The sequence below is a fragment of the Adiantum capillus-veneris genome, chromosome 26, assembly GCF_014529385.1.
Source record: "Adiantum capillus-veneris isolate H3 chromosome 26, ASM1452938v2, whole genome shotgun sequence".
Taxonomy (NCBI): domain Eukaryota; kingdom Viridiplantae; phylum Streptophyta; class Polypodiopsida; order Polypodiales; family Pteridaceae; genus Adiantum; species Adiantum capillus-veneris.
Window position 1 is genome coordinate 102,526,503 of NC_140956.1, and position 288,358 is coordinate 102,814,860.

Consider the following 288,358-nt stretch of genomic DNA (forward strand, 5'->3'; position numbering starts at 1 on the left):
CACTTACGGAAATGGCACGATGTATGGTCAAAAGTCAAGCTTTGCCGCATTCTTTTTGGCTTGAGGCCATCATGTGTGCCACTTATGTACTAAACAGGTGTCCTACGAAAGCTTTGCAGTCTATTACTCCATATGAAGCATGGCATGATAGAAAACCTTCTATTGCACACATACGTGTTTCTGGTTGTTTGACATATGCTTTGGGTCCACAAACACAACGCAGAAAATTGGATGACAAGGTTGTCAAATGCATTTTTGTTGGTTATAGTATGAAAGAAAAGGTTACAGGTTGTATCATCTGCAAACAAAGCATATTCTGGTTTCACGAGATGTAGTGTTTGTGAAAGATTCTGTTCAGTCCTTGCTGTCATGTACTAGAGAAAGTAATGTAAGCTCACAAGACATTTATGACACTTTGTTGTCTCTTTTCAGTGGTGTAAGTTCAAATGTAAATTCCAATGGGGCAAATGTACAGCCTATGGGGATTTCTGAAGCATTACAGATCAGCCTATTACTGATGCAGATATACATGATGTACTTGATGAGAAAAGGGCTGAAAATGAGCAGGCTAGAGGTATGCCAAAATGGTTGGTGCATACATTGCGTGAAAGTAAATTGGATGCACCTTTGTCTAGTCGTACTCGTTCAAGCTCTCGCCATGCATCTTATGCATCAGATTGTTATGCTTTGGCTGTGTCTAACTTACATGATGTTGAGCAACCTCTGTCTTTCGATGAAGCACAAAATTCAAAAAATTGGATGGCTGCCATGCAATCAAAATATGATGCACTTATAGAAAATGACACATGGACTTTATGTGATTTGCCTCCTGGCAAAAAGGCCATTGATACGAAGTGGATTTACAAGTTGAAATGCAAGTCGGATGGTGAGATCGATCGCCATAAGGCTCGACTTGTTGCAAAGGGTTATGCATAGCAAAAAGGCATAGATTATGAAGAGACTTTTGCTCCCACTTGTCGTATGACTATTGCGTTTCTATGTGCATTGGCAGCTCATTTTGGTTGGGATGTACATCAATCAGACATTGTTACTACTTTCTTTGAATGGTGACATATTTGAGGAAGTTCCTGTAACGCAGCCTCACGGTGTTGTCAAGAAAGGAAAAGAGGACAAAGTGTGCAAATGTAACAAAGCTTTGTATGGATTGAAGAAATCTCCTCGTGCTTGGTATGAGAAAGCTGACACTCAATTAGTTAAACAAAGCTTTCGTAACAATCCAACAGAAAGCACATTGTATGAATGTACTTCTCATTGTGGTTCTTTATGTCGATTTCTTGATCACTAGACCAAATGAGAGACATATTGTTGAATTTAGGCTGATTTGAAGGCTACTTTTAAGATGAAAGATTTAAGGCTCTTGCATCATTACTTGAGTATACAGTTTAAGAAGTGTGATGGTGGTATTGCCTTGTGTCAAAAAAGTTACATAAAAACATTGCGATGTAAATTTGGACTTGAGGATTGCAAACCTATTGCCACTCCCATAGAAACAGGTTTGAAATTGAGTCTTCATGATGCTGGTGATCCTACAGATGTCACTCTTTACCAAACTGCTATTGGATGCCTCATTTATGTATGCAACATGAGACCGAATATTCAGTTTGCAGTCTCACAGGTCAGTAGATTTATGCATAGCCCAAGGTCTAAGCATTGGTAGGCTGCCAAGAGGATTTTCCGCTACCTTAGTGACACTTTACATCCTGGCTTGTTTTATCCCAAGGGGGGATCATTACCACCAAACTTACATGCTTTTTCGAACTCAGATTGAGCTGGTTGTTTTGACACGCGAGTATCCAGAAGTGGTTTTTGTTTCATGCTTGGCAATTCATGTATATCGTGGTTGAGCAAGATGCAACCTACTGTGGCCACTTCGAGTTGTGAGGCTGAGTACAGGGCAATCTTCACAGCTACGGTTGAGTGTGTATGGCTCACATCTTATGGCTCTCAGCAGGAGAGAGAAGCTTGGCTTATGTGCCAACACAGTACAACCTTGCAGATCTTTTCACAAAGGCATTGTCTCATGAGAAGCTCGAAGCTTTCCGCAAAGCTTTGGGCTTACTCCCCTTTGTGAACTGATCATGTTCTCAGGACATGTCACTTCCCTTTACTCATGTGCCAACTCTCGTTCACCACATTACTCCAGGGGGGATTTGTTACTATAGACATGTGGAAGTGATGTGTGTGAACACACTAGGACCGCCAAGGCATTTTTTCCCTCTTTAGGAGAATTTTTTCCGTGCATTGTATATATGCCCATCACTCTAGGGCTATCCATCTTTCCATTGCACACTAAGTAACACACTCTATTGTGTGCCTTGAGCTTCCTTCGTCTTCTCCAAGCTATGCGTTTCTCTACAACCCTAGTTCCAACAAATGCCCCTCTTTATGAAGTATGGCATGATAGGAAGTCATAAGTTTCAAAACTTAAGGCATTCGTACACTTTGTTTATCTAAAAATACTAGAAACTCAACTGAAAAGGGTGTAACTTACACCTTTTTTAGTTGCAGTTTGTGAGTGAAAGCTGCATACTATTCCATTGGCAATATAGATCTTGGTTAATGAAGATGTAGTCTTTGAAAAAAAATGCTCAAGATGTGTAGCCTCCGCAAATATGTATCAAGTAGCATGTGTGTTAGTAATAGGTGTGTCGAGAGGTAGCTACCAACGCCATAAGCTGTCATGACAAGCAGTGTAGTCTTGTGATTGCCATGCTTAGTAGTAAATAATAACATGTAGAGTATAACAAGAGATATTTCAACCTATGAAAATTTCAAAATGAACCTCAAAATTAGTCTATTATCCTAACTGCTCCCTACAAGGCTGTGCTTTGCTGCAGAAGTTATGCATCAAGAGAGGAAGACCCTTTCTGGTTTTGAGAAGACTTAGGACCAACTGTCACAAGAATTTGTAGGATATATACATAAGGTTTAGCAATAGCAGAATGTATATATGCAGAACAATAGGATTGCAATTTCTAAATGGGAATTGCACACACTATTCCAACCATTTTTGTATATTTCCAACTCAGAGCACCTGATATATATTTTAATGGGAAGGTGATATACTTGCATCATGGGTTGTATGTGGAGGACATGTTGCTACGAGAGGATACATAGAAAGAAGGTACTTTGACACACATTTACACACTATTCCAACCATGGTGAACAAGATAAGCATCATACGATTTACACCAAGCAGCCCGTATGACAAAATACACATTTTTGTAACATTCCAACTCAGAGCACCTCATATATTTAAATGGGAAGGTGATATACTTGCATCATGGGTTGTATGTGGAGGACATGTTGCTACAAGAGGATACATAGAAAGAAGGTACTTTGACACACATTTACACACTGAGAATCTTAATCAAGCTCGATGCTTATCCAGTATTTCATTAGAACATTGTTACACGACTCCATTTGTAGGAAATATATGTTCAAATATACAGAGACTTACAAAGACTTATTTATTATGGAAGACCTTTCATCTTTGAAGTCTCTTTGGAAATGTGTGGCGTGATAGGTAATCGTCGTACTCCCCACATTCCTCTTGATTCTCATTTCACAGACTTATTCACAATACTTCACAGCTAAATGTTATTTTGAATCCCTTTTACATATATTTAGGGCATATACTTGGTTAAGTCGCATGGCTGTCAGTTCCAGAAGGCTCAAGGTCGATCTGCAGAGAGAACACGCTTGATATGAGCATGCCTTGAAGGCACCCATAGACTGAGCTGCCTTGAGGATCAACATGCCTTAAGCTGCTGCAAGTTGTAGAATAGCAATGTATCATTCAGAAAGCGCCACTTTTTGATGGCGACCATGATCAGATGGTTCTTATGCCAATTTTGTAATGTGTACAGTCACTGTGTTATTGTCCTGGTTATTGCAGTCTTGCGCGCTGGACCATCTCGAACCACTGCAACAGCAAAAATTCACTTTAATAACAACAATGATTCTAGGGTAAATTGGGAATTTTGAAATTTGAGGGGCATTTCAGAATTTCCACAAATTACAAGGGTATTTTGGTAATTTACCCTAAACATAGTGACAGCTTTTTTGGACTAAGTTCACTTTTTAGAATAGTGATAAAGGCATGTTACCCTGGAGAAAAAACACATCCATGACTTACTCATATGGGCACACTTACTAACCCATGATGCTTGGAGGACTGGAAAGAATGTTGGATATGGTTGAAATTTGCGTCACAATGAAATAGGAATGTTGACACATCTATGTGCATCAAACTCGTGGTTACTCATGACAAAACACATTGTATAGAGAAATCACCTGGCGCAGAAGATCAACCAGAGTTCGCGGTAGCTCCTCTATGTTCTTTAATAGGATGTAGTATGGGAAGGGAAAAGTGTCAATGTATTTTGAAAATGTAGGTGCCCCACCACTGAAGGACACAGACTGCAAAATAGGAAAGCATAAACCTTAATATGCAACATAAATGAAATTTAAGCATGTTCCCACTCTAGGGAGCTAAAACCCAGATTAAAGAGGTCCCTTTTCCACCTGAACATCCATGATAGATTCCTGTGTGCTGTCCAGAACAATGAAAGCGAGCATCTGGCCTCTAGAAATAGCTTCTCGAATGCAACGCCTCAATGTTTCCTAAGTTTCAAACAACCGATCTCATTCAAAGCAGTAAACGATGTTCAGATTTGTGATGAGTTGGTTCTATGAAAATAGCAGCTTATGGTTCAAATCCACAAGTTTTGAATGATACCTTCTCATGGAATCGTCCATCTGCAATTATCAGTACCAACTGTCGAAGTTGCTGACGCCCAGAAGTGCTGGTATTCTTTGCAACAACATCAAGCATACAGGTCAAGTAATGTAAAAGGTCAACCATGGGCTCATCAGCTATTGTATTATCTTGCTTGAAAGAAAATTGAGAAATCATCTGCATATAAACAGACAATGTTAGGGCACCCCTAAACAGTGGCAGTCTACTTCATAAGTTGTGTTCTTTTATTTACCCTGATTCCTGCTTCAGCAGTAAAAGGGGAATCAAAATCATGCAGAATTTTAACGTTTCCTTTCTGTCCAAAGCTGGCCACTGCCATCTGTCCGACCTCTAGGGTAGACATAGATCGACAAATAGTAACCAGAGCTTCCAGAGCCAAATGCCCACAGTGACTCTCAGACATGCTTCTAGAATCATCAATTGCAAGAACGACTTGATACTGCCGCTTGCTAGGTTTTGTCCGCCGCAGCCAAATTTTATCTCTCCGAAACTGGCTTGCAATATATGGTATGACCTGTCACAAGCAAAGGTAAATAGCAAAACAAACAATCTTACATATCAAACTATGCACAGGGCCCGGATCCACAAGACCAGCATAGCAGACCTTTTTGAGGTTGATCCGCTTTCCAGTCCGGTAGTCACCTTCAAGTCTAGATGCTAAAGTAGGCTCCATAATCAACCTCAGCTGCTCAGTCAGCTCTTGCGATAGGCGTGTTGTAAGCTGCTCGTACATTGCCCATAGCAATCTTGCTTTTTCAATGCTCTGTGAATCCATATTTAAGGCATTTTCAAGCTCTTTTCGAATACGGTGAACATCTTCTGAGGTATATTGTAAGTTTTTTGACACCAGATCTATGGCTGAGTTGTCATTCACAGTCTGGTCCAATTTTGTCGACACATAACTTCTATCCCCTGTATGAATTTCCCCATTTTTGAACAAAACCTCATGCATTTCAAGATCCAGGCCTGCATCTTTAAGAGCATGCTGTGTGTCAATGTCATCATCCTCATCCTCTCTGATGGAGTCATATTGACTACGCTCACGTGATATTTCATTTATATCTTTCAAGTTTTCTTCTTCTTTTTGTGACTTCGTATTCCCAAGTGGGACCGCCACATCATCATTCAGAATATTTTGTTCAAAATCCATTTCACTCACTTTACTTTGATTCATTTGATCAAAGGTGGCAGACCCAAGGGCTTGTGGTCCAATATCCCTGTCTTCATTGACATACTGATATTCTGATCCTTCAATTTCCAACTCTTCACCAAATTTCTCTGCCCCTTCTGTTTCTATAGAACTTTCATCTTTCACGGTCACTCTTTCCTTCCACTGCTTCAGGATATCACCAAGGGACCTGTATGGATTAGCATCTAGTCTATCAAGATTCTGCAAATTATCCTCTTTTCCATGTGAATCGAAACCCTTGCTCTGTTTTTGCTGCCCAGTTCCGTCAGATAAGCCCATCTGTGAATTACTGGGTGTCATGTTTGGTCCATTAACAGGCTCGCTTGGAACTTCCTCGAGCGACGCTAATTCCATGGATGCTGTATGTGGTAATGAACTCAACGCATCAAAGGACCTCTGTTGCCCAGAGATTGGATCTGGAAGGTCTGCTGCAGCACTCATACCCTGTGAAAGACCATTATCTGATACTAAATTTGATGGATGTTCCAGATTCTGATTTACATGAGGTTCTTGATTGCCTTCAGAACTTTCATCTGCAATACTTTCCTGTTTCGTTTCCTCGGCATCTGCACCAGTTTCACCGTCAACTGCCATACTGGGTGGCTCTTGCTCTTGGCCTCCAGCTTCCTCTGTTTCAGAGACATCATCATTAACATCCATATTCTCCATTGACTCGTTTATGTTTTCAAATGGAAAATCATCAAAGTCATCCGGATCTTCTACTTCAGTCTTCGTTTCATCAACATCAGCATCCACAGAGGGATCAATCCCACTTGGTGCTTCGTATGCATCCCTTTTTTCAAGTGTGCTGTCAAAATCTTCGTCAACCTGATCAGGTTCATCAGAAACTTTTGAATCCTTCTGACTCTGCTCCACCTTGCCCTCATCCTCTGAACCATAAGCATCTTTTTCCTTTGCCCGGAACTCAAGGTCAGAGCAGGTCTCTTTTACAGAGGATCCAGTCTCATACTTCTCGACCCTATCACCTCCAACCTCCTCTGCATCATCCTTGTTCCATAGGCTTTCATCAACAATGTTTTGATTCTCACCACCTTCCCCCATTTCTGATTCTAGCTGTACATCTTCATCATCATCTTGCTCACTCCCCTCAGATTCACTGCCACTAATGTCCATCAAATCCCCTTCAAAATCTTCAGCCATCTCTATGCCCTTTTCAGCACACATATCCTTGTCTTCACGTGCTCTGTCTTCTTGCAAATCCTGAGAAAAGGAGTACACATAAAAGTATTCTTTATGCAAGCTCTACAAACATTTTAGTGCGAGATTTATTAGAGGGACAAAAAGCAGAGTTGAACACCTTCTCAGAACTGCCTAGCAACTGATTCTCATCCTCTATCTGATCACTGACATCTGTTTTCCCTTGGCCTTCACCCATGCCAGTTCCACAAGCCTCTTGAACATTGGATGCAAGCTCTTGTTCAGCCTCCGCTTGAGTTTTGCAGAATCCCTCTTGAAAAAGTTCTTCAAATAAATTGCCAAGTACATATGACAACTTTGCTAGCTGCATTCAAAACACAACAAGAGTTAGTTAAGATTTCCCCCTTCCTCTCCCTTCAAAAGGATGTATACACAAAAAATTAACAAGCACTTAACGCGATCAGGTAGCGATGCCACTTACACTTCCGTCCTCAATTTGATTGAAACAAAATAAAAAACTATCAAGAAAGCCATAGCTCTTGTTCAATTACTCGGTGGCAAGAATCAATCTAGAGGGACAATTGTGTAGAGTCCAAGGGTCTACATCTTAGGGAATCCCTAGTCTCAAGTTGATTTTCTAACTCTGAGGACCAACACCCTGAACAAGGGAATAACAATTGGAATCAGCATCGTTCCCAAATTTATCATGAGAAAAACAATATCGAAATCATCTACTATGTAGGATAGTGTTACAGACTTGGACACCCCAAGTCGGAAATCTGACACAACGCACGAGAGAATCACTTAAAAACACTTTATCACAACTCAAAATAGAGTCAACACGGCCCGGTGTTGTTCCGTGCCCTGAGGTATTGGCCCCAAAATCTGGTGCCCCTTTTGGGGATGATGCTTCAAAGTCAAAAGCATCATCCCCAAAAACTGGTGCTACTCCTAGGCTGCAAGGCAAATCACAGAATCGTGTACAACTGCCACGTCATCAGCCAGCGCAAAACATGAAGCATCCGTACAGTTGCCATGTCAGCTCTTTTCATGCGATCTTTTTTTTCTATTATTATTTACTCGTGTCCCCTAGGGTCCCATCGGACGAGACCCTATAGGTTGGAACAACTCATAACTTTAAACCTTGTCCGTTTTTGGGCAGACATGCCAAGTCATCATTTTGTGACATACACCCTCTTGAAAGAATTGTAATCGCCCTCGATTACGCCTACAAAATCAGACACAAGCCACAAACTACTTCAGTAGACAGTGACTCTAGGTTCCGACGCAGTGGACGACACAAATCCAGCACTTGCACAAAGACGACAGTCACTCACCATTCACATTACATTCAAATCATGTCACATAAAAATCCATCCAGATCTAGGACCATGATTCTTGGCAACGTATTTAGCAATCGCATCTAGATGCACACTAGACCTCACTGATGTCGGATTAACTAATCCTTATTGCGATCATGTTCATAGATTTCTCAAAACCACAATGCTACAGTCATTTCGTCTTTCAATCCTGTGCACTCAAACACAATCACATGAGTGAGTACTCAAAAATCAGGTTCATTTCCGGGAATTCTAGTTCACAAATCACACACTTGGTTCATACTACAGAGTGTTACAATCATTCAGTCTACTCATCTTATCCCTTTGTAGCTATCTCATCCCTCGGGTACTCTTGATGCGCTCACCACAGTATCCAGTCATCTCATTCATCATCATTCAAAATTCATGATTCTTATCGTGATCAGTCTCATTCTGAAGCTATCATTGCTCTCAATTGCGTTCAGATGTGAATTCATCATGATCTCATTCTCGATTTCACCTATTAGTTGTACAGAATTAATAAGATCTTCTAAACACATCAATTTCATACATAAATCAGAGTCATCTTCGGGAATTTCCCCTTTCACAGTTGTTCATTCATAAAATCATCAAGAAAAATACTATCAGCACATTAGTATCCCTTTCAATTTTCTATCCAATATCTGTTTTGGAGCGATATGTTCTCGCTCAGTTCGATTTTAGTCTGTCCGTCGTTCTCATTCTTGCGCCTTTTTGGGACACCACGCAAATATATGTCCTTGTTCCCCACAATCAAAACACTTCTCCGTTTTGAGGTATTCGTCTTTCTGTTCCTCTGTCAATCGGGGACGTGCATCTTTCTTTCCTCTTCTTCTATCATCATTCATCGAAAGTTGTTGTGTTGGATAAGTCAAGTTACCTCAATGCATAGCAAACCCTTGCTTAGCATGTCCCATCAGTTGCTGTATGGACTCAAATTTTGTAATAAGTAGTCTCGAATCTCTTTGGGAAGTGCACAACAAAATCACTCGATTTGCTGCTTAAAACCGATCTTTTTAAAAGATGAGACAGACAGAAAAATATCCCAAAATCTCTCACGATAAGTATCTAGAGTATCTGCCTTGGCCATCCGAAGATGATTCCAGGCAGTAATCATGTCACGTTCGTACTCTTGAGTGAGCCACAAGAAAATAAAAAGTCTCTTGAACTTTAGCCACTTTGTCGGTGCTTCTTTTCGCAACACAAGAGTGGACCACCATGTACGTGCATTTCCTTTCAAATAGGATGCTGCCATCCTAATCTTGGAATGCTGTAAGTACCGGTCTCCAGAAAAAGCTATGTCAAATTGTTGAATAAAAGCGAGGGCCTTGTGAGCATCTCAAAACCTGAAAAGATATAAAATTTAATTGCCTATCCACCCTCCTTGAATTCTTTGGCCTTCTCGCTCTTATCTTTGAGAAAGTCGTATTGATTAGCTCTATAAAATGCTTTCTCTTTGAATAAAACATCTGGTCATCAGAGTCCAAACTCTCAGAAGAGGATGAATCCTCCTCAGAACTGTCCAAAAATTTCCAAGATCTTTGATGGGATTTGCTTTTCTTGGCCTTCTTCTTGCTCTTTCCATGTCTTTGGTTCTTTCGTCCTTCCTGCCTTTTCTGCCCTCATCACTGGAATCAAAAAAGGAAGAGCTGTTGGAACTATCAGAAGAGGATGATGATGAATCGGAGACACCCTCGAAGCGTACACGCTCCTTGGCTTTTCGTGCATTCGCGGGGCAGGTGGTTTCTTCAATGCGGATTTTAATGATGAATCGATGACCGTACGCCATCGAGAATCCATCTCATCAATTGGATGCCGGGTCAAAAATTTCGCATACTGGGGATTCTTCGGATACTGGAGCATCTGCTTAGCACAAGCATCAACCTGTTGTTGACGTTGCATCTCCACTTGTTCATATTCTTTAGGCCGCTTCACTTGATCCGGGTGGGTTCTGATTCTTGCGGTATTCATCACTTGAATCCATGTGTGTCGCGGTTAAAGATTCAAATTTCTCGGTGGAAAGAAAATTGGTTGAGCTTTGATACCACTGTTACAGACTTGGACACCCCAAGTCGAAAATCTGATAGGACACACGAGAAATCACTTAAAAACACTTTATCACAACTGAAATAGAGTCAGCATACCGTTCCATGCCCAGAAGTATTGGCCCCAAAATCTGGCGCCCCTTTCATTATTTAGTTTTATATTAATGCTTGAGCAAAGTTACAATTCCCGCGGGCCCTCTCTGCTCAAAAGCTTGTGAGCTAACTAAGGGAAATAGTGGCCTTGGCTTCATATTTAAAGGCCCCTTGGGCTCTCAAAAACAGTACATGAAAAGCTTCAAACTCAAAAGCTCATTCCCAAAAGCTAGCGCTGCCCCTAGGCTGCAAGGCAAATCAAGGAATTCCGTACAATTGCCACGTCATCAGCCAGTGCGACACACGAAGCGTCCGTACAACTGCCACGTCAACACTTTTCACGCGTTTTTTTTTAATATAATTTACTCGCGTCCCCTAGGGCCCCATCGGATGGGACCCTATAAGTTGGAACAACTTATAACTTTAAACCTTGTCCGTTTCTTGACGGACATGCCTCGTCATCCTTTTGTGACAGATAGATTATCTTTGATGTTTATACTACTGTATACACCCCCGACAATGACATGTATGGGCTGCAATGAAGAAAAATAGTAGATAGATGTGGCTGCATGAGGCACTTTTCTGCAATCATACTATGTTGGTGGCGACTGCCAAGTACTCCCCCAGCCCCCCGATGCTCTCCTTGCCAAAGATATGAGATTGTTGATAAATGTACATGCTAATTGACAATTTTTGAGCGCCCATCTTCTGAGGGAGTAACTTTTGATGATCAACCCTCAGAGTCTATAGCCTACGAACAGCTTTATAGCACACGTGTATCTAATACTCTCTCACCGGAGGAGCCACATTCCTCCACTTATTACATTAGTTGTCGCCTCTTGCCTTGGACATTTGTTGTATCTTGTGAAGTTTCCAATCAAAGTAATGACCCTTCCAATCTTCCTTGAAAAATCCTTGCTAATTTGAGTACTTCCAGTACTTATCAATGGACTAGCTCGAGAATTCTCTTAGTCTGTTGTGGGCTAATGTCATCATGTTGTAGGGGTTACAAAGAGTTAATAGGGTTCCGTAGAGCCATGTTTTGGCATTCCGATGGTAGGCCAAAGGACTACATGTGATGTACAACGTTGTGTACCATTCAAGGCCTTGTTTTCGGATAAAAAGTCCTTAAAGGTCTGATCAGTATGCCTCTAAGTTCTTTTCCACTTAATAACTTTTTAAACACTTGAACCAAGCGACTTGCCTAAAACATGCCTTACAGAGTGCCTAAAACTATAACCAACTAGTTGGTTAGGGTTATACCCTAGCCCATGCATATATCCTATATCTATCCGATGCGTTGAGAGTCATCAAACTTATACAAATTAAAGTATTGCCCATCTTTTTACATTCCTTTGTTCTTTGAGACTGTGGGGCCCTGTCATACGTGCACCAATGTTAGTCAATTGAGGAGACCTGATGGGTCGGTTGCTTCAGAGCATGAGGATATATGTGCAGTTGCTACTCACTTTTACCGTGAGTTGCTTTCAGCTGAGCCTCTGCCAGAGCGTCAGAGAGCATGCAGAGATCACGTATGGGCACAGATGCCTTGCTTAGTTACCGAGGAAATGCGTCAGAGACTTGAGATGCCTCTCCAGGTAGAGGAGCTCCATAAGGCCCTCAGGGCACTTCCCTGAGGTAGCCTAGGGGAGGATGGTTTGACACTTGTCTTTTTCTTGGAGTCCTGAGAGCTGCTTGGTTCGGATCTATGTAGCGCCTACCAACACATCTTGCACATTGGAGAGATGCCTAACAACTTGAGTGAGGGTCCAATTTACCTTATTGCCAAGGAGGGTGGTTCCTTAATGCAAAATCTTAGCAAAGGCTCTAAGTTTGAGAATTCAGCCACTACTTGAGAGCATTATATATGAGACTCAGACAAGTTTTGTCAAGGAGTGCAGTATCCTTGACAACAACTTTACCTTCTGGGAGGCGTTGGCCCTCACACATCTCCGAAGAGAGGATCTTGTGATACTCCTTCTCGACTTTGAAAAGGCTTACGACAAAGTTGACTGGGATCTATGCAATTGCATAATAAGGCTAATCCATATGTAGCTCCCATCCAAAAGGCCTTTATACCATATTTAACGCATCAACTTGAATGCCCAGAAACTATCTCAATGTCAAGATTTCCACATTAATACTCCAAAAAATCCCCGAGTTATATAGAAAATGGCACAAGTTGTCCTTGTATTAAAGTCCCCAATTGGCATGATATTTCCCAGTCTAGGGTACTCTATAACATCATCATCCATGATCACATTCGGCCATTGCCTATTTGGGCTAGCATAGTCAAAGATAGTTGTAGCCCATTCTGGTTGGTAGACCAAGTGAGCTAGTCCTAGTCTTGGATGGGCACTTTATAGGTGGGCTAGTCCTACTCTTGGATTGGTCCTGGGCGGCACTTTGCAACTAAGCACTTGGCAAACAGATAATTGTGTGGTTGCCAGACCACCTCCCGCTTGGATGGTTCTCTACCACAATAGCCTACTCAGCTTATCCCTTCCTTAGATACTTTGGCTTTTGTATATATTCAATGTTGTCTTAGTGCTCATGGTTTATGCAGAGTCATCAGTTGATGTCCATACGAGTCCATCATTCTACGTCATCATGAGTCTTGGATCACAGTCACACATGCACGGACTGAGCCTGTACACTATATACCGCCATTGTTACTCTATTAGTCCTTGGTCCAGAGCTAAGAAACATTTCTTGTTCCTAGAGCAGGCTTGTGACAACAGACAAATACCGGAGTACGTATCAAAACAAGGATGCTGTTCGGAAAAGGCCCAGAAGACAATGTCCTGGATGTTCTGGTTGCTACCGAAGGGCTACAATGACCAAAAAAACTCCTCTCCAATCATTACGCTTCTCTACCTACACACACTGTTCATCAGGTCTCCCATCAAGCTAAAAAAATGGACTTACAGATTTATGTAACATCACATAATCCACAAAAACCGTGAAGCCAGTAGCAACTAAGAGCTCCAAAATTTTAGCAATAATTGAGAAATCCTTCCACAGATTGTTTTGTGTCGCTACATCTTTTGAACCAGACTGTCTTACCTGCAGCAAAAACTCGCATAATCAGTCCAACCATCCACTTCCAGCCAGATAGAAAGATAGGGACACACAAGAAGATCACAAAGATAACTTACTCCTAAGAGAATGGTGGCAAGAGCTGCTTGATAAAGTTTTTCAAGCCTAAGGGAAGACATCTGTTCCTTCATAAATGACGTCAATGAGAGCACTTTTTGAGATTCAATAGTTATTTTCTCTCTTTCCCCCACATGAATAAAATGTTCATCTGACACGCTGTCAGTTTTTATTTGACTACTGACTCTGGTAAGTTCTTGTACTGAAAGTAAAACTTCTGTAATGAGCTGGTTTCTTTGTGTTTTATAAGCATCTTCCAGCAAAGCATAATCCATCTCTATGCCCGAGCTCCTCTCTTTGCATTGTTCTTCATACTCTTGAAACATAATTGACGCCTTCATAAGAAAATAACAAAGTATAATCAGTCATTTGAACAATTACCTGTCATTGATAATCTGTTACTTAGATGAATCTCATAGGCATTCTTGGACACCTTGCAGCATAGTTCCCACAGAGGCCTTGAGCCTGAATAGCCATGGTCTGCTTGCCTGAACAAAATCTCAAGGGAACTCTTCACACTTGACACAGCAGCGAAACTGTCACGAAGTATTTTTATTGCATTTGGACTAATTAAGGCAGGCCAAGATGACTCTATTTCATCCGCTGCAAACAGATATATACCCGGAACCAAAAGCTCATCAAGATTTCTCTGCAAAATCACCGCATATAAGGGTTTTACCATTTAATGTAAGATACAGAAGCACATTAAACCTGTACGTACCTTGCAAGCACTCAAAGATTCTGCCAATGTTTCAAGACCATTAATAATAACTTCCAACCCTGATGAAGAGCTACAATCACAAGGACAGCTTTGCATGACAGCTGCCTTTTTATACAGCAATGATGTCTCAAGAAGAGTATTGTAAAGGGAATCAAGGAGGCCCTGAAAAATGATATATAGGCTCAACATCAAATGCTACAAAAACTACAGATTCAAGAGAAATCAACAAAATACCTTCTGAATCCACAACCATTTCCGTTCAAAATCTGGCGTATGAGAAATGATTTTTCCGTCATGATTTTCAGAGTCTCTTGAACATACTGACACAGAAAAATGTGTAAGCGAATCGACGACAGATATCATCTAATTAACTTAATTTCCATTGGTTGAATTGCCTAATATAACTCTTCAATTGGAGACAGTTGTACTCCACAATCATAAATCTTAGCCACCTGTAAACTCTTTCCACATAAAATATAGTAACTTTCTCATTGCGGTAGCCGTCAACCTAAAAAACTCTCCAAGGTTCTTTAAATCAACCAGAAATTTTACAAAATGAGAACTTATATTAATTCAAGCCACATATTCTCAATTTTTGACTTCAAACACTCTTGCATGTGTGTTCTTTCCTTTTCCACTACATCGTATTGGCATTGAGCTTTTGCAAATGCAAACGACCAGATTTCACTTCATCGTATTAATCCGCTCATGAGCGGTTTCTCCCCCTTCATACTAACTCTGTCTGTGTGTGTGTTAGTCAAAGTGAGACAATTGTAGAATTATACATACATACATACATATACTTGCCTGCCCACTTCTTTGCGGTTAGTCCATGGAGATTTCTAGATGTCTCTTTGAGAAGTGGGCCACTATGTATTGACATGTTTTTTCTGTAGTTGTCAAGCAGACGTCAGATTTTTCTTGGTCCAGATAGAAGACCCATACAAGGTAGGTAGGTAGATAGGCAGTCTAGCATGTGCAGATGCAAAGACCAACCTCCTTGACAGTTGTACCTTTTGTCATAGGAATATAAAAGAAATACCAAGAGGGGCCCAGGAAAAGAAAGCTTTATTAACGTCTCCTACATGCTCGATGTTGGCCATTGAGGCAAAAAATATAATGACAATTGGCACTGTCTTTTGCACATTTAAAATGTACAAACTACCTAGACTGCCTATAGACACGCTCAGATGCTTTCTGAATTTTGGTCATGTTGGTATTGATCGACCATGAGAATCCGCTCATGAGTGGATTCTCCCCCCTCATACTAACTCTATTTGTGTGTGTGTGTTGGTCAAAGTGAGACAGTTGTAGAACATACATGTATATAGCATAGCGGGCTCTGCATGTCAGCAAAAAAGTGAACCACAATGTGTCTACATCCTGTTGCGTCTGGAGGTGTCACAACAAACTTTGGCCAATGGCCAAAGAGTCTGAAGCAAGTGTGTAACCCCTGGGTCTCCCATGTGAAGAGAGAACTCTAGGGCTTGTATCTACAGCCACTCCAACACTGAGTCTACAGTCCACTCAACCTGGTCCCTGCCTCATAGGGGAAAAGAGATGCCAACCACGAGTCCAAGGTCTCTATCCCCCTAGCTGCAAGGAACACCACATGAACTATGAAGCAGGCTGCCTCAAGGTCTGGTGAGGGGTCGCCGAGAAACCGTGTGACCTCATAGGCAGAGAAATCCCAACGGCGACGAATGTCGAAGCTTGTCAGACCATGAGGAACTGCTGCAAAGGGAGACGTCTACACTAGAAGAGAGGGTCGCAACAAAGGTTGTCCCTCTCTTGCTAATCGACTCGTGGCAAAGGCGCTGCCAAGAGATCTCCTAGCAGCCGAGGATGGCCTTGCCTCTTGGGACGGCTGCAGGACTGGAGCGGGAGGAGGTGAGGGAGCAGGGGGGAGAGAAGGGGACAAGGGGGATCGACAAAGGTAGGAGGGCGAGATGGAGAGGCAGAGGGAGGAGGAGGAGGGGGGGGAGGGGCGGAAGAGAGGGGGAACTCGGGGGGAGAGGGGCTGTTGAGGATGAGGCTCAGGTGAAGGCTAGAGCAGGGACCTCATCCTGCTGAAGAGGGTTGAATCAGTTTCCCATGGGAAGAGCCTGAGGACCTGAGGCAAGAGCCTGAGGACCACTCTGAGTGCCAGGCTAGTGCGGTGGCCCCTGCTGACGTCGACCTCGAACCTGCTGCCAGCCCTCTTTCCGCTTGAGCCCTAGGCTCGGAGGGTGGTTCTGCCTACGTACTCTGTGACTCTATTGCTACTAGCCAGCCCTTGAGGGCTGGGGCTGGACCTATGGTGTAGGTCGGGGTCTCCTCCGTGGAGAGGCCTTCGCAAGATGGCCATCTGTTGACAAATGAAGCATTTATTCCGGGGGCCCGAATACTCCATGCTCTGTCTAAACCAACCCCCACTCACCTGAGGAAGAAGGATAACCTTGGGGAGAGAGTGGGTGTCCCTAACCAAAACACGTACTGGGGGAATGCCGGCCGCCTTGGCAGCCACCGAGGTTGCCGTGCGAGGTGTCCCCACGACAGTCCCAATCTCTGAGCCTATCCTCGACAAAAATGGTAAGTACTCCCTCCTCAAACTAGGAAAGCAGACGAAGATGGGAAGGTCTGCCTCCTCTACCAGAACATCTAAAGCTGGGTCAAAACCATGTCTCCACTGTCGAATGGTCAAGGGGCTCATCGCGATGACCTTGGACGCCATCTCGATGTCTCAAACTCTATTTGATAGTAGCCACGTTCGAGGAGCTGAACATCCAAGATCTTGCCCACCTCTTCGAGAAGGCGGGTCTGGAGAAGATCATGCAGCTCTCCTCTGCTGGGTCTCGTGTCGAGAATCTTGCAGATGACGGAGGTCGCCTGCAAGCGTTCCACCTCTGCGGCTAGGCTCGCTTGCTCTGTCGGTGATAGAGCAAGTCGAATGGTGGGCTCAGTGGGGTCGGGCGAGCGAACTTCATTAGAGTTCCTATGTGGCGGAGCTTGAGCTTCCATCCGTGTCTGTTGCTGTGAAGAAAAGGCGGAGAAGCGTCGACGAAGGGGGAATGGACTGAGCGGGTCGAGGGTGCTGGCGAGGCCTGACAAGCGGGAGTGGCTAAAGGTAAAGTGAAGGCGGACGGGGAAATGGCTAATTGGCAATGTGCAAGCAGGCGGGCGGGACAGTGGGTCCGCAGGGGGACAGGGTAGCGGGTGGGGTGGGCGATGGGTAGCGGGCGGGTGACGTGTAGCGGACAGGGCAGAGCGCGTAGGGGGCGGATAGGGGGGCTGCGCGCATGAGTAGGGGCGGAGGGGGGGGGGGGGGGGGGGGGGGGGGGCAACGAGCACGTGTGTCAGAAGCTAGAAGTTGAAATGGTCGATCATTTTAAGTGATTCTCTTGTGTGTCATGTTGGATTCTCGTCTTGGGGTGTCCAAGATTGTGACGGTGGTATCAAAGTGAGGCCGATTTCTCTTCTAGCAGGAAATCCGATCCTCTTACCGCGACACACATGGATTCAAACGACGAGTCTTGAAAGAATCAAACGAACCCTCCTGACACCTCGGAAATAGAAGACATCACGGGAAATTTGAACGGATCAGCAAATCTTGAGTACAGGCCACCTCAACGTACGGGATATCAATTGATGGAAATGCAGTGTCAACAATAGGCTGATGATTGTGCAAAGCAAATCCTCAAGTTTGCAAAGGATCCTGAGTACGCCAAATTTTTGACCCAGCACTCGATTGACGAGGTCCACACCCATTGGCAGAAGGCCATCAACTCCCCAATAAAGTCAACCCTCAAGAAACCTCCTGCCCCACGGATGCTTACTGAAGATGAACTGGAGGACCTGGTTGAAAGACGAGTCATTTAACTGTTGGGGGAAAAGAAGCAGGAACTGAAGAAACGTAACAAGGGAACTGACTTCCCTGGTTACTTGGGCCAAAAGTCCTCTTTTGAGAATGGAAGAAAACAGAAGAAGCGTGCACGTTTCGAAGGATTGTCCAGTTCGTCCTCATCTTCTTCGACACCTCGAAGAGCTCATCCTCTTCTGACTCGAGTGATGGGGATAGAAAGGGCAAGAAACGACGAAAAGACCATACGCTTTATTAAAAAAGGAAGCACTTTTGCAGAGCCAATTAGTATGATTTTCTCGACAACAAGGGCAAAAAGGCCAAGGAATTCAAAGAGGGAGGACATGCAGTAAAGTTTGAGTACTTTTCAAGGGTTCAAGATGCTCCCAAGGCTTTAGCCTTTATCCAACAGTTTGACATAGCATTTTCTGGAGGCCGCTATACCGAGCACTCCAAGATTAGACGACAGCATCTTTTTTGAAAGGCAATTGCTTAGACATGGTCCACTCTTTTCTTAGGAAAAGAAGCATTGACTAAGTGGCTGAAGTTTAAGAAACTCTTTATTTCTTCATGGCTCGCTCAAGAATACGAACGAGACGTGATTACTGGCTAGAACCATATTCAGATGATCAAGGTAGAACCTTTGGATACTTACTGTGAATGCTTTTGGGATGTCTTACTACCTGCTTCGTCCTTTAAGAAGATCAGTTTTAAGGAGCAAATTGAATGGTTTTGTTGTGGACTTCCCAAAGACATTCAAGACTACTGTCTCGAGAAGAAGTCAGAGTCCATACAACAATTGATGGGACATGCTAAGCGGGGATTTGCTATGCATTTGGGTAACTTGACTTACCCACCAGATAAACCTTTCAGACGACAGAGAGAGACACGATCTCGATTGACAGAAGCCCAAACAGATGAATATTTCAAAGCAGGAAAGTGTTTTGAATATGGAGAACAAGGACATATCTTTGCACAACGCCCCAAAATGGCACAAGAATAAGGATGTCTAACAAATTGAAAGTAGAGCAAACGAGGAGATACTCGTTCTAGAACAGATATTAGATAGAAAATTATGGATGAACTAGCATTATTTTGCTTTATGAATTAATGAAATAGGACTTTTTGAAGATGACTTTGATTTAAGTATGAAACTAATTAATGTTTCATGGAAGATCTTGCCTTTTGTGAACAGAAAACAGGATTAAGATGATGATTTTGGAGTTGTGACAGCTTCCGAATGAACCTAATATGGAATCATGAATTTTGAATCACGAATGATTCAATGGAACTATCATGTGCGCATCCAAGAGTTCTTGCGGGGTGAGATGGCAACACAGCTAGAACTGAATGATTGAACCACTCTATTTAGTATGAACTTAGTGTGTGATGGATTGGGATCCCTGGAAATTGATTACTCGCACACGATAGTGCTTGAGTACAGTTGCAATGATTGACCAAATGACTGCAGCATTTCGGTCTCGGAAATCTATGGACATGATCGCAATATGGGATTAGTCAATCAGACATCAGTAAGATTTGGGATAGATCTAGATGCAATTGCTAAATACGTTGCTAGGAATCATGGTCCTAGATCAAAACGGAATCCATGGACGTGATCACAATATGGGATTGATTAAATCGACATCAGTGATGTCCGGTGCGGACGATTGCTATATACGTCGCCAGGAATCACGGTCCTAGATTCTATGTGATGTGCTCTCAATGTGATCTGAATGTGATTTGATGTGATTGTCGTCTTTGTACAAGTGCTGGATTTGTGTCGTCTAGTGCGTCGGTATTTAAGAGTCAGTGTCAACTGAACTAGTTTATGGCTTATGTCTGATTTGGCAGACGTAATCGAGGGCGATTACAATTCTTTCAAGAGGGGGGTATGGTACAAACTAATGACATGACACAACCACGAGGACACACAGTTGATGACGTAGCGGAATTGTACGGACATGTTGTACTGCAGTTGTCGTGGCAGACCCTACGGCTCTCCGTGATTTACACTGACAAGTGGTGACATGGCAACCTGTACGGATTTCCACAAATTGCACAAGTGGCTTTTGGGGTAGATTTTGGAGCCAATTGCTTTTTAGTTTTATTGCTTTTGGGGCTTTGCTTTTGGCATCCCTTGTAAGAATAAATAAGCCCTTAGGAGCCTCACTCTTCAGAGCATCTGGCCGCAAAGTCTGAGAGTAGAGGACTCCTTCGGGAGTTATACTTTGCTCAAGCATTAATATAATAAAGAAATATCGAAAGGGGCGCTTGGCTTTTGGGGCCAATCCCTCTTGGGCACGGAACTACGCCGGGCCGTGTCGACTCAAGATTCAAAGTCGTGAAGTATTTTAAGTGATTCTCTGGTGTGTCGTGTTGGATTCTCGTCTTGGGGTGTCCAAGATTGTGACACAAAGACATCAACTTTGACTCTTACAATGGTCGGCACGTCATCAACAAGGCTCTCTCTCTCTCTCATCCGACAATTTGAGATTGCCATTGCAGAAGGAAATTTCAAAGAACGATCCAAACCTTGCCACGTAAGTATGTATCTAAAAGATATGCAAGTAATCGGTGGCTCACCGTGATTCTTGAAGGAAGGCAACCAAAGACATGGGAGGACTTCAAAACTGAATTTTATGCTTAGATTCTCTCACCAAACTATCAGAAGGACGTGAAGAAACTGGCTCTCTCAGAAAGAGCATGAGTTTGTATCCACCTATGTGGATAAATTCTGGGAAGTCCCTCTCAAAGTGATTCCTTTTATGAAAAATTTTGATGAGGAGAAGATGCGGAAATTTGAAGGCAGTCTTCAAACTCCTCTCCAGAAAAGCATAAAGCTATATCCTCATGATACTCTACAGATTATGATGGAGTTGACACTAATTGCTAAAGGACTCCATTCAAAAGGGACTCCTTGTAACGGGAGCACATTGCTTATCATGCTGAGCAAAGGGCCAACTCTTCTCGAAAGCGGCCTCAGTTTCAGAATCGTAAGCAAGATTTTAAGCGAGAGGGAACAAAGAAAAGCAAGCTTCTCTCGACCTCTCAAATAAAGGCTTATAAAGAAGAAAAATGTTTTGATTGTGGCGAGAAAGGCCATAGAAAACCAGATTGTCCTCAATTGAAGAAAGAGTCTCCTCCTCCTCCATCAAATTGAGTACTCGATGTCCAAGGAAACACTTGTAAAGAAAAAGGTAAACGCCAACTCTTGAAGGGGTGGGGTAGTATAAATGGGCAGAGAGTTCTCATTTTTTAATATCCAAACTCTACCGACAACTTTCTCTCTTTACATATTGCAGAAAGGTTGGATCTGTCTTCAAATCGCCTTGGTACTCCTATTAACTTGGGATTAGCTTTCGAAGGGTTAACAACAAACTCCACTCCTATTCTAGGTAAGAGTAATCTACGTATTGCAAAGTATATGGATAAGGAATCTTTCCTCTTAGCTCCTATACAAGGATGTGATGCTATACTTGGTATGCCTTGGCATTATAAGGTACATCCTCATCCAGATTATGTAAATAAGAATTTGACCTTTGAGTTTGAAGGCCAGTAGTATGATGACTGGGCAGTTCTTATGGTCAATCATAATACTGCTAAAAGAGAAATGAAAAAGTGTGTTTTTGCTTGCTTGATTTTTGCGAGAGAGAGAGAGAGAGAGAGAGAGAGAGAGAGAGAGAGAGAGAGATGTATTTACTGAACAGTCTCTCACTAACATAGATAAATTTCGTTTAACTTTCTTGAAGCAGTATCAAGATTGTTTCATAGATTCTCTTCCCGATGAATTGCCCGCAGAACGTCCAGAAGATCATAGAATTGATATTATCCCAGGAAACTCTCCTCCAAATCCTAACACAGCAACAAGAAGAGATTATGAAACAAGTAAACGAACTTTTGGAGAAGGGCTTGATTCTCTCCATATTCTTCACCAGTTTTACTTGTTCAGAAGAAAGACGACACTTTTTGAATGTGCATAGATTACAGATCTCTCACTAAGATTACTATCGAGAATCGATTTCCAATACCACGAATTGATGACATTCTTGACAAGTTACAGGGTGCACGTATTTCAGCCGCATAGACCTTATGAAACCGGCCTGTAGAGCGGTAGACTTTAGCCTTCACCTGAATCTTTAATTGATAAACTTTACGACATAGAGAGACTTAACGAATAAACCTGTGACTAGAATTAACACTTCAAACCAACCACAGCTTGGCAGCTAGAGTGCTACCAAGCAGACAGTAACACCTTGTAGGCCCCAAAGATTGGCGCCCCTTTCGGTATTTCTTTATTGTTATAAAACTTAGGAGAAAACCTGTAAGTTTCTACGAGCTGTCCCGCTTTTACCAGGCTGAAAATGGCCTACGCTAGCCCGATTTTGGCAACATAACTGTAGTAGGAGGCTTCATAGATAAAATCTCCATGTAAAAGGTGACTTTCCCAAGGCATACGAGCACTTTCCCAAACCTGGCAAGAATCTGCAGCACGCTGAATCTCTGTTTTCACCCCGAAAATGCACTATATCACCAGTAAAATGATCCCTTCGCTTCCCCGAAGCTCCTGGGGATATTAGAGATCAATTGGGGTCAATACCCTAAACCTGCAAAAATACACAGCAGGCTGTATTTTATTGTTTTGGGTCCCATTTCGGGTGCCGGTCGCATCCATAGCAAGCTCTCATAGTCCCGCACTTGTAGGACTACTTGCCCTTTGAATTGGGCAAGATTTCTCGCGAGGAATCTCTCCGAGTTCACTTGTACCTGCGGGGGATTGGTAATTAGCTAATCCAATATCTGGACAAGAGAATCTTGCCTCGCATACGGGTATGACCCACACAATTGCACATACAGATATAAAGCCCTTGCGCTGGGCTTTAGGATTTTGTATTCAAAGGGGGAGAGAGATGCGCGAGAGCGGAATCATCGCGCTACAGAAGACAAGTGAGAAGGCAAGCTTTCCATTAAAGCTGTGATCACCTGCACCCACTACTCACACACTCTTGAGGTTAGTTGTAGAGCAAACATTAGCCCCCTCTCTCAAAATGGGCGCCCCCTCTTCAAGCAATTCTGGGAAAATCACTTGGAGCAGCCATGTGTCCACGTTGCCTCTTTGAGTTAAATTACTAGTATCCACCATGTTATAAAGCGTAGCGAGGGGCCTAACTGACTTTGACTTGAGCCTAAATGTAAGGATTCTAGTCGCTAATCCTTAATTACGTACTTAAACTCATGATTAAGACTTAAGAAACTGAAACTTAACTTAGAACAAGACTTAGAAGACTCTGTGTTTAATTGATTGAATGTGTGATACAAGGGCTCCTTATATAGGAGACGAAGAGACATAAATGAAAAGACACGTCTCTTGGTGAAGAGACATGACTTTAGACGAAGAGCTGCAACCATTGGGCGAAGAGTCGCACCCGTAGAGGAAAGGGGTGTGACCAGTCGTCGAAGGAGTGTGGCTTTTGACGAAGAGGCACGTCCTTTGGACGAAGGGGTGTGACCATCCAAGCGCAGGGGTCCTCCTTGGCATGGCACTTCGCGTATCTGCAACTAGGAACAGATGTAATACTGCAACATAGTCACAATCGTGACATTCCCTTCCTCTTTAAATAAGACCTAGGGTAGTTGTAGAAACTCCGGGAAGAAGGAAATGTATTGTTGTTATGCTTCTGCATCCAAAGCTCTTTCTGTTAAGTCCCACGTCATGGCACTGTTGTTGACCATGACTATTTTGCCAAACTGAAAACTGATCATATCTGTAACATGATAAGTGTCTTTGTCAAAGTCTTTTGTAACTTCGAGCTTTGTCCAAGAAAAGATTGAATCTGTATCTGCTTCGAGTGAAATTATTGGTAAACTGACTCGAGTTTTATGTTGGGTGATGACCACTAGTTGGAAATCTGTAAAGTATTCCATTGGTTTGTCTGGAACAGTAAACTCCTTTTGAAGGGATGTCGTAGACTGAGACAGAGTAGTTTTTGAATGTATATCCATCTGTAAAGGTTTATCTGTGGAACAATTTGTGTCCAAAGATTCATTTGTAGCGACTGAAGTCGTGCTGCAAGAGTCTGTATTTGCTTTATCCTTTGCATCACTGAAGGCAAGGACTGGAGTCTTCAAGTTTGAAGAATTATCAAGTTTGAAGCATCTGGTATCTGTTTAGAGACAAAGACTGTATTCTGCAAAGACGGTGACGAGGCAAATTTTCCTACCTGGATCACGGTCAAAGAAGGGTTTATGTGTTCGTTGGTTGTCACATAAGAACTGGAATCTTCTGAATCTTCAGCTTTCTCAGTGGGTATTAAGGCTTCCAATTGAAAAGGGGGAGGTTGAGGGAGTTGTCGCCTCTTAGACCTCTGAAGGATCCTCTTGCACAAGAAAAGGATCAATAAATCTTCAACTTTACAACCATCAGACAAGAAAGACTTAAATGTAGGGCTTGGCTCGCGAGGGGGAACTTGTCCAACGTCGCGGCGTTCACGACCGAGTACTCGACTAGGGTCGGATATATGTGCCACTAAGTAAACCCATCTTGATATTGCTGATGATCTGTTGGAAGCTTCATATTGCTGCTTTTGTTGCTGATGATTCCAATAAGAAGTTGACTACTGAGAACTGTAGCATTTCCAAGAACATTCATGCTGAGACTTTTGTTGCTCGCACGAAGGTACTTTGCGTCTAGTTGTCTCTGAGAAACCATGCTCTATGTGAGAAATTTTGAGTTCCGAAGGCTTTTGTTTGAGTGGTTCTTCCTGGTCGACCACTGAAGCGTCGGAAGAAGATGCCTGTATTGTCTGAGAAGTTGTTGGTTGACTCCGAGAAGGGGTTTGCATTTGCATTTGATCCAAGCGAGTGTGAATTGATGCGAGGCTTGATGAAATTGCTGCCATCTCCTTTTTGAAAGTTGCTATCGGATCTTCAGTAATATATTGTCGTCGCCATCTTGTCTCCATCGCCGATTATGTAGCAATAGCTACTGGGAGAAGAGAGAGTGCTGAACCATTGTTGGGTTTTGCTTATCTGCAAACCAAGCATCTAAAGCTTTGGTTGGTGAATTGTCAATAGCTGGAGGGTTCGACTCGGCTCTGCCCGGTTCTCACTTTCGAAACTGCCAAACCCACGTTGAAGAGGGACACCGGGGGCTGGTTCCTGCACGTGTAGAAGATTCAGCATGGTGCGGGCTGCTGATGATCGTGAGTTGAAGAGGTTAACTTGTCCACTGGCTGGAGCTTAACGCTGGCTGGAATTTATTATGCCAAGTGCCCAAAGGGGCCAATCTTTTAAAAGTTTGGTCTTTACAGATTAAAAGGGCCGCTTGTGTGGGAAATCGGCAACAAGAGCGTGCGCCCAATAACAGCGAGGAAGAGCGGCAGCCGTAAACATGGAGAGGTGCCAAGGCGGGGCTGAAGAGGTGTAGGGAAGCAATCGCCACCAGCGTGCGCCAATGTTGGGGTGCCGAGAGGCTCCGAATCTGCAATCGCACGTGGGCCCGGAAAAATGTTTACGCTGGCTGCCGATTTGTATTCGCTGGCTGGTTCCTTAAATTACCCAATGTCCAAGTGCCCTTCAGAAAAAAAAAGGGCCGCCCAATGTGAAGTGTCCAAGAGGCATCAAGGGAAAAAAACATGGGACCAACGAAGAGAGCCCAGCGTAAAAAAATAGGCTCCAACGTTCAAGCTTTGGTACGAACACTTGAAGGGGGGGTACGCCCCTTCACCAAGCTGATTACAGCAGAGGGGTACGAACACTTGAAGGGGGGGTACGCCCCTTCACCAAGGGGTGCCATCGGAGAAGAGTGCGGAGCACGGGGGAGAAACGCCTGTTGTCCAGAGACAAGTACCCAGCATCGAGGTCATACATGCTTATGCGTCCTCCGAGTAAGAGTAACTCTCCATCCCTTCTCTGGCTGTGTCCGGTGCGGGTGGGGGTTTACATGTGTCAACTACACCTTGCCTGTAAGGGCCGCCTTTCTTCTTCCTCCATTAAACGCCGGGGAGGGGAGAGGGTGAAGAGGATAGCGGCAAGGGTGAGAGGCTCACAACTCGCGAGTCCCGGGAAAAAAATTTGCTCTGATACCACTGCAAGGATTCTAGTCACTAATTCTTAACTAAGTACTTAAACTCATGATTAAGACTTAAGAAACTGAAACTGAACTTAGAACAAGACTTAGAAGACTCTGTGTTTGATTGATTGAATGTGTGATACAAGGGCTCCTTGTATAGGAGACGAAGAGACGTAAATGAAAAGACACATCTCTTGGTAATACTGCAACATAGTCACAATCGTGACACTAGACACCCTTTTACTCCTCCGATTTCAGTGCTGACTGGCCCTGCCGACCACCTCATGGCGACGTGCCCTTCCCGACTGCGGGTGTACGGATTTTTCGTGAAACACGCTCGTTGATTTCAGCGCTAGCTTTTTGGGACCAGATACTTTTGAGTTTGAAGCTTTTCATTAAAACTGATTTTTATAGGCCAAGGGCCTTTAAATAAGTGCAGAGGGCTCAGTCTCTAGCACGCTTCTGGGTGAAGGTGCAGGGCGTGAGTATCGGCTTTATACTGAGCGTCCGTACAATTGTCACGTCATCATCTTGTACGCAAGATAGTCCGAGTGTGTGTGTTAGGCCTGCTTTATTCAATCTCTTTAGGTCACTTGGTTCCCATCGGATGACGCCCCATAAGTTGGTGGGAACTCCTCTTTAAATTTAGGCCACTCAACAAGACTTTGCAAGTTGGTGAAACTTCTTCTATTTCTTCTACTGCTTTTGTTTCTCTTTAGGTCTCTCGATTGGAATGTGCAAGTTGACTCCGTTCTTCAATGGCTTGACACATCAGTAGTTTGTGGCAGGTGCTATAAGTTTGTCGAGTTCCACTAAGTTTCGAGTCTATTGTTGTGCTTTGAGTTGTTGTTCCATTTCTGTGTATGTTTTCTTTTTGTTCGAGTGAGGTTTCTCACATACTGCATTGAGGAGCACCCACTTTAGAGAGCACCACACACTTTCCCTGCTACATATGGTATCATAGACAGCCTTCCTCGTCCAAAAAAAACCACCTCCACCCTAAATTTGATCATGGGTGCTCTGGACCAAGAAAAATCTACGTCCTCTTGACAACTGTAGAAAAAACATGTCAATACATAGTGGCCCACTTCTGAAAGAGACATCTGGGAATCTCCATGGACCAACCGCCAAGAAGTGGACAGGCAAGTATATATGACATACATGAGGACTCCTGGACAAAGACACTTAACGCACGGCTCGGTCTACTTGGGCTTGGGCTAGACACTCTTTGCAATCACGCCTATCTCGAGGACTCTTGGATGCGGATTACTCCCCATCCAAGCCAACCTCGAAGATAGCATGGTTAGCTGCTGCGGTAGCATCAGTTCTCTCTCGCTCCCCATGAGGATCGTCTCATGAAGCGTACAGGGATTGGGTGAGCCCCAATTTTAGTGTCAGAGGGGCCGATTGCATCAGGAGCTTCAGCGATGCCTTGTGGGAGGAGAGATTGACCTTCTTATGCTACAAGAGCATCATTTGTTTGAGAGCCGCATTAGACGTTGTGGTCAGCTTTTGCGTGGACGATATGAGACTTTTTGGTCAGCTGCATTTGGATGTGGAGACATCTAGGGCGGGGTATGTATGACTATTGCGGATTCTTTGCAGCAGGCCACTGTGGACAAAGGGATTATTGTGCCAGGCAGGGTTCAGTGGATCACTATGCAGGTTCAGGGTTGTCTTGTGAGCTTCCTTAACATCTATGCGCCCAATGTGGCGAGTGCACGTGCAGAGTTTTGATCTCAGATTGTTCAGTCTCTGCCGCATAAAACGACGGGAACGGTACATTTGAAAATACTTAAAATTATGTGTTTGATCTTTTTGGCGTGCTCTACTATTTCTCGCTTTATTAACTAATCCAAACAAATTACGGATCCAAAAATTTCTTAAGTGCTTATAAAATGATAAAAGTAGTTACACTCAAGACTCAACACGCTCGACCATACAAAGTGGATGATCCTCTGTCACTAGAACCAACTACGGATATATACAATCAAGCCACCAATGGATAACAAAATATCCCAGTCCGGCTAAGTCTATCCTCAAACTATGGGGGCGGTGATCTGGCCATGATGTCGACTAGACCATCGCCCGTATCCCTGCCACATGTCACTGAACAGGCGAGAGTATGTCCAGTGTGGACTCCGGCCCAACTTTAATGACTGTCTGTCCTGTGCCAGTGGCCCCTGCTACACCACTGCCCGTATCCCTGCCACATGTCACTGAACAGGCGAGAGTATGTCCAGTGTGGACTCCGGCCCAACTTTAATGACTGTCTGTCCTGTGCCAGTGGCCCCTGCTACACCATACATGAGAAAATGATGGCTGAGATTCTGCCGTATATTTTTGCAGTACCACATCAGGAAATGCTAGAGTGGACGCGCATGATTTTGGAGGCACAACCCAGGGGTTTCACAGTCCCTTGGCTTTTGTAAGCTGCTACAACAGACTTTTTACAGCAGATACTTTATATCAATCAAATAGCTAGCACTGGACATTATGGTTTTTGTTACATCACCCGAGGCAGACAAAGCTTTTGATGCTTTAGGCTCCTTGACAGTTGTACCTTTTGTCAGAGCAATATAGAAGAAATACCAAGAGGGGCCCAAGAAAAGAAAGCTTTATGAATGTCTCCTACATGCCCGATGTTGGCCAAGGAGGCAACAATTGGCATTGTCTTTTGAAATGTACAAACTACCTAGATTGCCTATAGACACTCATCAAATAAACCACCCGACCATAGCCACTATCTCTCATATAGATGCTTCCCAAATTTTGGTCATGTTGGTATTGATCAACCACTTTCACCTTTGTGAAGCAAAATCAAGAGTGCACATGGAAGAGAGACTCGTGTACTCTTGAAGTTTTAGTGTGATTAAAGTACTTGATTGTTAAACCTTAAACTCAAAACATGCTTTACATACCAAAAATTCCCAGTTCGTGCACAATACTCTGCAGGCTAACCAATTTAAAGGCAAAGTCGTGGGCAAAGCATCTCTGGGTTTGTTGCATATAAAGTCCATGCTCCAAGTATGAAATTGAAGCAGCCACCTACAAATATGCCGATAATACCAAATAAGCTCTTTCACCTGGACAAAACATCAGTCGAGTCTTCAATATAGAATCAATTCAACCTCCTGGAGCGTAAGGTCTCTATGAAAGTTCAAAGACAGCTGCCTCAGTTGCTGAATAAGTGCTAAGTTTTTGAAATAATAATCGCATGCTTTGTTCCATAGACCTGATACAGTCTCCAGATGCTTATTAGCAACAATAGTTGCATCTATGCTAGAAGTCCTACACTCTATCATAAGGAAGTTAAGGAAACAATCAACTTTGCAAGGTGCCTGCAGAATCCAAGATTTTGGAGAGCGTTCTTCCTGCATTCAATCAAAGACAGTGAAGCATTGGCAATTCACACCTCAGAAAAGTTCTGACTTTTGCAGCTCATAACTATTACCTTTGGAATGGCAGAGCGGTGGCGCGAAAAGCCAAGAGAACGAAGAAACTTGAGGAGGTCTACAAGTGCTTTATGTTTCACGTTCCGCTTCTTCTCACCCTCTCTTAGCTCATAACTGCGAGCAATCACTGTGGTAGCAAGATCCTCAAGCACATCTGTGCCTCTCTGACGAGCTTGAGTGACTCGTTCTGAGAAGGCGCTACTGTTAAGCAACCCCCAGAACCTTGGCAACAAAGAGGGAAGATCTTTATACGACCCAACAATCTCTGCACCTGAAAAGCCTTGGTAATTATAATTCTCATGCATCGTAGACACCCAGAAAGCTCCAAAGCATTCAATAACGCATAAGATTACCCTCTTTGGTAGCACTACAGGCTAGGCTGATTAAATCCTGCGCTTTTGTTTGTAGTATGGGCAGCCAGGTTTCATGCAAGTACCTGCAGGTGGTAATTAAGCAGTTATTCCAAAAAAAAGAAAAAAAGGGAGGCCAGTTTGCTTCCCCCAGACTGTTTAAGTTACATTGAGTACCGCGTGCAATCGGCCACATTTGAATCCTCCTTGCAGGATGTAACCCCCTCATTAGAAGGCATCTGCTCGTTTTTTAGGCCCTGCACAGAGCTCCATAAATGGTTCCGGTCGATCACAGAAGCTAGTGCAGGCTTACGCAGAAATCCCTGCAAATAGATATCAGGAAGTCTTATCAACCATGTTTTAGGCTGCAGCTAAAGTATACTCATCATACCAATAATAGTGATTGAGGCGTTTGACCCATTCCTTTCAGCATGCAGCAAGAATGGGTTATAACAGCTATTTTCCATGCAACAGATCACAAATACATATTAGCGCTTGTGTATGAGGAAAGCGGTATTCAAGCAATCTTCAAGAGAGACTTCAAGGAACTCTACAACTCTTTCACCATAGGGAATCTCTTTGCACCTTGGAGGTTCTCAATTTATGGGGCACAGGAAGGCAGCTTTCCACAGATACCTTGCAATGAGAGTCTACAACGCCTAAGAGGGATTTATATTGGAAGTTTGCCTCACTTAGAAAATCCAGGGGGTTGCTCAACTTCATCTCCAAGACAACCACTACCAGCAGGTGCAGCTTCTTCGAGAACGTGCCATTGATGGAAGTAAGCAACTTCATGGTAGCCTTATCACATCATGATCAACCAACAATTGCATGCATAGTGTGTGTTGAGCATGTGGGAGTGCAGATGAGGAAAGATTCTAGTAGTAGTATCTTTGTTCTAGTTCTTTTGTACCCAGACATGGTATTAGATTCACCATTTTGTAACAGATTGGTCTCATAGGTCATTTTGGCCTTTTGAAGACTTTAATATAACGTTTCATTTCATTTCATTTTTCGTCTTGTGAGTGGTCTCCCTCTCTCTGTGGTGAGAAAAACACTCAGACAAGTGCTCTTGAGGCAAGCCTGTGAAATAGCAGGCTCTTTTCATCGCGAGACCAAGCTCAAGGCGAGACAAATTTAGAAGAGAGGCTGCTGTCTAAGAAACACAGCCCTACCGCAAGCAATTTCCAGCCAAGGAGCCCTTCCCAACGTCCTCATGTTGGTGCACCGCAAACTGGGGAAGCTATTAGTGGCCGAGGAAGAAGGAATAAGCCCGAATCAGCCAATAAGGCTAAAGGAATGTGAATTTCAGCAATCATTTCTCTATTGGAAAAGCAAGGATAAGAATCTATAGAATTTCCCGCTGGGATATTTGAATCCCTCAGCCGTAGGGCTTTGATCCACAAAATAAGTAAAATTTATCAATAGAAAACTTGTGTTTTCTGCCAGATAGAGAGAGAATTAGTTCTCTTATATAATGGTCAGGACGGAGATAAGAGAGAATATCTTGTTTTCCGGTTTATGTGCTTGTAAACGAATTCTCCCCATTAACAAAGAGATTCTTGGGAGGGGGGGGGGGGGGGGAACCACCCCATCTTTTGGTCAATTCTTGGGGGGGACAATTCGTAAAGTTGTATTTAAATTGTATTAGTGGCTTCCTGTTCTATGAAAGTGGTATCAGAACAAGGACCTCTCTTTTTCTTAAAGGAGGGACGATTCTTAGCCTGAACATCCCAGAATCCAGAGTTTTCTTCATATGCGATCAAGAAGGCCCTTATCTTTCCTTTCCGAACCATTCGGTTGCAAGTAAGCAAAAGGAAGGACCACAAAAACCAAAGGATTCTCCACAATGAAAGGAAAAGACAATCATTCCTATTCACAGAGACTCTCATGCAATCTCTAAATCTCAAAGTTCGCATCATCGTTCGTCGAAGAAGAAGCAGAAGACTTTCGAGGCAGGCGACAAAGTGTCACAAACAAATGATGTGGCAGAACTACTAGCGCACACTTGATGACGCAGCAGAATTGTACGGACATGCTGTACGATAGCTAACGCAGCAGACACTACAGCTTTCTGCAATTTGTGCTGACAGGTGGTGACGTGGCAGCCTGTACAGATTTTCGCAAATTGCACAAGCTGCTTTTGAGGCAGATTTTGGAGCCTATTGCCTTTGGACCAATTGCTTTTGAGTTTGATTGCTCTTGGGGCTTTGCTTTTGGCATCCCTTGTAAGAATAAATAAGCCCTCAGGGGCCTCACTCTTCAGAGCATCTGGACGCAGAGTCTGAGAGCAAAGGACCCCTTCGGGAGTTGTACTTTGCTAAAGCATTAATAAAATAAAGAAATAGCGAAAGGGGCGCCAGGTTTCTGGGGCCAATACCTCTGGGCACGAAACTACGCTGGGTCGTGTTGACTCAAGATTTAAAGTTGTGAACCATTTTAAGTGATTCTCTTGTGTCGTGTTGGATTCTCGTCTTGGGGTGTCCAAGATTGTGATGGTGGCATCAGAGCGAGGCAAAACCCCGTTTCGCATGACTCATCAACTCCTGAATCGAAGCTGACTTTTGTCCCAAGCAGTGATATCGGATCTCTGTAGGAAGACCCAAGGTAAACCGCTCAATCTGTTCCTTGAACGAGATCTTCTAAAATGAAGAGGCAGGTAGAAAAGAGCTCCAGAATCTCTCGCAATAAGCGTCCACTGTATCCTTCTTGGTCATCCGAAGATGGTTCCAAGCAGTTCGTATATTGCGTTCATACTCTCGAGTCAGCCAAGAAGAAATAAAAAGCATCTTGAATATCAGCCATTTAATTGGCGTTGTCTTGTTTAATAGAAGAATGGACGACCAAGTTCGAGCATTCCCCTCAACGTAAGAGGCAGCTCTCCGAATCTTAATGTGCTCTGAGTAACGCCCTCCCACGAAAGCGATGTCAAACTGCTGTACAAAAAACAAAGCCTTCTAAGCATCTCTATGACCAGAAAACGTGTCAAATTTAAATGACTGTCCACCTTCCTTAAACTCTCTGACTTTCTTGCTTTTGTCTTCCAGAAAGTCATATTGGTTGGCTTTATAAAAATTCTTCTTCTTTGCATAAAAGTTGATGTCGTCAGAGTCCGAATTGTCTGAAGAGGAGTCCTCTGTAGAACTGTCACCCCGGGGTGAGATTTAGCCTTTTTCTTGTTCTTTCTGACGCGTTGCTTTTTGCTTCCTTTTTGCCTTTTCTGTCTTCTTCGCTCGAGTCAGATAAGGTAGAAGAACTGTCAAAAGAAGAAGAAGAAGAACTAGGTACTCCTTCAAATCGAACACGCTTTTTCTGCTTTCTTGCCTTTTCAAAAGTAGACTGACGACCAAAAGTAGACTGTTGATCAATCGTTGACGCTCCATCTCTTGACGCTCCGCCGGAGTAGGCCGAGGCGGACCGTACTCCTTGTGTGAATCTTCGTTGTGATCCCTTCCCGCACCTTCGGATGCATAGGGAATCGACTGGTCTTTGCTGGAAGCCATACGTGTCGCGGAAAAAAAAGGGATCGGATTTCCCGTAGTAGAGAAATCGGCCGTGCTCTGATACCAATGTAACAGGCTTGGACACTCCAAGTCGAGAATCTACCACGACACGACAAATAATCACTTCAAACAGTTCACAGTTCACAATTGATTCGACACCAACCCGGCGGAGTTCCGTGCCTAGGGATATTGGCCCCAAAGACTGGCGCCCCTTTCAATATTTCTTTTTGTATTCATCTGTGTTCAAAGTACAAGAATGCAGGCAAGCGCTTACACTCAGACTCTGCGTCCAGATGCTCTGAGTTGTGAGAGGCCTACCCGCGTATTTAAAGGTTACAAGGGATGCTAAAAGCAGAGCCCAAAAGCTGAAATCAAAAGCTTCGGTAATTAAAGCAAAAGCTTTCTCTGCCTCTCACATTCTCTCTCTCTTGAGAGGGAATAAAGCAAACAAGAGGTCTCTCTCTCTCTGTAGCCTGCTACAGTGTCACTTTCACTTTCACACGACAATAGTTTACAGTTGGGCTTTGGTCCGTTGGCCTTTGGTGTGGTCGGTTCACACTTGGGCAAAGACACGTGGCAGGGTGGTCTAGTGGACATCGTGGCAGGGTTCTTTATGAGCCGTTGGTGGCTCTTGATGATTGTACATATGAGTAGTCGTTTTGGGCCAGTGGCATTATCTTTGTACGTAGTCGTCTAGAGTGGGTCTTTACACAGAGAACGTCTGCACCATCCCGGCACATCTGAGCCTCGACACCCCCATTGTGCCTGAGAGTCCTGGGCTGGAGCTGAGTGTGCTGCCCCGCCAGAGTCTGTATCAGTCTTTGAGATAGTCGAGTCATATGTTCTGGTCTGCTGTTGTGTCTTAGCGAGCTCTGTTGACGTCTACTGTTTCCTTTCTGTTCAGTTTGTTTGAGGGAGATTCAATCTGTTTGAGTGAGATTGTCACGCACATTGCACTGAGGACCACCACCCACTGTAGAGAGCACGACACGTTATCCGCGCTACAGGTGCTCTCATTTTGGCGATCACGGTGGGACCTCAAAGGAAGTCTCACTCTTGTGGGGATAAAATCGTGAAGCTAATCGGTTGTTACCTGGCTCTGCACACTTGCTTACACTGTGTAGATAGTCTGCAAGTTTGGTCCTCTCTCGCCCTGGTCCAAGTCCTAGTCCTCATCCTTGGTCCTTGGTCTAGCCCTCCTCGTCCTGCTAGCTAGGTGGTCTAGTCACTATCCTCACTTGTTCTGTGTTAGACCTGTGCTGTTCACTGTTCACTGCATGACACATACAAGGCGGTCAGTTGAGCGTCAAAGCGCACTACTCAGTCCTCTGAAGCACTATAACAAAAGATGCCCGGTGGTATCTAGTAGAGGTCCATTAACCTCATCAACCTTACCTCCACATATGCCATCCCCCATTCCTTCATCTCCCATTCCTTCATTCCCCATTCCTTCATCTGGTTCCACATCTTCCAGATCACCTTCTCCAGTAAAGCTCTCTCCTATTCTGCTACAAGGGGCCATGGAGGCGTTGGCTAGCGTGTTGGCCAAGGTAAACATCAAGTTCCCCACCTTCAAAGGACTCTCCTCAGAAGATGCGGACGACCATGCACGGAGGTTCGTATCTCTCTGTAGAGGACGTGGTCTTAACAGGGAAGATGCTTATCTGGTACTTTTTCCATCCAACTTGGACGGCTTAGCAGACAAATGGTACAGCCAGTTTACAAAGAATCATTTTGCAACTTAGGCACACTTAAGACAACAGTTATGTGCAACTTTCAGGCCGGGCGACTACCAAGAGAAAGTGTTGGATGAGTTGGCCAACATGGTGCTCGAGCCAGAGGAAACTTTTGCGGAGCTTCTGACCAAAACCAAGTCGCCGGTTGCCAAGCTTCCCCAGCAACCCGGTGAATTCATGGTTAAGAAGTGGGAGGAGAAGGCGCTTCCAAAAACCTCTCAGCAAAAACTTCGGGAAAGTCTCTGACCTGACGCCACTCTGGAGAAATTCATTGCAGCTGCTACTAGAATAGAGGGGGCTAGTAAGTTGTTCAACAACTCTCCTCACATAGATACTCCCTCTGTGTTCTCCAAAGGAAGTCCTACTGATCCTTTGACTTCCTTGCGAAAGGAACTCGAAGCCCTCAAACTACAACGCGCCCTCCAAGAAGAGAAATCAATCCCTCTGAGACAAGAGAAACCATCGCACCTGGAGGCTTTCGATCAAATCAAGAGAGAACTAGAAGAGCTTCGGTCTCAGCAGGAGACCAAAGCTATGGTATGGTGCAGCTCTTGTCGCTCTCCTGGACATCCTCCACAGGACTGTCCCCTTCGGGCTTATTGCTACTTCTGCGAAAAATCTGGGCACGAAGATAAGGATTGTTACTATATCAAAGGATTGAGGCAAATACAACAAAATCTAGGTCCTTCTCTCCAACAAGGGCTAGCACCTGCATCCAACATGGTCTCACCCTACGGCCATCAAAACCCGTTGCCTCCTCTGCTGACAACACCCCCTATGCAGCAAGGTATGCACAACAACTTTGCACCCCACAGCTTTTATCATGCCAGTACTCCCTCAGTTCCCCAAAGTTTCTACACCTCAGCCTCCAGCACCATGCAACAACAAGAGCAGCGACCACCTCGTCCCCCGTTTCGTCCGTCTAATCGGCCAATCCTATGCTACAGATGCGGTGAATATGGGCATTACCAAAGTAAGTGTCCTTTACCTGAAGGGTCTCCTCCTTGCAGACATTGTCCGGAGTCTAAGGACCACTATAGTAAAGATTGTCCCAAACAAAGGGCATCCTCATCTTCAAGCCCAAATCAAAATCAACAAGAGTTGACATTCCTGAAATCAATCTGATCACAGTGAACACCACCCCTCAGCCAGCACCTGCTACACATACAGTTCAGCCACAACAAGCAGCAGAGCCTACTGGGGTGCTCACTCGAGCACAAAGAGCAACCCAGGGTTTAAGTTTGCCAACGGGACCATCCGGTCCACCACTTCAGCAACATGTTCAAAATGTCGCACCCGTAAATGGTGCAAAGAATAGGCCAATCTCTATGCTTTCGGACATTGATGGAGCCTTCCTGGCAACAGTAGCTGACTTGCAACAGGTCAAAGTTTCCGAGGAGGCCCAAGTTGTAGAAGCTAGGCCCACAGCGGAAGCAATCTTCAAGAACACCTTTCAGCAAGTGTCTCTTTATGAGATGCTCCGGCTAGATGCAACCCTGAGAAGTAACACCCTCTCCATAATTCAGTCTTTGTACCCTGGTACAAGGCCTAGTGGCGGGCACCTACCTGTGCAGCCCCTGGAGTCCTACATGATTTCATATCCAGCTGCTCCCCTCACCGACTATAAAAGTCCACGTCTTACTGTATCTATTCTTGGGCAGTCATTCTTAAGCGTCATAGTGGATGGTTGGTCTGGAATCAATCTAATGCATGAATTTACCATGTTAGCCTTAGGTCTGCAGCCTACTCGCCCTGCCCTGTTCACTGTTACATTGGCAGACCAGAAGATAGTCTATCCTGTGGGCAGAGTAGAGAAGGTGCCTTTGAAGGTACAAGACTTCACATTTAGCTTGGATTTTGTGGTGGTCAGTCTTCCTCAGGTGGAGGGAGGATTTCCTTTGCTAATTGGTAGACCATGGTTGCGGCATACTAAGGCACTTCATGATTGGGGAAACGACGCCATGTGGATACACACTCCCGCCTCCCAAATGCAACCAATCCGGCTTGAAGGAGGGATGGATCCAATGGCTCAACACAGCTCATTGTCAGTACCGTCCCAACCCCGACCCTGAACAGCCCATCCCACCTGACGGGTCCGACGAGGACCTGCTACAGTGGTTAGAAGCTACCACTTCGATGCCATCCTACATGGTCTCTACTCAAAACTTACATGTGCCGCCAGTAACACTCTCTCTTCAAAATCCTCAGGAGGACACAGATGTCCAAAGTCCTACAGCAGACAGTACAACAGTCGAAGAAGTAAGTGTGTCAGCCCCAAATTCTCATGCTTCGAATGACCCGCCGATGGAAGCCATCGGTCTTGGGGAACCTATAACACATCACCGAAGGGGGAAGAAATTTCCTCTGCATGCACTCGCCAAAGATTTCCCCCTTCCTGGAGCATCTCCCAAGTCGGACCCCCTTCAAAAGCACTCTGTCATGTCGTCTGCATCTGAAGATTTACCCTTTGAGGAGCTCCCACAGGGATGGTTACAAGAAGAGTATGCAGAGTTTCCAATCGATCAAACACTTGCACATGATGTCTTGAAGCTCCAAGAGGCAGCCCACCTCTCATCTTCAGAAGCACCCTCTCCAGCTTCACCCCCAGACCCGCTTAGACAAGTCAACTTGGGAGATCCTGACAACCCTCAGCACGTATTGTTAGCAGCTTGGTTATGGGAGCATCCCGCATTACTCAATCAGGTAGTCTCTTTCATACACTCTTTTAAAGATGTTTTTGCTTGGTCCTACAAGGATTTAGAGGGGATTCCACCAGAATTGGGTGTCCACACTATACCTCTGGTTGAAGGGGCTAAGCCTGTAAGAGACCGAGCTTACAAGCTCAACCCGAAGTATGCTGAGGCGGTCAAGGCAGAGTTAGAAAAAATGCAAGAGGCAGGGATCATAGTACCTGTGGAGCACTCTCTGAGTGGTTATCACCCATGGTGACAGCGCCTAAGAAGCAATCCAACAAAATCAGTGTGTGCGTCGATTACCGTGCTCTGAATAAGGTAACTATCCCAGATGGTTTCCCAACACCTTTCACTGAGCGTGTGCTCGAAGATGTAGCAAGGCATGTATTGTACAGTTTCATGGATGGGTTTAGTGGATACAATCAGTTGGGCATCCATCCAGGTGATCAGCTGAAAACAGCCTTTGTGACTCCCTGGCGTATTTTTATGTACACTCAAATGTCTTTTGGGTTGAAAAATGACCCACCTTCTTTCAATAGGCCGGTATATCTCATCTTTTGTCCTGTGCTTACGGATCATCTTCGCATCTTCATGGACGATTTTTCGACCTTCTCAGGTGCTTTGAAACCGGCCTGTTCAATCCAAAAGGGCAGTAGACTTTAAACTTAAACCTTATTTGCTTTCAACCATTTAATTAGTCGTCCACTTAACCTGTACTTTCAAGACACAACAAAGGGGAGAGGGATACAGGCTGCTAGATTACACCTGTATGAGTAGACCGACACCAGATTGGCCCCTAACTTAGGCGCCCCTTTCGGTATTTCTTTATTGTTTAAAAGAGGGAATAAACATTGTGGTTCCCTACAGGCTGCCCCGCACAAACTCTGCTCAATTTCAACTAGTCCGGCCCGATTTCGGCAACATAATTGTACTAGGACCCTTTACAGTCAGTATTCCCACGCATTGACTGACTTTCCCGACGCATATAGGCACTTTGCAACACCTGGCGAGAATCTGCAGCACGCTGAATTCTCTGTTTCCAGCCCCGAAAATGCGCCAAATCACCTGTACAGCGGTCCCCTCGCGTCCCCGAACCTCCTGGGGGTATTAGAGACTGTTTAGGGCCAAAACCCTAAACCTGCAAAAATACACAGCAGGTTGTAATTTACTGTTTCGGGCTCCGTTTCGCGTGCCGGTCGCATCCGTAGCAAGTCCTCGAGCTCCCGCACCTGTAGGGCTACTTGCCCTTTGAATCGGACGAGATTTCTGGCGTGAAACCTCTCCGAATTCACCTGTACTTGCGGGGGATTAGCCACTAGCTAATCCAGTACCTGTGCAAGAGGCTCTTGCCTCGGCGATTGCGCATGAACCCACACAACTGTACATTGGTCAAGTGAAAAGCCCACTAGTGGGGCATAACATACTGCCATAGGGGAGAGAGAGGGCAGTGCATAGCGTGCAGGGCATCACTCCTGGCACCGCACTGTATATAGGAGGGAAAGCAAGCACTTCATAGCTCTTAACCTGTGACAGAAGCTGAAAATGAGCCTCTCCCAGCTTAAAAATCAGCGCCACTTCTTGTTGCATGAGGAAAGTGCACCAGAAGGTGCCACTTGGCACATTTATAAGCATTTTCCCGTTTCGGGGTTGCCACCTAAAAATCTCCCAACCGGTTGCCCAATTGACTTCACGACAGAGTAAGAAAATGTTCCCGTTGTCATTCCGGAGGGAATGGCGCAAACACATTTTCATGTCCCAAAATAGCAGTTCCTTAAATTTTAGGAGATGCTTCCATTGTATCTTTCTAGGTCATCTGACCCTCTATGTACACTGCAGCCACACCCAGAACTGAAATGTAGCCTCTGTAACAAAGGATTCCAGTTTGGCTAGTCAATGACCCCACTTGGCTAACCATAGTCCTTGTCCAACTTTAGTGCTCTCTTGCCCTCAGGCCTGGACTCCCTATGGACAGTTCCACACTAGCTATGCAATGCAGGGCAGTTAGATTTCCCGAGGGGTGTTTCCAAAAAGTGAAAGTAAATAAATAATAAGAAAGAAATCAACAAAAAGGATAGATAGTAGTCACACGCTGGTGACATACCCCCCTCTTGAAATCTGAAACGTCCTCGTTTGCATCTATTTCGTACATGCTCACGGTCAACACTGATGTATTCAACACCTGTTGACACATGTACGACACATACATACTCATTGTCAACCCTGGTGTATTCAACACCTCGTCGACTCATGTATTGCCTGCGTGTGAACCCTGTTCCAATGACATAGTGGTAGCTTCGCACTCTGCCATTGCTTTGAGTCACTAACTTTCCAATGACAAAATGGTAGCTGCACATTTTGCCACTGTCTTATAGTACACGTTGGATCCCGTAAGACTTTCGAGCATACCCAAACCGACAGTTTAAGAATGCAGTTACACATGTACTCTTTAATAGAAGCAATTACTGTATCCTTGACAAACTGACAAGAAATACTCACTTCTATAGCATTAACCAAACTTTTGGACATTCCATAAGAGCAATTGCCAAACTGACAATCTGTACAGCTCTAACATTCATGTAACAGGTATTTCATTTGAGCTAACTTTAAATACCATGTTCATCATTTGTTTCAAAAGCCATTGTCACACTGACAATCCATGTAGCTCTGAAACTCAAGGGGTCAAGGTAGGTTGCAAATCGAAGGCTTCCAGGTAAAGTGATAACACAGTTGGTGACTCTGCAAGTTCATCTTCTTCCATCCACTTAGCATCCATTGGTGGATAGTTTCTGAACTTTACCGAGTAACGCCTAGCAACCTTGCCTTTCACTTTTCTTTCCTTATGTGCCAAAATCTGTTCCGGGACCAACATCTCGTCAAGTTCCTCGACTTCCGGCTGATCTTCAGTTGGCATATCCTCTGGCACATCACCCACATAGGGTCTGAGAAGACTCACATGAAACGCATTGTGAATCTTCCAACTGTCAGGCAATTTCAGCCTATATGCAACATCACTGATTATGTCGCACACTTGAAAAGGCCCATAGTAACGCATGTTGAGCTTTGGAAACAGTCTTTCCTTGCCCTTCATCTTCTTTAACCTTGCCTTTTCAAAGCGCAAAAGCACCCAATCACCAAGTGAATATACCACTTCACGACGGTGACGATCAGCTGCTTTCTTTTGCTTTGCCTGAGTCTTTTCTAAGGCCACTTTGACCTTCTTGTACATTTCATCCATGTCCTGAACATACTTATCTGCTTCAAATATCTTGTCCTTTGTATACAGTATGGGAGGAACTTTCTTGCCACCTTCAACTATCTCAAAAGGTGCCTTGCCAGTTGATGAATGCACTGTATTATTGTATGCATACTCCACCAATGGCAAATACTGCTCCCACTTTCCTTTATGCTCTGACACATGACACTTGAGCAAATCTAGGACAGTAGAATTTCCCTCTTCTGACTGCCCATCTGTTTGAGGATGAAATGACGAAGAGAATTTGAGCGTCGTGCCCATATTCTCAAACAAGCCTCTCCAGAACAAACTTGTCATGCGTGGATCACGATCGCTAACAATCGACTGTGGCATACCATGATACTTGAAAATATTGCTCATAAACAAGCGTGCCATCTGATCTGGCTTTATCTTCTTCCTAACAGGAATAAAATGAGCTTGTTTGCTGAATCTGCAAATAATGGTCCAAATACCAACGTTTCCTGTCTACGTTCTCGGAAGATCAAAGATAAAATCCATAGCAATAGTTTCCCATGGTTTATCTGGAATAGGTAGTGGTTGCAATAACCCTGGTGCCTTTTGCCTGTCAAACTTGACCTTCCGGTAAATTAGGCATTCTCGCACAAAGGCATCCACATCTCTTCTCAATGTAGGCCAGTAGAAGAATGTCTCAACCGCTTTAACTGTAGCATCGATACCACGATGCCCTGCATACGGTGGGACAAGACTCTCTTCCATAACTTTGCGTCAAAATGGCTTTGTGACACACAATCTGCCATGCATCATCATGAACCCATCTTTGAGAAGAGAGTGTTCATGACGTTGTCCATTCATTAGCTGCTCAAAGACCCTTGCAAAATCTTCATCATTTGCATATTGTTCTCTCATATCATCAAGTTCATGATGATAAGGAATTGACACAGCTGAAATTTGTGGCTTCCTTGACAAGGCATCAGCCACAACGTTCTTCTTGCATTCCACATGCACAATCTGAAAATGGAACATGGACAAGATATTTGCCCATCGCATATGCTTCTCAGATAACTTTGTTTGTGTCAAGAAGTATTGCAAGGTCTGATGGTCCGTTTGAACAACGAAATCTGCACCTAGCAAGTAGTGTTTCCAACTTAACAGCGCATGAATCACAGCCAGTAACTCTTTCTCATAGACCTGCATGGTCATCTCTGGCCCTTGCAAAATTCTACTCTCATAGGCTACTACCCTGCCATCTTGCATTAGCACTGCACCAATGCTACTACCACAGGCGTCACACTGGACCACAAATGACTTCCTAAGATCTGGCAACACAATGACTGGATCCGAAGTCATCTTTTCCTTTAAGAGATTAAAAGCTGAAATCTCTTTCTCTGTCCATCTAAAGGTGACTGCCTTCTTTTGAAGAGCATGTAAAGGTGAAGCAATCTCAGCGAAATTTCGGATAAACCTTCTATAATAGGAGCGTAGTCCCAAGAAGCTTCGGACATCATGCACTGTCTTCAAATCTGGCCATGACTTGATCGCTTCAACTTTTGCAGGATCCATTCTGTCACCATCCTTTGAGACAATGTGTCCCAGAAAGTGGATCTCTTCCAAAAAAAAATCACTTTTCTTTGCATTGATGAGCAACCTATGACTGCGTAGCTCTTCGCACACAATGGCCAAGTGATGCCTATGCTCCTCTTCATTCTTTGAGTAGACTATCATGTCGTCAAAGAATGTACCAACAAACTGCTGGTGTGGACGAAAAATTCTGTCCATCATCCTATTGAACGTAGCAGGAGCATTTGTGAGACCAAAGGACATCACTAAATATTCGTAAAGGCCAAACGTTGTTCTAAAAGCAGTCTTGTGCACATCCTCTGACCTAATGCGGATCTGATGGTACCCACTCTTTAGATCTATCCTGCTAAACATAGCTGCTCCTTCTAATTTGTCCATAATATCATCAATTCTAGGTATAGGGAACCTATTCTTGATGGTATTCTTGTTCAGTGCACGGTAGTCGATGCACATACGCCATGAGCCATCCTTTTTCTGCACCAACAACACTGGAGAACAGAATGGAGATGAACTGGGCTGAATCAGCCCCTTTTCTAACAGCTCCTGTACTTGGCCCATTATCTCTTTCTGTTGAGCCGCACTAACCCTGTACAGAGGCTTATTTGGTGGGCTACTGCCTGGCACCAAATCTATCGCATGGTCCTCGGGTCTCTCTGGCGGTAATTGAGACGGTAATGAACCAGAAAAAAAGTCACTATACTGTTGTAAAAACATTGACCTTTCTTTATCTAGCACAGATAAATTTGATTTGTCACAATCTGACACTTCACGTGCAAAAACCAAGTACGCAGAAAGATGCTTTTTCATTACCAAAGTAATAGCAGAAGCTGATACAGTGGGAATAGACTCCCCTTGAAGCTTTACATCCAGAATGTGAGTCTTTCCCCTGCTCTCTACAGTGATCTTTTTGTTGTAGGCATCCATGATTCCCTGTACACGAAACAACCAAGGAATACCTAACAACACATCACATCCGTCCAGTGGCCAGGACATGCCAAACCTGCCTCTGCTGTATACCCCATCTCTTCAGGTCTGATTCCCAACTTTGAAGCCAATTCTGGGGAAATGAAGTTGGCTTTGGCACCTGGATCAAAGAAGATAAGCACTGTTTGATCCTTGACCTTTTCCCATGCTCTGCAAAGCTCACTTGCATCTAAATTTGGCTTATCGCCCACCATATCTGGCACTCGACCAGCCATGGGCTTCTTTCCTCTCCTGTCCTCCTTGTCTTCAGAATCAGCTGGCCTTTTCTTTGTAGGACAGTTGTAAGCAATGTGGCCAGGCTGCTCACAGATAAAGCATTTGTTCTCTGACCTGAGGACCTTCTTTTGCTCTTCCGACTTGCGAGGAAAACGTCTTTTCCATTTCTTCGCTGGTCCCTTTTCTGATTCAGCCGTAGCTTTATCTTTTTCTTGGTGTTGGCTGGCTCCTGAGTCCCTTCCGGAGCCTCCTTGTGAACATACTTCTTCGCTGAATTTTTCTTGGTTGATCCTTCCTTGACGCCAGTATTGAATTCACAATCTTCTCCCTTGAGCAAACCATTGCCAGTGTTTGCTACCCCGATGAGCTGCGTCAAAGTAGTGACTTTGGTTTTCGTGCAGTATTTTCTCAATCCTTTGGGTAGGCCACAACAGTATTTTTCAATCTGTTCTGTCAATGGCACAAACCTATAGGAAGTTACTGGAAGTAGAGCTTTCCAAAACTTCGGATTGTAGTCATCGAGATTCTTGCAAGTAGCAGCATTAAGTTGGTGCCATTCTGTCATGACATCTGCTTCAAAGTCATCAGATAACCATGCTGCTGCAAAAATCTGCTTGAAGTAAATCCATGTGGACGGAGCTTGCCCTTGAAGCAATAAAGTTGTCCACCATTGTCCCGCATTCCCAATCAAGAAAGTGGCTGCCTTGCGGACCTTTGAAGCCTCTGTAAAGTTTCCCCCAGCATAGGCCTTGTCAAACTGCTGGAGGATTGAGAGAGCCTTCTTCCTGTCATCAAACCCTGTAAAGGTCGTCAAAGTTACACCTTTGCCACCTTTTTTGTACGGAGTTGGCTTTTCCAGCGGCGTTAAATTGTCATATGGAAGTGACTGAAACATGGGAACACTGTTAGGGTTCATTTGTGTTCCCTAACCGCAACTAAGTTGACCTGGAAATGCCATATTTGGCTGCTGATTTGTAATTCCAGCCATACCAAAATTTGCCTGTGGCATCCCAAATTGGCCCTGACTGCTCTGAAACCCTAGTAGCATGCTCGTGACACCATACATGGGGTTAGGCATCATCGTTTGAGCACCCCCGAACACTGTTCATGGCGTGTAAAACTGATTTCCAGGTGGATGACCAGCCATGCTCTGGAATACCGATCCACCTCCAAAATAGCTAGGGTGTACTAAAGGTGGTGGGAAGACCTGTTGCATAGCCTGTAGATTGCTTCCCTGCCCATTAGAATCAGCTATAGGCTGCTGAAAGGTGGCGAGCTGAACTGGTACAGCTTGAAAGACTGGCATCTCAGCCACCTGTTCTTGCACCTTAGGCACAGGTTGTGGAGAGTGCATGTTCTCCGTCAAGTGTACAGGTGTTTCCATTGACTGTGCACTATGAATCACCTGTACTTGAGCCTTAACAGGCTTTTGAATATGATCCAGTGACCCAACTTGCTGAGACGGAACAGGAGGTTACAGAAAGGCTAAAAACCTCGGATTCTGCATTACTTGTGTGAACATAGCCACAGAAGTAGCCAACTGGGTCCTGAATATATCATCATCCGTCTGTGGTGGTCTTGAGGACTCACCCACTTCATGTGTCTGTTAACCCTCTGAAGAGGAAACCTCTTCAGTCACATCATCTGGTCTGTCAGCCATAATTGCAATTCCCGGTGTCTGGTCTATGATCCCCTATGTCTTCAAGCCCAAATTGACCAAGGCTCACTTCTATGGGAAAAAGTGATTTAATCCCGTCGATGGAACCATGAAATTGGCCTGTTCAATCCAAAAAGGGCGGTAGACTTTAAACTTAAACCTTATTTGCCATCACCCATTTAATTTGTCGTCCACTTTACCTGTACTTTCAAGACACAACAACGGGGAGAGGGATACAGGCTGCTAGATTGCACCTGTATGAGTAGACCGACACCAGATTGGCCCCTAACTTAGGCGCCCCTTTCGGTATTTCTTTATTGTTTAAAAGAGGGAATAAATGCTGTGGTTCCCTACAAGCTGCCCCGCACAAACTCGGCTGAATTTCAATTGTTCCGGCCCGATTTCGGAAACATAACTGTACTAGGACCCTTCACAGTCGGTATTCCCACGCATTGACTGACTTTCCCGACGCATACAAGCACTTTCCAAAACCTGGCGAGAATCTGCAGCACGCTGAATTCTCTGTTTCCAGCCCCGAAAATGCGCCAGATCACCTGTACAACGGTCCCCTCGCATCCCCGAACCTCCTGGGAGTAATAGGGACCGTTTAGGGCCAAAACCCTAAACCTGCAAAAATACACAGCAGGCTGTAATTTACTGTTTCGGGCTCCGTTTCGCGTGCCGGTCGCATCCGTAGCAAGTCCTCGAGCTCCTGCTACTGTAGGGCTACTTGCCCTTTGAATCGGACGAGATTTCTGGCGTGAAACCTCTCCGAATTCACCTGTACCTGCGGGGGATTAGCCGCTAGCTAATCCAATACCTGTGCAAGAGGCTCTTGCCTCAGCGATCGCGCATGAACCCACACAACTGTACATTGGTCAAGTGAAAAGCCCACTAGTGGGGCATAACATACTGCCATAGGGGAGAGAGAGGGCAGTGCGTAGCGTGCAGGGCATCACTCCTGGCACCGCACTGTACATAGGAGGGAAAGCAAGCACTCCATAGCTCTTAACCTGTGACAGAAGCTGAAAATGAGCCTCCCATAGCTTAAAAATCAGCGCCACTTCTTGTTGCATGAGGAAAGTGCACCAGAAGGTGCCACTTGGCACATTTATAAGCATTTTCCCGTTTCGAGGTTGCCGCCTAAAAATCTCCCAACCGGTTGCCCAGGTGACTTCACGGAGAGTAAGAAAATGTTCCCCTTGTCATTCCGGAGGTAATGACGCAAACACATTTTCAAGTCCCAAAATAGCAGTTCCTTCAATTTTAGGAGATGCTGCCATTGTATCTTTCTAGGTCATCTGACCCTCTTTGTACACTGCAGCCACACCCAAAACTGAAATGTAGCCTCTGTAACAAAGGATTCCAGTTTGGCTAGTCAATGACCCCACTTGGCTAACCATAGTCCTTGTCCAACTTTAGTGCTCTCTTGCCCTCAAGCCTGGACTCCCTATGGACATTTCCACACTAGCTATGCAATGCAGGGCAGTTAGATTTCCCGAGGGGTGTTTCCAAAAAGTGAAAGTAAATAGATAATAAGAAAGAAATCAACAAAAAGGATAGATAGTAGTCACACGTTGGTGACATGCTCAACGTTCAACCCAGTGGAAAACCTAGAGGAACACCTCGCTCAGCTCTCTGCTGTCTTCCTCAGGTGCAGAGAGGCCCGCCTAAAGCTAAATCCTAACAAATGTCATTTTTTGGTTACTGAAGGCACACTTCTAGGCCATGTGGTGTCTGCCTAAGGTTTAGCGCATGACCCAGAGAAGATTGTGGCAATCTTAAAGTTACCACCTCCCATCAACCCAAGAGGGGTATAGAGCTTTGTAGGCCACACAAGGTATCATCGCAGGTTTATACGCATGTATGCATAGGTGGCAACTATAGCACCTGACCCGCCTAACCAGTGCTGTTGTTCCCTTTCAATGGTCAAAGGCAGAGGCTGAAGCTTTTGCATACCTTAAAAAACACCTCACTGAAGCGCCTATCTTAGTAGCTCCCAATTGGTCTCTCACCTTTCATGTGCATGCAGATGCCAGTCGACTCGCTGTGGGTGCGGTGCTGACTCAACCTAGTAAGGAGTATAACCTGGATCGCTCTGTTCACTATGCAAGTTGCCTACTCACCAAGGTAGAGTGCAACTATAGCACCACAGAAAGGGAAGGTTTAGCTATTGTGTATGCTCTCCAAAAATTTCGGCAGTACTTATTAGGGGTCCATTTCACAGTTATTACTGATCACCATGCCCTGCGATATCTGCTCAACAAGCCGCAAGTTACAGGTAGAGTATGGCGATGGCTACTCTTATCTCAAGAGTTTGATTTCATAGTGGTACTCAGGCCCGACAAACATCATTTCCTCGCCGACCACCTTTCTCGCATTCACACTGGTGAAGAAGCAACAGGGGTTGCTGACGACTTTCCTGATAGCAGTCTCTTTAAGGTAGATACCACACCGGAATGGTACGACGATGTTTTGCATCTGCTTTCTACTGGCCTCTACCCAGAGAATGCTTCCTCCCTGCAGAAGAGACGCCGTTGCTGAAGTCTAGGCCTTTCACTCTCATTGGGGGCCAGCTATAGAAATCAGGGCAGGATGGTGTTCTGAGGCGGTGTGGCTCCTCTCATGAAGTCGAGTATATTTTAGAGGATGCCCATAGTGGTCCCTCTGGTGGCCACTACCCCTCACCATACACTTGGCCTCCATCTCCTTACCCACCTTACTATCAGCCTCCTCCTCCTCCATCATCCGACCACCAAGAGTAGATCGCCGATATTTCAGTTCTTCAATTCCGCTCTCCGGGACGGGCAGCGGTCTTCTGGCGGGCAACCCGTAGCCTGCTACTACAGTGTCACTTTCACTTTCACACGACAGTAGTTTACAGTTGAGCTTTGGTCAGTTGGTCTTTGATCTGGTCGGTTCACACTTGGGCAGAGACACGTGGCAGGGTGGTCTAGTGGACATCGTGGCCAGGTCACCACCGCCACCCAGTGGAGATAGACTTAGATGATGTTCTTTATGAGCCGTTGGTGGCTCTTGATGATTGTACATATGAGTAGTTGTTTTGGGCCAGTGGCATTATCTTTGTACGTAGTCGTCTAGAGTGGGTCTTTACACAGAGCACCTCTGCACCATCCCGGCACATCTGAGCCTCGACACCCCCATCTGAGCCCCAACACCCCCATTGTACCTGAGAGTCCTGGGCTGGGACTGAGTGTGCTGCCAAGCCAGAGTCTATATCAGTCTTTGAGATAGTCGAGTCATATGTTCTGGTCTGCTGTTGTGTCTTAGCGAGCTCTGTTGACGTCTACTGTTTCCTTTCTGTTCAGTCTGTTTGAGGGAGATTCAGTTTGTTTGAGTGAGATTGTCACGCACATTGCACTGAGGACTACCCACTGTAGAGAGCACGACACGTTATCCGTGCCACAATCTCTCTTTAATTGCGTAGAAAAAGCAGTGCCCAAACGCAGCGCCAAAAACTGCCGTAAATTGCGGATGTCCGTACAGCAGACCACGTGGCAGATTTTCGCAAGCTGCAACCACGTCAACAATTTCAGCAGCCATGTCACCATTTCAGCCCACCATGCCGGGACTAGGGGAGGTGTGTGTGTCTACACTAGGCAGCCACGTCAAAGTTTGTGACAGACGAAGAGGTAAAATAACTCATGGCTTTAATGGGGGTCCATCAGCATTGCACACAAGAGCTTGGAGAGTGGGCAAGAAGAAAAATGGAAGCAATGGGGAAACCTCTAAATCATCCTTAGTTTTCCCTCCATGGAAGCGAAGGACTTTTGAAGAAAAGGCCAACTCTTAAGAAGACGGGCATCTTTCTCGGAGATTAAAGCGGCAAGGGAAAAAGGCTAGATTGTCTTTTACCAAGATGGCAGAGTGGCAATACTAGAGCGACGCTCCTCATGACGGTACGAGACCTATGGGACCACACTCAAAGGTGCCAACTGGAACTATAATGGATCTATACGCCTTGATGTGGCTGCTTTTAAGGATACTTTTACTGGAAGGGACATCATCTTCTACTCTGAGAGACATCAGGCCCCTAGACAATATGCCCCACATCAATGCATACGAATGGGAGACACCCTACAGACAGGAGACGCAATCAAAGCACAGAGGGTGGGGATTAGAGGGAGTGGCAGTGTTATTCAGAGAGGAGTTGGAGCCACTAATACATATAGCCCGCAGGGATGAGCAGGCTAGGTACATGTGGGTGAGATTGAGAGCAAAGACAGACAGATATCTTTACATCGCTGTTTGCTGCTTTCCCCTGAGTACGTCAGTCTATGCATCAACCAGAGGCCAATCCCCCTTTTCTACTCTGGCTGATGACATATCGGAGTTCTCTAGAGATGGTGACATTATCATTCTAGGGGACTTCAATGCTGCGGGAGGTTTTACATGCTTTCCACACAAACATGGAGCCAGCACAATGGATTCTGTCATGGCAAAGCCGAGCATAATCCAAGATCTCACGGTTGGACCGAGAACTCTTGGGGTGGAGGTGGATCATGCCCTTCTATCGATGACCATCTCTTTTCAGTTTAATGTAGCACACAGTCCACGGGCAGCAACACCTACTCGCTACACCTTCCCGCGGGAGACGGACTATGTATATATAGATGGGATCTACAGAGAGCTTTGCACTGAGGAGCTAGGGGGACCTCTGGAGGAGCTTACTACTATACTGACACATACATTACATGAGGCAACGACGGAGGGATACCAACACACTCAGCTTGACCAGAGACGTGTAGCCGGGCTACAGTGTCACTTCACAGGACATACATTTGGACAGTGGGTTACACTGGGACTGTTTCACACTGGACGCACCTTGGTCTGGGAGTGACACGTGGTAGGGTACCTACCTACCACCGACGGTGGTCTAGTGGACCTCGTGGCCAGGTCACCACATGGCTGACATTTATGAGCCGTTGGTGGCTCTTTACGGTGGTACATATGAGTAGTAGCGGTTGGTGATCATCATCTTCTTCTTCACCTTTGGTCCAGCATCGTGGGGGAGGTAGCGAGTCTTACATAGAGCACTGCTTTACCATCCCTGCACATCTGAGCCTCGACACCCCCATTTGTACCTGTGAGTCCTGGGCTGGAGCTGAGTGTGCTGCCACGCCAGAGTCTGTACATGGTTCTTTGAGCTAGTCGAGTCCACATGTTCTGGTCCACTATTGTGTCTCTGTTGTTATCCATTGTTTCTGTGTTTCATTCTTTTTGAGAGAGTTTTCATTTGTTTGAGTGAGATTGTCACGCACATTGCACTGAGGGGCACCCACACTATAGAGAGCACGACACATTATCCGCGCTACAGGTGCTCTCATTTTGGCGATCACGGTGGGACCTCAACTGAAGTCTTACTCTGTGGAGTAGCTGGGTTCTTCGCTTCGCCTGTGCAACCTGTTGGTCTGGGCCAGTTTCACCCTTGACAACTTAATCTAGCTGGTCTAGTCTCTCGCCTTGTTGGTCTGGTCCTCTCTCGCCCTGGGCCACCCATTGCTCGTCCTGGTCTAGTCCTTCTCGTCCCTAGTCTAGTCCTTCCTCGTCCTGGTCCGGGCCAGGTGGTCTAGTCACTCGCCCTAGAGTCTAGACCAATGTTCAGCCAAGTGAAGGTTGTCTTGCCCAAGTGAAGGTATTCTTGCCCAAAGCTTGGTGGGGTTGGCAGTTACTGCATGACACATACAAGGAGGTCTTTGGAGCGTCAAAGTGCACTACTGACACAGACGGCGTCAACCCTTGGTGCCCATACCTACTCATACGGCTACCTCCATTCCTTCGACCGGTTCTACATCCTCCAGGTCACCTTCTCCTGTAAGGCTCTCCCCCATTTTGTTACAGCAAGCTAGTGAGCAACAGACTCAAGAGCAAGAGGCCATGGAGGAGCTCACAAGTGTTCTGGCAAAGGTGAACATCAAGTTCCCTACCTTTAAAGGTCTCTCTGTAGAAGATGCAGACGACCATGCTCGGAGGTTTGTCTCTCTCTGCAGAGGTCATGGCCTCAACAGAGAAGACGCATACTTGGTGCTCTTCCCGTCCACCTTGGATGGTCTTGCAGATAAATGGTACAATCAGTTTGCTGAAAACCACTTTACTACTTGGACCATGTTAAGACAGCAGTTCTGTGAAGCTTTCCGACCAGGGGATTATCAAGAGAAGATTCTAGATGAGTTGGCCAACCTGTTGCTCCAACCCAAGGAGACATTTGCAGAGCTCATGACCAGAACAAAGTCCCTAGTCGCCAAGCTGCCTCAGCAACCAGGGGAATTCATGGTGAAGAAATGGGTAGAGAAGGCTCTGCCTAAAACGTCTCAACAAAAGCTCAGAGAAAGTCTCCGTCCTGAAGCCAGTCTAGAGGACTTTGTTGCTACTGCTACTAGAATAGAGGGAGCAAGAAGGCATTTCACTAACTCTCCTCAATTAGATACTGCCCCTGTACTCGTGGACAGTCCATCAGATCCTTTAACTTCTTTACGCAGGGAACTGGAAGCCCTAAAGTTACAGCGAGCTCTTCAAGAGGAGAGGTCCTTCTCTCTTAAACATGAGAAGCCTCCACATCACGAGGCATTGGAACAGATTAAGCGTGACCTAGAAGAGCTCAAGTGTCAGCAAGAGACTAAGGCTACGGTTTGGTGTAGCTCATGCCGCTCTCCAGGGCACCCTCCGCAGGAATGCCCCCTTCGGGTTTACTGCCACTTCTGTGAAAAATCTGGACATGAGGACAAGGATTGTTACTACCTAAAGGGATTGCACAAAATACAGCAAAGTCTTGGTCCTTCTCTCCAACAAGGGTTAGCACCATCATCCAACATGGTTTCCCACTACGGCCATCCCAACTACATGCCACCTTTGCTCAATAACCCTGCTATCCAAGGTATGTCAAGTACTTTCCCGACTCAAAGTTTTTATAATGCTAATGCCACCTCAACCCCTCAAAGCTTCTACACTTCAGCCTCCAACTCCATGCAGCAACCACCTCGTCCCCCGTTTCGTCCTCCCAATCGGCCCATACTCTGCTACAGATGCGGAGAATATGGGCATTATCAAAGCAAATGCCCTCTGCGAGAAGGCTCTTCTCCGTGCCAACTTTGCCCTGAGGCTCAGGATCACTACACTAAGAATTGTCCAAAACTACGCGCCTCTACCTCTACAGTCCATCAGATCCAATTCTCAGGAGTGATAGTGGATGGTGGATCTGGCATCAACCTGATGCCCGAGTTCACTATGTTAGCTCTAGGTCTACAACCTACTCGCCCTGCCCCCTTCACAGTTACATTGGCCGACCAGCGGACAGTCTACCCAGTGGGTATAGTGGACAATGTGCCTCTGCAGGTATAGGACTTTACTTTTAACTTGGATTTTGTTGTGGTTCGTCTTCCACAGGTGGAGGGTGGATTTCCCTTGCTCATCGGAAGGCCATGGCTGCGACACACTAAAGCACTTCATGATTGGGGCAACGATGCCATGTGGATACATACTCCTGGCTCCCCGATGCAACCAATTCGCCTAGAAGGAGGAATGGATCCCGTCGTGCAACATAATTCCTTGTCTTTAGCAACCAGCCTCGAGTTGGAACAGCCTACTCCACCTGATGGGTCAGATGAGGATCTGTTGGAATGGTTGGATGCTACCAAATCTATGCCCTGTTTTGGAGTTTCAATTCACTCTTTGCTTGAAGGTACACCCTCTTCCAATGTTTCCAAGGTAACTAAACCTTATGAGCCACATGAGCCAGCTCAACAGTTGAAGGTCACAGAAGATACTCCTGATGCGCTCTCAGTGAAAGCCCTCTTGATAAAAGCCGTTGAATTTGGAAAGCCGAGGAAAAAGTATATAAGCAAAAAGAAATCTCCCCTACAGGAGTTCAACCCCCTTCAAACATCAGCCCCATTGGTGTCTGCTTCTCCAACCAGAACGAAGCTAACCTCTGTGTCTAGCTAACTCCCTTCACAGAGCAGGTCCTGCTTGATGTGCTGGATGAATTCCCTACTCCTGCTCGTTGTCTTGCTGAGAGTAGTTGGTTCTGCCCTCAACCTGCACTTTCATAATGCTCTGACCTTCCTCGCCCTTACCAACACACCCTCGCCCCTACCCACCCCCTCACACTCTCGCCCCTACCCTCCCGTACTCGCCCCTACCCTATCCCTACTCACCCCCTCACACACCCTCGCCCCTACCCACCCTCACCCCCTCTCGCCCCTACCCACCCCCTTCACCCTCGCCCCTCCCCTCCCCCTCCCCCTCCCCACTCTCGCCCCTACCCACACCTTCCTTCACCCTCGCCTCTACCCTCCACACCCTAGCCCCTACCCACCCTTCCCCCTCACCCCTACCCCCTCCCCACCCTCGCCCCTACCCACCCCCTCCCCCTCTCGCCCCTACCCTCTCCCACCCTCGCCCCTATCTAGCCCTCAACACCCTCGCCCCTACCCACCCTTCCCACCCAATCCCCCTCCCCCTCGCCCCTATCTAGCCCTCCCCACCCCTCTCAAGTTCAGCAAGTGAAGGCCCTTTCATTCTGCATTCATCATGGAGCTTAACACTATTTGCGGTGTTACTCGGGTTTATGGTTATCCCTCTTTTGGAGAAGAGTGTTGTTGCAAAAAGAGTGGCAAGGGTCATCTGCAACTACAAGCATGGCCCAGGCTATGCAATCATACATACTGGGGTTCCTGCCTAGTTAGAGGCTTAAGGCAATTGCAAGCAGTGCAGTGTTTTTAACTCCACTTTTGAGGTATGTAAGGTCATGGGCCTAACACGTGCTTCAGAAAGATGTACGGATGCAGTACCTAGTGGTTTTCCTTCACAGTTTTTTCAGTATTCCTCACCGAGACGGTGAGCGGTCTTGTGGCGGGCAACTTGCAGCCGGGCTACAGTGTCACTTCACAGGACATACATTTGGACAGTGGGTTACACTGGGACTGGTTCACACTGGACGCACCTTGGTCTGGGAGTGACACGTGGTAGGGTACCTACCTACGACCGACGGTGGTCTAGTGGACCTCCTGGCCAGGTCACCACATGGCTGACATTTATGAGCCGTTGGTGGCTCTTTACGATGGTACATATCAGTAGTAGCGGTTGGTGATCATCATCTTCTTCTTCACCTTTGGTCCAGCATCGTGGGGGAGGTAGCGAGTCTTACACAGAGCACTGCTTTACCATCCCTGCACATCTGAGCCTCGACACCCCCATTTGTACCTGTGAGTCCTGGGCTGGAGCTGAGTGTGCTGCCACGCCAGAGTCTGTACATGGTTCTTTGAGCTAGTCGAGTCCACATGTTCTGGTCCACTGTTGTGTCTTTGTTCTTATCCATTGTTTCTGTGTTTCATTCTTTTTGAGAGAGTTTTCATTTGTTTGAGTGAGATTGTCACGCACATTGCACTGAGAGGCACCCACACTATAGAGCGCACGACACATTATCCGCGCTACAAGACGCCGTTCTGGGAGCATGCCGCAGAACAGTTGGTATGATGCGGAATGCCACTGACAAGATGAGGACTGGGAGAGCATATCATCATGATGGCTTAGTGGCTAAGCATCTCATGCATACCAGAGACCTACTAGCAAAGCTTCTAGCAATTATGTTCAACCGTGCCATGTGTGAAGGCTTGCCTGATACTTGGAGCCTATCTACTATTGTACCTTTCTTCAAGTCAGGAGACCCTATGGAGCTTGGAATTATCGCACTATCATGATTGAACACACATTGGCACGGTTGTATGCATCCATTCTTGAGCAACAACTCAGTTGATGGGCAGAGAGGGAGAAGATACGCACAGTCGGGCAGACAGGGTTCAGAAGAGGCTTTTCTACTCTTGACCATATCTTGACACTCAGAGCCATCATTGAGGAGGGCAGATCACATGGGAGACGGATCTATTGTAGCTTTGTGGACTTCCGCAAAGCTTTTGACACAGTACCCAGAGCTAGATTGATACGCAGACTACAAGAGATGGGAGTACATGTAGAGCTCATTTGGGGGGTCATGGCATTATACAGGTCAATAGTGGGGCATGTACGCATCTCACAGGGTCTATCTACACCGGTTCACTCCACTATTGGGGTGAAGCAGGGCTGCCCGCTCTCTCCTACTTTATTCGGTATGTATGTGGACGAGGTCGCTGACTACATTGAGAGCGATGGTGATAGAAGTGCACAGCTGGCAGGGACATGGATTCCACTATTGCAATATGCTGATGATATTAGGCTGATCTCTGACTCCTCGGAGGGGATGAAACATCACTTGGATGCTTTGCACAGGTTTGCCCACGCAAGTGGTTTGTCTGTCAACCTTGGTAAAACCAACGTTATGGTGTTTAATACCACCCCACAGTGGATCATGAGGTCAACACCTACATTCACATACGGCCAGGAGACAGTGGAGTATACAGATGCTTACACTTACCTTGGAGTGGTTTTAAAGGGGACCAACATTTTCATTAAGGAGGGCAGCAGAGACCAGATTGATTAGAGCCCATGCAGCATTGGCTAGATTGGAGAGGATGTGTTCGCAGGTTCAGTTTCAGGAGCCTCGGACGAAGCTCTGGCTCTTTGACACTGTGGTGGCTTCTGCATTGCTCTATGGAGCTGAGATATGGGGACCTTTATTGGATCATCACGGGAGGTCGGGTCGCACTGATGGATGGGGGACATGGAGAAATCTATGGTCTCTATGATCTTGCCGCTCATTAGAGCCAAGGCTTCAGTACCACGTGCCATTATCCGAGCAGAGATAGCAGCCCCCCCACTAGCAGTTGAGGCACTTACTAGATCAGTCTCCTTCATCCACCACATGTGGAAACTTCCCAGACACTAATATGCTCGCCTTGCACTGGAGTCCTCTCGACAGTTAGCCATGCAGGGAGAAAATTCATGCTAATATGGAGAGATGACATTATGGTTTCAGGCGCCTGGGTTTAGCATAGACAAATTGCCTCCCTTCCAGTACTCACTGGATGCACTCTCTCTGACTCTTACACAGTCCGAGATCACCAAGCTCATCCGCCAAGACTTGACTCAGCTAGACACCAGGAGGACATGGATACAGCCAGCACAGGAGCTGGGCACGAAGATGGCTTTCTACAGAGAGCATCTCCTCCAGCTTACAGTTGATGGTTTTGTGAGGAGGCCCAGATACATGGACACCCACCTGTCTCATGGGATACGTTGTGCTATCGGCCAGATACGTACATCTTCACACCAGCTGCGGATCAAGACTGGGAGATACAGCGGAGTACCAGCAGAGGCCAGGACATGCCCCCTGTGTGACATCAAGCCTGAGACAGAGTTGCACCACACATGCCACTGCCCGGTCTACTACGAGATACGAGGCCGCTTCCATTGCTTGTTCAGAGAGACCATTCTCCAGAGTCATGCAGTACGAGGATCAGAGATGCTTGGGTTTATTTTTGCTCGAGCTACGCAGACACAGAGAGAGCCTGATGAGAGGAGAGGCTAGCCAGTCCCAGAGACAGATCACAGATTTCTTTAGAGCTACCACTGGACACCGGGAGGAGTTACTACCACAGCAGAGCTCGTCGTCTCACACCAGAGGCACACTAATCGACCGAGCGACTGAGCTGGGAAGATCTAGACGCCCACGACTGCGGAGGACTACATAGCATCGGCGGAGGCTGCATCAAAGGATTCGGATCACTTTGGCTCGACATGCACGACGCCCGGTCAGACTACTGACCACGGAGGAGATTGCTGAGATCCGCCACAGCAACCGATGCAGGATCTCTTGTGATCTAGATATCCCAGCTAGCTGCTTAGTTCACACCTAGTAGTTTAGGATTCCATAGTCTTTTATTGGGACATGTGTCATTGTTGTCATCTTGTTACTTTGACTCTGACTTTGTATCAGATCCACCACATTGTAACTTTCTGGTCTCATAGGTCACTTTGGCCTTTTGAAGACGTTAATATAACATTTCATTTCTCTCTCTCTCTCTCTCTCTCTCTCTCTCTCTCTCTCTCTCTCTCTCTCTCTCTCTCTCTCTCTCTCTCTCTCTCTCTACATGACGGTGCGAGACCTATGGGACCGCTCTCAGGATGGCAGTTTGAAACTGTAATGGTTCGTGTAGACTTGATGTGGGGGCCTTTGAGGATAGCTTCAGAGACAGAGACATTGTTTTCTACTCAGAGACTCATCAGGCTCCAGGACAGTTGATGCCGCACATATCAGGATACAGATGGGAGACAGCTTGTAGGACATACACCAGAACTGCGCATGGGACTAGAGGATCAGGAGGTGTAGAAGTTCTTTTCAGAGAGGAGCTCCAACCACTATTGCACATAGTTCGGAGAGATGATCAGGCCAGATACTTGTGGGTGAGGCTGAGGGCAGAGACTGGACGTTTCTTGTACATCGCCATATGCTATTTTCCTCCCAGCACTTCAGTATATGCTTCACCCAGAGGACAGTCTCCTTACTCTGTACTTGATGATGATATCTGGGAGTTCTCCAGAGATGGAGACATCATACTCCTGGGGGATTTCAATGCCCGTACAGGGAGCTCACAGACAGTCTTCTATGACACATCAGAGGAGATGCTTAGAGAGCTAGAGCCAGAGGAGTTGGGACTTGAGAGATGCTCACACGACAGAGAGCATACAGAGTATGGGAGATACCTGAGAGAGATGACGACTACTCACAGTTTAGCCATACTGAATGGCTTAACGACTTTCCCATTGTCTACAGGTTTTACTTGTTTTCCACATAGACATGGGTCCAACACTGTAGACTATGTTTTGACACATCCGAGCTTTATCTCTCACATTCAGGATTTCACAGTGGGGCCCAGGCCAGTTGGGATAGCAGTAGATCATGCACTTTTAACATTATCAGTCTCCTTTGAGTACAATACATCTCAGGCCTCACGGGGTGGTGGACATACACGCTATACTTTTACACCAGAGACTGACTCAGTCTATGTAGAGGAGATACGTAGGCTTTTATGCACATCAGAGCCAGTATACACAGTGGAGGAGATCACATCTATGCTGATAGTGACATTACATGGGGCAGCGACAGAGGCATATCCACACACTCAGCCTGGGCAGAGACGTCGCTCTGGGCACATGCCTCAGAACAACTGGTATGATGAGGAATGTCGACAGAGGAGAGCTCAGATACAGCGGGACCTTACATTGGGAGTGATCACCTATAGACAGTCTCGCATTGCTACACGACGACTAGTGCGGCGGAAGAAGCGAGCTTTCTTGGTCCAGATGGAGCAAGATTTATATCAGCTCTTCCTTAGTAGAGATTCAGGAGAGGCTTGGCGTCTATTCCATGAGAAGTCTCCCCCACCAGTGATTACTTCTACAGAGCTATGGGGCCAGTATGCAACATCTTTATACACTGTACCTGGACAACCACCATTACCAGACCCACCACAGCCATGTCCGGATACGAGCACCTTCTTTACCACTGAGATGGTACAGGAGGCCATTGACAGGATGAAGACCAGACGGGCACAGGATCATGAGGGTTTGGTAGCAGAGCACATTATACATGCTGGGGATTTGTTGGCAGAGATGCTTGCACGGCTATTCAACCGTGTCATGTGTGAGGGTCTCCTTGAGTCTTGGAGATTATCTACTATTGTACCTATCTTCAAGACAGGTGACCCCACAGTGCCGGGGAATTACCGTACTATCATGGTAGGACACACATTCGCACGGTTATATGCATCCATCCTCGAGCATAGGCTGAGCAGTTGGGCAGAGACTATGGGCATACGAGCACCTGGGCAGGCTGGTTTCAGAAGGGGTTTCTCCACACTAGATCATGTCTTTACACTCAGAGCTATCATTGAGGAGGGTCGAGCACATGGTAGACGGATATACTGCAGCTTTGTGGATTTTCGCAAAGCCTTTGACACAGTACCGAGGGCCAGACTGATGCACCGGCTTATGGAATTGGGGGTACCCACAGAGCTGATGTGGGGGATCATGGCATTGTACAGTTCAGTGATGGGTCATGTACGCACATCAGAGGGGATATCCGACATAGTTCACTCCACCATCGGAGTGAAACAGGGATGCCCACTGTCCTCTACTTTATTTGGTATGTATGTTGATGGGGTCTCTGATTATATTGACAGAGGAGGAGATAGAGGTGCTCAGCTTGCAGGGACATGGATCCCTCTTTTATTGTATGCTGACGATATCGTGTTGATATCAGAATCGCCAGAGGGTTTGCAGAAACATTTGGACGCATTGCATAGTTTTGCAGAGGATAGTGGATTGTCTGTCAACCTTGGTAAAACCAAGGTCATGGTATTTAATACCACGCCACAGTGGGTTAGGAGATCAGCACCTACTTTCACATATGGACAGGACAGTATGGAGTACACTGATGCATACACATATCTTGGGGTGGTCTTTAGTGGACCAAGGTTCACACTGAAAGTGGCAGCAGACACTAGATTGACTCGTGCCTATGCAGCCCTAGGTGGTTTAGAGAGGATTTGTTCGCAAGTTCAGTTCCAGGAACCTCGAACAAAGCTCTGGCTTTTCGATACTTTGGTCGCTTCAGTTATGCACTACGCGGTTCAGGTTTGGGGACCGTCTATTGACAGTGCTGGATGGACTAATATGGAGAGACCCCTGATATCTATGATTTCTAGGCTGATTAGAGCCAAGGCCTCAGTCCCACATGACATCATACGAGCGGAGCTGGCTGCCCACCTATGGAGGTTGAGGCACTCACCAGATCAGTATCATTTGTACACAGCTTATGGGACACCACCAGGGACAGGTATGCCAGGCTTGCTTTCGAGTCATCCAGACAGCTGGCATTACAGGGAGATACATCATGTTGGTATGCACAGATGAGCTCATGGTTTCAGAGGCATGGTTTCAGCATGGACAGGCTGCCCCCTTTCCAGTATTCTCTTGATGCACCATCCTTGGCTCTTACACGGATGGAGACTACTAGACTCATTCGGCAGGATCTTATCCAACTTGATAGCAAGAGGACATGGATAGAACCATCACGGGAGTTGGGTACGAAGAGGGCTTTCTATAGAGAACATCTTCTTCAACTCACAACAGACGGATTTGTCACACGGCCCAGTTACATGGACACACACATCTATCTCATAGGTTACGATGTGCTATTGGCCAGATTCGCACATCTTCACACCAGCTTGGGATTGAGACAGGTAGATTCAGAGGCATACCAGCAGACAGTAGGATATGTCAGTTATGCCATGCAGAGCCAGAGACAGAGTTTCACTACATATGTCGCTGCACAGTCTACTATGAGATACGTGGACGCTTTCATTGTCTATTCAGAGATGGTTTTGACTCGTTAGACAGAGTCATGAGATATCAGGATCAAAGATGTCTCGGATTATTCCTACTTGAGATTCAGAGACATAGAGACGCTCTATTGAATGGGCAAAGACAGAGACAGTCCCAGAGACGCATCTCAGATTTCTTCAGTCTGAGTACCACAGAGTCAGAGGGGACACCACCACCAGAGAGCTCAGGTCCCACCCATACACACATCAGCGGTACTCTCATTGATCGAGCTACAGAGTTAGGGAGATCGAGACGACTGCGACTGAGGAGGGGAGCCACGCAGCACCGGCGGAGATTGCGGCAGAGGATCCACAGGATTCTAGCACGACACCCAGAATGTCGATCGGGATAGGCTTCATTCTACTGCTATATTGTATCATGGTGACACTTATCCCCATTTTGTACCTTTATGGTGATACCATTGCTCAGCCTACCAGCCACCCATAGGAGTCGGTAGCACTCCTATCAGTTCTTTGTTTGTAGTTTTCTTGTTTGTACCCAGACTTGGTACTAGACTCATCATTGTAATCAGTTGGTCTCATAGGTCATTTTGGCCTCTTGAAGACGTTAATATATCATTTCATTTCATTTCTCTCTCTCTCTCTCTCTCTCTCTCTCTCTCTCTCTCTCTCTCTCTCTCTCTCTCTCTCTCGCATGACGGTGCGAGACCTATGGGACCACACTAAAGATGGCAACCTGGAATTGTAATGGGTCACTCCGTCGTGATGTAGGGGACTTTGAGGTTAGCTTCACGGGGAGAGATCATTTTCTACTCTGGGACGCATCAAGCACCGAGACAATCCATGCCACAGGTGAGCAGATCGGAGCATCGAGGACGGGGCTCAGGGGGAGTGGCAGTTCTATTCAAGGAGGAACTGCAGCCAATGATATATATAGCACGCAAGGATGAACAGGCTAGGTACATGTGGGTGACGCTCAGGGCAGAGACGGGCAGATACCTCTACATTGCTATTTGTTACTTTCCTCCTAGTACGTCAGTATATGCATCACCTAGAGGACAATCCCCCTTTGCTATTTTGGATAATGACATATGGGAGTTTTCCAAGGATAGTGACATTATCATACTAGGGAATTTCAATGCTAGGACTACCCACCACCAGACAATATTTTATGATACTTCCGAAGAGATGCTTAGGGAGCTGGACGTCACAGAGATGGGTCTATCCAGACTATCACAAGATGAGGAATATACTGAATATGGCAGATACTTCATAGATATGGAAACCGCGCACAGATTGGCCATTGTGAATGGCTTACAAAGATTTTCGACAGCTGGAGGATTACTTGCTTTCCACACTGACATGGGGCCAGCACAGTGGATTATGTTATGGCCCAGCCGGGTCTCATTCCTTTCTTTCAAGATTTCATGGTGGGCACTAGGCCAATTGGAGTAGCAGTTCATCATGCTATTGTGTCTTTCACCCTGACCTTTCAGTTAGCACAACTCCATTAGGAGAGGTCCCCACACACACTCGGTATACCTTCATGAGGGCGACGGATTCTGTGTATATGAATGAGATATACATGCAGCTATGCACCCAGGAGCCGGGACGGCCACTAGATGAACTCCCTCAGATATTCACAGAGACGCTCCATGATGCAGCATCAGAGGCATACCCCCACAGCCAGCTAACAAGGAGACCATCTCGGAACATGCCCGAGAATAGTTGGTATGATGAGGAGTGCAGAGAGAAGAGGATCAAACTATAGAGGGAAGTGCTCAAGGGTATTACCACGCATAGACAGTCACGGATTATTTTTCGCCGCCTAGTGCGACGAAAGAAAAGGGCCTATCTATCTCAGCTAGAGGGCCCCCTATCCCCGACTCCTTTTGGGATGTATGTGGATGAGTTTTCAGACTATGTAGAGCGGCAGGGGGACAGGGGGGGCTCAGCTAGCAGGGACATGGATTCCGTTGTTACTATATGCTGATGATATTGTGTTGATTCCAGACTCGCCAGAGGGGATGCAACGTCATTTGGATGCTCTGCATACATTTGCTCATGATAGTGGACTGACGGTCAATCTCGGGAAAACCAACGTTATGGTATTCAACACCACACCGCAGTGGGTCAGGAGGTCGGCACCCACATTTATGTATGGCCACGAGACGGTGGAGTACACAGACACATATACCTATCTTGGGGTAGTATTCAGTGGACCGGTATTTTCACTAAGGAGAGCATCAGAGACTAGACTGACGAGAGCATATGCAGCTATGGGAGGACTGGAGAGGATGTGTTCGCAGGTTCAGTTTCAGGAACCGCGAACAAAGCTTTGGCTTTTTGACACGCTAGTAACTCCAGCTATGCTATATGGAGTTCAGGTATGGGGACCCTCAGTAGACCACCATGGGAGATCTGGCAACACAGATGGATGGAGATGTAAGGAGAGGCCTCTGGTCTCTATGATCGCTCGGATAATTCGGGCTAATGCCTCAGTACCACATGAGATTATTCGAGCCGAGCTAAGCCCCCCCCCCCCCCCCCCCCCCCCCCCCCCCCCCCCTCGTGGTAGAGGCATTGACGAGATCAGTTTCCTTTATGCACGACGGTCTATGGGATCTCCCTAGAGACAGATACGCTAGGCTTGCCTTGGAGTCATCTCGACAACTAGCTCTACAAGGCGATACAGGCTACAACATGTTGGTATGGACAGATGACATCATGGTTTCAGTCGCATGGTCTCAAAATGAATAGATTACCCTCGCTTCAATACTCCTTGGATGCACCCTCCTTGTCTCTCACACGGCCAGAGATAACTAGGCTCATATGCCAGGATCTGATTCAGCTTAAATACAGGAGCACATGGATACAACAGACACAAGAGTTGGGCACGAAGATGGCCTTCTACAGAGAGCATCTTCTTCAATTGACGGAGGACGGCTTTCTGACTAGGACAGCATACATGGATACACACTTATCTCATTAGATAAGATGCGCTATTGGACAGATACGCACATGCTCACATCAGCTCTAAATCGAGACTGGCCGATTTCGAGGCGTGCCGGCAAGAGCCAGGATATGTCACCTATGTAACTGAGAGCCAGAGACAGAGCTGCACTACACATGTCACTGCACGGCATACTATGAGATACGCGGCCGCTTCCTTTGCTTGTTCAGAGAAGGGTTCGGACCTTTTTCTAGAGTCATGAGATACAAGGATCAGAAGTATCTCGGATTGTTCCTGCTAGAGCTGCGCAGACTTAGGGAGAGCTTGTTGAGGACATCAGGGAAAAGACAATCTCAGAGACGAATCATAGAGTTCTTTACACCAGACAGAGGAGAGCCAACGGAGCAGTCATTACAGCAGATCTCAGAGCCTACTCATACTCGAGGTACACTGCTTGACAGAGCCATTGAACTTGGCAGATCAAGACATCCACGACCTCGGGGAGTCTCACACTACCGACGAAGGTTGCAACAGAAGATACAGATTACTCTAGCTCGACATGCAAGACGCCCAACCAGAGTTCTGACCATGGAGGAGGTCGATGAAATCCAACAGCGACCGATGAGAAATTTCATATGAACCCCCGCCCCCCCCCCCCCCCCCCCCCCCCCCCCCCCCCCGCCCCGCCCCCCCCCCCCCCCCCTATTTCCTTTCTCCTTAGTTTTTTAGTGTTAGTTCTTTGTTAACTTGGTAACTTTGTAATTTCCGTAATCAGACATGGTATCAGATTCACCAGTTGTAACTTTTTGGTCTCATAGGTCATCTTGGCCTTTTGAAGACGTTAATATAACATTTCATTTCATTTCAATTCTCTCTGTAACAGGTCTTGAGTTCAACTCCTCGTCGGCTAGATCTTTAAGGTCTCTTGGGATAGTTTCCTACGATGTTAAAACTCTCTTCTTCTTCTTCTTCTGCAGCGCTCTCTCTCTCTCTCTCTCTCTCTCTCTCTCTCTCTCTCTCTCTCTCTCTCTCTCTCTCTCTCTCTCTCTCTCTCTCCACCTATAGCCCCCGCACCTGTTTGCTCCCCTGCACCCCCGCACCTGCTCGCGCTGCCTCCGCAGCCCCCACGCCGGCTCGCTGCCCCGCATTCCCTTGCCTCCACGCCCCCTGACGGGCTGCCCTAAGCTCCTCTACACGTAGGATGTCCCCCCCCCCCCCCCCCCCCCCCCCCCCCCCCCCCTCCCCCTCTCTTCTACGCATATGAAGTCGTCTTTTTTTTTTTTTGGGTTACCCCCATCCACCGCCTTGTAACTTTCCGGTCTCATAGGTCACTATGGCCTTTTGAAGATGTTATTATAACATTTCATCTCATTTCATTTCATTTCATTTCTCTCTCTCCTTGTCCCCCCCCCCCCCCCCCCCCCCCCAACAGCGCTGCTCCTGCTGCTGCTCCACTGCAGCACCACCCGCCTATAGCTAGTGCTTCAGAGGTCGACCCGCACACCGTTACGCACAACCCTAATCGAGCATTCCGAAGAGCCCGACAGGAAATTGAAAACAAACAGAGAGCGCAATATTCGGAATTTTACAGGGAATTACAGGAATCTCAAAAACGGCAGACCTCGTTTCTGGCGGCGACCAAGCATGAGGAAGCAGAATGATAAACCCAACCCTTTAGAGGATACAGTTGAAAAATGCAAAGAAGAAATAACAAAAACTTTCAACAAGATCAACGGCAACCTACTAGGAACAATAAAATGGCTCGAAGATCGTGTGTTTGCCCAAGAAAGCAAGATCACTGCAATGGGAGATCGTATGACGGCCCAAGACAAAGAGATTGCGTCACTCAAGAAGGCGCTCGCATAGGCACAATCACGAAACACACTTGAAGAGGGAAAACTGCAACCCTCAGTAATAGAAGAACTAAACTCAATCAAAGAGCAAGTGCAAGCCATCAAAGAGGGGGAAGAGCAGCACAAAGAGATGACGACTTCCTGGGTGGACGTTATAACAAAGACTCAGCAGAAGGCAGATGAAGCCTAGAAATGGATTGAGGTGGCCAGGAAAGGGAAAAGCAAGGAAACAACGTCGACACCCACCATTATCAACCTGACCCTAGCAGAGGAGCAAAGACGACGAGTGCGCTCTCTACATGTGAGAATTTGCGGTCTTACAGACAAAGATAATGTAGACGAAGAGGTAAAAGAACTCATGGCTTTAATGGGGGTTCATGAGCCGATGCACTCAAGAGCTTGGAGAGTGGGCAACAAGAAAAATGGGAGCAATGGGGAAACCTCGAAAAAAAAGGGCACTCAACCTCCGTTTTCCCTCCATGGAAGCAAAGAAAGACTTTCTCAAGAAAAGACCAACTCTTAAAAAAACGGGTATCTTTCTCGAGGATGACCTTACCTTCTCACAGATCGCTCATATGCAGGAGGTAATGCCAGAGATTAGAGCAGCAAGGGAAAAAGGCAAGATTGCCTTTTACCAAGATGGAAGAGTGGTGATATTGGAGCCACGCTCCACATGACGGTGTGAGGCCTACGGGACTGCACTCAAACTTGCTACCTGGAATTGTAATGGATCTATGCGTCATGATGTAGGTGCTTTTGAGGAGAGTTTTTCCGGGAGACACATCATCTTCTACTCTGAGACACATCAAGCCCCTGGGCAGTCTATGCCTCACATTAGTGGATACAGATGGGAGACAGCGTGTAGACAGGAGACACGATCGGAGCACAGAGGGCGGGGCTCGGGAGGAGTGGCAGTGTTATTCAGGGAGGAGCTGCAGCCATTGATACATATAGCTCGCAGGGATGAGCAAGCTAGGTACATGTGGGTGAGATTGAGAGCAGAGACAGGCAGATATCTTTACATTGCTATTTGCTACTTTCCCCCGAGTACGTCAGTATATGCACCACCTAAAGAACAATCCCCCTTTTCTATCTTGGATGATGACATATGGGAGTTCTCTAGAGATGGTGACATTATCATTCTAGGGGACTTCAATGCTAGGATTGCCCATCATCAGACAGTGTTTTATGATACCTCAGAGGAGATGCTGAGAAAGTTGGATGTGGTGGAGACAGGCCTATCTAGACGATCGCAGGATGGGGAATATACTGAATATAGACGGCACTTGATAGACATGGGGACTACACATGGATTGGCCATCTTGAATGGCCTACAGAGATTTCCTCCTGTGCGGGAGGTTTCACATGCTTTCCACATAGACACGGAGCCAGCACAGTGGATTATTTCATGGCACAACCAAGCCGCATCTCTAGTATCCAGGATCTCACTCTTGGGCCCAGACCTGTTGGGGTGGCAGTGGATCATGCTCTTGTGTCGTTGACCATCTCTTTCCACTTCAGTGTAGCACACAGGTCACGGGCAGCTGCCTCTACTCGCTACACCTTCACGCGGGAGACGGACTCTGTATACATAGATGGGATATACAGACGCTTGTGCACTGAGGAGCCAGGATGACCTCTGGAGGAGCTTACTACTATACTGACACAGACTTTACATGATGCAGCAACAAAGGCATACCCACACACTCGGCCTGAGCAGAGACGCCGTTCTGGGAGCACTCAGCATGCCCCAGTACAGCTGGTATGATGCGGAATGCCGCGAGACTAGAGCTAGACTTCAGAGGGAAGTGCTTTTCGGAGACATCACTCACAGGCAGTCACAGATTGACTTCCGACGCCTAGTGCGGCGGAAGAAAAGGGCATTATTGGCTCGACTAGAGCAAGATGTTTACCAGCTTTTCTTGAGTCAGGACTCACGTGAGGCGTGGCGGCTCTTTCATGAGCAATCCCCCCAACCTGCCATTACCTCTAAAGAGACTTGGGGCTAGTACTCATCATCTTTGTACACAGTTTCTGGACAGCCGCCCCTCCCCTCCCCCCCCCCCCCCCCCCCCCCGATCCATGCCCACACACATGTGCTTTTTTCACCGCCTGCTGAGATTGTGAGGAAGGCCATTGACAGGATGAGGACTGGGAGAGCATATGATCATGATGGCTTAGTGGCTGAGCATTTCATACATGCCAGAGATCTACTAGCAGAGCTTCTAGCAGTTATGTTTAATCGTGCCATGTGTGAGGGCTTACCTGATACTTGGAGCCTTTCTACGATTGTACCCATCTTCAAGTCAGCAGACCCTATGGAGCCTGGGAATTATCGCACTATCATGATTGGACACACATTGGCACGATTGTACGCATCCATTCTTGAGCAGCAACTGAGTAGATGGGCAGAGAGGGAAGGGATACGTGCAGCTGGGCAGTTAGGTTTCAGGAGAGGCTTTTCTACTCTTGACCATATCTTGACACTCGGAGCCATCATTGAGTAGGGCAGATCACATGGGAGACGGATCTATTGTAGCTTTGTGGACTTCCGCAAAGCATTTGACACAGTACCCAGAGCTAGATTGATGCGCAGATTACAGGAGATGGGAGTACCCACATAGCTCATTTGGGGGATCATGGCATTGTACATGTTAGTAGTGGGGAATGTACGCACCCCAGAGGGCCTGTCCACACCGGTTCACTCCACTATTGGTGTGAAGCAAGGCTGCCCGCTCTCTCCTACTCTATTTGGTATGTGTGTGGATGAGGTTGCTGACTACATTGAGAGAGATGGTGATAGAGGTGCACAGCTGGCAGGGACATGGCTTCCACTATTGCTCTATGCTGATGATATTGTGTTGACCTCCAACTCTCCAGAGGGGACGCAACGTCACTTGGATGCTCTACATAGATTTGCCCATGAAAGTGGTTTGTCTATCAACCTTGGTAAAACCAAGGTCATGGTATTTAATACAACCCCATCACCAGACTGTGTTTTATGATACTTCAGAGGAGATGCTGAAAGAGCTAGATGTTGTAGAGAGGGGCATGTCCAGACTATCACACGATGTGGAATATACTGAGTATGGGCGACACCTGATAGACATGGGCACGGCACATGGATTGGCCATCTTGAATGGCCTACAGAGATTTCCTACTGCGGGAGGTTTTACATGCTTCCCACACAGACATGGAGCCGGCACAGTGGACTATGTCATGGCATAGCCGAATCTCATCTCTAGTATTTAGGATCTCACAGTTGGGCCCAGACCGGTCGGGGTGGCAGTGGATCATGCTCTTGTGTCGATGACCATCTCCTTCCAGTTCAGTGTAGCACACAGGCCACGGGTAGCAACCCCTACTCGCTACACCTTCACACGGGAGACGGATTCTGTATACATAGACGGGATCTACAGACGCCTATGCACTGAGGACCCGGGGCGACCTCTGGAGGAGCTACTATACTGACAAAGACATTATCTGATGCAGCAGTAGAGGCATACCCACACACCCAGCCTGAGAAGAGACGCCGATCAGGGAGCATGCCCCAGAACAGCTGGTACGATGAGGAGTGCCGCCAAACTACAGCTAGACTTCAGAGGGAGGTGCTTTTGGGGGACGTCACCAGACAGTCAGATTGACTTCCAACGCCTGGTGCGGCGGAAGAAGAGGGCTTTTTTGGCTCGACTCGAGCAGGATCTATACCAGCTATTCTTGAGTTAGGACTCGCGTGAGGCATGGCGGCTCTTTAATGAGCAGACCCCCCCCCCCTGCTGTTACCTCCACAGAGACCTGGGGTCAGTACGCATCATCTTTGTACACAGTACCTGGACAGCTGCCCCTTCCCAACCCCCCCGATCCATGTCCACACACGTGCTTTTTTCACCTCTGAGATGGTGAAGAAAGCCATTGACAGGATGAGGACTGGGAGAGCATATGATCATGATGGCTTATTCGTTGAGCATTTCATGCATGCCAAAGACCTACTAGCAGAGCTTCTAGCAGTTATGTTTAACCGTGCTATGTGTGACGGCCTACTGGACACTTGGAGCCTATCTATGATTGTAGCTATCTTCAAGTCAGCAGACCCCATGGAGCCTGAGAATTATCGCACTATCATGATTGGACACACACTCGCACGGTTGTATGCATCCATTCTTGAGCAACAGCTGAGTAGATGGGCAGAGAGGGAAGGAATGCGTGCAGCTGGGCAGGCAGGGTTCAGGAGAGGCCTCTCTACTCTTCACCATACCTTGACACTCAGGGCCATCATCGAGGAGGGCAGATCTCATGGTAGACGGATATATTGTAGCTTTGTGGACTTCCGTGAAGCTTTTGACACAATACCCAGAGCTAGATTGATGCGCAGATTACAAGAAATGGGAGTACCCAGAGAGCTCATTTGGGGGATCATGGCATTGTACAGATCAGTAGTACAGCATGTACGGACCCCTGAGGGACTTCCTACACCGGTTCACTCCACTATTGGGGTGAAGCAGGGCTGCCCGCTCTCTCCTACTTTTCGGTATGTATGTGGATGAGGTTTCTGACTAAATTGAGAGCGATCGTGATAGAAGTGCACAATTGGCAGGGACATGGATTCCACTTTTGTTATATGCTGATGATATTGTGTTGATCTCCGAATCTCCAGAGGGAATGCAACGTCAATTGGATGCTTTGCATAGGTTTGCCCACGAAAGTGGTTTGTCGGTAAAACCAAGGTTATGGTGTTTAATACCACCCCACAATGGATCAGGAGGTCAGCACCTGCATTCACATACGGCCAGGAGACTGTGGAGTACACAAATGCTTACACTTACCTTGGAGTGGTTTTTAGCGGACCTGCATTCTCACTCAGAAGAGCAGCAGAGACCAGACTGACTAGAGCCCCCGCAGCATTGGGTAGATTGGAGAAGATGTGTTCGCAGGTTCAGTTTCAGGAGCCCCGGACGAAGCTCTGGCTCTTTGACACTTTGGTGGCTTCAGCATTGCTCTATGGGGCTGAGATATGGGGACCTTCATTGGATCACCACGGGAGGCCGGGTCGCACAGATGCATGGGGGAACATGGAGAAACCTCTCGTCTCTATGATCTCGCAGCTCATTAGAGCCAAGGCATCAGTACCACAGGCCATTATCCGAGCAAAGCTAGCGGCCCCCCCACTACTGGTTGAGGCGCTCACCAGATCAGTCTCCTTCATAAACCGCACATGGGAACTTCCTAGAGACAGATATGCTCGCATTGCACTTGAGTCCTCTCGACAGTTAGCCATGCAAGGAGATACAATATGCTGGTATGGGGAGATGGCATCATGGTTTCAAGCGCATGGGTTCAGCATAGACAGGCTGCCACCATTCTAGTACTCATTGGATGCACCATCTCTCACTCTTACACAGTTAGAGATCACCAAGCTCATCCGCCAAGACCTAACCCAGCAAGACACCAGGAGGACATGGATATAGCCAGCACAGGAATTGGGCACAAAGATGGCTTTCTAAAGAGACCATCTTCTCCAGCTTACGGAGGATGGTTTTGTGACGAGACCCAGATACATGGACACCTACTTGTCTCATGGGATACGATGTGCTATTGGCCAGTTACGCACATCTTCTCACCAGCTGCGGATTGAGACTGGGAGATACAGCGGAGTACCAGCAGAGGCTAGGACACGCCCCTTGTGTGACATGGAGCCTGAGACAAAGTTGCACTACACATGCCGCTGCCCCGTCTACTACGAGGTACGAGGCCACTTCCATTGCTTGTTCAGAGAGGGTGTTGGACCACTCTCAAGAGTCATGGGATACGAGGATCAGAGATGCCTGGGTTTGTTCTTGCTCGAGCTGCGCAGACACAGAGATAGCCTGATGAGTGGCGAGGCTAGCCAGTCTCAAAGACAGATCACAGACTTCTTCAGAGCAAACATGGGACAGCCACAAGAGCCACTCCCACAGCAGAGCTCCCCCTTGTCTCACACCAGAGGCAAATTGATCGACCAAGCGACTGAACTGGGGAAATCGAGGCGCCCACAACTGCGTAGGACTGCACAGCATCGACGGAGGCTATGTAAGAAGATTCGGAGCACTCTAGGCCATAGTTACCCGGAACGCGGAACGGGAACGGCAACGGGATCCCCGCGGAAGGAGGGAACGGCTAGGGGTCCGGAACGGGAACGTCGCGGAACGGGAGGTATAAAAAACACCCAAATAGTGCAATTTTTAGCTCCTTGTGTGTAAATACAAGGAGTATTAGAGTGCTTTGACTCTAATACTCACAAAAAACTTGTTTTGAAGACCATTCAACCTTGCTATGACTAGATGATGAGAGAGAGAGAGAGAGAGAGAGAGAGAGAGAGTGAGATGGAGAGGGAGAGATTTGAGAGAGTGGGAGGGAGAGGAAGAGAGCTTGAAGGCTTGAAGCCTTGAGCCTTGAGAGAGTGAGTCTTGAGAGGAAGAGAGCTTGAAGGCTTGAAGCCTTGAGCCTTGAGAGAGTGAGTCTTGAGAGGGAGAGATCTTGAGAGTGAGAGGGAGAGAGCATGAGCCTTGAGGATTAGCTTGTGAAGAGAAAGGGGGAGGGGGGTGCATTTTATGAGTCCTTGAGGCCTTGCACACTTTCAAAAGAAGCCCAAACATTTACTTCAATTTTTTCAATTTTTGCCAAATTTGTTTGTAGCCGTTGGCTGTTCCAGGGGCATTCCGGAACCGGAACGATCCGGGGGCGTTTCGGAACGTTCCGGAACGGCCGTTCCGGTTTGCATTGGCCACCCGGAACGTCAGACATTCCGGGACGTTCCGGAACGTTCGGGAAGGGAACTGCCCCCCGGAACGCCGGAACGGGGGCTAGGGGGCGTTCCCCGGTAACTATGCTCTAGGCAAGCATGCACAATGCCCGGTCAGACTACTAACCATGGAGGAGATTGATGAGATCCGCCAACGACCAATGCTAGATCTCCTATGTCTCAACAAGCCACCCATTTTTGCTTAGTTCACATCGACCAGTCTAGGATCCCATAGTATATATCTTTGTTTTGTATTGTTGTTATTTTGTTACTCTGACTTCGTATCAGATTCACCACCTTGTAACTTTCTGGTCTCATAGGTCACTTTGGCCTTTTGAAGACGTTCATATAACATTTCATTTCATTTTCATTTCTCTCTCTCTCCGCCTTTTGAAGACGTTAATATAACATTTCATTTCAATTCTCTCTCTCTCTCTCTCTCTCTCTCTCTCTCTCTCTCTCTCTCTCTCTCTCTCTCTCTCTCTGTGTGTGGAGGAGACTACAAAGGATTAGAAGCATTCTAGCCAGACACCAAGAATGCTCCTAAGAAGTTTATTTAATACCTTGTATTTAGTTTTTCACATTCACTTTCACACTTTTCACACCTAGTACTTTAGTACTAAGGTACCCAGACATTGTAACAGATTCACCACTTTGTATCAGTTTGGTCTCATAGGTCATTCTGGCCTTTTGAAAACGTTAATATAACATTTCATTTCTCGCGTATTTTTTTGTTGTTTTTAACATCGGAGAAGTGCCAATGGCTTCTATCACAAACTGGTGACGTGGTTGGCCCCTGAAATGCGCCGACAGGCTGACGTGGCAGCAGCCCCGGAAATCCTGTCGGAAATTGCGCTCACAGTCCATACGGTTTCCCTCAAACGCGTTAATGACGTGGCAGTCTGTACGATTTGTGGAAATTACGCTAGCTGTTTTTAGTGGGCAGATTTTGAGCAAAGCTTTAGGATTACAGTTGCTTTTAAGTTTAAAGAGCTTTTGGGTTTGAGATTTTAGGGATCTGCTTTTGGGCATCCCTTGTAACAATAAAAAGGTCTTTTGGGCCTCATTACTCAGAGCATCTCGACCCGTGTGAGATCCCAGAGACTCCCTTGTAGTTAGCACACAGATTAATATAAAAAGAAATACCGAAAGCGGCACCAGTTGTTCGGGCCAATACCTCTTGGCACGGAACTACGCCAGGCCGTGTGGACTTTATTGTGAATTGTGAATAAGTTTGAAGTGAATCTCGGCTTGTCGTGGTAGAATCTTGACTTGGGGTATCAAGTTTGTTACAATGGTATCAGAGCGCGGCCGATTTCTCCTCTACCGGAATATCTGATCCTTTTCTCGTGACACTTATGGATTCCAACAAGAATAAGTCGACTTATCCTGCATCTGCTAATGCGGGAGGAGATCACGAAGAAGATTTTAAAGATTTAACAGAGGAAGAGTACGGGCCACCTCGGCCTACTCAGTACGAACTTAAAGAGATGGAACGTCGACAGCACGTTGACGAGTGCACAAAGCAGATGAGTAAATTTGAGAAGGATCCGCAATTAGCAAAATTTTGTCTCAACAATCCATCACAGAAGTGCACACCCAGTGGCAGAAAGCCACAGAACCACCTATCAAACCGGCAATCAAGAAACCTCCTTCTCCGAGGATGTTTACAGAGCAAGAATTACAAGAGGTGGTTCAAACACAAATCAGTCGGCTTTTGGACGCAAACAACGAATCCAAAAAGCAAGAGAAAAACCACAAGAAGGGGACTGACTTCCCGGGTTATTTGGGTTGTCAATCTTCTTTTGTATCAACAAGAAAGCAAAAGAAGCGTGTACGATTTGAAGGACTACCCAGTTCTTCTTCTTCTTCTTTTTCTGATAGTTCTTCTCGCTCTTCTGACTCGAGCGCAGAGGACAATAAAGGCAAAAAGCGAAGCAAAAAACCAAGCTTCAGAAAGGGCAAGAAAAAGGCAAAAACCCACATTTCGCCCAGTTTTTCACCGTTCTACAGAGGAGTCATCCTCTAACAGTTCGGACTCCGACGACTACGTGTTTTATGCAAAGAAGCAGCATTTTTACAGAGCCAACCAATATGACTTTCTCGAAGACAAAAGAAAGAGAGTAAAAGGATTCAAAGCAGGTGAACAGTCGATTAAATTTCAATCCTTTTCTAGGTTCCAAGATGCTCTGAGGGCTTTGGCCTTCATTCAACAGTTTGACATAGCTTTCTTTGAAGGGCATTAATAAAAGCACTCCAAGATTAGGAGGGCTACATCTTTCTTCAAAGGAAATGCTCGAACATGGTGGTCCACTCTTCTTTTGAGGAAGGAAGCTCCAGTTAAATGGTTGAAATTCAAAAGGCTGTTTATTTCTTCTTGGCTGACTCGGGAGTACGAACGAGATATACGAACCGCTTGGAATCATCTTCGGATGACCAAGGGAGATTCTTTGGACGCTTATTGGGAGAGATTTTGGAACTCTTTTCTACCAACCTCTTCATTTAAGAAGGTCCCTTTTAAGAAACATATTGAGCGGTTTTGCTGCGGACTCCCTACAAAGATCCGAGACTACTGCTTGGAACAAAAGTTGAATTCTATTCAAGAATTGATCGGTCATGCAAAACGGTTTTTGCGATCATTCGGGAAATTTGACTTACCCCATTGATGAGATCTTGACTCAAAGAACCCAACAGACCTCTCACAATGAAAGTCGAAAGCGAAAGAGTTCCCAAGACAAGAAAGACAAGGATGCACGACCCTAGCTCACTCTTCAAGAGAGGGCCAATTACATCAAAGAAGAGAAGTGTTTTGGTTGCGCGGAACATTGGCACGACTCCGCAAAGTGCCTCAAAAGGGCCAGAGAGTTCAAGAGCAGCGGAGGAACGTGGCAGAAAAGGCAAGATGAAAGCAACACTGGTTCCAGATTGCATGGGTACTGACCCAAGCATGATTGATGGAAGAGCAGAACTTTGCCAAGCTTGGGGCAAACTGAAACATTAGGCAGCCCTGATTTTCTTCAATGGAGGAGCCAAGACCAACTTCATTACACCTAAATTGGCGGTGCGGCTCAAGATTACACTTGATAGGATGGGACCACCTCCCGGTAGTTCTACCAGCACATGGACGGGACATAGCAATTACACCTGTCTCATTGGCAATGTCTCATTGGCAAACTTCGGTTGCATTGTCAAGTGTATTTGGGACACAAGGACTTTTACATAATACCCTTGGAAGGTTGTGACATCCTCCTAGGAGTCCCTTGGTACCATAAGAACAACGCCATGGTCGATTATCAAGCAAAGAAAGCGACTTTGACAACTGAAAAGGGCCGAAAAATTATACTTGATGTAAAATTGAATGGCGAGACTATCCCTATTGTATCGCCTTCGGCCATTTCCAAATAAAAATTCCAGTCTCTTTGTTTACTCGATCTACTTGAGAGAGTTAAATGAATAACACAGAACGAACATGTCTAAACTTGATAAACAACGCCAAGATTTTCTCCACACTCATGCCGATTGCTTCTCTAAAGGCCTACCAGGCGAGTTGCTCCCATCTCGACCTAAGGATCATACCATTGATCTGATACCTGGAAGAGCACCACCGAACCCGCCACCTTACCGTGCTAGCTGACCCCATAATAAAGAGATTATGAACCAAGTGAAGGACCTTTCGGAAGGGGTTCTTAAAGTACTTCATTCTACTGCTCTTCGGTGTTGTTGGTTTTAAATGTCATAATAATCAATATCTACTTCTCCTAAATGATTTTCTCATGTTAAACTAATCATTTAATATGGGAAGTGCCAAGGGAGAAAAAGCTAGAATATTGGTTAAGCTAGCAGACCGGCCACAGTAGAGATCCAAAGGAGGGAAAATAGGGATCCAAAGGGGGGGGCCATCTGCAAAAGAGCCATGTGCAATAATGGGCTTAAAAGACCCTAAGGTTCAACCCATTAAGACTTCCAAAATGCTAAGGTTCCAAAATTCAAAGGTTGTGTCCAAAGGTCACAACTTTGGGAAAATTGGAAGCTTTGTGTGTGTCCCAAAAGTCTTTAGCAATCCCTACATAGGAGGGGGCGAGCCTTGCTTGTAGGGGATGAGAGAGAAAGACAAGCTCCCTTTACACAAAGGGAATAAGGGACACATGTCAACTCCCTAGCCCAGATCCCCACAAGGTGTACCCAATTCCTATTGGATGGCCTTGGAGATGGACCAATGAGAATTAGGCTAGAGTAAATCTAGTTTAATTAATTTAAAAACACTTAATAAAAGAACCAATGAGAATTAAGCCCTCTAAAAGACTATTGGACAGTCTCCCAACGGGTCCAATGAGCATTCAGCAACCCAATGGTTTGCCTGATTCCTATTGGCCAAGAGGCAAAGGGGTCCAATGAGAGTTTATTTGAATTATTAAATTACCTAAAGCTCTCACAAAAGGGGAAAGGGGAACACATGTCAGAAGGCTATCACTTATGCTCCTTAATTGTCATTGGCTAGCCCTAGGGAGGTCCAATGAGAGGGTAGCATGAGCAAATAGCAAGAGGGGTCGACCAAGACAGAGGGGGGGCTGATTTTTGCAAGGCATTATCACACACACACTCACACAATCTCATGTGTGAAGTAAAGAAGACTCTCTCTCCTTCTCAAGCTTTAATGGAAAGCTTATCACCTACTCAAAGCTTGTGAGAAGGGAGGCCTACACCAACAACTCTTGGCTTTGTGATGCAAATCCAACCAAGAGCCAAGCTTCAACGCATGCTCATCTCCTCTACCATGCTAATTACTAAGCTAAGCTATGCTAATATGAGTGATTATGTGAGGAGATGTACATCTTTCTCGTAAGAATACTCCTTCCTCTCAATTTACTCTCATACCCCGCTAGCTCTCACCATCTTCGAAGGTGTGTGAGGTCTTGGGTCTGAGACCGGAGACAATTGATGTTGTGGTTCATAAGTGTTTTGCTTGGTGCATGAAGCTTTCATCTTCATTGCACTAGCTAGTCTTGAAGGAACACAAAGAATTGTATTGTACAATGTCTCTCTTGATGGGAGAAACCATAATACAAAGCCTTTTGGAGGGGGGACCGGCTCCATGTAAATCCGGTCCTCAACTGTTGTCAATAGCTTAATTTCTCTTTCTTTTGAAAGTATTGTTCATGCTATCTAACTAGGTGTTATGCTTTTTGTTGCTCTCTCCACCCAAGCACTCTTGTAATTCTCATTAGGAATCTATTCTAATGAAATGCCCACTATGTTCATGCTAATTTCCGCTACACAAGTTTTTAGGCCATTAAATGTTACATTAAAGAAAGACGGTTCTTGGAGAATGTGCATTGATTACAGAGCTATCAATAAAATCACCATCATGAACAGATTTCCGATTCCAAGGATCGATGATATTCTTGACCGACTACAGGGATCCTCCTGTTTCAGCAGGATTGATTTGAAAAGCAGATATCATCATATCAGAATCGCGTCGGAAGATGTCTACAAGACAGCCTTTTGGACGAGCTTCGGTTTATATGAATTTTTGGTGATACCTTTCAATCTTACCAATGCTCCAACGACTTTTAACCGAATGATGGATAGGATTTTCACAGAGTACAAGTTGTTTGTCGGCACTTTCTTTCATGACATTATAGTCTTCTCCAAGGATGAGGCACAACATAGACATCATCTGCTTCAGGTCTTTCAGGCATTGTGAGATCACTAGTTATCAATGCCAAAAAGAGTGAATTTTTCTTGCTGGAGATACACTTTTTGGGACACATCGTCCGCACAGCATGAGTACAGATGGACCCCACCAAGATTGAGACTATACATATTGGCCCAATTGGAAAAATGTTCATGAAGTTAGAAGCTTCTTGGGCTTATGTTCTTACTACCGGCAGTTCATTCGAAAGTTTGCAAAGGTAGCTTCCCCTTTGCACATTCTTACACAGAAAGGAGTCCCTTTCTCGCGGGGAGCCACAGAGGTGACTTGCCTTTTAAACATTGAAAGAGAAATTGACTACTGGACCAGTTTTGACTTTGTCGGATTTGCAAAAGTCATTCGAAGTGTATTGTGATGCTTGTGGTCATAGTTTAGGTGCGGTCTTAATGCAAGAAGGCCATGTGATTGCCTATGAAAGCCGATTGTTTTCAAGGCTAGAATTGGCAGCACAGATTTATGAGAAAGAGCTATTGGCAATGATCCATGCTCTTACTCAATGGCGACATTACCTACTGAGAGCCGATTTCACGGTCTTTACTGATCATCAGAGTTTACGCTACTTCTTGTCACAGAAGTAGCTTTCGGAAAAGCAAATGCGGTGGGCTAACATCTTGTCATAGTTTCACTTCTAGATTGTCCATGTTCGAGGACAAAAGAACTTGGTGGAAGACGCTTTGTCCCGGAAGCCGTTAGTCTTGACTATTTCCGCGATTCATCATAGAACCGACCAAACTGAACTATAATTTTAAAGTTGTGAAGTATTCTAAGTGATTCTCTCTCGTGTTGTGACAGATTCTAGACTTGGCGTGCCCAAGTTTGTTACATCGGACGCTAGCCCCAGCACACGGTAGCTGGCGGTTGGTGACTATGGTCGGGTGGTTCCTCCAACGCGTGTCTGTAGGCAGTCCGTCTAGACGGGAGATCCACTCCGTGTGTTGATTTAAACAGGCCCCAAACCTTGGCGCCCCTTTCGATATTTCTTTATATTGCTTGAACTCAGTACAACGTCAGCACTCCATCCTCTACACCTCCATCCTCTGAACATATTTGAAGGCCCTTGGCCGATAAAAAGCAACTTACATGAAAAGCCTCACATCTCGCCCAAAAGTTTACGCCCAATAGCAATCAGCACGTTTTGCAAAAATCAGTACCATTGCCACGTGGCACTGTCGGCGCAAATTACAGAGTTCCATACATCAGCCACATCAACAATCCAACGCAAATTGTGGCAGTCCATACAATTGCCACGTCATCATCTTTGAGTGCGTATGTGTGTCGGCTTTACTCCTAGTGACTTAGGACCCCATCGGACAAGGTCCCATAAGTTGATAAAACTTCTTTTGCTTCTCTTGCCTCTTCTGCTATTTGTAGGATTTAGGCTCCTCGGTCGGGATTTGCAGGTTGGCTCTGTTCTTCAATGGCTTGACACCTCAGTAGTTCGTGACACTGTCTTGTGGGGATGGTCATGGACATGGTTTGCTTGGTTGAAATGTGAAATGAAAGGATATGAATCTGATAGTAACAAGGTTAAGTAGATCAAGACATCCGTGAAAGATCGTGATCTGGATGTGATTGCTAAATAGAAATGTGATTAATCAGTGACTGATGTCTTTGCAAAAGTGCTGGATTGGTGGAGTTTGGTGCATCAGTACATAGAATCAATGTCTACTGAAGAAAATTTATATCCTTTCGCTATTTTTGTAGGTGTAATAGAGTTCTTTCAAGAGGGGGGAATGTGACAAAATGATGATGTGGCATGCCCAACTGGAAGAGAAATGGCCGAGTGGACAAAGGTGATTGAAACGAGCAACCTAAAGAACTGATGAGCACTAGCCGTGGGGCCTAAAACTCTAGGAACCAAAAGCTTGATCTTGAGCATGCTGACACGTGGCTGGACTGTACGGAAACTTACGACTTACCCAAGCTGTGCCATGTGGCAGGTGTACGGATTTCCGCATTGACACTAGCTACTGACGTGGCCATTTTTGCTAGGGCTTTTTTTGGTAGATGCTTTTGGAAAGTAGTGCTTTTGAATATGATGCTTTTGGGGCTCTGCTTTTGGGCATCCTTTGTAAGTTTAAAAGGACCCTTGGGGCCTCACTCTGCAAAGCATTTGGTTGTAGAGTTCGAGAGCAGAGGACCCTCGGGAGTTGTACTGTTGCGAGCATAACATTAATTAAGAGACAGTTTCTTCGGCTCTCTACAGATGGCTTCATTATCCGACTAGTTTTATGGATACCCAGCTATCACATGGATTAGGCACAGATAAGGGTCAGACCTATAGCTCATCACATCATCTGAGGATACAGATTATCACATGCCAGGGTGCAGAGGCAGAGGATCAATTGTACCAGCTTTGTGATAGGGAGCCGGAGACGTACCCAGTGCAATAAAATGTTGACGTGGGCGGCCACAGGGGGGGCCGCGGGGGGGGGGGGGGGGGGGGACAATCTTGTTTTTGTAGGGTTTTGGGCCACTAGGATAAGTCACGCAGTTCGAGGACAGCTTGCTCTTATTACAGGGTAGAATATGCAACACCAAGACTCACACCAATATAAGCAGGTGATAAACCAAAAAAAAATTTGTTACCTTGTATTTGCTGACAAACTTAAACAATTTTCTGTGTGTGCTTTCAGTTGAAGATGTCAAGGCATAATAACTGCGCTCGTCCCATTTGTGCAGCTTTAGGAAATCCTTCAATTCTTTCGAGACATTGTTTCTGGTAGCTGTAACCGAGTTCTCGATCCTGAGTGCATAACGGTGTAAAAGTATCAATGCAGACTGTTATCATTAGATGAGCAGAGAGGAGAGAATTTCACAGAGACATGGTTCACACATCCTATCCTCAACTAGATAACAAGTGGTCAGAATAAGCAAGAGTGAGCCCTCCATTGTGGCTACCATCTGCCTTGGCTAGTCTTCTCCATTGATGTTCCACTTCAGCATATTCATACGTTTTTTAACAAATACCCGTCAGTATTTTCTGTCATACAGAAGAACTGAATTGACTGATTTCAAAACTGATACATAGAGCAAGCAGCATGAACAGCAAACAGAGACATTCTCATATGAACGTGAGCTCCAAGGTATGATGAAAATAACCCTTAAAGTCTCTCATAGAATGCAGCAAAGACCATTCATCAAAATTAGAACATCAAAACTAAAGGCATGCTGTCATTTACAACATAAATAATTTTCGATAAAGAATTCAAGAGTAGAGACTATTTACAGAGGTGCAAACTGGGTATAGTATCCGGAAATATTGAACAGAACTTTGCTGATGACCTTTGATAAGCTGCAAAGCACACACACCAAACAGAAACAACAACAAAATTAAGTTTATACAATGCCATCAAAGAGAAAGAAAGAAAGCCACATTATGTGTCTCTAAAAGGCCAGAATGACATATGAGACCAAATATTACAATAATCTTTGTCAGACGTGAGTCAAGTTTCTGAGTACAATGTAGAGAGATGTTGACAGATGAAATGTGCCATATAAAACCAGGGAATCAGTGATAAACTTCCACTTTGTCATAAATCTTTAAAAATGAGAACTTGCCTTCAGACAAATACCAGTACTGATAGGAGTAATATTGAAGCACAAAAGAAAGTAGTTATACCGTGAGAAGTTGGCTGCCTCTTCAGAAAGATGGGTTTGAATGCAGAATTCTGCATAAAACCCAGTAAGCATCTGTAAACGCCTCTTGTATTCACCTAATGGAGCCGTTTGCATGAATTCCTCTAGGCTGTCGTCAGCAGACACAGATGTAACAACAAAGTTACACAAACAGAACCATTCAGAATCTAAAAAAATTGTGAAAGTACACACTAACCTTGCAATAATTGGTTCCAGGTCAGAATCAAAGTCTATTTTTGTTTTTGGATGTAGCACCCCGTACAAAGAAAACCATAACTATGCAGGGATATGGAAGTAATCAAAGAAGCTTCCCCCCAACACAAAAGCATCTTACATTTGAACAGAACATAAAAAAGAAATTAACCTTGTCAGCCTCCTGGTCAAACTGAAGTTCCACCTTTTGAAGCAAAACCTCCCAGTACTCCAACTCAAATCTCCTCCACTTGGAAACAAGGTATTGTAATGGACCTAAGACATCTGCAAGATGGATAACAATTTCTCAAATGTGTGAAGTAAACCACACTGTAAAGACCCAAAGAGCTTCAGGTGCAGCCTGAATTTTTCTTTAGATCAGCAAAACCAGTGTTATTTATTCAAAAAACATTCTTGCCTTGCAAAGAAAAATTCTTTGGAGCATTCGCTTCCCATAACTGTGCCTTTGACAGAAGCTGCTCAACTCCAGTCAATGCCTATCCAGTTTAAACTTGGTTTGGTTTATCACTGTGCAAAGAAAGAGTAGACAACAACTCTAGTTTACTTTTTCAATAAGCTATGAACCAACCTTCACAAGAGGAACATCAACAGGCATTGACAACAAAGCCTCTAGACCACGCATAAGCTGTACTAAAGAAGGCTGGTTAGGCCACTCTCCCAGCAGCTTCATAATATGTTCTTGCAGAACTTCTAAGGAGTTTAGTAAACATGCTAACTGTGATGGACTAGAATCCTGACCACAAGAAAACAAAACCAAAAAAGAAACCTTCGGAGAATAAGCATAACAAAGGTCCAAATAGTTGAAAATTGAGCTTCAGCCTAAAATGACTATTGACCTCGTAGATGTTAAAGTTCTGCCGTTTCTCATTAGTTGAAGAGAGGCTCTCCTCCTTCAAGGATAGCATTAGCATATGAGCTGGGATAAGTCGCTCATTTAAGCTTGGTGGCAGAAATTCACCAACACCTAACAGAACAAAAAGTCGTAAATCCTCTGCAAAACATACCAAGCAACTGTACACAGTTTGTTGAAGCACGGACCTTCTAAATAAGTGGTTCCGGTCTCATAAGATGAAGTGAACACCGCCAACCTTTGTTCCTCAGATACTGTCCTAATCGTACTATCCTGCAAAGCAAGAAAATCTATTAGTGATATTTCGAAAAAAAAATTGCAAAACCATAAACCAACAACTTCCAACTGATTAGATTCATTAAACTCACTATTTCTGGAGCTGACTGCAAACCGAAGATCAGGTTTAATAAATCAGTTAATTCTTTTCCAAGTAAGCACTCATGTACTTTCCAATCCTGTTCAGAAACTTGAGTTGTTGCAGCATCTATGGCTACATCCTCAGCAGAAGCATGTGTGCCCAATTCGTCAGAGTCTTCCGTAGCAAATCCAGAAGTTCTCAGGTGCTCGGGAAAAATTGTTGTAAAACCTTCCTCATCTTGATCCAAATCCAAACCTAAATTATGGGACTGATGCTTGATTTGAATCAAGGAAATTTCCTCCGATCTTTTGGCATCTAGCTTATTCCTTGTCACGCTCCAAAATTCTGACACTATTGTCAGCAGCATACCTATAATCTGAAATAGTGCAACAGGTTCCCAGTAACCTCATTATACATGTCCAGAAACATGAAACAAAAAGATTTAGGGAATCCATGATTATAAGTAGAGGTCTCAGCCCTTACTTCTGAAACACTTCCAGCAGCTAAGCCTCCATCCAATAACATCTTTCTGACATGTAATATGGCACATTTAAAGACCTTCGCTTTCAGTTTTACTATCTGCCAGGAAACAACTTCCATCAAGTTTTTGTCCATCATAAGAAGAAAATATATGTTGATCTTAGATTCCTTAAAAAAACTAAAAGTCAGTAAAACAACGATAGGTACTTTAGTGTTCCTAACAGTAAACAGTGGTGAAGACAAGCCTTGCAAACTTGGAGATGCACAAAGGAAGACAACAAGATATAGGGAAGGAGCTCTGAAACAATAAAGGAGCAGAAATATGTGTGCATGCGCGCGCACATGTGAGTGTGCGTGTGTGTGTGTGGAAAATGGCCTTTCTTTTATCTTCCTTCTTTTTTCTTTTCTTTTTTTTGTCTTTCGGGGTTATAAGGGGAAAGAGGGGGAACCAGTTTTATGCCTCTGAAACCCCATTTTGTACATTTAGTCGAATGGGCATGGGAGCACAGATAAAACCAAAGCCAGACTCAGAATGAAGGTTAAATCTCGAAGCTCAAGCCTCATCCTCCTCTTCTATAGCATCCTTGAACTACATCACACAGGCAGAACGCATTTCTATGCAACACAAGAGTCGATCGAGCAGTATCTATGCCCTTGCACCCTTCATTATCAGATTCCACAAGGTATATCTGGCATTTTAATTAAGGCTTTGGGCCATTGCGTCAAATCATGTGCGTTTAAAGATCAGACCTTCCTTGTGCTCTCTTCATTGGTCTTAGGCGTCACAGAAAGACTTTCCTGTGGGACAAGAGAGTGGTGGCTCTTGTGCTGCCACCAGAGAGGGCCATCAAAGATTCTTTTCCAGTCAGCAATACAGCTCCAGCCACCTCACTACCACATCCACAGACCTACCTTATGAGAGCAACTTACTAGAGGAGTAGCATGGCAATGGCTATTGCCATCTGTGGAGCAAGATATAGACCCGGCGGGTTAGGGCTCGAGAGCCCTAAACCTAGTGGCCTTGCGGATCCCGACCGAGGGGCCTAAACCCCAGAAGCAGTAAAAGAGGTTGTCACCAAATTACAGATCCTCACCGAGTAGACCAACTATTAGAGTTTTCCCAACTTACAGGACCCTGCCTGATGGGGCCTAAAAAAATAAAATAAAGCCACACACACACTTTTTTTTTTGTAAATCTGCTTTGATTACTTTACAAGTGGGAAACCTCAAAGCGAGGAAAACCCATGAAAAGAAAGGGATACAAAAATCTGAGCACTATAAGGCTCCGAAAGCTAGAAACAGTCAAAGTAAATCCTGTAGGCATCAAGAGTGATGTCTCCAACATCACGAGAAAATGTAGTGCTTCACCAAGAGATGATTTGCAATAGGGGAAGGGGTCAACATAGGTGCCTTGGAACATTAAGGAGTTCCTATGGTGCCAGATGGCCCACAGAGTCCAAAATCTGACCCAGGTGAAGAACACCGCAAACTGAGAATGCGATGTCCGAAGCACTCCAAAAAGCCAAAGCGTCTGTGAAAAGAGCCGGAAGGAAAACGCAGCCGACGAGCAGTCTACACTTGCCGAATGAAGGCTAGCAAGTGTGGCACGGTCTCCTCAGCTTCAAGGCATCTGGGGCAGTAGGAAGGTGCAATATGCCGAGTATGTAACACACTGCCAACAGGTAGAGCTTCCACCAAGCAGCGCCACAAGAAAACCCGTTCCTTCAAAGGTAGATGACTCTGGCAAATACGAGACATTGTGTGTTGCCACCACAAGGATGACTCGGAGAGAAACCACAACCGATTACCATGATGCACAATCCATATATCAGATTGACAGATGGCAAATACACTACCAGCTGAGATGCAGTCCAATCTAGTCGTAGCCAGATTCCAATCAAAGAAGCGAGAGTCCACATCCAAAGGAGGAATGGATGAGTAATCAGCAAGCATCCTTTGAATTTTCCACCAAAGAGAAGAATAGTGAGGACCCAACGGAAAGCGGGACACTGTATCAGCGAACGAAATAACATAACCCGAGCCACCTGATGCACCTGACAGATTCCTTTTGGGGCAAAAAAATATGCTTGGCGAGGAAATCGTTGAACCAACGAAGCGAAGGCCCTGCTCCAATGCAAACTCTCGAAACGAAGAGAATTACCCACAGCGGATGGTCGACCATTCCAAGCCAAATGCGGAGTGACAACTTTCCAATCAACAATGAGAGAAGAAGTAAAGGGACATCCAGGAATGTGTCCTTCAAACTTCCCAAAAACAACATCCCAATAAGTCGGTTGCCAATGACCAAAAGCTGGGGTGACAATGTGCGTACACAAATGTGTGACCATGAGAGCCCAGAGTTGTTGCAGCTCCACCAAGACTGGCAACAGCATGGCTTTCCGGGCCAAAAGATGACGTCGCAAGTCCAAAATATTTAACCTTCCAAGCCGCTTGGGAGAACACAGCTTGTCCATAGAGAGAAGCCAAAGACCCTTCTTGGTAGACGAGGTCCGCCAAAAATGCTCTAAAATATGGGACATGAGGGACTGCAAGCGCAACCGAGGCCAGGATAACAAAGGCAAGTAAAACTGCACATAAGCCACAAGGATGCATTGGACAATCCTGAGACGTACATGAAGTGGCCACGTGGACAGTTTCCAATAATTTAACTTGGAATGTATGACGTTGGAGCACCCAATCCAATCGCATAGAGCAGAGCACTCAAAGGGCAGCCCTGTCTCACGGACCGTCCCAAAGGCCAAGATTCTGTAAGAGATCCATCCAGCAAGCCCGCAGAAGTGCTGTGTGCATACAAGAATAGCAGACACAAGATATCCTAGGCCTAAATCCCAAGTGTTGCATGGTGCCCGCAATATAATCACAAAGAACAGTATCAAAGGCCTTTTCAATGTCAACCTGCATGACCAATACATCCTGTCGAGTGTATTTTGCATAATCCATACCAATGATGACATTCATGAGGTTATCATTAATTTGACGTCGTGGAATGAAGCCGTATTGAGATTGATGCAAGCCTTCATGCAAAAAGCACTTGAGTCGGTTAGCTAACATTTTTGCCATTAATTTATATACCACATGCATAAGTGTAATAGGCCGCCAATGAGAGAATTCTTCGCACAATGCATGCTTAGGTATCAGCTTGAGCAAACCTTCTTTCCAAGAGGAGGGCAGTTCTTGTTGTTCCCAAGTTGTATTCATCATGAACAACAGAGGCATCTTCAAATAATCCCAGAAGGACAAGAAAAATTCCACAAAGAGGCCATCCCAACCAGGAGCCCTCCATCGACCCAAATCAAGCAAGCTGGCATGCAATTCCGGCTCACTGAAAACAACCTCCAAGTCTTGAGCCTGCCGCATCGAAACATGCGACGTGCTTGACAAGCTGCGCTCGTGGAGAAGAAGGGGCCTCAAAAATCTTCCCATAATGAGAATGTAGGGCACACACACACACACACACACACACCAAAAAAAAGCACCCTTGTGTAAAAACTGCTGACGTGAAAGTTGTACCGATCCTCCGCAAAACGCTCTGACAGGCTGATGACATGGCAGACTGTACGGACACCCGTAAAATGCGCTGACAGGCTACTGACGTGGCATGCGTACAAATTTTCCAAATTTTTCGCTGGTTGCTTTTGAGAGACGAGAGGTTTTAAGATTGATGCTTTTCATGTACTGCTTTTGGACTGGCCTTGGGCCTTTAAATACGAAATGTGGGCTCTCTCTCTGGCATCTATGCGGGAGCAGGAGCAGAGCCAAACCACCTCTTGTGTACTGAGTTGAAGCTACCAAAAGGGGCGCCATAGTTTGGGGCGAGTGCTCTCTTGGGGTGGAACTCTGCACACCACGTCTCATGTGTCATGCATTTCCTTCAGTTCAGTTGTTATTGAAGTGCTTAAAGTTTGTTCCATCTCTTCTTTTTTGTCAACACGTGGTGCCCTCCCGTTACAATGGTATCAAAGCTCCAGTCGTGCATGTTACGGGGACGGGCACCACGTGCCAACAGAAAAGAACAAACTGAACAACTTCAAGCACTTCAAATAAAAACTGAATTGGCGGCCCTTTCGGTATTTCTTTATGCCAGAGATTGAGCCCTCTGCACATATTTGAAGGCCCTTGGCCTATGAAAAGCAGTTTACATGAAAAGCTTCAAACTAAAAAGCATTTGGTCCCAAAAGAAACCGAACGTAATTTGCGAAAATCCGTACAACTGCCACATCATCAACGTCTAACGCAGAAATCCGTACAAGTGCCACGTCAGCATGTCAGCACGTTTTGCGGGTTGTTCGTACAACTCCCATGTCATCATCTTCTACGCTTTTTTGTGTGTGTGTGTGTGTGTGTGTGTGTGTGTGTGTGTGTGTGTTACTCCCGCTTTAATTTAAATGCCTTTAGGTCCCCTGGGGCCCCATCAAACCCGGTTCCAGTTGGAAGGACTGCTTCGGCTCCGTTCTTGAGTGGCTTGATACGCTAGCAGTTCGTGACATCCGCCCCTTCCTGAAAGAAAGTAATCGTCCGCGATTACAACATATCCACAAAAAAACTCAAGCTAGCTCAAAAACTTTTGAGGGTCATTCCGAGGAACAATCAGTTTTCTCATTCCAGATTGGAGCTCTTGATATCTTGGGTCGTTGGTTTCCCAGAAAAATCTCATTCAATAAGGACTCTCATTCCAAATTGGAGCTCTTGATATCTTGGGTCGTTGGTTGCCTATAGAAATCTCATCCAATAAGGAGTATTCACAGGTTGGCATATCACAATGCAACACAAATGCTCACATATCAATGTTACAAGAAATAGAAACATAAAGTCGTCAATGAACACTCCCACCGCAAATAACCATCCACGTCCGGGCCATGAGCTGTCCAACGACTTCCTCATCACTCCTCCTGCACATAACCTAAAAAGGTTTGGGCCATGAGATATAGAGGCCTTTTACAACCAAATGCCCCCCAGACCCCAGCTTCGTGGTTTGGAGGTGCTAAGAGTACCCACTGCTCAGACTTCTTGATACTCCCCACGTAAATAACTATCCAGGTCCGGGCCATGAGTAACAACAACAATACTCCCCCCGTCAATAACCACAAGGGTCTGGGCCATTAGTAAAAACAACACTTTTCAAACATTCAATACTCCCCCTACAAATAACCACAAGGGTCCGGGCCAGGAGCATGTGCAAGCATTTTCAAACATCATTTTCACTACTCCACCCAAGAGTAAATCATTGAAACCAATCATTGAAACCAAAATTTAAACCAAAGCCAAATAGTTCAAATGGGCACCAAGACAGGTTTAAAACAAATACCATCCATTTCAAGCAGATTCCAAATGGGATCACCAAATAGATTCTCAAACAAAATTCAGAAAACTGCTCATTCAAATGGAAAAAGAATTCTCAACATTAGTCAAGCTCAAAAGTCGACAGGTCTTCCGTTCTAAAACCTACACCAAAAAAAGGGTTAGATTTTTCCCATAAGGTTGTAGCCCACCACAGCATGGTCCATAAGTTCTCAAATAGTCGAAACAAGCCTCGACAGACAGTGTTCCTGTGGCTGTGATGGTAGCCCCAAGATATTCCAATCACACTAGATCTCCAAGGTTTTTGATTCGAGAAGAGACCTGTTGAGAGATGTCGAGAAATTTCAAGTTATAATCTCCTAGGGTTTCCGTGGCAAGCATTTCAGAAAGCCCACTCTGCCAGAAGCTGCATTCCAAAGAAAGATGTCTAAAGGCGTATAACTTCAGGCAACAAATTTTCCTCAAAGCTTGCCAAGTCCTTAAGGTGCACGACCTGGTAGCTATAGGCATCCACCACTGCATCTGAGAAAAAAAAACGTCGACTCGAAAAATCATTGTCCCTTCTTTTGCAAATGATTTTTAATTCCTTCTAACTTATGCCTTGTAAGACAGAGCCATGAAGACGGGAGTGCACCCGATGCGCGATCAAGTAAGGGTGGGAATGGACAAGAAGATTCTTTACTGTTCAATAAAGTTTCTATGTCTGTTCTTTAGTACGACCGGAATGCTTTCACAAAAACAAACGCCTAAAGCTCTTATACCACTGTCACGGGGACGAGCACCATGTGTCAACGGAAAAGAACAGACTGAACAACTTTAAGCAATTCAAATAGCAATTAAATTGAAAGAGATGCACAACACGAGACAGAGAGTGGCAGAGTTCCACCTCAAGAGAGCATTGGCCCCAAACCTTGATGCCCTTTCGGTATTTCTTTATATTGCTTGAACACAGTACAACGTTGGTACTCCAATCCCTACACCTTTATGTAGAAGCATGCCAGAGACTGAGCCATTTGCACATATTTATAGGCCCTTGGCCTATAAAAAGCAGTTTACATGAAAAGCTTCAAACTCAAAGGCATCTGGTCCCAAAAGCAAACTAGCGTAATTAACGAGAATCTATATAGCTGCCACGTCATCATCGTAAAACCAAATCTGTACATGTGCCACGTCAGCATGTCAACGCGTTTTGCGGGTTGTTTGTATAGCTGCCACATCATCATCTTCTACCATTTGTGTCTGTGTGTGTGTGTGTGTGTCTTGGTCCCGCTTAAATTTTAATGCCTTTAGGTACCCTGGGCAACACAAGATAGGGTCCTGTCATAAAATGATGACGAGGCAAGACTGCTTGGACCAAATGACATGGTAGAATTATACGAAATACTGTGAATTGCGTTGGTATGCTGACGTGGCAACTCACTTGGAAACAATATGGATCCCCACATTTTGTGCTAACATGCCACGTGGCAGGCTCTATGGATTTTCGGAAATTACGTTGGCTGCTTTTCTGGAGTCAAATCTATAACAAGACGGGCACCACATGCCAGTAGAAAAGAACAAACTAAACAACTTTAAGCACTTCAGATAACAACTGAACTGAAAGACATGCACGACACGAGAGGGGAGTGGAGATGTTCCACCCCAAGAGAGCACTGGACCAAGCGCTAGCGCCCCTTTCTATATTTCTCTATTATTACTGATTCGCAAAGTACAACAGCCAAGGAGCACCTCCTCTGCAAGCTGAAGAGTGCCGGAGAGGGCCCTCAAGGCTCATATTTAAAGGACCAAAGCCTAAGAGCATCATATATGAAAATCTGACCCCATAAGAACCCTTTCCTATAATTTTGAGATTTTCCTAAAAATCCGTCATAAACTGCAGAACATCCATACACGTGCCACTCCATCATATTTTATTGTGTAAAGTCTTCTGAGTTTGTTCTGCTTTATTTTTAATGTCTTTATGTCATTTGAGCCCCATCGGACGGGATCCCGTAAGTTGGTGGGAACTCTTCTTCAAAAATAGGTCACCCGTCAAGACTTTGTAAGTCTGTAAAACTTTTTCTCCTTCTCCTGCTGCTTCTTAGAATTTTAGCCCCTTGACCGGGATCTGAAGGTTAGCTCTGTTCTTCAGTGACTTGACACGTAGCACTTTGTGACATCCCCCCTTGTTGAAAGAAAGTAATCGTCCGCGATTACAACATATCTGTTAAACATTTCAAGTTAGCTCAAAAATTTCCGAGGGTCATTGCGAGGGACAATCAGTTTGCTCTTTTTTTTTCTTAAGGAGTTGGCTTCTTCTTTCGGCTCTTTTGTTAAGTTGGCTTCTCCTTTTTCCAGATTGGAACTCTTGATATTCCAGTGTAGTAAAATTAGCCATCATACCCAGACCACACTGATCTTCCGTGAGGCAATCTCATCCAATTAGGAATATTCAATAGTTGGCACATCACAATGCAACACAAATGCTCACATATGCATGTTACAGACACAACAAACAGCGCCATTGAGCACTCTTTTGAGACAAACGGCATGCGGTATGAAGCTACTCAATGACTACCTCGTTACTCTCCCTATAAATAACCTAAAAAGGTCGAGACCATGAGCTCAGAGGAGTGTTCAACCAAACGCTCCCCACACCGTAGTTTGCATCGCTTGGAGGTTCAAGCATACAACCAAACGCTCTCTAGACATCGGTCTGCATCGTTCAGAGGTTTTCTAGCATACAACGGAACACTTCCCAGACATCGGCCTGCGTCGTTCAAAGGTTTTCAAACATACAAGGAAACACTCCCCAAACATACCATCTGCGTCGTTCCGAGGTTCAAACAAATACCAAAACAACATTTCTCACTACTTCTCCCACGAGAAGATCACCAATTAATGAAACCAGTATTAAAACCAGAGTCAAACAATTCAAATCGGCACCAAGACAGGTTCAAAACAGATAGCATCCATTTCAAACAAATTTCAAACAACACTTTCTCAAACAGATTCTCAAACAAAATTCAAGCTTAAAAAGCAATCTCGACATCAGTCAAGCTCGAACGATCGGTTGACTTTCCATCGCGAAACCTACAACAAAAATTAGGGTTAGGGTCCTTCCATGAGGTCGTAGCCCACCACAGCATGGTCCATAAGCGCTTGAATGATCGAAACAAGCCTCGATAGAAAATGTTTCTGTGGCAATGATGGTAGCCGCAAAATATACAAATCACACTGGACCTCCAAGGGTATCAACATGAGAAGAGAGACCTGGTAAGAGATGTCCAAAAATTTCAAGTCGAATCTGCTAGGGTTTCCGTGGCAAGCATTTCAAGATACCCCACTCTGCCAGAAGTTGTCACAAACCATATAACTTTGGCAAAATTTTCTTGAAAGCATGCCAAGTCCTTGGAGTGAGCGGCTTGGTAGGTATAGACATCCACCACTACATCTGAGAAAAACCGCAACTCGAAACAAATCTTGATCCTTCTATTGCAAGTGATCTTAATGGCTTATGCCCTGTAAGACATGAGCGGTGACTTCAACATGTTGGGGGACCCCTCTCACACGATTGGAGCTAGCCATACTACTTTGCATGGAGTTGAATTGGCATCTTGGGAGAGGTTATGTATGACTCTGCAAGTTTCAGATGAGTGGCAGCATTTTAGCTTTGTGAGGCCTCCAGACAGCCTAACCTTCTCTCGTTCGGACCGCAAAGTGGGAGGAGTGAACCTATCTCGGATAGATCGCTTCTACACTAGTGACCATTTCTGTGACTTGCGTGGGTCAGTTTGCATTCTGGTTGGGACTTCTTTTTTGGACCATGCACCAATGATCCTCACAGTGACAGATAGACAGAGGAGGGGGAGCAAGATGCTTTGCATCCCTAAGAGGGTCTTGCTGAACTCTATGCTCAGAGAGCGAGTGGTGGCTCTTTGGATAGAGGGCTTAAACATGCACTCTCCTGCTGACAGAGTGGCCTTTGGACTTGCTCGGCTTAGTCGGCTACTTCTCCAGGAGTCTACCGTCCCCGCCTAGCTGCAACGAGAGAGAAGGAGCAACGTCTCCGACAGCGCGTTGCTTCCTTGCAGAGGATGCATGAGAAGCATCCAAACAGTCCTTGGTTGTAGAAGCAGTTATAGCGGGCTCGCTAGGAGCTTGCTAGCACAGAGGAGAGGCATCACGAGTTTTCTTTTCACCGACAGGCATCTCAGTGGACCCAAGTGGGCAACAGAGGGACAGGGGCTTTCTTTGAGATAGTGGGGCCTTGACATGTGCATGCCAACGTCAACCAGGTGAGGAGGCCTGACGGGTCATTTGCTTCAGAGCCAGAGCACATGCGTACAGTTGCCACCGACTTTTATCGTGACCTGTTGTGAGCAGAGCCTCAGTCAGAGCGTCAAAATGCATGCAGAGAGCAGATGTGGGCACATATGCCTTGTCTTGTGACCAAGGAGATGCGCTAGAGGCTTGAGCTGCCTCTTCAATTAGAGGAGCTCGACGCGGCCGTCAAAGAACTTTCCTTTGGTAGCTGTCTAGGTGAGGATGGTTTGACTCCCAGCTTTTTCTTAAAAGTATTGGGACTTGCTTGGCTTGAATCTCTGCAGCACTTTTCAGTACATTCTACTTACAGGAGAGATGCCAGACAACATGAGTGAGGGCCTGATCTACCTTATTCCCAAGGAGGATGGCTCCTTGGATGAGATTCGACAATAGCGGCCCATCACCATCCTCAACTCAGCCTACAAACTTCTCGCCAAGGCTCTAAGTTTGAGGATTCAGCCACTTCTAGAGAGTATCATACATGGGACAGACACAGGTTTTGTCAAGGAGCGTAGTATCCTTGACAACATCTTTACTTTTTGGGAGGCATCTGCCCTCGTGCACCTGGGTGGTGAGGATCTAGTGATACTTCTTCTCAATTTTGAGAAGGCCTACGATACAATTGACTGGGACTTTTTGGAGAGCATTCTTCGGAGGATGGGCTTTTCAGATGCATGAATCAGAGGTGTGTCAACTCTTTACAGACAGGCACACAGTCATGTACTTTTGTCAGGTGGTAGAGGTGATCGTTTCATGCTCACACATTCGGTCAAACAAGGCTGCCCTCTTGCCCCTTCCTCTTCCTGTTCTATGCTGAGGCGATGAGCAGATTTTTGGTTTTAGAGCAGGTTGGTCTACGTGGCTTAGCACTCCCTATTCGGGGAGATGAGCTACTAGATGCTGAGTTTGCAGACGACTCAGCCTTGTACTTGGAGGGCAAGGAGGCCAACCTTCATAGGTGTGAGCAGGCTCTTGAGACCTTTTGTTGGGCATCAGGCGCACTATTCAACTGGAGAAAGACAGTGGCTTTCTCAGTTGGTAGTGCTCCTACGTTGATTGGCTGCCAGGTGAGGCTTCAAATGGGTTCCCCTAGGGACTGCAGTTCGATACTTGGGCTGTCAGGTTGGCTTGGACTTGTCTCCTAAGCAGCAAATTGCTCCCCTCCTCCTGTCCATCAGGAGGAAGTTGTTACATTGGAGTTCCGCACGACTTTCTCTGGCAGACAGAGTTGTAGTGGCCAACCACTACAACTCTTGTTGGATCTTTTCGAGTTCCTGCATCAGCTAGGTAGAGAGGCCAATCAGGAACTTCCTTTGGTCAAGGCGTGACACTCAGATAGCCCGGGCCAAAGTGGCATGGCAGGTCATCACTGTAACAAACTGCTGACGTGTCAGCCTAAAGAATGGAGCCAACTTGCAGATGCTGGCTGAGGGGCCTAAACCCTAAAAGAACAAGTAATAGAAGAAGTCCTACCAACTTATGGGGACCCCGTTCGATGGGGCCTCAAGCGACAAAGGATTAAAATAAAGCAGGACTCTCACACACACAAAAAGAGACTTGCAGCAGATTTTCGAAAATTGCGCTGCCAAGATGATGTGGCAAGCTGTATGGAATTCCACGTTTTACGGGCTAATGATGTGGCAGGCTGTACGGATTTTCGTAAATTGCACTGGCAGCTTTTTGGCTTTGCTTTTGGATTAGAAGCTTTTGAGTTTTAAAGGCTTTTCACTATAATTCCTCTTTAGGCCAAGGGCCTTTAAATATGAGGTTAGGGCTCATTCTCTAGCACGCTTCCTCGAGAAGGTGCAGAGTCTAGAGCACCGGCTTGTACCGTGTTGATGCAATATAACGAAATACCGAAAGGGGCGCCACGGTTTGGGGCCTTTATTCTTTGGGTGGAATTCCGCCACTCTGTGTTGCGTGTTGTCTCTCTCTCTTTCGTTCAGTTGTTATTTGAAGTGCTTAAAGTTGTTCAGTCTGTTCTTTTCTATTGGTAAGTGGTGCCCGTCTTCTGACAATCACTACCTTGTTCTTAGGGAGGGTTGGGGATCATAGACCCAGCGAAGCAGAGTAGAGCCCTTCTTGGGAAGTTTGTTATCGGAGGATTACTTCCAAGGGAGGAGCCCTCGAAGGAGTTTTTACTTCAGCAGCTTAGTGCTAGGGTGCCTCAGGCTGGAGGCCCTTAGCAACCTTTGACCGGATGGATTTTCACAGAGATACGCAGAGTTGGCCTGAGCAGGAGACCGGAGGACCGTTTCACTGTGAGTCTGCTCCGCTCCTGGGGGCAGCTGCGAAGAGGCCTGGAGCAACATCAACCTACTTGCACAGAGGAGCGCCTGAGACAGTCCCTTGTTTCGAACCCCATGGTTAGTGCTCAGAGAGGCCACTTGGTTGGTAGTAGGCCTCATGTTTCTTGGGGTCCCATGGCAAAGAGTCCAGCACGCACTTTAGGTGACTGGCTACAGTTTTCAAGCTTACCAAACGAGCTTCACACCATCGAGCTACAGGGCACGAGAGGGGTGCAGAGCATGTGTCAGGACATCACAGAGGCATTCCAAGCTAAGTGGCTTACACCTCTCGAGTCAGCAACGCTAGATGGATGGGGGATTCACGCGATTGGAGGTTCTCATCACAGTTCGGGCTTGCTCAAAACTGTACCCTCCGTGTTTTGCGAGCTACATGGTGAGGGTCGTTTACACCGAGTCTCAGTAGAGGCTCCACAGGTGACAGAGTGCTGTTTTCAGAGGATCCGAGTTGTGGGCATCTGTGGGAGGACTTCTGTCATAGATCCTGACCGAGCATCTCTTGAGACTCGCCACTGGAGGCTGTGGGCTGTGTTGTCCACTGGCACGAGCGCAGTGGGATCCTGGAGAGTGGTTTTGGATGGACCCTTTCTCCTCAGCCGACCATACAGGTGTCCCTTTCTTTCAGTATATTGTTCGACTGACACGTCACATATTCGAAGCACAGAGAGAGGCTCGTCCTGCTGTAGCACCTCATTGGCAGGAGAAGGGTCTCACAGCTGAGTTCTTGTCACCTTTCTGGACGAGGTTGTGGGACTCCAGATAGCCGCGACCAGTCACTTTGTTCCAGTGGCTAGTTGCACTACATCAGTTGAGAGCTAGCTTGTACGTTGTGGTCTCTGGGCAGCATGCGCAGCTTATGAACATCCTATGGAGAGTCAACGCCATTCTCTTTGGGGTTGTCCTTTGGCACAGCCGGTTTGGCTTTGTGTCCTTCGACGGATGCCAGCTCTTTCCACGGCAGAGCAGTACACTCGGGGGGCAGCTGCTTGGTCCACTTTTACGGTCCCGGCACTTCAATTTGAGCTATCCTCCACCAGCAGGATGATAGTGATGCAAGGGGGTCAACCTTCACTCCAATCTGCTACAGAGCTTACTCCATAGGAGTGGTGGAATGAGAGACGAGTTTTGGAAGCTCACCTGCGGCCTAACACTCTGGTTCATTTGGCAGGCCCGCTGCTTCCGAAGGATCTTTTTCTCGGAAAAATAAATAAATAAATAAATACCAGAAGGGGCGCCAGATTTTGGGGCCAATATCTCTAGGGAGGGATTTACGACGAGCCACCTCCACTCTAATTTTAAAGTGTGATAAAGTTGTGAAGTATTTTAAGTGATTCTCTCGTGTGTCATGCGAGATTTCCAACTTGGGGTGCCCACGTCGGTAACAGTGGTATCAGAGCACATCCAATTTCTCTTCTACCGGGAAAGTCGATCCTCTTACCGCAACACACATGGATTCAAACGACAAATCCGCAAGAATCAGACAAACCCACCCGGCAACTACTGATCGGGTGAAACTATGGAAAATTCAAATGGACAACCGGAACAAGAGTACGGGCCTCCACGGCCTACAGAGTATCAATTGATGGAGATGCAGCATCAACATGTTGATTGTGCAAAGTAGATCTCCAGTTTTCAAACGACTCCCAGTATGCCAAATTTTTGACCCGGCATCCGATTCATGACGTGCATACCCGATGGCACAAAGCAATCGATTCCTCATTGAAGTCAGCTCTCAAGAAACCTCCTGTCCCACAGATGTTTACTGAAGATCAACTTGATGACGTTGTGAAGAGACGAGTCAACCAACTTTTGGGGGCGAAGAAGCCGAAGAATCGCAACAAGGAAACTAACTACCTTGGTTATTTGGGCTGTCAACTTTCTTTTGCGAATGCAAGAAAACAAAAGAAACATGTACGCTTCGAAGGATTGTCCAGCTCGTCCTCGTCTTCTTCTCACAGCTTAGATAGCTCATCCTCTTTGGATTCGAGTGATGAGGACAGAAAGGGCAAGAAACGATGAAAGAACCAGAGAATAGGAAAGAACAAGAAGAAGGCCAACAAAAGCAGAACCGATAGTAGATCCCCACACTTTTCTCACAGTTTTGATGAGGATACATCCTCTTCTGGGAGTTCGGACTCCGAGGACCATATGTTTTATTCAAAGAGAAAGCATTTCTATAGAGAAAATCAATATGACTTTCTCGAAGATAAGAGCAACAAGACCAAAGAATTCAAGGGGGGTGGACAAGCCATAAAATTTGATACCTTCTCAAGTTCTGGAGATGTGCACAATGCCCTCCCTTTTCTTCAAATGTTTTGACATAGCTTTTCCTGGAGGCCACTATACAGAGCACTCAAAGATTAGAAGGGTAGCATCCTATTTGAAAGGAAATGCACGGACATGGTGGTCCACTCTTTTGTTAAGAAAAAAAGCCCTGACAAAGTGGATGAAGTTCAAGAAACTTTTTATTTCTTCGTGGCTCACTCAAGAGTACAAACGAGACGTGATTACAACCTGGAATCATCTTCAGATGGCAAGGAAGAAACTTTAAATACTTATTGTGAGAGATTTTGGGATGCTTTTTGTAACTGACTTGGACACTCCAAGTCAAGAATCAACCGCGACAGCACCAAATAACCACTTCAAAACAATTCACAGATCACAATAGATTTGCACTGGCCCAGCGGAGTTCCGTGCCTAGAGATATTGGCCCCAAAGACTGGCGCCCCTTTCGGTATATCTTTTTATATTAATCAATCATCAAAGTACAAGAGAGCGGTTAGGGTTTCACTCTCAGACTCTCCGTCCAGATGCTCTGAGAAGTGAGGCCCTCACCACTAATTTAAAGGTTACAAGGGATGCCCAAAAGCAGAGCCCCAAAAGCTTCAAATCAAAAGCAATTGCTCTCTCTCTGTCACAGAGAGTCAAAACATGAAAGCAAAAGCATTCTCTCTCTCTTTCTCATTTAAGTAGAGAAAAAGCGAAATTTGCGTCGCTCATCATTTTCCAAAAAAAAAAATTAGGGTTTCTGGCAAAAATTAGGGTTTTTGTTGTCTGCCACGTCATCACTTTGTGACATACCCCCCTCTTGAAAGCATTGTAATCGACCGCGATTACGCCTGCAAAACCGACAAAAGCCATAAACCGTCTTCGCAGACACTGACTATTAGTACCTACGCACTAGGAACACACATCTAGCACATGTACAAAATCGACAGTCACATTACAGGACATCACATGACATTCAACATTCATTCGGATCTTAGACCATGATTTATCGGCAATGTAGCTAGCAATCACATCTAGGTCCAATCGGGACCTCATCGATGTCCGATTGACTAACCCCTATTGCAACCATGTCTATTCGAGATCAATCAGACCAAAATGCTGCAGTCATTTCGGCTATCAGTTCCTACACTCACAAGAAGTCAAGAACAAATCAGTATCATAATCAGGAATTCCATTTCATAAAGTCATCCAGCAGAATACTGTCAGCTCTCAGTATCCCTGAAGCTCAAAGAGACATCAGTGACTTTAGTATCAAAATCGAGGCATCTGTTGACAAAGGAGCGGAGTAACTCCCCTGTTGTGCATCCCACTGCACCAGATCTTCGGCCAAGCTGAGTTTCTGGGTTTCGTTTGGAGTAGACTATGCTAAACCAAAACATCGAGGTAAAGTTTCACAATCCGAGGAGTATCTGCTAGGTCCTCCTCCTCCATCCACTTCGCATCAAATGCAGGAAAGTTCTTGAACTTAACCAAGAACCGCCTTCGGACTTTACCTTTCTTCGTATCATTATGTGCCAAAATCTGTTCAGGAACAAGGATCTCCTCGTTTTCTTCCACTCTGGGTTGCTCATCAGGCACATCACCCTTAACAGGTTTCAAGAGACTCACATGCAATACATTGTGAATCCTCCAAGTATCTGGCAGTTTCAATCGGAAGGACACATCATTTATCTTGTCAGTAATCTGGAAAGGTCCGTAGTATCACATACTAAGCTTTGGAAAAGGCCTCTCCTTTCCCTTTTTCTTTCTTAGGCGTGCCTTCTCAAAAGTAAGAGCACCCAATCATCCTCCTTCAGTTTCAAGTCGCGACGATGGCGATCCGCTGCCTTTTTCTGTCGTTCTTGAGACTCCTGCAAAGTCTCGCGAACCTTGGCAAAAGCCGTATCCAAATCTCGCGAATATTCATCCGCTTCAAATTTCTAATCTTTCGTGCTCAGGAAGGATGGAACCTTCGCAGCACTTTCAACAATCACACATGGCGTCTTCCCCGTCGAAGAGTATATCATGTTACTATAGGCAAATTCCACCAAAGGTAAGTTCTTTTCCCATTGAGTCTTCTCATCCGAGATACAAGACTTCAATAAATCTAAAATCACTTAATTGGCAATCTCAAATTGCCCGTCAGTCTGCAAGTGGAACGATGACGAGAACTGCAACCGCGTGCCAATGTTCTCCCAAATTGCCTTCCAAAACAAACTCATAAATCTGGGGTCTCTGTCGGAGATAATCGTTTCAGGCGTGCCATGTAATCGGAAAATCATCGTGATCATTCTGTATTCTCGGGAGATCAAAAAAATGAAATCCATTTCAATATTTTCCCAGGGACGGGTGGATATGGGTAAAGGCTGTAACAATCCCTGTGCCTTATGCCTGTCAAACTTGACCTTCTGGCATACCAAGCAACTGCGCACAAACTCTTCCACATCCTTCTTCAGTCTCCGCCAAAAGAAATCTCTCTCTACCCCTTTCATGGTGGTAGCAATGCCGCGGTGACCCGTAAAAGGTGGACAGTGGCAATCAGTCATAACCTTTTCCCTCAACGGCTGTGTAACGCACAACATAGTCTTGTTCATCAAGTAGCCTTCTCGAAGGGAGTATCCAGCTATTGTCTCCCCATCCCGTATCCGTATGAAAATATCTGCAAAATCTGTATCTATGGCACACTGATCGACCATATCCTCGAAGCTCCTATGATGTATCGCGGAAATAGCCAGAACCAACGGTTTCCGAGACAAAGCATCTGCCACCACATTCTTCTGTCCCTACACATGGACAATCTGGAAGTGGAACTGTGACAAGATGTTCACCCACCGCATCTGCTTTTCCGAAAGTTGCTTCTGTGACAAGAAGTAGCGCAAACTCTGATGGTTTGTAAAGACAGTAAAATCCGCTCCGAGTAGGTAATGCCGCCACTGAGTAAGAGCGTGGATAACCGCCAAAAGCTCTTTCCCATAGATCTGTGCTGTCATCTCCGGCCTAGAGAACAAACGGCTCTCGTAAGCTATGACATGGCCTTCTTGCATCAAGACCGCACCCAGACTACGACCACAAGCATCACAAAATACTTCAAATGACTTCTGCAAGTACGGCAAAGTCAAATCTGGTCTTGTACTGAATTTCTCTTTCAATGTCGGAAAGGCAGTCACCTCTGTGGGTCCCCACGAAAAAGGTACTCCTTTCTGTGTCAAGGTATGCAAAGGGGAAGCAACCTCTGCAAACTTTCGTATGAACCGCCTGTAGTATGAACAAAGTCCCAAGAAGCTTCTAACTTCATGGACATTCCTCAAATCGGGCCAATCACCGATAGTCTCTATCTTGGCCGGGTTCATTTGCACTCCTGCTGTTGACACAATGTGTCCCAAAAAATGTATCTCTGGTAGGAAAAATTCACTTTTCTTAGCATTAATCACTAATGTGTGATCTCGTAATGCCTGAAAGACTTGAAGCAGATGATCTCTGTGTTCTGCCTCATTCTTGGAGAAAACAATGATGTCGTCAAAGAAAGTGCCAACAAATAGCCTGTACTCTAGAAAAATCCTATCCATCATCCGGTTAAATGTCACAGGAGCATTGGTTAAGCCAAAAGGCATCACCAAAAACTCAAATAACCCAAAAGTCGTCCGAAAAGTTGTCTTGTAGACATCTCCTAGCGCTATCCTGATCTGATGATATCCACTCTTCAAGTCAATCCTGCTAAAACACGAGGATCCCTGTAACCTGTCGAGTATATCATCGATCCTAGGAATCGGAAATCTGTTCTTGATGGTGATTTCGTTGAGAGTGCTATAATCGATGCACATTCTCCAAGATCCGTCTTTCTTCAAAACCAACAACACTGGAGAGCAATACGGTGAAGTACTAGGCTGGACAAGACCCTTTTCCAAGAGGTCTTTCACTAAGTTCATAATCTTTCCATTCTGTACTCGGCTCACACGGTAAGGTGGCTGATTCGGTGGCATGCTTCCAGATATCAAATCAATGGAATGATCTTCAGGCCCTCTCAAAAGCAATCGGCATGAGCGTGGAGAAAAAATCTTGGCGTTCTTTTCTTCAGGTCAAAACATATTCAACCTTTATCCATCGTTCAGTTCTCCCAAAAGAATGAGTAAGAAAACTCAAGTTCATCAAGTACAATCTCTAAGCCCTTCATTTATCAAAGTCGCTTTCTCGGCCCAGTAGTCAACCACGGCGTAGTTCTTGTGGTACCAAGGGATCCCGAGTAGAACGTCACTCGCGTGCCCTGAACACCCCTGTCATTGCAAACAAAGTTTGCCAATGCTCGGTGTAATGGTAACATCCCATCCGGGTGCCAGTCGAACTACCTCCGCCTGTGGCGTCATTCTGTCGGGCGTAGTTCCAAATCGAGCCGCCAACTCCAAGTGAAAAGAAGTTGGCCTTGGCTCCTTCAAAAGAGCTTCCTGATCCTTCACTTTGCCCCGAAAGCGGCAAAGTTTGTACTTTCATTCATTAGATTCGGTGCTCCTATGATGTATCGCGGAAATAGCCAGAACCAACGGTTTCCGAGACAAAGCATCTGCCACCACATTCTTCTGTCCCTACACATGGACAATCTGGAAGTGGAACTGTGACAAGATGTTCACCCACCGCATCTGCTTTTCCGAAAGCTGCTTCTGTGACAAGAAGTAGCGCAAACTCTGATGGTTTGTAAAGACAGTAAAATCCGCTCCGAGTAGGTAATGCCGCCACTGAGTAAGAGCGTGGATAACCGCCAAAAGCTCTTTCCCATAGATCTGTGTTGTCATCTCCGGCCTTGAGAACAAACGGCTCTCGTAAGCTATGACATGGCCTTCTTGCATCAAGAACGTACCCAGACTACGACCACAAGCATCACAAAATACTTCAAATGACTTTTGCAAGTCCGGCAAAGTCAAATCTGGTCCTGTAGTGAATTTCTCTTTCGATGTCTGAAAGGCAGTCACCTCTGTGGGTCCCCACGAAAAAGGTACTCGTTTTTGTGTCAAGGTATGCAAAGGGTGTAGTTCCAAATCGAGCCGTCAATTCCAAGTGAAAAGAAGTTGGCCTTGGCTCCTTCAAAAGAGCTTCCTGATCCTTCACTTTGCCCCGAAAGCGGCAAAGTTTGTACTTTCATTCATTAGATTCGGTGTAGGTCCCACGCCATGTGGTACCAGTTCTGCTTTTCTATCTCCCTTTTCTGCCACATTCCTCAACTGCTCTCGAACTCTCAGACCTGTCGTCGTCTCTATCACTCTGTTCTTTCTGTGCCTTATCAGGGCACTTCGCGGAAATATGTCCATGTTCCCCGCATCCAAAGCACTTCCTCTCTCTGATGAAGCGAGCTCTCTCCTCAGGAGTAAGCTTGGGTCGTGCATCCTTTTTTTTTCTCTGGGTTGCTCTTTTTCATTCTTCTTTCATTCCCAGAAGTCTGTTCAGCTCGTTGTGTCATGGCCTCATCTGTGGGGTAGGTCAGACTGCCAGAGTGAATGGCAAAGCCCCGCTTCGCATGACTCATCAACTCCTGAATAGAAGCTGACTTTTGTTCCAAGCAGTGATCTCGGATCTCTGTAGGTAGACCCAAGGTAAACCGCTCAATCTGTTCTCTGAACGAGATCTTCTTGAATGAATAGGCGGGTAGAAAAGAGTTCCAGAATCTTTCACAATAAGCATTGATTGTATCTTTCTTGGTCATCCGAAGATGGTTCCAAGCAGCTCGTACATCTCGTTCATATTCTTGCGTCAACCAAGAAGAAATAAAAAGCTTCTTAAATTTCAGACTTTTAAGTGGCGCAATCTTGTTTAAAAGAAGCGTGGACCATCAAGTACGAGCATTCCTCTTAAAGTAAGAGGCAGCTCTCTGAATCTTGGAGTGCTCTGAATAGCGTCCTCTCGCAAAAGCGATGTCAAACTGTTGTATAAAAGACAAAGCCTTCGAAGCATCTGAGTATCCTGAAAAGTATCAAACTTGATCGAGTGGCCACCTTCCTTAAACTCTCGGACTTTCTTGCTTTTATCTTCGAGAAAGTCATACTGGTTGGCTTTGTAAAAATTCTTCTTGTTCGCATAAAACTTTCCGTCATCGGAATCTGAGCTGTCTGTAGACGAGTCCTCAGTAGAACTGTCAGTCTCTGGGCGAGATGTAGCCTTCTTTGCCTTTTTCTTGCCCTTTCCGAAGCTTTGTTTCTTACTTCGCTTTTTACCTTTTCTGTCTTCTTCGCTCGAATCCGAGGAGCTAGAAGAACTGTCAGAAGAAGAAGAAGAAGAACTGGGTAGGTCTTCAAACTTGACGCGCTTCTTCAATTTCTTTGCCTTGTCAAATGTCAACCGACGACCCAAATATCCCGGGAAGTCAACGCCTTTCTTCTGCTTTTTGCCGTGCTTTTTGTCTTTCTTTTGCACGTCGAAAAGCTGAGCAATCCGTGCATCAACCACGTTCTCCAGTTCCTGCTCCGTATATTTTCTTGGAGGCAGAAGGTTTCTTGAGAGCGGGTTTCGGGAGTGGTGTTGTGGTTCTCTGCCACTCCATCTGTACCTCTTCCAAAGAGGTCTGGTTCATATATTTTGCCATCTTCGGATCCTTGGCAAAATTGAGCATCATCTTTGTTGCATCGCCAATCAATTGACGACGCTCCATCTCTCTTTGCTCCGCCTGAGTAGGCCGAGGCGGGCCATACTCTCTGTCTGAATCTTCGTTGTGATCCCAGCCCGCATCTCCAGATGCAGAGGGAGTCGACTGATCATTGCCTGAAGCCATAGGTGCCGCGGAAAAAAATTTCGGGGATCGGATTTCCCGTAGAAGAGAAATCGGCCGTGCTCTGATACCACTGTAACAGACTTGGACACTCCAAGTCAAGAATCAACCGCGACAGCACCAAATAACCACTTCAAAACAATTCACAGATCACAATAGATTTGCACTGGCCCGGCGGAGTTCCGTGCCTAGAGATATTGGCCCCAAAGACTGGCGCCCCTTTCGGTATTTCTTTTTATATTAATCAATCATCATAGTACAAGAGAGCGGTTAGGGTTTCACTCTCAGACTCTGCGTCCAGATGCTCTGAGAAGTGAGGCCCTCACCACTAATTTAAAGGTTACAAGGGATGCCCAAAAGCAGAGCCCCAAAAGCTTCAAATCAAAAGCAATTGCTCTCTCTCTCATAGAGAGTCAAAACATGAAAGCAAAAGCATTCTCTCTCTCTTTCTCATTTAAGTAGAGAAAAAGCGAAATTTGCGTCGCTCATCATTTTCCAAAAAAAAAATTAGGGTTTTTGGCAGAAATTAGGGTTTCTGCTGTCCGCCATGTCATCACTTTGTGACACATTTCTACTTGCTTCATCCTTTAAGAAGATCGGTTTCAAGCAGTAAATCGAGCGATTCAGTTGTGGACTGAGATACGAAACTACTGCTTGTTACAGAAATCTGAGTCCATACAGCAGTTGATGGGACATGCTAAGCAAGGTTTTGTTATGAATTCGGGTAACTTGACTTACCCATCAGATCAACCCCCAACAAGTGATGACAGAAGCAATAGAAAGAAAGATACACAACCCGAACTGACAGCAGAACAAAAAGACGAATATCTCAAAATGGGAAAGTGTTTTGAATGTGGGGAACAAGGACATATCAACGCAGTGCCCTAAAAAGGCACAAGAATGAGACCGATTGACACATTGAATATAGAACTGGGCGAGCAGATACTAGCTCCGGAACAGATACTAGATAGAAAATTATGCATGAACTTGAAATATTTTTCTTTATAAATTTATGAATAAATAATTTTGAAATAGGATTTTTCGAACATCTTTGATTTATGTATGAAAGTAATGTTTTACGGAAGATCCTGCTATTTGTGAACAAATAACACGTGAAAATCGAGAATGAGATGATGACGAATTCGGAGCAATGACAGCTTCAAAAAGAACCTGATCACGATCAAGAATCTTGACTGAGGATGATGAATGATTGAATGAAAATGTGGTGAGCTCATCAAGAGTTCCCAAGGGATGAGATGGCCACACAGCGAAAAGATGACTAGAACTAAATCATTGAAACACTCTGAACTCAATGTCTGGTTGATGAATTGGAATTCCCAGAAATGATCACTCACACATGTGATTGTGTTTGAGTGCAGGATTGAAATATGGAATGATTGACGAAATAACTACAGCATTTCAGTCTTGAGAAATCTACGAACATAATCGCAATAAGCATTAGTTAATCCGACATGAGTGAGGTCCGATGTGGATCTAGATGCGATTGCTAAATACATTGCCAGGAATCATGGTCCTAGATCATAATGGATTCTCTCTGATATGAGATGTGAATGTGATGTGACTGTTGTCTTTGTACAAGTGCTAGATTTGTGTCGTTTAGTGCGTCGGTACTTTAAGTCAGTGTTTACTGAACTGATTTATGGCTTTTGTCTGATTTTGCAGGCGTAATCGAGGGCGATTACAATTTTTTCAAGAGGGGGGTATGTCACACAATGATGACGTCGCAACACTGCCCGAACAAGATGATGTCGCAAAATTGTACGGAATCCTGTGAATTGCGTTGGCATGCTGACGTGGCAACTGTACGAATACCCGCGTTTTATATTGCTATTGAAGTGAATGCTTTTGGGGCTTTGCTTTTGGGGCATCCCTTATAAGAATAAATAAGACCCTGGGGGCCTCACTCTACAGAGCATCTGGACGCAGAGTCTAAGAGCAGAGGTCCTGTGGGAGTTGTACTTTGCTCAAGCATTAATAAATAAATAAACACCAAAAGCAACGCTAGGTTTTTGGGCCAATACCTTGGACACGGAACTACGCCGGGCCATGTCGACTCAAGATTCAAAGTCGTGTAGTATTTTAAGTGATTCTCTGGTGTGTCGTGTTGGATTCTCGTATTGGGGTGTCCAAGATTGTGACACAAAGACATCAACTTTGACTCTTACAATGGTCGGCACGTCATCAACAAGGCTCTCTCTCTCTCTCATCCGACAATTTGAGATTGCCTTTGCAAAAGGAAATTTCAAAGAACGATCCAAACTTTGCCACGTAAGTATCTATCTAAAAGATACTACAAGTAATTGATTCTTAGAGGTTAACCCCGTTATCCCCACCTTTTCTAGGGTTTTCTGTAAATCATTCCATAAGTATGGCAGGTTCTAGTTTTCATGTTACTCCTCACACAAGACGTGGTTATCTAGTTATGTTTCTACGCATGGTTCAGTTAAGCTAGGTGGTTCTTATCAGCTTGAGATCTATGGCATTGGAAATGTGGAGTTGTGTATGCGCAGTGGTAGTGAGTTCATACTATGAGGTGTTAAACATGTGCCAAAGCTAATTCAGATTGTGGCTTCAAGTCTGGCTCATTATATTCCTTATATGTTTGTCATGGCAGCAGTACCAACGCTCTGCAAAACGTGCTTACATTTGGCAGACTGTATGGACATTTATAAAAACAGGCTGACAGGCTGCTAATGTGGTATATGTACGGATTTTTCAGAATTTTCACTGGCTGCTTTTGGGAGACCGTATGCTTTTGATATTGATGCTTTCCATGTATTGCTTTTGGACTGGCCTTGAACCTTTAAACACAAAGGGTGGGCTCTCTCTCATCCATTGTCCCCTACTCTATTGTGTATGTATGTAGATGAGGTTTCTCATTATATTGACAGAGAGGGCGACAAAGGTGCCTAAGCTGGCAAGGACATGGATTCCATTGTTGCTATATGCTGATGATATTGTATTGATAATTGACTCAGCAGAGGGTATGCAACGACAATTGGATGCATTACATAGCTTTGCAAAGGATAGTGGATTGTCTGTAAACCTTGGAAAAACCAACGTTATGGTGTTTAACACCACACCGCAGTGGATCAAGAGATCAGCACCTACATTCACCTATGGTCAGGAGAATGTGAAGTTCACATATGCATACACTTCTCTTGGGGTGGTGTTCCTTGGGCCAGGCTTTTCTTTGAAGAGAGCAGCAGAGACTAGACTGACCGGAGAGTATGCGGCCTTGGGAGGATTGGAGAGGATGTGATCATAGGTTCAATTCCAGGAACCCCGAACAAAACACTGGCTCTTTGAAACCTAAGTAGCTTCAGCTATTCTCTATGGGGTTCACGTTTTGGAACCCTCTATTGGTCAAGATGGGTGGAGAGGCATAAGAGGCCCTTGGTATCTATGATCTCTCGGCTCATTAGAGCCAAGGTCTCCGTGCCACATTAGAGCGGAGTTAGGAGCCCCCCGACATGGAGACAGAGGCGCTTACCAGATCAGTCTCCTTTATGCACAGTTTATGGGATATTACCAGAGAGAGAGAGAGATGCCAGATTGGCCCTTGAGTCCTCCAAACAGTTAGCTTTACAGGGGGACACATCATGCCGGTTGCACAAATGTCATTCTGGTTCCAGATACATGGCTTTTTATCCCCCTTCCAGTACTCCCTAGATGCACCATCGATATCTCTTACACGGGTGGAGATTACTAGACTCATTCGTCAGGACCTAACCTAGTTGGACACCATGAGAACATGGATAGAACCGACACAGCAGCTAAATATGAAGATGGCTTTCTATTAAGAGCATCTTCTCCAAATCATAGGGGATGGGTTTGTGATTCGACCCAGCTATATGGATACACATCTATCTCATGGGTTACCGTGTGCCATTGGTCAGATATACAGACATCTTCCCACCAGGTTGAGATTAAGACTAGTAGATTCACAAGGATACCACAAGCCAGCAGTATATGCCGCCTATGCCATGCCATGCAGAGCCAGAGATGGAAATGCATTATATATGTCCGTGCACAATGTACTACGAGATACGGTGTCGCTTCGATTGTCTACTAAGAGGCAGCTTCGGATCCCTTCCCATAGTCATGAGCTATCACAAACCAGAAATGTCGTGGATGGTATCTACTTGAGTAACATAGACTTTTTTTTGTAAATCTGCTTTGATTAATTATAAGTGGGAAACCTCAAAGCAAGGAAAACCCACGAAAAGAAAGGGATACAAAACGCGGAGCACTATGAGAAGGCTAAAAACAGTCAAAGTAAATCCTAAAGGTATCAAGAGTGATGTCTCCAGCATCATGGACACAGAGAGCTTACTGAGGAGATCTAAAGAGAGAGAATCTCAGAGACAGGTTCCCAATTTCTTCACATCAGACACTGAACTGATAGAGGTGCAGCCACCGTTGCAAAGCACAGCTCATACTCACACCGCGGTACTCTTATTGACCGAGCATTGGAGCTAGGGAGAACCAGACGCCCGCGACTAAGGAGAGGAGCTTCACAGCATCGATGGAGACAGCTTTCCCTTGTTGCCTGAGCCGCTCAAGCTCTTCTGCTTGTGCTGCCATGACGGGTAGTTTTTTGCCAAGCACCGTCTCTCCTTAGGAAACAGGAGGACCTTGCTCTGATACCACTGTCAGAGAAACAGACGCCAAGTGAAGGTTTCAGATGGATCCCCCCACGGACTCCGCTTCGTTACCAAGGTTGTCATGTTGGCCTGGACTTGTCCCCTACGCAGCAAACTCCTCCCCTCCTCTTGTCCATTTGGAGGAAGTTGCTGCATTGGAGCTCGGCACGGATCTATTTGGCATGCAGAGTTGTAGGGGCCAACCAAGTGTTGTTGGCTACTATGTGGCACATCACGTCTTGCTCGATCTTCTCAAGCTCCTGTATCAACCAGCTAGAGAGGCTGATCATGAACTTTCTTTGGTCACGGCGCGACACACAGTTAGCCAGCGCCAAAGTAGCTTGGCAGGTCATCACCTTACCATGTTCTCAAGCGGGGCTAGAGATCATCAACCGAGAAGAGCAAAGCAGAGCAGAGCCCTTCTTGGGAAGTTTGTGGTCAGAGGACTCCTTCCAAGGGAGGAGCCCTAGAAGGAATTGTTGCTTCACCGCCTTCGAGCTCGAGTCCCTCATACAGGAGGCCCTTGGTGCCCTTCCCTCAAGTGGATCTTTACACAGATGCGCACAGTTGGTCAGACAGGAGGTTGGAGGATCGGTTTCTGCGAGCCTGATTAGGTCTTGGGAGCAGTTGAGGAGTGCCTGCAACAACATCAGCCCACTTGCACGGAGGAGCGCTTGAGACAGCCCCTTGTTTGGAACCCCGTGGTTAGCACTCAGAGAGGCCACCAGGTTGGTAGTAGGCCTCATGTTTCTTGGGGTCCCATGGCAGAGGGTCCAGCCTGCACTCTCGGCGACTCGCTTCAGTTTCCAGGTTTGTCAAAGGAGGCTCAGAGCATTCAGCTAGGAGGCATGAGGGGGGTGCAAAGCATGTGCCAAGATAATACAAAAGCTTTACCAGCTGATTGGCTCACCCCTCTAGAGACAGCAGCTCCCAAATGGATGGGGGCCTTCACGGACTAGAGGTCCTCATTGCAATTCGTGCTTGCTCGGAAACCGTACCCCCCATGTTCTTTGAGGTTCTTGGAGAGGGTCGCCTACATAGAGTCTCAGTAGAGGCTCCACAGGTCGCAGAGTTATGTTTCCAGAGGATACGAGTAGTGGGCATATGTGGGAGGACTTGTGCCATAGATCCTGACCTAGCAGATCTTGAGACGGGCCACTAGGGGCTTTGGGCTTGTGAGAGCTGCCCTTTGGTACGAGTATAGTGGGACCCTGTAGAGTGGTTTTGGAGAGACCCCTTCTCTTCAGTTGATCACCCTGGGATCCCCTTCTTTCAATACACAGTTCGATTGGGGCAACACATATTGGCAACACGGAGAGAGCCTCGTCCTGCTGGAGCACTTCATTGGCAAGAGGAAGGTCTCACAGCTGAGTTCTTGTCAGGTTTCTCGAAGCGGTTGTGGGACTCCAGACAGCCGACGAGAGTCACTTTGTTCCAGTGGCTAGTTGCTCACAAAGCTACAGCAATTGGGAACTCGCTAGTATACACTGGCTTCTCGACAGCCTATGCAGCTTGTGACCATCCTTTCGAGAGTCAGCATCACTATCTGCAGGACAGCCCCATGGCACAGCAAGTTTGGCTTTGGGTTCTTCGGCTGATGCCATCCCTTTCCACAACGCGACAGTACACTTGGGGTGTTGCAGCTTGGTCCACCCTCACAACCCCTACGCTCTTTTGTGAGCTGGCCTCCACAAGCATGATGATAGTGATCCAAGGGGGGTCGACCTACACTTCAGCTTGCCACTGAGCTTACCACCCCAAGAGTGGTGCAGTGAGAAATGAAATGAAATGAAATGAAATGTTATATTAACGTCTTCAAAAGGCCAAAGTGACCTATGAGACCAGAAAGTTACAATGTGGTGGATCTCATACAAAGTCAGAGTAACAAAATAACAACATAACAAAACAAAGATATATACTATGGGATCCTAGACTGGTCGATGTGAACTGAGCAAAATGGGCGGCTTGTTGCGATAGCTAAATCACAAGAGATCTAGCATCGGTCATTGGCGGATCTCATCAATGGTTAGTAGTCTGACCGGGCATCGTGCATGCCTGGCCAGAGTGCTCCGAATCTTCTGACGTAGCCTCCGTCGATGCTGTGTAGTCCTCCGCAGTCGTGGGTACCTGGATTTCCCAAGCTCAATTGCTCAGGCAATCAGTGTGCTTCTGGTGTGAGACGAGAGGGAGCTCTGCTGTGGGAGTGGCTCCTGTAGCTGTCCCGTGTCTGCTCTGAAGAAGAGAGGTGTGTTGGGAGCTCGTCTGAGGCTTGACACTCTAGTTCATTTGGCACGCCCGTTGATCCGCATCTTTGAGGCTCGCCCTATCCCACGGGCAGAGACCGTTCGTGACTTTTGGTTGAAGCTGATCCACACTCTCAGGGGTCAGTTCGAGAGACTTCAGGGCAGCCCCGACAAGCACACCCTGGCTCCAAGCCCAAGAACAAAAAGCACCGGGGAAAAAAGCCCTTTACCTTTCGAGAGAACCTCCTCTTATAGGAATTCGCTGAAACCCAAAATAGAAAAATTTGGTTATCACTCTTCGTGTAGCCTACTTTGAGTCCATTTTAGCATTTTCCATACATTACCAACACTTGGCACACCACTCTTAGTATTCATTGCATGTTGGGCACACCTCGACAACTTTCCACCCTCTCTCTCACACTGCATGTGAACCACCTCTCAGCCCTAGGGGGATGTCACGGCGCCGTGACAACCCCCATGGGAAGCCACCCCTTAGTAATAATATTGGCCTCTTTATAGGCGCGTGGGAACAACCTCCACAAGAACCGCCACGTCATCAACAGCATCGGACTGCCGTTGACGGCGCCCGCGGCATCGCATACCACCAGAACGGCCGCCGTTGTCAGAGCCTGCAACCACTACTGACTGAAGCCACGCAAACAGCGCCAATGCGAGGGCACCATAGCTAAGCTCCCCAAGGAGCTCACACCTCCCTTTTATACCAATGGTAGTGACCCCTTAGAATATATATAGCCTGTAAACTCAAAAGGTAGCACCTCATGTGGGATATAGTGCAAGCCACGCGGCGGCCTCCTATTGACTGCCCCCCACAAGGCCCCTCAAAGCTCACCACAAATCTTCAAAAAAAAGCTCATAAAATCCCCCCCCCCCCCCCCCCTGACACTGCCATTTGGTGCTCAATGGTCAGAACACCGAGCCGCAACTTCTCACCCGATCCCCACTTTACCAATTTTAATCCGCACAAGTCCCACTGCACTTTGACTTTTGTATGGCCTCGAACCACGTGCTCCAAAATGGGGAAAAACTGCCAGATTCCCTGCGACCACCGCCAACTTCCAACTTCAATCTGCTATAGCTTTGCACCCGTAGCTCCGTTTGAGGAGCTGTCTGGACCAGCTCCTAGAGCACCTCGAACACTACATTTCAGAGCATCAAATCAGCACTCTGAGCACTTAGACCTGCCAACCCAATTGATCCATTCTCGAGCTCTTTTGGCCTAAGAAACCACATCAAACATACATTTCCGCTACCACCTCCCTGCGCAGGCCTCACATACCTGCTTAAGCCCTTTATCATGCACCTGTCAGCATCCATAACACCGCACAGCACACTTCCCAGCATCGACCAACTTTGGTTGTACCAATGGTTACACCAAATATAGAGAATTCACAAGAAAATGTTTGGAAATGCTAATATACGGTGCTATTAACACTAAATACCCCAGTAATATCAAGTAGATTCTGTGAGGATGGCAAATTCCAATGCATTGGAAATATTCATCTACTTGAGGTGTTCCCTCACAACACGAATAATTCGAGAATTATTCTCCTCAAAGTTGAAAAGCATAAAAAGCTGATAATATCTCCAATGTAATATCTTAAGAAAGAAAGAAAGGTTTATTAACCTCTCTTATAGGCCAAAGTGGCCCACGAGACCAATCAAGGTACACCTGGTGATGATATCTCATCACAAAAGGTACAAATATGCAATTTATCATCCTAACTAAACCTCTGACTAGATAGAAAAGAGGGAACTCCTCGTGATTCTAGGCTGTAAGCTTTGGGAGTCCTGCTCAGCCCAAGATTTCCATCAGTGTGCGCCTTGAGACAGAGAGACGTTCCAGAAGTCGTCACGCATTGTTCCTGCAATGGCATGCGATGATGGCCCGCATTTGCGGGTTGTGATGAAACTGTCAATCTCTCCACTATCATGCCTCTGGTGGCGCATCTCTCACCTGCTAAAACAATGCTCATAATGCTTTGCTAAATACACCCCCTCCCAAATCTAAGATAATCTGATATTGAGAAAATGCAGTTTTGTTGCCATCTATGGAATTCAAATCCTTGCATCCAAGGCATGTAGCAATCATTGTTTCCAGGGCCCATAGGCAGTGGGCAAGAGTATGATGTTCTTCCCTTCTCTTCTAGGAGCAGCACAGGTGTACAACAAAAGAGAATACCTCTTTCTCTTGATTCTGCAGGCCAATCACAGCAACCATAGACTCAGTAAAGCCTTCTCTCAGAAAGTAGAGCACAGGCACTGGAGTCGTAGCTGTAGCTGTTGCATTTCTGAATGTGGTTGTAGAGCTAGTTGGAAACTCCATAAGACCACAGATAAATTCCTGTCAAGAAATATTGAGAAAACATTAAAGAAAATACAACATATTATTGAGGAAATACTAAAGAAAAGCTGTTCATTGTCTCCTACATAAAAATCACTGGGGTGGACATTCAGTCCTCTTTGCCACACCAAGTTTTTTTCCTGAAATGCAGCGAAAAGCATAGCCAACCCCATTTTGATTTCAAACACAGCCAGTAGCACAGGTTGTGTAAGATCTTTGTAATCTGGGTAATTTGATAAAACTCTTTGAATGAACTCCATTGAGACATCCTGCAGCATTTTCAACTAATCAGCAAGCAGAAGTATCCTTTATGCTAGCAATCACATGAGCAAAGTACAAGAATGGTGCACCACCTGCCACTGCAGTAATTCTTGAATCACTTGATCTACTGAATGATTTTTGACATCTGTGTCCAAAGCTCTGATCCATGCAAACACGCTCTGAGAGCCATCCATGGATTTAATGAAACAAGTGATTTCATTGTAGAGCAGTCCCAGATTCTCGGCTTGTTGACGGTATACACACTGCAGTGATCAAACCCAATTATAACAACTCTCTGCATAAATTCAAAGCCAGTTCTGATTGAGCAACCTTTGATGCCGCAGAATTTATTTCTTCTTCCAGTTCTTGTATATTAATTTTCAGCCTTTGGTTGTCTTCTGATGTTGTTCCCCCTCTTACAATCAGATCATTTTCTTCTCGTACCTGTCCAGCACCATATATAACTGGATTGTAACTATTTATGCCATCTTTACGTAATTTTCATTATCAGTTCACACATCACCTGCAGCTCAAGTCTTGCCTCGGAGTGCTTTTCCAGTAGAACAGAACGTACAACTGCATACTTGGCAGCTGGATCGTACACTCGACTTGGAAGGACCAGGTTTAAACGGGTAGCCCCAACAAGTAGCCATACTCTTCCATAAAGAGAGCGAATACCTACTCCATAGAATACAAGTAATAGACTTGGACTTCTGCAAATAAGAGACCATCTCCAATTACATTGAAAGTTTTGTTCCTGTTATACCTGTAGAACTAGACTCCCGGCCAGACTGGCAATATAGCCAATCCAAACAGAGACTAACATGTGAATCAATAAAAGTAACAAATCTTTTATCGGACGATTTCTTGAGAAAAGCTTTAAGACGTTGAATTTCATCCTCAAGTTTGCCACGATCACCCTGAGATTATGACAACAGTGTTAGGGAAGTGGACAAGCAACATAGAAACAAGAATTAAAACACGACTTATAAAGCCCCATATTACCTGCACTACCTTTGTATGCAAATATCCTAACAAAGAATGTATTTGGGCTGCATCATCTCTTTTGAATGTCTTCGTAAAGGAGCAGATTAACTGTGATAAGATAGGAGTGTTTGATGAGTGCTCACGTTCATGGTCATCAAATAGACACTGACTCTGTGATATTATTAAAAAACACCTGATAAAGTGTGGCGCTTGCATCAAGAAAATCAGTTTTCGTGGAGTGTTGCAATCTTTCATTTCTATACCCCCACAAAACCTTTGTTGCAAGCCGAAGTTCCATAATCTTGCTATTCAACTGCTTAAGAGGCACTACCTGTGTGCTACAATCAATGAAGATTGCTATATTTAGCTTCACAGACGTAAGAAGACAGTCACTACTCAACATACAACCAATGTTCCTTTATTTCACTCATTCACAAAAACCTAGTAGTGATATGCAAGAAAGTAGTTAAAACATATTTCTGGTGCAACTTCCTTGTTAAAAGGATCTGCTAGGGTTAAAGAAGACAAAAGACTGTTCTACTTCAAGCTTCTTTTGACTATAATCTCGATTCTTGACTGCATGTCTCTACTGTGATGTCTTTTCTTATAAACTTGACATAGACATCCATGACATTTTGACGTTGTTCAAAAATTTCTAAGAAAGAAGAGAAATATCACTTGCCATACTCACAAAAAAGACTAAAATCACTTACATTAAGCGCGAAATCTCAACACTGTTTGATGCATTGAAAAGCAAACCAGCACCTGTACATCTGGCAGAGAGTGATGAACCCTGGAGAGAAACCATAGTTAACAGCTTTGAAATTCAGCTTTACTACATAGATACTCCATAACCATACCAGATCATCTCTGGGCTCCCTTTGGAAGACAGCTGAATACCAATTGAAGCGCACTTGATGACAGAAACTCTGGAACTCCTTAACAAAGGTACGGTTGAAATGACCGTCAACTGTCAGCAAAACCAAACAAGCAGATTGAATTGGTCGAATTGTGTACTTAACTAGACAGTTTTTGTATCTTCACCAAACATGAGATCAAACACAAACGTGCAGCTGAAGCTTCGAATCATTAATAGCACCATTGAGTGAGTCAATTCAAGGGAAGATAAGTTTTACTAGCATGTGCATTTGCACATCAGTGCATCCAAAATGTTTTGAAGAGATAAAAGGGGGAAATCATGAAGCTGCATTGAAGAAAGAACAACTGACTGACTTTACTTTATAGCAACAGACTTGTCTCATTTCAGTTGCTTGTTACATCAACTACAATATTGTTGGATTACCTCGTGACAATTCTATTCAAGCAAACTAATCAGGCCTTGTTAAACCAGAAAAGCCATCCCTGGGTTGGTCAGAACTACCTGAAATGGCATTTATCAGCCATACAGTTTGTTGATGAGGCACCAGATCCAAAGGTGATCTTGAAGAAAACTTCAGTGAAAAGTCAATAACTCCCAGCAGCTGTTCTTTTGCATCTACAAGCTATTGTTTACATGGTGGTGAGATGATTGCTGATTCAAAGCACAAAACATAAGGGAGTTGGTACTACCAACCTCCTTTGGAAAAGTATCATGTCCACCATCGCAAGTAAGCCTACTGGCAATCTGTGTCACAGTGGCTAGGACCGTGCTATCCTGTATTAAACTAAATGAATCCAGCCAAGGCAGAACAAGCCAGTTGGAATGCCTGCAGCCTTGCAAGAGTGCTTCCCGATAACAAGAATCTTGAACCAGGTGTAATGGAAAACACTTGCAGCCAGGAACCCGCAAGAAGTCCGTTGGAAAGGACTTCTGTAAGCTCTGTGCATTCACGAGATCACAGAGCTTCTGTAGAAAGTAAAAGGGAAGAAGCTTCAGGTACAAACTTTAAAAGACAACAGAAGCAAAGAAGGCTACATTAAGATCTCTTGCAGACACCTTTAAGATATCACTAGCCACGAGCTCACCACCTCTCTGTACAGAGGTATCCTCTTTATCTTTCCACAGGCCCTGAACAACAGACATTGCCATGCCTATACCTGCAAAATTGAAGTGCGTTCTGATGCCAAACAAATAAATCTATAGCAACAGGACTTCCTACCAGGCATTTTTGGAAGTGAGACAAATGATGAATTACCTTCCAGAGCCAAGCGACGAAATACTTCACTGGATGAGATAGATATGAAATCTGCCTCTCCTGCAGAAGTGAACAAAGTCAATATATTCAAAACATACTCGTGCATGCATGTGTGCGTACGCACTGATGCATGTGGGTGCGCCTGCACGTGTAGTCATCTTGTCCAAATAGATACATACCATGGGCATTATCAGGCCAAAGCCAATAACAGAAGCTCAACAATGCTTGCAGTTCTTTAAAAGCCTCCTTTGTGCTAGGAATGAGGGGGTGCCCAGAATGCTTCCACACATACAGTTTTAAGACACGCTTCTTGGCAGAAAACATTTTCTCAATTTTTTGCACTGTCTGCCTGAATTTAGCAGCTACCTGCAATAGTATGCAGTCATATCAAGGAGGACTGATGACATTAAGCCATTAAATCAGCAGAAATGGGAAAAAAAGTTATTACCTTTTCTGAAGAGAAATCTGATATTAACTGTATTATACTCCCTCTCAATGTTTTCCAGCACAAATACAATCCATGGCTTTCAGAATAGACATCACTCTCAATAAAGACCTCGCAGGCAGCCTTCCATAAAGCCTTATGGCTATCCAAAAGCTTGAAGTAAGTTTTGCATGTCTCTTTACTCCATTCAGAATGCCTGCATGAAAGTACCTCCTCTTCCAGACCTCTTACAAAAAGGAGAAGAGGATAAGCTGCTAGAGCTGAATCATTCCATTCCATTTCCATTACATAGTCCTTGGACTGACCTGCATAACACTTAAAGGACTTAATAATCAGAGATTCAGGTTTACGATGAAGATTTTGGTGAGATTTCTCAAACCAATCATCTTCAATTTGCCACTGCAGTAATGTGCGGCGAAGTGCATCCAGCTTGTCTAATTGATCGTCTTCAATGGCTGTAAAATGAATAAGACTTTCCATTGCCTGCTTATATACAGGGTGTCCTGATTCTTGCTCAATAATTTTACAGAAAAGTTTCAAGGAATTGCGGTGAGGCCCCGCTTGGTCAGCTTTCCATTTCATCCACATATACCGCATCTCTCTTGTGAGACTGCTGCAAACTCCTCTCATAATCCACAAACTTGCATACATAACCATCTTATCTAAAATCTTTGAATCCGGAACAGACCTTTCAACAAAAACCAAGGATTTTGAAGAGGATGGGTGCAATAGGAGTTGAAAAAGTGGACCAGGAAACACAACAGCAGCATCTTTCTGATTTTGCATCCATTTAAACAAGTTCTCTCTTTCATTTGTGTCAACACTACACCATGCAGACCTCACCTGAAATGCAGCTTGCTCACCAAGAAGATGCTCTAGATACATGCAGTCCCTCATAGCGACAGCCTCTATTGACATCCTGCAAAAGTTACTAGCACTCAATGGTCTTGGCCATCCACCAGGGAGCTGCAAGGTAGAAGATGACTGCACCATTGCAGCATAAGTTGATTGTGTAAAATGTCTTTTGGATACATCTGCCACTACACCTCCTTTTCTGTAATCTGCATACCCATGCACATAAGTTTGATCCCAACTGCAAAAAAGACTTTCTGATAATGAGAAGCCCCTGTTTAACAACTGCCAAAACAAATTCATCCACTGACGAAGCTCTCTAATACAAGCTGAGTAATCTAATGCAGAGGCATCAGAAATTCTACTGGCATCTATATGGGCATGACACATAGCATCTACCAATGGGACACTAGGTATTCCTGCATGAATCAAATACTGCCTGGAGTCTCCGGCATTCTTTGTTTGCTCTTCTTGTCCAAGAAAACAATTTACATTATCTATCCATGTATGCGGCTGCATGAGATGAATTTCAACTCCACGGTTTCGCATTGCCCTTGAAACTTCCCCATGGCAAGGATTTACGGTAAGAAAAAGTCGAAAATTAGGATGTGCGCGGAGAACTGTAGCAGATTCACTTGTCAGCCCTCGCTCATTGACCAAGATAGCTCCATTTGGCTCTAAAAGCGGATTAAGCCTATCAAGGACCTGTCAAAAAGGTCCCAAAAGTCAGTTAATATATCTATGACAGGCAAGCACATCTTTAGTAATTAAAAAACATGGATAGAAATCTTGCAAAAGATCAATACCGTTGGACTACATGTATTCGCATTTTCAAGTAGGACCCAATCCCCACGTTCAACTGCCCTCAGAAAGCCACCGTCAACCCACTCAAAGTGGCTTCTGTTGAACTTACTGCTCACTTTTCTCTTCAACCCCAGTAAATCATTTTCAACCGCTTCAACTTCCAAACTTAAATTCACTAAAGACTCTTCAAACAAGCTGCTTACAAATTTGACCTGACCTACAACCTGCAAGAGTAAGTTGATTTCCACTAAATCCGGCACAGTCCTTCCCATATTTCCATTGGCATAATTTCCAGAACTGCCCTCAGTGCGTAAATTCAAAGATTTTTCAAAATTTGACCAATCTGTCAGCATGTTTCGCAGGAGTGAAACTAGCTTCGAAGCAGGAAGTGTTTTATCCAAAGCAATAAAACACTGAACAAAAGCTACTTGAACAAGGTGACCCACTTTCTTTGCTAGTTGCTGCCAACATCGCAATACATCATACTGTTCAAAACACCCAAGCAGGTCAGTGGTATCAGTGCCACTAGACAACGCAAACTCTTGAAGAGGTGTTCCTGTAAGATGGGCTAGAAGCCGTACAAGGGCTGTCTTACCACAACCAGCAGGACCAACTAAAATAGACATCCAACCATTTTTTACACAAAGCAACAGCGATTCCAGACTTTTTATTTGGCCGGGAAGAAATGTGAGATCCTCCATGCGGGTCCATGATTGGGGTCCAGTTGATCGTGGCAACATCACATTCCCAACTCGCAAGGCCTTGCGATCCAGGGAGATTCTGGGATATGCCTCTAGCCTTGCATGACTTCCAAAAACTTCCTCATATAGCTTCAATACACAGCAACGATCCCTTGCTGTTCGCATTCTTTGTAGATACACAATCTCCAAAAACTGAAAGTTGGTTTGGTTACCACCTAAATAAATTTGAAAGTAACATCAGCTTGACTTTACATGTAATTGCATTTGCATAAAACAAGATGCAACTTTTTATTGCTACCTTCAACAAGGGCACATGATCGCAAAACATCTCGAAGATTGAACTCCCATGGGGCACCAAGATGCCCATAAGAACGAGTAACCATTGTATCCTTCAGAATTCTGGTGTTAAACTGAATCAAGTTCGTGAGAAACTCCTGTGAAAGTGATGGGTGCAAGGACCTTGATATAAAGAGGAAGTCTTCTTCAGAAAGTGTATCAACATAGACCTGGAAAGTCCACAATTAAATAGACGTTTATTCAAAACTAAAAAATAATGACAAACACAAACAAATAGACCTGCCTTTGTAAAACGATTTAGAAAGGACCGTGGTAAGCTCTTCCTACCCCCTCCTTGTAAAGCAGGATTTTGACAAGCGAAGATCCGAAAACTTGGATGGCATTTAAAGGAGCGCCCAAGCTCCGGTATGAAGACCTCACCCCGATGATCTAGGCAAGCATTTAAACCCTGTTCTCTTACAGACAGTAAGCGTTACAAACAACATTATTGAAGCTCCACATCAGTAAACACGAACAACGTTCCTTACCTCTAAAACTGACTGAGATGCAAGATTCAATTCGTCCAGCAGAACCCAACTACCCACTTTCAGAGCCTGTTGAATCCATACATGCCAGAAAACACAATGACTGAAAAAGAGAAAATGGGCTACTGATATTCTGTTATTTCCTATGCAGCCATAGAATAGGAACAAGAAGAAAAATTTGAAGGGGGGAATAAGAAAAAGATCAATAAACAAAACTAAACCGCAAACCTGTAAGAAAACCCCATCGGACCACCTAAAATCTGCTCCGTCTCCTTCGACAGGCAAATCAGAACCAAGAAGATCCATCATATCCGTCTTCATACAAAATTACATACACCAAATGGCATGAGAATTCTTTTCATATGAAAAGTTTAAATGAAAGGGCTATAGGTACACAGAGTTCGCTGACCTGTTCCGATAGATTGATTCTTACTAAAGAATGGCCTGAAATATTTGAAATGGCAGTAATCAAGCTTGTCTTTCCAACACCTGGGCTTCCTTCAATTAGGACTACAGAGAGAAAATCAGCCATTAATAGTTTTTTCTGCTTCAACCGCAATCCTGGATAATGATAAGGTTCTTATGCGGACAGACCAAGCTAGTACCTGGCTTGGGAAGTTGCATCGCTCGTAGAATGCGAAACGTATTGATGCTTGTTGTAGGTGCCATCAATTCAAAAGTTATCTCCTTGGGTTTCATTGGTCCTGCTATGCACCGGAAGAGATTAGAATAACAATAAGGAAGAAGGAATGTGCATTGAACTAAACACACCATTTCTTGTTCATATTTTTGTGCATTAACATAGGAGTATGGTCCACTTTAGACCGTAACATTGGCTAGCATAATCAAAAACAGTGAAAGACTTCTCACCTTTGGAGATAAAAAAAGGATGTACTCCAACCTTGTTCTCAGATAACATGAAATGCTTTCCTGTCATCATTGTGTTGTCATTAAAATCTTCACTAGTAAGCTGCTCATCCTGTAAAAGAACAAGATCTCAACAGCTAATAATATCAACAAACGCACGAATACAGAACCAAAAAAGGAGTTGAAAACACTAACCGCAGGGAGTTGCTGCAGCAGAAAATCTAGGCACTGTTTTCTCAACGATCTGACTGACTCATTTGACAAGCCTGTGCCTTCGCGAGTAAAACATCATTTCCGTAATCAAGAAAACGACCATAAAATTCTACTCTGGTGAGATTATTCCCAAACAGTGTTTCTTAAAAATCCTCACACATGAAGAAACTGGAACAACAAGGAAACAGTTGTTACAGAACAAAAAGTGAGATACCTAAACTGATGCCATCAAGAAGCACCAAGAATGCCCCATGAATACATGCACAAATTTTCCCAATTTCTCCTCCTACAGTATTTACAAAATGTATCCAAGACAAGAGATCACGAACAGTGAGCCCCCTTCGAATGTCTTGTTCTTGATACCACTGTTCATTCAAAATACACTATATGAGTTCCCTGCCAAAAAAAAAAACCCTATTCTCTTTTAAACACCAAATTTTCATGCATTAAAATAAACAAACCTTCCAAAAATTCAAAAGAGGATCCGTTAAAACAGGTTGAATATGATCCAAAAACCTGTCTCCAGTTTTAAATTTCAGTAACACAAACACCATATGTCATTTGCTCATCAGATCTTACAAAGCTTAGAATGTGCACACACCGTGTGTGAATAATGCTCCTTAGGTCATCTTCTTCTATGATGGGTGGCACCCAGATTTCTGTAAAACGATTTCTCAAGGCAGGAGAAAGCTCTTTCTTCCCAAAATCACCACCCGGATTCATTGTGGCCATTAAAAAAAAATCAGGATGTGCTGAAAGCTCTTCCACGTTTGAGCCTCCTTTCTCTGCAAGCACCTTAAGCAACAGAGAATCCATTTCAGTTTGGCCCACCACCAAAATGCTTATTCCTACATCACAAGGTGCAGTTTATTTCAATCAAGACATCAAAACCCTTTCCAAGATACTTCAGTCAGTCAAGTGCTGTAGAAGATCATCATTCCATTGAAACTTGAAAATTCAACCCAAAAACACAAGACTTCAAAACCCTTTCTAAGATACTTCAGTCAGTCAAGTGCTGTCGAAGACCATCATTCTATTGAAACTGAAAATTCAACCTAAAAACACAAGATGAGCACTACAGATCTCATTACACTGTTTATTATGAGATCCTAGGGAAGTAATTTGTCTTATTCATGACAGCCTTAGACCACTGCCTCAGATCATATGCTTTGATGATCAAAGGTGTTCTGGCTCTCGCTACTGGAGCTAAGGCGTCACAAAGAAAACTTAGCCTAGGAGTTACCAAGAGATCCTCTTGAGGGACAGGAGAGTTGCAGATCCTTTGCTGCAAACCCAGACAGCCCTTACACACTTTTTCAGTTCCAATATACTGCAGTTGCAGCAGGTTCTACTTCCTCACTCACTGGCATACCCACTCAGACACCTCTCTCGAGGAACAACATTGCACAGGGCTATTGCCATTTGTAGATCAAAACATCAACGATTAGTAGATAGAGCCATCAACAGTCGCCATCGGAGGAGAACTGCACTACTCCTCAATGGTCTCCTCCTCTTGAGGCAACTCTTGATAGGGAAGAAGTGTGTTAAGAGGAGAGACTCCCATGACTTGCAAGCTGTAGCCTCAGCTTAACTTACAGTCATTCCAGGACTTTTTCTTACCCATTCTAGCTAGGGATTAAGTTAAAATTATGCTTCACTTTTTGAAGCACTTTTTGATGAGAGATATCATCAACCTTTAGGAGAACCGGATTATCCTTCTTTCTTCTTTTGCCTCGTGTTCTATAACTAGAAAGAAACAAAGATATTTTGACGTCTATAAGAGGCTGAAGTCGGCCTATGAGACAATTCAGATGTTCACAGATGTATGTCCTCTATCTATCGGGAAAGGATAAAAGGCTACAAAAATACTCAAAATAGTCGTCTAGTGGTGGAGATCGTATGTCACCTGGTGGACTGCTGATCCATCTCAGCTGAGATACATGGTATGTGAGGGGGAGATGCAACACTATCTCTGGGGCGAATATATGCTCACGGTAGTACAATTATGAAGATGCATCAGACTATCTAGCTCCATCCTCAGTCCTGTGCTAAATTGGGGGTGTAGTACGCGGTACATGGGTGGATCTAGGGCGAAAGCAGCCTGAATAAATTCCAACATCTGGGATCGTCTCTCCTAGACAGCCTAGCAATGCCGTGATTGGATCTCTTGGACCTGTCTGCGACGGAGTCTAGGGGCTCTGTATCTTGGAGCTCCTGATCGTCTCCTGGCTCTGATTGTCTGAGCCCGCTCTAAGGTGACCACTCTCTGTGTGGTGGGTGGTAGCTGCGAATATCTCCCTGTAACAGGGTTACAATGTCACTTGCACATGACAAGCAGTTAGTTACAGTTGGTCTAGGGTTCACACTGGACGGACCTAGGCAGCGACACGTAGCAGTGGTACGGGTGGTGGTCTAGTGGACACCATGGCCAGATCACCACACCACAATTTGGAGGTAGACGTAGCTGGATCAAGTTATTTTGCTAGCTGTTGGTGGCTCTTTATGATTGTACATATGTGTGATTGGTTCTAGTCGTCATAGGCATCACCTACTTTCTATGGTCTAGCGTCTTGAAGCTTCGGACTTGGGTCCAGCACCGCACACCTGCACCCTCCCTGCACATAGGAGCCTCAACACCCCCGTTGTACTTGTTGAGTCCTCGACCTTCTACTCATGTGGTGACCCCTCATGGCAAGTTATAGCAAGTAGAAGAGCCCACTGGTGTCCTCACTCGGGCTCAGAGGGCAACCCTTGGTCTCAACCTTCCAACAAGGTACACTCTTCCACCCACTATCTCACCGGTTAATACCCCACTTCCAGTTGTCGACAAGCCATCCCCTAGTGCCAAGAAAGGGTCTTCCTCTCTAATCTTCGATATTGATGGGGCTTTCTTGGAAGCAGTAGCTGACCTACAACAAATCAAGGTACCAAAGACACGATTAGCAGAAAAATAAAAGCTTACCACAGAGACTATTGTGAAGAACACCTTCGAGCAACTATCACTCTATGGCATGCTTCCACGAGATGCAGGTTTTCTAAGTGACACCCTTGCCGTTATTCAATCACTTCACCCCGGAGCAAGTCCTAGAGGCGGGTACCTTACGATACAACCATTAGAGTCCTATATGATATACCACCCCGTTGCTCCCTTCACTGATTATAAAAGTCCTCGTCTCACCGCATCCATCTTGGGGAAGTATTTCTCAGGAATGATAGTGGATGGTGGATCCGGCATCGATCTGATGCTTGAGTTCACCAATTTGGCATTAGGTCTACAGCCTACCCTATCCGCCCCCTTCATAGTCACTGTAAGGATTCTAGGTACTAATCCTTTATTAAGTATTTAAACTCATGATTAAGACTTAAAAAACTTGAACTGAACTCAGAAACAAGACTTAGAAGACTCTGTGTTGATTGATTGAATGTGTGATACGAGGGCCTTATATAGGAGACGAAGAGACATAAATGAAAAGACACGTCTCTTGGTGAAGAGAGACATGACTTTAGACCTAAAGACATCCTTTTGGCAAAGAGCTGCAACCATTGGGCGAAGAGTCGCACCCGTAGAGCGAAGGGGTGTGACCAATCGTCGAAGGAGTGTGGCTTTTGGTGAATAGGCACGTCTCTTGGGCGAAGGGGTGTGACCATCCAAGTGTAGAGGTCCTCCTTGGCATGGTTCTTCGTGTATCTGCAACTAGAAGTAGATGCATTGCTGTTAACATAGTCACAATCGTGACATCCCCTCCCATTTAAAATGAGAACCCGTGTCAAAGAAATGACTTCTGATGTTGATAGAACTCTGGAAAAGCATTGAATCTGCGAAAATCTTCAGTCTCTGAATTATCGGAAACCTTTGTCTTAAACCTTTGCTTCTTATGAAACCTTTTTGCTTTGACTACTAAATCCCATGTCATTGCATTATTCAAAGACTTTTTAGAGGAATCTGGCATAGTCAGGTTGACTGCAACAAGAGGTTGATCTTCAAAATTCTTCACGCGATGTAAAACTTCTGGTTCAAAATCTTCCAGTAACTGCGAAATATTTGGGGAAGAGGACATCTTCTCAAGGTACTCTTCAAATGGGGTAACTTCAACTTTATGAATAACTGGAGAGGATTTTGGCTTGAGAGTATAATCATCTTCCAATAATGAATCCCAAAATTCTTCACAATCATCTTCAGAAACTGTCACTTAATGACTTGCAATTGGCATATCATCATCCAGCAAAGAATCAAAGAAATCATAGTCGTCTTCAGACTCGGAATCTGCAACCACCTCCTTAACTTTGTCTGGCAACAAAGTATCACTTGGAAAAACTTCTTGCTTGAAATCATCTTTGTCTTCATCAATTGATTCAGGAGAAGTTAATGAATTCAAAAATTCATCAATTAGAATTTTTGCATTTGTATCGGAAATCATATTCTCTTCATAATCCACTGTATCATGCTGTTTGACTAGTACACGTGAGTCTTGAATCACTCTTTCCGCACGATAAAGCCCGTGTAAAGACAATTCACATCCATCTTTGAACAAATTGATAGTATGTCCTCGAATGCTAATTGCTGGATCATATTGGAATAACCAATGTTGACCAAGAATCATGTCGTCATAAGATAAAGGCATGACTTCGAAAGCCAATTGATTAGCATAAGTTTGAATCTCATAAGTTTGAATCATATTGGAATAACCAATGTTGACCAAGAATCATGTCGTAATAAGATAAAGGCATGACTTCGAAAGCCAATTGATTAGCATAAGTTTGTATCTCAAACTGCAACTGTCAAACTGTCTAATCACAAGTCAAAATTGATCCATCTGCTAATTCCACATCATACAAGTGAGATGTCCTCTAAGTTGGTAAGCCAAGCTGTTGAACTATCTGAGTGCTAACGAAATTATTTGAGCATCCGCTGTCCACCAAAACATTAATGGAACGACCATTGATAGTTCCAAGAAGGCTCAAAACTTGCTTTGAGAGAAGCTCCAAAACTGAAGAATTGCACTCAGCATGCTTCATAAGAATAGTCGTATCATTTGAGACATGAATCGTGTTGACCACAGATTTTCCTTTATCCTTAGAAGAATTTGGTGATGCAGCAATCGATGATGTTTCCGCGTTGGAATTTCTTTTCAAATTACACGGATTTGGTTTCTTTGGACATTGATACCATCTATGGTCACCACCCCAAATTGTACATAATCCATCCTTCTTTGAAGTTGAAGATCCATTTGACGAAGAGCCTTGCTGAGTATTGGAATGCCGATCTTGAGAAAAATCACGTCCTTTACCACGATCAAGTGGAGGAACATGTGAAGAAGATCTACTTTGAGATTGTCGGTCTTGAGAATAGAACCTTGAAGTTGAATAAGGTTGCGTTGCATGCTGTCTGAACTGAGACTGATGTTGCTTACTTTGGCCATAGCTATCTCTACGATCGCGCTGTGAAAAGCGAGCGCTGTTTGAAGATCTGTCACCACGAAGAAAAATCCGTATAGGGCGTCCATTATCGCCAAGACGCTCCACATAGGCAATTGCAACATCCAAGGTGGTAGGGTTGTATTTGTGCACATCATCCTTCAGGTTGGGTTCGAGTCCATCGATAAAGCTGTGAAGTTTATCAGAGGGACTAAGGGTCTCTATCTCCAGAGTTAGCCTTTGAAACTCTGTGATGTACGCGGCCAAGGAACCTGTCTGGCTCAGACGGCGAAGAGAGGATCGGGAATGAAAATTCGCATTGGCAGGTTCGAACGCCTTGCGAATAGCACGCCGGAATTTATCCCAAGAAGGTGTGTGTTTACCATCAGCAACCCGTCGTTGCCACCAAAGAAATGTTGTGTCCTTGAGCAGAGAACTAGCAAGTGCAACTTTTTTACTCCCGACCAAGTCTACTTGTTCGACAAGTAGACCTCCATTTTGAATAGCCATTGGTCCAGTACGCACTTGTCACGGTGACCAGTGTATGGTTCCGGCAGTTTAACATCAAGCTTCTTCTTCTGTGCAGCATTAAAAATTTGTAAAGTAGTTGAAGTTTGCGATTGTCTACCTCTTTACTTGGATTTGGTTCGTTTGGTTCGTCCACCGAAGCTTCGGAAGAATGTGTTGAAGATGCTGCATTAGTAGTCCAAGAAGCAACAGGACGACTTCGAGAAGTGTTTTGCGTTTGCATCTCAACCAAGCGAGTGTGAAATGATGCGAGGGTTATGGAAAGTGTGGCCATCTGCTCCTTGATAAGAGTAAGGACATCATCATATTGACCACCTCCGTCATGAGAATTCGGCATGGTTACGCCTCAAAAAGATCTCAAACAGATGCAAGTTTTGGGTCGGGAACAGAGTCTGGGACGAGTGCTCCGTGAGCGGAAAATGCCTTTAGAATAAGTTTGCTCTCTGAGTCGGGAAATCGGGAATAATTATCACTTCCGGCTCTGAGTAGAGAATTCACCCACAAAATTTCATCAAGGAATCCCGTGTACTGGTTCGCGTCTACCATGTGTGCGAAATGTCTTGCGTAGAGAAGGTGCGCACAGAGCAGAGCTAGGGAGAGGCGGTGTAAGGTTTTTTTTAACTTTTTTTATGTATGTTCATGGGAGTTTTTTTTTTTAATTATAAGGTGTGTTCGCATTGGCTTTTTTAAAAAAAATTGGGTGTTTTCACATGGGTTTAAAAATTTTGGTTAATTTGGAGGAGGGTTAATGTATAATGTAACTGCACATGAGGGCTTAAAACAATTTGAGTCTTGGGCGGCCACTTAAATCAAGTGGAAGTCCGGGCGGTTTTAATAAAAAAACCTTGCGCTGAATTTGCCAAGCTGCCAGCGTAAAAAAACTGCCCAGTGTAAGAAATTCAGCAATTCTGCCCAGCGTTTCCAGAATTCGTTTCAGCATGGCAGCGTTTCAGAGAACATAATCAGCCCAGCGTTCTCTGCCTAATCAGCCCAGTGTTCTCTGCCTGCCCGAGAGGAAAGGGGTGCGCAAGGGGCAAGCAGCGAAGGGGTGCATCCAGCAGTGCGAAGAGGCATAATTTGCGTAGAAAAGCACTTTCAGCAGCCAGCGTTGGGGAAGAGAGGTGAATCCTGGAGAAGGGGTGTGGGCAAAGAGAGGGTGTGGTTGCTTGCAGGGTCAATGCCTTTTCGCGTGAAGGGGTGAGAAACTCTCGGAACTGAAGGGGCACCTCCGCTCGAACCTTCTCATTAAGGGTCATTATTACCGGTAGGCCCGCACACATACATTGTACTGCTGTCCGTTATGTATTGAATTGGAACAGAATAAGTTTAAGTTACCTCATGCTCATATGCACATGCGTACCACCTTTCTTTTGCTTCCATGCAACTCCGGGAAGGGGATAGAGTGTAGCGGCGAGGGTGAGAGGCTCACAACCTTCGGGTCCCGGAAAAAAATTTTGCTCTGATACCACTGTAAGGATTCTAGGTACTAATCCTTTATTAAGTATTTAAATTCATGATTCAGATTTGAGTAACTTGAACTTAACTCAGAAACAAGACTTAGAAGACTCTGTGTTGATTGATTGAATGTGTGATACAAGGGCTCCTTATATAGGAGACCAAGAGACATAAATGAAAAGACACCTCTCTTAGTGAAGAGACATGACTTTAGACGTTAAGACACATCCTTTCGGCGAAGAGCTGCAACCATTGGGCGAAGAGTCGCACCCGTAGAGAGAAGGGGTGTGACCAGTCGTCGAAGGAGTGTGGCTTTTAGTGAATAGGCACCTCTCTTGGGCGAAGGGGTGTGACCATCCAAGTGCAGGGGTCCTTGGCATGGCACTTCGTGTATCTGCAACTAGGAGTAGATGCATTGCTATTAACATAGTCACAATCGTGACAGTCATGTTGGCCGACCATAGGACAGTCTACCCATTGGGCATAGTTGACAAAGTGCCTCTGCACGTACAAGACCTGCTAGTAGATTCACCACATGTAACCTTTTGGTCTCATAGGTCATTTTGGCCTTTTGAAGACGATAATATTACATTTCATTTCTCTCTCAGACATGATATCAGATTCACCAATTGTAACTTTTTCTTTTGGTCTCATAGGTCATTTTGGCCTTTTAAGACGTTGATATAACATGGCATTTCATTTCTCTCTCCCCCCCCCTTCATAGTCACGTTGCACCACCCAGAGGACAGTCCCCCTTCTCTATTTTGGATGATGACATATGGAAGTTCTCCAGAGATGGTGACATTATCAATCTAGGGGACTTCAATGCTAGGACTGCCCATCATCAGACAGTATTTTATGATACTTCAGAGGAGATGCTGAGAGAACTGGATGTTGCAGAGACGGGCCTATCCAGACGATCACAGGACGGGGAACATACTGAGTATGGACGGCACTTGATAGACATAGGGACTGCACATGGATTGGCCATCTTGAATGGCCTACAGAGATTTCCCGTTGCGGGAGGTTTCACATGCTTTCCACACAGACATGGAGCCAACACAATGGATTATGTCATGGCACAGCCGAGCCTAATCTTTAGTATCCAGGAGCTCATAGTTGGGCCCAGACCTATTGAGGTGGCAATGGATCATGCTCTTGTATATTGACCATCTCTTTCCAATTCAGTGTAGCGCATAGTCCACGGGTAGCAGCCCCTACTCGCTACACCTTCACGTGGGAGACAGATTCTCTATACATAAACGGGATCTATACAGGCCTATGCACTGAGGAGCTAGGGTGACCTCTAGAGGAGCTTACTACTATACTGAAAGACATTACATGATGCAGCAGTAGAGGCATACCCACACACCCACCCTGAGCAGAGACGTCATTCTGGGAGCATGCCTCAGAACAGCTGGTATGATGAGGAATGCCACCAGGCTAGAGCTAGACTTCAAAGGGAGGTGCTTTTGAGGGACATCACTCACAAACAGTAACAGATTGACTTCGGACGCCTAGTGCAGCGGAAGAAGAGGGCATTTTTGGCTCCACTAGAGCAGGATCTATAACAGGTATTCTTGAGTCAGGACTCGCGTGAGGCATGGCGGCTCTTTCACGAGCAGTCCCCTCCCTCCTCTGTCACAAGACGGGCACCACATGCCAATAGAAAAGAACAGACTGAACAGACTTTTAGCACTTCAATAACAACTAAACTGAAAAAGAGAGATGACACGCGACACGGAGTAGCGGAATTCTACCGCAGAGAGTATTGGCCCCAAACCTTGGCGCTCCACTCTCGGTATTTCTTTATATTGCATCAACACAGTGAAGCCGGTACTCCAGACTTTGCACCTTCTCCAAGAAGCATGCCAAGAATGAGCCCTAACCTCATACTTAAAGGCCCTTGGCTTGATAACCAGTTACAGTGAAAAGCCTTCAAAACTCAAAAGCATCTGGTCCAAAAGCAATCCCAAAGAGCTGTCAACGTAATTTACGGAAATCCGTACAACCTGCCACGTCATCATGTCAACGCAATTTTCAAAAATCTTCCACGTCATCAGTTTGTGTGTGTGTGTGTGTGTGTGTGTGTGCGCGCGTGCAAGTCTTACTTTATTTTAATCCTTTGTCACTTCGGACCCCATCGGACAGGGTCCCCATAAGTTGGTAGCACTTTTTCTTCTGTTACTACTTCTTCTTAGGGTTTAGGCCCCTTGGCCGGCATCTGCAAGTTGACTCCATCTTTCAGGGCCTTGACACATCAGCAGTTTGTTTGTAATAGACTTGGACACTCCAAGTGAAGAATCAATCGCGACAGCACCAAATAACCACTTCAAAACAATTCACAGATCACAATAGATTTGCATTGGCCCGACGGAGTTCCGTGCCTAGAGATATTGGCCCCAAAGACTGGCGCCCCTTTCGGTATTTCTTTTTGTATTAATCAATTCGAAGTACAAGAGAGTGGATCGGAATTCACTCTCAGACTCTGTGTCTAGATGCTCTGAGAAGTGAGGCCCTCACCTCTAATTTAAAGGTTACAAGGGATGCCCAAAAAGCAGAGCACCAAAAGCTTCACATCAAAAGCAACTGCTCTCTCTCTCTCACAGAGAGTCAAAACTTGAAAGCAAAAGCATTCTCTCTCTCTTTCTCATTGCATAGAGAAAAAGCAAGATTCGCGTCGCTCATCATTATTATTAAATTTTTTAAAAAAAAATCAGCCTCCACGATTTCCAAAAATTAGGGTTTTTGGCAAAAATTAGGGTTTTTGTTGTCCGCCACGTCATCACTTTGCGACATACCCCCCTCTTGAAAGCATTGTAATCGACCGCGATTACACCTGCTAAACCGACAAAAGTGATAAACCGTCTTAGCAGACACTGACTGTTAGCACCTACGTACTAGGAACACACCTCTAGCACATGTACAAAATCGACAGTCACATCACACGACATCACCGGACATCACAGGACATCACATGACATTCAACATTCATTCTGATCATAGACCATGACTTATCGGCAAGGTAGCTAGCTCGAACCGGCCCGTAGGGCGGTAGGCGTTGGCTTTCACCCGAAAATCTTTACTTAAACACACACACAGAGCACTTTGCAAAGGAGACCTGTAACGAGAATTAACACTTCATCACACACACGGCTCGGAAGCTAGTCCTCCGAGCAGACGCCGACAACCTGTAGGCCCCAAAATTGGCGCCCCTTTCGGTATTTCTTTATTCTTTAGGAGGGTAAATTACAAGGTAAGGTCCTGGGAATCCTTCACGTGTATCCACCTAGATACCATTTGATTTGGCCAAATTTCGGCAACATAACAGCCCCAAAACTTGCGCGAAACCAATTCCCCTGCTGGAACTCGCTTGCACTGTCGTATACCCTCTGATTCCTGTCTAAAAACAGTAAATTCAGCACGCTGTATTTACTCGTTTTTGCCCTGTTTTCAGCCCCAAACAGTCCCCTACCTGTCCTTTGCCAATGGGGCACGATTCCCAATGATCCTGGCGTCCGTATGGCTCAAAAACAGTCAAATTACAGCGCATACACAGCGCTGATTTTGCACCTGTACGGTGAGGTTATGACCCTCACCAGTGCCTGCTTTGGAGCAGCAGTTAGCTACCCCTGTTCCTGCTCAAGGAGGCTCTTGCCTCAGCACAAAAGCATGAACCCACACAACTGTACATCAGTCAAATGAGTAGCCCTCTTGTGGGGCATCACATAACTGCACGTAGGGGAGAAAGAGAGCAGTATGTAGCGTGCGGGGCATCACTCCCGTCACCATACTGTGCATAGAGGGCAAGGTAAGCATTCCATAGCTTCTGTACCTGTTGCAATCCGCCTGTGGCTGAAAATGGCGCCCCCTTTGATGATATGCAGCTCGTTTTTGCCTCCCAGAGTGGCAGAATCGCTCACAAGCTGACACGTCGCCCAGTTTCTGAGTTTGGGCTTTCCCTGCTAAAAATATCTCAACTGGTGCGTCGGTTGACTTCGCGGCAGAGTTGTAAAGTGTTCCCCTAGTCATACCGAAGGTAATGACGCGAACACATTTCGTGGCCCAAAATAGCAGTTCCCTAAATTTTAGGAGATGCTTCCGTTGGGCTCCCACTGGTCTTCTGACCATCTATCCTCATTGGGACCGCATCCAAAAATGCAATGTGGCCCAACTGTCGGATACTTTTTGTTGGAAGTCTCACCTTGACTTTACGTCTTAATTGAGTTCACTTCCTAGTATCCACCAACTTGCTAAGTGCGACGGGGGGACCTATATGATCTTGCTCTGAGCCTAGACATCCTCTTACCATACGAATTCCAGTGCCGACCACTTCCCGTCTGCGGGTGAATCTACCGTTCACATTGGCCATACAATGTCCGACCGTTTGCTACTTCAAAAAGAGGGTCTCAAAATAAATAAAATAAACCCCATTGGAAAGAAACCAACAACCAAGGTTAGCAGTTGCCACATCTCTGTGACATGGTTAATAACTGCCACGTCCTCGTGACATACCCCCCTCTTGAAATCGCAAACGTCCTCGATTGCATACCATAAATACACGCCATTGATGATCTTGTGCTATCAACACTCTTTTATCATCGCATGTATCCGCAAGAAAGGTCGTAACATACATAGATACAAATGACTTAATGAGGCCTTCATGCTTTTGCCATTTCTATCTATGGCACTGAATTCATATGTACATTCGATGTAATAGCTCTATCATTACCCCTCCTTTGCACACATTGGGTTGGGGCATAAGTAGGCTGTAACCCAAAGGCTTCAAGGTAAAGCTGCAATACATTTGGTGACTCTGACAGTTCATGCTCTTCCATCCACTTTGCATCCATAGGTGGATAGTTCTTGAACTTCACCAAATAGCGTCTTGCAACTTGTCCTTTAACTTTTCTGTCCTTATGTGCCAAAACTTGCTCAGGTACCAGGATCTCATCAAGTTCCTCAACTTCTGGCTGATCCTCAACTGGCATATCTTCTGGCACATCACCCACGAAGGGTCTTAGAAGACTCACGTGAAACGCATTATGAATCTTCCACGCATCAGGCAATTTCAGCCTGTAAGCCACATCGCTGATCTTGTCAAGCACTTGAAAAGGCCCATAGTATCGCATGCTAAGCTTAGGAAACAGCCGTTCCTTGCCCTTCATCTTCTTTAATCTTGCCTTTTCGAACCTTAAGAGAACCCAATCACCAGGTGATAGTAGCAATTCACAACGGTGACGATCAGCAGCCTTTTTCTATTTTGCCTGAGCCTTCTCCAAGGCAACTTTAATCTTCTTATACATCTCATCCATGTTCTCAACATATCGATCTGCCTCAAAGATCTTGTCCTTTGTGTGCAAAATGGGAGGAACCTTTTTGCCGCCTTCAACAATTTCAAAAGGTGCTTTGCCAGTAGACGAATGCACTGTATTATTGTACGCATACTCAAGCATAGGCAAATACTGTTCCCACTTGCCCTTATTATCTGACACATAGCATTTCAGCAGATCTAAGACAGTAGAATTGGCCTCTTCTGACTGTCCATCAGTTTGTGGATGAAACGAAGACGAGAACTTGAGCGTAGTACCCATGTTCTCAAACAATCCTCTCCAGAACAAACTGGTCATGCGAGGATCACGATCACTGATAATCGATTGTGGCATACCATGGTACTTAAACACATTGTACATGAACAAGCGTGCCATCTGATCAGATTTTATCTTCTTCCTGACAGGGCTAAAATGGGCCTGCTTGCTGAACCTGCAGATAATGGTCCATATACCATCATTCCCTGTTGGCGTCCTTGGAAGATCAAAGATAAAGTCCATAGCAATGCTTTCCCATGGCTTATCCGGAATCGGCAGTGGTTGTAACAACCCTGGTGCCTTTTGCCTGTCAAACTTGACCTTTTGGCAAACTATGCATGCTCGCACAAAGGCATCCACATCTCTCCTCAAGGTAGGCCAATAGAAGAACGTCTCTACCGCTTAAACTGTTGCATCAATGCCACGATGCCCTGCATACGGTGGGACATGACTCTCTTCCATGACCTTATGTCGCAGTGGCCTAGTGACACAAAGTCTGCCATGCATCATCATAAAACCATCTCTGAGGAGGTAGTGCTCGTGATGTTGCCCCTCTTGTAACTGTTCAAAGATCCTTGCAAAATCTTCATCAGCAGTATACTGTTCCTTCATGTCATCTAACTCATGATGATAAGGAATTGACACAGCTGAAATTTGTGGCTTTCTTGATAACGCATCAGCCACAACATTCTTCTTGCCTTCCACATGCATAATCTGGAAGTGGAACATGGAAAGAATGTTTGCCCATCGCATATGCTTTTCGGATAACTTTGACTGTGTCAAGAAGTATCGCAAGGTCTGATGATCTGTTTGGACAACAAAATCAGCACCTAAGAGGTAGTGCTTCCAGCTAGAAAGCGCATGAATCACGGCCAAGAGCTCTTTCTCATAGACTTGCATAGTCCTCTCTAGCCCTTGCAAAATTCGGCTTTCATAGGCTACTACCCGTCCATCTTGCATTAGCACTGCTCCGATGCTACTGCCACACGCGTCACACTGGACCACAAATGACTTCCTGAGATCTGGCAAAACAATAACTGGATCTGAAGTCAACTTTTCCTTTAAGAGACTAAAAGCTGAAATCTCTTTTTGGGTCCATCTGAAAGTGACCTCTTTCTTTTGCAATGCGTGAAGAGGCGATGCTGTCTCTGCAAAATTTCTGATAAACCTTCTATAGTAGGAAAACAATCCCAAGAAGCTTCTGACATCGTGCACAGTCTTCAAGTCTGGCCATGTCTTGATAGCTTCGACCTTTGCGGGATCCATTCTTACACCATCCTTTGAGACTATGTGGCCCAGAAAGTGGATCTCTTCAAGGAAGAATTCACTTTTCTTAGGATTGACAAGCAACCTGTGACTGTGCAGCTCTTCGAACACAATGGTCAAGTGACGCCTATGCTCCTCTTCATTCTTCGAATACACAATCATGTCATCGAAGAATGTTCCAACAAACTGTTGATGCGAGCGGAAAATCCGGTCCATCATTCTGTTGAACGTGGCTGGAGCATTTGTTAGCCCAAACGGCATCACTAGAAACTCATAAAGACCAAATGTCGTTCTAAACGCAGTCTTGTGCACATCCTCTGGGCTTATACGAATCTGATGGTACCCACTCTTCAGGTCTATCCTGCTGCAAAATTGCAGCACCCTCTAAACGATCGAGAATATCATCAATGCGAGGAATAGGAAACCTATTCTTGATGGTATTCTTATTCAACGCACGTTAATCAATACACATGCGCCATGAGCCGTCCTTCTTCTGCACTAGGAGCACTGGGGAGCAAAAGGGTGAAGAACTAGGCTGAATCAGCCCCTTCTCTAATAACTCCTCAACCTGGCCTATAATCTCTTTCTGCTGCGCCGCACTAACCCTGTAGGGAGGTCTATTTGGTGGGCTACACCCTGGCACCAAATCTATCCGATGGTCCTCAGGTCTCTCTGGCGGCAATTGCGACGGTAATGAATCAGAAAAACAGTCACTAAACTTTTGCAAAAATGCTGACCTTTCTTTATCTAACACAGATAAATTTGACTGATCCCTATCTGAGACATCACGTGCAAAAATCAAGTACACAGAAAGATGATTCTTTATTACAGAAGTGATAGCAGAAGCAGATACAATAGGGACTGACTCTCCTTTAAGCTTTACATCCAAGATGTGAGTTTTGCCCCTATGCTGTACAGTGATCTTTTTGTTGTAGGCATCCAAGACTCCATGCACTCGGAACATCCACGGGATCCCCAACAAGGCGTCACAACCTTCCAGCGGCATGATGTAAAACTCTTCAGTGTCCACATACGACTGAATATGCAGACGCAATTTTCCAATGATGGGAGTAACACACTCTGAGTGGCCAGGACATGCCAACCCTGCCTTTGCTGTGTACCCCATCTCTTCAGCTTTGATGCCGAGCTTCATAGCTAACTCTGGTGAGATAAAGTTGGCTTTGGCACCTGGATCAAAGAAGATGAGTGCCGTCTGATCCCTAACTTTACCCCATGCCCTGCATAACTTACTGGCATCTGTGCTGGGCCTGTCACCCACCATGTCTGGCACTAAACCTGCCGTGGGTTTTGGCTTCTTGCCTTTCTGGTCTTCTTTATCCTCTGAGTCAGCTGGCCTTTTCCTTTGTGGACAATTGATAGAAAAGTGACCAGGCTGCTCGCATATAAAGCATTTGTTCTCAGCCATTAGAACCTTCTTTTCCTCGAGCGACTTGCGCACAAAAGGCTTCCTTTTCTGTTTCTTTGCCTGCGCTCCAGAAGTCCCAGCTGAATCCTTGTCTTTGGTGGCCTGTTCTGACCCCTGTGACGCATCAGGAGCCGTTTTCACAAAGGGCTTCTTCGCTGAATTTTTCTTTTGCTGCCCTCCTTTATCACTGCTCGGAAATCCACTGTCCTCTCCTTTCAACAGGGCAAGACCAGTGTTCGCAACTTCCATAAGCTGAGTAAGGGTAGCCACTCTGTTCTTTGTACAGTAATCGCGAAGCCCTTTAGGCACCCCACAACAATACTTCTCTATCTGCTCTGTCAATGGCACAAATCTGTAGGAGGTCACTGAGAGTAATGCTTTACAAAACCTCCTATTGTACTCCAGCAAGCTCTTGCATGAAGCTGCTGTAAGCTGGTGCCAATCTGTCAGGACATCGGCTTCAAATTCATTTGATAGCCAAGCAGATGCAAACATTTGCTTGAAGTAAACCCAAGTGGCGGGTGCCTGTCCTTGCATTAACAATGTCGTCCACCATGTAAGCGCATTGTCCTTTAAGAAAGTGGCAGCTTTCCTGACCTTCGAGGCCTCTGTAAAATTCCCTCCCGCATAAGCTGTATCAAACTGCTGGAGGAAAGTGAGTGCCTTTGTCTTATCCTCGAAACCACTGAAGGTACTGAACTTTACCGCTGCACCACCTTCTTTGTAAGCCTTCGGCTTCTCTAGTGCCCCCAAGTTGTCATACGGGATGGTCTGCAACATGGGCACTATAGTAGGCATGATCGGCACGTGTTGGCCATTCACATTTTGCGTCAGAGGTGCGATATCTGGCTGTTGTCCAGAAAAACCAGCCGTGGAAACCTTGCTGCATGCCGATAGTACCATACATGGGGTTTGGCATGATGCCTTGCATACCCCCGAACACTGTTCCTGGCATGTACGGCTGACTTCCAGACGCATAACCAGCCATACTTTGGAACACTGATCCACCCCCGAAATACCCAGGATGTACCATGGGTGGTGGAAAAACTGAGTGCATAGCCTGGTATCCAGCTCCCTGTCCATTCAAGACAGCATGCTGGCTCTGAAAGGTGGCGGACTGAACTCGCATAACCTGTGGAATAGGCGTTCTAGCCACCTGTTCAAGCACGGGAGGAACCTGCTTTGGAGCCCCCGACTCCGCAACATGCGAGTGTTCCCTTTCCTCCTGCGCCTCATGAAGTACCTGGGCTTGAGCTTCAACAAGCTCCGTACGCGGCGCAGGTTGCCTATTTTGATGTTGCACTGGTGGCGCTTGCAAGAATTCCATAAACCTCGGATTCTGCACCAGCTGCGAAAAGACATTCACCGCGGCAACTAACTGAGTCTTAAACGCATCATCCTCAAGTTGCCCTGTCATAAAGCCCTGTACTACTGGAGGGACATTCACGTTGACAGGAGGTACAGACTGACGTGGCCGTGAGCTCTCGCCAATCTCAAAAACCATAGGAATCTCCTGCCTGTCCTTTGGAGAGGAACCCTCTTCCATAATTCCCTTCCCCTTGTCGGTCATAGTGTAATCCCCGCGTTCTTGCAATGTGTCTTTACCCTGAACAATCTAGGCTCACTCTTTGAGGAAAAAGTGATTGATGTCCCGGCAACGGAACCATGGAACCGGCCCGTAGGGCGGTAGGCGTTGGCTTTCACCCGAAAATCTTTACTTAAACACACACACAGAGCACTTTGCAAAGGAGACCTGTAACGAGAATTAACACTTCATCACACACACGGCTCAGAAGCTAGAATGCTCCGAGCAGACGCCGACAACCTGTAGGCCCCAAAATTGGCGCCCCTTTCGGTATTTCTTTATTCTTTAGGAGGGTAAATTACAAGGTAAGGTCCTGGGAATCCTTCACGTGTATCCACCTAGATACCATTTGATTTGGCCAAATTTCGGCAACATAACAGCCCCAAAACTTGCGCGAAACCAATTCCCCTGCTGGAACTCGCTTGCACTGTCGTATACCCTCTGATTCCTGTCCAAAAACAGTAAATTCAGCACGCTGTATATACTGGTTTTTGCCCTGTTTTCAGCCCCAAACAGTCCCCTACCTGTCCTTTGCCAGTGGGGCACGATTCCCAATGATCCTGGCGTCCGTATGGCTCAAAAACAGTCAAATTACAGCGCATACACAGCGCTGATTTTGCACCTGTACGGTGAGGTTATGACCCTCACCAGTGCCTGCTTTGGAGCAGCAGTTAGCTACCCCTGTTCCTGCTCAAGGAGGCTCTTGCCTCAGCACAAAAGCATGAACCCACACAACTGTACATCAGTCAAATGAGTAGCCCTCTTGTGGGGCATCACATAACTGCACGTAGGGGAGAAAGAGAGCAGTATGTAGCGTGCGGGGCATCACTCCCGTCACCATACTGTGCATAGAGGGCAAGGTAAGCATTCCATAGCTTCTGTACCTGTTGCAATCCGCCTGTGGCTGAAAATGGCGCCCCCTTTGATGATATGCAGCTCGTTTTTGCCTCCCAGAGTGGCAGAATCGCTCACAAGCTGACACGTCGCCCAGTTTCCGAGTTTGGGCTTTCCCTGCTAAAAATATCTCAACTGGTGCGTCAGTTGACTTCGCGGCAGAGTTGTAAAGTGTTCCCCTAGTCATACCGAAGAATGACGCGAACACATTTCGTGGCCCAAAATAGCAGTTCCCTAAATTTTAGGAGATGCTTCCGTTGGGCTCCCACTGGTCTTCTGACCATCTATCCTCATTGGGACCGCATCCAAAAATGCAATGTGGCCCAACTGTCGGATACTTTTTGTTGGAAGTCTCACCTTGACTTTACGCCTTAATTGAGTTCACTTCCTAGTATCCACCAACTTGCTAAGTGCGACGGGGGGACCGATATGATCTTGCTCTGAGCCTAGACATCCTCTTACCATACGAATTCCAGTGCCGACCACTTCCCGTCTGCGGGTGAATCTACCGTTCACATTGGCCATACAATGTCCGACCGTTTGCTACTTCAAAAAGAGGGTCTCAAAATAAATAAAATAAACCCCATTGGAAAGAAACCAACAACCAAGGTTAGCAGTTGCCACATCTCTGTGACATGGTTAATAACTGCCACGTCCTCGTGACACTAGCAATCACATCTAGGTCCAATCGGGACCTCATCGATGTCCGATTGACTAACCCCTATTGCAACCATGTCTATTCGAGACCAATCAGACCAAAATGCTACAGTCATTTTGGCTATCAGTTCCTGCACTCAAAAGAAGTCAAGAACAAATCAGTATCATTATCAGGAATTCCATTTCATAAAGTCATCCATTAGAATATTGTCAACTATCAGTATCCCTGAAGCTCAAAGAGACATCAGTGACTTTAGTATCAAAATCGAGACATCTGTTGACAAGGGAGCGGAGTGACTCCCCTCTTGTGCATCCCACTGCACCAGATCTCCGGCCAAGCTGAAATCTGGGTTCCGTTTGGAGTAGACTATGCTAAACCAAAACATCGAGGTAAAGTTTCACAATCCAAGGAGTATCTGCTAGGTCCTCCTCCTCCTCCATCCACTTCGCATCAAATGCAGGAAAGTTCTTGAGCTTAACCAAGAACCACCTTCGTACTGCTGGCTCTGATCATGATCTTGGAATTCATCTTGCAGGACTGGCTCTGTAAAGGCAGTTTGCTAGACACAGAGGAGAGCTTTGTTCTAGTCGGAGAAGCAGACACCAAAGGGGTTGATGTTTGAGGGGGGGTGAACTCCTGTAGAGGAGATTTCTTAGTGCTTCTATGCTTCTTCATAGGCTCAGGTGGTACATTAGATTTAGTTATTGTGGAATCATTGGAAGAGGGTGTTCTTTCAGGCAAAGAGTGAATAGAGACTCCATAACAAGGCATAGATTTGGTAGCCTCCAACCACTCCAACAGATCCTCGTCCGACCCTTAAGGTGTAGTAGGCTGTTCCTGTTCATGATTGGGGAAACGACGCAATGTGGATACATACTTCTGGCTCCCCGATGCAACCCATCGACAAAGACGCAATGTGGATACATACTTCTGGCTCCCCGATGCAACCCATCCTCCTAGAAGGAGGTATGGATCCGGTGGTGCAGCAGGTTTCTTTGTCAATGGAAACCAACCCTGAACAGGAACAACCTACTACACCTTAAGGGTCAGACGAGGATCTGTTGGAGTGGTTGGATGCTACCAAATCTCTGCCCTGTTATGGAGTCTCTATTCACTCTTTGCCTAAACGTACAACCTCTTCCAATGTTTCCACAGTAACTAAACCTAATGAGCCATTTGAGCCAACTCAAAGGTTGACTGTCAACACTTGATGCACCCTTGGTGGAAGCCTTTGAATTTGGCGAGCCTATGAAGAAGCATAGAAGCGAGAAGAAATCTCCTCTACAGGAGTTCACACCCCCTCGAATATCAGCCCCATTGGTGTCTGCTTCCCCGACCACGACAAAGCTCTCCTCTGTGTCTAGAAAACCTCCTTCACAAAGCAGGTCCTGCTTGATGAATTCCCTTCTCCTGATAGTTTGCTACCTCTTCGCCCTTTCCCAACTCCCAACTCTCCCCACACCCCTCCCAACTCAGCCCCTACCCACCCCTCTCTTGCTCTCGCCCTAGTCCCTTCACCTCACCCCCTCGCCCCCTACCCACTCGCCCTCACCCCCTCACCACCCCTCACCCTACCCCCTCGTCCTAGTCCCTCCCCCTCGCCCCTTGTCCATCCTTCTCGCCCCCTAACCACGCGGCCTCGCCCCCTCACCACACCTCGCCCTTGTCCCTTCCCCTCGCCCTCGCCCTCGCCCTCGCCCTGTCACCTTCCCCTCGCCCCTACCCCCCCCCTCACATTCCCTTGCCCCTACCCACCCCTCTCGCCCCTACCCTCCCCCTCACATTCCCTCGCCCCTACCCACCCCCTCTCGCCCCTACCCTTTCCCCCTCGCCCCTACCCTCCCCCTTAAGCCCTCACCTTCCCCTCGCCCCTACCCCTTCCCCCTCGCCCCTACCCTCCCCCTCACACCCCCTCGCCCCCTCTCACCAGCTCTCATCCCCCCCTCTCTCTCCCTCGCCCCTACCCACCCCCTCACCATCCCTCCCCCCTAACCTTTCCCCCTCCCCCCTACCCTTTCCCCCTCACACCCCCTCGTCCCCTCTCACCAGCTCTCGCCCCCCCTCAGCAGCACACACCCACTCGCACTCATTGTCGGCCTTCCCTTCTGCTTGTTTGATCTGTGTCATTTCTCTGCTTCTTGCTCCTTTACTCTGCGCTTTTGCTTGCTGTCTCTGCCTTTCCACTGCTTTTTCTACCCTCCCCGCCTTCACCATGACTGAGGGTACTGTCGAAATCGAGCTCATCAAGGGCCATGACCTCAAGGATGTCGAATTCCTCGGCAAATCAGATCCTTATGCCGTGCTGTCTATCGGGGAGCAAAAGCAGAAAAGCAAAATTGTGAAGGATAGTGGGAAAAGGCCAGTTTGGAACGAAAGCTTCCTGTTCGAGATCCCTGATGGTCCGCATGAGCTTGAGATTCCCCTCTTTGACCAAGAGAAGCATGGTGGAGATGAGGCTTAAAACAAACGAGCAAGCTTAAGAGCCTTTTGACTGTTTCCTTGTGGATTTCAAAAATTCACCTGGTTGCCTTTGCTGGGGAGCTTTATTCTGTTTTGCCAATTGGGATTCTTGGATTATGCAACCATATTGTGTCCTGCCTATTCAAAGGCTTAAAACGTTGGAAAGCAGTGTAGTGTGTTTAAACTCCACTTTTGGGCCTAGAACCTGCTTCAAGAAAGATGTACAGATGCAGTACCTAATGGTTTTCTTTCACAGTTTTTTCATTATTTCCTCTCACCGAGACGGTGAGCGGTCTTGTGGCGGGCAACCTGTAGCAGGCTACAGTGTCACTTTCACAGGACACAGTTAGTACAGTTCGTCTAGGCTGTCAGTGTCACTTTCACAGGACACAGTTAGTACAGTTGGTCTAGGCTGTTTCACACTGGACGGACCCTCTGGGCTGGGGAGTGACACGTGGCAAGGTACCGACGGTGGTCTAGTGGACATCGTGGCCACGTCACCACATGGCTGACATTTATGAGCCGTTGGTGACTCTTTATGGTGTTACATAAGAGTAGTAGCGGTTGGTCATCGGGATTATCTTCTTCACCTCGGAGCTTCACGTAGTCGTCTGGGTTGAGTCTACACACATAGCACGTCTTCACCATTCCAGCACATCTAAGCCTCGACACCCCCATTGTACCTATGAGTCCTGGGCTGGAGCTGAGTGTGCTGCCACGCCAGAGTCTGTATCAGTTCTTTGAGAATCAAGTCATTTGTTGTGGTCTACTGTTGCTGTTGTGTGTTGCTGTTGTGTCTCTGTGAGCTCAGTTGTCGTATATTGTTTCCCTTCTTTTCAATCTGTTGAGTGAGATTGTCACGCACATTGCACTGAGGACTACCCACTGTAGAGAGCACCACACATTATTCGCGCTACAACTGTCTTTCCCCTAATGTCCTCAGCAAGCTCTCCCTAAGTCTGCGCAGCTCTAGCAGGAACAATCCGAGACACTTATGATCCTTGTATCTCATGACTCTAGAAAAAGGTCCGAACCCTTCTCTGAACAGGCAGTGGAAGCGGCAGCGTATCTCATAGTATGCCGGGCAATGACATGTGTAGTGCAACTCTGTCTGTGGCTCTAAGTTACATAGGTGACATATCTTGGCTTCTACCGGCACCCCTCGAAATCAGCCAGTCTCGATCTGGACCTGATGTGAGGATGTGCGTATCTCTCCAATAGCGCATCTTATCCCATGAGATAAGTGTGTATCCATGTATGCTAGCCTAGTCACAAAGCCGTCCTCCGTGAGTTGGAGAAGATGCTCTATGTAGAAGGCCATCTTCATGCCCCAACTCCTGTGTCGGCTCTCCTGTGTCGGCTGTATCCATGTGCTCCTGGTATTTAGCTGAATCAGATCCTGGCGTATGAGCTTGGTGATCTCTGTCCGTGTGAGAGACAAGGAGGGTGCATCCAAGGAGTAGTGAAGCAGAGGTAATCTATCCATGTTGAGACCATGCGACTGTAACCATGATGTCATCTGTCCATACCAACATGCTGTATCGCCTTGTAGAGCTAGTTGTCGAGATGACTCCAGGGCAAGCCGAGCGTATCGGTCTGTGGGAGATCCCATAGACCGTGCATAAAGGAAACTGATCTCGTCAGTGCCTCCACCACGACGGGGGGGGAGGGCTAGCTCGGCTCGGATAATCTCATGTGGTATTGAGGCCTTAGCCCAAATCATGCGAGCGATCATAGAGATCAAAGGCCTCTCCATCCATCTGTGTTGCCAGATCTCCCATGGTGGTCTACTGAGGGTCCCCATACCTGAACTCCATAGAGCATAGCTGGAGTCACTAGAGTGTCGAAAAGCCAAAGCTTTGTTTGCGCTTCCTGAAACTGAACCTGCGAACACATCCTCTCCAATCCTCCCAAAGCTGCATGAGAGAGAGAGAGAGAGAGAGAGAGAGAGAGAGATGAAATGAAATGTTATATTAACGTCTTCAAAAGGCCAAAGTGACCTACGAGACGAGAGAGAGAGAGAGAGAGAGAGAGAGAGAGAGAGAGAGAGAGAGAGAGAGAGAGAGAGAGAAATGAAATGAAATTAAATGAAATGTTTATTAACGTCTACAAAAGGCCTAAAAGACCTATGAGACCAATACATCACATCCTCATCAAGTGTGTCCAAGTGTCTAATACAAAATTAAAGTACTAAAGTAAAGGCTAAACATCTGAAAAGGAGGGGCGGTGAGTGGCTGGCATAGGGGCTCCAAGCACCTGGTGTAGGGGTGTCCTCTTGGGCCTGGTTTTGTCCTCTGTCATCCCATGAACTCTCTCATGGGTCTCTCTAGCATGATATCAATCTCCTGTTCTGTGAAGAACCTCGTAGGAGTCGCTCTGTATCTCTCAATGATAGCCCGATTACACTGGTGGTATATTGTCACGTGACACATCCAACCCTGTGTGTCCGTGGACAAGCTACAGCATGATCAGGGTTCAGTCAATCCAGTCACTCTAGATTAGAAGTGATCTGGCACTTTTGTGAGTCTATTCGTGGACCGTGCATGCCCAGTCACTTAGATTAGATGCATATCCTCTGGTTGCACACAGCATGATCATAAGCATTCCCATCAGAATCCTTCAGGGGAATTTTCCAGTTCATTTAGCCTATTTTACCTATTTTTGGCATTTTTCACTTATTAATTTAATTAAGTGACTTTCCAACAAAAGTAGGTAGGGCAATTTGGGTAAGAAAATATATAAGCAAACCAAAGTTAGCACTGAATGGCAGAAGAGGCAACAGGAGCCAAGCTCAGCAGGCAACTTCTCATCAAGACCTTGGCAGTTTCCCCCACCAAGCAAGAAGAAGCAAAACCTCCCCATTGGCGTTTTATCCAACAATTGGTCATCGCCATACCTCCCAGATCCTAGCGAGTTGCATCAGCTTGCCATCGCCAGGAGATCCTGGCCACTAGCGTTTTTGTTCCTCTCAAGCCACTAGCGTTTTTGAAGAGGATAACCTTGGCGTTTTTCCCATCCATCAGCCTAGCGTTTTTAGCCTCAGCCCACAGCAATTTCAGCAGCAGATAAAGACCGGCAAGATTCACCTAAAGTGTAGCAGATTCAGCCCGGTAAAGACCTCAGTTTTCAGCCTTAAGCAACCTCAGTTTTCAGCCCTAAACCTGCAGATTTCAGCGTCAAAGACCCACCGAAAACAGCCCCCAAATCAGCGTTTTTGGCTCAGTCGCAGATTTCAGCCCATAGCGTTTTTGGACAGCAGTAGGAAGATTGCAGATTTCAGCCCTTAGGTCGACTTCGTCATCGCCGACATAGCCTAGACTTGCATCAGTCTCATGCATACCGTTTGTACCAGATTGTGCAATCATAAGTAGACAACTGTCGCCGACGAGAGGGGGGCCTTCAAAGGAGGGTTTTACAACGTCTCTGGTGTCGTATCTCTCTATCTCTCAGTTTCATTCACTTGCACGCACAGTGTCCATTCACTTTGTTTGTGATCATAGCATTCTCTCATTAAGAACGAAAGGCTCTTCCTTCCATAAGAACAAAAGGAACCTTGAGCACAGTTCGGAGCACTCATCTTTAGCAAAGTGCAAACAATCATTTTGCTGCACCTTAGATATATGGAGCCGCGGCGTGACCTGTGGGGAGGTCGTGGGCGTCGGGATCTGTTGATCTCTGTGGCTCTCTCAAGCAGAATCCCACGTGGTGAGGGTCAAGCTGTGGTTTAGTCTGCTGCTTGGGGGCAACCGCTCGGGAAGTAGTCTGTAATAAACTGGCCACTGGATGGGACCCCGCCTAGAACACCTCACCCTCTGTAATAGGTCCTCTCTGTGTTGCCCCGTAGTTCGAGCACGAAGAGCCCAAGACACCTCTGATCAGTGTAATCCATCACCCTAGACAAAGGCCCGAAGCCATCTCTGAAAAGACAGTGGAAGCGTCCACTGATCTCATAATACACCGGACACCGGCAGATATAGTGCTCCTCTGGCTAGCGCTATGTCACATAGCTCACAAATCCTCTCCTCTGCAAGAGTCGAAGTATATTGCCATGTCTCTATATGTAGCTGACGGGAGGAGGTGCGGAGCTGACCTATCACTGAGCGGAGTCCATGTGAGAGGTCTGGATCCATGTCTCCCGGCCACAAGACATCCATCCTCGGAAGTGTGAAGAAAATGCTCTCTATAAAAAGCCATCTTCTTTCCCAGTTCTTGAGGGGGGCTCAACCATGTCCTCTCTGTGTCGAATTCTGTGAGATCATGTCTGACTATCCTGTTGATCTCCGGGCGAGTCCATACGAGCGATGGTGCATCCAGGGAGTATTGAAAAGGTGACAGCATGTCCATGGTGAAACCATGTAGCTGAAACCATGCTCACATCTGTGCATACCAGCATTTGGAGTCACCTCCCAAAGCTAGTTGGCGGGATGATTCAAGGGCCAATCTAGCATATTGGTGAGGTGGCAGATCCAACAATCCATGTACATACAAAACAGACCTGGTAAGTGCCTCAACCACCATCAGAGTAGCAGCCAGTTCTGCCCTAACAATCTCATGGGGCACTGCTGCCTTGCATTGAATCAGCTTGGAGATCATAGCGACAAGAGGTTTCTCCATCCCTCTCCACTCGTCAGATGTTTCTCCAGACCGCTTGCGGTGGTCAAGACTCAGTCCCCAAATCTGAACTCCATACAATAGGGTGGATGTCACCAGCGTATCAAACAACCACAACTTAGTACGAGGCTCTTGGAACTGTACTAGTGAACACATCTGCTCCAAGCGTGCTAGAGCTGCATATCCTCGTGTAAGTCTAGAGTGTTGCTGCCTCTCTCATGAAGAAAGAGGGTCCAGTGAAAACAACCCCCAAGTAAGTGTAATTCTCAGCCAGCTGCACCTTCTCCTCACCACAGAGAAACGTTGGTGTTGATGCCCTCACCCATTGTGCCGTGGTATAAAAAATCATCACCTTGGGCTTGCTGAGGTTCACAGACAATGCATCTCTCTCCAATGTATCCAGCTGGCTTTGTAATGCTTCTGCTGATTCGGAAATGAGCACGAGATCATCTGCATACAACAACAAGGGTATCCAAGTCCCTAATAACAATGCACCTCTCTCCATCTCTGTCAATATACATGCCAAAAAGAGTGGGAGAAAGTGGACAGCCCTGTTTCACTCCAATGTTAGATTCAATAATCTCTGATAGCCCCTCAAGTGTGCCCACTCTACCTGTCACAGTCTCATATAGTGCAAGGATAGCCCATGTGATCTCACCTTGGACCCCGAGATCACATGGGAGAGAGTACACGACATACGAGACCGGAGTGGCAGAGTTCCACCTCAAGAGAGCACTAGCCCCAGCCCTTGGCGCCCCTTTCACTATTTCTTTATATTGCTTGAACTCAGTACAATGTCGGTACTCGCGCTCTGCACCTTCACTCGGAAGAGTGGCAGAGACTGAGCCCTCTGCACATATTCAAAGGCCCTTGGCCTATAGAAAGCACTTTACATGAAAAGCTTCAAACTCAAAAGAACTTGGCCTCCAAAAAGCAATTCAACGTTGATCATGGAAATCCGTGCAAGTGTAACGTCAGCATGCAGCAACGTAAAACACGAAAATTCGTACAAACAGCCACATGGCACTATTAGCGCAAATCGCGGGCATTCGTACAGCTGCCACGTCATCATCTTTTGCGCAAGAGATTGAGTGTGTGTGCGTGTGTGGTCTTGCTTTATTTTAATGCCTTTAGGTCACTTAGGCCCCATCGGACGAAGTCCCATAAGTTGGTGGGAACTCTTCTTTAATAAATAGCCAATCGGCAAGACTTTGCAAGTTAGTAAAACTTCTTCTGTTGCTTTTGCTTCTTCACTTAGGGTTTGAGCCCCTCAATTGAGATCTGAAAGCTAGCTCTGTTCTTCAGTGACTTGACACGTCAACAGTTTGTAACATCCCCCCTTCTTGAAATAAGTAATCGTCCGCCATTACAGCGTATCTGCAAAACAACTCAAGTTAGCTCAAAATTTTCGACGAACAATCGGAGGGACAATCAATTTTCTCATTCCAAATCGGAGCTCTTGATTTCTTTGGTCGTTGGCTTCCCAGAAGTATCTCATCCAATAAGGAGTCTCATTCCAGATTGAAGCTCTTGATATCTGCGGTCGTTGGTTTCCCAGAAGTATCTCATCCAATAAGGAGTCCAATTCCAAATCCGAGCTCTTGATATCTTGGGTCGTTGGCTTCCCAGAAAAATCTCATCCAATAAGAAATATTCAGTGGTTGGAACACCACAACTGCAACACAAATGCTTACATATGCATTTTACAAGACATAGAAGCATGAAGCCACCGATAGACACTCCCATCCAGGTCCGGGCCATGAGTTGTTCAACAACTCCCTCATCACTCCTCCGCATAACCTAAAAAGTTCTAGGCCGGGAGATAGAGAGGTCTTTTACAACAAAACACCCCCCAAACCGCAGACTGCATCATTTGGAGGTGCTAAGAGTAACCACTTCTCAGACTTCCTAATACTCACCCCGTAAATAACCACAAGGGTCCAGGTCATGAGTAAAAACAACACTTTCAAGCATTCAATATCCCCCCACAAATAACCACAAGGGCCCGGGCCATAAGTATGTACAAGCATTCTCAAACATCATTTCTCACTACTCCACTCGGGAGTAAATCACCAACCATTGAAACCAGAGTCAAAACAATTCAAATCGGCACCAAGACAGATTCAAAACAAATACCATCCATCTCAAAAAAATTCCAAACAGGATCACCAAACAAGTTCTCAAACAGAACTCAAAGTTAAAAAGCAATCTCGATATCGGTCGAGCTCGAAAAGACAACTAGCTTTTCATCCTAAAATCTGGACCAAGATTAGGGTTAGATTTCTTCCATAACGTTGTAGCCGACCGCATAATGGTTCATAAGCTCTTGAACCACTGAAACAAGCCTCGAGAGACACTGTTCAAGTGGCGGTGATGGTAGCCCCAAGATATACCAATCACACTGACCTCCAAGGTTATCAGTTCGAGAAGAGACGCCTGTTGAGAGATGTTGAGAAATTTGAAGTTTTAAGCTACTAGGGTTTGTGTGGCAAGACTTTGACGATACCCCACTCTGCTAGAAACTGCAATCCGAAGGAAAATGTCTAAAGGCATGTAACTTCGGGCAAAAAAAGTTTTGAAAGCTTGCCAAGTCCTTGGAGTGTGCGGCTTGGTAGCTATAAACATCCACCACTGCATGGCACTGCCCCTAGCAAAAGACAACGGCTTGAAAAACAAAAATCTTTGATCCTTCTTTGCAAGTGATCTTTATGGCTTATGCCCTGTAAGACAGAGCAATGAAGACGGGAGTGTGCCCGATGCACCATGAAGTAAGGGTGAGAGTGGTTAATAAGTCCGGGCTCAGGACACAAAGATTCTTCCAATAATATTCCATGAAAAACTTGGAAGCGCCATCTTGCTCTGTCTGCTCTTTGGTAGAACCGGTATGCTTTCAAAAAAGCACACGCCTGAAGCTCTGGTACCACTATAATAGGGCGGGCACCACGTGCCAACGAAAAAGAACAGACTAAACACTTTAAGCACTTCAAATACTGAAAGAAAGAAATAAATGAAATGAAATGTTATATTAACGTCTTTAAAAGGCCAAAATGACCTATGAGACCAATTTGTTACAAGACAGGAGTGACGGAGTTCCACCCCAAGAGAGCACTGGCCCCAACCCTTGGCGCCCCTTCCGGTATTTCTTTATATTACTTGAACTCAATACAATGTTGTACTTGCGCTCTGCACCTTCACCCGGAAGAGTGCCAGAGACTGAGCCCTCTGCACATACTTAAAGGTCCTTGGCCTATGAAAAACAGTTTACATGAAAAGCTTCAAAATCAAAAGCACTTGGCCTCCAAAAGCACTTCAGCGCTAATCATGGAAATCCAAACAACTGCCACGTCAGCATGCAACAACGTAAAACACAGGAATTCATACAGGCTGCCACGTGGCACTCTCAGCCATAGTTACCCGGAACTGGAACGGAGAACGGGGATAGGAGGGCCCGGAACGGGACAGGAGCGTGGAGGAGGAGGGGAGGCTGGAACGGGAACGGGATCGGAACGATCGACTAAAATAAGGCTTGAACTACCTCCATTCACCTTAGTCCCAAATAAACTCCTAAACAACTCAAAAACTACCCCCTCCCTTAAACTGCACCAAATATGTTACTCTAACGACCCCAAATCTGTCTCCCAAAAGCCTACTTTTTTGCCCCCAAATGCCTACTTTTGCCCGTTCCGCCCCGCGTTTCGCCGTTCCACCTCATGTTCTCCCCGTTCCGGAACGGCGTTCCGTTCCTGATTCCGTTTCGGGACTCATCCAAAACGCAGTTTCAGAACATTTGGGTTGTATTCCGCCCCTTCTCTTTTACACTGCTGTCAACGCAATTCGCGGGCGTCCGTAGAGGTGCCACGTCATCATCTTTGCGCAAGAGATCAGTTTGTGTGCATGTGTGGTCTTGCTATATTGTAATGCCTTTAGGTCACTTAAGCCCCATCAGACGGAGTCCCATAAGCTAGTGGGAACTCTTCTTCAATAAATAGCCAATCGGCAAGACTTTGCAAGTTGGTAAAACTTCTTCTCCTGCTTCTGCTTCTTCACTTAGGGTTTAGGTCTGAAGGTTGGCTCCGTTCTTCAGTCACTTGAAACGCCAGTAGTTTGTGACAGAAGTGATCTATGGTGGAGAAGCCTCGTCTGAACCTCCCTAGCCTAGGGCTCTCAACCCCTCCCTCTCTCCATATGAACTAAGCCCTGCCTCAAGTATTGCCCCGTAGAGCTTGACCATAGTATGACCGATCATGATGGTCCTATAGCTCCTTGGGTCCAGGGTCTCACCAAATTTGTGAATAGGCACGATGGTGTGCCTAGTCCACTCCTTTAGAAAGCCCTCGACCGTAGCGTCATTGAAGAAGTGTGGAATCAATAGGGCTATGGTATCGGTTGCTGTAGCAGGGTTACAGTGTCACAGGCACTAGATAGATAGTTAGTTGCACTTGGGCTGGTGTTCACAATGGACGGACTTTTTCCTAGGTAGTGACACGTGGCAAGCATACGGGTGGTGGTCTAGCCGATGCAGGGCCAGACCACCACGACCACAGTTTTGAGATAGTCTTAGCTGGATTGGATATTTGTAAGCCGTTGGTGGCTCTCTATGGTTGTATATATCCATAGCTGTTTGGGGTTATTGATATGATCTACTTTGTTTGGTCCGTAGTCTAGAGACTATCATCTTGAGGTATACACACCACGTTTGCACCAGCCCCACACATCTGAGCCTTGACACTCCATTGTACCAATGAGTTCTTCGTTGGAGCTGTGTGTTGCCATGCCAGAGTCTGTATGGGTTTATTTGAGTTAGTCAAGTCCAATATGATCAGGTTCTACTTTGATGTCTCTGTGTTGTTGCTCTGTTGTTCCCTGTTTTCTGTGTTGTCATACTGATGGAGTGAGATGTCACACACATTGCACTAAGGAGAACCCACTAGAGAGAGCACGACACATTACCTCAGCTACAGCTGTGTATATGAGGTGCTCACTTTGTAGTCCAGTATGATCAGTAGATCTACCGTGCTGTAGTCAACGGATGGTTTTCGTCACCATAATTGCAGTCAAAAAAGGAGGAGCCCGTAGGTCGTGGCTTAGGTGGCCATGTCTGCAGATCCTCAATGAGTGTGGTCGGGCGGGGCTCTCTGAGAGTACGCCATACTATCGCACTATCAAGGCTGGTGAATAGATGATAGAGCTCAAGCTCATGTGCCTCCTCAAAAGCTTGCCGTTTGTGGCGTGCGAGGGTTTTCATATGTCGCCTCTAGCTTTGTGATCTCTCCAAGGGCTCTATGTGCTCGTAGGACCAACCAGAACTTCATGCTAGCTTTTCACAACCTCATAAAACCGTTCAAAGCTCTGAAAATATGTTCATGTAGAACTCCCTCGCTAATATTAAATCGAATAAATCTATTGCAACTTTACAATCCAACATGTATAAATCTTCAGCACAATCAGTGTAACGTGCTGGTTGCTAAAGAAAACTTCCTTTGCAATAATGCAAGCAACCACCAAACACCAACAAAAAAGAAACACCACGATACAATTAACTTTCCCTTCCAAAGCTTCAATGTCAGAGTACTGCACCTAAGCATTCAACATTTAAGGTTGGTGTGTGCCCAAAGACTCAAGTGTTGTGACTCCCAGAACCTTAGTAAATTGGCATTATAGCTTTACCAGTAGGCGCTTTGCTTCTAGAACGCTGTTCAACCGTTCAAGGACACTGTCCTCTGCCAGAGATATCTCATCAACAAGGAAAAAATTTCCTCTTCGCATGGCTTCAACCAGAGGTCCATCTTGCCAAACAAAGAGAGCTTGATAATCAGATTTAAGCCTTTCTAGTTCCTGCAAAGATTGCTCTAGGTCAAGCACTTCCATCTCTTCCCCATCATACTGCCCCATGGATTTCGCTGTGCGAATCACTTTGCGAATTGATTTCATTGTATCCTCTGCAAACTCTATGCTGTGTGGTAGCTACAAAAACATAGTATACAAAAAGGACATAATCATTATAATCAAAAACAAACCAAAGGTAAGTAAGACCATAGAGAATCAAAATAAACAGAGACCGCAAATATTTCCAGCAACCTTCAAAAACCATTTTTTTGTTAAAACAATACTTACTTCATCTGAGCAATAAACGCGAAACAGTTCAGAGCTATTGATCTTGCCGAGCATTTGTTCAAATTGTGCCACAATGCTCTCTCTCTCACGAACAGGCCGAAAACCCTGTTAATTACCAGTACTTCCTTTCTCAATGAGACTAAAAAACCCTTAATACATGAAAATAGTCACAAAAGCGTTACCCCCAAGAAATCTGAGGTCTCTGTGTGCTGATGGCAATTCACAATGCGCAGACAACGTTCATGGACTACAGAGAGCAGCTGGCAAACTGTTGTTTTTCCACAGCCTGTCTCACCTATCAAGAGAACAGGTTCTTTATGCTGGTAGCACTGCTCTACAAGACTAAAGAGTCTAGTCATACTCTTTGTCCAAACAATCCTGTGAATAACAACACTACTGATCAAACAATGCAATATCATCTAGGACAACAATGAAGTAAAGGAGCTTAAGCCAGAATTCTCTATCTCCACGAACACTTACTTTCCAAAATTCATTGCACCTGCCTTTGACACCAAATGCCTCTTCACTTCTTGAATGTGTGATTGCACTGACAACTGCAGTGATAATTTTGTTTCAGATAAAATAAACAAAATAAAAGTCAAATCCGTGTCCTAAAGGGAAATGAAAACTAGATTACCTGAGAGTAAAGTGTCTCCATGTTAATTTTTGTGCGCAAGTTCTTTTCCAGGCATGTGCGCACAATAATCTTCTCATTCGCATCTCGCAACCTTTCAGCAAGAAGTACATAGCCAATCCTTGCAAGATCCTCATAAGACACGCCAGATTTTCTGTGTCGGTCTGCCCATTTGAATAAATCACGCGCCGTGATGAAACCATGCTTTCCTGCAAAAGCCTGACTTGCTTGTCTGTTTCTTTGAAGATCCTTCATAACAGCTATCATCTTCTCCGCGTAACTTTTGGGAATCTCACAACGCTGTTCTAAAATGATACACAGCTCATCCTCAGGAATGTCATCTACATGCAGTTCAAGAAAACGATTCCGAAACGCACGGGACAAAACTTTGCGGCCTCCATACAAGCCAGGGGGGTTCTGTGTGGCAAAGAGCATAAAGTGAGGATGTGGCTTAATCACTAACTGAAGTTCAGGTATAAAGAGCTCTCTGTTATCATCCAACAAGCGATTTAATGCTTCCAAGACCTCTGATGGCGCCAGGTTCAGCTCATCTAAAACAACCCAGTACCCATTCCTCACAGCCTCAACCAAAATACCCTCCTGGAAGACCAACTTCCCTTGTGGACTGGTAACATAAGTCCCAAGATACTCCTGTAAGTCTGTGTGTTCATGATTATTAATTCTAACAAAGCGATGATTAGTTATGGTTGCAAGATACTCAATTGAGCTCGTCTTCCCACTTGATGTTGGACCTTGTAGAAGCACAGGATACTTTCGAATGAAAACTGCCTTGGCCACATTTTTAAGATGCTCCTTGATCGTCTTTGTTAAGACATATCTTCTTGTAAACTCCAATGATGACACAGATGGATTAAAGTTACCTCTCTCCAGCCAAAAATGCTCAAATTCTATATGATTGTCGCTTGGCTGCCCAGGCCCTCGTGCCAGTAGGTCCTTTTTTGTCAGATCAGGGCCTAGCTTCTTTATCAAGTGGGTTTGAATAAGATTTTCCATTAAAGCAGAGCTTGGGCGATCAAGAAGAGTGAGAAAAGTCATGCAGACACCATCAAACAGGGCTCTTACAAACCCATACAAAGGCATTGCAACTTGCGTGTATTCAAGGGCCCTAGCCAGTGATCGCAAGCTGTACCTTGGCTTTTGGTTTGCACTATCATATAGTCGAACCTCAGCCTCTAGTAATGCTTGTTGATAAAAATCAACAATAGCAGCAACTGGAGGATTTGGCATCAGGCCTTCCAAATATCGAAACACAAACAATTGAAGATCATCTGCTCCCCTTATCTCATCCACATAGAACTCTGTGAAACGACTTTTCAAACACATTGGAAGATCATGTTTTCCAACATCTGTAGCAGGATTCATACATGCAAAGACTCGAAAATTGGGGTGACGTTGAATTGCTTTGATATCACCACGCTCAGTGAGGTTTAGAGATCCATTCTCACCTTCTAGAACCCCTGTAAGCCTTTCCAAAGTCTCCACGGGTGCTAGGTTCAATTCATCTAGCAAGATCCAATGACCATGTTTCAAGGCCCTGACGAGCGCTCCTTCAATAAAAGCAAAAGCAAAGCTGTTTTCAGCTGCCAACACTTGCTGCTCGCATTTACCAAGTTCTGAGAAAAACTTGTCCCAGCCATCTCTAAGCTCGTTAGTCAAGGGCCGTTTTCTTTTGGCTCTGGGCTGGTCCTCACCAAGTGCAGCAGCACCCACCTCTGCATTACTCATGCTTGAAGGCCTGGTCAAACTTTCCACTTTGGCAACCGCTGTTCTAAATGCTTTCAGCAACTGTTTCAATTTTCTCTTTTCTGCGAACTGGTGAACTCTTGTGAGGTACTCTGAGTTGTGCTGTATAATTTTCATGAAAAAAGATTCAAATATTTTTTAGTCCTGGTAGAAGAAAAAAATGTTATAATCATTCAGGTAAGTTAATCAACCTGGGATGGAAATGTGCGGCAAAACAGTTCCTTGAATCTCTTCACCAGCTTCACACACACTTGCTGAGCTTCTACTGGCTTGAAACCACCAATCAAATCTGCACTGTCGCTTTGCTGACTCAAATTCTGTTCGTCATCGGAATAATCATTATATCGGCAGGCCAAAAAGTTGTTAAATATAGATGTTATATATCAACCACTTACAACACAGTTACAAATATGACTGACACCTACAACCAACCTCCTCCCTCTTGCACGTAGACAAACTGTAACCACTTCATGGTTCATATTGTTTTTTTGTCGGAATACTCGATTATGATTGTTGAGAAAAAAATTTGTTTGGTCTTACTTGATTGGTTGGTTCAACAAATGAATGCTTAAAGCACACTGGCAATATGTGGGCACATTCTTTAAAGACATCATTGTTTTCTCCGAGTCCAAAGTGGATAATCAAGAGCATCTCGAGCCTCGGGAACACACAATGGTGATCAATGAAACAAAAAGCCAGTCACTTATGTGGGAGATACACTTCTTGGGGCATATTGTATTGGCTAAGGCTGTTAGCATTGATGCGGCCAAGGTTTGACGTTATTCGCAATTGGCCACCTTGCTGGAATTTGCATCAAGAGCCTATTAAAAAGTGTCTAGGACGAGATGTTTTACTCAGAGATTGGACAAGTGCTCCTCCCACCAGTTGTACACATTATCGCAAGTAAAAGAGAAACACTGCAAGAGGCACCTAGTTGAGGCGCCAATGCATCTGGGAGGGCAACTACGCCACTTCACATCTCTTCTTCGTTGTTTGTTCAAATCTCCCCTTTCACTTCATATGTGGTAGTCTGGCAAATTCATTTTGGTTGTGTAAAGATCATGTTCAACACTATTTTCTGTTGGCACTGGTGCCCTCCTGATTTCACTGGCATCAAAGCATCAGCCGTTTTCCAACAAGCAACTGGTCCTCCATTAATTGAAAACTGGACAATATGGAATCTGATGAATACCTACACTTTCTCATCAACGAGTTGCGAGGCTTGCTTTCGAGGCATCCTAGACAAAGTTTGCCATATCTACAATACTTTCATCAATTCTTCAATTTCATGATGCCTCCACTTAAGGAAGAGAAATGTGTCTTGCTCATGCTCGTGCTAAGTGCTCTATGGTAGGTCTCTCTCAGTGCAATGGGCACAAAACCTCACTCGGACATAACATGGTACAATTGAAACACAATAACAAATGATGAAATAGCAATGACATGAATGGAAACAACAATGGCATAGAGAGAAGTGTGCACCATTGTAGACTCAATGGCTATATATTCTGTGTGTAAATGTGTGTCACAAGGCTGTTGTAGTTGTTGGTTTCTTTCCCTTGATCTTTATTTAATTTTTAAGACCCTCTTGTTGAAGTCACAAACGGTCGGACATTGTATGGCCAGTGCAAAACGGCCACATTGATTGTAACACTTACCATGACAATCAGAGGCATAGCAACCTGGTCCGCTAGATGCTGCACAAGGGTTGTCTTGCCTGTTCCAGTCTCTCCAACCAACAGTACTGGTTCTCGCTGCTGGACACATACAGCAATCCGTTCCAAGTTCCGCATAGCATGACCCGTATAAGCAAATGGCCGGCCAGACCTCATTTTTGCCTGTAAATGAGTTTCTTATCACATGCAACCTCATAACAAGAATGGTAAACTGCAGCATATTATCTTCCACTTTGTTAATACTCGTCAAACCTTAGGATGATCAACAGATAGGCATGCCCTCCCAACTTGAACTGCACCTGAAATGATCTGTCACAAAACGTCAGCTTCCAATGAGCAGGCAAAGTACCATTCAAAAAAGACACTTCAAGAACAGAAAATTAACAATATATTCATGTCTTCGAAAGCCCAAAATGACCTATAAAACCAAAAGTTACAACCGTATCAGATGTGATGCAATCATCTGAGATAAAGAAGAAAAGGGGAACATCCTATATCCTAAAACAATCCTAGAAGGAAAGGTAATGAAGTGATAGGCAAGTGGATACAATCTCTTGTTACAAATTGTAGAATGGGGGTATGGCAAGCAGGAGAACACACTAATGGCGGGCGGGCGGGCGGGCGGGGGGGACCCCAAAAACTCTTGCATAGGCCGCTGCAGTATAGCATCAATCTCCTCCATGGTGAAAAGCCCCGGAGGTCTCACCCTATTTCGAGCAATGATACCCTGTATCCTCAAATGTGGATGCCACCGATGCATAGATCTCGGAGGCCTTGGACATCCCGAACGACCAAGCTGGACTGCTCGATCAAGCAATATATTAGATGCTTTTGAGATTGATGCTTTTCATGTAAACTGCTTTTTGATGGCTTGGGGCCTTTAAATTGAACTGTGGGCTCTCTCTCTCTCTAACATTCTACCGCGGGCAAATGCACAGCAGAGCCATATGCATTGTACCGTGTTGAAGCAATATAAAGAAATATTGAAGGGGGTGCCATCGTTTGGAGCCAGTGCTCTCTTGGGGTGGAACGCCGCCACTCCGGGTCTTGTATGCCGTGCATCTCTTTCAATTCAACTATTTTCAAGCGTCTAAAGTCAATTCAGTCTATTCTTTTCCGTTGGCACAAGGTGCCCTCCCGTTACAGTGGTATTAGAGCTACACTCGAGTGCTTTTCTGAAAGCATACCGGTTCTTTCAAGAGCAGACAAAGAAAGATGGCACTTCCAGATTTCACAAGAAATTTTTTTTGCTTTTCGGGAGAGAGATCCAAGGAAAGCTTTACAGTTTCTGCAACAATTTGACAGCATCTATGCCATGGGGAATTACTCTGAAAAATCAAATATTTTTCGAGCCACCACTTTTTCTTAGAGACAGTGCCATGTAGTGGTGGATGTCTATAGCTACCAAGCTGCACAGTCCAAGGACTTGGCCAGCTTCCAAGAAAATTTTTGCCCGAAGTTACACGACATTTGACATCTTCCTTCAAAGTGCAATTTCTAGCAGAGTGGAGTATCCTAAAATGCTTGCCACGGAAACCCTAGCAGATTACAACTTGAAATTTCTCCAAATCTATCATCAGGTGTCTCTCCTCGAGCTGACAACCATGGAGGCCCAGTGTGATCGCCATGCCATCGTCGCTACGAGAACACTGTCTGTCCAAACCAGTTTCGACCATTCAAGAGCTTATGGACCATGTTGCGGTTGGCTACAATCTTGTGGAAGGAATCTAACTGTAACTTTGATGCAGGTCTCGGGATGGAAAGCCACTCCTCTCTTCGAGCTCGACTAACCAAGATACACCGAAAATGCTTTTTGAGTTTGATTTAGACATTTTTTGAACTTTGTTTGAGAATCTCTTTGAGAAATTGTTTGAGAATATTGTTTGAAATTTGTTTGAAATGGATGTTCTCTGTTTTGAACCTGTCTTGGTGTCAACTTGAGAATTGTTTGATTCTAGTTTAATGTTGGCTTCAATGATTTACGATTTTACTCCCGGAAGGAGTACTAAAGAGAAAATTGGTGCTTGATAATGTCTGAATATCTTCGTCTCGCGTTTTCCCGAGAGGAGTGTTCATGTTCATTAAGGAATACTAAAGAGAAAATTGGTGCTTGATAATGTCTGAATATCTTCGTCTCATTTTTTCCTGGGAGGAGTGTAAATATTTTTTGTGAGCCTCTGAACGACACAGATCGGGTGTCTAGGGAGCATTTGGTTGTATGTTGGAAACCTTTGAAGGACGCACATTGGGTATCTAGGGAGCATTTGGTTCTATGCTGGGAATCCCCCAAGCAGCACAGGCTGCGGCCTAGGAAGCATTTGATTGTATTAGTCCTCTAAGCTCATGGCTCGTACCTTTTTTGGTTCTTTGCGGGGGGAGTCGGGAGGAAGTCGTTGAGTAGCTTCATGCCTAAGACCGTCTGTCTGGGAGAAGTGCTCAGCGGCGGCATTTGTTGTGTCTTGTAACATGCATATGTGAGCATCTATGTTGCATTGTAATGTGTAAACCACTGAATATTCCTAATTGGGTGAGATTGCCTGGAAATGTAGTTTTAGTGCATCAAGACACCCGTTACAGATATCCCCCGTATGGGTATGATGACTAAGGCTTTGCTGTAGTTTTCGCAATCCCTTGAGGTAGTAACAATCCTTGTCCTCATGTCCAAAATTTTCACAGAAGTGGCAATAAACCCGAAGTGGGCATTCATGTGGAGGGTGCCCTGAAGAGCGGCATGAGCTACATCAAACCATAGCCTTAGTCTCCTCCTGAGACCTGAGCTCTGCTAGCTCGCACTTGATCTCTTCCGAAGCCTCGTGTAGTGGAGGCTTCTAAGAGAGAATGACCTCTCCTCTTGAAGAGCTCGCTGTAACTTTAGGGCTTCTAGTTCCCTGCGTAAAGAAGTCCAGGGGTCAAATGAACTTGCCAAGACTACAGAGGCAATCTCTACCTGAGGAGAGTCGATAAACAGCTTCCTTGCCCCTTCTATCCTAGTAGCAGCAGCAACATACTCCTCCACAGTGGCTTCAGGTCGGAGACTCTCTCTGAGTTTTTGCTGAGAAGTCTTAGGAAGAGTCTTCTCTACCCATTTCTTGACCATCAATTCACCTCGTTGCTGAGGAAACTTGGCGACTAGAGACTTTGTTCTAGTCATGAGTTCTGCAAAAGTCTCTTTGGGCTGGAGCATCAAGTTGGCCAACTCATCCAGAACCTTCTCCTGGCAGTCCCTTGGTCTGAAAGCTTCACAAAACTGTTGTCTTAATGTGGCCCAAGTTGTAAAGTGGTTTTTAGCAAACTGATTGTACCATTTATCTGCTAAGCCATCCAAGGTTGATCGAAAGAGTACCAGGTAGGCGACTTCTCTGTTGAGACCACGACCCCTGTAGAGGAATAAAAATCTCCTAGCATGGTCATCTGCAACCTCTATGGAAAGACCTCTGAAAGTCGAAAACTTGATGTTTACTTTAGCCAGAACACTTGTCAGCTCCTGCATAGCTATTTGCTCTTGAGCCTGTTGTTCAAGAGGTTGATGTAAACCAGTGGGTGGGAACTATACTGGGGGAGGTGACATGGGAGGGGAAGAGTTGGTTGATGGAGTAGAGGTAGCTGCGTAGGAAGGTAGGGGTAACGGGGGTGGACTTCTCCTAGGCAAAAAGGGTTGGCGCTTCCGATGATAGTACTTTAAAGGACTCGATACCTGAACAACATGGGACTCGACTAACTCATAGAAACCAGTACAGACTCTGGCATGGCAGCACATCAGCTCCAGCCTAGAACTCACGGGCACAATGGGGCTGTCGATGTTGAAGTGTGCAGGGATGGTGCAGACGTGTTGTGCATAAACTCAAGATGCTAGACTCAAGACGAATGACCATACAAAGTAGATGACATGATAATAACTCTAAATAGCTATGGATATATACAACCATAAAGAGCCACCAACTGCTGACAAAAACCCAATCCAGCTAAGTCTTTGTCCAAACTATAGTCGTGGTGATCTGACCCCACATCGGCTAGACTACCACCCGTATGCCTGCCACGTGTCACTGCCCGCACGAAAGTCCGTCCAATGTGAACTCCAGCCCAACTGTAACTAACAGCCTATCCCGTGCCTGTGACACTGTAGCCCTACTACAAAGCACCACACACAAAATAAACTTACGTAAAAACTGATGACGTGGCAAGCTATACGGACCGTCCGCAAATCGCGCTGACATGCTGATTGGCAGTCTACAAACGCCCGGAATTTGCACTGGCTGCTAACGTGGAAGTTGTACAGATTTGTATAAATTTTTTTTCCGAGAAAAAGATCCTTCTATTAGTTAATGAAACTACCCATAGGGCTACAACCACCTCTTCGAGAGAGGGCTACAACAACCATGATGGGGAGACTCTCCCAATGAAAAAACAGCATATGTACAATGAGGCTAAATCAAGAAATGGGAGGAGGGAAAAGCCACACAGGTGGACAGTAGTGCCATCTGAGTACACCCTGGACCATGGTGAAACAAGGCCCAGCACGCCAAAGTCGAAGGAAGGCCTCTCTACGCTCCCTCATGCGGTCGGAGCTGCCCTGAAGTCTCTCGAGTTGTCCTCTGAGAGTGTGGATCAGCTCTAACCAAAGATCACGAACAGTCTCTGCTCGTGGTACAAGGCGAGCCTCAGAGATGCGGAAGCTACAGGCCCGCCAGATGAACCAGAGTGTCAGGCCACTGATGAGCTCCCAGCACTCCTCTCTCTCACTGCACCACTCCTCTGGAGTAAGCTCTGTGGCAGGCTGGAGAGTAGGGCACCCCCCCGCATCACAATCATCCTGTTGGTGGAAGATAGCTCAAACTGAAGTGCCGGGCCCGTGAGAGTGGACCAAGCAGCTGCCCCGCAAGTGTACTATCGAGCCGTGGAGAGAGCAGGCATCAGCCGAAGAACACGAAGCCACACCTGCTATGCCAAGGGACAGTCCCAAAGACAGTGGCGCTAACTCTCCACAAGATGGTCACAAGCTACGCATGCGGCCGAGAGACCACTATGCACAAGCCAGCTCCCTACTGCTGTAGCTCTGTGTGCGACCAACCACTGAGACAAAGTGACTCGCCTCGGCTGTCTGGAGTCCCACAACCTCTCCCAAAAAGCTGGCAAGAACTCAACTGTGAGACCCTCCTCCTGCCAATGAGGTGCTGCAGCAGGGCGAGCCTCTCTCTTTGCTGCCAGTATGTGACGTCCCAATCGAACAGTGTACTGAAAGAAACGGACACCTGGGTGGTCTGCAGAAGAGAAAGGGTCCCTCCAAAGCCACTCTCCGGGATCCCACTGTACTCGTACCAGTGGAAAGCACTCCCAAGTCCACAGTCTCCAATGTCCACTCTCGAGCAGTTGGGTCAAGATCAATGACTATAGCAAGCTACAGTGTCACTTTCACAGGACACAGTTAGTACAGAGGTCTAGGCTGTTTCACACTGGACGGACCCTCTGGGCTGGGAGTGACACGTGGCAGTGGTGGCAGGGTACCGACGGTGGTCTAGCAGACATACTGGCCAGGTCACCACATGGCTGACATTTATGAGCCGTTGGTGGCCCTTTATGGTGTTACATATGAGTAGTAGCGGTTGGTCATCGGGATTATCTTCTTCACCTTTGGTCCATTATCTGCTTCACCTTTGGTCCAGCATCGTCCTCGAGAGCAATGAGTCTATACACAGAGCACGTCTTCGCCATCCCTGCACATCTGAGCCTCCACACCCCATTGTACCTGTGAGTCCTGGGCTGGAGCTGAGTGTGCTGCCACGCCAAAGTTTGTATCATGTTTTGAGATAGTCGAGTCATATGTTCTGGTCTGCTGTTGTGTCTTTGTGAGCTCTGTTGACGTCTATTGTTTCCTTTCTGTTCAGTCTGTTTGAGGGAGATTCAGTCTGTTTGAGTGAGATTTTCACGCACATTGCACTCAGGACCACCCACTATAGAGAGCACGACACATTATCCGCGCTACAGGTGCTCTCATTTTGGCGATCACGGTGGGACCTCAACTGAATTCTCACTCTGTGAGGTGCAAATCTTGAAGCTAGTTCGGTCTATCCAGCTTCGCCGACCTTGCCTTGCACTGTTCTCCTCTCGCCTGGTCCAACTGGTCTAGTCCTCTCTCGCCCTAGTCATCTCTCGCCCTGGTCTAACCTGCCCTCGTCTATGGTCTAGACCTCCTCGACCCTGGTCTAGTCCTCCTCGTCCCTGGTCCAGCCTCGTCTAGTCACTTGCCTAGTCTACACCCTGGCCTAGACCTCCTCGTCTCTGGTCCAGCCGGGTCTAGTCACTTGCCTGGTCTAGTAGAGTCTAGACCAGTCTTCAGCCAGTTCAAGGTTTTCTTGCCCAAAGCTTGGTTGGTTTGGTGGTCGCTGCATGACCCATACAAGGCGGTCAATCGAGCGTCAAAGCGCACTCCTTAGTCCTCTGAAGTACTACAACAGAAGACGACCCTTGGAACCTGTTAGAAGTCCATCAACCTCATCACCCATACCTCCACATACGGCATCACCCATTCCTCCCTCCGGTTCCACATCTTCCAGATCACCTTCTCCAGTGAAGCTCTCTCCTATTTTGCTACAGCAGGCTATTGAGCAACAGGCTCAGCAAGGGGCCATGGAGCCATTGGCTAGCGTTTTGGCTAAGGTAAACATCAAGTTCCCTACATTCAAAGGTCTCTCTTCAAAAGATGCCGACGACCATGCAAGGAGGTTTGTATCTCTTTGTAGGGGTCGTGGTCTTAACAGGGAAGATGCTTATTTGGTACTCTTTCCATCCACCTTGGATGGCTTAGCAGACAAATGGTACAGCCAGTTTGCAGAGAACCATTTTGCAACTTGGGCAGCCTTAAGACAACAGTTTTGTGCAGCTTTCACGCTAGGTGACTACCAGAAGAAGGTGTTGGATGAGTTGGCCAACATGGTGCTCCAGCCAGAGGAGACTTTTGCAGAACTTATGACCAAAACCAAGTCTCTGGTTGCCAAGCTTCCCCAGCAACCAGGGGAATTTATGGTTAAGAAGTGGGTAGAGAAGGCGCTTCCCAAAAGTTCTCAGCAAAACTACGAGAGAGTCTCCGACCCGACGCCACTCTGGAGGAGTTCATCGCAGCTACTACGCGGATAGAGGGGGCTAGGAAGCTGTTCACCAACCCCCCTCACATAGAGACCCCCTCTGTGTTTTTGGACAGTCCTTCTGATCCTTTATCTTCTTTACACAGGGAACTGGAAGCCCTAAAGTTACAGCGAGCTCTTCAAGAGGAGAGGTCCTTCTCTCTTAGACAAGAGAAGCCTCCACATCACGAGGCATTGGAACAGATTAAGCGCGAGCTAGAAGAGCTCAAGTGTCAACAAGAGACTAAGGCTACGGTTTGGTGTAGCTCATACCGCTCTCCAGGGCACCCTCCACAGGAATGCCCCCTTCGGGTTTACTGCCACTTCTGTGAAAAATCTGGACATGAGGACAAGGATTGTTACTACCTCAAGGGATTGCGACAAATACAGCAAAGTCTTGGTCCTTCTCTTCAGCAAGGGCCAGCACTTGCATCCAACATGGTTTCTCCCTGTGGCCATCCACACCATATGCCACCCTTGCTGACAGCCCCTTCTATGCAAGGTATGCAGAGCACTTTTCCCTCTCAGAGCTTTTATAATACCCATGCTCCCTCATCTCCCCAAAGCTTCTATGCCTCCACCTCCAACTCAATGCACCAGGAGCAAGGACCACCTCGTACTTCGACTCGCCCTTTGAATCGGCCCATTTTGTGCTACAGATGCTACCCACCCCTCTCTTGCTCTCGCCCATACCCACCCCCTCTCTCGCCCTAGTCCCTTCACCTCACCCCCTCGCCCCCTACCCACTCGCCTTGTTATGGAGTCTCTATTCACTCTTTTCCTGAAGGAACACCCTCTTCCAATGATTCCACAGTAACTAAATCTAATGTACCAACTGAGCCTATGAAGAAGCATAGAAGCATTAAGAAATCTCCTCTACAGGAGTTCACCCTCCCTCAAACATCAACCCCTTTGGTGTCTCCTTCTCCGACCAGAACAAAGCTCTCCTCTGTGTCTAGCAAACTCCCTTTACAGAGCCAGTCATGCAAGATGAATTCCAAGATCATGATAGTTGTCTTGCTCATGATAGCTGTGTGCTCCTTATTTGCACCTATCTACCCCTATCCCCTCGATCCTATACACAATCAAAATGCCCACATCCTTAGGGTTCACAGTTGTGGCAAAGAGATCATCAAGAGCGCCGAACATTGTTGTTCCCATAATCTACAAGAGAGTCACCAAAACAAAAGAGAGCAGGCACTAATGTTGTCCTCTGCTGTTGTAGGCTCCTGGCAGCAAGGCCTCCTCCATTGGTGTTGGCTCCTGCATTCAGTTGTTCAGCAGCTGGTGGAGGTGGAGCTAGGCCGGGAGCAGCTGCATGTGAGCTCCATCATCGCAGCCACTCCTAGTCCCCCTACTCACCCTCGCCCCCTACCCAGCTCTTGACACTCTCCCCCCCTAGCCCCTGCCTACTCGCCCTACCCTCCCCCTCACCCCTCCCCCTAGCCCTACCCTCCCCCTCGCCATCGCCCTCGCCCTCTCCCTCACCCCCTCGCCCTAGTCCCTCCCTCCCCCTCGCCCTCGCCCTCGCCCTAGTCCCCCTCGCCCTCGCCCTTGTCCATCCACCTCTCCCTCGCCCTCGCCCTACCCTCCCCCTCACCTTGCCCTCGCGCCTACCCACCCCCTCTCGCCCCTAACCAGTCCTCCACTCATCCTCATCCCTACCCACCCCCTCCCCACCCTCTCGCCCCTACCCTCCCCCTCACCTTGCCCTCGTCCCCCCTCACCCCTCGCCCCTACCCTCTCTCAACCTCGCCCCTACCCACCGATCACCCCTCGCCCCTACCCACTCCCTCCCCATCCTCTCGCCCCTTCCCTCCCCCTTCCCCCTCGCCCCTACCCACCCTCTCCCTTCCCCTCGCCCCTACCCACCCTCTCCCGTCCCCTCGTCCCTAGCCAGCCCCCCTAGCCCTCCCCACCCCCTCAGCCTCAGCATATTTTTTGGGCTTATGGTCATCCCTCCTTGCGGTGTTACTCAGGCTTATGGTCATCCCTCCTTTCGAGAAGAGTGTTGTTGCAAAAAGTGTGGCAAGGTTATCTACAAGCATGGACCAGGTCATTTTCCTCTCACTATGCTTTTCAATAATAAAGATGCGCTGGATCCAAACCAAGCATATCTCTTTGCTGTGGAGCTTTATTCTGTTTAGCCAATTAGGATTCTTGGATTATGCAATCATACTGAGTCTCGCCTATTCAAAGGCTTAAAACGTTTGCAAGCAGAGCGGTGTGTCTAAACTCCACTTTTGGGCCTAGAACCTGCTTCAAGAAAGATGTATAGATGCAGTACCTAATGGATTTCTTTCATAGTTTTTTCAGTATTTCCTCTCACCGAGACGGTGAGCGGTCTTGTGGCGGGCAACCTGTATAGCAGGCTACAGTGTCACTTTCACAGGACACAGTTAGTACAGAGGTCTAGGCTGTTTCACACTGGACGGACCCTCTGGGCTGGGAGTGACACGTGGCAGTGGTGGCAGGGTACCGACGGTTGTCTAGCAGACATCCTGGCCAGGTCACCACATGGCTGACATTTATGAGCCGTTGGTGGCCCTTTATGGTGTTACATATGAGTAGTAGCGGTTGGTCATCGGGATTATCTTCTTCACCTTTGGTCCATTATCTGCTTCACCTTTGGTCCAGCATCGTCCTCGAGAGCAATGAGTCTATACACAGAGCACGTCTTCACCATCCCTGCACATCTGAGCCTCGACACCCCATTGTACCTGTGAGTCCTGGGCTAGAGCTGAGTGTGCTGCCACGCCAAAGTTTGTATCAGGTTTTGAGATAGTCGAGTCATATGTTCTGGTCTGCTGTTGTGTCTTTGTGAGCTCTGTTGACGTCTATTGTTTCCTTTCTGTTCAGTCTGTTTGAGGGAGATTCAGTCTGTTTGAGTGAGATTGTCACGCACATTGCACTCAGGACCACCCACTATAGAGAGCACGACGCATTATCCGCGCTACAGGTGCTCTCATTTTGGCGATCACGGTGGGACCTCAGCTGAAATCTCACTCTGTGAGGTGCAAATCTTGAAGCTAGTTCGGTCTATCCAGCTTCGCCGACCTTGCCTAGCTTCGCCGACCTTGCCTTGCACTGTTCTCCTCTCGCCTAGTCAACCTGGTCTAGTCCTCTCTCGCCCTAGTCATCTCTCGCCCTGGTTCAACCTGCAAGATGTACTGAAAAGTACTACAAAGATCTGGGCCAAGCAAGTCCCAGTACTCCAAGAAAAAACTCGGAGTCAAGCCATCTTCACCTGGACAGCTACCACGGGGGAGTGCACCAAGAGCCATGTGCAACTCCTCAAGCTGAAGTGGCAGTTCAAGCCTCTGATGCATCTCCTCAATCACAAGGCAAGGCATTTGTGCCCACACCTGCTCCCTGCATGCATCCTGACGCTCTGACTAAGGCTCTGCAAACAGTAACTCACGGTAAAAGTCAGTAGCAACTGCACGCATGTCCTTTGGCTCAAAAACAACTGACCCGTCGGGCCTCCTCAACTGATTGACCTTGGCATGCGTATGCCGAGGTCCCACTGTCTCACGCATGCCGAGGTCCCACTGTCTCGAAGAAAGCACCAGTCACTCTAACACCCACCTGTGTCCACTGAGATGCCTGTCGATAAAAAGCAAGCTCATGGCGCCGCTCCACTGTGCTAACCAGCTCCTGGCGAGCCTGTTGTAATTGCTCCTCCAACCAAGGACTGTCTGCATGCTGCTCCTGCATCCTCTGCAAGGAAGCAACGCCCCGTCTGACACGTTGCTCCTTCTCTCTCGCTGTAGCCAGACGAGCCAAAGACTCCTGGAGAAAGAAGCGACTAAGCTGAGCTAGTCCTGAGGCCGCTCTGTCAGCAGGAGAATCCTGCATGTCCAAGCTCTCTGTCCAGAGAGCCTCTACTCGCTCTCTGAGTGCAAAGTTCAGCAAGACCCTCTCAGGGATGCGAAGCATCATGCTCCTCCTACTCAGTCTATATACCACTGTGAGGCTCACTGGTGCATGGTCCGAGAAGGAAGTCCCTGCCAGAATGTCAACTGTCCCACCCAAGTCACATAAATGGTCACTAGTGTAGAAGCGATCTATCCGCAATAGATTCACTCCTCCCACCGAGAAAGCGTGTAAAGTCGTAGGCAAAGAAGTCCCATCGGCGCCGAATGTTGAAGTTCGTCAGACCACAAGGGACTGCTACAAAGGGAGACGTCTGTACCTGTAGAGGGGGTCGCAAGAAAGGCTGTCCCTCACGCCAAGCGACTTGTGGCAAAGGCGCTACCAAGAGATCTCATAGCAGCCAGAGATGGCCCTGCCCCCTGGGTCGACTGTGGAACTGGAGCGGGAGGGGGGGGGGGGGGGGGGGGGGGGGGGGGGGGTGTAGGAGCAGGGGGAGGTGGGGGAGAAGAGAGGCATGGGGGACCGGCAAAGGTAAGAGGGGAGAGGGGGAGAGGCGGCGGGAGCAGGAGGCGGGGGGGAACTTGAGGGGAGGAGGGGCTGTCGAGGGTGAAGCTGAGGTGGGGGCTGGAGCAGGGCCTCGTCCTGCTCAAGAGGACCGAATCGGTTCCCACTCCTGTTGGGCAGGCGCAGGTCACCACCGCCACCCAGTGGGGATAGACTTAGGTGCTTTCATTTATGAGCCGTTGGTGGCTCTTTATGGTTGTATATATAGTAGTAGCGGTTTGGTCAGGATTATTTTTTACGTAGTCGTCTAGAGTGAGTCCATACACAGAGCACGTCTTCACCATCCCGGCACATCTGAGCCTCAACACCCCCATTGTACCTGTGAGTCCTGGGCTGGAGCTGAGTGTGCTGCCACGCCAGAGTCTGTATCAGTTCTTGAGATAGTCGAGTCATATGTTCTTGTCTGCTGTTGTGTCTTTGTGAGCTCAGTTGATGTCTATTGTTTCCTTTCTTTTTTAGTCTGTTTGAGTGAGATTGTCACGCACATTGCACTGAGGACCACCCACTGTAGAGAGCACGACACATTATCCGCGCTACAAGCGCTCCCTATTCGGCCTTGTACTTGGATGGCCAAGAGGCCAACCTACACAGGTGTGAGCAGGCTCCTGAGACTTTCTGTTGTGCATCTAGCGCATTGATCAACTCGAGAAAGACCGTGGCTTACTCGGTTGGTAGTGCTCCTACGCCCGATTGAATGCCAGGTGAGGGGTTTAGGTGGATTCCCCCAGGGACTGTAGTTCGGTACTTGGGCTGGAAGGTTGGTTTGGACTTGTCTCCCGAACAGCAGATTGCTCCCCTCCTCCTGTCTATCAGGAGGAAGTTGTTACATTGGAGCTACGCACGACTTTCTTTGGTGGGCAGAGTTGTAGTGGCCAATTAGGTGTTGTTGGCTACTATGTGGTACATCACTTCTTGTTGGATCTTCTCGAGTTCTTATATCAGTCAAGTAGAAAGGCTCATCAAGAACTTCCTTTGGTCAGGGCGTGACACACAGATTCCCGGGCCAAAGTGGCATGGCAGGTCATCACTCTTCCTTGTTCTCAGGGAGGGTTGGGGATCATAGATCCAGCACAGCAAAGCAGAGCCCTTCTTGGGAAGTTCATCGTCAGAGGACTTCTTCCAGGTGAGGAGCCCTGGAAGGAGTTCTTGCTTCGGCAGCTTAGTGCTAGGGTGCCTCAGGCTGGAGGCATTGGCGACCCTCGACTCAATGGATTTTCACAGAGATATGCAGAATTGGCTTGAGCAAGAGATTGGAGGACCGCTTCGCTATGAGTCTACTCCGATCTTGGGAGCAACTACGGCGAGGCCTAGAGCAGCGTTAGCCTACTTGCACGGAGGAGCGCCTGAGCCAGCCCCTTGTTTGGAACCCCATGTTAAACACTCAGAGAGGCCACTTGGTTGGCAGTCGGCCTCATGTTTCCTGGGGTCCCATGGCAGAGGGTCCAACACGCTCTATAGGTGACTGGTTACAGTTTTCAGGCTAGTCAGAGAGTCCAATGGCAGAGGGTCCAACACGCTCTCTAGGTGATTGGTTACAGTTTTCGGGCTTGTTAGAGGAGCTTCAGGGCATTCAGCTACAGGGCATGAGAGGGATGTAGAGCATGTATCAGGACATCTCACAGTCAATACCAGCCGAGTGGCTCACACCTCTCGAGTCAACAGCGCCCAGATGGATGGAAGCCTTCACGCGACTGGAGGCTCTCATCTCAGTTCGGGCTTGCTCAGAGACTATACCCTCCCTGTTTTTCGAGCTACATGGTGGGGGGTGCCTACACCAAGTTGCAGTAGAGGCCCCGCAGGTGGCAGAGTGCTGTTTTCAGAGGATCCGTGTGGTGGGCATCTGTGGGAGGACTTGTGTCATAGATCCTGACCCAACAGACTGGCCATTGGAGACTGTGGGCTTGGGAGAGCTGTCCACTGGCACGAGTACGTAGGATCCTGGAGAGTGGCTTTGGAGGGACCCTTTCTCCTCTGCAGACCATCCACGTGTCCCTTTCTTTCAGTACATTGTTCGATTGGGACGTCACATACTGGCAGCGCAGAGAGAGAGAGGCTTGCCTGCTGCAACACCTCATTGGCAGGAGGAGGGTCTCACAGCTGAGTTCTTGGCAGCTTTTTGGGAGAGGTTATGGGACTCCAGACAGCCGAGGCGAGTCACTTTGTTCCAGTGGCTGGTTGCACACAGAGCTACAGCAGTAAGGAGCTGGCTTGTACATAGTGGTCTCTCAACTACATGTGCAGCTTGTGACCATTTTGTGGAGAGTCAACGTCACTATCTTTGGGACTGTCCTTTGGCACAACAGGTGTGGCTTCGTGTCCATCGGCTGATGCCAGCTCTCTCCACGGCTCGACAGTACACTTGGGGGGCAGCTGCTTGTTCCACTCTCACGGGCCCGGCACTTCAGTTTGAGCTATCTTCCACCATTAGGATGATAGAGATGCAGGGGGTCAACCTACACTCCAGCCTGCTACAGAGCTTACTCCACAAGAGTGGTGCAGTGAGAGAGAGGAATGTTGGGAGCTCATCAGTGGCCTGACACTCTAGTTCATCTGGTGGGCCCGCTGCTTCCGCATCTTCGAGGCTCGCCCAGTACCACCAGCAGAGATTGTTCGGGATCTTTGACTAGAGCTGATCCATACTCTCAGAAGACAGTTCGAGAGACTTCAGGGCAGTTCCGACCGCATGAGGGAGCGCAGAGAGGCTTTCCTTCGACTCTGGCATCCTGGGCCCTTTTTCACCAGGTCCAAGGAGTGCTCAGATGGCATTACCGTCCACCTGTGGAGTGCTCAGATGGCATTACCGTCCACCTGTGGAGTGCTCAGATGGCATTACCGTCCACTTGTGTGGCTCTTCCCTCCTCCCATCTCTTGATCTAGCCTAATTGTATATATGCTGTTTTTCATTGGGAAAGTCTCCCCATCATGTTTGTTGTAGCCCTCTCTTGCAAAGGTGGTTGTAGCCCTATGGGCAGTTTTCATTAACTAATAGAAGGATCTTTTTCTCGGAAAAAAAAAGAAGGATAAGACAGATGCAACAAGATTTAGAAGGAGAGACAAGAAAAGAAGACGCAGACATCTGGATGCACTCTGAGGGTAGTGCATGAGCAGTCTTAGCAAGCAGAGGAAAAAGAGATTCAGGAAGCTCCACAGAAGTATTCATCTATAAGGATTTCAAGAAAGATGGGAACAGATGCAACAAGAGCTAGAAGGAGAAATGAAATGAAATGTTATATTAACGTCTTCAAAAGGCAAAAAGACCTATGAGACCAAAAAGTTACAATTGGTGAATCTGATACCATGTCTGAGTACGGAAATTACCTAGTTACAAAGTTACCAAGTTACAAAGAACTAGCACTAAAACACTAAGGCACTAAGGAGAAAGGGAATAAGGGGGGGGGGGGGGGGGGGGGGGGGGGGGGGTTCAGATGAAATCTCTCATCGGTCGCTGTCGGATCTCATCGACTTCCTCCATGGTCAGAACTCTGGTTGGGCGTCTTGCATGTCGAGCTAGAGTGATCTGTATCTTCTATTGCAACCTTCATCGATAGTGGGAGACCCACCGAGGTCGTGGACGTCTGGATCTACCAAGTTCAGTGGCTCTGTCAAGTAGTGTACCTCTAGTATGAGTAGGCTGTAATGACTGCTCCATTTGCTCTCCTCTATCTGGTGTAAAGAACTCTGTTATTCGTCTCTGAGATTGTCTTTCCCCTGATATCCTCAGCAAGCTCTCCCTAAGTCTGCGCAGCTCTAGCAGGAACAATCCGAGACACTTCTGATCCTTGTATCTCACGACTCTAGAAAAAGGTCCGAACCCTTCTTTGAACAAGCAGTGGAAGCGTCCACGTATCTCATAGTATGCCGGGCAGTGGCATGTGTAGTGCAGTTCTGTCTCTGGCTCTAAGTTACATAGGTGACATATCCTGGCTCCTACCGGCACCCCTCGGAATAGGCCAGTCTCGATCTGGAGCTGATGTGAGGATGTGCGTATATGTCCAATACCGCATCTTATCCCATGAGATAAGTGTGTATCCATGTATGGTGGCCTAGTCACAAGGGCGTCCTCCGTGAGTTGGAGAAGATGCTCTCTGTAGAAGGCCATCTTTGTGCCCAACTCCTGTGTCAGCTGTATCCATGTGCTCCTGGTGTTTAGTTGAATCAAATCTTGACGTATGAGCCTGGTGATCTCTATCCGTGTGAGAGACAAGGAGGGTGCATCCAAGGAGTATTGAAGCGGAGGTAATCTATCCATATTGAGACCATGCGACTGGAACCATGATGCCATCTGTCCATACAAACATGCCTTGTAGAGCTAGTTGTCGAGATGACTCGAGGGCAAGCCGAGTGTCTCTCTCTCTGGGGAGATCCCATAAACCGTGCATAAAGGAAATTGATCTCGTCAGTGCCTCCACCACGAGGGGGGGGGACGGCTAGCTCGGCTCGGATAATCTCATGTGGTATTGAGGCCTTAGCCCGAATCATCCGAGCGATCATAGAGACCAAAGGCCTCTCCATACATCTCCATCCATCTGTATTACCAAATCTCCCATGCTGGTCTACTGAGGGTCCCCATACATGAACTCCATAGAGCATAGCTGGAGTCACTAGAGTGTCAAAGAGCCATAGCTTTGTTCGCGTTCCTGAAACTGAACCTGCGAACACATCCTCTCCAATCCTCCCAAAGCTGCATATGCTCTCGTCAGTCTAGTCTCTGATGCTCTTCTTAGTGAAAACACCGGTCCACTAAATACTACCCCAAGATAGGTATATGCATCTGTGTACTCCACACTCTCCTGGCCATACATAAATGTGGGTGCCGACCTCCTGACCCACTGTGGTGTGGTGTTGAACACCATAACCTTGGTTTTTCCTAGATTGACCGACAATCCAGTATCACGAGCAAATGTATGCAGAGCATCCAAATGACATTGCATCCCCTCTGCGGAGTCTGAAATCAGCACAATATCATCAGCATATAGTAACAGCGGAATCCACCTCCCTGCTAGCTGAGCCCCCCTGTCTCCCTGCCACTCTACATAGTCTGAAAACTCATCCACATACATCCCAAAAAGAGTCGAGGATAGTGGGCATCCTTGCTTTACTCCAATAGTGGAGTGGACCATGTCAGACATTCCCTCAGTGGTGCATACCCGCCCCATCACTGTCCTGTATAGAGCCAGAATACCCCATATCAGCTCTGTAGGCACACCCATGTCCTGTAGTCTGGGTAGAAGTCTGGCTCTCAGCACTGTGTCAAAAGCTTTGCGGAAATCCACAAAGCTACAATAGATTCTCTTGCCATGGTGTCTACCCTCCTCAATAATAGCTCTAAGTGTCAGAATCTGGTCAAGAGTGGAGAAACCTCTCCTGAAACTTGCTTGCCCTGGTGCTCTTATTCCCTCTCGCTCTGCCCATCTACTGAGCTCCTGCTCAAGGACGGATGCATACAACCTAGCTAATGTGTGGCCAACCATGATGGTGCGATAATTCGCAGGAATCATGGGATCTCCTGACTTGAAAATAGGCACAATCGTAGACACTGTGCTTGCACCATGTCGGTGTGGAAAGCAAGTAAAAGCTCCTGCTGTCGAAAATCTTTGTAGGCCATTCACAATGGCCAATCTGTGTGCGGTTCCCATATCTATGAAGTATCAACCATACTCAGTGTATTCCTCATCTTGTGATAGTCTGGATAGACCCATCTCTGTGACGTCCAGCTCCCTGAGCATCTCTTCGGAAGTATCATAAAATATTGTCTGGTGGTGGGCAGTCCTGGCATTGAAATCCCCTAGTATGATAATGTCACCATCCTTGGAAAACTCCTATATGTCATTATCCAAAATAGCAAAGGGGGATTGTCCTCTAGGTGATGCATATACTGACGTACTAGGGGGAAAGTAACAAATAGCAATGTAGAGGTATTTGCCCGTCTCTGCCCTGAGCCTCACCCACATGTACCTAGCTTGTTCATCCTTGCGTGCTATATATATCATTGGCTGCAGTTCCTCCCTGAATAGAACTGCCACTCCCCCTGAGCCCCGTCCTCAATGCTCCGATCTGGTCTCTTGTCTGCAGGCTGCTGTCTCCCATCTATATCCGCTCACCTGTGGCATGGATTGTCTCGGTGCTTGATGCGTCTCAGAGTAGAAAATGATGTCTCTCCCCATAAAGCTATCCTCAAAGGCCCCTACATCAAGACGGAGTGACCCTTTACAATTCCACGTTGCCATCTTTAGTGTGGTCCCATAGGTCTGGCACCGTCATGCAGGGTGTCGCTCCAATATCACCACCTTTCCATCCCTGTAAAAGGCAATCTTCCCCTTTTCCCTTGCTGCTCTTATTCCCGGCATTACTTCTTGCATATGAGCAATCTGCGAGAGGATGAGGTCATCTCCAAGAAAGATGCCCGTCTTCTTTAGAGTCGCTCTCTTCTTCAAGAATTCTTTCTTCGCTTCCATGGAGGGGAAGCGGAGAATGAGTGCCCTTTCCTTCGAGGTTTCTCCGTTGCTCCCACTTTTCTTAGTGCCCACTCTCCAAGCCCTTGTATGCGTCTGCTCGTTGACCCCCACCAAGGTCATGAGTTCTTTCACCTCTTTGTCTACATTATCTTGGTCTCTGAGGCCACATACCCTTACGTGTAAGGCTCGCACACGTCTCCTTTGCTCCTCTTCGAGTGTCAGGTTGATGATGGTTGGTGTGGGGGTGGGAGTTATTTCCTTGCCTTTCCCTTTCTTGACAATCTCAATCCATTTTTCGACCTTTTCTGCTTTCTGCTTTCTGCTTTCTGCTGGGTCTTTGTGATGACATCTACCCACGACGTCGTCATTTCTTTTTGTTGCTCCCCACCTTCTTTGATGGCCCGTACTTGTTCCTTGATCGTGTTAAGCTCTTCAATGACAGAGGGTTGAAGTTCTCCCTCTTCGAGGACGTTCTGCGATCGCACCTCTGCAAGCTCTTTCTTGAGTAGTGCGATTTCCTCATCTTGGGCCTTCACGCGATCTTCGAGTGTACGTATAGTGCTTTCCTGTGCTGACACGTGCGTCGAGGCCGTTAATAGTACCTAAGAGGTGGCGGTTGATCTTGCAGATGGACTCGCTCAGTTCTTCGTTGCATTTTTGGATGGCATCCTCCACCGAGTCATCCTTGCTATTCGGCTTTCTCATGATTGAGAGGCCGCGACAGAAAAAAAAAAAAGGGGGGGGGGGGGGGGGGGGGGGGGGGGGGGGGGGTACCGGAGAGAGAAAGGAAAGAAGAAGCAGACATCTAAGGCAGTCAGGGGTGCCTTAGCCTAGCATGCTGTGTAGGTGCAGGGATTCCACAGTTCGAACACCACCTTCTTCACATGGCTCCTCTTCTTCAGCAGCATTACCTACAGGGCCTGATGATGTAGCCCAAATTAGAACCCCCATAGTTCTGATAGAGATGAGATCCCTCTTGCTGTGCGGATGACACAGTATGAGAAGACATTTCTGCCTCTTGTATCTGCTCAAATCGTATATGTTAGGAGATCTGCAAGCCTGAAAACAAGAGTTAGTCTTGTTTTCTCTCAGCTGCATAGTCATGTTTAGACTTACCCCTCTGACGTAATCAACATATTGTATGCTTATGTCTTGGGGAATGTGTCATAGAGATGTTTACTTAAAGAAATATGTTTATCTTTTTTTCAAAAAAAACCAATGAAACCAATAAATTTCAATGCCCACAGGGTCACACCTGTAGTGTAGGCTTGTTCAGCATTTCGAAAAAATTCACTTGCTCTTCAGCGATCTCCCAGAGCTTAGCAATGCCATTCATGACAAGCCGCCGGCTTTTGCAATCGGAGATGCATCCAGCAAAGCAATCGACAGCCTGTCAGAATAACCAAATCAACCAAGGCCGCTTTCGCTTCCAGTATAATGAATAGCTAATTAAAATAAAAGCTGCTAAAGTAGACCTCTCTAAAAATTATTTCACGAATGGAGCCAGGCTGAACAGCAGACCCTATCTCCTTGACGCTCTTCAACCTCTTGCACCACTTCAATAAGTCTCTGACAGACAGATAAACCAACAAAAATATCAAGACATTAGGCATTTTTCATATCAATATGAGCATTGAGTCATGCATTGGGACTCGGTTTATTTCAACTCATTTTCTAATAATTTGATGAGGAGCAACTCTGCCATTCATAAAGACTAGTTATTTGTGGACAATGTTCAGTTTTATTTTAACACTCAACTATCAGTAACTACCAGCTCTCTCTTGAGTTCCCCTTGTATCCCTCTTGTACTTCTAAAGTTTTCTGCCAAGTTTTGTTTTCCATTCATCTTCTTCCTTTAAGCTTCCACCAAAGTTGTCATGTGGTGTGTATACATTCAAAAGGTCAAAAAATACTTATCTACTGAGAGGGACAAACAATTTAACCAAAATCTTTTGGTACAGTAATACATGAAGCTAGGCTGCCCTTATGCTTGATATAGTGAAGGCATCTTGACAGTGCTCCTAAGATGGGAGGCTGCTTACCTCAAGACAAAGAAACGGTGATTAAGCTGGCCTTTTATCTAATCAGGGACACTGCTTAAATTGAATCAAGCAGAGCCTATTTATGTTTATGACAAGCACAGTCTGATGCGCCTCATAAAGGAACAACGCATGGGAAATGTGTGTGCACATGCAGGTAGATTAAAGCACAGGAATGAGGAGCTGAGAGCAGGGAGGTGACGTAATGCAGGCACCACAAGCAGAAACAACCGTTATGTCAATTCCTCTAAGCTATTTATATTTAGAAATATAAAATACTGATTTGTAAAATTACAGTATACATTACTTACTGGATCCAGATTTTTTAAGTACACTGATAATTTAGCATTATAAAATCATTTTCTCAACCATACATAAGTTGTTTTTATGATTTTTCCAAGAGGAAATCTTGAAAAATTGAGCTAAATTTTTCTATTACATTGTCTGATCCTTTGCCTTTTTTCTGCACTATTTTATTATGTACTGTGTACAGCCAATAACTCTCTGAGAGTCCCTGGATTTCATCACGCACAATAATAATCTGCAAGGAGGGCCAGCGGAAACTTTTTGCCACGTGAAAGAAGACTAACTCCCAGCTGTGAGGGTAAAAGAGACAAACCTATGCAAAGAATGGATTGTCAAAACTTCACTACATGTGAAAGAAACACTAACCTATGGAAAGGGGTTAACCAAAGAGAATTATTGTGGAAAGAAAGAGGAAATCCATTCCTCAGATACTAACCTTAAGGAAAAGCGTCGACCAAAAAAAATTCTAGTGCGAAAAGCATCAACTCGTGACGAGGCTTGTGAAGAAAAAGCATCAATTAACTTCAAAGTCTCTGCAATGAAACTGTCCATAAGTAACAGAATCCTCTAGAACTTTCAAAACAAACTCATAACATCAATACGAAGTCAATACGAACGCAAAGAATATGTTAAAATGCAAGTTCATGCAGCTTGATGATGAGCATGTTGCAAAATGAGCACGCAGACTCCTCAATCATTAAAGTGACTTCCACAAAAAGCTTGCTAAGTTGGAACAATTAAAAACTTACAATCTCTCAATCTTTGTTTGAGATCAATAGACTGCCGCACAATATTTTATAAATAAATAAATTTATTTTAAAAGTCTAATATGGCTTTGGAAAAAAAAACGATTCTCATATATATAGAGCCTCTAGAGTCAAGGAATACCAACTCCGAAGCTTGTGACAAACGTAATTTGGCAGAGGAAATAACATCAAGGCAGATCAATGCTGAAAACTACACCGTTGAGACTGACCATGAATATCAGAAAAAAACCATTTAACATAAATAAATCTAGCACCATTGCAAAGAAAGCGAATGCAACAAATTTGCTGCTTAGGTTTGTTGTGTACAACTTACAGATATACCAGATTAAAAAACTGAACTAAACTCATGAGTTTGGCTTATGCAGATGTAGACAGAGTCTTACCTCCTTGCATAAAGCAACAAAGACTCCATAGAATGTTTTTCATGACATTAAACTGAAAATGATTTTAGTATATCTCAGCAAGCACTTAAAGCAATGTTGGTTGCAATTGGCTTGTTTAAGGACCACTCCTACCAAGGAGAGAACAGCACAACCTTGAAAAGCATTGCTAAAAAGCTGTGGTAGAGTACAACGACATTGTTGCCAGCCAAGCATGTTTATGATGGACCAGATTTTACTGAATGTGTGCTACAGATGAGATGGAACCTTACAGCATCCAACAAACCATCGTAATCCGGAAAAGGAAACAAACATCCAGACACATTAAAACTTGGATTTTGTATCGCATACAAGAAAGCAGTTGAAGTCAAACAGGCTTACGACACTAATTTGTATCCAAGCAGAGAATAAGCTTCCCGGCCTTTGCCTAACCAACGCCCTTAACCAGTTGATCCTTCTCCAGAGCTGACTCACTAAAAGTTTACACTCTGAAGGAGATAAAGAACAGAGAACATTTTCAAGAGTACGTGCCACTAACCTAAATGATTTTGTTCGACTGACAAATCAATCAGATAGAAGAATGCTTCTTAAATTTCGATAATTCATCCTGTAATTAATCGTTTCTAAAGCCACTTAGTGGTAATCTTTAACTTGATGCAAGTCCTTCAGGACAACAAATTGGGAAGTTACAAGGTGAAAGGAAGAGAGATGCAGCATAATCAGTAAATACCAGTTAACTTTGGTACAAGAGGTCGCAGTGATGGAAATAATACTGCCATGATAGATTCCAGTTCAGTGTCGTTGGGAGGGACAACAACCACCCTTCTCCATAAATTGTTCAAGATATCCCTAGCTGAAGGAAAGAAAAGGCCAAGAAATCAGTTGGGCCCAAGCTGCAAGTCAAAATTTTAACATAGTGAAAATTGTTGAAAATTATGTTGCACTGTTACCTGCTGAATGGCTTGCTGAGACTCCATCAGTCCTAGTTACAGTTGCAAACAACTGAAAAGTTGCTGCAGCTTTGACAGTCTGAAACAAAACACTCACTACTCAAAAATCCCATTGTGTTTTGAACTGATTAACCAAATTCAAAAGCATGTGGGAGTAGCACCTCAGCTCGCCCAGGTATATAAATTTTTCGACTTTCCAATAGAGGCGCCAAGGCTGATAGTACCTCAGAAGGTGCTTTATCAACGTCTTCGAGCACCAGCCATAGACCTTGCAGCACAGCCTGTAGCATTTTAACAGACATCATAACCTGAGTCTAGAAATCAAGAGCAGTTACAAAATGCCAGGGTTCATGTCAGCAGGCTCAAAGAGCAGTTATCTGAGAAAACAAGTCACAGAGACCCATTCATACCTGTGTGATTGCACCAGGCTGCCATCGGAATTCTCCAGGAATGTCAGCACAAACATATGTTCCAAGAAGTGTTTTGCCATCTACTTGTTCATTCAAATGGATAAAAACAGCATCTGTAGTCAATTTATTCAAGCAGGTTAGATAAAACAAAGATAGGACATGTGGCTAATTCACCAGGAGCCAATCAACTACCGGTATTTCCCGTAAGTTCTCCTAGTTCTCGAATTAAAGAAGTTTTTCCAGACCCAGCACAACCCTCAAGTAAAATAGGTTCTTGCTGGCTAAGTGCTAATGCCAACGCCTTCAGATTGCCTTTCAATCTTTGAGTGGCAAGCATTGATTTTCCAAATGAAGGTGGCCAGCTGCAAGAGAACAGAATATTGGCATACATTCAAACCATTCTTCCACTAAATAAGCATACACTTATCTATCATGACACAGACAGTTGCGAAGCATGACCTCCCAGTTCTGATCATGCTCTTCCTGACAGGCAGCTCTATGCCACAAACATCCACGTGACTAGTCCGGCCTGATAGATCCCAATTCCATTTAATATGTCCCTCGTCGTCTTGCATCAACTTTGAATCAAAGCTTGATGCTTCCATATCAGTATATGGCTCCACAAACCAACCACCCTTCTCCACAGCAATGTCATGACAAAATTCCTCCCACCTGGCATAAATGAGAAGTATTATAGGAGGCTTTAGCTCACAAGACACAATAAGTCCAGACCTCACAATGACATCCAACTTGGTAGAGAAGGAAAAAGAGAAAGGAGAAAGAAAGAAAGGAGGACACCATAGGTCCAGACCTCACAATGACATCCAACTTGGTAGACAAGAGGGGACAAAGAAAGAAAGACACAATAGGTCCAGACCTGACAATGACATCCAACTTGGTACACAAGGTAAGAGAGAGGGCACAAAGAAAGAAAGAAAGACTTATTAAATTCTCAAAGAGGCCACATTGAAGAAAGATTTATTAGAGTCTCCAAGAGGCCAATGTGGCTACAAAACCAAAACAGTAACCTACAATGAACATGTACCTCTTTTCTTTAGGAAATAGGAAAACGGCCAGAAACTAAAAGGCTAATAACTGCGTATCTAAAAAATGCATCCTTGATCTGAGATATACAAGAGAATCAGAGATCAATAAAAAGCTCTCTCTCATACTCTCTTGTGACAGCAAAGTTCGTCACAAACTGCTGACATGTCAAGCCACAGAAGAACGAAGCCAACCTGCAGGTCCCGGCCGAGGGGCCTAAACCCTAGACGAAGCAGAAGCAGAAGCAGAAGCAGTTTTACCAACTTGTAAAGTCTTGCCGTTTTAAAAGAAGAGTTCCCACCAACTAACAAACCCGTCCGATGGGGGCCAAGCGACCTAAAGACATTAAAATAAAGCAGGACCACACACACACGCACACTACGATCAGCTGATGTCGTGGCGCAACTGTACGGAAGACCCAGATTTTGCGCTGACATGCGGACGTTGCAGCTATGCGGATTACCGCACAACGCGCTGATAGCTTTTGGCACTAGTGCTTTTCGGACCAAATGCTTTTGAGTTTAAAGCTTTTCATGTAACTGCTTTTCATGTAACTGCTTTTCATTGGCCAAGGGCCTTTAAATATGTGCTTTTGGGTGAGCGTGCACAGCATGAGTACCGGCATTGTACTAAGTTCAAGCAAAATAAAGAAATACAAAAAGGGACGCCAAGTTTGGGGCCAGTGCTCGTGTGTCGTCTATCTCTTTTAGTCTATCTCTTTTAGTTCAATTATTATTTGAAGTGCTTAAAGTTGTTCAATCTGTTCATTTTCCGTTGGAACATGGTGTCCGTCCCCGTTAGAGTGGTATCAAAGCTTCAAGCATGTGCTTTTTAGAAAGCATACTGGTCCCACCAAAGAGCACACAGAGCAAGTTGGCGCTTCAAAAGTTTACACAAATTTCATTAAAGAATCTTCGTGCCCCGACCCCGGACTTATAAGCCACTTCCACCCTTACTTCATCGCGTATCGGACGCACTCCCGTCTTCATCGCTCTGTCTTACAGAGCATAAGCCATAAGGAACCCAAAGACATGGCGTTCATGGATTCGGTGGAACAGGGTAGGATCAACACGTACGTCCGGATCCATACCGTACCGTACGATTGATCTGTACGGATCCGTATCGTACGGATCGATCCGTACGGTGCTTTTTTTTTTTTCTGCCCCTTTTCCAACATGAGGGTTTCGCTAGGCCCACGCGACCAATTTTTGGGGCTTATTTTTAAGGCGCTTGCATTGAGTTGCAGAGAACCAGTAACCAGTCACTTTTCTCTGCAGAGAAACACTGTGCAGGTAAAGTCTCTCTCTGATCTGTCTATGCTGAACCCATGCGCGTGAAACCATGACGTCATCTCCCCATACTAGCATGTTGTATCTCCATGCACGGCTAACTATCGAGAGGACTCAAGTGCAAGGCGTGCATATCTGTCTCTGGGGAGTTCCCACATGCGGTGTATGAAGGAGACCGATCTTGTGAGCGCCTCAACCACCAGTGGGGAGGCAGCTAGCTCTGCTCGTATAATAGCACGTGGTACTGAAGTCTTGGCGCTAATGAGCCGCGAGATCATAGAGACCAGAGGCTTCGGCCTGTCCTCCCGTGATGGTCCAGTCAAGGTCCCCAAATCTCAGCTCCATAGAGCAATACAGAAGCCACCAAAGTGTCAAAGAGCCAGAGCTTCGTCCGAGGCTCCTCAAACTGGACCTATGAACACATCCTTTCCAATTTACCCAATGCTGCATGGGCTCTGGTCAATCGAGTCTCTGCTGCCCTCCTCAGTGAAAATGCTGGCCCACTGAAAACCACTCCAAGGTAAGTATAAGCATCTCTATACTCCACCTTCTCCTGTCCGTATGTGAAAGCAGGCGCTGACCTCCTGATCCAGTGTGGGGTGGTATTAAATACCATGACCTTGGTTTTACCAAGGTTGACGGACAAACCACTTTCTTGGGCAAACCTATGCAAAGCATCCAAGTGACGTTGCATCCCCTCCGGTGAGTCAAAGATCAAAACAATATCATCAGCATATAACAATAGTGGATGATGACATATGGGAGTTCTCTAGAGATGGTGACATTATCGTTCTAGGGGACTTCAATGCTAGGACTGCCCATCACCAGACAGAGGCATGCAGTACGAGGATCAGAGATGCTTGGGTCTATTTTTGCTCGAGCTGCGCAGACACACAGAGAGACTGATGAGAGGAGAGGCCAGCCAATCTCAAAGACGGATCACAGACTTCTTTAGAGCAGACACTGGACACCCGGAGGAGCTACTATAACTGGCCTGTACAACGTAGAGGGCAGTACTATTTCAATTACCTGTTAACTTTATACAGAGCACTGAGAAGGGAAGAGAACATAGTTGCGTCCAGCGACTAGAATGTCATTGCACACACGACCGACACCCTGTAGGCCCCAAAGACTGGCGCCCCTTTCGGTATTTCTTTATTCAAATTAAGGTAGACGATCCGACCACTTCGCACAAGCTTTCACAAAGCTGTCCAAACCTGGCGAGGGCTGAAAACGCAGGTTTTCGACCTGATTTTGGCAACATAACGACGCAAAAACCCCTGTAGGTCAAAAGAACCTGTCTAGGACGGATTCCCTCGCTATCTGGAAGCTTTCTGGTGAGCTGTCACAGATATTCAGCGGGCTGTAATTCTCTGTTTTTCACTGCCGGGTGCCCAAAAGCCTGTACACGCATCCCAAGGCTCTCATGAGGCTCCCCCAATGTTCCCTTGCAGTTTAGGTGCGAAACCCTAAACCTGCAGAAAAACACAGCAGGCTGTAATTTGCTGTTTCGGATCGTTTTTAGCGGAGCGAACACGCCTACGCGTGTCCCAAGGGCTCCCGCACGCAATGGGACAGTTCCCCTGTGAATTGGACGAGTTTTCACGCGACAAAACTCTCCGAACTCGCAATCTTTTGCGATGGAACTGTGCATACCTGTGGGGGATTAGCAATTAGCTAATCCGGTTCCTGTTCAAAAGGCTCTTGCCTTGGCAAACGCGCATAAACCCCCAGAACTGTACATGTTCATCTGAGTAGCCCAACTAGTGGGGCATTACCGTATGTGCCAAAGGGGAGAGAGAGATGCACGAGAGCAAGTCATCGCGCTACATGAGACAGAGGAGAAGGCAAGCTTTCCATTAAAGCTGTAGACATGCACCCACTACTCACACACACACTGTAGGTCACTTCTATGAGCAAAATCAGCCCCAGCCTCAAATGGGCGCCCCCTCCAGCTGAGGTGTCCTACAAATGGCTCTACAACTGCCAAGTGTCCAATTTGCCCCTTTGAGTTAATTCCCTAGTTCCCACTCACTTATAAAGTTGTAAGTGACTTTTCGAGTGGCCCAAATTTCATTTGGCGGGCACAGGCTTCCATACTCATCAGAATTCAGTGCTAACTGGCCCGACCAATCCCCGACTGACCGACCCAGACTCCCGATGTGAGAAACCTATTCGGCCGCAGCCGTTTCACACTGGCCATGCAATGTCCACTTGCACCTTTTCAAGGGTCCCGGGGAAACAAGTAAAAATAAAAATAAATAAAAATATCTAGTACTTATGTATTGAAGGCAACAGGAAAAATACACCTCCTCGTGACACACCCCACCCTTGAAATACTGCAAGCGACCTCGCTTGCATGCCAATAATACATGCGGTATCTCCTGATATCACATATATTCTATAATGGGAATCCAAGATATACATGCTTCCGGAAATGTAGCGTTGGACGATTAAACAATCCCACCAACCTGGCTACGACAGAGATATCAAGCATAGAAGTCTTCTAGTGTACTCTCAAGCACAAACTTCTCTAGCTAAATTCTGTATGGAAAGAGTAGATACAATTGCTTAACTACTCTCTTGAGCATCATGAACCATGCTCTTGCCTTGCTCCAGAAAAGGCTACATCAAATCATTGTGGGTTCCATCTGAAAGGCTTCAAGATACAATTGCAATAGCTGAGGTGAATCAACCAATTCAGACTCTTCCATCCATTTGGCATCCAACGATGGATAGTTCTTGAACTTCACCAAATAGCGTCTTGCAACCTTTCCTTTAACCTTCCTTTCTTTATGTGCCAATATCTGTTCAGGAACAAGGATTTCATCCAATTCTTCCACTTCGGGTTGTTCCTCATCAAGCATATTCTCTGGCACATCACCAACAAAGGGTCTTAGAAGGCTGACATGAAAAGCATTATGTATTTTCCACCCTTCGGGTAGCTTCAATCTGTAAGCGACATCGCTGATCTTTTCTGAAATCTGAAAAGGACCATAATATCGCATACTGAGCTTAGGAAACAAGCGTTCCTTGCCTTTCCTTTTCCTTAACCTGGCCTTTTCAAAGCACAAAAGCACCCAATCACCAAGTGAAAATACAAGTTCACGACGGTGACGATCGGCAGCTTTCTTTTGTTTAGCCTGAGTCTTGTCAAGAGCAATCTTTATCTTCTTGTATGTTTCATCCATATCTTGCACATACTTGTCTGCCTCAAAAATCTTGTCCTTAGTCTGCAAAATGGGCGGGACTTTCTTCCCTCCTTCCACTATCTCAAATGGTGCCTTACCTGTTGACGTATGCACAGTTATTGTAAGCATATTCAACCAATGGAAGATGGTGTTCCCAAGTTGCCTTGTGCTCTGACACATAACATTTGAGCAAGCCTAGAACAGTAGAATTTGCCTCTTCTGACTGTCCATCACTTTGCGGATGAAACGAAGAAGAGAACTTTAGCGTAGTGCCCATGTTCTCAAACAATGCCTTCCAGAAAAGACTCGTCATACGTGGATCCCTGTCACTGACAATTGACTGAGGCATCCCATGATATTTAAAGATATTGCTCATGAATATCTTGACCATGTGTTCTGGCTTTATTTTCTTTCTCACAGGAATGAAATGGGCCTGCTCACTGAACCTACAAATGATAGTCCAAATCCCATCATTGCCTATTTGCGTCCTTGGAAGATCAAAGATAAAGTCCATTGCTATGCTTTCCCATGGCCTATCTGGGATCAGCAATGGCTGCAACAATCCCGGTTGCTTTTGTCTGTCAAATTTGACTTTTTGGCATACTAAGCATGATCTTACAAATGTGTCAACATCTTGACGCAAAGTTGGCCAATAGAAGAATGCCTCAACCCCTTTCAATGTCGCATCAATTCCACGATGCCCAGCATAAGGTGGAGCACGACTTTCCATCAAAATCTTTGGCCGTAACTGTTTAGTAACGCATAATTTTCCATGCATCATGAGAAAGTCATTCTTAAGCATATAGTGCTCATGATGTTGCCCATCAACAAGCTGGTCATAGATCCTTGCAAAATCTGAATCTTCAACATATTGTGTCTTCATTTCGTCTAGTTCACAATGGTACGGAATTGACACTACTGAAATTTGGGGCTTTCGTGACGACGCATCAGCAACCACGTTCTTTTTCCCTTGCACATGCACAATCTGAAAATGGAACATTGACAAGATGTTTGCCCATCGCATGTGCTTCTCAGACAACTTCGTTTGTGTGAGAAAATATCGCAAGGTTTGATGATCCATTTGGACAACAAAATCAGCCCCTAGCAGATAGTGTTTCCAACTAGTGAGAGCATGAATTACTGCCAGCAATTCTTTCTCATAGACTTGCAAGTTCCTTTCAGTCTTCAAAAGAATTCTGCTCTCATATGCGACTACTCGGCCATTCTGCATTAGAACTGCACCAAGACTATGGCCACACGCATCACACTGAACCACAAAAGGTTTTGAAAGATCTGGCAAAATGATTACCGGATCTGAAGTCAGCTTCTCTTTCAAGTGTTTGAACGCTAAAATTTCCTTGGCTGTCCACTTGAAAGTAACTCCTTTTCCTTGTAGTGCATGGAGTTGAGAAGCAATCTCAGCAAAATTTCGGATGAACCTCCTCTAGTAGGAACATAAGCCTAGAAAGCTTCGAATGTCATGTACGGACTTCAAGTCTGGCCATGACCTAATTGCTTCCACTTTAGCGAGATCCATGCGTACCCCATCCTTTGAAACAATGTGCCCAAGGAAGTGAATCTCTTGCAAAAAGAATTCACTCTTCTTCGCATTAATGAGTAGCCTGTTCGTACGTAACTCATTGAAAACTGCAGTCAAGTGATCCCTATGCTCTTCTTCAGACTTCGAATAGACAATTATGTCATCAAAGAAGGTACCCACGAAGTTTCTATGTGGTCTAAAAATTATGTCCATCATTCTATTAAACGTGGCCGGAGCATTTGTGAGACCAAATGGCATAACAAGAAACTCATAGAGACCAAATGTTGTCCTGAACGCAGTCTTATGGACATCTTCTGGCCTAATGCGTATCTAATGATACCCACTCTTTAGGTCTATTCTTGTAAACAATGACGCTCCCTCAAGCCGATCAAGAATGTCATCTATCCTCGGTATGGGGAACCTGTTCTTGATGGTATTCTTATTCAAGGCGCGATAGTCAATGCACATGCGCCATGAACCATCCTTCTTCTGCACTAAGAGTACAGGCGAACAAAAAGGGGATGAACTGGGCTGAATCAGCCCCTTCTCTAAAAGCTCGTTGACCTGACTCATAATCTCTTTCTGTTGGGCTGCACTAACCCTGTATGGTGGTCTATCCGGTGGACTAGAACCTGGCACGAGATCTATGGTATGATCCTCAGGTCTCTCAGGAGGTAACTCCGCTAGCAAAGAGTCTGAAAAACAATCACTGAAACCACTCAAAAAAGTTGACTTGTCTTTATCTAAGGTAGACAAATTAGATACAACTTGGGATACTTCTTTTGCAAAGATCAAGTACGCAGAAAGATGATTCTTTATTACAGATGAAATAGCAGAAGTGGAAACAATTGGAACAGACTCGCCTTTAAGCTTTACATCAAGGACATGAGTCTTTCCTCTATGTACAAGGGTAATCTTTTTGTTGTAAGTATCCACCATAGCATGCAACCTGTAACACCATGGGATACCCAGTAACACATCACAGCCCTCAAGTGGCATAATATGAAATTCTTCCGCATCCACATAACTCTGAATGTGCAGACGAAGCTTCCCCAAAATGGGAGTAACGAGCTCTGAATGATCTGGGCATGCCAAACTTGCTTCCCCTGTCATACCCATCTCCTCTGCACGAATGCCCAACTTTGATGCCAATTCTTGTGATATGAAATTTGCACGGGCGCCTGGATCAAAGAAAACCAGCACTGTCTGGTCTCCAACTTTGCCCCAAGCTCTGCACAGCTCCGTGGCATCTGTGTTTGGTTGGTCTCCAACCAAATCTGGAACAAGTCCTGCACTTGGCTTTGGCTTCTTCCCTTTATGGTCTGACTTGTCATCCTTATCCCGTGAGGCCTTAGCTTTATAAGACACCAAACAACCAGCTTAACAGGCTACACTACCCTCATTAATGTTGAAACTACCCAAGCTCAGGATAGGACTGAATATGCATAACGACAGGAAATCCTTTCTTTACAAAAGGGACATACAACTAATGCCGCTGATACAAATTTGAACATCAATGTTTTAACAAGTAATTGGAAGCTCTCATACAGGAGCATACACCATCCATGCATACACCGTCGAAGCCACAACAAAAGTGAATTGCAAACTGAGTATGAGGAATAGCACCATAATCTTACTCTAATCAAACTTTACCATTCAGATAGCAGTAAATGCTGGAAAATTAACAAAAACATGAGTTTACATACTTGTCCTAAATGTGCATGAGAAACCAATCCGAGAAAAACATCATCATTCTGTCAGAAAAGAATCTATCTTAATGCCAATATTCACCCGAGATTGAGTCAGAGCAGCCAGCTCCACAATGGCTTGCTTCTCCTTGCCTTTAGCCATAGATCTATTACTTAATAGTACCAACAAATGGCTAGGTTATAGAAAGTGCTACTATGAAGATAATTTTATCAAGAACACATGCACACATTACCAATGCTAAGTGCACTTCTTCTGTGGGCATTCATTCGCAAAATGTCCTTCTTGTTCACAAATGTAGCATTTCTTGGCCTCCCTAAGAGCTTTCTATTCTTCAAAAGTTTTGCCAGAAAAATGCTTCTTTTGTCCTTGTCCTCGTCCCGAAGAAGACTTAGACTGCTTCTTGGACGTATCACCTTCTTCAGTGGAGGGCTTCTTTGTGGGAGGCTCAAAAGGCTTTGCTGCAACATTGCCCTTGGCTGAAAATTGTTTGCCTTGGGACCCTTTCTTGTGGTTATTAAATCCATCGGAATCTCCCTTCGACAGATTGCTGGCCACTCTTGCATTCTCTATCAACTGAAACATATTCATGACAGTAGTCTTTGTGCAATAGTCCCTGATTTTCTTGGGCAATCCGCAACAGTACTTCTCAATCTGTTCTGACAATGGCACAAACCTGTAAGAGGTGGCTGGCAACAGTGCAGCCCAAAACTGTTTATTGTACTCTTCCAAATTCGCACACTATTTAGCATTCAACTCGTGCCATTCTGTCATCACATCCACTTCAAAAGTGTTTGTCAACCATGCAGGCGCAAAAAGCTGTTTGAATTGGACCCACGTTGTTGGGGCTTGACCCTGGTTCAACAATGCGGTCCACCATTCAAGCGCATTCCCTTTCAAGAAAGTGGCAGCCTTGCGTATCTTTGAAGATTCCGTGAAGTTTCCTCCAGCATAAGCTGCGTCGAACTGTTGTATGAAGATCAAAGCCTTCAATTGATCCTTAGTTCCTCTGAAAGTTTCAAACTTCACTCCTTGCCCACCTTCCTTGTAATCCTTAAGCTGACTCAAAGGAGCCACATTATCATAAACTGGTGCCTGTAACAGTGGTGCTCCATGATTGTTCATTCCAGCACTCGCATCAACTGTTTTACCTGTCATATCTGCATTTTGTACGTATGGCTGCGAAAAACCAGCCATACCAAATTGTGTTCCAGGCACTCGAAACTGGCCATAGGCACCCTGAAAACCTGGTTGGACACCCATGTTCGCGTACATTGGGTTACCCATGCCTGTTTGCATTGTCCCGAACACATTCCCTGGCATATAACCTGTGGAAGGTCTAGCCATAGCTTGAAACACTGAACCACCTCCAAAATAACCAGGATAAGTATTAGGTAATGGAAGGGTCTACGGCATAGCGTGTTCATTACTCCCTTGACCATTCACAAACGGTTCTTGTCCAGCTAAAGCAAGTTGCTTTGGATCATTGGACACCGCTAGTTTGGCTTTCCCTCGAGCATCATGAGTCCTCTGCGCATTGGAAATCTCCTTTTCCTGCAACGGCTCAGTCGTGCCCTGTGTAGGAGGCTGAAAACCCTATGTCGGAGCCTGTAAGAACTCCTGCATCCTTGGGTTGTTAGCCGACTGCTGAAACATGTCCATGCAGCAACGCAGTTGAGTTCTAAACAACCTATCCTCTTCTTGAAGAGTTGAAGGAACTTTCTCCGTGCCATGTGAGGAAGATCCCTCTTCAGGTACTTGGTCTCTCTTCTCTGCCATAACGACAAGCTCTGTGTTGCTTTCACCCACAACAATCCACGTTGCACTTTTTGAAGAAAAAGTGACTATCCCGTCGATGGAACCATATAACCGGCCTGTACAACGTAGAGGGCAGTACTATTTCAATTACCTGTTAACTTCATACAGAGCACTGAGAAGGGAAGAGAACGCAATTGCGTCCAGCGACTAGAATGTCACTACGCACACGAGACTGACACCCTGTAGGCCCCAAAGACTGGCGCCCCTTTCGGTATTTCTTTATTCAAATTAAGGTAGACGATCCGACCACTTCGCACAAGCTTTCACAAAGCTGTCCAAACCTGGCGAGGGCTGAAAACGCAGGTTTTCGACCTGATTTTGGCAACATAACGACGCAAAAACCCCTGTAGGTCAAAAGCACCTGTCTAGGACGGATTCCCTCGCTATCTGGAAGCTTTCTGGTGAGCTGTCACAGATATTCAGCGGGCTGTAATTCTCTGTTTTTCACTGCCGGGTGCCCAAAAGCCTGTACATGCATCCCAAGGCTCTCACGAGGCTCCCCCAGTGTTCCCTTGCAGTTTAGGTGCGAAACCCTAAACCTGCAGAAAGACACAGCAGGCTGTAATTCGCTGTTTCGGATCGTTTTTAGCGGAGCAAACACGCCTACGCGTGTCCCAAGGGCTCCCGCACGCAGTGGGACAGTTCCCCTGTGAATTGGACGAGTTTTCACGCGACAAAACTCTCCGAACTCGCAATCTTTCGCGATGGAACTGTGCGTACATGTGGGGGATTAGCAATTAGCTGATCCGGTTCCTCTTCAGAAGGCTCTTGCCTTGGTAAACGCGCATAAACCCCCAGAACTGTACATGTTCATCTGAGTAGCCCAACTAGTGGGGCATTACCATATGTGCCAAAGGGGAGAGAGAGATGCACGAGAGCAAGTCATCGCGCTACATGAGACAGAGGAGAAGGCAAGCTTTCCACTAAAGCTGTAGACCTGCACCCACTACTCACACACACACTGTAGGTCACTTCTATGAGCAAAAATCAGCCCCAACCTCAAATGGGCGCCCCCTCCAGCTGAGGTGTCCTGCAAATGGCTCTACAACTGCCAAGTGTCCAATTTGCCCCTTTGAGTTAATTCCCTAGTTCCCACTCACTTATAAAGTTGTGACTTTCTGAGTGGCCCAGATTTCATTTGGCGGGCACAGGATTCCATACTCATCAGAATTCAGTGCTAACTAGCCTGACCAGTCCCCGACTGACTGACCCATACTCCCGATGTGAGAAACCTATTCGGCCGCAGCCGTTTCACACTGGCCATGCAATGTCCACTTGCACCTTTTCAAGGGTCCCGGGGAAACAAGTAAAAATAAAAATAAATAAAAATATCTAGTACTTATTTATTGAAGGCAACAAGAAAAATACACCTCCTGGTGAGAGCTACTACCACAGGAGAGCACCGAGAGACCGAACTAGGGAGATCCAGACGCCCACGACTGTGGAGGACTACACATAATCGACGGAGGTTGCATCAGAGGATTGGGATCACTTTGGCCCGACATGCACGACGCCCGATTAAGCTATTGACCATGGAGAAGATTGATGAGATCCGCCAGCGACCGATGCTGGATCTTTTGTGATCTGTGATTTAACTATCCCACCTAGCTGGATCTTTTGTGATCTGTGATTTAGCTATCCCACCTATTTGCTTAGATCACACCTAGCTGTTTCAGATTCCATAGCATTTTATTCTATCATTTTATTTTGTCATTGTCATTTTTGTTACTCTGACTTTGTATCAGATCCACCACATCGTAACTTTCTGGTCTCATAGGTCATTATGGCCTTCTAAAGACGTTAATATAACATTTCATTTCATTTCTCTCTATCTCTGACTTTGTATCAGATCCACCACATTGTAAAGCTCTGGTCTCATAGGTCACTTTGGCCTTTTGAAGACGTTAATATAACATTTCATTTCACCACATTGTAAAGCTCTGGTCTCATAGGTCACTTTGGCCTTTTGAAGACGTTAATATAACATTTCATTTCAGTGTGTGTGTGTGTGTGTGTGTGTGTGTGTGTGTAATGCCCTTTGACGCATGCACAAACTGATCTCTGGTGGAGGCGGCACCTATCTGCCTTGTGGAAAAGCCATTTACCTTTGAAAGAACGCCTGTTCCTTTGGCGCTGTTTGCTTGGAGTGCTTCCGGTCGGCACTTTTCTTCGGGCGCGTCATATTCGTCCTTCTTCTTGCGTTCGTTGCTCAATTGCAGAAGAGGACATTTGTCACTTGCTGTGGGATTGCCGCGTTACTAGGGACTTCCTTCATCGTGTGTCTGTCGATATGCGGCTCCGTTTTTTTGGGGTTGTCTTTCACAAAAGGTTATGGGCATTTGGCATTTTTTCACCGTCACTGCAACGTTTTGCGGTCTTCTTTATGTGGGTCATATACTGGGCTTACTCGACTTTGTGGAGTCAACGTAATGCTTACATGTTCCATCGTACTCATGCAAACCCATTCCCTCTCTTCAAGCTTTCTCTTAGGCAATCGTACGGTTTGCTTTGGAAGTTGGTGATATCACCTCAGAGATGCATCAGCTTTCCTATGAATATTTTTAGCTACTCCATATAGCTGAGTAGTTATGTGTTCTTCCCCTTGTATATGACTTTTTCAGTGGGTTTTCCTCGCGTTGAGGTTTCCCACTGGTAAATTAATCGATTTACAAAAAAAAATATGTGTGTGTGTGTGTGTGTGTGTGTGTGTGTGTGTGTGGGTGGGTGGGTGGGTGGGTGGGTGCGTGCGTGTGTGTGCGTGTGTGTGTGAAGTGCAGATCACTTTTCAGTACCTCTAGCACTTTGACAAAATTACTAGTATCAGGAGCAAGTGCCTAAAAGTATGAGGCCAAGGTGCCATTAACCCTCAGATTATTTAAGTGGGCTCACACAAGCAGTTGTAACCCACAGTTTGGAATAAAAAATAACAAGTACCACAATGGGCACCTGTTGGAGGGAAGGTATAGATGCGTCCATATGCTGTTCTGATAACTGTTCAATATTTCATGTTGCACTAAATTTGTGGAAAAGGCATTCCCATGGTTGAAAGAAGGAATCCCAAAATCCACCAATACCCAAAAAAATGAACCACCACTACCAACAAAGGTCACAACATACTTAAGCAGGCAAGAAGTAAAAAAATGTACCCACCAATATTTGGATAAAAAGATCAATGCTAGCTGAAAAGTTTGGACTCACCTTAATAGGCAAGAGAATCCTTCCTCTTCCGTCAGGCATGAAATTTTCAAGCTAACTGCACGAGTTGCCTCATCACTTAGCCTCGTTACTAGTGATAAAATTTGGACTGCACACCATCGGACATCTTTCTCTGCTGAGCCCTCATACAGCAATAGATCTAAAAAAGGGCTCCAGTCCCAAACAGACTCGAACGAAGAAGGCTCCAGTAGAATAAAGCGATATGAAGCCCGCACCACATCTAGAAGGCTTAATTGTGACTGCATTGACATACAAAAATGACTTTTGTAAGTTTGCTTCTAAAGACCAAAAAGAGTGGAGTAAACCTCTAATCAGCACTAACCTTCCACTTTTGCTGATCTGCAAATGCTACTCCATGTAGAAGGCGCTCAAAAGGAGGGGGTGCAAACAAAAAATACTCTACAATTGAGCTGCAACACAAGTAACTCAAATCAGCTGGAATAATATTGCTTTGGACAGTTGACTGTTGAAGCCTTCTAAAAATTGCTAACTTGTAAGAAAGTTGCAAAACAAAACAGCCTCGTGGAACCATAAACTACGGGCATAATTTCAAATCTCTTCAACTCTCAAGAAGAATATCAACAAGCAACATGACTTCCATCTCTGCTTCAAAATTCTCAATTTCTGGATGACATGAACCAACTGTGTCTCAAAGCAATACAGCCACAGAAGTCAATGCAAGCGATTGTTATTGATTTCAACATACAGTTAACATAACCGTTCTTGGGTCCCAATCTAGCACCACCTGTAACTACTGCAGAGTACCTGCAACCACCTAGAGACATACTGTCTCATCCAAAACACAAATGAAACAGAAACAATACCTGACGGCTCACTCTGCACTAGCATGATCAAACATATGACAAAATCCTTTTCAACTCTATAGTTTTAACAAACTCCCTTCATGCTGTTAGCACTGCTAAGACCCTCATGGGGATCATAATTGACTTAACCATCTCCGTAGTTTTTGCATATGTGCCACAAAAATGTGACTAGAACTGCTCTTATTTTGACGATAAAACGGTAATTCTGTCCCATTTTGTCTAAAGTGGTAGACACAGCACCTTCAACGTGGTAGCAAATCTTGTTAGTAAAGGTGTCCACCATACAGGTTTACATATACCTTCATAAGGTCAGAAAATGTCAGATATACCTTACAGGTGTCCACCGTACAGGTTTACATATACCTTCATAAGGACATAAGATCAGAAAATGTCCAAACCCACAACTTAAAAGAGGGGCTAAAACCCTCATGCAAAAGACAAATCAAAGACACGCACAAAAGTAGCAATGAAGTAAGACCGACTCAACGATCATTAGTATTTTGAAAGCCAAAAAAAATGTTTTGTAATTTACAAGTGGACGATTGAATAATATTACGTGGGAAGAGTTAGTGCCGATGGTTTTGGATCTGAAGGAGCAGTTCAAATCCCAAGTTAAATCGAGATCTTTGGGTTCAACTGAGACTTTGGCTGAAGATTTTAAAAAGAAACAGAAGGTTGGACAGAGTGAGCCATGTTCTTCAAAGAACGAAGCAGAGCTGGAAGCCTTGCAAGCCTAGAGGCATTGCAACAATCGTGGAGAGAAGGGTCTTTGCGTCCTTTGCGTAAAGAGGAGTCTTCAGCGGTGACTCCCAAGCTCTACCTTTGTTACATTTGGAGATCCCTCCGGATCATATACCTTTGGAGCAGGCGGGACAGTTTACTTTCCTTGGCTCGTGATTGGATAATTGACACCGGTGCTATTAGGCACATGACTTCTTCTCATGATTTGATATACAATGTAAGGCCATATGAAGGTGCAGTTAACTGTTATATACGGAGACAAATCAGTGGCTCCTGTACATAGTGAGGGCGCTATGGAGCTTATTCCACACGGCAAAGGAGGAATGCATATCTCCCATGTTTTATATGTGCCTCGACTTGGGTACAACATCCTGCCAATATATGAGCTTTGCACACTTGGCATTTCACAAGCATAGGGTGTCCATTCAAGATAAAGTCTCCGGCCTAGAAGTCAAGGGGTAGAGTGGTAGGTGCCGAGCAGATTGTACGGACTTGACCCTCTTTCTTCAGATTTGGACTCACACCCCGGTAGAGACTAATCTCAAGCAAGTTACCCCGGACCAGATGTTACATGGTGTGCGAGACAAGAGTGATTGCATTAGCGGCAAGCTCCCCTATAGCCCCACCACTTGGAAAATAAAAAGTCGCTTATTAAAAATAAGTGAAAAGGAAGTGGTTCATGTAAAAAAGGGTTCATGCACTAGAACATGCTCTTGCTAGGTACTGAATGTAATGCTAGAGATCATGGGTTGTGCAATCAGAGGGTATGCAACTACTCTGAGTGCCTGGACATGCATGGCCCGCGTACAGGCTCACAAGGTTGCCAGAACACTTCCTAGGCTACCTAAACCCTTGAAGTAAGAACAGCGTGTCCACATGCACATAGAGTTAGATGTGCACATGACATCCCCCCCTTTTCAAGGTGAGGTACTAGTACCGAGCTGCATGGCTTCTTTGTAGTCTGCCAACAACTTAGGGTAGTCCATGAAAAATGCTTCATCAATCCACATTGCCTCGTGGGTTCCTCGATCTTTGAACTTCAAAAGGTACTGTCGTGCTTGCTTCTTTGATCCATGACGAAACCAATGCAGCAAAATTTGCTCCGGCTCCATGACTTCTGCTTCATCAATGATCTCTGGTTCTTTTTTTTTAGAAATGTCCTTTGGCAGGTCTCCTTGAAACAAATTCAACCAAGAAACATGGAAAACATTGTGCATTGACCATGAGTTAGGCAAGTATAATTTCATAGAAACCTCGTTTATCTTTTTAAGGAAAAGAACCATATATACAAAAAGACAACTTTGGACACTTCTTTCGTACTTGATTGAGACGTTGCTTCATGATCCTAAGATAGACCCAATCCCCTTCCTTGATAGTAATCTCTTGACGATGGTTGTTCGCCTGACGAGAATAAGACTCCTGAGCCTTGCTTAGCTGAAGCTTCACACTCTCAGTAATCTCATCCAAAAGACTGGCTCTCAGCATTAGCATCAGGCAACTGATTGACCGATCGAGTCAACAAAGACAGAAACAGACGGCCAAATGCTGCCTCATACGGAGTTCTACCAATGGCACTAGAATATGAGTCATTCAAAATTGCTTGAACTAACAGGAGATAGTGCTCCCAATGAGACTGTTGATCGTGCACATAAGACTTCAAAACATCGAAAGCCAACTGATTGTAGATCTTAGTTTGACCATCGAACTGTGGGTGAAATGCGGATGAAAAAATTTAACTTGGTTCCAAATTTTCAAAAAGTGCTTTCCACAAATGTGACGTGAATATGACATCCCTATTTGACACAATCGGCTTTAGCAAACCACCAAGGGGATACAAGTGCTTAATGAATAGACGTGCTACATCTTGTGTTGTCACTGTGGCCTTACAAGGAATCAACATGCAAAACTTGCTGAAACGATCAATGATGGTTAGACACTAAGTGTTCCTTGAATGCAAGCTAGGTGAAAGATTAGTCACAAAATCCATGGAAATGTCCTAAAATGGCCCTTCGAGAATAGGCAGCGGTAGCAAGAGGCCTTGCTACTTACCCCTAGGAGCTTTTACTTATTGACAAATGGAACACTGTGTGACACACTTACACATCTTTTCGCATTTTAGGCCCAAAAAACGATCTTTCTACCTTTTCTAAAGTGATATTCATGCCTCTGTGCTCACCTGTGAGTGCATCATGTGCATCATGTAATATGGCTTGCCTAAGAGGGAGCGACACATAGAGACGGTGACGAAAATACAAAAGACCCTCACGAATGAGATAGCTGCTAGGCCCTTGGGAAGCAAGAGCCTACAACCATTGCTTACCAAACTCAGAATCTGCATACTTGTTCTTCATGCTGTCAAAAGAGACTCCTTGAATAAAGACTGTTGAACTTGTCTCTAGAGCCAAAATCTGTCCTTTGCGACTTAACGCATCTGCAACAGGGTTAGCTTTTCCTAGAACATACTCAATCAAACCTCCAAATTGCTCAAAAAACTGAGACCGCCAAGCTTGGCGGTCACTCCAATGTGCACTAGGCATATACTGAAGCCATTTGAGGGCTTGATGATCAATACGCACAATAAACTCTCTACCATACAAAAAATGCTTTCAATGCTTGAAAGAATGAATGACAGAGAAAAGTTACCTATCATACACAAAATAAATTTTTTCAACATTGTTCAACTTTCTACTGAGAAATGCAACTGGACGGCCATGCTGTTGTAGCACAGCTCCTATGGCGACGTTGCTAGCATCTATCCATACCTCAAATGGGTCATCCCAAGAGGCAAGGATGAGACACGCAGCGTTAGTCACCGCAACCTTGAGAGCTTCAAAAGCCTCAATGGTTGCCTTGGGCAAAAGTACGCGTTGTCGGCGAGTTTTCACCCCTTTCAAAACATCAGTCATGGCTGCGGCAATGCATGCACAATTATTTATATACGAACTATATGCATGACACAAACCTACAAAAGAACGCACATCATATGCAATTTTGAGCAAATCCCAATAACGAACCTATTCTACCTTAGCGGAGTCCAACCTGACACCGTTTACAAAACTGATATAGCCCAAATAAGCAACTTCAGTTAGAAAAAATTCTGCCTTCTTAGTTGCAATGTACAGCTGACACTCATCTAAACGGGCTAAAACCCTTTCTACATCCCGTTCATGCTCTTCCCATGAGGCAGAAAAAATAAGAATGTCATCTAGGAAAATAAAAAAAAGCACTCCAATCATGTCTCCAAAACGACCTACCATGAGATGGTTGAACGCACCCACGGCACCTATCAATCCAAAAGACATAACAACATACTCCCATTGCCCCCGCTCTGTGCGGAAAACCCTCTTGTAGATGTAGCCCTTGAATACCCTTACCTGATGTTACAGACTTTTAAGATCGACTTTGTTGAACACCTTGGCGCCATTGAGCCTATGGAGGATATACTCAATGTGAGGCATCGGAAACTTCTTCTTTACGGTCATCTTGATAAGTGCTCTGTAATCTACACACAAACGAGGCGACCCATCTTTCTTGCGAACAAACAAAATAGGAGCAGCAAAAGGACTTACACTAGAACATATGAAACACCTCGCCACTAACTCGGTAAGTTCCCGCTCTAACTCTGCTTCTTGAGACTTGTTCAAACGGTAGGGAGCCTTACTAACGGGTTGTGTCCCCTCCATGAGTTCAATGCGATGATCCTCTGGACGATCGGGAAGATCATCCTGCAAGAAAAGATGCTCATACTTCTTAAACAAACCTGAGTATCGATCTGGGATCTTGAGGTCCTACGTCACTTGAGTGGCATACATGAATGTTACTTCAACTCCTCGTCGTAACTCACGCTTAGCCTACACATGAGAAATGAGAGGTAAAGAATGGAGGCCCTGCTCTTGCGCATGACCACGGGAAAGGAGCCTTTCGATGAGCGAGTGAGCCTGTTTGCTTTTCGATCAAAGAGTGGAGCATGCTCACGAAATTATTTTATGTCGAAGATCATATTACATCTTGAGAGAGGAGAAGCAACAAATTTTCGACGGAAAGATGCCTGCTGAATAGAGACTAACACACTGGGACATTCATGCGTGATTAAAGAGTGCATGCCGGGAGCGAATGTAACAAATTGCTGACGTGGCAAAACCCTAAAGAATGGAGCCAACTTACATATGCAGGCCAAGGGGCCTAAACCCTAAGAAGAACAAGTAGCAGAAGAAGAAGAAGTCCTATTAACTTATGGGGGCCCCGTCCGATGGGGCCCCAAGTGACATAAAGGATTAAATAAAGCAGGATCCGGACACACGCCAAAACTGATTAACGTGGCAGATTTTCGAAAATTGCGTTGAGATGATGATGTGGCAGGCTATACGGATTTTCGCGTTTTGCGCTGGCCGATGACGTGGCACGCTGTACGGATTTTCGTAAATTGCGTTGACAGCTTTTGGCATTGCTTTTTGGACCAAAAGCTTTTGAGTTTTGAAGGCTTTTCACTGTAACTGCTTTTCGGGCCAAGGGTCTTTAAATATGAGGCTAGGGCCTCATTCTCTGGCATGCCGGAAGATTCCATACGTGGAATACCATACGGCACTAAAAAATTAGTGTGTATATATATATATATCTCATAACAAATAGCAATTAAAATTAAACAACTAGACTCTAGAGAGCAGCCAAAGCCACATAATGTATTAAAACATCATAGAAAATGTAGAATCTAGCTAAATCAAGGAGTCGGGAGCGGGGAAACAGATCAAGATCTCTGATCAATAGATACATCAATGAATCATGATCATACTAGATGGCAAAATATGGAGCCTCCAAAACCAACAAGACTGTATTTTGAGTACTCCAAAATTCAAATGACAAAACATAAATAGAGCCTAGAGGGTGGAGTCTAGCTGCTCGATGCTAAATAGTGAATCCAAAACATAAGTAGAGCTAGAGCAAAATGCAATGAGCTCTAACTCTCATCAAAGGCCACCTCCTCGTCATCATCCTCATCATCACCCTCATCATCCTCATCCCAAGCCTCATCCTCAGCAACGGAGCATGAAGTCCTAATATCACTGGGCATGGTAATCGGAAGAGACTCCATAACATCATTAGTGCTCTGTGCAATAGCCTCCTGAATCTCCTGCAACTCAAGCAACCGCTCCTCATCCTTCTCTTTGTTAAGCATCTCCGATGTCACCTCCATTCTCTCATAGCCGTGCTCTTTGATCTTGCATAAGAGCCTCAAGTTGGTGTGTATGTAGACAAGCTTCTCGGTATGAGCAGGAAGTAACCTATTTCTTCTCTTGGTGTGAATGAGAGAGAAGGTGCTCCAATTTCTCTCACATGGAGAGGCACATGTCCCTTGAGAAAGCACCTTAAGTGCAAGAGTCTGCAATGTGGGCGTGTAAGCCTCAAAAGTCTCCCATCATTTTACACCCTCTTGCATTCTCTTTGGATCTTTTGCAATAGGATGAGCAAATGACTTTCTTTCAGTGAGGAAAGTGTCCAACTCATCAATGAGGATACCCTGCATGGTCAAATCACCCTTGGTATACCTGTCCAAAACTGTCATCCACCCGTCATGAACCTCACTATCATTGAATTGCCCTCTTCCTCGCCATATAGGATGCAACAAGTATCCCACAGCATGCAATGGTGTGTGCATCATATTCCATCTATCAACGCATAGGTCCTTGATCTCTTGCATCCTTGCCGCATCAATACCTTGCATGTTTTGAATTTGCTCAACCATGCGATCCGTAAGCTCATACAGAAGCCCCATGGTGGCTCCTTCCCTATCAGCCAAACGAAGTATCTTCAAGATGGGAGCACAAATCTTCAAAATCAACTTGGCCTCTTGCCAAAAGGATGCATTAAACACAATGTCCGAGACCACTATGGCCTTTGCAGTCCTGGATGCCTTCATTTTCACAAATTTTGCATCAATCATAAGCCTACGCACACCTTGCATACATCTCTCATCCACAAGACTAGCCAACATGATGAAGTAGTAGGCAAATCGAGTGGCCGATGGCTTCAACAATTCCTTCTTGCTAAGCATTCGAAACAATGCCAAGACAGTGGACTTCCTTGTGACAAATGTGACAACCTTTGTTGCATCTTCAAGAATTTTTGCAATCCAAGGGAGCTTCCCAATATCCTCAAACAAGAGGTCCAAGCAATGGCATGCACATCTCGTGAAAAAAATGTGTTTCCATTTCTCTTCCACCATTTGCCCGCCCCAACACAATTAGTTGCATTGTCCATGCATACCTGCACAACATTGGAGGGTCCTACCCCAATAATCACATCCTTAAGCTGCTTGAAAATAAATTCTGATCTCTTTGTCTCCCCAGATGTGTCCACAAATTTCAAAAACACAGAACTATGTATAGAGCATGCAAGAAAGTTAATGATAAACCTGCGTTTAGTGTCAGACCATCCATCACATACAATTGTGCATCCATGTTTTTTCCATTTCTCGCGCACACCCATGATCTCATGACCAATGCATTTGACCTCATCATTTCACTCTGTGGTACTTACCATTTCCAAAAAGAAAGGACTCCGCACTTTCCATTCAGGAATGTCCTCTGCATAAGAAAACCTGCGCAAGGCTTGATCTGCTTGCTTGCGTGCTTGCAAGCTAAATGCACTTGCCAAGGGCCCTTGTTTAACCTTCCTCTTCTTGCTCGAGGACCCCACATTTGATTTGGAAGCCGAAGTCCCAATGGCACTTACATGAGCACTCCCTGATGCATGTGTACTCATTGAGCATGAGGCACCTCCTTGAGATAGAGAGGCATTACCTCCCAAATCATCCACCAAGGCATCTACAATGCATTTGGGTCCTTCCCATCATTCTGTACATCTACATGCAATCTTGTGACCACCTCTTTGACGTCCTCTGGCACACTGTCACATGGGCCTACACCATAGCCAGAGAGGGACAATAAATGTGCACGAATACGGGAGGAGCCGCCGTCCCAAGTATGCCCACAATGCTTGCATTTATATGTAAATTGCCCTTTCTTTTGAGGCTTCAATTGTTCTACATACTGCCATTCAGGACGCTTCACTAGGCCCATCTGGATTCTGCAAACTTGCAAGGTGCACACCGCAAACCTTGACAAAGTGGAGGAATCGTGAGTAACGGAGGGCGTAGGTGAAGAATCAGCCGCACGCGGGAGAGTGTGTGGACACTGGGTAGGGCTCTTGGCTCGCGGTCTCGAGTCCTCTTGACTCTCAAGCTTCGATCGGACTCTGTGTGCAGAAACAACAGCGCTGCAGGTTTTAATAAACTCGCATAGAGGCGTTTTGGGCCACATTTGAGAATTTGGGGGAATTTTGCCAGCACGTCAAAATACGTCCTACTCACGTCCGGAACGGATATCATGCGGCAACCATACGCGGACGCGCCCAGAAGCCCGATTGCGCAATCGGACGCGTATGAAAAAAACTATGGGTTATATTGCCGAAATCGGGTTGGAGTAGAGGAATTTCAGCCTGATAAAAGTGGGACATTTTGTGGAAGTTACACGTTTTTCTCAAGTATAATAAGAATAAAGAAATACCGAAAGGGGCGCCAGTCTTGGGGCCAACAGGGTGTCGTTGTTTGCTTGGTAGCGCTCTAGCTGCCAGGCCGTGGTTTGTCTTAAGTGTTGAACTCCAGTCAGAGTCTTATTCGTGAAGTTTCTCTGTGTGTCTAAAGTAAAGTGAAGAATTTTGGGTGAAAGCCAACGCCTACCACCCGAGGGGCCGGTTTCACAACGGAACGCTCCCCAAGCATCGCCCGACGTCGTTCGGAGGTTTCCTAGCGTACAACGGAACGCTCCCCAGGCATCGGCCTGCGTCGTTCCGAGGTTTCCAAACATACAACGAAACGCTCCCCAAGCATCGGCCTGCATCGTTCCGAGGTTCAAACAATACCAAAACAGTACTTCTCACTTCTCCACCCGGGAGTAAAATCACCAATCATTGAAACCAATATTTAAAACCAAAGTCAAACAATTCAAATCGGCACCAAGACAAGTTCAAAACAGATACCATCCATTTCAAGCAAATTCCAAACAGGATCACCAAACAAGTTCACAAACAGATTTCAAACTTGAAAAGCAATCTCGACATCAGTCGAGCTCGAAAAGTGGACTGACTTTCCATCCTGAAACCTGCCCCAAAAAAACTAGGGTTAGGTTCATTCCATAAGGTCGTAGCCAAGCACAGCATGGTCCATCAGCTCTTGGACAGACAATGTTTCTTTGGCGGCGATGGTAATCCCAAGATAGCAATTGCACCGAACCACCAAGGTTATCAACTCGAGAAGAGACATCTATTGAGAGATGTCGAGAAATTTCAAGATATAATCTGCTAGGGTTTCCATGGCAAGCATTTCAGGATACGCCACTCTGCCAGAAGTTACACTCCGAAGGAAGATGTCAGAAACCATATAACTTCGGGCAAAAATTTTCTTGAAAGCTTGCCAAGTCCTTGGAGTGTGCTGCTTGGTAGCTATAGACATTAACATCTACATGGCACTGCTTTTGAGAAAAACAGTGACTTGAAACAAATCTTGGATCCTTCTCTTGCAAGTGATATTAATGGCTTATGGCCTGTAAGACATGAGCGATGAAGACAGAAGCGTGCCCGATGCGCGATGAAGTAAGTAAGGGTGGGAGTGGCTAATAAGTCCAAGTTGGAGGGCGAAGATACGTCTAATAAATTCTAATGAGTCCGAGTTGGAGGGTGAAGATACCTCGAATAAATTCCAATAGCTTCTGTCTGCTCTTTTGTCGGACCAGTATGCTTTCAGAAAAGCAAGTCTGCTCTTTTGTAGGACCGGTATGCTTTCAGAAAAGCACACGCCTGATGCTCTGATACCACTGTCACAAGACGGGCACCACGTGCCAATAGAAAAGAACAGACTGAACAGACTTTTAGCACTTCAATAACAATTGAACTGAAAGAGAGAGAGTCGACACATGACACGGAGTGGCGGAATTCCACCCTAGAGAGTATTGGCCCCAAACCTTGGCGCCCCTTTCGGTATTTCTATATAATGCATCAACACAATACAAGCCGGTACTCCAGACTCTGCACCTTCTCCAGGAAGCATGCCAGAGAATGAGCCCTAACCTCATATTTAAAGGCCCTTGGCCTGAAAAGCAGTTACAGTGAAAAGCCTTCAAAACTCAAAAGATTCTGGTCCCAAAAGCAATGCCAAAAGCTGCCAGCGTAATTTACAAAAATCCGTACAGTTGCCACGTCATCAGCCAACGCAAAACGCGGAAATCCGTACAGCCTGCCACATCATCATGCCAACACAATTTTCGAAAATGTGCCACGTCATCAATTTGTGTGTGTGTGGGTCTTGCTTTATTTTAATCCTTTATGCCACTGGGGCCCCATTGGACGAGGTCCCCATAAGTTGGTAGGACTTCTTCTTCTGTTACTTGTTCTCTTAGGGTTTAGGCTCCTCGGTTGACATCTGCAAGTTGACTCCCTTCTTAAGGGCTTTGACACGTCAACAGTTTGTGACAGATCTCTGAAGGTCACAGAGAGTGTCATCTCAGATCGGAATGCGACGATTTTTGCGTTGCAACAAGCTTTGAAGATAAAGTCAGACATCATTGAAGACCTTAAAGCACAAGTACAAGGATTTCGAGAAATGCTTCTACATGGAAATAGGTATACCCAGACTCAGCCTCCGGTGGGTGTGGGGTGGGGTATGGATGGACTGAATCTGGGACACCAATGCAGACTGCAACAACAGGTCCTTCTTAGTAATTTATGGGACTCTACACACAGACTTCAATTCGGTACTACAGTCAACAGTATACCTTCATAAGTTCAGAATAGTTTGAACTCACGAATTATAAGAGGGAATAAAGCACTCATAAAACTATAAAAGCAAGGGACACACGAAAAGAAAAGAAAAACAAAAACAAACAAACTAACTAACTAAATCACTTTGATTGCTTCGAAACAAAACTAGATAAAACAAAACATTATTAACTTAAAAATGTTTTCAGAAAAGGTATGTGTAAAATAAGTTGACGCAACTTACTTGGCTTAAAACAAGTACTCAACTTTAAGCAAAAAAAGGATAAGACATCTTAAAAACTTAATCCTAGAAATCAAACTTCACACAACAACCTATAACAGAACACATTCTTAAGTCCTCAGGTAAGCTAAATATGAAATCGAAAAATGAATACTACTACAAACCTACGAAGAGCAAAGAACCAAACTTGACAATATGTGATCTCAACTTCACTGCTTGTCCAAACAGGAAGAATAAGATTATCACCTTTATCATGCATAGCTTAGACAACAGCTATGACATCCCTACTCACGTCGTCAATGCCCAAGAGTAGGTGCAGGTTTATATAGAGGTCATTCATGCTTTGAACGTACTCTACAAAACCAAAGAGCTGAGTTTCTATCACCCTCCGGAGGTGATGGGCATACTCAGCCATGATAAAGGCTAGCAATTGTCAAGCTATAGTGAAAATACTAGAAGCGCTAAAGATCAAAACAACAACATAAGGTGTTATTAAGTCAAACAATAAGTGGGCTTTTTAGCTCCCCACTTCTATTGAATTTACTACTGATTATCTTGAACATTCCAAAGGAAGAAACACTAAAAATAAACTTACTACGATGCAAAAATGAACGAACTTTTTTCATGATTCTTTTGAATGAGTATCCTTTTTCAACTAGTAAAGAAATAAGATAGCAAGATTGAACAACAAAGGTAGATTTACTAGAACAAAGACGAGAAAATCTAAATAGTTGAGAGCAAATGACACCGTACTTAGCTAAAAGAGAAATGTTCGAAGAAATGTGAGGCATGCGGATGATTTTTAGATTGGCATATTCTAGTTCAAGGCCCTTATCATAGATATCTACTTCTAATCCCAAGGGAGTCTGAAAAATCTTAAGGTCTAAAAAGGCACAACAATCACTATTTGTGGTACAGTTAAGTTCACAAAACTCCTTGGGATAAATCCCTCCGCCTACAGAACTCGAATTCAAGTACATAAAATCTTGAAAAGAAGGAACGTCAGGGACAAAAAGATCATCTACAAAGCGTCTTACATTGCATAACGTGTGCAAAAATATTGGGCAAGTGTTAGCAAGGACAAGACGCTCCAAAAAATCAAACTCATAAGTAAAAAGATAGAAATTAGCAAGAAAAACAGCACAATTGGTACCCATAGGGATACCAATTGTTTGCTTGAAAAGAGAGTCGCCGATGGTTATATATAAATTGTCCAAAAGAAAATCTAACCAAGATATGATGTCAATGTCATCTACAATCCTGGTGAATCTCTTTCTTCCTTTGTCTACATCTACATTCTTATTTTTCAGCCATAAGAAGTCAAAGTTCAAGGCTTACTTTTCTACTAGCAATGCCTTGTACCTATCCTTCTCAAGCTTGTACGCAAAAACTTTTGAAATAAGAGACTTGACTCTAAATTTAAGGTCCTCCAAATTTAGCTTCGTGTATAGCGTTGTAAAGTCAAAAGTTTGGAGACATAAAGGAGAAGATTTCTCCTTAAGGCTTCTTGAAGAGTTCAAAAACTTTAAAACCGGAATCACACCTACTGAATCATTTAAAATCCAACTTGAATCGGTAGGTACGTCTGCTTCCTTTAGCATATTATTCCACAATTCATTTACGCTAGGTAAAATGGCTTTGAAACAATAACTAAGCCATTTGGAAACCTCGGTCAAAGAGGTGTTACAAGAAGCAGCTATAAATCTAGGCTTTATTGGGTTCTTGTGGAACTTCCAAACGGTATATAAAAAAGGTAATTTAGGTTGGCACTTAAAACCAAAAGACTTACAAAAGTCTTGATGTTTCAAGATAACCTCTTGCATTGAAAGATCACAATCACTACAGTCAACAGTATCCTCAAGGGTTTCAGTCGTCGCCATTGCCCCACATGCAGAGCGTTCCTTGCTGTGACGGTGTTGCTGGTGCACACCGCCATGGCTGCGTCACTCGACGTCCTCAGTACACTACCGGACAGGTGCTACCCTCTGCCCTGCCAACAGGTGGCTGCTTCTTTCACAGGCGGCCAGGTTATGGACAGCAAAGCCCACCAACCTCTAGTCCAGCAGCGGTTCCACCATTGATTTGATGGCTCCACCTCGAGAGACTGATACTTCGGGTGCGACTGTGGTGACTACTCTTTCTCTGGGATGACGGCATGACAGTCTTTTCACCATGGCAGTAAGGTAGTAATTTATTTTTGCAGCCTTACGATCTTTTAGCAGTTTCAATTGTTCTCTCACCGAGATGGTGAGTGGTTTTGTGGCGGGCAACCTGTAGTAGGGCTACACTGTCACGGGCACAGGACAGGCAGTTAGCCACAGTTGGCCCGAGTTTCACAGTAGACGGACTCTCTTGCTGGGTCATGACTGTGACACATGGCAGGGATACAGGTGGTGGTCCAATCGACACCGTGGCCGACGCACCGCCTCACAGTTCAGAGATAGGCTTAGCTAGAGTGGGTATTTTGCAGGAGATTGGTGGCTCTTCATGTTTGTATATATGCGTAGCTCTTTGGGGTTTTTATCTACTTTTGTATGGTAGAGCGTCTAGTCTTGGGTCCTAAGTCTAGAGTTCTCACGCCACTGGCACTCTCCCTGCACACTGGAGCCTCGACACCCCCATTGTACCTTGAATCCTGAGCTTGGAGTTGTGTGTGCTGCAAGCAAGAGTTGTAGGGTTCTTTGAACTTGTCGAGTTCCATTGAGTTGAGTCTGCAGTTGTGTTTTGAGTCGTATCGTGTTTTGAGTCATATTTCGCTTCTGTGTTTGAGTCATGTTCCTGTGTGATGTTTCTTATGTTAGAGTGTGGTTTCATGCATATTGCACTGAGGAGCACCCACTCTAGAGAGCACGACACCTTTTCCTCGCTACACCATTCACGGCTACATGTATGAAAATTTCAGCCACTAGGCTTATGAATTTATGTGCTCTTATGCATCAGAGTAGTGTCTGGGACATGAGTAGCGTGTACGATCACGCTTCAGTTTCTGTGACAATCACTCTTACGGTTCTTGTGTGCCTCCATATGATTCCTCACGGTTTCTCTTCCTTTCAAGCTTACACAACTTAAGAAGGAATTAATGAGTTAACCATTACAGATAACAAGAACATCCTTGAGAAGATTGGAGAGTTTTCACGAATCAAGCGGCAATTAGCCTTAATAAGCTTACTTTATCATTCAAGAATTTTTGTGACACCATCAATCTCGAGTTCCCTTCCCTCATATAAAAGATTCATCTTTCTCTTAAAAGACTAATGTTTGAATTGAGCAAGAACCCAAGTAGAAAAATGCTCTCATTATTCAAGACAAAGGAAAAAAGAAAGCTTTTGAAGGAATCTAAAACCACCAAAGCACCGACACCCATCAAAGATTCCAAAGAACTTCGTACTTGTACATTTTGGTGGAAAGAATGGTCAACTTGAAGAGAAATGTTCTCTCAAGCGAGATCTCTCCAAGAAGTTGATTGTTGAAAATGAACCAAATCCAAGGAAGCTAACAACAACAAAGATAAAGATAAGTCTAAACAAGAAGGAACAGCAAAAGTTGCTTACATTGCTTGTGTCTCTCCCTCTGCTACCTACACTCAGAGAGATTATGGAGTCCAAAGACCGAGACAGCTTGGGCGCTTTCTCCTTGAGATTCAGAGACATAGAGACCTGATACTACAGTCATCCAATGGGAGTAGACAGTCCCAGCTTATAGATTTCTTTCATCGAGCGACTCTAGCACCACTTGCTACGACTACACAAAGAGGGGTCACTTTCCAACAGGCAGATGTGATCCAAGCCAGGAGACGACCCAGAGCAGAGGGATATCATGCTCGACGAGCACACCAAAGGGACATCTACCAAATTCGGACACAGCATGAGCAAGCCAAACAGAAAGAGATACAGCGAGTCTTCTCCGACCCAACTGCCATACTACAGGGGCTCTTCACACCCTACCCTCCTATGCATGATATCCTACACCCTCAATTTTCTACAGGATGGAGCTAGATTGCATCTCATCATTGTAACCCCTGAGCATATAGTTTCACATCTACTAGAGATAGAGCTCCATCCCCTCACTATACTAGCACATGTAGTACCCCACCTCTTATCTGATTACTGCAGCACTGTACCACCTCACCTCTAAGTCTTGTATCACTTTAGTTCAGTTCTTTTTCAACACTTTTATCCTTTTTTGGATACCCAGAGGATACACACATGTAAATGGTTTTGTCTCATAGGCCGAACTTCATAGGCCGAGTTCGGCCTCTAGAAGATGTTAATAAAGCTCTCTCTCTCTCTCTCTCTCTCTCTCTCTCTCTCTCTCTCTCTCTCTCTCTCTCTCTCTCTCTCTCTCTCTAAGTCCTGTGATTATTGCACCACCCACTCCACGAGCTTCGGGCCCGTGGCCAAGAGTGCGACAGTGGGGCATCCTCTCATATGTCTCACACTTCTGGCAACATGGAGAGCTATCGGACTATATCTTCATCAGTGCACATTGACGATTCTACCTTGCTTTACCAAGAGACTAAAATATCTCTCTTAGAAAAACTGCTTTAAATGAAGTCCTACATGTGCCTATGCTTTCAACTAGCTTCTTCTCCATCTCTATAGCAACTTCTAAAGGTCTTGCAATCTACTTTGATGATGAAGTAACTCAAGTGATTCATAGAAAGAACCTGTCTGTTGTGGTTCATGACTATCAAGAAGGTGTCTTGTATTATACAGGGTGGCCTCATACGGTCACGTACGTTTTGTCCACGTACGAAGATGTATGGTACTCATCGAACTAGAAAATTTTATGTCGTACGACATTGTTACGTACGTTCAAAAATAAAAACACGCAATTCGCAATGGTCATGAATCGCAATTCGCATTACATATGTCATAAATCAAAAAGCTAAGTTGAGATTCGAGAATCGAGATGATACAAAAAGTAGGCCCTCAAAGCCTCAATGGTGCAAAAAGTGGAAGTAGGGGGCAAAAAAGATATGGGAGACACTAAAATCTAAGAGCTTCCTCCGCTCTCATCATCATCATCTTCCTCTTGTAAACTATACTCGACGATGTCATCTTCATCCTCCATGAATCGGATTGTGGTGTGTCATAATCTCCCTCACTAACGAGATTTCCCTCCTCGTCATACTCCAGCTGTAACAAACTGCTGACGTGTCAAAGCCTAAAGAATGGAGCCAACTTACAGATGCCGGCCGAGGGGCCTAAACCCTAAGAAGAACAAGCAGTAGAAGAAGTGTCACAGAGTGAGGACGTGGTTGCCCGAGTGCAGAAAATCCTAACCCTAATTTCTGCCAGAAACCCTAATTCTGAAAACCCTAATTGCAGAAACCCTAATTCTGGAAACCCTAACCCTAAAACCTGCAAACCCTAATTTCTGCCAGAAACCCTAACTGCTGAAACCCTAATTCTGGAAACCCTAACCCTAAAACCTGCAAACCCTAATTTCTGCCAAAAACCCTAACTGCTGAAACCCTAATTCTGGAAACCCTAACCCTAAAACCTGCAACCCTAATTTCTGCCAAAAACCCTAACCCTAACCCTAAGGCAGCACACAATTTCCGTAAATTGCGTTGGCAGCTTTTGGCATTGCTTTTTGGACCAGAAGCTTTTGAGTTTTAAAGGCTTTTTACTATGAAATGCTTTTTGGACCAGAAGCTTTTGAGTTTTAAAGGCTTTTTACTATGACTGCTTTTCAGGCCAAGGGCCTTTAAATATGAGGCTAGGGCTCATTCTCTGGCATGCTTCAGTACGAAGGTGCTGAGTCTGGAGTACCGGCTTGTACTGTGTTGATGCAATATAAAGAAATACCGAAAGGGGCGCCAAGGTTTGGGGCCAATACTCTCTGGGGTGAAATTCCGCCACTCCGTGTCGCGTGTCGTCTCTCTCTCTCTCCATTTCAGTTCAGTTGTTATTTGAAGTGCTTAAAGTTGTTCAGTCTGTTCTTTTCTATTGGCACGTGGTGCCAGCCGTGTGACAGGGTGGAATTCCGCCACTCCGTGTCGCGTGTCGTCTCTCTCTCTCTCTCTCCATTTCAGTTCAGTTGTTATTTGAAGTGCTTAAAGTTGTTCAGTCTGTTCTTTTCTATTGGCACGTGGTGCCAGCCGTGTGACAGTGGTATCAGAGCATCAGGTGTGTGCTTTTCTAAAAGCATACCGGTCCTACAAAAGAGCAGACAGAGCTATTGGAATTTGATTCGAGGTATCTTCGCCCTCCAATACAGACTTACTAGCCACTCCCACCCTTACTTCATCGCGCATCGGGCGCGCTCCCGTCTTCACCGCAGTGTCTTACAGGGCATAAGCCAATTAAGATCACTTGCAAGAGAAGGATCTAGATTTGTTTCAAGTCACTGTTTTTTTTCTCAGAAGCAGTGTCATGCAGATGTTGATGTCTACAGCTACCAAGCAGCATACTCCAAGTACTTGGCAAGCTTTCAAGAAAATATTTGCCCGAACTTATATGGTTTCTGACATCTTCCTTCGGAGTGCAACTTCTAGCAGAGTGGGGTATCTTGAAATGCTTGCCATGGAAACCCTAGCAGATTATAACTTGAAGTTTCTCGACATCTCCCAGTAGATGTCTCTTCACGAGCAGATGACCTTGGAGATTCGGTGCGATTGCTATCATGGGACTACCATCACTGCCAAAGAAACACTGTTTGTCCAAGAGCTGATGGACCATGCTGTGCTCGGCTATGACCTTACGGAATGAACCTAACCCTAATTTTTGGTGCAGGTTCCAGGATGGAAAGCCAGTCGACTTTTCGAGCTCGATTGATGTCGAGATTGCTTTTTAAATTTGAGTTCTGTTTGAGCTTGTTTGGTGATCCTGTTTGGAATTTGTTTGAAATGGATGGTATCTGTTTTGAACCTGTTTTGGTGCCGATTTGAATTGTTTGACTCTGGTTTGATACTGGTTTCAATGATTGGTGATTTTACTCCCGGGTGGAGAAGTGGTAAATACTGTTTTGGTATTGTTTGAACCTCGGAGCGACGCAGGCCGATGCCTGGGGAGCGTTTCGCTGTATGTTTGAAAACCTCCGAACGACGCAGGTCGATGCCTGGGAAGCGTTTGGTTGTATGCTTGTAAAATAATTATTGTTATGACTCCCGGCCCGGACCTGGATGGTTATGCGGGAGGAGTATTAAGAAGTCTGAGCAGTGGTTACTCTCAGCACCTCTGAACGACGTAGGCTGCGGTCTGGGGGGCGTTTGGTTGTAAAAGGCCTCTATATCTCCCGGCCCGGACCTTTTTAGGTTATGCGGGAGGAGTGATGAGGGAGTCGTTGAATATCTCCCGGCCTGGACCTTGTTAGGTTATGCGGGAGGAGTGTTCATCGGCGGCTTTATGTTTCTATGTCTTGTAACATGCATATGTGAGCATTTGTGTTGCATTGTGATGTGCCAAACAGTGAATATTCCTAATTGGATGAGATTGCCTGGGTATGTAATTTTAGTACATCAAGACACCCGAGGAAGATCAGTATACGGTCTGGGTGTGATGGCTAATTTTACTACGCCGGAATATCAAGAGTTCCGATCTGGACGAAAGGAGAAGCTAACTCCTTGATCAAAACAGCCGAAAGGAGAAGCTAACTCCTTGATCAAAACAACCGATAGGAGCAGCTAACTCCTTGATCAAAAGAGTAGAAAGGAGCAGCTAACTCCTTAATAAAAAGAGCAAATTGATTGTCCCTCGGAAATTTTTGAGCTAACTTGAGTTGTTTTGCAGATATGCTGTAATCGCGGATGATTACTCTCTTTCAAGAAGGGGAGATGTAACAAACTGCTGACGTGTCAAAGCCTAAAGAATGGAGCCAACTTACAGATGCCGGCCGAGGGGCCTAAACCCTAAGAAGAACAAGCAGTAGAAGAAGTGTCACAGAGTGAGGACGTGGTTGCCCGAGTGCAGAAAATCCTAACCCTAATTTCTGCCAGAAACCCTAATTCTGAAAACCCTAATTGCAGAAACCCTAATTCTGGAAACCCTAACCCTAAAACCTGCAAACCCTAATTTCTGCCAGAAACCCTAACTGCTGAAACCCTAATTCTGGAAACCCTAACCCTAAAACCTGCAAACCCTAATTTCTGCCAAAAACCCTAACTGCTGAAACCCTAATTCTGGAAACCCTAACCCTAAAACCTGCAACCCTAATTTCTGCCAAAAACCCTAACCCTAACCCTAAGGCAGCACACAATTTCCGTAAATTGCGTTGGCAGCTTTTGGCATTGCTTTTTGGACCAGAAGCTTTTGAGTTTTAAAGGCTTTTTACTATGAAATGCTTTTTGGACCAGAAGCTTTTGAGTTTTAAAGGCTTTTTACTATGACTGCTTTTCAGGCCAAGGGCCTTTAAATATGAGGCTAGGGCTCATTCTGTGGCATGCTTCAGTACGAAGGTGCTGAGTCTGGAGTACCGGCTTGTACTGTGTTGATGCAATATAAAGAAATACCGAAAGGGGCGCCAAGGTTTGGGGCCAATACTCTCTGGGGTGGAATTCCGCCACTCCGTGTCGCGTGTCGTCTCTCTCTCTCTCCATTTCAGTTCAGTTGTTATTTGAAGTGCTTAAAGTTGTTCAGTCTGTTCTTTTCTATTGGCACGTGGTGCCAGCCGTGTGACACCAGCTCTCTAGGCTCCATAGTGCTGGATTTACGAATAGGCACATCCTCCATAACGGAGGCCGCCGCAATGGAGCCGCTTCCCGAGCCTCGCCGTATATAGGTTGTAGGAGTAGCAGCCTCCAGTTGATTCTCAGCCTGAGTCTCTGTCTCTATAGGTGTTGTTGATGCTCTACCACATCCATGGCCAAGAGCATGGGAAGATCTTGCACCTCTACCTCTTGTAGCCGAAGGCGTAGGGACTCCACACACAACGACCCTCTTGCGTGATCGTGTGCGAGAAACCCAGCTGTCAATCTCCTCTAGCTCCAAGTAGAGCTCACACAAAATTTGCTCCTCCGTCATATCATGCTCTTTGTTGACACTTTTGAGAGTCTCAATTGAGAGCTTGCAATCATCAACATTGACCTATTTGACAAGTTATAGAAAAGAGTCGAGACAAAGTTAGCACATGTGAATTGGGATGCAAAGCCATAGCCCATAGGAGTCAAGAAGTAAGAGGGTTTAGTTGTCTAGCCATAGGCATCTCATGCATGGAGTGCAACATTCAGAGATTGGAGCGACAATAGATGAGCCGCTCCAAATGCTTTGTTGATAGTTTGTTACGAATTTTGATGTGGATAAGCGAGTATGCGAACCAATTTCACTCGCATGCACCGGATGAGCAATCCTATATTACATTCAAGAGATAGTGAGTAACTAATACAATTTATGAATCATGAGTAAGAGAGATTCGAGAAATTAGAAGGTAGATACATTATAGTCTATACTATATAGAGTCTAGAGGTAGGTAGAGAGAGAGAGAGAGAGAGAGAGAGAGCGAAGGCCCGAGGCTTAAGAGGGTTTACTTGTCCAAGAATCCTTAATGCAACTCTTTGAAGATGAGGCAATTGGTACCCAAAGCTCTCCCACCAAAAAAGAGGCTTTACCAAGGACTCCCTCTTCCAACATATGGTAGAAGTAAAAGCCATGCCTCTTTGGTCTCCAATAGTTGATTAGCTCTTGAAGGAATGCGCCGTGATGCTCTTCGGAGAGAGCGTTGGGAAGTAAGTTGCGGCTCTCTTCTTGTAGCACTTGGTTTATAAAAAGGTCCGGCTTCTTGTAGGCCGGATGCAAGAGAGCCGCAAAGTGGTGAATGGGCCTCTTCATAAAAACCCACCTTTTGGAACAGAAAGAGGATGTCATCCCTCTTGGGGGAATCTTCAAAGACATTACTACAAAGAGAGAGAGAGAGAGAGAGAGAGAGAGAGAGAGAGATTAGGCATAGTGCAAATTAGCAAAAAACATAGAGTCGACTTGAGAATGGAGAGCAAAGTAGATATCGTGTCTCATCGTGTAATAGACTTGGACACTCCAAGTCAAGAATCAACCGCGACAGCACCAAATAACCACTTCAAAACAATTCACAGATCAAAATAGATTTGCACTGGCCCGGCGGAGTTCCGTGCCTAGAGATATTGGCCCCAAAGACTGGCGCCCCTTTCGGTATTTCTTTTTATCTTAATGAATCATCAAAGTACAAGAGAGCGGTTAGGGTTTCATCAGACTCTGCGTCCAGATGCTCTGAGAAGTGAGGCCCTCACCACTAATTTAAAGGTTACAAGGGATGCCCAAAAGCAAAGCCCCAAAAGCTTGAAAGCAAAAGCAGATTCTCTCTCTCTCTCAATGAGAGTCAGTAAAAAGCAAGTTCTCTTTTTCTCTTTCTTTCTCCCAAATCAAAGCGAAAAGCTGAGATGTGCGTCACTAAAAATTTCTCAAAAATAATAATAATAATAATAATATTCCACCTCCGCGATTTCCAAAAAATAAGGGTTTCTGTTGTCCGCCACGTCATCACTTTGTGACATACCCCCCTCTTGAAAGCATTGTAATCGACCGCGATTACGCCTGCAAAACCGACAAAAGCCATAAACCGTCTTAGCAGACACTGACTGTTAGTACTTACGTACTAGGAACACACATCTAGCACATGTACAAAATCGACAGGGCACATCACACGACATCACAGGACATCACATGACATTCAACATTCATTCGGATCTTAGACCATGATTTATCGGCAATGTAGCTAGCAATCACATCTAGGTCCAATCGGGACCTCATCGATGTCCAATTGACTAACCCCTATTGCAACCATGTCTATTCGAGACCAATCAGACCAAAATGCTGCAGTCATTTCGTCTATCAGTTCCTGCACTCACAAGAAGTCAAGAACAAATCAGTATCATTATCAGGAATTCCATTTCATAAAGTCATCCAGCAGAATACTGTCAGCTCTCAGTATCCCTGAAGCTCAAAGAGACATCAGTGACTTTAGTATCAAAATCGAGGCATCTGATGACAAAGGAGCGGAGTAACTCCCCTCTTGTGCATCCCATTGCACCAGATCTTCGGCCAAGCTGAGTTTCTGGGTTCCGTTTGGAGTAGACTATGCTAAACCAAAACATCGAGGTAAAGTTTCACAATCCGATGAGTATCTGCTAGGTCCTCCTCCTCCATCCACTTCGCATCAAATGCAGGAAAGTTCTTGAACTAAACCAAGAACCGCCTTCGGACTTTACCTTTCTTCGTATCCGTATGTGCCAAAATCTGTTCAGGAACAAGGATCTCCTCGTTTTCTTCCACTGCGGATTGCTCATCAAGCTCCCCATCATCAGGGACATCACCCTTAGCAGGGTTCAAGAGACTCACATGCAATGCATTGTGAATCCTCCAAGTATCTGGCAGTTTCAATCGGAAGGAGACATCATTCATCTTTTCAGTTATCTGGAAAGGTCCATAGTATCACATACTAAGCTTTGGAAAAAGCCTCTCCTTTCCCTTTTTCTTTCGTAGGCGTACCTTCTCAAAAGTAAGAGCACCCAATCATCCCCCTTCAATTTCAAGTCGCAACGATGGTGATCCACTACCTTTTTCTGTCGTTCTTGAGACTCCTGCAAAGTCTCGCGAACCTTGGCAAAAGTCGTCTCCAAACCTCGCGAATATTCATCCGCTTCAAATTTCTAATCTTTCGTGCTCAGGAAGGATGGAACCTTCGCAGCACTTTCAACAATCACACATGGCGTCTTCCTCGTCGAAGAGTGTATCGTGTTATTGTAGGCAAATTCCACCAAAGGTAAGTTCTTTTCCCATTGAGTCTTCTCATCCGAGATACAAGACTTCAATAAATCTAAAATCACTTAATTGGCAATCTCAAATTGCCCGTCAGTCTGCAAGTGGAACGATGACGAGAACTGCAACCGCGTGCCAATGTTCTCCCAAATTGCCTTCCAAAACAAACTCATAAATCTGGGGTCTCTGTCAGAGATAATCGTCTCAGGCGTGCCATGTAATCGGAAAATCATCGTGATCATTCTGTATTCTCGGGAGATCAAAAAAATGAAATCCATTTCAATATTTTCCAAGGGGCGGGTGGGTATGGGTAAAGGCTGTAACAATCCCTGTGCCTTATGCCTGTCAAACTTGACCTTCTGGCATACCAAGCAACTGCGCACAAACTCTTCCACATCCTTCTTCAGTCTCCGCCAAAAGAAATCTCTCTCTACCCCTTTCATGGTGGTAGCAATGCCGCGGTGACCCGTAAAAGGTGGACAGTGGCAATCAGTCATAACCTTTTCCCTCAACGGCTGTGTAACGCACAACATAGTCTTGTTCATCAAGTAGCCTTCTCGAAGGGAGTATCCAGCTACTGTCTCCCCATCCCGTATCCGTGTGAAAATATCTGCAAAATCTGTATCTATGGCACACTGATCGACCATATCCTCGAAGCTCCTATGATGTATCGCGGAAATAGCCAGAACCAACGGTTTCCGAGACAAAGCATCTGCCACCACATTCTTCTGTCCCTACACATGGACAATCTGGAAGTGGAACTGTGACAAGATGTTCACCCACCGCATCTGCTTTTCCGAAAGCTGCTTCTGTGACAAGAAGTAGCGCAAACTCTGATGGTTTGTAAAGACAGTAAAATCCGCTCCGAGTAGGTAATGCCGCCACTGAGTAAGAGCGTGGATAACCGCCAAAAGCTCTTTCCCATAGATCTGTGCTGTCATCTCCGGCCTAGAGAACAAACGGCTCTCGTAAGCTATGACATGGCCTTCTTGCATCAAGACCGCACCCAGACTACGACCACAAGCATCACAAAATACTTCAAATGACTTCTGCAAGTCCGGCAAAGTCAAATCTGGTCCTGTACTGAATTTCTCTTTCAATGTCCGAAAGGCAGTCACCTCTGTGGGTCCCCACGAAAAAGGTACTCCTTTCTGTGTCAAGGTATGCAAAGGGGAAGCAACCTCTGCAAACTTTCGTATGAACCGCCTGTAGTATGAACAAAGTCCCAAGAAGCTTCTAACTTCATGGACATTCCTCAAATCGGGCCAATCACCGATAGTCTCTATCTTGGCCGGGTTCATTTGCACTCCTGCTGTTGACACAATGTGTCCCAAAAAATGTATCTCTGGTAGGAAAAATTCACTTTTCTTAGCATTAATCACTAATGTGTGATCTCGTAATGCCTGAAAGACTTGAAGCAGATGATCTCTGTGTTCTGCCTCATTCTTGGAGAAAACAATGATGTTGTCAAAGAAAGTGCCAACAAATAGCCTGTACTCTAGAAAAATCCTATCCATCATCCGGTTAAATGTCGCAGGAGCATTGGTTAAGCCAAAAGGCATCAACAAAAACTCAAATAACCCAAAAGTCGTCCGAAAAGTTGTCTTGTAGACATCTCCTGGCGCTATCCTGATCTGATGATATCCACTCTTCAAGTCAATCCTGCTAAAACACGAGGATCCCTGTAACCTGTCGAGTATATCATCGATCCTAGGAATCGGAAATCTGTTCTTGATGGTGATTTCGTTGAGAGTGCTATAATCGATGCACATTCTCCAAGATCCGTCTTTCTTCAAAACCAACAACACTGGAGAGCAATACGGTGAAGTACTAGGCTGGACAAGACCCTTTTCCAAGAGGTCTTTCACTAAGTTCATAATCTTTCCATTCTGTACTCGGCTCACACGGTAAGGTGGCCGATTCGGTGGCATGCTTCCAGATATCAAATCAATGGTATGATCTTCAGGCCCTCTCAAAAGCAATCGGCATGAGCGTGGAGAAAAAATCTTGGCGTTCTTTTCTTCAGGTCAAAACATATTCAACCTTTATCCATCGTTCAGTTCTCCCAAAAGAATGAGTAAGAAAACTCAAGTTCATCAAGTACAATCTCTAAGCCCTTCATTTATCAAAGTCGCTTTCTCGGCCCGGTAGTCAACCACGGCGTAGTTCTTGTGGTACCAAGGGATCCCGAGTAGAACGTCACTCGCGTGCCCTGAACACCTCTGTCATTGCAAACAAAGTTTGCCAATGCTCGGTGTAATGGCAACATCCCATCCGGGTGCCAGTCGAACTACCTCCGCCTGTGGCGTCAGTCTGTCGGGCGTAGTTCCAAATCGAGCCGCCAACTCCAAGTGAAAAGAAGTTGGCCTTGGCTCCTTCAAAAGAGCTTCCTGATCCTTCACTTTGCCCCGAAAGCGGCAAAGTTTGTACTTTCATTCATTAGATTCGGTGCAGGTCCCACGCCATGTGGTACCAGTTCTACTTTTCTATCTGCCTTTTTTGCCACATTCCTCAGTTGCTCTCGAACTCTCAGACCTGTCGTCGTCTTTATCATTCTGTTCTTTCTATGCCTTATCAGGGCACTTCGCGGAAATATGTCCATGTTCCCCGCATCCAAAGCACTTCCCCTCTCTGATGAAACGATCTCTCTCCTCAGGAGTAAGCTTGGGTCGTGCATCCTTTTTCTCTGGGTTGCTCTTTTTCTTTCTACTTTCATTCCCAGAAGTCTGTTCGGCTTGTTGTGTCATGGCCTCATCTGTGGGGTAGGTCAGACTGCCAGAGTGAATGGCAAAGCCCCGCTTCGCATGACTCATCAACTCCTGAATAGAAGCTGACTTCTGTTCCAAGCAGTGATCTCGGATCTCTGTAGGTAGACCCAAGGTAAACCGCTCAATCTGTTCTCTGAATGAGATCTTCTTGAATGAAGAGGCGGGTAGAAAAGAGCTCCAGAATCTTTCACAATAAGAATTCACTGTATCGCTCTTGGTCATCCTGAGATGGTTCCAACCAACTCGTATATCTCGCTCAAACTCTTGAGTCAACCAAGAAGAAATAAAAAGCCTCTTGAATTTCAGCCATGTAACTGGCACAGTCTTGCTTAATAGAAGCGTGGACCACCAAGTACGAGCATTCCCCTTAAAGTCAGAGGCAGCTCTCCGAATCTTGGAGTGCTCTGAATAGAGTCCTCCCGCGAAAGCGATGTCAAACTGCTGTATAAAAGACAAAGCCTTCGAAGCATCTAAGTATCCTGAAAAGTATCAAACTTGATCGAGTGGCCACCTTCCTTAAACTCTCGGACTTTCTTGCTTTTATCTTCGAGAAAGTCATACTGGTTGGCTTTGTAAAAATTCTTCTTGTTCGCATAAAACTTTCCGTCATCGGAATCTGAGCTGTCTGTAGACGAGTCCTCAGTAGAACTGTCAGTCTCTGGGCGAGATGTAGCCTTCTTTGCCTTTTTCTTGCCCTTTCCGAAGCTTTGTGTCTTGCTTCGCTTTTTCCTTTTTCTGTCTTCTTCGCTCTAATCCGAGGAGCTAGAAGAACTGTCAGATGAAGAAGAAGAAGAACTGGGTACTCCTTCAAATCGAACACGCTTCTTCTGTTTCTTTGCCTTGTCAAATGTCGACCGACGACCCAAATATCCCGGGAAGTCAGTGCCTTTCTTCTGCTTTTTGCCGTGCTTTTTGCCTTTCTTTTGCACGTCGAAAAGCTGAGCAATCCATGCATCAACCACGTTCTCCAGTTCCTGCTCCGTATATTTTCTTGGAGGCAGAAGGTTTCTTGAGAGCGGGTTTCGGGAGTGGTGTTGTGGTTCTCTGCCACTCCATCTGTACCTCTTCCAAAGAGGTCAAAGCGAAAAGCTGAGATTTGCGTCACTCAAAATTTCCCCAAAAAAAAAATAATAATAATTAATATTCCGCCTCCGCGATTTCCGGAAATTAGGGTTTCTCGCAGAAATTAGGGTTTGCAGGAATTTTAGGGTTTCTGGCAGAAATTAGGGTTTTTGCTGTCCGCCACGTCATCACTTTGTGACACATCGGATGGACCATCAAGAATGGTTGAAGCCTATATTTCCTTGTATGCAACCTCCATGAAGTGGTGAAGAAGGCCTATGGTGGATCCCTCCATGTCGGTCATTCAGAGCACTTTGTAGATAGGCAAGATGGCTACCACTAGACCCTTCACCTCTTCCCAAAATTCTTCTTTGAGGGAAAGTCGTTGGATGGCCTTTGCCTCTTGTGAGGTTGCTTGGTTCTCTCCTCCACACCATTGCTTGAACTCATCGAACACCATGGTTTTTGGCACTTTGTTTTGAACATCGTAGAGGTGCTCAAGAAGAAGCAACATGGAGGCAAATCGTGTTGCCGAGGGCTTCTTCAATTCCTTGTCGGAGTACGTGCGATAAATTGCAAGTACTCTCACCTTGGCATTGATGAAGTTGACGATAGTGAGGGCTTGGGTGAGAATGGCCTTCACCCATTCTAGTTCTCCTATGTATTCTATGAGAAGATCGAGGCAATGGGAGGCACAAGGGGTCCATACAATGTTCTTGTATTCAGCCTCAAGTAGTCGACTCATGTTGGTGCAATTGGATGCATTATCGACGATGACTTGCACCACATTTTCGGGCCCAGCCTGCATTGAAGAGAGAAAAAATTAGAACACTTATAAAGAGGGCAAAAAAGTAGTAAGTACATACTACATATTGCACAAGAAGTGGGGACAACTTAAACTCTCACCTCTTCTATTGCTGCCTTGATATGCTTGTAGATGAATTTTCTCGTGACCTTCTTGTCTCTTGCCCCGCATCAACCGCTCGCAAGAAGTAGGTGCCAAGAGGGCATGACACGAGAGAATGGAGCACCCATATTTTGCCCATCCGGCTCGCACGGGCTCAAGGGATTCATGTCCGCTCTTCGTCGAGCTTCTTGGTGCGCATGTCGGCATAGGATGGACCCATCCACCCCTCACATGGACCGACGACCGCAATAGCTTTCACCATCCTCCTCCACCGCTCTAGTCGTAGGATGTTAAAGCAAGATTACACTCAATGATGGTGCGTACAATCTCAATGTCCGCAAGCCTTTGTCTCTCTTTGAGGAAAGACAATGGACCAGAGCTCAAACCCACCGATTGCGAGAGAGAGGCTTGCCTTGCTTGCTTTGAAGGACGGCCACTAGCACTTGCCGACACCTTCTTCTCCGTGGTAGCCATTGAGCTTGTCGTCACGTCACCGGTTGCAATGGAGGTAGAGGGAGAAGGGCTGCTCATATCCTCCTCCGAGTCGGTAACATCAATGTCGGGCGCCACTATCTCCTCTTGGGCTCTCTTCATCCCCACCTTGCGCATTTTCAAGGGGAGATACTTCTTCTTGCACTCTTCCAAAATGTCGTCGGGTATATTGGGACATGGACAGGCTTCACCTCCCATCTTCGTTAAGTGGATGATGAGTCGAGTGGAGGAGGAGGTCGTGATCTTGAGACAATACTTGCAAGTCCGCAAACGTTTCGTTTGTCCCTCACCCTCTCATAGCAATGGCGATGCTTTTCAAAAGCTTCATGAAGAGGGGGAGGCATGATAGAACACTTGGAAGTTGAGAGACGTAAAGCTTGAAAGTTGAGAGGTTTACGCAATAGAGATCTTGCGATTTTTTGGTATGGAGAGAGGAAGTGTGAGAGAGGAAGACTCAAGAGGCAAGCTTCATGGAGGAATGGAGAGCTATGAGGGAGGAATGGAGAGCTATGAGGGCCATAGCAAATTGCAATCTCTCATGACTCATGAGAAAGCTTGAGAATGACTCATGAGCTTGAGCCTTGAGTTGGAACTTAATGGAGAAGAAGAGAAAGAGGGCATCCTTATATAAATTTAGAGTGTAGACAATGCCACAAGGCAGGCACCACGTGCCAATAGAAAAGAACAGACTAAAAAGACTTTTATCACTTCAATAACTGAACTGAGAGAGAGAGAGAGAGAGAGAGAGAGAGAGAGACGACACGCAACACGGAGTGGCAGAATTCCACTCCAAAGAGTATTGGCCCCAAACCTTGGCGCCCCTTTCGGTATTTCTTTATATTGCATCAACACAGTATAAGCCGGTACTATAGACTCCGCACCTTCTCCAAGACGCATGCTAGAGAATGAGCCCATGGCCTCATATGTTAAGGCCCTAGGCCCAAAAGCAGTTTACAGTGAAAAGCTTCAAACTCAAAAGCATCTGGTCCAAAAGGAATGCCCAAAAGCTGCCAATGTAAATCACGAAAATCCGTACAACTGCCACGTCAACAATCAACGCAAAGTGCGGAAATCCGTACAATTGGCCATGTCATCATGTCAACACAGTTTCCGGAGCGTCAATACAGGTCTGCCACATCATCAATTGGTTGCGCAAGCCTTTGTGTGTATGTGTGTGTGTGTGTGTGTGTGTGTGGGGGGGGGGGGGGGGGGGGGGGGGGGGGGGGGGGGGGGGGGGGGGAGGAGGGGTCTTGCTTTAATTTAATTCCTTTATGTCTCTTGGGCCCCATCGGACGGGGTCCCATAAGTTGGTAGGACTTCTTCTTCTATTGTTGCTTGTTCTTCTTAGGGTTTAGGCCCCTCAGCCGAGATCTGAAGGTTGGCTCTGCTCTTCACTGACTTGACACGGCAACACCATCCCCCCTTCTTGAAAGAGAGTAATCATCCGCGATTACAGCATATCTGCAAAACAACTCAAGTTAGCTTAAAAAAAATTCCGAGGGACATTCAATTTGCTCGTTTTTTTTGTTAAAGAGTTGGCTTCTCCTTTTGGCTCTTTTGATCAAGGAGTTTGCTTCTCATTTCGGCTCTTTTGATCAAGGAGTTGGTTTCTCCTTTCGTCCAGATTGGAACTCTTGATATTCCGACGTAGTAAAATTAGACATCACACCTAGACCACACTGATCTTCCACGGGTGTCTTGATGCACTAAAATTACATACCCAAGCAATCTCATCCAATTAGGAATATTCAGTGGTTGGCACATCACAATGCAACACAAATGCTCACATATGCACGTTACAAGACATAGAAACATAAAGTTGCCGATGAACACTGCTCCCGCGTAACCTCAAAAAGGTCCGAGCCGGGAGATATTCAACGACTCCCTTATCACTCCTCCCGCATAACCTAAAAAGGTCCGGGCCGGGAGATAAAGAGGCCTTTTATAACCAAACGCCCTCCCAAACCGTAGCCTGCGTCGTTTGGAGGTGCTAAGAGTAAGCTCCAAGGTCAAAGAAAAAACGGGCTTTGAAGCCATTGACTTTGCCATATGCTCGACACAATTCATTTGTACTCTCAAGGCGTATGCCATAGATATCAGGAACTAGTCCAATAGCTCTAGCTCTCTTAGCTCGAGGTGGCCCGGGGTTCTGTCGATCGTTGGTGCGGGCGTCGGGGTCTATCAGTGTGATGGAGACAACTAGAATGGTCATACCTTGTTTGAAAACATCCAAAGCACCAGCCTTCTTGTAGTAAGGTGTCTCGTTGTTGAGGCGTCAAACGAGGCCTTTGTGGTTGATTTTCACGAGACTCGAGAGAATTTGTTCTTTGCTGGCGAGAGTTGTGGTTAGTGGCCGCGGAGGTTCTTCTGTGGTAAACTCCAACTTTCCCTTCATGAGCTTGTACCCGACCGAGGCATGGTCCATAAGCTCTTGCATGGTAGAGACTTGCTTGGAGAGACAATATTCCTGCAATGGAGATGGTAGTCCAATGGTGTAGCGCTCACACTGGTCCTCCAAGGAAATGAGCTTAAAGGAGGACACCGGAAGGTACACGTCGAGAAACCTTTGGTTATAGTCGTCCATGGTTTCGGTGGCACGCATTTTCAAGTTGCCCCACTCTGCAAAAATCCAAACTTCAAACATAAAAGTCATGTCACTACGTGCAAAAACTATCTTGAAAGCTTGCCAGGTCCTTGGAGCATGCGGTTGTGTCGCGATTGAACTCCACCATTGCATAGCATTATCTTTAAGAAATCCCACTGCTCAAGAATCTTGGATTCTTCTATATAGTTCCCCAAAGCATAGATGTTGTCGAATTGCTATAGGAACTGCAAAGCTTTCTTGCAATCTCTCACCCCGAAAGAAGTGAAAAATTTGATTGTCGTGCCGCCATCTTTGAAATCTTTGGGTTGGTTAGTTGTGTATCCTAGGTACAGATAATAAGGGTATCCATATGGGCTCCAACCATTGTAGCCTGGTGGCGATGGTGGTGGTGGAGGTGGGGGTAATGGCGGTGGCAAAGGCGGTTGCACTGGATCAGGGTCACATGGCTGCACCATATTCCTGAAGACTTCCCCGATCGGAACAGACGGCTGAGAAGGTTGCCGGTTGGAAGCTCTCGTACTTTCTGGTGTCGGAGGAGGTACCACCTAGGGTATCAGAGGGGGTAACATGTAGTTCAAAAATTGTTGAAAACCTTGCAGCATCGGAAGATTCTGCTGAGGATGCCACGTAAGAATGTCGTTGAAGCTCATCGAGCAGAAACTGCAAATATTCTGTTGAATCCATGAATGCCATGTCTTGGGTTCTTTATGGCTTTATGCCCTGTAAGACGGGTGTCACGTGACACATCCCAACCCTATGTGTCCGTGGACAAGCTACACCACAGCAGGGTTCAATCAGTCCAGTCAAGTCTAGATAAGCAGTGATCTGGCACTTTTGTGAGTCTATTCGTAGACCGTGCATGCCCAGTCACTTAGCATAGATGCATATCCTCCGGTTGCACACAGCATGATCATCGGAATTCCCTTCAGAATCCATTAGCATCAGTTAGGGGAATTTTCCAGTGCATTTAGCTTATTTTCCTATTTATTGGGATTTTCACTTATTATTTTTAAGTGACTTTCCAACAACAGTAGGTAGGGCAATTTTGCCAAGTTAATATATAAGCAAACCCAAGTTAGCACTTTCTGGTAGAAGAGTGAGCAGGAGCTTCCCGCTCAACAGGCAACTTCTCAGCAGTACCCCCCTCAGCAGTAGACCCTCGCCATACCTCTCACCATCCCCTTGGCGTTTTCACTCACAGCAGATCCTCGCCATCAAGTCCCCCCTTCTGGCGCTTGTTTCCCCTGCAGATCAGCCCCTTCCTTAGCGTTTTTTATCACCACGATCTGCCCCAGATCAGCGTTTTTACTAACGCTAAGACTGCAGCAGATCAGCCTTTTTTGGAGCATAAAGACTAGCGTTTTTGGCAAGAGAAAACCAGCAGGTCAGCGTTTTTGAGTTTCTGCCCAAACCAGCAGCAGATACCTAGCGTTGTCAGCATTTGACAAGAAGCAGAGCAACCCCTTGAAGCATTGCAAAGATCCACCGATTTTCAGCCAAGAACCATCGACAAAAACAGTCATTTTCAGCCACGAAGACAACCCCGAATTCAGCCCTAGAAGATCACAGATTCAGCCTTAGCCGTCGTCATCACCGTCGTCGTCATCGGCATAGTCCCATTGCATCGGTCCATTGCATACGCATCGTACACCTTTGTGCAATCAAAGTAGACCACTCTCGCCGACGAGAGTGGGGCCTTCGGAGGAGGGTTTTACAACCTCTCGGTGTCGTATCTCTTCTCTTTCCTTCTCTCAGTCTCATTCACTTGCACGCACAATATCCACTCACTTTGTTCGTGATCATAGCACTCGCCATAAGACGGAAAGCTCTCTCTTTCCCTAAGAACTAAAAGGAACCTTGAGAAATAAGGATCACTAATCTTGAGAAAATACAACATTCATTCTGCTGCACCTTACATTGGTATCAGAGCTTTGGAAGTGTTCTGCATTACTCAAGGAAAGAACCACAAGAACCACAAGAATTTTTTTTTGCTTGTTGCGATCGCACGAACCCAAGTTTACTTGGGCGTGGCGATCCCTAATCGTGTTTTGTTGAAGAGTGACAGGAATCCCAAGAAAGAAGGGCTTGTCCAGCCTCCCCTTGTGTCTCTTTCCACTCATTGAGAGCGGACCGTGCACTTAGCGGCCGGCCAATCGACGTGAGGTGGGAAAAAGCAACCTTGGTGTGAGCGCAAGGCCGCCAAGGGGTGCGCCCGCAGAAAAGGGTAGAACTCGGGTGAAGAGAAGATCCTTCTCAACGCGATTTACAAGCGAAAGAAAACCTCAAGAACCCCAAGACCCGCAAGAACCCAAGTTCTTCGTGAACTTAAGAACTCAAGACCCCCAAGAACCCAAGTCCCTCGTGGACTTAAGAACACAAGAACCCACAGGAACCCACAATTGCAGAATGGTCATCACGCGAAGCGGAATGGATACTTCGCTTGGAGGTGATGAGCATGAGAGAGGCGAAGAAGAATTTTCCCCACCAGGAGGTTTTTCCGACCCTCCCCCTTTTCCATCTACGACAAGGATTGCGCTAACTCCTAGGGAGGAGTTGGACCAAGAAAGAGAAGCAAAAAGAAAAGCCTACGAAGAAGACATGGCAGCCATCGAGCTTAAGTACCAAGAAAGAATGGCAACCATAGCGCGTGAGAGCGAGCAAGCACGCTTGGAAGCCAGAGAAAGACAAGCAAAATTTGATCGTGAGAACAAAGCCCTCAAAGAACAGAGCGACCGACAGAACAAAGAGATGTTGTGACTTTTTTCTCAAGTACAGACGTACTTTGCACAGAATCACGAAAAGGAGACTCTCTCCGTCTCTCCTTCTCCAAAGCAGGATACACAGGATTTGCATGATTGTTCGAAGCATGATGATTTGAAAGATAATGATTTGCATGATGATTTGGATGAAAAAGACAAGCATGATGAATTGCATGCAGATGATGTGATTGTTCACAAGGATGATGTGTTAGTTGATGCTTTTTCTAGCAAAGCTAACCTCGTTGTAGATTCAATCAATCACCAAGAATCGATCTTGGCTTTCGAGTCGAGGTCAACAGATCCCCCACAAGAAGATTCGATAGATCCCGAAGAAGAGATCTTGGCTCTCGAGCCTTGGTCCAAAGAGCCATCACAGGAAGTATTATGTGTTCGCATGATTGATACGCACGCATTGTTCGAGTGTTTCATTCGTGAAGGTTTCCTGTATTTTAGTCAGCATCGTTATGTGATCCCTTTTCCTAGGCATGACATATTGTATGTTGAGCACGTTTCTCTCATGGATGAGCACGAATGTATGCAGATTGTTCATGAAAAGTTGAAAGGGTTGTATGTCAAGAAATCACAATCCATGTCTCTTCCTTGGCATGACACAGTTTCCGAACGAGCACATGATTGTATGAGCACCAAGCATAGGCATTTCCATTGTGCTTTGCCACAGTTGATAGATTTTGATCAAACAGAAAAGATTCGACCTCATTGTTTGCATGTGTTTGATGAACGGGTTGCCACTCCGTCTCTATGTTCATCGACATTGCATACACAGTCTTTAGAGAAGACAATATATTTTTCCTTCACTTTACATGGAATAGGTATGTTCATGGTTTTGTGTTGGAGATGGTTTCAGGAATTTTCAGCCATGGAGATTCTTGAAGATGAAAGAAGCACGACTCTAAACGAAGTTGAAGCATCGAAGGAGGCACGGAAGATTTGTGTCGCTTTCGGCGCGGCCCAAAGAAGCAAGCGTTGCAGACCTTTATGAAGTTCAACTACCGCTCAACCCACACAGCAGAGTGGGCCGGCGAAGAGTCCCTTCCAAGATTCCGGATGCTGTTGGCGATCTACCTCAACACCATACAATTCGGTACCAGTACCTCACTTTGAAAAGGAGGGGATGTCACGTGACACATCCCAACCCTATGTGTCCGTGGACAAGCTACACCACAGCAAGGTTCAGTCAGTCCAGTCAAGTCTAGATTAGCAGTGATCTGGCACTTTTGTGAGTCTATTCGTAGACCGTGCATGCCCAGTCACTTAGCATAGATGCATATCCTCCGGTTGCACACAGCATGATCATCGGAATTCCCTTCAGAATCCATTAGCATCAGTTAGGGGAATTTTCCAGTGCATTTAGCTTATTTTCCTATTTATTGGGATTTTCACTTATTATTTTTAAGTGACTTTCCAACAACAGTAGGTAGGGCAATTTTGCCAAGTTAATATATAAGCAAACCCAAGTTAGCACTTTCTGGTAGAAGAGTGAGCAGGAGCTTCCCGCTCAACAGGCAACTTCTCAGCAGTACCCCCCTCAGCAGTAGACCCTCGCCATACCTCTCACCATCCCCTTGGCGTTTTCACTCACAGCAGATCCTCGCCATCAAGTCCCCCCTTCTGGCGCTTGTTTCCCCTGCAGATCAGCCCCTTCCTTAGCGTTTTTGATCACCATGATCTGCCCCAGATCAGCGTTTTTACTAACGCTAGGACTGCAGCAGATCAGCCTTTTTTGGAGCATAAAGACTAGCGTTTTTGGCAAGAGAAAACCAGCAGGTCAGCGTTTTTGAGTTTCTGCCCAAACCAGCAGCAGATACCTAGCGTTGTCAGCATTTGACAAGAAGCAGAGCAACCCCTTGAAGCATTGCAAAGATCCACCGATTTTCAGCCAAGAACCATCAACAAAAACAGTCATTTTCAGCCACGAAGACAACCCCGAATTCAGCCCTAGAAGATCACAGATTCAGCCTTAGCCGTCGTCGTCGTCGTCGTCGGCATAGTCCCATTGCATCAGTCCATTGCATACGCATTGTACACCTTTGTGCAATCAAAGTAGACCACTCTCGCCGACGAGAGTGGGGCCTTCGGAGGAGGGTTTTACAACCTCTTGGTATCGTATCTCTTCTCTTTCCTTCTCTCAGTCTCATTCACTTGCACGCACAATATCCACTCACTTTGTTCGTGATCATAGCACTCGCCATAAGACGGAAAGCTCTCTCTTTCCCTAAGGACTGAAAGGAACCTTGAGCAATAAGGATCACTAATCTTGAGAAAATACAACATTAATTCCGCTGCACCTAACAACGGGAGCGCGCCCGATGCGCGATGAAGTAAGGGTGCGAGTGGCTAAAATGTCCGGGGTCGGGCGCCAAAGATACTTCAATAAAAATTCCAATGGTGCCTGGTTTGCTTTGTCTGCTCTTTTGTGGGACCGATATGCTTTCAGAAAAGCACACGCCTGATGCTCTGATATCACTGTCACAAGGCGGGCACTGCTGCTAAATTGGCTTTATCTGACAGCAAAATAATTCTAAATGAATTATTGGATTTATAAGTGAGAGGGTTTTCTCGCTTAGGACACCAAGAAACTAATTCTAAATGAATTATTGGAATTTTAAGTGAGAGGGTTTTTCTCACTGGAGACATCCGAGTACAGAGTATTCCTAGTGCGTCATTCAAAGTAATGACAGGAGCACTGAGAACGGGAATATCTGTAAGGCCACCAGGAACGGGTACTTCTGATGCGTCACATCGGATGGGTGACAGGGAGCATCGGAAAGAAGTATCCGACCATCCTGGAACGAACATCTCTGATGCGTCATAGGATGGGTGACATAGAGCATCGTGAAGGAGATTGTACCGTAAGTTCGGTAGGAAAGGACTAGGTGATGGGTATTCCTGATGCGTCACAAGGTGGGTGACGGGTGCATCGGAAGGGGAATATCCATAGTCGGGAGGAAATTCCGAACTGTGTTAGAATTGTGCACAAGGAAAAGCAAGCACTTCAATGAAGATGGGTTCAGAGGAAACTTTGAGGAAAAACAGATGCTTTCTGAGAAAGCTAGATTGCTTTTCGGGAAAGCAGATGCTTTCCCGCGAGGAAGTTTATGTTTGCATTGCAATCGTGCGTGTGATTGCATCCAAGGACGCCTGGGAAGTGCTGTGAAAGCATTGTTTATAACTGATAAGGTTTATTGAGTTTTTGGGCAGGTTCAGACTATTTTTAAAATACGTCGGCCGCCCATTGAATAAGTGGGCAGCCATCTGATAAATAAGGCAACAGATCAACCAGCGTTTTCTCTCTCTCTTTTTCTGGCAGAGAAGTGAAAAAAGAAAAAACGGCCGCGATCTCTCCGCAAGCAGCTATTCGTGCCCGTAGCTAGGAGCTATAAAAGCATCACATGCCCTTACTCAGAGAGGAGGACCAATCTTTGCGAGGAGGAGATGCTGCTGCAAATTTCAGCCGTAAAGAAGACGTTGCAGGTGATGCCCATGGCTGCCCTAAGTGTACCAGATGTCGTCAAGACCCAGTGCGCGAGTTCCCTCGCGAAGAAGTGCCTACGAAGCGTGTTTCCATCGCGACAAGTTGCTGTTTTTCTCTGTTTTCAGCCCATAAACGTCTTAGACGGGGCTGATTTACGAGAAGGAACCCGAGAACACACCTCTATGTGTGTAGGATTGGAAGAGAGGATTTTCTATAGAGAGATCTCTTCCGGAAAATTGCTTTTCGAGAACGGAGTTGCGTTTCGAGCGTCGAGACTTTTAAGGTAACGATTTTCATGTTATGAACTCTGAGTATTTGTTTGCAGGTGTACTTCGTCTTAGTGAGGGAGTAGGAGCAGAGGAAGGTATGAGCCTCTGCAGGAGAAAAGCGCTCTGAGGAACTAGAGCCGGATCAGCCCAAGGGTTTCGTACCCGAGTTTGGGAAGTAGATCCACGGATCGGAGAGAGGTAGTCTCTCAAGTTGTGATCCGGAAGTTGGGATTCCCAAGTAAGGACTTCGTGTCCGGGAAAGCAGAGTTGTTCTGCGGGAAGAGGACTCTGGAAATAGAGTTCTAAAAGAGAGTTGCAAGGATGTCATGCCCTGAGTCTGGAAGGTGAGATCCACAGGCGAGAACCTTGATTCTCGAGGAATTGGAATAAGGAACGGAAGCTCCTTGGAATAGGGTTTTGCCCTAGGAATCGGAAGCTGAGGCTTCCGGGAACCATCTAGTCTTATTCTAGAACGAACGTGGTAATACGTTCGGTTCAAGTGCTTGTATAGACTTCTCCTCAGTAATAAAGATACTATTACGGGGGGGGACCAGCCCATCTTCTGGTCCCCAGTACTGTGTCGATCTTCTCACTTTATCTCTCTCTCTCTATCTATTTCTCTCTATATCCTCTGGCTTCAATATTAAGTGATAAATTTTATTTATCCGAGTATATTTTATATTGCTATGCGCTCCCGTTTGTGACAGTGGTATCAGAGCATGGTCTCCTCTCTTTCTCTGTAAAGGAGGACGACTCTGGGAAGATTCGGGAAGAAGCCATGACAAGCCAAGAGAGAAGTAAGCACGCAAAACCCTAAGTTCTGCAAGAAAAGCTCGCAGAGTTGGAATTTTTTTTGTTTCCTCTCTGCAAAGAAGTCGACACAAGGCTTGGGATTCTCTGAGAAGGCGACAAGAGCATGATGCTCAAGAACCTAGAGAATCCAAGAAGCGGAATACTCGAGATTCTTCAGAATCCAGAAAATATCCATGAACGTCAATCCAGAACTATAGCCATGAAATCCCGTCATTCCGGGAAGGATATGAAGAAGGTCTCTAGACCTAGGAACACTTCCAGTCAAGTTTGATACTTTTGACGGAAGGGAAGATGCCCCGAAAGCTACCGCATTGATTCGACAAGTTTGAAGTTGCCTTTGCAAACGGCAATTTCTGAAAAAAGCGTCGAAGATGAGGCATGTGATTAAACACCTCAAGGGGATTGCAAGTACTTGGTGGTATACCAAAGCTCTGCAAGGAACTTACAACAAGACTTGGATTCAATTCAAGGCTGAATTTTTTTGACAAATTTTTTTCCTCTATGCTTTGAAGAAGGCATCCAAGAAGATTGGGATCAGTTTGCCCAATAGGAACACGAGTGAGTCAAAGCAAGTAGTGGTTCACTCTTGCCAAGGTAGCTCCATTCTTGATCCTCTCTGAGGAAGGAAAGATGAACAAATTTAACGAAGGACTTTTGCCCGAATTTTGTAAATGCATCTGCAAGATACTTTGCAGCAGATGGTGGAGTCAACAATACAAAGCTGAAAGTGTACACCTTAGTGTACATAGAATCCAATCCCCGTGGTGGGACGGGAAACATTGAACACAGAAAGTTTGGAGTAAGGGAATTAAATCTAACTTCTGAGTTCTTGAATAGAAGACCCTTGAACTTTAAGTGAGAGGGCAGGTTTTTAATCAAAGTTACATCTTTGAGGAAATCATAAAGTGCATTATGCTTGTTTGCTCTTTTGCACGAGGTATGGTTGTGTCTAACCAGGACAATCACTCTCGAGTGTTTATGAGAGTAAGGTTGAGTCAGAACATTGTTTATACGATGAACTGCTTTGCTTAACCATCCGGAAGGTCCATGATTGATCTGGTATCCGGTAGTTCTTCAACAAATTACTTGCTATTGCGGGTAGGAAATTATGAAGGAACCATTCTGAGTTTTCAAGCAAAGAAAAGCTTTCATGAAGCTTGAGTACTCTTTAAGCCCACACCCCCTACCCGGTAAGGGAAGATATGGTAGTGCTTTTTGCACAAGTGAATGAACACTCTCTTTACGAGGGAAGGAACAAGCGACGACTACGGCCTGTGCTCGAGGAATCCAAGGATTAAAATCCTAGATTATTTGATGAGCGGGTTTTGCTCTAAGATCGAGCCAAGTGATCGTCAGGTTGAGCGTCTTCGCTCTAAGGATCTTACGAAGGGAAGGTAATTTCCCAGGTTCATCAAAACTCTAACACAGCTTAAGAATTATGTACACCTTTGGGCACATGGATAACACACGAAGATGCAGACCTATGCCAAGGTGGGTCATCTACCAGTTGATTTTTTTTCTGCTGAACGGAATGAGATGAACCAACTTCCTTTTCAAGAACTGGACAAGAGTTTGTTATACTCTCTTGAGCGCCTTTTTGCGCGCAAGGATATTCCGACACGAGAATCTCTATTTGAGATGTGTTTGGTAGAAGGAATTTGAGTTTCTCTACGGAGAAGAGGTTTTCTGATGATCGTTGATCATTGAGTACGCTATGTGCCTTTACCATTACAATAGCAACTTTTGGTTGCGGTATATGTTTCTCCATGAGCAGGTCAAGTAGCATTTACATGTTGCCGGAATAAATTCAAACTATTATGTTCGTAAGAATATAGTTCGCCAACCACTTCAAAATGGTAAGAATCAAAGAGGGTTCGCTCTATCGTGAACCAGGTTTGAACGTACGTTCAGAAAATGCTATGGCTAGAATCCTATCTGCCTGAGATTTTGCAAGGCGTCATTGATGCTCGCAAGGTGAATCATTTTTTATGATTTTGTAAGGAAGAGACTCTAATGGACGTCTGGAAAACACTGCTGGTGGTAATAACTCGCAGGAGGAAAAGTTTGGAAGGAAATGCCGCCGTGCACAAGGAATCTTCGGATTGGAACCGTCCGCCTACGTTGAGCGACGGCCCGGAACAAGAACCTTCTTTAAGGTGATCGCAAATTGTGAAAGAAAGACATCGAGATTAATACTCTATGATTTGGGCATTCCCTATCTGGGAGGACATAAGAGGTTTAATACCCTCTGGACTAACAGCGCAGCATTATGCGCAAGGACAGATATCTAGATTGATTTCTAGGAGGATTATTCTTCTCGGAAAGACGCGAATGACGAGTTCTTACATGGCTCGTAAGTTTAATGAATGGTGAAGGATATCCTCGAGGTACTAGAGGAAGGACATGAACCGGTAAGGTAAGTATTGAATTATTGAATTTTTGAATTTTTGAATTTCTGTTTAGTTTAATTTTTAAGTTCTCTTTTGAGAAAGGACCAGCTCAACTCACCATTGAGCAAGATTTGAAATTTTCCGGTTTCTCCCCGGCAGTTCAGTTGGACCTCTACAATTGAGGACAACTGTTTATAAGTGAGAGGGATGTTGCTAAATTGGCTTTATCTGACAGAAAAATAATTCTAAATGAATTATTTGATTTATAAGTGAGAGGGTTTTCTCGCTTGGAACACAAAGAAACTAATTCTAAATGAATTATTGGAATTTTAAGTGAGAGGGTTTCTCTCACTGGAGACATCCGAGTACAGAGTATTCCTAGTGCGTCATTCAAAGTAATGACGGGAGCACTGAGAACGGAATATCTGTAAGGCCACCAGGAACGGGTACTTCTGATGCGTCACATCGGATGGGTGACAGGGAGCATCGGAAAGAAGTATCCGACCATCCGGGAATGAACATCTCTGATGCGTCATAGGATGGGTGACATAGAGCATCGTGAAGGAGATTGTACCGTAAGTTCGGTAGGAAAGGACTAGGTGACGGGTATTCCTGATGCGTCACAAGGTGGGTGACGGGTGCATCGGAAAGGGAATATCCATAGTCGGGAGGAAATTCCGAACTGTGTTAGAATTGTGCACAAGGAAAAGCAAGCACTTGAATGAAGATGGGTTTAGAGGAAACTTTGAGGAAAAACAGATGCTTTCTGAGAAAGCTGGATTGCTTTTCGGGAAAGCAAATGCTTTCCCGCGAGGAAGTTTATGTTTGCATTGCAATCGTGCGTGTGATTGCATCCAGGGACGCCTGGGAAGTGCTGTGAAAGCATTGTTTTTAACTGATAAGGTTTATTGAGTTTTTGGGCAGGTTCAGACTATTTTTAAAATACGTCGGCCGCCCATTGAATAAGTGGGCAGCCATCTGATAAATAAGGCAACAGATCAACCAGCGTTTTCTCTCTCTCTTTTTCTGGCAGAGAAGTGAAAAAAGAAAAAACGGCCGCGATCTCTCCGCAAGCAGCTATTCGTGCCCGTAGCTAGGAGCTATAAAAGCATCACATGCCCTTACTCAGAGAGGAGGACCAATCTTTGCGAGGAGGAGATGCTGCTGCAAATTTCAGCCGTAAAGAAGACGTTGCAGGTGATGCCCATGGCTGCCCTAAGTGTACCAGATGTCGTCAAGACCCAGTGCGCGAGTTCCCTCGCGAAGAAGTGCCTACGAAGCGTGTTTCCATCGCGACAAGTTGCTGTTTTTCTCTGTTTTCAGCCCATAAACGTCTTAGACGGGGCTGATTTACGAGAAGGAACCCGAGAACACACCTCTATGTGTGTAGGATTGGAAGAGAGGATTTTCTATAGAGAGATCTCTTCCGGAAAATTGCTTTTCGAGAACGGAGTTGCGTTTCGAGCGTCGAGACTTTTAAGGTAACGATTTTCATGTTATGAACTCTGAGTATTTGTTTGCAGGTGTACTTCCTCTTAGTGAGGGAGTAGGAGTAGAGGAAGGTATGAGCCTCTGCAGGAGAAAAGCGCTCTGAGGAACTAGAGCCGGATCAGCCCAAGGGTTTCGTACCCGAGTTTGGGAAGTAGATCCACGGATCCGAGAGAGGTAGTCTCTCAAGTTGTGATCCGGAAGTTGGGATTCCCAAGTAAGGACTTCGTGTCCGGGAAAGCAGAGTTGTTCTGCGGAAAGAGGACTCTGGAAATAGAGTTCTAAAAAGAGAGTTGCAGGGATGTCATGCCCTGAGTCTGGAAGGTGAGATCCACAGGCGAGAACCTTGATTCTCGAGGAATTGGAATAAGGAACGGAAGCTCCTTGGAATAGGGTTTTGCCCTAGGAATCGAAAGCTGAGGCTTCCGGGAACCATCTAGTCTTATTCTAGAACGAACGTGGTAATACGTTCGGTTCAAGTGCTTGTATAGACTTCTCCTCAGTAATAAAGATACTATTACGGGGGGGGACCAGCCCATCTTCTGGTCCCCAGTACTGTGTCGATCTTCTCACTTTATCTCTCTCTCTCTATCTATTTCTCTCTATATCCTCTGGCTTCAATATTAAGTGATAAATTTTATTTATCCGAGTATATTTTATATTGCTATGCGCTCCCGTTTGTGACAGGCACCACGTGCCAATAGAAAAGAGCAAAATGAACAGACTCTTATCACTTCAATAACAACTGAACTGAAAGAGAGAGAGAGAGAGAGAGAGAGAGAGACGACATGCGACACGGAGTGGCGGAATTCCACCCCAGAGAGTATTGGCCCCAAACCTTGGCACCCCTTTTGATATTTCTTTATATTGCATCAACACAGTAGAAGCCGGTACTCCAGACTCTGCACCTTCTCCAGGAAGCATGCCAATGAATGAGTCCATGGCCTCATATTTAAAGGCCCTAGGCCCAAAAGTAGTTTACAGTGAAAAGCTTCAAACTCAAAAGCATCTGGTCCAAAAGCAATGCCCAAAAGCTACCAACGTAAATCACGAAAATCCGTACAACTGCCACGTCAACAATCAACGCAAAACGCAAAAATCCGTATAGTCTGTCATGTCATGTCACCGCAATTTTCGAGCGTCCGTACAGGTCTTGCCACGTCATCAGTTTGCTACGCAAGCCTGCGTGTGTGTGAGTGTGTGTGTGTGTGGGGGGGGGGGGTCCTGCTTTATCTTAATTCCTTTATGTCTCTTGGGTCCCATCGGACAGGGTCCCATAAGTTGGTAGGACTTCTTCTTTTGTTGTTGCTTGTTCTTCTTAGGGTTTAGGCTCCTCGGCCGAGATCTGAAGATTGGCTCTGCTCTTCACTGACTTGACACGTCAACAGTTTGTGACACACACTTGCCCTTGAACAAGAAGAAGAAGAAGAAGAAGAGAAGAGAGTTTAAACGCCGTAGGAAACTATCCCAAGAGACCTTAAATATCTAGCCGACAAGGAGAGTTGAACTCAAGACCTGTTATTCAAGAGGGAGAGTTAGAGAGAGAGAGAGAGAGAGAGAGAGAGAGGCCTAATGGAATCCAAGGTTGAAGGACCAAAGCAATGAGAAGAGAGAGAAAGAGAGAGAGAGAGAGAGAGAGAGAGAGAGAGAGAGAGAGAGAGGAGCCTAATGGAATGTAAGGCTGAAGGACCAAAGCCATGAGAGAGAGAGAGAGAGAGAGAGAGGAGCCTAATGGAATCCAAGGTTGAAGGACCAAGGTCCAAAGCAATGAGAGAGAGAGAGAGAGAGATGAGGCTCAAGGCATGTGTGTGTGTGTGTGTGTGTGTGTGTGTGTGGGGGGGGGGGGGGGGGGGGGGGGGGGATCATACGCCAAAAGGCAACCCAAAATCCTCCCAAAAAAAAATGCAGTCAAACAGTCAAACTGACCATTGACTGGTCAAATGGGCCCAAAAAAACAACCGGACGGATCGGATGCCATCACCGGACGGGACGGAATCGGACGCCACCGGATGGATCGTCCGTCGCACAAGAACAACCCTGCTTGTATAGTATACAACCTTTCTATTTTAGTTTGCAACCACAAGAGTCACACTTGCGCAATTGTTTACGAAATCCAAATCACTTATTGCAAATGATGAGAGTATTGCACTCTCACTTTGATCATGTCCCCATTCTGTTTCAAGAATTATGGTTATCTGTTAGCCGAAGCTTTGCAAGCCTCATCATGTTTGCTCTTCGCGTGCGAAGGCACACAAGACAAGGACTCGTTTCCAAAGTACGCCACTTTTCATGCCTCTCGTATTTTGAAGTTGGTCACATAGATCCTACAAAGGTTGATTCACTTGGTGGATCAAAGTATTATTGGATACTGGATGATTTCTCTAAAAAGATTTGGGTTTATTTCTTGCTAAGAAGTATGATGCCCTCTCTAAATTCCAAAGTTGGACTAGTCGAGCTAAAAACCAAACTGACTCTAAGGTCTCTATCTTGAGAACTTACAATAAAGGTAAATTTATACCATTTGACTCTTAAGGGCATTCAATGGCAAACCTCTCTCCCTTACACCCCTCACGAGAGGAGAATGGTGTTGTGGAGAGGAAGAAGAGGATAGTGAGGGAGATGGCACACTCTCTTGCAGCATGCCTCTCTCTCTCCCTCTTTCGGGGTAAAGTTGTGGCAACTCTCACAAAAGTGGTGGACAGCATCAATTCAAAGGAGGTATTTCCAGGTCGTAAACCTACTATCTCTGTCTTTCATGTTTTCGAATATGCTGATCATGTTCATGTGCCATATGCTAAGCAAGAGAAAAAGTTATGTATTTCGAGTCAATGCATGACGTACCTGACACTTAGTTCTTTCCAACATAGGACAGACATAATTCGAGTCACCATCTATGTTGAAGCATCAATTTTATTATTCGAAACAAAATGTCCAAATCTTGTTCATTTGTAACATCTACCTAAGTTTCTATCTCGAAAATGGGATATATGTTTTGCAAAACACGTGTCCATTTGCAAGCAATGACATTAATAATGCAAGAAAAAAATCTTAAATTCTCTTTTCAACCCGTATAACTTTTCACATTTGTGAAAAGAATCTATTTTCTTGCAAAAAGGTCTGTATTGAAAGCTCCTTTAGACCCTTGTCAATCACTACGTGAAGACACACATAACACATAGGATTGGACTACACTAGAAACTCCATTGCAAAGAGAGTAAAAGAGAGAGACGAGAGAGCTGTTGCACACTAAATAATTTGATCATTAGAATTTAGAGGCAGCAAATCAAGTAGTTCAGATCAAAGAGAAGGGTAGTGAACCTAACCTTAGCAAATGTGGTGCTAACTCCAACACCCGACTAAAAGCAATGACAGCATACTCATGTACACAGAGATTCCAAGAGGTTGTTGAAATGGAACATTCCTGAAGCTCATCGGACATTTCGGTCAGAGTTCTATGAGCATAGCTTTCCCTTAAAGCATCAACCATACTCTTCACAATGCGTGATAGGAGATGCCGAAAACAGCCTGCTATTACTACGGTGAGCTCTGGCCTGAGAAAAAGCTCCTGACACATGTTTAGTACATCTTCGCTTGTGAGAGTGCTTCCCTGCATATAAAATTAAGAGCCCCGGGTTTCATAAGTGCAACAAAGGATCAAAGACTTTCAAACCACAAAGTGAAAAGCGAGAACGCATCTCTCACCTTGGACAAGAGTGCCGTGATTGTTGGATTCTCATTCAAAAGTGGGAGGCGAGCTACGAGCCTTTGCAGAGCCGACATGTTCCTTCTGCCCTCCATTGAGCTCGAGTAAAATCACGCGCTATATCGACCAAGGGTGCAGCTGATTGAGGTGGCACAGAAGGATACAAACCCACGTAACTCTCTCTCTCTCTCTCTCTCTCTCTCTCTCTCTCTCTCTCTCTCTCAGCATGAGCACATAGCTCCGGCCAGCTAGGTCTCTCTCTCTCTCTCTCTCTCTCTCTCTCAAACACAAACACAGACACTCAAATGGCAAGGCGGCGTTGCCTTCGTAATAAAGTTAATACAGAAAATCCCTCGCTCCCCGGCTGCGCTGAGCTTGCTTAAACCCTTCGTTATTAAACCTATGGGAAGGCTGTCTCCCCAAAACGAAAAAAAAAACTCTCCACCAAAACATGACTAAGGGTCGGTTCAGACCAGCATTCCTTGGCCAAAGGGTCATCGACACCTCGATTTTTGCCCAAAAAAGGCCAAAAAGGAGCCAATTAAAAGATACCTACAAATGAAGCCTTGTCGGCTGAGAAGAGAGAGAAGATACTTGGGGGTGCCGGCAACCCAACGGCTTTCTCGGGCCTCTACTTTTCCCGTTCACAAGAGGTGGCAGCAAAGTTTCACAAAGAAGCCAACGTGCAGTATCTCAACGACTGAAAAGAATGGAGCTTCGGAGTTGATTGGTTGGTAGCTTGGTGGGCTAGCATCACTGCATCATGCACTACCACTGTACTCGGAGAGCTTTACCTTTCGGGGAGGGGTCTCGCCGACTCTCGGGGTGGGTCTCGGAAGACAAGGTCACCGTTTTGTTTATTGGCTCTCTTGTTGGAATTAGGGTTGCAGAGAAACACACACAGCTTGGAGAAGACGAAGGAAGATCAAGGCACACAATAGAGAGTGTATTACTTAGTGTGCAATGGAAAGATAGATAGCCCTAGAGTGATAGGCGTATATACAATGCACGGGGGGAAAAACCTCCTAAAGAGGGAAAAAATGCCCCGACGGTCCTAGTGTGTTCACACACATCACTACCACATGTATATGGTAACAAATCCCCCCTGGAGTGATGCGGTGAACGAGAGCTGGCACATGAGTAAAGGGAAGTTCCATGCCCTGAGGACAGGATCAGTCTACAAAGGGGAGTAAGCCCAAAGCTTTGCGGAAAGCTTCAAGCTTCTCACAAGACAATGCCTTTGTGAAAAGATCTGCAAGGTTGTCATGTGTTGGCACATAAGCCAAGCTGATCTCTCCTATTGAGAGCCTCTCCCTGACATAGTGGTAATGCACCTCAATGTGCTTTGTGCAAGCATGAAAAACTGGGTTCCTCGCAACTGCCAATGCGCTCTGACTGTCAGTGTAGATAGTGTTGGCAGTGTCCTGTCCAACACCCAAATCAGTCATAAGGCGTCTGAGCCATACACACTCAACCGTAGCTGTGAAGACTGCCCTGTACTCAGCCTCACAACTCGAAGTGGCCACAGTAGGTTGCTTCTTGCTCAACCATGATATACATGAATTGCCAAGCATGAAACAAAAACCACTTGTGGACACTCGCGTGTCAAAACAACCAGCCCAATCTGAGTCCGAAAAAGCATGTAAGTCTGGCGGCAATGATCCCCCCTTGGGATAAAACAAGCCAAGATGTAAAGTGCCACTAAGGTAGCGAAAAATCCACTTGACAGCCTGCCAATGCTTAGACCCTGGGCTATGCATAAATCTGTTGACCTGTGAGACTGCAAACTGAATATCTGGCCTCGTGTTGCATACATAAATGAGGCAGCCAACAGCAGTTTGGTAAAGAGTGACATCAGCAGGATCACCAGCATCATGTAGACTCAACTTCAAACCTGTTTCCATGGGAGTGGCAATAGGTTTGCAATCCTCAAGTCCAAACTTACATAGCAATGTCTCTATGTAACTTTTCTGACACAAGGCAATACCACCATCACACTGCTTAAACTGTATACCCAAATAATGATGCAACAGCCCCAAATCTTTCATCTTGAAAGTAGCATTCAAATCAGCCTTAAATTCAGCAATATGTCTCTCATTTGGTCCAGTGATCAGCAAATCATCAACATAAAGAACCACGATGAGAAATACATCACCCTCACGCTTTACATACAATGTGCTTTCTGTTGGACTGTTACGAAAGCCTTGTTTGACCAAATGAGTGTCAGCTTTCTCATACCAAGCACGAGGAGATTGCTTCAACCCATACAAAGCCTTGTTACATTTGCACACTGTGTCCTCTTGTCCTTTGATGACAAAACCGCGAGGCTGCGTTACATAAACTTCCTCAAATATGTCACCATTCAAGAAAGCAGTAACAATGTCTGATTGATGTACATCCCAACCAAAATGAGCTGCCAATGCACATAGAAAACGCACAGTAGTCATACGATAAGTGGGAGCAAAAGTCTCTTCATAATCTATGCCTTTTTGCTATGCATAACCCTTTGCAACAAGTCGAGCCTTATGGTGATCGATCTCACCATCCGACTTGCGTTTTAACTTGTAAACCCACTTCGTACCAATGGCCTTTTTGCCAGTAGGCAAATCACATAAAGTCCATGTGTCATTTTCTATAAGTGCATCATATTCTGATTGCATGGCAGCCATCCAATTTTCTGAATTCTGTGCTTCATCAAAAGACAGAGGCTCCTCAACATCATGTAAACTAGACACAGACAAAGCATAACAATCTGATGCATAAGATGCATGGCGAGAGCTTGAACGAGTACGACTAGACAAAGGTGCATCCAAACTACTGTCACGCAAAGTGTGCACCATCCATTTTGGCATACCTCTAGCCTGCTCATTTTCAGCCCTTTCCTCATCAAGTACATCATGTACATCTGCATCAGTAATAGGCTGATCTAAAACATTTTCAAAAACCCCCATAGGCTGTACATTTGCCTCATTGGAACTTACATTCGTATTTCCACCACTAAAAAGAGGCAACAAAGTGTCATAAATGTCCTGTGAGCTTACATTACTGTCTCTAGTACATGACAGCAAGGGCTGAACAGAATCTTCCACAAACACTACATCCCGAGAAACCAGAATACGTTTTTTTTGCGGATGATACAACCTGTAACCTTTGCTTTCAACACTATAACCAACAAAAATACATTTGACAACCTTATCATCCAATTTTCTGCGCTGCACTTGTGGCACCAAAGCATATGCCAAACAGCCAAAAACACGCATGTGCTCAATAGAAGGCTTTCTATCATGTCATGCTTCATATGGAGTAATAGACTGCAAAGCTTTCGTAGGACACCTGTTAAGTACATAAGTGGCACACATGATGGCCTCAAGCTAAAAAGAATGCGGTAAAGCTTGACTTTTGACCATACATCGTGCCATTTCCGTCAGTGACCTGTTTTTCCTCTCAGCAACACCATTTTGTTGAGGCGTATAAGGCACTGTACATTGGTGTTTTATCCCACGACTAGCCAGAAATGCATTAAATTCATGAGACATATACTCCCCCCCTCGATCGGAACGGAGGGTGCCCATAGTACATTTCGAGACATTTTCAGCCATAGCCAGAAATTGTTTGAAGCACATAAAAACTTCGGACTTCGCTTTAAGCGGAAATACCCATGCATGCCTGGAGTAATCATCAATGAAAGTCACGAAGTACAGGTAATTGCCCAAGGACGGAGTTTGCATGGGCCCACAAACATCACTATGCACAAGCTGCAACCTGCATGTGGCCCGAACTGAACCATCCTTTGGAAATTTAGAACGCTGCATCTTACCCAAAATACAGCCTTCACAAACATGTTTGACAGGTGCTTCAAGAGGTGGCAAAGAAGCAACCATATCAGATTTCTGCAAACGCAGCAAACTGGCAAAATTCAGATGACCAAAACGTGCATGCCAAAGTTTTGCATCTGAAATAGCCCTTGAATCTGCAACAGCATTTGCAAAATTTTTTCCACACTTGTCATACAAAGTGAGCTTATACAGCCCACGGCACAAAAGCCCATATGCAACAATTTCATCACCAAAACTGAGATCATGAACTGTACATCTGTCATCCACAAATTTGACTACAAGTCCAAGTCTAGCAAGTGCGGATACAGACAAGAGATTCTTCTTGATCCCAGGTACATAAAGTGCATCAACAAGTGTGAAGGAACTGCCATTAGCAGCAGTGAGCACAATCTTTCCAACTCCCTGAACTGGATAAGAGGCGTTGTTGGCACAAGTGACTGAATTCCCATGAGGGACAGACTCGAGAGAGGTAAACAATTCACGATGTGAGGTAATGTATTTTGTAGCACCACTGTCGAAATACCACACATGTGAATTTGCAGCAACTGAAAAGCATGCATCATGGATAGCAGGATTGTAAGTGCACTCTGCGCTAAAAGCCCATTCTGCATCAAAATCAGCAACACAGTCTCCTTTCACAGAAGACTCAACAATGGCTGCATTTGTAGTGGAACCAGCATTTGCAATGGAACCACCCTCTTTCTTCTTAGCCTCTTTGGCCTTCAACTTAGGACACGACTTCATCAAGTGATCATTGGCTTTACAATAATGGCAACGCATCTTCTTTTTTCCCTTATCACCAGAATTGCCAGACGAAGTACTGCCAGCAGAAGCATTAGGAACATAATTTTTGCCACTCGCAGCAGAACCATAAGAAGTGGCTGCATTACTGTTACCACCCTTTCTTTGAGAAGCAATAAAGGCCTGTTCAACTACACGCTACCTAGTCCTGTTTTTTCTAGAAAGTGACTCTTGCAACAGCAATGTGCATAATGCATCAAACTTGACAACTTCAGGATTTCCTTGGGTCATCAGTCTCCATGTACTAGCAAATGTCTGGTAGGAATCTGGTAAGGCATCAAGAACCGTTTGCACAAGGGAACTGTCTGAAATGACTTCACCTGCAGAAATAAGCTGCTCATTGATATCCTTGACACTAGCAAGGAAAATGTCCATATCATCTTCCTCATGCATAATCTTCGACTCCAGCTCTTTCCGCAGCAAAGCAATTTTAGCCTCATTGCGGCTTGCATAAAGACCTGCTAGAATATCCCAAGTCTGTTTTGCAGATTTTGCAGAACGAATGTGAGGAACAATGGTGCGCTTCATAGACAACGCAATCAATGCATGAGCCTGCGCATCCTTAACATCCCAACGAGCTTGTTCTGCCGTAGGCAAAACAACTCTAACAACTGCAATCCTTGCAACAAGACCTGCAACATCCTCAACATCGCCTACATCCTCAGAACCAGGACGTACATCAATGCCCTGCACAATGTTCCAGACACCCTTTGACACAAGAACATGTTGCATCATATAAGCCCACATAGGGTAGTTGTCCCCATCCAACCTATCCTCAGCAGCAAACATCTTGAACACATCTATGTTATTGTTGTCAGCCATGGTAAATGCTGCACCTGATATGAAAACTCCCCGAAAGTAGGAGAAACGGAGCGGGAACAACCTGTGCTATATAGCATAAACCGTAGAAGACTGTAAGGCACCTGTTATGCAGAAAACAGCACTGACAGAAATTCTGCACAAAATGACGAAATAGCCTGTGCAGTACTGCCTGTAGTGGAAACGGAGGCCGAAATGAGCCCAAATCAAAATTCTGAGCATACCAAGATCTTTGAGCTGTCCCAAAATATTTGTCGACCTTCGAACGCTCGCCAAAGCGCACTGAAATCGGAGAAAGTGAGCAGGCGTGTGCTGGAGCAGCTGGCGACTAACCCCGGGAGGATGTGACCTGCTCTGATACCAATTGTTGGAATTAGGGTTGCAGAGAAACACACACAACTTGGAGAAGACGAAGGAAGCTCAAGGCACACAATAGAGAGTGCATTACTTAGTGTGCAATGGAAAGATAGATAGCCCTAGAGTGATGGGCGTATATACAATGCACGGGGGGAAAAACCTCCTAAAGAGGGAAAAAATGCCCCGGCGGTCCTAGTGTGTTCACACACATCACTACCACATGTATATGGTAACATCTCTGTCATCTTTGTCATAAAATCTAATATCTAACTACCCAAACGATTTTCTCATATTAAACTGATCATTTAATGTGGGAGAAAAGGAGAACAAGGGTTAGAATATAGATATGAGCTTACAAATCTATCTCAACACGGGGCCAATGGTAAAGGGATCCAAATGAGAGATGGTATGTCAAAGAGCAAGGCTAACCAATGGAGCTTAAAAGACCTTAGGGTTAGCTTCATTGAAGGCCTCCAAAGGTTAGTGTTAAAAGTCCTTTGACTTTAGGTAACCTAGGGCTGAGCTTGAGGTGGGAACCCAACCCAAGCTTAAGGTGCTAGAGGTGTTTGTCGTGCTTGATGACTAAGGTGCTTGTCATGCTTGATGACTAAGATGCTCAAGGTGCTTGTCGTGCTTGCTGACTAAGATGCTTGAGGTGTTTTTTGCAATTATCTTGTCCCCACGAAGACGGTGATCTAGACGATCGCCAACTCCTCCCAAGAGGAAACGTTCAACCCACAAGCCTTCTCCTCCTCACTTCGAAAGGGAAGAGAGGAAACAAAAGAAGAAAAGGGCAAGAAAGAGGTCTCCTTCTTCTTCACCTTCCTCCTCTTTCGACGAAAGCTATGGCTATTCTCCTAGAGAATACAAGAGGGGAGGACATCGCAAATCTTACCATGCATAGCGAAGGTCACAAAAGCTCAACAAGTTCAAAGAGGGAGGAAAGAGTATCTTCTTTTCTCACCTATGATGGCACCTTTGGTGCTACCGACAAAGTATTGGCCTTCATCCAACAATTTGATACGGCCTTTGGAGACGAAGGCTTCACATAGTCCTCCAAGCTACGCCATATAGCTATGCACTTGCATAAATCGGCTCGTCAATGGTGGACTAACATGTGTGGCAACGGCGAAGTCCCAAAGACACAGAAAACTTTACGAGTTTCCATCATGAAGCAATTCCTTGCAAATGATGCAAAGGACAAAGTGCTTACCGAATGACACAGTTTGAAGCTTCTCTCCCATGAGTCTATCCACAAATATGTAGACAAGTTTTGGGATTTACATCTTAAGGCTACTATCTTCCAAAAGATAGACTTTGTCAAGCAAAAGCAACAATTTTGTGCGAGATTACCTGAAGAGATGGCCGAGTATGTCAACTCGCAACGGCCTAGTTCTATCACCGAAGTAATCCACCACACCATGGTTGCTTCCCGCATCAATTTCCGAAACAAGGGGCTAGACGGAATGTCAAGCCCATGGAAAACAAAGACAAAAATGATGCAAAGGGAAAAACCAATGCCCAAAATTCTTCCCTAGGCAATTCCAATAACAACAACAACATCAATCAGTCCAAGGAGAAGGGAGCTTACAAAGGTAAAAACAAAACTCTCTCCTGAAGAGCTTGAATCTTTTCGCAAGGACCATAAGTGTTTTAAGTGTGGGGAGCAAGGACATGGCTATCGTTCTTGCCCCAAGAAAAATGCTCGCAATGAGACTCCTAGAGCTTCCACCATCGAAGCTCCAACAGAGGATGCTCATTGCAAAGGATCACCTCTCTCCTATGCTTGGGGGAAGGTAAGGGAGCATGATTCCTTCATCTTTTTTGACACCTCTCTCCTATGCTTGGGGGAAGGTAAGGGAGCATGATGCCTTCATCTTGTTTGACCCTGGCTCTACTCACAACTTCATATCAACGGAGTTGGCCACCAAGTTGGGCATTCAAGCTTTCGAGATGGGAGATGTTGTAACGGTCGACATTGCTTTCAAGGGACAGCAAGCCTCTGTTACTCCCTTGATTGGGAAGTTGAGGCTTCATGTCCAAAGCTATGTCGACAAAGAAGACTTTTTCATCTCTCCTCTCCAACATGAGGATACTATCCTAGGGGCACCATGGTTCAACCGCATGGCTGCCAACATGAAGTTCTCAGAAAGGAGAATCTACTTCACCTACAGGGGAAAGAACATGTATATAGATGCTAGTGAGTTTGGTCGTACTATACCACTTGTAAATCCTCTTGCTTTTGATAAATCAATGAAAAGCTCAGTTTCTACTTACATGATTTTTGTCAAAGAGTCCCTAAAAGGTCCTAATGTTTCATCAAATGTAAAAGGTAGGAATCAAGATGAGTTGAACTTGTCTAATTTTTTAAAAGGATTCCAAGATGTGTTCATCGATAATATCCCTATGGACTTACCTCCAAAACGAGGGGGTGATGACCATCGAATTGATCTCCTACCAGGAAGCTCGCTGCCTAACAAGCCTCCTTATCGAGTTTCCCAAGCTCAACAAGAGGAGATCATGAGGCAAGTACAAGAATTGGTAGACAAAGGGACGGTGAGGCCTAGCTCCTCTCCCTTTTGTAGTCCAGTTCTTTTATTGCAAAAGAAAGCTGGTTTATACCGTATGTGTGTGACTATCGAGCACTAAACCAGATCACTATCAAAAACAGATTCATGTGCCTCGCATAGAAGATCTGTTTGATAAGCTACAAGGCTCTACCTACTTCAGTAAGATTGACCTTAAAAGTGGCTATCATCAAATAAGGATAGTGGATGAGGATATCATAAAGACCGCATGTCATTAAATATCTAATATCTAACTAACCCAAATCATTTTCTCATATTAAACTGATCATTTAATATGGGATAATAAACGGGAACAAGGGTTAGAATATAGACATGTGCTTACGGATCTATCTCAACACGGGGCCAATGGTAAAGGGGCCCAAATGAGAGATGGTATGTCAAAGAGCAAGGTCAACTAATGAAGCTTAAAATACCTTAGGGTTAGCTTCATTAAAGACCTCCAATAGTTAGTGTTAAAAGTCCTTTGACCTTAAGCAAACTAGGGTTGAGCTTGAGGTGGGAACCCGACCTAAACTTAAGTAAGCTAGGGTTGTGCTTGAGGTGGGAACCCGACTTAAACTTGAGCAAGCTAGGGATGTGCTTGAGGTGGGAACCCGACCCTAAAATTAAGCAAGCTAAGGTTGTGCTTGAGTTGGGAACTCCACCTTAGGTGCTTGTCATGCTTGATGACTAAGGTACTTGAGGTACTTGTCACATTTAATGAGGAAGTTGCTTGAGAAGCTTCCTATGCATGGGGAGTAAGATGCTTGAGTCAAAAAGATAACCTACACACTTAATGAGGAAGTTGCTTGAGAGACTTCCTATGCATAAAAATCTCAAAGTTAGGGGAATTCTAAAAGAGCATATGGGACACATGTCAGACTCTCACTAAGCTTAACCACACGGTGTGCTTGAATGCTATTGGTTGGGTTAAAGAGGGGTCCAATGAGATTCTACTTCCATCTAACAAATATCTAGATATTTTCAAGCTCTCTCTCTCTAAGGAGTAAGGAGGACACTTGTCAAAAGACTACCCGTGTACTTGACTGCATGCTGCATGTGATTGGTTGGGGGGATAGGGGTCCAATGAGCTTGCAACATGCATAAAACTCACTACTCGCCCAAAGCAAGGAGGGGGGGGTGCTAGGGGGATATACTCCACACACACACTCATTTGGAAAGCCATTCTCACTTGGTGAAAGTTGAGGAACACCACCTCCTTCTCCAAGCTTGTGAGAGTGAAAGCCTACACCAACACTCTTGGCTATAAAATGCAAATCCAACCAAGAGTCATGCTTCAATGCTTAAGCTTGCCATCTTCTCCATCTTCATTACTTACCTATTATGTATGCTAGCAAGAAGAGTAATAATAAGTGAGGAACTATTTCTTTCTCCTATGGAATGTTTCTTCTTCCTCTTCCCTATCTTCATTCCCCGCTAGCTCTCTCCACTTTCAAAGGTGTTTGAGGCCTTGGGACTAAGGCTTGGGATAGTTAATGTTTTCTTCAAGTTTATGTTATGCTTGTGATGCATGAAGCTTTCCATCTTCATTGCATCACCTAGGTTACTAGGAACACAAAGATTGTATTGTACCAAGTCTCTCTTGATGGGAGAAACTATAATACAAATGCCTATTGGAGGGGGGACTGGCTCCATATGAATTCGGTCCTCAATTATTGTCATGTTCTCTAAACTCTCTCTCTCTTGCAAAAGTATTGTTCATGCCAAGTTAACTAAGTACCATGTTTATGTTGCTACCATTAATTAAGTTCAACCGCTATGCTCACAAAGAATCTCTCAAAAGTGCTTCACCTAATTTCCTAATTCCGCTACTCTCAACGTTCATAGGCAATTTCCATTACACCGCGTTTCGTACAATGTTTGGCTTTTATGAATATCTAGTTATGCCTTTTAGCGTGACTAATGCACCAGCCACGTTCAATCGATTAATGGAGAAAATCTTTAGACCCTACCGCAAATTCACTGGAGTGTTCTTTGATGATATCATTATCTACTCAGAGTCATTGAAGGAACACAAGCAACATCTTTAAGTAGTTTTTCAAGCACTAAGGGAGAACAAGCTTTTTCTCAACCAAAAGAAAAGTTAATTTTTTCTTCAAGAGATTCAATACTTAGGTCAATTATCTCTCAAGATGGTAATGTATGGATCCATCAAAGTTAGAGGTAATAAAAGAATGGCCTAATCCAAAGAATATACATGAGCTAAGAAGCTTTATTGGTATGTGTGCATACTATAAACGCTTCATAGAAAAAAAAATGAAATAGCGGGACCATTACATGACTTAAAAAGAAGAACGTTAAGTATTCATGGACTACTAAGGAGCAAAATGCTTTTGACAAGCTCAAAGAGAAGCTTACCTCCCAACCAGCCCTCAGGCTTCCGAATCTCTCAAAGCCATTTGAGGTCCAATGTGATGCTTGTGGTGATTGCCTTGGAGCAGTCTTGCTTCAAGAAGGGCATGCCATAGCATATGAGAGTCGAAGGCTCAATACGGATGAACGTGTAGGCATTTATGAGAAACAGCTTTTAGTTGCTCTACATGCCTAGACACATGGAAGCACTATCTATTGGGGACTCCATTCATTTTATGAACATACCATCAAAGTCTCAAGTACTTCATGACGCAAACCAAGGTCTCTGACAAACAAATGAGGTGGGCAAATTTTCTTTCGCGATTTTGTTTTCATATTGCTCACATTGCTGGTAAGCACAATCAAGCAGCTGATGCACTTTCACAACGACCAAAAGTTAATGTGTGTCTAAAGCAACTCTCAATGATCTATCTTCTATGATAGATGAGTATGCTACTGACCTTGACTTTAAAGATATAATGTCAGTCCTTGCCCTGGGGAAGAAAGAGGAACCATTCACCTTGCAGGATAGTTATCTTCTCTACGGCAATAGGCTATATGTTACCCACTCCCTTGTTGGGGTATAGGCGCATGTGCCTTGCCCGACCGCCCAGAGTCTGGGCGCCCACTGACTTGTATACCTTATAGATAGCATAAGTGTATAGGGGGCTGCTCACTGATTGAGTCTCCCCACCCATATCTGTGTGTCGTGTGCTCTTCTCCTTCTTCTTCTCTCCTGTACAGTTCCTTCAATTGGTATCAGAGTCAAGTTCAGTGCGTTTTTGCGTAATCGCGCGCGCGCACTTTTCAAGCAGATTCTGGATCCGAAGCTTGGAAATTCACACTCGGCGTTCCGGGAGCATTTCTAGTAGGTGACCTATGGTTTTACCCCCCGTTCGAAGTTGTTATGCCCTCAGAATTTCGTTCTGAGCACTACATCAGAAGATAGGTTTCAGTCGCAAAGAAACCCGTCTTGTGTAGATTGGCAAGCAGGAGGTGGATTGGTTTGATTTGCTCGATTGTGAGCATTTGCAGGTGTTACAAGATCGGGTTTGACTCCGAGGTACATGTTGAGTCTAGTACTCCCACAGGTGTTGCCAGTTGCAGTTGAGTGGTTCTTCTGCAGTGTTGTGGCTTGCATACATGGTCTTTGAGCGTGTAATGCTCTATGTATGCTTATGTGGTGAGCAGTAGATCTTGTGAGCAAGTGCAGAGGTTGGTTGTGGATGATATGTATGGTCACCTGTGGTACTCTTTGTGAGCATTTGTTGGACATAGGTTTGCAGAGCTTATGCATGTATGTTGAGTGTAGTTTGATGCGCATTGATTGCTCATTGTATTAAGCTTGCAGGACAATGGTTATTTTGTGTTGATAGCCATTGTGCGTCTTAAACTCTGGCGAAATTTTCCCAGGAGTTTTATGCGCATAAGTTGATGCAATTGAGGTTGTGATTGCGATTGCACTCAGTGATTACGTTCGGTGTTCTCTACAGGTGGGAGCTTAGTAGCCCACGGTTTGACAGGCGTACAGTTATCTTAGCACACTCACAAGAGTGAATATTGTGATGTATGCTTGTGTGGCTACGAGCTAGGTAGCCGGATTCGAGCACTAATGGCTTGAGGTTTTTCAGCAGGTTTCAGCTACAGGTTTACAAGTTTACATGCAGGTTTGAGGGCTTATTTGGGTGCTGAATTTTCAGCCATTGTTTCCTCTTTGCAGGTGTCCATGTATTGCTCAGTTGTAGGCACACGTTTGTGACTTGTTTATGCAGCTATTTAAGAGCTGAATTTTGGGGCTGATTTGTAGCCATATTTTATAGCCATACAAGAGCTTGGTTTACTCTACAGGAGCCTCATACACTTGGCATTTGGGATTTGCATCATTGCCATTTGTGGAGCACAGCGTGGTTACACTACTGCGAGAGATTTTATGAGTGGATTCACATGAGCATTGTAGGTTATGGTGAGCTCTTTTTTGAGAGCATTTTCTCGTTGTAGGTTGCTTCTTTTGGATTAGTTGAGTGCATTTCATTGCTACCGTACCTAGAGTAGAGTTACAGCTCTTGGTTATTTTTGACATTCACTTATAGTAGTCAATATGTGTGAGACTTTCGAGTCTAGGACAATGACTCATGAGAGACGGCGTTCTCATTCGTGTCAACACTTGAGAGATGTTGGCATTGTGGTCACACATGGCACATTAGACGGCGACGCTTTCGTCGTATGAGACAGCACAGGAGACATGCTAGTCTCAAGGATGTAGTAGATGCTATAGGCTCCGTTGACTTGACAGTTTTGTAGGATCAGATACAGTGTCTGAGTACCCTAGTGACAGTGAGGTCACATTTGCTTCCTATATTACTCCTGATTTTTTGATGCCTGAGGATAGTGCACTTCTTTTGCAGTGGGTGCTAGACAGGGACGCTACTTTTCATGTCACTCCGTATTGTGACTGGTTCAGTAGCTATTCTAGCAGAATGCATGGTAGTGTGCGATTGGCAGACGGGTCACTGCATGAGATTGTTGGTTCAGGAGATGTGAGACTGTCATTACCGAGCGGTGCATCGTACGTGCTTAGAGATGTGCATCATGTGCCAGATTTGACGATGAGTTTGATCTCCGTTGGTCAGCTCAGGGATAGTGGATGTCGGGTATCGCTGCTTGAGCGATCTTTTGCGTTGCATTTGGGTTCGCTAGTGATTGCGAGAGGTGCTAGAGTTGGCACATGGTACCCATTGCACGTAGTACTGGTGTGATATGGTCGAGTCTCAATCTTGTTTACAGCCATGCAGAGAGCGAGAGACCTGGACAGTCTCTTTTGCTCATGGGTTGCAGGGTGCTTTGCATTGAGTGCAAAGTAGTGAGCTCGTTGTGCACACAGTTGGGGCACGACTTGAGCAGTCACACAGAGAGGTGACAGAGTCAGACATGCATGATTTGCTAGTGACTGAGCAAAGCAGAGAGTCAGTTGTGTGAGATACTTCTATGCAAGATAGACAGGTAGAGCGGTCTTGCTCTAGTGAGTCACGACAGGAGGAAGTTGTGCAAGAGTCTATGCATAAGGAGTTAGAGCATGAGAGCTCTAGTGAGTCACAGCATATTGAGTGGTCATGTTTGCACTGGATGATTGCAGAGGAGGCTGAGACGTCAGCGATTATGTAATCATTCCTTTCTATGCTCGACAATGAGCATGGGGATATAGTTGTGCTGGATATGTCTTCCAGCAGACACCTAGAGCAGCTGGTTTGCTCTGAGGTTGCATGACAGGTTGATGCGTCTTTTGCGGACAGTCAGGAGATGAATGTGGTTGACATGCCTTGTCAGTCAGAGATGCCTATTGACAGGGATATATATGTTGATGCATGCTCCGTAGAGCTAGCAGGGCCCGCTAGCATTGCATCGGCATTCAGTGGTCTCATGTATGAGATGCTAATCTTGAGACTGGGTATCACAGCTGCAGTGGGAGCATTTGAGTTGGGGTTGTCAGTCATTTGTTGACTGATGATGGCATAGTGCATGAGGGAGATATGCAGGTATTGTGTACATACTTGCAGTATGTGTGCGGTACGTCTGGTGGTGTATGGACTTACACGGAAGCAAGACAGCCGGATGTACACGATCACAGCCAGCCAGTGGGCATCGGTTGAGAGCGATTTTCTCTCACCTTTTGTAGTCTTTAGACTAGGTTCCCTTGCGTAAAGGCACAATCGCCTTTAAGTGGGAGGTTGTTGGGGTATAGGCGCCTGTGCCTTGCCCGGCCGCCCAGAGTCTGGGCGCCCACTGACTTGTATACCTTATACATAGCATAAGTGTTTTGGGGGCTGCTCACTGATTGAGTCTCCCCACCCATATCTGTGTGTCGTGTGCTCCTCTCCTTCCTCTTCTCTCTTGCACAGTTCCTTCATCCCTTTGTGAGAAAGTCATGTATGAATCCCATGCTCCTCCCTATGCGGGACATAGAGGCATTCAACCTACTCTCCGAGGAGTAGAAACATACTTCTATTGGAATACCATGAAAGTGGACATACAAGAGTATGTTTCAAAATGTGTAGTATGCCAAAAGACCAAGTATGATAAAGGAAAGCAAGCTGGATTACTCCAACCATTGCATATCCCAAATTCACCATGGGAGAGTATATCCATGGATTTCATCTTTGGATTACCCAAGTTTATCCATGGGAATACGAGAATATGGACAATAGTCGACAGGTTTAGCAAGCAAGCATGCTTTACTCCTGTCAAAAAGACTATTAAGGCACATCAAATGGCAACTCTCTTCATATCATAGATTTTCAAACACCATGGATTTCCAACATCCATCGTGTCCTATAGAGATCCTAGAATGATCATTAATTTCTGGAAAGGTCTCTTTGAAAATCTAGGAACAAGATTGAATTTCTCTTCGGCTTGTCACCCACAAACGGACAGCCAAAGTGAGATAGCCAATCATACGATATTCGATCTACTAAAGACTTATGTTACCGAAGTAGATCACGCTCGCAATAGGAAAGGTACTTACCTCTTGTAGAGTATGCGTACAATAATATTGTCCATACTTCTATGGGAAAAGCACCTTTTGAAATCATTGAGGGAAGACCTAAAAGTCCCTTGCTACTTAAGGTACATGGGAAGATCTTGAATGCCGATGAGTATAGCCATGACCTACAAGAATCTTTTCAAAAGACTAAGGAGGCTATATCCATCTCTCAACAAAGGCAAAAAGTTGTTGCTGAGACAAGCACAAAAAAGAGCCTTAACGTTCAAAGAAAATGATTGGGTCTTACTTAAGTTTCCCAAGGCTCGATCGAGACAAACAACGGGCAAAAATCCTCCGGGCCATCAAAAGTATTATGCTAAATTAGCAAAAAGATACTATGGTCACTTTCAAATCTTGAAGCCAAACAATGAGATGGCTTATAAACTCAAGTTGCCCAACCATTGGCTCATACACAATGCTTTTCATGTGAGCCTACTTAAGCCCTACAAAGGAGAGCCACCAAGTGAATTTGAAGACTCTCCCAAAATTGAAGACCAAGAAGAGGTGCTACAACCCAAGGCTATCCTTCAACATGAAGACAAGGTCCTACGACATGGTAAGATCATCCGACGGTATCTTATTAAGTTAAAAAATTATCATTTTGAAGATGCTAGATGGAAGCAAGGAATACAACTTAAGGATAGTATGAACCTTGTCAATGCTTACAATGCTACGTTAGAGTAAGCAAATGTACAAATTTCTTTTAAATGACCAATGTTTTTGTAAGACTAGTTCTCTTTTTATTGTGCACAAATTTAAGTAATATGCATACTTAGAATCATGTTTGACGACGTCTCTCGAACACCAAGTAGAGTTTGTCACTCTACTTTGGGAGAATGAAATGGACTAAAGAGTAGACATGCTTGTGGCAACTATATCTCCCAAGCACCAAATGGATTAATCATCCATCTTGGAAAGATGTCGTAGGGTAAAAAGGGATCCTCTACCCGCTAAGAAAGATTGACTAATGACTAAGGCTTTATCTCTTCTACCTCATAATCGAGGACGACTATGATTTCAAGAGAGAGGTAATGTCATTAAATCTAATATCTAACCAACCCAAATGATTTTCTCATATTAAATCCATCATTTAATATGGGAGAATAAACGAGAACAAGGGTTAGAATATAGACATGAGCTTACAGATCTATCTCAACACGGGGCCAATGGTAAAGGGGTCCAAATGAGAGATGGTCTGTCAAAGAGCAAGGCTAACCAATGGAGCTTAAAAGACCTTAGGGTTCGCTTCATTGAAGACCTCCAAAGGTTAGTGTTAAAATTCCTTTCACCTAAGGTAAGCTAGGGTTGAGCTTGAGGTAGGAACCCGGCCCAAGCTTAAGGTGCTTGTCGTGCTTGATGACTAAGGTGCTTGAGGTGCTTGTCGTGCGTGATGACTAAGATGCTTGAGATTCTTGTCGTGCTTGTTGACTAAGATGCTTGAGGTGCTTGTCGTGCTTGCCGACTAGGGAGCTTGAGGTGCTCGTGGGAACACTACCCAAGCTCGAGGTGCTTTGTCATGGCTTGCTAACTAAGGTGCTTGAGGGTAAAGTGTTCAAAATTCAAATCCTATCCCTACAAGGAGGGAGCAAGCCCTACAAGAGGGGGCTAGAGAGAGAACACACACACCCTCACACAAGGCTAGCTTGGTACAAAGTAAGCATATAGGACACTTGTCAAGTTCCTCCTCATGTTGCCCTCATGGTGTGCCTAAAGCCTCTATTGGTTAGCCTCCCAAGGGGTCCAATGATAATTTAGTAGATTTAATTAATTGTTTTTGCATTTATCAATTCCTCTCTCTCAAAGGGGAAAGGGGGACACTTGTCCCAAGAATATGCTTTTTGCTTGTAATGCATCCTGTATGTGATTGGTCAGTCTTGCAGGGGTCCAATGAGCTTCAAGCTTGAGCTACAAGGGGGGGGGGGGGGGGGTTCAACCAAAGCAAGAAGGGGGCTAGCTTGGGGGGTATACTCTCCCACACACACTCTCATTGTGTGGAGTGAAAAATGCAAGAGTTCCATCTCCTTCTCCAAGCTAGTCCAAGTTGAGAGCCTACACCAACACTCTTGGCTATGGAATGAAATCCAACCAAGAGCCATGCTTCAATGCTTAAGCTTTCCATCTTCTCCATCTTCATTACTATGCTATTATGTATGCTAGCAAGAAGAGTGATGATAAGTGAGGAACTAATTTTTTCTCATATGAAATATTCTTCTTCCTCTTTCCTACCCTCATTCCCCGCTAGCTCTCTCCACCTTCGAAGGTGTTTGAGGCCTTGGGACTGAGGCTTGGGACAGTTAATGTTTTTTGCAAAGTTTATGTTATGCTCGTGATGCATGAAGCTTTCCATCTTCATTGCATCACCTAGGTCACAACAAGGAACACAAAGATTGTATTGTACCAAGTCTCTCTTGATGGGAGAAACTAAAATACAAATGGCTATTGGAGGGGGGACCGGCTCCACATAAATCCGGTCCTCAATTGTTGTCATGTTCTCTAATTCTCTCTCTTGCAAAGTATTGTTCATGCCAAGTTAACTAAGTATTATGTTTATGTTGCTACCATCAATTAAGTTCACCCTCTATGCTCACAAAGTAATCTCACAAAAATGCTTTCTCTAAGTTTTCCTAATTCCGCTACTCTCAAGTTCATAGGCCATTTCCATTACAATCTATCCTACATGCCCCTTCCATTCACGGATCGTCTGAACCCAGCCTAAATAACAAAAAGCATTCAATGGAGGGGTGGTGAGGGGATCGACGACCCCGAAGTCCAAGGAGGCATCTCAAAGTGAACTAAACCCGGGCAATGCAAAAATCAAGGAGAATTAAACCCGAAAATTGCAAAAATCAAGGCTATACGGGGGCTTCGCCAGCCAATTTTAATCACACAATCTCATGCCCCAAGTTTTGTGTCGCATGTGCTAACCACCTCACCTGCATGCACATCATGTACCCCTCTTCATTTTTATGATCTTTTATTGTGAGGCAATATGCGCTACTCGGGTTTTTGGGTTTAATTAATGTCCGGGTTTAGTTTTAATGTGACACATGCAATTGCAATTGCCCTTATTTTTGTGCGTGGACTTATGGGCCGTGGATCCCCTGACCACCCCTCATTTAATGCATTGTGTTATTTAGTCTCGAGGGAACTTGCATACATAACGGAAGGTTGGGGATGGGACATGGTCTTTAATGAAGCCCAAGTGGTGGGATCGATGACACGAAAACAATGCACGTTTTTCGTGACGTTCAATGTTCCTCTTTTCGCATCCGAGTTTACTTTTGCATGCGTTGATGTACTTTATATATAACTGAAATGGCTATGGGATTAATGAAACCCATGCAGGCGTGTGGTTAAGACATCTAGCTCTCAAAAGTGAGGTCGTGGTTTCGAAACTCAGATGCGAGGGGGGAGGTCCACGCCATTGACCTTTTGTGCACCCTCCAATCACCTCGAGACTAGAGAAAAACTATGCGGTCATCAATCCCAGCACTCGGGCTTCGTTAAAGAACCACGTGATATAGTTAGTGTTGTGGGGAGGGTGGTACACCTTCTTTTTGCAAGAAAAAATAAGTGGCCTCTCTCTCTCTCTCTCTCTCTCTCTCTCTCTCTCTCAACTGAGAGACGTATCCTTTCCATGCATAAGGAAGACATTTGCTCCATGGAATAGGACAATAATTTGTTGCTAGGGCACGATATGTCCACAGGCAACATGATCGTTTTGCCCGTCTTGTGTTCATTTTTTGGTCCGTGCAAAGGAGAAGACCCCACAAATCTTGTCCCAACTCTTCCCAAGGAGGGTGCGTCTAGGATGCAGGAGGAGTGGGGGAGTGAGAGAAGGGAATAGAGGTATGGGAAGAAATGGGATAAATTGAGGGCAGATGGAAGAGACGAAGGCCAAGTGTAGAGAGATGGAGAGATTGAGAGAGGGAGCAAGGAATATTCCAAGCTGATGGTGATTTTATTTTAAAAGTAGCAAGCAGTACATAATTCCAGTTACTCATGTTTGAATGGAGTAATGCTCGAGATTTTTGTGGCCTTATTTTCCATCCTTGTTTGCATTTAACATACTAAGCACCTAGCACACAATAGTCATCTCTACCTCTTGGTGCACCAAAGCCGTGCCATAATGGGCAACCATTTGGTGCTAAAATTCATCAAGCCCTATGAGCCACAACATTGTCACGATCAAAGGTCAAGGTCTACCATGGCAACCATTTATGCCAATGGTTCCGTGTGAAGGCTCAATCTAAGCTCCAAAAGAAGATGTAAAGTCATAGGCATCAATGGTCTCATGATCATCCCTTTTCAACATATGAAAGGCCCATATTACTCCCAAGGGGTAATCTACCTAATAATTTCTTCTTGGCTCTTAACTTTTTTTTTTTTTTTCGGGGGGGGGGGGGGGGGGGGGGGGGGGGGGGGGGGGAGAGAGAGAGAGAGAGAGAGAGAGAGCATGTTAACTAGTATGTTCCCTCCACACAACAAACACAATTGACATATGTATCCATTTCAATGTAGCTGTATTTTCGGTGGGCTAGAAGCGCAATGGGTTGCCTTCACAAGGCAACAAAAGACTTTTTGATTGAGCTATTCCAAGATAGCTTCTTGCAAATGCAAAGCTTCTATTAGAGCGTATTTATGTTGAGGAACATAGAAGTCTAAGTGCATCCTTTTGCTTTTGCAACCCTTTTACAATTTCTACATATATTTACTTAAGGTAGGAGTTTTGTTTGCGGGCAAGAAACCTGGCAAATTATTCCAATGTCCAAGTCGAGGTATTCGGGATGAAGGTGATCCAAAATATGATCAATCTTGTGGAGACATGTCCTCAAGGAGCCCCCGACGCATTTGTCCCGCCACAACCACGGCCTCCACCTCGGAGGTATGATGCGGTGCCTCAAGCATCACATCAAGCTCGCGTAGTTGCCTCTCCTCGTCTTTTTTATCATTCCACCTCCAGCTTTTTTGTTCTGCCCAATTTTACAAAAGACAAGGAGCCCACTACACGGCCAAAATGGTTCTTCCCGGAAGTGTTACAAGAACTAACAACAAAAGTTTTGGTTGATGGATTGATGGTATTAGATGACCTATAGAAGAGGAGCTCAAAGTGAGTGACATTGTTATCATGTTACAAGAAAATAAGGGTAAAGAAAGGTTTACACTCACTTGCTCACAATTGCGTGGCAAAATAAGCCGTCATACCTCCCCGTGTGATACACACTAGAGTCCACCATGTAGAGCCCATTCTCATGTCGTCTAGACACATTTGCAAACCATTTGCAGTTGAACATGAAGGTATGAAGGTTCTAAAATCGACCTTTAGTATCCTTTCAAGAGTCCCATGATACCTGGCTTCATCACCATTTGTGTCAAAGTTGCCCATGACTCCACAATCCATGGTGGTTTGACGCTCATCAATGTGTCATGTACGAAAGTGTCGACCCTTTGGCCACATAGAGTTAAAGGAAAGACACTATAATATAGAAAAAATTATACAATCAATTACAAAGATAAAATCAAGAAAGAACTATGCAATATGCAATGGTTTAAGCATATGAGTACTATAACTTTGGCACGCAACCTCGTGCATATTCCCATTCTTTGTCGGTGATGTCCTCTCCCTGTGCCTTTGCTTCGATCATTATCTCATGGATCCACTTGCCACTAATGAGATATGGGAAACATGAAAGGTGTCAAGGTACTGGGGGTGCCCTCTTGCCTCCATGAACTTGCTTCCATGCTTCCCTCTCTTGCAAACACCTTGCCTTTGCCATTGTCCCCGTGAGTCCTCCCACTTGGTCATAACCTTTGCATTGATGATGCAAAAGTTATTGACAACTCAACGTAGATCCATATCCACGTTAAATAATTTGCCCTTTCCACTTGGTAAGTGTGAAGTCATCCTTGCATGCTCCTCATCTGACCACATGCGAGGCATTGAGGAATAAGCTTGTGCCAATTACTCTGAAATGTAAACAAATTTCTCTTGCACGATCCATCCTTCGGCAATGCATACCTTTGGCTAGGCCCATAGTCGCACAAAATCTTTGAGAGTCTTTAAAAACATCTCTAGTAAGAACATCCCCTGTGCATGCACTACTCCACATACAATGATATCCTCAACCACATGAACCATAAGGTGGACTTGACTAAGAAGAACGGATTGAGGAAATGCATCCTCAATGGCACACACAGTTTCCATGGCAAAAGACTGAGCAACAAGGATGGCATCTATTTCAATTTCTTTAGAGCTCCAAATCTACAAGATAACACACAATAATACAATAAGATAACACACTAGAAGATATAGTGTATATAGAGAATGGATTGTATGATGTACCTTTTTAACTCCTCAAATTTGGAAATAGCTTCCCTCACTCTCTTGTCAAAGCACACGTGTTAAGTATGGGGCCTGATTTACCCCTTGTAGCTTTTGTTCTTAAAAGTGCACATTTGTAAGGCCCCCATTATGAGGAGAAGCTATCGTGCGTAAGAAAAATCACTCACCAAAAAACAAAAAATTCATGTCGAGTCTGGAGCTTTGCTCGAGATTGGGTTCGCCCTTTTTGTCGGAATATTATGGCCGGACATGGTAAAAAAAATGGCCGATCGGTGGCCGATAGTCAATGGCCGATGGTCAAAAGTCAATGGCCAATGGCTGATTTCTAAGAGGACTTGTCTTCTCAAGGGTGGACACGTGGGAGAGTCCAACTTGGACTTCTCTACACAAGGGCGGCTACACACGACTACCTCTCATGAAAGAGGACATCCCTTTTGGTCTATAAAAGGAGGCCTCTTCTATACACAAAATGCATTGTGGTGCATTGTGAAGTTGATGTAATAAGGTGTATGTGAGGTGGTGAGAGTGAAACAACTACCTCTCATGAAAGAGGACATCCCTTTTGGTCTATAAAAGGAGGCCTCTTCTATACACAAAATGCATTGTGGTGCATTGTGAAGTTGATGTAATAAGGTGTATGTGAGGTGGTGAGAGTGAAACAAGGGGGAAGCTCCATTAAGCGTATAATCCCTTTGTAACCTACTTCTAACTTGAAGTACTAAAGTCATTGAGTGGCTGCTTCCCCGTGGATGTAGCCCACATTGTGAACCACACATTTAGTGCTCTCTCTCTCTCTCTCTCTCTACTCTATAATCTCTTGAGTGTGAAAATTATCTCTCTACCTTCTATAAAACACTCTAACCTCTACTTAGCTACGCCTCTATTTCTTAACAACGGGTATCAAAGCAAGGTTTGATTATAGCTAAAGTATCTCAAGGACATGATTCCTTGAATTGAGTCGGAGTAATGGTGGAGGAAGATAAGCTCAAGATCGAGAAGTTCAACGGTAAAAACTATCAACATTGGAAGATGCATATTCAAGACTATCTGTACTTGAAGGATCTTTATTTGCCATTAGGCGATCTTGCAAAGAAGCTCGCAACGATGGCAGATGAAGCATGGATTATCCTTGACCAAAAGGCATTTGGAATAATTCGGCTGAGCTTGGCGTCAACGATGGCCTTCAATGTTTTGGAGATGAAGACCACGGAGGACTTGATGAAGTCACTTGACGGCCTCTACGAGAAACCATCGGCATCTAATAAGGTATTTCTCATGAAGTGCTTGTTCAATCAAAAAATGGTATAGAGTGGTTAAGTTTCAGAGTATCTAGACAACTTTAACACAAACATAAGTCAACTTCGATCGGTGAAGGTCATTTCGACGACGAAGTGCGAGCCCTCCTTATATTATTGTATCTACCAGATAGTTGGGATAGCCTTTGATGGTTGTAAGTAACTTTGTCTCTGACACAAAGAATCTTAAGTTTGATTATGTTGGGGATGTTCTCCTAAGCAAGGAAATCTGAAGGAGAAGCACAGGTGAATCATCAAGTGTTGCAATGTTAGTGAAAACGAGGGGAAGCTCGAAGGAGAGGTTCAAAAACCAAAAGGGTCGTGATCGCTCAAGGTGGAGCAAGTCACACACAAAGTTAGTTCTTGAATGTTGGAACTGCGACAAGAAGGGCCACATTAAGAAGGATTGCTCGTCCAAGAAGAAGAAGAAGGACTCGAAGTCTCAAGATAACAAGCGAACATTGGAGGCCAATGTGGCAGGTAAAGTAGAGCAAGACGCTCTAATTCTCTCATTAGACAATGTGTTTAATTCCTGGATAGTACACGTTGGGGCTTCATTCCATGCAACACCACACAAGCAACATTTCCAAGATTACACCAAAGGTAATTTTAGGTATGTATACTTGGGAGATGACGAGGCTTGCGAAATTATCGATAAAGGTAAAATTTGTGTCAAAAATGCTAATGGAAATGAATAAAAGATTAAACATGTTAGGCTTGTTCCTTCTCCTCACAAAAAATTGATCTCTACAAGACAATTGGACGATGAAGGTCACAACATTGCTTTCAGAAACAAACAATGGAAGATCTCAAAGGGATCTTTGGTGGTTGCCAAAGGAGAAAAGGTTGGTACACTTTACTTGTGAAGACCATATTAGGTATTTTGGTAAAAATCTCACATTATGGGAATCTCCAAATCGATCGAATTCATGTAATTTGGGAATTTTCCACTTAAAGTGGGAAAAATTGAGGTGTGTGGCTAGTAAATAAAGTGAAAATCTCATAGGATTGTGGTGTTGATAAACACCAAAAGTCAAGAGGATGTACAACACATGGATTTGAATAATAACTATAAATTACATAAAACAAAGGAAGATACAAAAAAGATTTTGTTTACAAATTGACTAGTATAGTCACAATAGAAGCTCCACATAATTCTACTCCACATTTGATACCATATCTGAACTTTGATCCAAGTGTGGCTGATGTGCACGAGTGAGGCCTTCTTTGGCTTTTAGAGCATGTCTTTCTGGAATCTTTATTCTAGAAAATGGTCCTTCTTTGTTGGGTCTCCAGGACCAAACAATTGCATCTATAGTTTCCCACACTTGTGGGTCCTTATAGTTGACAGCCCAATAACCCTTCCAACAATTACTGTAAGCTTGAGTATCTGTCATCCCACTTTTTCTCGCGCAAGGTGCCCAATATTGAATCAAGAGTTTTCTGTAGTTTGGTGATGTAGGCTCATTATCAATGTCAGATAAAGCCATTGCAAGCCACACTGGATAGATTTCTGTGTCACTCGGAACAAGCATAAGAAAGTCACCTTGGTGCACATCAGACATAGGGTCAAACTCTTCCCTTGGCCTATCTCGTTGAGGCCCACAAAAATGATCGTTCAACTCTTCAAGGCCTAGGAATCTTTGTGCTCCTTGTTGCAAATTCAGTGTAGTGCTTTGTAGGTGAGAATATTCTTGAGTTTTTGGCCAAAACATTTCATACAAGACTCCCTCTGATATGATTGCTTTTCCAATCTCTTCAATTACCTTACTCCAATAATCTATCACGGGTCTATAATATCGCGGAATACTTGAACCATTCCCTAAATTTTTCCAAAATTTTATATAGTTCTTTAGCCCCAAAATGACTTCTTCGTGGGCCTTGACATACTCCGCCATTTGTACTAGAGGTGGATCTCCATGTGGTAACATTGGCTTGCCTTCTGTGTCTGTTTTCCAAAGGCGAATACTTCCACTCCAACTTGATACACCTACATGTGCCTTATATTGCATCATTGGTGTCTCATCCTGCATAAAGAACCTGAACTGAAGCGGTTTGGAATGTCCAACAAGTATGTCTTGTCCATCACAAAGATAGACATCACAATATTGCTTGAAATCGGGGATCTTTGTGAGAAAAAATGGAGCTGGAGATGAAGATGAGCTGTTTCGTAATGTATCCATCAAATGTGGCAAAGTATAGGTTTGTGTAACTCTCAACTTCTCTGAAAACCTACTAAACATGGCGTCTATGTCCTCATGTGTATGCCCAACCATTAAAAATCCCAGCTGGATGGTTTTGAAAACACCCCTTGCAACAAGCATTGACAAATAGGCAAATAAGTATCGATTTTTGTTTTCCCCTGCATAATTATCCAATTGTAGCAACAAGTTCTCTGGCAATCTGCGAAATGTTGACCCCAATTCCTCTTCTGCAATTTCTGACGACTGCACAATGGGCTCTTTTCCATCACTCAAGTTATGGTAGTCCAAAGCATCCCTTGAGTTCAAAGCATGTAGTAGTGAAATATTGCTCCTTGGAAGTCCATTTGTTACTAGATCACCAAGAGGATGCTTATCTATCCTCTCGAGGTTATGTAAACAATTAGCAATTGAGCCAATTGTAAGATTTGGATCAGCTGGCCACAAACCATTCAAGACAAAGTGTCCGTAATGACCTTCTCCATGTCCATGAGTGATCATGCCAATCAATGCCACCTGCAGATTATATCCTGAATCCACACCCTTGGGAACAATGCGTAATTTAGGAATGGCAGTCTTCTTTTGATCCATCTTATCATGGATTATGCATACATATTTTTGTGGTTGAGTTTCTGAATACGTGCGCCATGCATAATATAGGCTTCTGCAACTCTTTTGTTGTGCCATGTGAACTTCTCTCTCCCTCAAGAGAAGAGCTCTCTCTTCAAGAGAAGGTTTAGCTTCTAACCTTGCCTTGATTGAGCTACAAATATTGCACTTAGAGAACTCACTCGTCTTTGTTAAAGTGACATGTGGGTACTCTTTGTTCCAAATTCTACCAAAAGAAGATTGGGATAGCTTCTTCTCATAGCCCATTTGGTCAAGTGTCGTGTTGATTTCACATAAAATATCCACTTGTTTGTATGTTGATGGAATCACCAATTGAGTCTCTCTTGAGCCATCTAGCAGTGTTCTACTTCTATGTGGCATCTTCTCAGAGTTGTTTTCCACAAACTCATTTAGTAGTGCTCTTGCTAAACTAGTATGTTGAAGTCCCCTTCTCAATGTACATGTGTTCCCATGTACATATTGGCGCACACCATTTTCAAAGTTCTCCTTGTATCGATAAAATGATGTCTTTGGTATTCCATGTAGCTCATACCATGCTCTACAACAAACAATAGAGCCATTTAGCCTGAATTGGTATCGTGACTTCTCATCTTTCTGATAACATATAGAAAGAACATCATAAACATAATTAGTGCGTGATTTTTGAGACTCTCCCCAAAATTGTTGTCGTAACCTTGTCACCATATCACGATCTACAAATTGGCAGCATTTTTGTGCACAACAATCAATGCATGATACCCTTTGAATTGATTTGTTTGAAAGGTAAAAAGTCGAAGCTGGTGCTGCTTTTGATTTTTGAGTCCTGTTCATGAAAGTGTATCGTCTCTTCCTTGACAACTGGACAACATTACTCCCATCAAGTTTTTTTCCAACATTGCCATCGTTGGATACATCCTCATATGTAGCATGCATGCCATCAACAGGAACAAAGCGTTGTAATGGGCTCCCATTCAACATTGTTGTCTGCTTGATGGGCCACTTTAGCAAAGTGATGCTACCCACTTCAACCACATCATCAATGCTTGCATTTTCTCTTTCAATACCCACACCCACACAATCAGGACCAAGTTCCTGAAAGTTGACATAATCATGTGGAAATACATATAAGATGGTCCCTTCATTCATGGTTTGCATCATTGTGTCATCTTTTAAAAGGACCCTCTGATTTCTCCAAGACTCTCGAATCATTGCTTCAAATTCTGGGCTTGTCATAGGTATTGCATCTGTAACTAGAGGATCAAAATGATCATGTTCTTCATCACCATTGTAGCTTTCGTGTGGATCAATTAAGTTCCCATTTAATACAAAAGATTGCAAAAGAAGCTTTGACCATCGAACAACACTCCATAATGAGCCTTGGAGAGATGAAGTATCCATTGTAGGAAAAGGTAGGACCACATCCTTCAAGCATTCCTCCACTAGTATGGAGACATTTCCCAGCCCTATCTTTGTACCACCACAAGTGGAATCTGGATCTGTTCTACACACACAACCAATACCAACGATTTCATTGTCAAGTATCATATGTACTTTCTCCCCAGATTCGAAGTCCATCCTGTAAGTAAAAAGATTACATTGTTAAATCCATAGTTATAGAAAAATACTCTTCAAACCAAAAATCATGCTACAACATGAAAAAGGTTTGCATAGGTTGGACAAGTGGTGAACCTTGAGACCAAATCCTCCTTGCTATATTAATGGAAGCAAGGTTGGACAAGTGGTGGACCTTGAAACCAAAGCCTCTTTGCTATATGAGAGCATAGGTTGGACAAGTGGTGGACCTAGTTGTAATACCCACTGCCACCTATCAACTACTATAGGACTATGCTTTCCAATGTCCAAGTATCCCTTGAGTCTTTCAAGGTTGAACACGTGGTGGACCTTGAAACGAAAATCCCCTTTCTATATCAGAGCATAGCTTGGACAAGTGGTGGACCTAGTTATAATGCCCAATATACAAGGTGAAATACCTTAGGACTTTGCTACCTTGCTTGCCAATGTTTACGTAGCCCCTCATTTCTTTAATGGAAGTAAGGTTGGACAAGTGGTGGACCTTGAAACCAAAGCCTCTTTGCTATATAAGAGCATAGGTTGGACCTAGTTTTAATACCCACTGCCACCTATCAACTACTATAAGACTATGCTTTCCAATGTCCAAGTATCCCTTGAGTCTTTCAAGGTTGAACACGTGGTGGACCTTGAAACAAAAATCCCCTTTCTATATTAGAAAGGTTGAACACATGGTGGACCTTGAAACGAAAATCCCCTTTCTTTATCAGAGCATAGCTTGGACAAGTGGTGGACCTAGTTATAATGCCCAATATCCAAGGTGAAACACCTTAGAACCTTGCTACCTTGCTTGCCAATGTTTACGTAGCCCCTCATTTCTTTAATGGAAGCAAGGTTGGACAAGTGGTGGACCTTGAAAGCAAAGCCTCTTTGCTATATGAGAGCATAGGTTGGACCTAGTTGTAATACCCACTGCCACCTATCAACTACTATAGGACTATGCTTTCCAATGTCCAAGTATCCCTTGAGTCTTGCAAGGTTGAACACGTGGTGGACCTTGAAACCAAAATCCCCTTTCCATATCAGAGCATAGCTTGGACAAGTGGTGGACCTAGTAATAAAGCCCCTCCTTTCTTTAATGGAAGAAAGGTTGGAAAAGTGGTGAATTTTGAAACCCAAACCCTTTGGCTATATATAGAGGATATCTTGGACAAGTGGTGGGCTTAGTTGTAGTATCCAATGTCCAAGGTCCAAGGTGAACTATGTAAAGACCTTACTTCCAAAAACAGAGTCGTACAAGTGGTTCTCCTTGAAACCAAAACCTCCTTAGTGTATTAGAACATAGCTTGGAGAAGTGGTGGACTTAGTTGTAATGGTGAATGTCCAAAGCAAACTATTATAGGACCTTGCTTCCCAAATCAAGTTTGGACAAGTGGTGGATCTTGAAACCAAAACCCCCTTACTCTATTAGAGCATAGCTTAGATAAGTGGTGGACCTAGCTGCCATGGAAAATGTTCAATCTGAACTGCTGCAAGACCTTGCTATTAAATGTCTAAGTAGAGCTAGCTTCTTTAATGGAATCAAGGTTGGGAAAGTGGTGCATCTTGAAACCAAAAGCCCTTTATTGTATTAGAGCATAGCTTGGACAAGTGAGGGACCTAGTTTTAATGTGTGATGTCCAAAGAAAAGTATTACAAGACCTTGCTTTCCAATATTTGAATTGGTCAAGTGGTTAAAACTAAGTATAAAACTTTGACCATTTTCTTCTCGAATTGCCAAAAAGCTAGTTTTAGACACCCCTAAATGAAAATGGTTTAGGGTGGCCTTAAACAATGTTTTTTCAAAGACTTGAACAAAAGGGTTGTCGAAGAGTAATGACAATTTATTGTGGCTTGAAGTGCCTGAGTATGTGAAAACAAGCCTAGGTTTTCCACGAGGCAAAAGGTGACATAATAAGAACATTGGAAAGTTAGGATTGACCATGTGGCCTAAACTTTGGCAAGTGAAGTGGTGGCCAAGTTTTGTGGCACAGTGTGCACTTGGTCCTATATGTGTTGACCACTTGGCTAAATCTAGGACCATAAGGCCAAACCTTTGGCACCTTAAATATAGTATGGGACATAATCTAGAACTGCTATAGTAAATTAGTAGTATAGCTAATATGTTAATATTTGTATTATATTTAAGTATATGCTAATATAATTTATGTTCAAAATTTCACTAATGAAGAATGTTCCCATTTAGCACTCCAGATGCGGGGTCTTAGGGCAATGCCACAATGGGGTGACAAGGCAGCGCTTCCATGTGAGGTTTGGGGGTAGCGCTCTTGATGGGGATGTGGAATATAGCGCTCTCGATGGCGGGGCTTGGGAGGTTGATTTTGGGATATTGTTCTGGGCGGGGTCCGGGGCAGCGCCCCGGGCGGGGTCAAGGGGCGGCATAGAGTTACGCATGTTGAAGTGAATTCCTAGTATAGAGTTACGCATGTTTTTCATATTTTCAACCATGATTTCTTTAATTTTGGCCGTGTGAATTGGTTAATTTTTTATATTGCTTTTGTTTTTTTTAATCCTATGATAAAACATGGACTTGTAGCATACGTGGCATTCTAATAAACCCTATCAAGATTAGGCACACAGAGAGCACACGAGAAACGCACACAGAGAAAGCAGGCGAGCAGCAAAACACAGAAAGCGCACACGGATCGCACACAGTTGGAGTATACGCGCGCGTAGAGGAGCAAGCTCGGCATCGTACACAACACACAGGTGGAGTGCACAGGATTGAAAGTTCGCGCACAAGACAAAGAAACAGCAGCGTACACAACGCTTTCCAGAAGGGCAGGATCGGGCAGTCTTCTCAGGAGACATTGCACACCTCACGAATAGAGAAAAAACAGGTATTTCTCTCTCTCTCACTCTCTGTCTTTCTCCATATAGAGAAGATGGTTCTCTGTAACTCTTCTTGCACACACACTCTCTCGTCAAAAGACAGAGATACATAGTTTAAAAGTATCCCCGCACACATACACATATTCCCACACATCGTCTTCCTCTCTTCCACATACATAACCAGAGTGAAATCTGTTATCTTGCTGTCTCTCTCTTGAAAATACATGCACATATTCCCACACATCGTCTTCCTCACTTCCACATACATAACCACAATGAAATCTGTTATCTTGTTGTCTCTCTCTTGAAAATACGTGCACATATTCCCATACATCGTCTTCCTCTCTTCCACATACATAAACACAGTGAAATCTGTTATCTTTCTCTCTCCTCTCTCTAAAAAACAGTTATTTATCTCTCTCTCTCTCTCTCTCTCTATCTATCTATCTCTGTATTTTCTATCTCTCTCTTGAAAATACATGCTCATGTATGTGTGCGTCTGTGTTATCTATGTGTATGTATGTATATTTGTGTTATTTCATTGTAATACTCATACATAATGCAGATACACAATTACACTTAATTACGATATGCACACATAGTGTATATACATACATAAATATCACAAATAACTAACACATTGTAATACTAGTAAAATTGAATGGAAGACTTACTTGCGTGATTTGTTAAAGTCGATTCTTGTAGCGAGTTCTGGATGTATGCTGAGCTGATTTTCCTCTAATCCATTTGTAGATATGATTGTAACTTCTGTTTCTCAAAAATAGTAGTGTTGTTTAGTGATACACCTAATGGACATAAATGGTTTAAACTAGGACATGTAGACCAAAAATACGTGTATTTCTTTGGATGAATATATACACTTTTTGGTGACCCTTACCACAAGTGGTGGACCTTGAGACCAATGGACTATAAGGACCTCCAAACAATACCTTGTACACTCAATCCTTCTTGGTATCTAGGTTGGACAAGTGGTGGACCTTGTTCAAATTCTCTAACCACTCTCTCTAACATGGTGACATAATTTAGGTGTGATAAATTCATATCTATGCAAACTAATATCAGTTTAGGCTTGTTAATTTGAATTTGTTTGAATTTATGTACAATATAATGATTTGAGGTTTGCATATTTGAATTTGGGTGGTATAATGATATCTTTTTGTGGTAAACTTGAATTTAAAATCAATTTTGCGTGGAATATTTTAAATTTAAGTAGTAAAATTTAAATTTTTATAAAAAAGTTTGAATTTTAAAATTTGGGCGGGATAGTTTAAAATTTAGGCGGGATATTTAAGATTTGGGAGGGATATTTTAAATTTAAGCGGGAAGGTTTTGAATTTATAGCGAGATCTCCCTTATATAAGAGAGTATAGGTTGGACAAGTGGTGGACCTTCAAGCTAGAGCATCCATGCTACTTGACATGATAGGTAGAAAATCTAGTTGAATATTGTATGTATAATATATATGTAATAGATCTAGCTTGGACAAGTGGTGGACCTTGGAATAAAACCCCATGTAAAACATATCATGCACATTCCAAGTGGTCAAAAAAAAAATCATTTAGAATATAGCCTTATAGGTTGAACAAGTGGTGGACCTTAACACCCAGATATTCTTCATATAATGACATAGAGTGGAAAACTGGTGAATCTTGAGACCAAACCATGCTGCTAGCGATAATAGCTTGGACAAGTGGTGGACCTTGAAAGTAAACCCCCCATCTACGAAATATCGTGGGTTTAAGGTATTTCGATGGAGCCTAGCATCTTGGAGACATCGTGCATCTTGCTTCTCTTCATGTTTCAATGGAGCCTATCTTGGACAAATGGTGGAGCATCCTTCTCTCCATGTTTCAATGGACCCTAGCTTGGACAAGTGGTGGACCTTTACTTCTCTCTATTATTCAATAGAGTTAGCTTGGACAAGTGGTGGACCTTGGAACCAAACCCCCATTTAAAACCTATCATGGTCACTCCAAGTGGTGAGAAAGAATACCCTTTAAGATATAGCCTTATAGGTTGGACAAGTGGTGGACCTTAACACCCTAATATTCTTAATATAATGACATAGAGTGAAAAAGTGGTGAATCTTGAGACAAAACCACTCATGCTACTAGCACTAATAGCTTGGACAAGTGGTGGACCTTGAACGTAAACCCCCCATGTTTCAATAGAGTTAGCTTCGACAAATGGTGGAGCATCCTTCTCTCCATGTTTCAATGGACCCTAGCTTGGACAAGTGGTGGACCTTTGTTTCTCTCTATGTTTCAATAGAGTTAGCTTGGACAAGTGGTGGACCTTGGAACCAAACCCCATGTAAAACCTATCATGGTCACTCTAAGTGGTAATAAAGAATAACCTTTAAGATGTAGCCTTATAGGTTGGACAAGTGGTGGACCTTAACACGCGCATATTCTTAAAATAATGATATAGAGTGGAAAAGTGGTGAATCTTGAGACCAAACCACTCAGGCTACTAGCAATAATAGCTTGGACAAGTGGTGGACCTTGAATGTACACCCCTCATCTATGACATATCGTGGGTTTAATGTTTTTCAATGGAGCCTAGCATCTTGGAGACATGGTGCAGCTTGATTCTCCTCATGTTTCAATGGAGCCTACCTTGGACAAATGGTGGAGCATCCTTCTCTCCATGTTTCAATGGACCCTAGCTTAGACAAGGGGTGGACCTTTGCTTCTCTCTATGTTTCAATAGAGTTAGCTTGGACAAGTGGTGGACCTTGGAACCAAACCCCCATGTAAAACCTATCATGGTCACTCCAAGTAGTAAGAAAGAATAACCTTTAAGATGTAGCCTTATAGGTTGGACAAGTGGTGGACCTTAACACCCACATATTCTTAATAAAAGTGGTGAATCTTGAGACCAAACCACTCAGGCTACTAGCAATAATAGCTTGGACAAGTGGTGGACCTTGAATGTAAACCCCTCATCTACGAAATATCGTGGGTTTAATGTATTTCGATGGAGCCTAGCATCTTGGAGACATGGTGCAGCTTCTCGTCATGTTTCAATGGATCCTATCTTGGACAAATGGTGGAGCATCCTTCTCTCCATGTTTCAATGGACCCTAGCTTGGACAAGTGGTGGACCTTTGTTTCTCTCTATGTTTCAATAGAGTTAGGTTGGACAAGTGGTGGACCTTGGAACCAAACCCCCATGTAAAACCTATCATGGTCACTCCAAGTGGTAATAAAGAATAACCTTTAAGATGTAGCCTTATAGGTTGGACAAGTGGTGGACCTTAACACGCGCATATTCTTAATATAATGACATAGAGTGGAAAAGTGGTGAATCTTGAGACCAAACCACTCAGGCTACTAGCAATAATAGCTTGGACAAGTGTGGACCTTGAATGTAAACCCCTCATCTACGACATATCGTGGGTTTAATGTTTTTCGATGGAGCCTAGCATCTTGGAGACATGGTGCACCTTGCTTCTCCTCATGTTTCAATGGAGCCTACCTTGGACAAATGGTGGAGCATCCTTCTCTCCATGTTTCAATGGACCCTAGCTTAGACAAGGGGTGGACCTTTGCTTCTCTCTATGTTTCAATAGAGTTAGCTTGGACAAGTGGTGGACCTTGGAACCAAACCCCCATGTAAAACCTATCATGGTCACTCCAAGTAGTAAGAAAGAATAATCTTTAAGATGTAGCCTTATAGGTGGGACAAGTGGTGGACCTTAACACCCACATATTCTTAATAAAAGTGGTGAATCTTGAGACCAAACCACTCAGGCTACTAGCAATAATAGCTAGGGATAACCATTAAGATATAGTCTTTCAAGGGGTGAGAAAGAATAACCATTAACATATAGTCTTATAGGTTGGACAAGTGGTGGACCTTAACACCCAAATATTCTTAATATAATGACATAGAGTGGAAAAGTGGTGAATCTTGAGAGCAAACCACTCATGCTACTAGCGATAATAGGTTGGACAAATTGTTGATCTTGAATGTAAACTCCCCATGTACAAAATAACGTGGGTTTAAGGTATTTCGATGGAGGCTAGCATCTTGGAGATATGGTGCAGCTTGCTTCTCTTCATGTTTCAATGGAGTCTATCTTGGACAAATGGTGGAGCATCCTTCTCTCCATGTTTCAATAGACCCTAGCTTAGACAAGTGGTGGACCTTTGCTTCTCTCTATGTTTCAATAGAGTTAGCTTGGACAAGTGGTGGACCTTGGAACCAAACCCCCATGTAAAACCTTTCATGGTCACTCCAAGTGGTCAGAAAGAATAACCATTAAGATATAGTCTTATAGGTTGGACAAGTGGTGGACTTAATACCCAAATATTCTTAATATAATGACACAGAGTGAAAAAGTGGTGAATCTTGAGACCAAACCCCTCATGCTACTAGCGTTAATAGGTTGGACAACTGGTGGACCTTGAATGTAAACCTTCCATGTTTCAATAGAGTTAGCTTCGACAAATGGTGGAGCATCCTTCTCTCCATGTTTCAATGGAGCCTAGCTTGGACAAGTGGTGGACCTTTTGCTTCTCTCTATGAGAAGAATAAAGTTAGCTTGGATAAGGGTGGACCTTGGAACCAAACCCCTATGTAAAACATATCATGGACATTTCAAGTGGTGAGAAAGAATACCCTTTAAGATATACCCTTATAGGTTGGACAAGTGGTCGACCTTAACACCTAGATCTTCTTTATATAATGACATAGAGTGGAAAAGTGGTGAATCTTGAGACCAAACCACTCATGCTACTAGGGATAATAGCTTGGAAAAGTGACTGGCCTTGACGTTAAACCCCACATGTAAACAATATCGTGGGTTTAAGGTATTTCAATGGATCCTAGAATCTTGGAGACATGGTGCAACTTGCTTCTTTTCATGTTTCAATGAAGCCTATCTTCCACCAATGGGGATCATCCTTCTCTAAATGTCTCAGTGGAGCCTAGCTTGGACAAGTGGTGGACCTTTGCTTCTCTCTATGTTTCCATAGAGTTAGCTTGGACAAGTGGTGGACCTTGAAACCAAACCCCCATGTAAAACATATCATGGTCATTCCAAGTGGTGAGAAATAATACCCTTTAAGATCTAGCCTTATAGGTTGGACAAGTGGTCGACCTTAAAACCTAGATCTTCATAATATAACGACATAGAGTGGAAAAGTGGTAAATCTTGAGACCAAACCACTCATGCTACTAAGAATAATAGCTTGGACAAGTGGTGGACCTTGAATGTAAACCCCCCATGTACGAAATATCATGGGTTTAAGGTATTTCAATGGAGCCTAGCATCTTGGAGACATGGTGCAGATTGCTTCCCTTCATGTTTCAATGGAGCCTATCTTGGACAAATGGTGGAGCATCCTTCTCTCCATGTTTCAATGGAGCCTAGCTTGGACAAGTGGTGGACCTTTGCTTCTCTCTATGTTTCAATAGAGTTAGCTTGGACAAGTGGTGGGCCTTGGAACCAAACTCCCATGTAAAACCTATCTTGGTAACTCCAAGTGGTGAGAAAGAATAAAGTTTAAGATATAGCCTTATAGGTTGGACAAGTGGTGGACCTTAGCACCCAGATATTCTTAATAGAATGACATAGAGTGGAAAAATGGTGAATCTTGAGACCAAACCACTCATGCTACTAGAGATAATAGGTTGGACAAGTGGTGGACCTTGAATGTAAACCCCCCATGTACAAAATATCATGGGTTTGAGGTATTTCAATGGAGCCTAGCATCTTGGAGACATGGTGTAGCTTGCTTCTCTTCATGTTTCAATGGAGCGTATCTTGGACAAATGGTGGAGCATCCTTCTCTCCATGTTTCAATGGACCCTAGCTTGGACAAGTGGTGGACCTTTGATTCTCTCTATGTTTCAATAGAGTTAGCTTGGACAAGTGGTGGACCTTGAAACAAAACCCCCATGTAAAACCTATGCTGGTCACTCCAAGTGGTGAGAAAGAATAACCCTTAAGATATAGCCTTATAGGTTGGACAAGTGGTGGACCTTAACACCCAAATATTCTTAATATAATGACATAGAGTGAAAAAGTGGTGAATCTTGAGACCAAACCACTCATGCTACTAGCGTTAATAGGTTGGACAAGTGGTGGACCTTGAATGTAAACCCCCATGTTTCAATAGAGTTAGCTTCGACAAATGGTAGAGGATCCTTCTCTCCATGTTTCAATGGAGCCTAGCTTGGATTGTGTGGATTTGGTTAAGATATTTGGTGAATTTGTGGAGCTTGGACAAGTGGTGGTACCTTGGAGCCAAACCCCCATGTAAAAACATATCTTGGACATTTCAAGTGGTGAGAAAGAATACCCTTTAAGATATACCCTTATAGTGTGGACAAGTGTCGACCTTAACACCCAGATCTTCTTAACGTAATGACATAGAGTGGAAAAGTGGTGAATCTTGAGACCAAAACCACTCATGCTAACTAGAGATAATAGGTTGGACAAGTGGTGGACCTTGAATGTAAACTCCCCATGTACAAAATATCGTGGGTTTAAGGTATTTCAATGGATCTTAGCATCTTGGAGACATGGTGCAGAACTTGCTTCTCTTCATGTTTCAATGGAGCCTATCTTGGAAAATGGTGGAGCATCCTTCTCTCCATGTTTCAATGGACCCTAGCTTAGACAAGTGGTGGACCTTTGCTTCTCTCTATGTTTCAATAGAGTTAGCTTGGACAAGTGGTGGAAACTTGGAACCAAACCCCCATGTAAAACCTATCATGGTCATTCCAAGTGGTGAGAAAGAATACCCTTTAAGATATAGCCTTATAGGTTGGACAAGTGGTGGACCTTATCACCCAGATCTTCTTAATATAATGACATAGAGTGAAAAGTGGTGAATCTTGACATCAAACCACTCATGCTACTAGTGATAATAGGTTGGACAAGTGGTGGACCTTGAATGTAAACCCCCCATGTACGAAATATCATGGGTTTAAGATATTTCAATGGAGCCTAGCATTTTGGAGACATGGTGCAGCTTGCTTCTCTTCATGTTTCAATCAAACCTGGCTTGGACAAATGGTGGAGCATCCTTCTCTCATGTTTCAATGAGCCTAGCTTGGACAAGTGGTGGACCTTTGATTCTCTCTATGTTTCAATAGAGTTAGCTTGGACAAGTGGTGGACCTTGGAACCATACCCCTATGTAAAAACCCATCATGTGCATTCCAAGTGGGGAAATAAAACCATTTAAGATATAGCCTTATAGGTTGGACAAGTGGTGGACCTTAACACCCAGATCTTCTTAATATAATGACATAGAGTGGAAAAGTGGTGAATCTTGAGACCAAACACCACTCATGCTACTAGGGATAATAGGTTGGACAAGTGTGGACCTTGAATTTAAACCCCACATATACAAAATATCATGGTTTTAAGGTATTTCAATGGAGCCTAGCATCTCAAAACATGGTGCATCTTGCTTCTCTTCATGTTTCAATGGAGCCTATTTTGGACAAAATGGTGGAGCATCCTTCTCTCCATGTTTCAATGGACCCTAGATTGGACAAGTGGTGGACCTTTGCTTCTCTCTATGTTTCAATATAGTTAGCCTATATTAGACAATTAGTAGACCTCGAATCTCTCATGTTGTCTAGAGCTGAGCTTGGACAAGTGGTGGACCTTACTTCTCCCTTCCCTTAGTTTACTAGCTTAAATGATCACTATGTATACTTGCTTAGATCTAGCTTGAACAAGTGGTGGAACTTGTATTCACACAAACTTAATCCATTACAAAAAAGTATATGTTAAAATAACATTTGGTTTTTTTTGTTTTAGGAAAGATGGCTCCAAAGAAACAGGTTGCAAGGGTTGCTGTCTCAGTTGACTATACTTGCAATGATCTTAGGAAATGGTATTTGACATACATGGTATAGAGGGTGCACAATTTCATAAGGTGCATCTATTTATTGCCAAAAAGGAGAATGACAGCTTGTTTGAAGATGTTGGACAAGTTGTGGAAGCATCTGTCTCTGTAGTTGATAGTCATCCAGAGGTGGAATGCATTGACATTCTAGTTCCAATGAATCTAGAATTTCAACTATCTCCAGGAGCATATGCATTGGAGCGCATGTCTAGAAACAAAGAAGAGACAATGTTTTCTCGAGGATGGAAGTTTGCAGAATCAAATCCAAATATCACAGCAGATCAACTTCAAAGCTCCATCATTGCCACACTACAACGAAAAAAGGTGAAAGCTTCACGACCACCATCCACAAAGAAGCAAGCAAAAGTGCAGAAAGTAGAAGCTAAGCGAACTAGTTCCATTTTGGATGTAGACAAGGCATCTTTGGCATCCTCATCAACAGAGGGTTCAATGTCAAAGATGAGAATTGGATCCAAATGTTTTAGAAGCTGAGGCCATGAAAGGACAAGAAAAAGATACAGGTGGAATGAATAAGTACATAAATTATTTTCCTTTCCAATATAGGGAATTTGATATCCCTATTCAAAATTGTTGGCTTGCTCCTGATCACTATAATGCACGTATTATGGATAAAAAACACGCTGAAAGTGTGTTATTTGGATTTCACGGTACGACCAAGCCTGCAGCATGTGCATATTGATGCTGTTCGAAATGCAAAATCAAAGAAGGGGACTCCTTTGGCAGTAGAAGAGGTAGAGGAGCAAAAAATTAGAGATTATCATTATTGGATTCTTGATGGGCAGCATTCAATCTATGCTGCAAAAGTTTTGCTTCACAATGAACAAAACAACAAAGAGATCTTTGAAAGACTGATTAGCGTGTATAAATTTAGAAAGGCTCGCATTGTTGTGAATGCTCCTCCATTTGTTGCAACTGCTATATCTGCCATTGCAAATGAGGAGGCTCAGGCATTGTATGTCAAGCAACCTTACAGCCAAATATTGAGACATTTACGGAGTCAATGGATCTTCTCAGGACGACCACCAAAGGCAGCAAGTGGAATTGCAGAGGGACATGCATCTCGTGCCGGATGGGATGTAAGTTATTTTCTTTGTCTTTTTGATAGTGTTTAATTAACAAATCTTGCTCAATAGTTTAATTATTTCTCTATTTCTTTTTAGGCTTTTCTTCGATTGGCAAGAATGAGTGCAGCAGCAAGTTGGATTGCTAAACAGGCACACATGGTCACGTACTCTGATTTAGTTTATGATTGCTGGATAGAAATCATTGAAAATCTAGAAGAGGAGAATAAGAAACCCCCAACAACTGTATTTAGATACCTTTGTGGCCTTGAGGAATCAGAGGTAAAGACTATTCAAGAAGAGATTAGAGATGAGAAGATTTTACTGTCAAAGAGTGCAAAGGATGGTGATGCAACTGACATGTATGATCGAATCAAGCAGTTGAAGCAAGACAAATTGATTCAAGATGCACTTCTTGAAGGCTTCAACAATTTGAATGAGTCTTCACCATGTAAAGACTGGGAGGAGGTGGTCAAAATGTATAACATCAATGATGTTGTTTATAAAACAATTTTAATGCTATGCGAGGAATGGATCAGATCTAGTTTGACGCGTGGAACAAAGAAAATGGCTTTTCCAGATGGAGCAATAAAATACATGCAATGGGCAATTCACCTTCAAAAGGAGAAAACTGAGCCTAGAGATTTGCCATGGTCAATCTATGTGGTGAGCCTACAAATGGAAGGCAATCTCTACTTGATGCGCCACTTCAATAATAAAGTGCCTATTGGCTTATGTGTTTTAGATATGACAAAAAACGTTGGAGGCAATTTGAAGTGGAGTGAGGAGACATTTAACAATGCTTTGGATGGGATCTTGGCTATTGCTGGAGGGTCAACAGATCCTGGATTTGTCTTTCTTGCATTTGTGGATTTCACTAACTTCACAAAATTGCAATGTGCCTTTGACGCCATGGGAGATAATCTGAGCTACCATTGTTGTGGTGCATTGCATCACTTTCCATCAGCTCCTTGCAAAGGAGCAATTCAATTCCTAACAGTTATTGCCTTCTTGGGACAAGGCAATGCATTTGAAGACCTGAGAAGAAGATTAGAGGAACATCCCATGCCAATTGATTGTTCTCTTCTTCAAGTAGCAGATAACGATATGTCAGATTTGCAATATTTGGAGGCCAAAAAAAGAGCTTTGGTCAAGCACTACATTCGTACATATTGTTTTGAAGACCGCAAGCTTGTTGATGTTTTTGGTGATGGCTCCTTGGTTGCACAAGAAGGAATACAACAGAAAAAAGAAGTTATTTGCTTAATTGATAGTGTGGAGGAGGCAAAAAGCGTGGAGACCATGCTGCTAGACTTTGTTAAGTCTCATGAAGATATAGAAAAATGGGCTGGACTTCAACAATCCACTTCGCAATCAGGCGACATTGTGCCTGTTACAGAGGAGTGCTCTCCACAAAGAGAAGAAGAACAACAACAACACCATCCTCTGTCAATGGAGGACTTTTTGGAAATGGAGACACGTATGTTTTGAGTTTCTTGTGCATGTTAGTGTTTCTTGTTACTGATTTGATACTCTTAATGTTAGATTTTGCTTTATATAGTATTGATTGAGTTTGTATTTTGTATCTCAAGCATTCAAGGTTTGAATGTAAATAGTAAATTACTTGAGTTTTTGAATGGTGGATCTGTAGACTAAAACTATAACATTTAATACTCACAAAGACTTAATTACTTAAGAGCTTGAACTCAATAAGTTTTGGACCTTTTATCAATACCCCCTTGATATGATACATTAGATCGTAGCATGGTTAAATGGTGATGCTTCATAAATTGAACCTAGCTTAGACAGGTGCTCGAGCCTAAATTTAAACTAACCTTGCTAGAAGGGAGCTTATGTTTGGACTTTGAGAACTAGCATAAGTAATCAATTAGAGCATAGATTAGACATGTGGTGGTGGCCGGCCTTAGAGACCAAAATCTTAATGAGCTTGGAAAGGTATTTAAGTACTGCAATTTACTTAGTTTTAGTACTCATTAAATGCATAGCTTGACAAAAGGTGGACCTTACATGGATCCTAATTTCAAGAGGTGTGGTAGACCTTCAAAACAAGCTCATATAGCTTGGACATGTGGTAGACCTTGCATGAAGACTAGTTTAGTCAAGTGTGGTACACCTTGTAACCAACACCCATTTGTTATATTAGCTTGGACAAGTGGTGGACCTTGCTTTTATGTTTCAATGGAGCATATTTTGGACAGGTGGTAGACCTTGTTTCTCTCCATGCTTCAATGGAGAGAAACTTTAGCTTGGACAAGTGGTGGACCTTGTTTTTATGTTTTAAAGGAGCATATTTCGGACAAGTGGTAGACATAGTTTCTCTCCATGGTTCAATGGAACCCACCTTAGACAAGTGAAGTACCTTGAAACCAAACCCCCATAATACAACCTACTAAATAGGTTGGAAAATTGGTGGGATATGAAACCATCCATGATAGAGCATAGTATAGGTGAAAACGTAGTGGTCCTTATATCAATTACCCATGCATAGCTTGGACAAGTGGTGGACCTTGATTCTCTCTATGTTTCAATGGATCCTATCTTGGACTAGAGATATATCTTACTTAGTTTCATGCTTCAATGGATTGTAGCTTGGATAAGGAGTGGAACTTCAAACAAAACTCCACAGCATAGCATATATTAACAATTCATGGGTTTTATAGAGATTGTCTTGCCTATTTTGGAGAGTTGGTACACCTTTATTCTCCATTCTTCAATGGATCTGAGGTTGGACAAGCGGAGCTGGAGAAGTGGTCAACCTTAAAATGAAACCTCCCATGCTACAACCCATCATAGATCGTATATGTAGTGGACCTTGAAACTCTTTTATGTCCCTAGCTTAGAGAAGCATTGCACTCTTTATTATCTCCATACATGAAGGCAAGGTTGGACAAGTGATGGACCTTCAAACCAGAATCTCTATGCAATAATAGGCAAGTGGTGGAGCTTGTTTTCTCCATGTTCCAATGGTGCCTAGCTTAGACAAACAATGGAGCTTGCTTCTCTCCATGTTTCAATGGATCCTAGCTTAGAAAAGTGGTGGAGCTTTGCTTCTCTCCATGTTCCAATGGACCATAGCTTAGACAAGTGGTAGACCTTGAAAAACACCCCCCGTATACAACATATTATGGGGTTTTCATGTTTCAATGGCTCCTAGCTTGGACAAATGGTAGAGCTTGCTTCTCTTTATGTTTCAATGGATCCAATCTTAGCCAAGTGGTGGACCTTGAAACAAGAATCCCCCCCCCCCCCATGTACAACGTATTATGGGTTTTGAAAGCACTGGGAGAAAATAATAGCTTTGATAAGTGGTGGACCTTGCTTCTCTCCATGCTTCAATGGAGCCGAGGTTGGACACATGTTGGAGAGAAGATGGTTGCCCATGAAATAAGACCATGCATGCTATAATCAATCATATGTTGTACACATGGTGGACCTTGCAATTGTTTTATATGCCTAACTTGGACAAGTGGAGGACCCTTGATTACCTCCAGATATCAACAACAAGCCAAGTTTGGACAAGTGTAGTACCACCAAACCAGAATCTATATGCTACAATAGAGTATAGGTAGGACACGCGATGAACCTTGATATCAAACCATCCATGCTACTAGAGATGATAGGTTTCACATGTGGTGGAACCTTGTATCAATGTTCTATGTGTAGTTTTTGACTAGTGATAGACCTTGAAACTAATCCCTCTAGGCTACAAGAAAAAAGAGATGGATGAGGAGGCTAGACTACTTTTGTTGCATCAATGCATCCCATGTTACCACATATACTATAGGGTTCTTGGATAAGTGTTGGATCTTGTGTCAATGCTCCATGTCTAGCTTGGACAAGTGGTGGACCTTGGTTCTCTCTATGCTTCAAATGGGCAATAGATTGGAGACACAGTGGCCTTTTTTTTCCAATGATTTTATTTTTTGGAAACCTTGGAGGCACCATGTAAGAGGCACTCTAAGTCTTCCATACAATGGACCTATTGGACTATAAAATAATGATATCTTTCTTTGATATTGTCATTATTTTATGCATAATATTTTCTTCTTTTTGCAGACACAAAGGAGTTAAGTGATATAAAAACTAGATGTATTTCACACTATGATTGGCATGAAGATCCTTTTGGGACACCAACTTTTCCTATTCCCAAAGATGTAATTTTCCATATTAACGGTGTGGATTTTGAAGTGCGACTTTCATGTATTGAAGGAGCTGGTTATGGGCTATTTGTGCATACTACCCTGGAAAGTGGTTTGACTATTCTAAACTATGGAGGGCATAAGTATAGATTTCAAGACTGGAAAAAGATATGCAAAATATTTCCAAGAGCTTATAAATATTCTCTTCTAGAGGATCCAAACATAGAAGAAGAGGAAGGTCAATCATACATTATTGGTTGTGTAGAAGAAGGAAACGTGTCGGGCTATATAAATAGTTCTCACAGTACAAATGTCTGTCCCAACGTACGCTATACATTTGATCCAAATTTGCCACCTTGGCATAAATGCACCTCTTCACACATCAAGTCAGAAGAATATGGCCATGTATGCATTGAGACTATTTGTCAAGTTGAAGCAGGAGAAGAGTTGTTTGCTGACTATAACTTTACTTGACATTGTAAAGTATTGTACATGGATGGAAATCTCAAGTACATGCATCATTTTCATTTTTCATGGATGAAATCTCAAGTAAATATAACATTTGATTATTGTTTAGTTTATGCTCAACGAGAATCTAGAGTGCTCTTATGCTTTGTGTGTTGTCTAACATATTTGACTACCTTGGCCATAGAATCTTGATTCTACTCTAGATTTGTGATAAATCTTACCAAAATTTAATCAATGTCTAGGTTGGACAAGTGGTGGGGCTTCAAACATTACTGTCTTAAACAAGTGGAGTTATCTTACTTGAATAAGTGGTGGCCTTTGAATCCAAATCTAAGCCAAATCTCTAATTATTTTCTTGTAGTCTAGGTTGGACATTTGGTGGACCTTGTATCCATGTTTCCTCAACAAGGGTGGCTTTTAGTTTTCACTTTAAGTACTCATCTTTAATAAAGTGTAGGATGGAAAATGTTGAGTTAGTAGATTGTATTTTAGACAAGTGGTGTTTGGTGTACGAATGCTGAAAATGGTTGCAAGGATTCTAACAACGACTTTACCTTAAATAAATTTCTTACTAGGAGTTCTACATATAAATATGGTGAATAAAATTCTAGTGGTTTTGAGATACCATTTGTGTGTGTGTTTTCTTAGATTCACAAACTGGGATGGATAATGCTCCTATGGTTCAGTCAACAACTATAGAATCCATAGATTCTATGGTTTCTAAAGTGCCCAAGATGGATGATATTTCTATACTAGAGTCTAGTGTTGTGCAACTTGAGCAAGCTTCCAATAATGAGAACCAAGAAATCGATGCTTCAAAAATGCAACATACATCAAAAGAGACTGAAAAGTCCACTCACGAGCTATTGCCAATTGGTACTACGTCATGTAGCGTAGATGTTGAGAAATCCATGCTTACAATTATATTGGATTTAAATGGTCTATTGTTGAAACGTTCCCCTCAACCATCCTCACACCACAACTCAGTGCAAATGGATTCAAAAAGATATATTATACTCAGGCCAGGTTGCATCCAATTCTTGAAGACTATTTTACAAAGGTTTAATGTTGCAATTTGGTCGACAGCTACTAGGAATAATGTGTATCAAATCCTTGCAGCACTAAACAACTTAGCTGAGGATACATTGCCTTTCTTTGCAATTTGGTCGCAAGATGTTTGCTACACCGCTCAAACTCAAAAATTGTTTAGACCCGACAATCCAAACGTTGAGGCAATGTTCAAGCCTCTAGCCAAAATTGCCATGGGGTTTGAATGTGATCCACAAAGAACAGTGCTTATTGATGACTCTCCTTACAAGGGATGTATTTCACCAGCAAACAATTGCATTTTTCCACCACAATTTGATGCTGAGAAGATGGTTGACAATATGCTCTTGGAGGAGCTACTGCCATACTTGATTCAGCTTGATGAGAGAAGGGATGTGCGTGATTTAATTGCTTCTAATCGTTATGGACAACCTATAGTGACAAATGATAGTGAATACAAACAAATCATGGAGTATTGGAAGCAGAAAAATGATGTTTGGTCAGCTAAGGTGTTCTTTACAAGAAGAATACCACCTGCAAAAGGTGACAGAGATGAAACTATCATTGAAGATGCAAGTGACACAAGCCACCACAATGAAATGAGAAGAGCCCAAATACAAGAGATCTTGGCAAAGGAGCGTACACCCATTGAAAGCATGAAGGCGTCACAATTGACCACTTTAGCTAGGCAATTGGGTTGTAACACAAAAGGAGTTTTGAAGGCAACCACAGCAAAGGCTTATATAAATAAGGTGAAAGCTGAGAACAATCTTCTAAGGCTGGATAGAAAGCAACCCTAAGGTACTAGTGACATGTCATATATTCTTGATACACATGCTTGAACACTCATGTGCATGGTATCTAACAAATCTTTCTTTTTATTCCTTCTTGCAGGATCTTACAAAGGATACTACTAGATGGAGCTCAATCAATAGAGATTTTGATATTTTTGCTCAAAATAATGAAGCAGTCACCTACATTTTTTGTTTATCAATTTCTGGAGAGACTTTATTTTAGTTTGTAATCATCAAATGAAATGAAAAGTATCCTTCTTATTAAGATTGTTGATCTTTTTCTTGTTCAAACCTTTCAATTGTGATTTATAGTTTTGTTAGCATGAGATTGTGCTTTTTTAGTTTGAAAAAAACTGTCAAAGATCCAAGTCTTTTTGGCTTTACTTAAGTTATTAATTGTGAAAGATCCAAGTCTTTTTGCTTTACTTAAGTTATTGATTGCCTATGTAATAGTCCTTAAAACAATATCGGATGGCTTTCTTGCTCCCATGTCTCACATTGGTCTTTAGGTAAGACAAGTGGTGACCTTGAAAGTATGGTCTCATATCTCGATCAAGTGAAGAGACATGAAGCTTAAATATCACTACTATGTATCTAGTGTTAAACTCCATCGAAACAAAGACTAGATAGCCAAATTGCAGTCGAGTTTAAGTGAAAAATCCATTTGAGCTAAGGTAAAACTTATAGTGCCTCATTTTTTCTAGGATTCTACCCCATCAAGGAAGTTAGAATCTAGCACAAACCAATTAAGACTCTTTTGGAGCCTAGATAGGACAATTCGTGGAACTTATGAAACTTATTATGAGTTAGAGTCTAGTTTAGATAAGCAAAAGATCTTCAAACTAGCACTTGACTTTCTTACTATTCAATATTCAAAGTCCCTTGAGGCTAACAAATTACATACCCACTTGTAACCTAACTAATGAGTAATTATATAGATCTAAGCAAGTATATATAATGAGTCTTCAAACTAATAATCCAAGGGAAGAGAGTAGCAAGGTCCACTACTTGTCCAAGCTCAGCTCTAGACAACATAGAAAGATGCTAGTTCTACTAATTATCTAATTATAGGCATGGAGAAATGATAGAAGGTTGACCACTTGTCCAACCTATCATCTCTAGTAAGATGGGAGGTTTGGCCTTAAGATTCACCATGTAACCAACCTATACATCATTGTATTATGAAGAGTAAAAAAGCAAAGCTCCACCACTTGTCCAAGCTAGTTCTAAAATCCACATGGAGATAAGCAAGCTCCACCATTTGTCGAATCTCTCTTCCATTAAAACATGAAAAAACTCATCTATGTTGTATAGGGGGACTTTTTTCCAAGGTCCACCACTTGTCCAAGCTAGGATCCCTAGTAGCACGAGTGGTTTGGTCTCAAGATACACCACTTGTACACTCTATGTCATTATATTAAGAAGAACTATGTATTAAGGTCCACCACTTGTCCAACCTATAAGGTTATATCTTAAATGGTATCCTTTCTCACTACTTGAAATGCCCATGATATGTTTTACATGGGGGTTTCATTCCAAGGTCCACCACTTGTCCAAGCTAACTCTATTCAAACATAGAGAGAAGCAAAGGTCCACCACTTGTCCAAGCTAACTCTATTCAAACATAGAGATAAGCAAAGGTTCACCACTTGTCAAAGCTAGGCTCCGTTGAAGTAT

General features: G+C 44.9%; 2 protein-coding genes across 7 annotated transcripts; both read right to left on the bottom strand.

Moving 5' to 3' along the window:
- Positions 1-3,240: 3,240 nt before the first annotated feature.
- Positions 3,241-241,467, bottom strand: LOC147423921 (midasin-like protein). 6 transcript variants are annotated; one of them, XM_086500901.1, is made up of 77 exons: positions 241,076-241,467; positions 240,697-240,980; positions 195,305-195,392; positions 194,965-195,221; positions 181,637-181,849; positions 181,370-181,539; positions 181,178-181,290; positions 180,929-181,048; positions 180,768-180,846; positions 180,548-180,670; positions 179,107-179,203; positions 177,801-177,894; positions 177,581-177,715; positions 158,565-158,621; positions 158,295-158,474; positions 156,828-156,953; positions 154,876-156,738; positions 154,719-154,792; positions 154,421-154,616; positions 154,239-154,343; positions 153,792-154,088; positions 122,840-123,033; positions 122,700-122,754; positions 122,453-122,603; positions 122,221-122,291; positions 122,029-122,137; positions 121,764-121,862; positions 121,568-121,668; positions 121,387-121,473; positions 121,162-121,227; positions 120,918-121,082; positions 120,636-120,843; positions 119,639-120,552; positions 117,984-119,537; positions 117,715-117,901; positions 117,536-117,595; positions 117,337-117,437; positions 116,974-117,246; positions 116,782-116,902; positions 116,261-116,370; positions 116,114-116,193; positions 115,594-115,738; positions 115,419-115,508; positions 115,180-115,333; positions 114,937-115,091; positions 114,744-114,857; positions 114,506-114,676; positions 114,239-114,421; positions 113,991-114,152; positions 83,938-84,033; positions 83,465-83,830; positions 83,285-83,369; positions 83,083-83,210; positions 82,815-82,979; positions 82,644-82,722; positions 82,398-82,510; positions 82,230-82,309; positions 82,017-82,142; positions 81,624-81,689; positions 80,984-81,140; positions 30,395-30,540; positions 30,221-30,303; positions 29,867-30,138; positions 29,544-29,786; positions 29,334-29,460; positions 14,738-14,823; positions 14,504-14,665; positions 14,216-14,431; positions 13,785-14,117; positions 13,555-13,692; positions 7,291-7,494; positions 5,388-7,193; positions 5,016-5,297; positions 4,763-4,939; positions 4,549-4,647; positions 4,318-4,443; positions 3,241-3,946 (listed from the first exon to the last, which is right to left on the bottom strand). In XM_086500901.1, the coding sequence occupies exons 1-77, from the start codon at positions 241,169-241,171 to the stop codon at positions 3,911-3,913; spliced, it is 16,644 nt and encodes a 5,547-aa protein (XP_086357027.1). In that variant the 5' UTR covers positions 241,172-241,467; the 3' UTR covers positions 3,241-3,910. The 6 variants fall into 6 exon arrangements, with proteins under 6 accessions (XP_086357027.1, XP_086357029.1, XP_086357028.1 ...); XM_086500903.1 differs by having other exon boundaries at positions 115,428-115,508; positions 122,221-122,297; positions 241,076-241,463; XM_086500902.1 differs by having other exon boundaries at positions 29,867-30,132; positions 122,221-122,297; positions 241,076-241,463.
- LOC147423922 (uncharacterized) lies at positions 201,961-203,623 on the bottom strand. The gene is made up of 4 exons (XM_086502363.1): positions 203,373-203,623; positions 203,082-203,271; positions 202,809-202,853; positions 201,961-202,695 (listed from the first exon to the last, which is right to left on the bottom strand). The coding sequence occupies exons 1-4, from the start codon at positions 203,621-203,623 to the stop codon at positions 201,961-201,963; spliced, it is 1,221 nt and encodes a 406-aa protein (XP_086358489.1).
- Positions 241,468-288,358: the final 46,891 nt, after the last annotated feature.

Bases quoted from the DNA above. Each gene is read 5' to 3' on its own strand.
- LOC147423922 (XM_086502363.1), bottom strand. From the start codon at position 203,623: ATGGGCCTAGTGAAGCGTCCTGAATGGCAGTATGTAGAACAATTGAAG. The intron at 203,272-203,372 runs GTAGATGCCTTG...TGCTCATGTAAG, and splicing joins GGGAAGGACCCAAATGCATT to TGCCATTGGGACTTCGGCTT. The intron at 202,696-202,808 runs GTATGCATGGAC...CTCTTGTTTGAG, and splicing joins GACCCTCCAATGTTGTGCAG to GATATTGGGAAGCTCCCTTG.
- LOC147423921 (XM_086500900.1), bottom strand. From the start codon at position 241,171: ATGGAGGGCAGAAGGAACATGTCGGCTCTGCAAAGGCTCGTAGCTCGC. The intron at 83,370-83,464 runs GTGAGTTTAATG...CTTGCTTTGCAG, and splicing joins TGCAGTCAGCTCCAGAAATA to GATAGTACGATTAGGACAGT. The intron at 4,648-4,762 runs GTATCATTCAAA...TTTGAAACTTAG, and splicing joins ATGGACGATTCCATGAGAAG to GAAACATTGAGGCGTTGCAT.